Source organism: Tachypleus tridentatus, chromosome 3, assembly GCF_004210375.1.
Source record: "Tachypleus tridentatus isolate NWPU-2018 chromosome 3, ASM421037v1, whole genome shotgun sequence".
Lineage (NCBI taxonomy): Eukaryota > Metazoa > Arthropoda > Merostomata > Xiphosura > Limulidae > Tachypleus > Tachypleus tridentatus.
In genome coordinates this window covers 84706578-84943047 of record NC_134827.1, presented here as the reverse complement: position 1 = coordinate 84943047, position 236470 = coordinate 84706578, and the positions used below count along the sequence as shown (strand labels likewise).

General features: G+C 35.0%; 2 protein-coding genes and 1 long non-coding RNA gene across 4 annotated transcripts; 1 reads left to right on the top strand and 2 right to left on the bottom strand.

Moving 5' to 3' along the window:
- Positions 1–36317: 36317 nt before the first annotated feature.
- On the bottom strand, positions 36318–43379 carry LOC143247385 (frizzled-5-like). The gene is made up of 2 exons (XM_076495378.1): positions 42779–43379; positions 36318–39051 (listed from the first exon to the last, which is right to left on the bottom strand). The coding sequence occupies exon 2, from the start codon at positions 38770–38772 to the stop codon at positions 36979–36981; it is 1794 nt and encodes a 597-aa protein (XP_076351493.1). The 5' UTR covers positions 38773–39051; positions 42779–43379; the 3' UTR covers positions 36318–36978.
- A 27059-nt stretch (positions 43380–70438) lies between these two features.
- LOC143247382 (Krueppel-like factor 7) lies at positions 70439–214590 on the top strand. Of its 2 annotated transcripts, XM_076495377.1 has the most exons (4): positions 70739–70860; positions 90165–90238; positions 189943–190660; positions 211584–214590. In XM_076495377.1, exons 3-4 carry the CDS (start codon positions 189955–189957, stop codon positions 211757–211759), a joined length of 882 nt encoding a protein of 293 aa, XP_076351492.1. In that variant the 5' UTR covers positions 70739–70860; positions 90165–90238; positions 189943–189954; the 3' UTR covers positions 211760–214590. The 2 variants fall into 2 exon arrangements, with proteins under 2 accessions (XP_076351491.1, XP_076351492.1); XM_076495376.1 differs by lacking the exon at positions 90165–90238 and having other exon boundaries at positions 70439–70860.
- LOC143247383 (uncharacterized) lies at positions 70748–79208 on the bottom strand. The gene is made up of 3 exons (XR_013026536.1): positions 78993–79208; positions 71637–72342; positions 70748–70882 (listed from the first exon to the last, which is right to left on the bottom strand). It is a non-coding gene; the product is annotated as an uncharacterized LOC143247383 (long non-coding RNA).
- Positions 214591–236470: the final 21880 nt, after the last annotated feature.

Sequence of the window (236470 nt, the reverse complement as noted above, 5' to 3'; positions counted from 1 at the left end):
TAAACTACAAACCAGAGGGTAGGCAACGCTAGCCACCAAAAAAAGGTGTCAACATGTTCTTTAACATTATTAAGCCTAATGAGAATTAACTTCGTCTTTATAACGTGCCTGTAGTTGAAATATTTATACGTATACCGTAAGCCTAACATGGCTTAAATAACCTTAATCTAAATATTTATCGATCTAATTTCATTTCCTTCAATGGATTAATTTAATGTCTTATTATTCCTAGTTATAAAGCTATAACATTGTTCAAATACTTTATTCACGTTGTCTATCATTGAAACTCACGTTTCCTTTAAGATATTATTATTTCAGCAAGTTTTATAAAGTTCTATTTTAGCCAAGTGATCAGAGATCGCTTGACTCGCAATCTGAGGGGCACGGGTTCGAATCCCCGTCACACCAAACATGCTCGCCCTTTCACCTGTGGAGACGTTATAAGGTGAAGGTCAATCCCGCTATTTATTAGTAAATAAATAGTTGGCAGTCGGTGGTGATGATTATCTGCCTTTCTTCTTGTTTTCGTTCCTCTCTGATACAGCGGTAAGTCTAGGGATTTACAACTTTAAAATCAGGGGTGGACTAAGCAGATAACCAGATGTGGCTTTGCTGTAAGAAAAACACAAACGCACACATTATATAGTTTTTAATGCTACTGATGGACTGCTAGTGCATATTGCATTCGGGTAGCTTTGCACAATATTCAAAACAAAGCATTGATGTTACCTCTTGTTGCAATAATATTATGATGCCTGTACGTTAAACGTTTGTTTATAACTATTATGTTCTCATGCTTCAAGTTATCATGTTATGTGTTCAATGTATTTATAGCTTATTTAAAAGCAATTTTTGTACTTTGGCGTTATAGAGTAATTCCAGTGGACCAATGGTAAATTTGTGGACCTACAACGCTTAATGTTTTCAGGGTTTGATTTTCTACGATTGCTAGAGCAAATACAATTTGTTATGTAGCCTTGCACTAAAAACAAATAATCGTATTAGTAATAAAATTGATAATTAATTACTTAATTATATGTGTGTGTGTTTGTATTGTCATATGGCAAAGCCACATCGTACTATCTGTTGAGTCCATCGAGGGGAATCGAACCCCTGATTTTAGCGTTGTAAATCCGTAGACTTTCCGCTGTACCAGTGGAATATAATTATATGTACTACTTCTTGTTTCAAATTCTATGGTTTTGACACAGTAAGAAACCGGGTTTATACCATTTTCGTATCTATCCTTTTACTTACAGTTAATAGGCCCGGCATGGCCAGGTGGTTAAGGCACTCGACTCCTAATCCGAGAGTTGCTAGTTCAAATCCTCGTCGCACCAAACATACTCGTCCTTTAATCCGTGGAGGCGTTATAATGTGACGCTCAATTCCACTATTCGTTGGTAAAAGAACAGCTCTTTAACATTTTATGTTAGTGTGTTTACATAACACCATCGCAAGACAAAACTCTTTTGAACGACAGACAGAGAGGGGTGATCCGGATCAATCATCCACCTTTTTTCACCCTTTGAAAGTTCTACAACCCTTTTCCTTGTCGCACCAAATATGCTTGCCCTTTCAGCCGTAAGTGTGTTATAATGTGACGGTAAATCTTACTATTTGTTAATAATAGAGTAACCCAAGAGTTGACGGTGGGTGGTGATAACTACCTGCCTTTCATTTAGTCTTACACTGTTTAATTAGGGACGGCTATCGCAGATTGCCCCCGTGTAGTTTTGCGCGAAATTCGAAAAACAAACCAAACACAGTTAATAAAATAGCACCTTGGTTTTGTTGAATACGAAAGGTCTCATATTTGCAGAATTATAAATTCTATGGTTTCCTTTTAATCATGGTTCATAATAAAAAATAGATTATAGTTTATAGCCGTGTTTCGGGTTCTAAAATGCTTACTTTGTCTTAGGTTATTCATACTAAAGAACAACTTGGTTAGGCTTAAGAAGAGCAGATATATTATACATATAGTTTCTACAGTAATTTTCTTCATTTATTTTTCACAAAGACTTTGTTAGTGAAGGCACAAATACAAGTTTGGTAAACATTGTTTGTTATTGAGCACAAAGCTACACAAACAGCTATCTTTGTTCTGTGAAGGCACAGATCCAAGTTTGGTAAACATTGTTTGTTATTGAGCACAAAGCTACACAAAAAGCTATCTTTGTTCTGCACCACTGATATCGAAAGCTGGTTTCTAGCAATATAAGTCCGGAGATGTGCCACTGATGGGTGTCATTTGTAAATGAAAAAACAGTTTTAAATACAAACAAATTTGCAATTAAGGAACTCCTTAACAGCTTACACAAAATGTACATTTAATTAGATTTTCAAATTAAAAGAATTTTGCTCTTTTTGAGTTAAAACTTTGCTCCTTAACAAATTAGAAGACATTATTATTATTCATGTTATTTTTAATAAACTTATTGATCTGGGACACAAAAGTGTAAATTATTAAGTAATTTATTGTTATTAATACTACAAATCGGTAATTTTTGTCATTCTTCAAACCTGTGTTGAGACACTTAAAGGACATTTTCTATATTTCTTTACAACGAAGAGACTTTTAATAAGCGAGAACTTATAACAGAAGTTTTGTTTTGCATTTTTTTTTACTTTATCATTATAATTCTGAGAAGAAACATTTCAGTTTATCTACAGAAGCTGTTAATGATTTTGAGAAACAGATATATAAAAGAAATGTAAAACACGGTTTTAAATAACACTGATATACAGTATAAACACGGTAAATGATAAAACATAATTTGGAGACAAGCAAGAATCAAATATTTACAAGATAAAGCTATAGCAATATAATAATAAATATAAATAAAGACAAAATATATTGACGTTTTGTAAAATATTAAACCACTCGGTTTTCGTGTTAGAAGAACGTTTCGTTTGTTTAGAAATAGAATTGTAGGGCCGACAGATTCAAATATTGACATTTACAATAATAGGAGATCACTGTCTAAGACAATTTTGCGATTTCTAATGTTTTTGCAAAATTTAAAATTCGAGATAATGTAATGAATGGTTTAGCTAATTGTTTGTTTTTGTTCTACATTTTCTACTTTGCAAACAATTTTTATATCAATTATAGCCGAATTGGATAGATTAATAGGGGATCAGCTGTACAATAGCAATAAGTTCTAGTGGGCAGAGTGTTACCTATAACACTGCGTTCCTGAGCCGTGAATCCGAAATTTTATGTTTCGCGGTCTCTTAACACAAAAGTGGGTCTTCCACTGGTATAGCGGTGAGTCTACGAATTTACAACGTTAAACTCAGGGGTTCGATTTCTCTCGGTGGACTTAGCAGAAAGACCGATATGACTTTATTATAGACAAACACACACAAAAGTGGCTCCACACTTAGAGACCGTAGATTCGCTGTAAAAGCAAACATTCGATCATGTGATGTTAAATAACATAAGGCATCGTAAGCAGTCTGCAAGATGCGAAATGTTTATAAGCGCTTTATTATAAATGTTCCAAAAATGCTTGTCATTTCAGCTGTTGGGTCGTCATAATGTGACGGTCAATCCTACTATTCGTTGGTAAAAGAGTAGCCAAAGAGTTGTAATGGTTTTTTAAAAACCAACGCCTACTATAGATATTTCAAAAAAATGTGTAACTGCAGATGAAAGGTAGGTTTACCACTTCGACCCAGAGACAGAAAATACAAAGTTTGCAATGGATCATCCAGTTTCACCCACCCTAAAGAAGTTGAAGTCATGCTCGCCCTTTCAGCCGTGGAGGCGTTACAAAGTGACGGTCAATCCCACTATTCGTGGGTGGTGATGAATAGCTGCCTTCCCTCTAGTCTTACACTGCTAAATTAGGGACGGCTAGCACAGATAGCCCTCGTGTAGCTTTGCGCGAAATAAAAAAAACAAAACAATTATTATAATTGTTACCCTGAAAGAGAAAAATGTTATGATAGCTTTACGTCACATGATATACATTATAATAATATTTTTGTTGTATATAAACGACACTTATTTTATTTCTAGTATGGGAACAAAATGTTTAATAGCATTGTTTTTCAGAAACATATCGGACCCGGCCTGGGCAGGAGGTTAAGACACTCGACTCATAATTCGAGGATAGTGTGGGGGCGTTATACTGTGACGTTTAATTCCATTATTTTTTGGTGAAAGAGTAGCCCATTTTGGGTAAGCTGTTAAGGAGTCCATTAATTGCAAATTTGTTTATATTGAATACTAATTTTTAATTTACAAAATCCCCCCCCTCAGTGGCACGTCTCCGGACTCTATTACTAGAAACCAGGTTTCGATATTCTTTTGTGTACCTTTGTGCCTAATTCCAAACAAACCTATTAGAAACATATCACTAAAACTATGATAAAGATGTTTTTCATAAATTGGTTGGTGTTGAATTTCGTGTAAAAGCTACACGAGAACTATCTGCGCTAGCCGTCCCTAATTTAGCAGTGTAAGACTAGAGGGAATGCAGCTAGTCATCATCATCCACGGCCAAGTCTTGAGCTACTCTTTTACCAACGAATAGTGGCATTGACCGTCACATTATAACGCCCCCACGGCTGAAAGGGCGAGCATGTTTGGTGTAACGGGGATTCGAACCCGCTTCCCTCGGATTACGAGTCGAGTGCCTTAACCACCTGGCCAAGTCGGGCCATGAACAAGTGATACGCTGAATTTGATGAGCTCAGTAGACAGTCATGCGAAGGTAAGGCTGGCAATCAGCGTCGATCACAATAGATAAAGTAGATAAAAGTTGTAATTTGGTTACACTCAGAATAGAAAAATTATAATTAGTAAAGTAAAAGAGAAAAGGGATTCGGCGAAAGTGTTGTAGTGAGCATTTCTAATGGGAGTTTAAACATGTGTAGGGTGGGTTCTAAATATGTCGCCACCTGAGCACAAACAGATCGAATGGCTAAAAACCAACGCCTGCTCTAGAGATTTCTAAAAATTTGTAACTGCAGATGAAACGTAGGTTTACCATTTCGACCCAGAGACAGAAAATACAAAGTTTTCAATGGATCATCCAGTTTCACCCACCCTAAAGAAGTTGAAGTCAAGCTCGCCCTTTCAGCCGTGGAGGCGATAAAGTTACGGTCAATCCCACTATTCATTTGGAAAAAAGTAGCCCAAGAGATGGCGGTGGGTGGTGATGACTAGCTGCCTTCCCTCTAGTCTTACACTACTAAATTAGGGACGACTAGCGCAGATAGCTCTCGTGTAGCTTTGCGCGAAATTCAAACACAAACATTGTTGAATACGTCGGAGCGACTTTGTCTAATACCGTTTCCCTGTCCAAATGGATTCCTTATTGTGCCAGTTTAACAAAACATTTGATCATGGCACGAAATTCAATCTCTCCCATCTCGTTAAATACTACCTACCTTTTAAATTCAGAAATCCAATCACATATTGCTGAAGTGAACCTTAAATGTTATATACTCATTAAAGGTTGAAACTTAACATTTAACGGAAAGAAATCATGCATTAGAATTTGCTGTTTTTGTTTTTTTTTCAGATCGGGCCATGATCTTTTCGGATGACACACTTGTGCTGTTCTTCCACAATACGATACACACATATATATATATATATATTTCTATTTCATAGGAACTCTGGAAATTAAATAAAAATTATTCCACCCCAATTCATATGGTATATCTTCTCTCTTTCTTTTTCTTTGTCAAATTCAATTTACTACCAGGGTAATTTAGTTTAATCCTGCTTAACATTGATAACTACGAACCATTTTTTATCGTTTTCTATAAATAGTCTCCCAAAGAGAATAATAATTACAGTTTTAGTTAACATGTGATGAGTTCGGTTTGTTTGTTTTGAATTTCACGCAAAGCTACAGAATGGCTATCTGCGCTAGCCCTCCCTAATTTAGCAATGTAAGACTAGAGGGAAGGCAGCTAGTCATCACCACCCACCGCCAACTCTTGGGCTACTCTTTCACCAACGAATAGTGAGATTTACCGTCACATTTTAACACCCCCACGGTTGAAAGAGCGAGTTTAGTTTAAGGTAACAATGAAGAACATTACTGGATAAGTAAGATACATAGTACATTTTAAAACTAAGAATGTCATCTAATTACCAGACGAATATATAATAATTGACAACTTACCTCAGATACAATGTGATGATGAAGTGACCAAAATCGTTAAATAAGACAGGAAAGTTAGTTCATTTACAAAAAAAATATGGTAACATTATAATTTAAAAAATAATTGGTTTGGTTGTAAATACATACAAAGGTACATAACGGCACCCACTGGTATTGAAACCACTTAACATCATTGCAAGGTCCGAAGACATACCGTTGTACAATTAGGAGACAAAATGACGCCTTCTTATGTGTTTACCTGTTGTAAAGCCACATCAGGTTATCGTATGTTACCATCGAGAAGAATCAATCCCCTATCAAACACATTTGATATTCTAATTAATTTATGTAGAGGTTACACACGTTATATTAAACCAGTTCGGAGCCTCACCACGTAGTTTCAGTTCATATTTCCAGGTCTGGAGATGTTCTACCTTACAACTATACATGTTAACAATATCTTTATAGAGTAATTTTTATTGCAAAAGTAGCGCCCCCCCCAGTGGCAGAGCGTTGCATCTGCGGATCTACATCGCTAGAAACCGAGTTTCGAAACCCGTGACGGTCACGGCACAGGTAGCCCATTATATTCTTTATACTTAACTGCAAACATATGAAACCATTACAAAAGGCTTCGTTGTAAAGGTGTCCTGTCCAAAGCATATCACCTCTCCTCCTGGTTTAGACAATCATTCCAGTGTACTAAGACAATAGTCTCCCAGAACCAGTTTTGATACTACACAAAGAACCACAAGCACAATATTCGGCAATTGATAGGTAATGGAAAAGTATAAATATCCGTTTTGTTCTTCAGCTGACTACGGTATGTGACGGATTTGTCGTTGACCCAATTTATTTTGACACCAATCCTTCGTGAATATGTTGCATACTTTACCCTTGTATGAAAAATGTGGTCAGCTCATACCAGACGTTGCGCTTTGCTTAGTATGGCTGGAGAATGATTTGTTCATTGTAAATCCACCGCCAACTATTGGGCTACACTTTTACCAACGAATAGTAGGACTCACCGTCACGTTATAACTCCTTCACGGCTAAAAGGTCGAACATGTTTGGTTTGACGGGGATTCGAACCCGTGACCTTTAAATTACGAGTAGAAAACCGAAGAAATTTATAACCGAAAGTTATACAGTTAAAATCGGTTTTGCTTTTATAGCATTGTGATGCTTGTTGAACAAGTATAGAACTACAACTTGTGACCTAACTTCATCCTCTTTCTTATATGTGAAAATTCAAGTTGAACAAATATAGATCTACAACTTGTGACCTAATTTCACCCTCCTTGTTATGTGTGAAAATCCAAGATGAACAAATATTGATCTACAACTTGTGATCTAACTTCACCCTCCTTGTTATGTGTGAAAATTCAAGATGAACAAATATAGATCTACAACTTGCGACCTAACATCACCCTTCTTGTTATGTGTAAAAATTCAAGATGAACAAATACAGATCTACAACTTGTGATCTAACTTCACTCTACTTGTTATGTGTGAAAATTCAAGATGAACAAATATAGATCTACAACTTATGATCTAACATCACTCTCCTTGTTATGTGTGAAAATTCAAGATGAACAAATATAGATCTACAACTTGCGACCTAACATCACCCTCCTTGTTATGTGTGAAAATTCAAGATGAACAAATATAGATCTACAACTTGTGATCTAACTTCACCCTCCTTGTTATGTGTGAAAATTCAAGATGAACAAATATAGATCTACAACTTGCGACCTAACATCACCCTCCTTGTTATGTGTAAAAATTCAAGATGAACAAATACAGATCTACAACTTGTGATCTAACTTCACTCTACTTGTTATGTGTGAAAATTCAAGATGAACAAATATAGATCTACAACTTGCGACCTAACATCACTCTACTTGTTATGTGTGAAAATTCAAGATGAACAAATATAGATCTACAACTTGTGATCTAACTTCACCCTCTTTCTTATATGTGAAACTTCAAGTTGAACAAATATAGATCTACAACTTGTGAGATACCTTCACGCTCCTTACATATTTCCTGTACGCATTGAAAGATACTATACGTTAGCTGAATGACGCAGAAATGTTGCTAAGCAACAAAAGACGCAAGCTATAATATTACATTATTATTACATTACTGCAAGCAGTGTTTTTGTGCGCATAATAACAGTGTATATATTTATGATTAGTATTACAATGAACTGACTTATAGGAATTGTTAAGATATCTTGAAATATATATCAGTGTATATATTTATGATTAGTATTACAATGAACTGACTTATAGGAATTGTTAAGATATCTTGAAATTATGTAAAGGTTATTACAATCAAAGTTTCGACTGAAAGCGTATTGGGTGTGGCGGGGATTACGAGCAGAGCGTCTTAACCGCGTGGCCATGCGGGGCCTTATTTTTATTGCATAAAATGTGTATTTGTGTTATAGCAAAACCAAATCAAGCTATCTGGTGCGTCAACTGAGAGGAAACAAGTATATAAAACTATAACAATAGTAATGGTGTTAATTTACAATATGAATTAAATTCACGGTAATATTTATGTGTTGTGGTAATTTAAAAGATTCATACTGGTTCCTCGGTGAACAAAAGCATTTTTATTTTGGTTTAGTATTTTTAAACACAAAGATACAAAAAGATGAGTAATTGATGTGCTGTGACCATCTCTGGTATCAAAATCCAATTTTTAAAGTATAAGACTGCTGACTTATTGGTGAGCTACTGGAAGGCGTTCTATTTAGAAGGTTTTGATTTGATTTTTTTTCTTGTTTTTTTGTGGAGAGGGAGACGATCTATGTAACTGAGGTTACATTTATAGAATTGACCATCTATCAAGTGGCACTGCAGTAAACCGGGTTTGAATACCCGTGATAGGCAGGGCACAGATAGCCGTTGTGTAGTTTTATGCTTAGCAAAACCAAGCAAACATTTAGGTAGAGATGAGTTGTTTGTTTGTGTTGAAGTTTAGCACAAAGACAGATAATAGGCTATCTGTGCTCTGCCCACCATGGATATCAAAACCAGGTTTCTAGCATTGTAAATCCTCAAACATACCACTGTGGCACTGGAGGGCATATTGATACTTATAAAAACTAATAATCCCAAATGAATTTGAAACAGTAACTTCTCCAAAAGTGTTTTTATCACTCACACCACTTTACAGTAGTGTATTGTATGTCAGTCAGTCAGTAGACACTGAAATAACGTCATATAAGGAACGCTTAACGTTTTAATTTGCACTTTAATGATTTCAATAAAACGTCAAGTGTATCCCTAGAACAAGGGTTTTAGGGTTATTTACCCACACTTTCTAACTGTCCATTTCATGCTGTTATACTTATAGCCAAAATACACTTCTTCGTAAAAAATGTCTAGTTCATTAAGGACTGCCCCCTGCTGGTACAGAGATAAGTCTACGAATTTACAAAGCTAAAATCATGGGTTCGATTCCACTTGGTGGGCTCAGCAGATAGCCCGATGTGGCTTTGCGAAAAGAAAACACCCTTCATTACGGACAATCAGTTTTTGTTCTTTTATTATATTACTGAGGTTTACTAGACTGACGGTAAGACTCAATATTATATATATTGGTGTTTTCAAGTTTATATATTCTCTATTTTTATGGATGCTGCTCCATAAAATGAAATAATCATTTTACTCATCTCTCCAGTAATAACTTTCCTAAAAAGATAATCTTTCATAGATACATGTATAATTCAAAGATAATACTTATTTGATGCATATTTATAGTAATATTTTCGAGACGCGATAATATTTTATTTTCTCGAAAGGGGGCTTAAGGACGCCTTGAGAGCGTCACCTGATCTAGCCACTCGCACCATTATGCAGTAGCGTATTGTTTGCCAGTCTGTCAATCGACACTAAAATGACGTTGCGTAAGGTACGCTTCACGTTGCATATCGTATTGCCGTGACGTCAGTAAATCGCGAGTATGCCATGAATCACGAGAAACAAATATTTACTTTGTAAACTATAACACAACATGACATGTGATATTTCAAAAGTAAAAATATTTCGAATTTATTTACTCTTGACACAGAACACTTTCGTGGACTCGCAAAAGTACGTTTAGTATATAAGGCAAATTCAAATATTCCCATTAAAGTATTCCATTTTGTGGTGATTAAAAGTTCTAGAAAAGCAATCATCTCTACATCTTTCAGTTTAAATTAAATAAGCTTTAGAAGAACTGTGCTATTCAACTCTCCACTGTTTTCAAACGCGATTGTAATTCTTAAAGTTAAGAAAAGAAAAAACTTCATTACTTTATCAAATTGAAAAAATAAATTTAAACCGCTTTCTATTGAATCGTTAACCTGTAGAGAAACAAACTGTTAATAAAAAAAAAAACAACTCTAAAGTAATAATGTCACCCACTTAAGGATTTATTTTGTTTTTCTTTATTTTCGCGCAAAGCTACAAGAGAGCTATCTGCGCTAGACGTCCCTCATTTAGCAGTATAAGACTAAACAAAAGGCAGCTAGTCATCGCCACCCACCGCCAACTCATGGACTACTCTTTTACTAACTACTATTTGACCGCAATCCTCGACCCTCAGATTATGAGTCGAGCGTCCTAGCCGACTGATCTTTACTTTCAAAGAAAAGATTGAGAAAAAGAGGCAAATTTGATTTATCTACACTGAGAACAGCTTTGTTTGTTAACCTGAAAATGACCTAAAAAAGTCGAAACGTTGTTCTGTACTTTATTTTAATTAAAGTTTTAATACCCATACCAGCCATAGAGAATACATTGACAAACACTGGTCTCCAAATAAGCGAATCACTGCAGCAGTTCGTCTAAGCAGTTGGTAAGGTTTGATTTGTTTATTGTTAAACACAAAGCTAAGCAACGTTATTTATGCTGGGTCCACCACTGGTTTTGAAACCTCCTGTTTAACTTTACAGGTCCTCAGACTTTTTCCTGAACCTCTGAGGGGGGCCAATCAGTAGAAAGTTGTCAGTTTTTGGAATAATGTGTATTGTGTGTATTTTCTTATAGCAAAACCACATTGGGCCATCTGTTGAGTCCACCGAGGGAAAATAAACCCCTGATATTACTATTGTAAAACCGAAGACTTATCGCTGTAACAGCCGGGGACCTTTTGGAATAATGATTTTATTTATATGTTTAGTTCATATGTGAAACCAAAAATTTTATACATTAAATGCTTATTCAGAAAGTCTCTGTTAAAATTAGTTACTATTTATTCCTAAGAGTTGAGCACCTGAAACTGGTATCTTAACATATTCTCAATTGTTGTATTTTATCTATGATATGGCAGGCCCGGTAGGGCCACGTGGATTAAGTCGTTCGACTCGTAATGCGAGCGTCGCGGGTTCGAATCCTCGTAGCACCACACATGCTCGCCCTTTCAGCCGTGGGGGCGTTATAATGTTCAGTCAATCCTACTATTCGTTGGCAAAAGAGTAGCCCATGAGTTGGCGGTGGGTGGTGGTGACTAGCTGCCTTCCCTGTAGTCTTACACTACTAAATTAGGGACGGCTAGCGCAAATAGCCCTTGAGTAGCTTTGCGCGAAATTCAAAATGTCTATGATATGGCCTATTCTTCTAATTTTTAGTATTATCCTATTTTCCTCAATTTTCAGGCAACATAAGTTTTTAGATTTTCTTTCTGCTTGAGAATATAATTAGAATAAAATCTGACAAAAATATTAATGTTCTTGCAACTGCTTTTGTCAGCTGTAACATGTGAAAATACACTTCATTTAAAATATTCTTTTAGCCGCGGCATATCGGCTCATAGAATAACTCTGTGTTTGTTTTTGTTTTTTTAATGTCCAAACTTTTAGTTGAGAGCTAATTAAACCTGTAGATATTGAGGATTACCTTTTGTATAAATATAGTAGACAGAATAAAAATTGTGTATTTAAATATCATATTAGTAATTTAGATAGATACTCTAATGGAAAGTCTAGACGGAAATTAGACATAATGTTAATATATTTTACATTTTTTTTATTCAACCAACTTTTCAAGACGCGTTTTCACATCTGGAAATAGTCGGTTGCACTGCAGGACAAGAACACAGAATAAAAGCCCTTAGCATTATCAATAACCATTATGCAGCTACATAAGACTGGAAAGATGCAAAACATCTTTTTTTTATGACTGATCATAGGATATGCATCAGCCATACGCATTGAAGCCTTATTACATTTCACGAACACGAGTGAATAGTTTTGCTTATATGATGGACAGAGCACAGATAGTCCATTGTGTAACTTTGTGCTTTAGTTCAAACAAACAAATAATTTTCTATCCCCTTTCTTTGCGACAATGACGTAAGAGAATACGTCACTAAATACGTAATTCAATACACTTGTAGAGTCAGTGCATAACTCATTGCCTTGAATTGATTAATTACTTTAAAATGATAAGTTACTTTAAATTAAGGAAGACAGACAAGTATAAGAAATTAGAAATTGATAAGGAACATATAATGAAGTAAGCCAGTATATTACAGGATTATATTCTAATACTGAATGCATGCAATGAATCATTAGTTGAGCCACGTCCTACTTGAAAACTAAAATCAGGGGTTCAATTCCCCTCGATGAATTCAGCAGATAACCCGATATGGCTTTGCTATAAGAAAATACACACACACATATACTTACTTGAAAAAAACCCATTATCCCAACAATCTCTCACAAGTTTCAGAGGACATTAAAAATTTAGATTTATCTTAATTTACAAAAAAAAATCAAATAAAAAGTTAGACATCACATGTCTTATCTTGAGATATACACCGCATATCAATGCGTATAACATCAACATAACAATGAACATTCAGCAACAATAATTAATGCATACCAAACACGCACGTCGTAATGGAGAAATACATCGATGTGTTGTTACTTATTCCCCAGATAATGTGATACCAACCGAAGTAAATCTTTCTACTCCCAAACAAAGGAAAGTAACTAATACACATTTGTGATTTTTTTTGTCTTAGACTTTTTATCTTTAATTAGATTGACATTAAAAATGCATTAAGAACTTTCTACGCATCATACTGTTTGGGTGTAGATTTAGTAGCGAGAGGTTACAGAAAACTCGAACTAAAATTGCATGTATCAGTACATTTTCAAGTATAATATCCTGTGATTAAACAAACGAATCCTTGAACAATAAGGCTGTACTTTCCACGCACACAAGGAGTGGGTGGCCGAAAATATTAAATTACGAAAGCAATATTTTAAAATTATACAAATGGCATAAAATGCTTAGGTATATGTCTTTACCTTATATGAGAAAGAAATTTTATCAGCAGTAAATACAAAAAAGAACAACATTACTAGCTATTAATTTAATAGAATTGAAAAGACATTTTACAAGAACGCCCCCCACCCCAATAGTACAACGGTATATTTGTGGATTTACAACGCTAGAAATCGGGTTTCAATACCAGAGGTGACCAGAGCACGGATTGCCCATTGTGTAACTTTGGGTTTAACTTCAAAAACGCAATAAAAAAACTTTGAACAGCCACAGAAAGGGAAGGTTAACATGAGAAAATATAAAATAGATAAACAAGCAAGGTGCGATTTGGAATTTGTTTTAATCTAAATAAACTTGGGCTATAAAATCCAGTAGGTAAAACCTCGTATGTGGAAAATAGGAGTGAATTTTAGGGTTCTGTTCAAGAAATACTGCAACGTTAGCGAGTGTTCATTTACTGTGGTCTTCAACATAAAAGGTCCGGCATGGCTAGGTGGCTAAGACACTCGACTCGTAACCCGAGGGTCGCGGGTTCAACTGTCCATCACACCAAACATGCTCGCCCTTTCAGCCATGGAAGCGTATGATGTGACGGTCAATCCCACTATTCGTTACTAAAAGAGTAGCCCAAGAGTTGGCGGTGGGTGGTGATGACTAGCTGTCTTCCTTCTAGTGTTACATTGCTAAGTTATGGACGGCTAGTACAGATAGCCCTCGTGTAGCTTTTCGCGAATTTCAAAAACAAACTTGTACGGAAAGAAATATAAATGGATATACTCAAAGTAAGAAAAAAACAAGTCAAATGATTATTTGTTTTGATGGTAGGAGTGGTGTGCTTTGTACACCGCAGCGTTACGACGAGGCCTTTTTGCAATTGAAACTACTCCACAAGGCTATTATCGTGATGTACAGTTGATTACAAGGTAGAACACCATCGGACTTGGTGACATGAACTTCAACGACTTGGTGAGTCTTCAAAATCGTTTTATCTGATGTGACACACTCAACCTCCGTACAACAACGACTTTTGTTTAACATATCATTTTATCCTTGGAGTTTTATAATCTACACGTGATAAGATTTGAAACAATAATAAGTAACTAGTTTTATTCTATTTTTATTAAAGCTGGATGAAGAATTATCTTGTTGACTTTTCTTCTGGATACTTTATTTCTCGACACAATCATCCGTGGAAAAGAAGATCAAAGCTATGAAAAACGGAAACATGTTTGTGACATATATTTGTTTCTTAAATAAACTATCCAGGAGAGATACCATTTTATTGTTGTTGTTTTTTTCTGGTGCAAAGCTACATAATATTTAATACACTTCCTTTCTGCCATGTGGAATCTAATAAGCTCACATGGGAACAGGAGAGATCAGTCGAAAACATTTTGCCTTTTATCATTCAAGTTCATATTTGAAATTTTCTATGAGCAATGAAATGAAGTTAGTTTTGATCTACGGTGTTTGTTTGTCACCAGATGGCTCAATGGTAGGCCTAAGGGATTAATCACACTAAAAAACGGGTTTAGATACCTGTGGTGAGAGAGCATTGAGAAGATATTTGGTAGTTTTCGTTTAACTACGAAAATCAGCGAGTTTCTTTCTGCGCATTTAAGATATCTGTTTTGGTTTGTGTTTCGCGTCAAACTAGTTCGATTGTTAGAGCTACATTTTTCCGTTTTTTTATATTTCGCAAAAAATACGATCTGTATTGTGAATGGTAAAATATTAGTACTGTATTTTCTCAAGACACGTTTAAAGGAAGAAAAAGAAACGGGTAGATATTGTTTAAAATTCTTCTACCTTCAAAGCGAATAAAAACAATTGAATAAATCACGGTCTTTTTTCTTGAGCGTTTCTCAGAGTATAGATAGGTATTATTTGTGTTTTGAATTTCGCGCAAAGCTACACGAGGGATATCTGCGCTAGTCGTCCCTAATTCAGCAGTGTAAGACTAGAGAGAAGGCAATTAGTCAACACCACCCATCTTTTATTCTTGGGCTTCACTTTTATCAATCTATGATAGGATTGGTAGTGAGATGTTTGGTGTGACAGAAATTCAAATTCGCGACTCTCATTTTACGAGTCGAATACCTTTACTTTCTGGCCATGTCGGGCGATAAATATTATATTTTAACGCTTTTCTCAGAAAACGGATTTCAGAAAACGTAAAGCGATATTACGTCCATTTTTGGGAAAATAAAAGATCAATGCTTTGCAAAAATTGTTCAATGAAGTTTGTTCTTTAACGTTTAGATTTACGTTTCAATAAGAACGTCTTAACAAAACCAACAACAGTTCAGTCTAAATTTACTTAATAAGATTTAGTTTTGTTTGCTTGTTTAGAAGTAAGCACAAAGCTACACAATGTGCTACCCGTGTTCTGTCCATCACAGGTGTCGAAACCCGGTTTCTAGCAGTATCAGCCAGGAAAAAAAAAAACATACCGCTTTACGACTGAGTGGGTCCAAGGTTAGTAGATTAAACTTTGCTCCCCGCTAGAACAGCGGTAAGTCTGTGATTTACAACACTAAAATCAGGGGTTCGATTACCCTCGATGGACTCAGCAGATAGCTCGATGTGGCTTTGCTGTAAGAAAACACACACAGATTAAACTTTAATGATCAATTGTTATTTACTGGATGTTCGTCAAGTGTTAATGAACGGTTAAGAATAAATGAAATTAGAGGCCCGGCATGGCCTGGTAATTAGGGCGCTCGAGTCACTCATTATCCGAGGGTCGCGGATTCGAATCCCCGTCGCACCAAACATACTCTCCCTTTCAGCCGTGGAGGCGTTATAATGTGACAGTCAATTCCACGACTCGTTGGTAAAAGAGTAGCCCAAGAGTTAGCGGTGGGTGATGATGACTAGCTGCCTTCTCTCTATTCTTACACTCATATAATAGGGACGGCTAGCGCAGATAGCAGCTCTCTTGTAGCTTTGCGCGAAACTCAAAACAAACAAATAAATTAAAGTAGTTTTGTTTTTATTGGGGCTAGTGTTAATTCATTTTTATTAGATGGACTTAACATGCGCTACAAACTGAGATAATAAAACAACAACAAAAACAAGTACGACAAATCAGTTTATTAATTTATTATTTGTTCTGATTATAGTGTGTCTGTTTCCGAGCAGAGTAAAATCACATTGAGATATGTATGTACCTTGTCAACCGTGAGGAATCGAATCCCGGATTTTAACTCTCTAAATCTGTAGACTTACAGCTGTTACAACGAGGGATTCCAATTGTGGACAATTCTTGCCTGCAGAAAGCGTTGACACTTTATATTTCCATTCCATGGGAAAGCATAATAGAAATGTTGAAAATAATAATTACACATATATTCTTATTAAGATTGTTTGTTCGTAATTAAGCACAAAAACTACACGATGGCCTATCTGTGCTCTGTCTGCTGCGGGTATCTAAACCAAGTTTCTAGCATTATAAGTCCGCTCTTGTAAATGTTTTTAAAAGGATGTAACTTCAAACTTTCATAAGTTTCATATTAAAGTATAACTTCGAACAAAATAAAAAATATTCCAATGCTTGAAAATGTCTTTACCATTTCATATTCTGAAAGGTAAGAAATCATGAATTCGTTTCTATTTGCCTTCAGTGATAAGTCTGAGAAAAATAACGCTAAAAATCGTCTATCGTGTGACTTTATAATTAACAACAAACAAATAATATTCATATTACATATAAACATAAGCACAGCGCAAGAAGGCAAAGATATTTATGATGTTAATAAGCTCTACCACAAGTTACCTAAATCGCTGTCTCGAAGTGTCTTTTCAGACATCAGTTTTGATATTAAAATAAATGTACTAATTGTTCTATATTATAACCATAATATTTAATAAACCATAAATTTATGGTTATAATATAATTAATCAAAGGTTGGGATTTGCTGTTTTTAACGCGTGTTTGTGTGTTTTCTACCAGTAAAGCCACATCAGACTATATGCTGAGTCCAACATGTTTTTAACGCGTGTTTGTGTGTTTTCTACCAGTAAAGCCACATCAGACTATGTGCTGAGTCCAACATGTTTTTAACGCGTGTTTGTGTGTTTTCTACCAGTAAAGCCACATCAGACTATCTGCTGAGTCGAAAATGTTTTTAACGCAATCTTTCCTCATGATTTTGTTTACTTATTTGGCTTCTTTTGGATGTAATTATTTAAGTTCACTAAACATATATTGTTCTATATATATATATACATTTATGCATACGTATACATATTTACGATTTAAAATTCAAAGCATTGAACTGGTTATTGCTTTGTTATTCTCAGAGTTAGTCGGGTCGCGGTTTAGTTTCGCATGAGGGTTTTGGGATTGGATATGGCGGCTGGGGCATATCTATGTGGTTAGAGCGCTCGACTTATAATCTGAGGATCGCATGTTCGAATCAAGTCACACCAAATATGATCGCCCTTTCAGTCATGAGGGCGTTCTAATGTTACAGTCAATCCCACTGTTCGATAGCAAAAGAGTAGCCCAAGAGTTGGTGGTGATTACTTTTCTTTTAGTCTTACACTACTAAATTAGAGACGGCTAGCGCAAATAGCCCTCGTGTAGCTTTGCGCGAAATTCAGAATAAATCATGCGTTTGTTCACTCAAATCAATCATGAGCATCCGTTGTACATTTGATAAGTTTGCGTACTACTTTCTAGGTCAATGAATGGCTGATGGTAATGGAGTATTTTATTCGTGAATTTTCACTTTTCACAAGGAAATGCACATTTTGTCACCAGGGGCTGTGATGAGACCCACTTCCTCTCAGATAGTTCCCAAGTTGATCCTTCTTTTGTTGTAAGCCTCATATTAGAATATTTACTTCCCCATTCTGAGCGTACTTTTATGATGTTAATGTATGTTAGTTAGATCAGTTAATTCCGATAAAACAGAACAATTAATACACCTAAGCCATTTGTTAATCTTGATGTTTATGAGTGTTTTGCCATCTATTGCTGAGATACAAAACTAAAGTGTAAAAAAGGTAGTATTTTTGTTCACAGTCAACTATTTTAAGACTAACTGAAAATAGCTTCCACTTAGCATATCTCTTCCCATTATTCATCCAAATATGGTTAAATGATACGAATATTAACAAGCAAAACGTTTCTTCTAAACTTGTATAAAAATATTCATAGTGCATAAATACAGTGAGGTTCGGATGCTACCAGTGACAGAGCTACATGTCTGCGGCCTTACAACGCTAGAAACCGGGTTTCGATACCCGTAGTGAGCAGAGCATAGATAGCTCATTGAATCGCTTTGTGTTTAACTACAAACAAACAAACAAACACTGAGGTTGGCCTGTGCTTATGGGTGTTTAAAATATGACTTAAAACGCCCTAAAGGTTTTTTGCATTTTAACCATCACATATGAAGTTTAAAAAAAATTTCGCGCAAAGCTACACGATGGTTATCTGTGCTAGCCGTCCCTAATTTAGTAGTGTAAGAGTAGAAGGAAGGCAACTACTCATCACCACCCATCACCAACTCTTGGGCTACTATTTTATCAACAAATAATAGAATTGACCGTCACAAAATAACGTCCCTATAACTGAAAAAGCGAGCATGTTTGATGTGACAGGGATTCGAACCCGTGACCCTCAGATTACGAGTCGACGGCCTTAACCACCTGGCTATGCCGGGTCTGTTGACTGTGCGTAAAAGGATAGATAAGAAAATGCTATTATACCGATTTATTACTGTATCAAAACCATAGAATTTGAAACAAGAAGTAGTACATATAATTGTCACAAAAATGTCGCAGTTAAGCTATCGAATACATGAAATTCGATAAAATAATAGCTAAGAAAAAGTTATAACATATATCATGAAATATAGAACTATTTAGATGACAGATAAAAGATAGCACATTGTGTAGCATTGCGTTAAAAAAACAATAACACTTTTCACTTTCGAAGATGCAGAAAAAAAGGTGAACACTTTCCTCATTACTGAAAATGTCAACGATTCTACTTTAGCACGAACTTTTATTATCTATTCGTATTATTAACCATACTTTAGGGAAGGTAGGTTTTCCAGCGTTACTGATAAAGTACTTATATCTACAAATACGTCACGAATCTTCCCAGAATCGATAGATGAATTACGTGTCAACTACCTACAAAATAGACCCAGCATGGCCAGGTGGTTAAGACACTCGACTCGTAATCCAAAGGTCGCTGTTCGATTCCCCGTCACATCAAACATGCTCGCCCTTTCAGCCGTGGGGGCGATATAATGTGACGATCAATCCCACTATTCGTTGATAAAAGAGTAGTCCAAAAGTTGGCGGTGGGTGGTAAAGAGTAGTTGATTTCTCTATCGTCTTACATTGCTAAATTAGGGACGGCTAGCGTAGATAGCCATCGTGTAACTTTGCTCGAAATTCAGGAACCAATACATGTACATATATATATATATTGGTTTATATATTTTGGCCATGGAATTAAGTGAATAACAATGAAACGTAATTTCCAATAAGAATATAACACGTCATATTGTAAGTACAATGACTTGGTGGCCATTCAATTTGATTTAACACTTCGTTCTCTGTTGCCCAGTATCTAAAGTCATAAGACTATGAGGTTAAGTGAATATTGCAGATTTATGACATAGAATTGTCTATTGTGTTGTTTGTTCGTACATGTGGTGCTACAGTCGGAGTTTGCATGTTATTGTTTCTGAAGAAGTTCTTTGTGTTCATTTTATCTACATTTTTATGTTCATTTTAATTTGTAAAATATAAATACCACAGCATTCACATTTTATTTTATAAGCTTCACCAGTGGCACAGCGACATATGTCCAGATTTACAAGGCTAGAAACTGGGTTTTGATACCGGGGTGAGCAGAGCACAAATAGCCGATCGTGTATCTTTTTACCTCTATTTAATTTCTTGTATTCCCAAAAATTTGTTTAATATTATTCGTAGCTTTAAAGATCGGATAAGACATTTTATTATTCTTGTAAACGTTAAATAAATAAGTTGTTAAACCTAAAATTTAAAGTTAAACTCAATTTATTTTTTTTAACTGTTCGTAAACAAATTTTTAACATAGTACTTTTTCACGAACGTTAAACCGTTATTCAGGGTAGACAAGAAATAAAAGGAAAAAGTAAACTACAGCAAGACAAGTTCAAACAACAATAGTATAATTCCATGGGGCAAAACTACAACTTTAGCACAGCTTTACAATGTTACAATTTTAAATGCCCCCAAACCCCAGGAAATAGTAACAACGAAGAAATAAGTATTAAACCGAGACGAGTGACCATAATAACACTGTACTGATATATAACGTAACATATTGTAAAGGAGGTTGGTCAGTGATATATGTAAGTAACACTGAAATGTTGTAGAAGGCGTCGAAACATATACAATATGTACATTGTTCCAGAGTAAATTGTTGAAGGCTTTATTAAATATATTTTAATTGCCTATCAATCAAATATTATGTTTTAATTATTATTAGTCTATAAGTTAGCTTAGTTTATTATAATTGTTAATTTTAAAACAATAATATGAAAATAATGTCTGTGACAGTTGGCTATATAGTATTAGAGTTCTGAGTGAAAAAAATCTCTAAAAAGGTGAAGTATTCATGAAATGTCTATTTCTAGCTTTAAACACCTTTTAAGAAAAGAAGACGTGAAAAATTGACTTGTTATTAGAAAAGTTAAATTATACAAAATCCAAATATGGATAAATTACCGTTTGTTTATAGTAACGTGTTAGGCCACGTTACACAAAGAAATATAAATAAATTATATTACCAATATAATTTAAAACTCTCTTACGAGATGGCAGGCAGATCTAATCTATTGTGATCACGTTGTTTCATATTAATATTATATAATGTTTATAGTGGATCTCTGTTGTGTGTTTGTTTTTATAGCAAAGCCACATTGAGCCATCTACCGTGTCCACTGATGGGAATCGAACTCTTGGTTTTAGCGAAGTATGTCCGAAGACTTACCACTGTCCCACCAGGAAACATCCGTCTTATATCGAATAATTTAAGATATATAAATACCGCATTATTCTGTTCCCACATAAAATTAAGGCATATATTTCTCCACTTTCCCTTCGCAGTTTAATTTTATATTAAACTGAAAAGAGGCAACATAATCATTTTCCAATTTAAAGATATTCCCATTAATAAATTTCCTTTTCGTTTCTCATAACAAAGCCACATAGTGGATCAGCCCACCAAGTGGAATCGAACCCCTGATTTTAGTGATGTAAATCTGGAGACATACCGCTGTACCATTAATAAAAAATAAAGTATTTGAAATTAATGTAAATGTAAAGGATCCAATATGAATTTGTGTCAATTTTCTGAATTATTATTTGCAAATGTATTTGAAAGTTTTAATGAAATATATACACACATACTTTGTTTTTATATTATGCTAATTAAAAAATGGAAAAAAATAATCATTATTACTTTTCATTACTCTAAAGTGCTGCTGCCTATTGTTCGATAGTGGCATATTTATTCATCATTTAGAACGTAGATATTTACCATCACAACTTGGGGATTGACTTATGTTCTCATAACGCACCTATAGCTTAAATTCCAAGCAAATGTTTGTAGTTTTACACAGAGATTTGTATGTGTTTGATTGACTGTAATGTATATTATTGTCGTGTGTAACTTCTAGCACATGGAAAGAAAGAAATACAGAAAACGTAAAATATAAAAACGTTAAAACTAAAAAAAAAAGGTTGTTTTACATAAATTTCCGTTAGTATATTATCTGAAACAAAATCGTATTTTGTCTTGTTAGTTTTAGAGTTTATTTTCCCTTTTATAATGTCAAAACGTGGTTCTAAGCAAATAGTAAAAGATTACACCTTTAGGCCTGATGAAACTAAATTAGCATTTAAAGAAAGACGTAACAATAATTTCTAAGAACGCTATAACGGTTACCTCAAGAATGATGTGAAATTTAGGAAAAGGATTAATAAAACCTTGCTTTGATTTGAATATATTAAGAAAATTGGTAACAGGGTTGATCGAAATTCTAGAGAATTTTTAGCTTAATATATATGCAATAAGTAAAGTGTAAACATTGAAAATTGGTTCACCCTGTAATGACCTAACGTACCTCCCTCGACCAAACATTCCCATAACAGTTTCATATCATTATAGACCTTAACAGTTGAGTGATAGGTAAATATAAGGCAGGTTACACGCATTCAGAAACTGATATAACACAAATCATGCTTACGTTTCTTTTGACACTGAAATAGCGCGAATGTATCTGAGTCAGTGTGCTTCAGAATACAAATAAATTTTCTGTCGATGTCTTTATTAAAATTAGTTCATGTACAGTGAAGAGATTGAGTTTCCTACAGGAACTAACTTGCCAGGTTAATTATAAAAATTAAGAAACAACAAGAAGGTATGTTTAGTTGTATCAAATTGTTATTTGTTTTCCAAAGTATGGTACTGCAGATTTACAACCAATGACAGACTTAAGGTTCTGTGGCTCCAGAAGCTAATACTTTTTGTGTACTCTACGTCCCATGTAATTTTACATAAAATAATATTACCAATGGGCCCCCACCCATTACAATCATGGTCCCTAGGGCTGAGTACCCTCTAGCTCCTACCTAAATACGCCACTGCTTACAACATTTATATATGGGACTTTATTCCCAGCAGTGGACACATCAGATAGTACAATACGCATTTCAAATAAGCAAAGTTTTATTAGTCAAAGCACCCCTTTTCTAATTTAAATTAGTTCATTTTGTTGTTTTTTGTAACAACTTGTCTAAATATTTCTCTAAAGGAGAATACAATAGCATTAATGTTACTCTATTCAATATTGTCATAATTCAGGGACGATGGTAAATGGGAAGAGCCTGCTGGAACATAAGATACCCCAGATTGTACTTTAGTCTCCCCTGTAGACCCCAGTTCCCTGTCAATAGTGTATGTGTGTGTGTGTGTTTTTAGCAAAACTACATCGGGCTATCTGCTGTGTCTACTAAGGGCAACTGAACCCCTGATTTTACCTTTGTAAATCCGTTGACTTGCCGCTCTCTCATCGGGAAACCTCTGCCCATTAAGAAAAACTTCTTACTATTAAACCTTGTTTACTTCCTAAATGTCAGATGGTTAAGGCACTCGACTCGTAATCTGAGGATCGCCGGTTCAAGTCCCCGTCACACCAAACATGCTCGCTCTTTCAGCCGTGGGGGCATTATAACGTGACAGTCAATTTTATTATTCGTTGGTAACAGTGTAGCCGAAGAATTGTCGGTGGGTGGTGATGCTTGGTTGCTTTTCCTCTCATCTCACACCACTAAATTAGGAATAACTAGCTCAGATACCCCTCGTGTAGCTTTGCGCGAAATTCAAATCAAACCAAACTTCCTAAATACCACAAAATTTAAAATCCATTTTCCTCATTTTTGTTGTTGTTGAACCCACCCCTTTTCCCCTTACGGGACATAATCTGGCTATATCGTTCTTACTGTTTACGTTTCTATGTTTGGAAGACTGCAAAAACCAGAAACGAGCGTAATAATTTAGGAAGAGTTCGTGTTGAAGTACAGTTGATTTTTTCCCTATTTGTTTGTTTGAATTTCGCGCAAAACTATTAGCCGTCCCTAATTTAGCAGTGTAAGACTAGAGGGAAGGCAGCTAGTAATTAATACCCACCTCTAATTCTTGAGCTATAGTGTTACCAACAAATAATAGGATTGACTGTCACGTTATAACGCCCCCACGGCTGAAAGAGCGAGCATGTCTGGAGTGAGGGGGAGTTTGAACCCACAACCCTCAGATAACGAGTTTAGCGCTTTAACCACCTGGCCATGCCAGGCCGAGACATAGAGGACTTTTGCCAATGCCCTTTGTTTTTGTTTATTCTGATTTTCTAGGAAAGGTTGCGCTTTGTTACAATGACTGTGGTGAGACTTGTTGAAGTTGTCTTTCTCGGTGACTTTAATACCACAAATTGATCCACCGTCCTTTTAATGATTTGAATGTGTGAATATTTGGCACTAAAGGTGCTGTTGTACTCCTTTCTCACACAGATCAGTTTTCGGCAACGTCACACTAGTTATGTTATGCCAAACAATATCAAAATGTAGTTCTAATTTATTCAGTTTCATCTTTGTTGTCAAGTAGCCTGATGATTTGCATATTGGAAATCGTTTCAGTATGGCTTACTTAGCCCTCATTGTATATAGCAAAGTAAAGTGATGATATTTATGATAATTATTTATAAAAAGTATTGTATGAAACATGAAAAAAATAATTATATGGGTAACCACAAGAAAACAATAATCTACAATTCTACATCCACAGGAACTACATTGTGTGTGTAACAATATGATGAAAATCTTCCAAGTATATTTATATTATAAATACGCAACTCTTTGCCATACAGAGAGTTGTCTGTAATTTTGTTTTAAATATCGTTTAAGACATTGTAGAGCTGACCCTCATTTATTGCCCTCACCAGTGGCACAACGAAATGTCCGTGGACTTAAAATGCTAGAAACCAAGTTTCGATTCCACCCCTGAATCAGGGAACCGCACCCCTGATTTTAGCGTTGTAAATCCGGAGACATATCGCTGTACTAGCGGGGGCGGGGCAGAGTACACCTAGCTACACTACAAACAAATGTTCATTTATTAATGAATAACAGGTATATTATTGCCAACATAAATTATTATATTAATTAATAACAAACCCTCAGTAATTTATAATAGGTATATAGTTGCTACAATAAATTATTAAATTAATTACAAATAAAAATATTTTAATTCCAGGCTAAACTTCTTCTTTTAAAAAACAACAAAAACCAATAACACTGTTTCTTTTCTTTTTTACCCAACTACCACTTGACGAAAGAATATAAACAATATTTATTATTAATTTTCGAATACAAAATCGAATCAACATAACTGTTCTCTTGTTGGTACGTTTTATTTGTGTATTAACAGGGTCAGAAGCTTACCGTTTATTTCCAAGAACTACGGAATAGCTGTCCTACAGGGTGTCCAGAAAGTCTGGATACCAGAACCATAGGCACTTTAATCAAATTGACAGACGGTGTTTTCTATGGTTACGTGAACAAGCTGTAATTCTCTTAGTTTTTTTCAGCCATAACGCACACGTACTTCCAATTTATACTTACAAGACCTATTAAGTTTGATGGCCTTTTAAAAGAAATTTGTAATGTAATCTATAGTTTTAGCAAAGGATGTGAATATGGTTTTCGTCCATCAGATGACGTGTTCTTTTCGCGTGCACTACTTCATCAAGGTCAATTAAAATAGCTAATAGTTTCCCTTCGTAATTTCTTTTCTTTCGTAACTTATAATGTAAAGTAATAACATCGCTTCAATCACTTTAAACGTATTTACTACAGTGAGTTCCCGTCGAACAGAGAACTTTCTAAAACACGAACAACTGAGACATGCATACAAAATTAATAACTAACTGAAAAGCAGAACTCCTGTTACGAACATATACCTTACCAAGGAATACGAAAATTAACCGTCAGAGTTTTTATTACATCATTGTTTCATCTTGTCTAAGAATTCATATTCGATTTAATGTGGTTGCATATACAACACATTTTATTTTTGTAATAGTCTTGATACTCTCGGTTTCCATAAAATCGCTATTGTTATTTACTATTTTTATTACTTGTTAAAGAAAACAACACAAATATTTTCCCAATACTGACACTAGTTGGTAAGCTTAATTTCATGAATAGCACGTAAAAATATTTGTGCAACGATTTATGTGTGGCTGACCTTACAGTCTAGAAATATCTTTCGTAAGAATAACTACTAAATTATGTCACGGTCTGAAAACTAGTGATTTCTTGAGTGTAACTAGTAACGTGCTTTATAATAGAAAATGGTTAGTAATTTCCTGACTGTAACTAGTAACGTGCTTTATAATAGAAAATGGTTAGTAATTTCCTGACTGTAATTAGTAACGTGCTTTATAATAGAAAATGGTTAGTAATTTCCTGACTGTAATTAGTAACGTGCTTTACAATAGGAAATGGTTAGTAATTTCCTGACTGTAATTAGTAACGTGCTTTACAATAGGAAATGGTTAGTAATTTCCTGACTATAATTAGTAACGTGCTTTACAATAGGAAATGTTTAGTAATTTTCTGACTATAATTAGTAACGTGCTTTACAATAGGAAATGTTTAGTAATTTTCCGACTATAATTAGTAACGTGCTTTACAATAGGAAATGGTTAGTAATTTCCTGGCTGTAATTAGTAACGTGCTTTATAATAGAAAATGTTTAGTAATTTCCTGGCTGTAATTAGTGACGTGCTTTACAATAGGAAATGTTTAGTAATTTCCTGACTGTAACTAGTAACGTGCTTTACAATAGGAAAAGGTTAGTTATTTCATTTACGACCTAGAAATGAATTTTCTAGGAATAACTAGAAACGTGTTTCACAGTCAAGAAGTGATTTATGATGATTGTCAGATATAAAACTACACAACGTGTTAGCTGTGCTGTGTCTACCACGGTTATCGAAACCCGGTTTTAAAATCATGAGCCTCTAGACATATCGTTGAGCCATTAGAGGGAAGGGAATGTTCTACTCAACAGGTCATTTTAAGAACAATACATGTTCATGTATTCTAATTTTAATGATAATATATGAAAATGAGTTGTACCCTGGTAGTTTGTAGACTTTCAAGTTTAAAATTCGGGATTGGATTCCCTGTAGTGAAAAGAAACCTTTGCTTTTATTGAACGATAAGAACGTTACTACGTGACATAATTCTCTTTTCAGTTAATGCCAGGAAATTCTCAAACTCACACATTTTCCCACTATACAACTGGAATAAATAGCGTCATTGATACTTAATGCTTGTCTAAAGAGTGACTTTGATAAATGTTAAATATGTATTACTTTTACACTTCTTCAAAGTTATCCTTCAACAAACAACTCTTTAATCATCGAAAAATTCTTTATCTTCTTAAAATCCTAAAACGTGCTGATCTCCATTACTTCCCCTTGGCAACTTATCCCATTAGCTAATCTATTTGTGTTGGCCCGGCATGGCTAGTGGTTATGGAGCTCGATTCGTAACCCGAGAGTCGCGGGTTCGAAACCCTGTCACACCAAACATGCTCGCCCTTTCAGCCATGGATGGGTTATAATGTGGCGGTCAATTCCATTATTCGTTGGTGAAAGAGTAGCCCAAGAGTTGGCGATGGGTGGTGATGACTAGCTGCCTTCCCTCTAGTTTTACACTGCTAAATTAGGGACGGCTAGCGCAGATAGCCCTCGAGTAGCTTTGCGCGAAATTAAAATTCAATCTCTCTGTCAAAACAATCAAAATGTCTTAACTGTGGTCTAGGTTATCTAGTTTCAAAGCTTAAACTTGTGCCCTATCGTCCTTATGTCTTCAGAATACACCGTAAAGAAATAAGAATATTTTAGGCTAGCGATCACCTAAAAAAAAATCAGTGAAATATAAATATCGGGTTTCAGTACCAGCTGTAGGAAAAGCACAGAGAGCATATTATGTAGCCTTGCCGCTTAAAAACAAACAGAATCATTCTCGTGCCAAAGTAACATGAATTCCATTCAATGGATATAAAAAACAACAATATTAACCACAACACACAGTTCATAAACCGTTTACATTCTTTATTGAAGATAGTTATATTGACGTTTTATTTCTCTAATTCTAGGGTTATCTCTTTGTAAAAAAAAATAATCTGTAACAAGTGATTAGAAATGTTTTTTTACCAGGTTAGTGACATAAATAAATGGCGAAAGCAGCTTCGATCTGGAAAGCGCAACTCTTGAGAGACATCTTTCGTATTTCTATTGATTTTTATTTCTCTCCCAAACGAAACGCTGGCTTAAATTTAGCAAGTAAGAATGCTGGCAACCGCAGTCCCGCCTAACATTTTTGACCTTGCATCCTGTTTTTGTGGATATATTATATTTCCAGTGTTATAGTTTTGTTTTTATTTTAAAGAGAGACACTTTACTACAGTGTGGAGGCATGAGTATCCGGTTCTTCTGCCTGTGGAAGCAATTATTTTCTATTTCACAATTTTATAACTAAATATAACAATTATGAAGGAGTTTGTTTGTTGAAATTCATTCAAACTACACCACAATAATTTACTCTGGTCGTCTTAATTTTGAAGTGATAGAATGTTTGTTTGTTTTTGTTTTTTGAAATTTCGCGGGCTATCTGCATTAGCCGTTCCTAATTCTGCAGTGTAAGACTAGAGGGAAGAGCTACTCTTTTAGCAAAGAATAGTGGGATTAATTGTCACATTATAACGCCCTCACTGCTGAAAAGGCGAGCATGTTTAGTGCGACGGGGATTCGAACCCGCGCCCCTCAGTTTACGAGTCGAACGCCTTAATCCATCTGGCCAGGACAGATTCGAGAGAGCAATTTGCGTTGATTCTCTGTAAGCTTGAAATACTATACTAGAGAGAAATCTGAGTTTATCGCCCCAATTTGGAAGTGATAGAAGAGAGATAAATCTGCGCTGATCATCCCTAATTTTGAAGTTATACACGAGAGAGAAAGCAGTCCCTCAACGTTACACACCGCCAAATTCTGGTTACTTTTGTCAGGCCGAACCCGACTGTTACTCTTATAATGTACCTATGATCACTAAAGACACAAACCACAAAACCTCCTCTACGCAGATTGCCACGCTAGCCACTAAGATGTTCTGTTCTTCTTACATTATTATACTATTCCCTCCTTGTCCCAGAAATTAAACATAATTTCAATTTCTAAAACAGTGAACATGCTCACTTTTCTTTTGATGATTTCAGGACATATCTTGTAAATAATATAGGGTGCGCGTGACCAAATAATTAGCGTTTTATCCGATGATTATTAGATTAGGATACACTAGCATTCAATTGGCAGAAAAATACGTTGCACACTTCGCAAATCCCACTAATTGATTCGAATAGTCCAATAATTAACAGTGGATACTGTTAACTAGTTGTCTTTTCTCTATTTTATCAGTTCAAAAGCTGCAGTACTAAAAATCAGGGGTTCGATTGCCTTTGGTGGACTCAGCAGATAGCTTCTTGAGGCTTTGCTATGTGAAAACACACTCACACACACCGTTCAAAAGTAGGATTCACCAGTTGGGACAGTTATGAGGTCATGGACTTGCAACGCTAAACATCAGGGGGTTCGTTTCCCTCTTGGTGGACACAGGAAATAGCCCAATGTAGGTTTTCTTTAAGAACAAACAAATGAGTATATTTAGAGATGGCTAGCGTAGATTGACTTTGTGTAGTTTTGCTTGAATTTCCAACACAAACTACCACATTCTGTCGTACACATTCTAAATAAGCGTAAAGATAAGAAAGGGAGGTCCAACAGGAAAATTAATCCCTAAATAAATGAAATTTACATTTGTATTAATACTGTCTAGACGGCGACCAAAGAGAATCGAATATCACGTGGACTATAAAGGAAGCTCAACTGCGCGGGCATCATTATATACAACGAATTCTTGCTGAATTATATATTTCATTCTATACGTGATTTTAAGCTGAAAATCCTCATCTGTTTAGTGTATGTAACTGTGCATTATCTTATGTTTCCAATATCCAGATTCAAACCCAGAGTGACGTATCTCTATGAATATAATACCACTGATCACGTGATTACTTCATATATCATTTCTTTGGAGGAAGTAATAACAGACGAAAGGTAACGCTTGCTTGATATACGCTACGTTTTACCATCTGCTTTCGAACAGAACTTTCAAAGCCTTGTGGTGATGACAGTTAGTCAATAACTCTGTCTGCGTTTATTTTTACTGTTTTCCTTTTTCATATCAATAATGCCACAGCCTCTTGACTCAATAACTAATAGTGACAGAACCGGCTGGCACACGATGAAGGAGTAAAACGTGGAAAATGTGTATGATCGAAGCCTAAAAATGAATAAAATACTTCCATGTTCACAACATAAAATAGGGAAAAGCGAGAAAATATTATTATTTTTAACACAATATTATATTGTGTTCATTCGTGAACACAGACACACACATAAAATAGAAATGTATATATATATATACATATATAGAAAGCGCAAGTACATTAAAACTTAGAGCTATTGAAGTTTTAAAAACCACTATCCTTAAAATTATTCTCCTCAAATCTGTGAAATTCTTAGGCCTAACATTTTGTATACTGTTTGTTTGTTTGTTTTGGAATTTCGCACAAAGCTACTCGAGGACTATCTGTGCTAGCCGTCCCTAATTTAGCAGTGTAAGACTAGAAGGAAGGCAGCTAGTCATCACCACCCACCGCCAACTCTTGGGCTACTCTTTTACCAACGAATAGTGGGATTGACCGTCACATTATACGCCTCCACGGCTGGGAGGGCGAGTATGTTTAGCGCGACGCGGGCGCGAACCCGCGACCCTCGGATTACGAGTCACACGCCTTACACGCTTGGCCATGCCAGGCCGTTGTATACTGTTAACTGCAGATTTTATTTTTCCACGTTCCTATCAATTGACTTTTTAACTTCTTTCAGCGTTTATATCGCAGTTTTAAAACTTTTATCTTGCATATATATAAATATATGAATAGCCTCTCGAAGCTTTGTTTACCTCTCATCATCCAGCCCAACTGATGAATTCTAGTATTTACGAAAGGCCTTTTGGGCAGTGATTTGTTTGAGGCAAAATGATAAATTTGAAACACTATTTTTACGCAATTCTGATTTTGAATCTGAAACGAATAAATTAAAAGGACCATAAGGGGGAATTGCAATTAACGTTATTTGTATCACAAATGCTAGGCCTAAAAGTTTCATAAATTCTAAAGTTGTATACTTAAGTTAGACCTGCAGTGCAATATAACTTCAGTTAGAAGACGGGAAAGACATACCTTAAAAAAATCACACTATGATTCACTGTGTGTGGCCACTTGTGGTATGAGTAAAGGGTATCGTACGACTCGGGTTTCGTTAGGACAGAAAAAAAGGCTCGGCCCAGCATGGCCGGGTGGTTAAGGCTCTCGACTCGTAATCCGAGGGTTGCGTGTTCGAATCTCCGTCGCACTATTCGTTGGTAAAAGAGTAACCCAAGAACCTTTTTTTTTAGTCCTTACGAAACCCGAGTCGCACGATACCCTTTACTCATACCACAAGTGGCCACACACAGTGAATCATAGTGTGATTGGCGGTAATGATGACTAGCTGCCTTCTCTCTAGTCTTACACTTCAAAATTAGAGGCGGCTAGCGCAAATAGCTCTTGTGTAGCTTTGCGCGAAATTCAAACCAAACCTAAATCAGGATCTGCACAGTGAGTGCGTTATAATAGTAAGAGCCATTTCCCACTACTTCCAAGAGCTGACGGTGGGCGTTGTTGAGTATCTGCTTTCCCACTAGAATATTATTTCAAAGTTAGAAATACCTCTGTACAAACATACCGTTGCGCTTTTCTGTATAAAGACCACAAACGTTTGAGCACAGTAAATGGTATGTGTGACTGAGTGGGATTGGCAAGTTATTCCAAACCCACAAAATCTTCAATATCAGGAAATAACGGAATTATCAATAACCCTGAACCAGCTTCAGATTAATACCACAACAACTGAAAAAAAAAAATAGTTGTAGAATTAGCAACATAACGAGATTTCTGTGCAGAAAAGTTTAGGCCTAAAGGAGATACTAACAAGACGTTTTATATTAACATTTTGCATTTTTAGTGACTTTTTCGGAGCGCCATGAATGGTAAACTTTGTTGTATTTTTGTGAATATCTTGAGTTGTGTTTGAAGACACGTATTTAATTAATTCGATATTTTCTCAAACTGCAGGAAATAATAGAACTAAAACTTCCGGTGTGTCAGCGGTAAATATACGTACTCACAACGCTATAATCCGGGGTTCGGTTCTCCTCGGTGGAAACGATAGACAGCAATATGACTTTGTGCTTAGACAAATATACAAACCATAAAATTTCCATAAAGTATGCGAATACTAGCTGCGAAATGCCTTCCTGCATTACAAGTACTTTTACTATAGATCTTTTTATCAGAAAGTTTGGTAAATTGACTTAAGCCGCCATGTTTAGTCAATTCTTACGTTCTCGTTATATGTACTTATATGATCTGTTCCAAGCTCATTGATATTGTGTTTGGTATTAAGAACTGTTTTATGCATATACGACGTTTTCTTTTCGAACCTTTGTCAAGAAAATAATAATTATTTTTTATTTTGAATATCTTTTAAAGCTACACGAGGGATACCTGTGCTAACCGTCCCGAATTGAACATTCTCATCCACCGCCAACTCTTGGGCTACTTTTTTACAATGAATACTAGGTTTGATCATAACATTATAATGCCCCCACAGCTGAAAGAGCGAGCACAGTTGGTGTGACGGGGATTCGAACCTGCGGCCCTCAGATTACGAGTCGAGCGCCCAAACAATCTGGCCATGCCTGGCCTACTATTGTACTGATTAAAGTTTCAAAGGAACAATGTTGTGAAGAAATTGTTATGAAGTTCACATATTGTTCGTAACACGTAGTGTGTGATAAATATAATTTAGTTGTTTTACAATCAATAGAATAACGATGGAAGTGGATATTCCTATAATAAAGTTATCCAGTTTTATTCGAAGCATTCCATTCGTGTTTAAGTTCACCTGTATCAAGTATTATGTAAATATAAATTTAGGTTACGTCATGTTTTATAGAGTCCTGCAGTTTATATTTTTGGTTACCCTATATTTTAAATAGATTCCAAAGAAAATCTAGTTTGCTAAGTTAAACAATAATAAGATCGAAAATGTACACGTATCAGAGTGTTGCATTCTGATGTATGAAGTTCACACAAAGTCATATGCATGTCTTTCTGTGGTTTTCTCAATACCATAAACTTTCTGATATACACTGTTCAGGGTTACAATTCATTTCTAGTTTATCTTACTTAACCTGAGTTGCAGTTTATCTTGAAATTTAATATGTTTCCATTAACGTATTACAAGAGCTTTATGGTAGACACATTAATTACAAGCAGAACATACGAAATGATAAAAAGCGACTATAACACGTACTTGTTACAGATAATTAACCTTAAAGAAACTACCGAAGAATTCACTTTATTATTCTCTAATAGCGGAGAGTTGCATGGTCACGTGTAATCCTCAAAGTGGTGTTTATAAACCGTAGTCCTATATCTTCTGACGAGATATATTTATACCAAATCATATTTAATTAAGAGAAAACAAACTGCAACCACTATTTCGTGTGGGTTACACGTACACGCGTTGAATGGTAGGTGTTTATTTTTCAGTGTAATACAGTTGATTTAAATTAATAATAACGTTTACTGATAGAAATCAAGCAGTAATTTTTTTTTACAGAGCCCTGCAATGTTTACTGAAATATTTTCACACACATTTACAGGTATTTTAACCTCCTGTCATATTGTTTATAAAATGTAAAAGGTTTTATTTACACAAGTAGACGATCTTCATCGGGAGACATTATTTTAGGTTGTTAGATTTTTAATAACATTCCAATATTTACTATGTTTTATTTACTTATATTGTTTTTGATGTGGAATGAATGCAGTTTTTAAATTGAGTCATATTTTTTAATTAACTCTTTCAACATAGAATGAATTAAGTTTGTATATATTGTGTCTTCTCATATAAGAGAAAGACAATCAGTCTAGTGATATTTAAAAACTCTCTTTTAAACTTTTCAGTGTATTTTTGTGCTTAAATGGTTCTTTGGTTGGTTGTTTTTAAGTACAACAATACATAATAAGCTATTTACATGGTGAGCTCACCATGAGTATTGAAACTTGATTTTAAAGTTACTAGCCCTCAGGATCTTGTGTTTAAAGACGCTTTTAACGGGTTCTCTCAAATCTGACCTCACACTGATTGTAATTAATCATTTCGTAATGTTTGTTTTCTTGCAATATGATATTGAATGGATGTCACCATTTATAGCTTAGTATGAACTAAGAGTGAGAACAACCACTCAAGTGGAATATTCTTTTATTCTATGGAACGTGGGTAATCAATCCCGAATCGCGTGCAATTTTTGGAAGTGGCATTGTTATTAATAAGCTTTGGGTTATAATATTATGTTAGTGGTGTGACCTTTCACGTTTCTGTGACTTGTATGAAATTTCTTGTACGAGTGTTATCATGAGTGATTCAGCGCTACATTTGTTTCATCTTTATTCGTCCAGATATCAAAATTATTTTAAAATTCTGAAATAACTTGCATTAAGAAAAGATTTGATAAAATGATACATGTTTGAGTACATTTTACTAAAATAATTTTAACATGTAAATTAGCGAGCAAACCACATGATAATCACAGAGAATATTAAATCGCGTTAGAACGATATAATTTAGAATTATATTTTAACATTACTTTTTATTTTCTAGGTGGGGTGACGCCACCGCAAATTGATCGTTTTTGGGAATTGCACGTGACAGCCATTTATAATACAAAATGGACCTGGCATTTACAAGACAAGAGGGAAGGCAGCTAGTCATCACTACCCACCGCCAACTCTTGGGCTACTCTTTTCCCAATGAATAGTGAGATTGACCATTACTTTATAACGCCCCCACGGCTGAAAGGGCGAGCATGTTTGGCGCGACGGGGTCTAGTCGAATGATAACTGATGTTGGTATATCTAATCACCTGAAGCAAACTTGTATCTCTTACACTTTAGAAATTTGACGATGTTGCAAACGGTTAAGATCAAATGATTGTGCTAACCATGAAAACTTATTTAAGTTGTTGTCATTCTATTCGTATTAGTTTGAAAAAGTAAATGCGCAATATGTTGTTAGACAATCACACTTTAAAGTAGCAGTATTATGAGGTTGAGGTGATCAGCTAGAATGTACGCTGGAGATGCTGTTTGGTCTATCTATTTTCAAATTACCCATACTATTATGCCACCTCCAACAATTTACATTACAAAAGTACATTACATTACAAATTTTGCGTGAAGTTACACGAAACTATCTATGTTAGCCGTCCTTACTTTAGCAGTGTAAGACTATAGGGAAGACAACTAGTCATCATCGCTCACTATCAATTGTGTGGTTATTATTGTATTGATTATCACATTATTACTCCTCCACGAGCGTGTTTGACATGGACAAAGTATTCGAACTTGGGACTCATAGGTTGCGAGTTGAGCGCCTTATCCACTTGACCATGCCAGGACCCCACATATTTCGGAGGACAGATGACAAAAGCATGAGAAATTCAAAGCTTACTTTGAGTGTGAGGTAGCAAAACAAATTCCGTCAGTTCTGATTGCCAGCTCTGGGTTTAGATACCCGTAGTTGTCAGAGCACAGACAGCTCATTGTGTAGGTTTGTTCTTAATTACAAATAAACAAACAATCTAATTATCAAACTCCCGACGGGAGTCCAGACAATTCTTGGAAATTAGATTCCTCCAAATGAGCAACAACTAGCGCCACCATATTTTTTCTCAAAATTTAACATACGAACATAGCGAGTTTTAGAAACTTCTTTATGTAAGAAAACTGTGTAGGGATACCTTAGAAAGCCATTGCATGAAGAAACCCTTGAAACATAATGCGTAGGGATACCATAACATAAACAATGTTTGACCTAAACTGTTTACAGAGAATAATATTTTGAATTTTATCTAGATGAGAAAAATAAATTGAAAACATTATACACTCTACGGATTTTGACAATAAGCATCGATTTATACTTGATTAGTTCTATAAAACCTGTTTTGTTGTTTGTATAAATAATGTCAAATATAAGAATGGTTAAACAGATTGATTGAATGTTTAACTTCATTTCCAGGAAATACAAATCTTTATTAAGACGTCTTCTATTCGAATACATCAAATTTTTTTACAACTATCACTAAATACAAATAAGTGAATGATATTTAACAACTACCTATATAATGAAAGTATTTAGTACTATGCTTGTTTTTGAAACACTGCTAAATTAGGGACGGCTAGCACAGATAGCCCTCGTGCAGCTTTGCACCAAATTCAAAACAAACAATAGTACCTTTCCATGCGTAATTTGATCTAATAACGCTATTTTGTACTTGCAAACGTTTATGTTGGACTTGCGTAAACATCGCAAAATTCAGTATTATTTGATGTTTAATTTTTTTTGCCTTGGGAAATTTTAGTTTTACCTTTCATTTCCCTCCTCTTTATTGATAATAATAATAAAAGAAATATTTTACTTTACCATGCAAACCCTGAAAACATATACTTCACGTTTCTAGATGTACGTGTATTTCATGTATTTTTAATGAATCCAAATGATTTTATTTCGTCTATGTTTTGTGTCTTCCCTCAAAAATTACATTACACACGAAAAATATTTTATCAATGTCCAAAAAATTAAAAGAAATGTTATAAAAAATCATTTTCTAAAGTCTTTTTCCTTATAGCTATTTTCATATTTGATGCTTTCCTAGCAAGCTGTTGCTTTGCGATATACGTCTCAAATATGGACCAATGTCGACTGTTTCATGTTTGAAGTAGATGGTAATGGCCCTTTGTGAGTTATATTCGCCTTATTCTCCATATTTCGAGCTGCACCATTCCTGATCCTACACAGATTAACCAAAAACATCTTCCAAGAGTTGAGTGTCTTTTCGGAGCAGATCCAAAACCCGGATGTGAGACCAATAACAAGAAACATAAAGTATTTAAGCATGAAAACTGAGTAATCGGGTTTGACATCAGGGATGATACAAGGGCAGTTGTGTCTCCTTTCCCACTCGTCCCTAGAGACATGTTCATAAACATAACAGCCAATGACCGAGGTAGCGGGAACTGTGTACAAAACAGAAAATACCCCAATTCGAATCATTAGTTTCTGAAGTTTGTCTACACTGTCTCTTGCTTGCTGTCTAATCACGGTTCGTATACGAAAGAGCTCCACAAATCCGCCCAGAAGAAAAGACGTACCCAGCAGAAGATATATGCATAACGGCCCAAGAACAAACCCTCTTAAAAAATCAGTGTTTTGGTTTCCAACATAACATATCCCAGCTACTGGGTCGCCATCGATTCCATCCATAGACAAAATTAATATTGTTTTAAATGCGGGGATCGCCCATGCTGCCAAGTGAAAATAGAGCGAACAGCCAGCAATAGCCTCGTTTCCCCATTTCATTCCTGCTGCAAGTAGCCATGTGAGAGCTAGCATCACCCACCATAGAGAACTAGCCATTCCGAAGAAATAAATAAGTAGAAAGACTATTGTGCAAATAGCAGACTTTTTTGAATTTTGATAACGAATAAGAAATCCGTCGCATGCTACAGCTTCATGTCCCAACCCTATTCTAATCAAATAACCAATAGAAATCATGAGGTAACAGCCAGATAAAAATATTATTGGACGTTCTGGATAGCGAAAGCGATCTCTGTCAACCAGGAATGTCATTACAGTTAACGTCGTAGATACACAACACAGAACTGCCCATACTCCTAGCCATAGAGTCGCGAAAACATGTTCACTTTCTGTATGGAAAAGACCATGGCATGGCATAGCACAGTTAAGAACATTACCACTCTCGACTTTGTTGTAATATCTACTCTCTTCTGTCAGTGTAATCATAGGGTAACGACAACGACAGTCACAAATGGACTCATGATTCAAGCCTGGTTTATGTTTTAAGACTAATTCAGTACTTGGAAAATCATCGTCGACGTTTTGCTGTCCACTCGGGTGGTGTTTATCTCTCCAGGACTGGGATGGGTTTTGTTTGCTAGTTTCAATCCCCGTATTTTGGGCTCCAGCACCCTCACGTTCATCCATACACAAGTTTCTTGGATTTCCATACTCAGGCAGGTTTTCACAATTCATTCTCTCGGGCCACGCGAATCCATACTGTTTCATAATGGGAGCACATCCAAACCGTGCCCTCTCACAAACTGAACGACAAGCAGGAATAGAATCCTGATAATATGGCATACAGATAGGTGTGTACATGGAACAAAGGAAGAAACGCAAGTCTTCTGAACATTGGATCTCAACCAATGGCCAAAACTGGTGGACTTCTAACCCTGCTTCCTTTTGAGTTTGATGATAAAACTGGTTAGGCATAGAGGTTCTATTATAACCAATTGCTTTGCACATTGGAATAGTAATTTCTTCGCATTGATTTAGTATTTCATTAATGGGTGATGCATCCACACGCACCACCGTAATTACACTCATTAACATCCAGATTATTCCATTAATTTTTATAAGGTTCCTCACATAGGTCATTCTAATGCAGAAGGGCATACATCAACATTACTTGAGTGCTCCGTGATTATTGGTGGCTCAGCAGTATGATACGAGTACAGAATGTTTAAGTAATTTCAAAATAAATATCCACTCTTGTTAAGATGGGTGAATAAATTTTGGATACGAGACTTGGATACTTAGAAACCCACAGTAGTAATTATAGTTCTCCAGTCATAAATGCTGACATTCTTCTCCTTCCTTGTAAACGTATTTGAAGATGAATTTATGGTCAAAATCTATTGGTGATGGCCAAGTTTCTTTTCTCATGCAGTATACCTAGCAGGAAGAAAAGACATCTTAATCAGGAGGAATTTCAAGATTTAATGTTCTGTAAACAGTTTTATACTTAATACAATTTGTTCTACATGGCAAAAAACACTAAATTATCAACACTGTGTTAAAGTATTAAATATCTCCATGCGTTTTCTATTTCAAAGAAATGATTTTTGAAATTTGATGACAAGGAACCCAATTTTTAGAAAATAAAGCTTGGAGACGGCTTGAATGAGTAGTTAAAAAACAACAACTTTATTATATCTTGTTGATGTCCGTGATGATGATATATTCTTGACGAAATCTTGCACAAGTGTAATAAAGTTTCTTTCATTACTTTTTCGAGCCGTCTCCAAAAATGGTTCTTACATTCCCCCGAATAATGATCGAGGAATTTGGAATAGTCTTAAATTATTTTGACATTTTGAAAGTTAGCTTCATGGTAAATTTACGGTGTCAATCATTGAAAGAGAAGGTTCATCAACATATCTCTTGAAAGATATAATAAAACAGTGCATTCCTTACAAGTTACTGAATAAACCAAAAGTAAAAACAGTGCATTCCTTACAAGTTACTGAATAAACCAAAAGTAAAAACAGTGCATTCCTTACAAGTTACTGAATAAACCAAAAGTAAAAACAGTGCATTCCTTACAAGTTACTGAATAAACCAAAAGTAAAAACAGTGCATTCCTTACAAGTTACTGAATAAACCAAAAGTAAAAACAATGCATTCCTTACAAGTTACTTAATAAAGTAGCAGTAGAAAAGTACGTTCCCTTATTTCCAGGTATTTGGAACTTTGAAAAAATTAAACCTGAGGATTATTTCGCTCTGATTTATTGTATGTCACGAAGTCTGACAACCTAACGATTACTTGGTGGAGTAATGCGGTTTGATGGAGTAATTTAATCTGACATAAGGAGTATTATAAGTACAGTTGTGCATCCTTTCCCACGCGCCCCTGGAGATATACTTATAAACGTAACAGCGGATGACAGGAAAAGCCAACTGATAACTCAGGTTTTTCATAGTTTAAAAGTTTATTCAAAACGAGAGCCAAGGCCACACAACAAAGTATGGCTCGTTGATCCCTGTTAAAAAAATTATTTTGGGTTCAGTTAGCGAGGCCAATATTAATGTTTTTTCTATATAGATTCCAAATGTTCCACATCTGGAAGGTCCAATTTTAATTGTTGAATATCACTAAAACATTGTTAAAATGTTTTTAATACTATTTGCTGTCATTTGGAGATATAAAATGCATTATTTTTGTTCCTCGTAGGGATGTTATTTTATCATACATTATAAGCTATATCTTCGGAATAAGTGGGTTTGAGTGACGACTTAATTTTAGACCTAAGCTAACTTACTTATTTCCTCTAGGTTTTTACTCTTACTCCGTCTTAGATTATAGGACGCAAACGATTCACTACGAATAGAATACACATGTATTTAATATTGTTATGTTTTGTCCAATTGTTATTTAATATCCAATGAAAACAAAGTCATAGGATTTGGTGATCTGCAGAAGGTTTCCCAGTTTCCATTATCTAAGTTAAACACAAAATATTTACTCCATTAAAATGCTAAATCTGTTACCCTAAAAAATCTACAAAAATGCGGAGTGTAGAAGTTTATCCGAACTGTGATTTTTTTCTGAGAATAGTAGAAGTGTTCGTATTCAGATAGGTTCCACTTAGCAACCTTACAACAAAAAGGAAACTTGAGTCTTTCTCGGTCATCTCACCAACAAAACTTGTGAAAATCGCGGAGTAAACGGCATTATAGAGCTGAGGAACCAGGTATTGTATGTTTCGCAACATGTGCGACAACTGCATTGTTTCCTATGAGATTTTGAATCGAAGTATGAAAACAGCGAATTCTATATATCGCAAAGAGTTCATTCCGAATTTATAAATAAGAGTATTGAAAAGCCTTGTTAGGGAATTAGCCCACAAACAGGTGTTATAACAATTGACCAAAGAACTCGTGGCAATAATCACGCATTATCCTACCTAGTCAAAGACTTGTTTTCTGGAGGTATAGTCATAATGGCTTGTGGGGTGAAAAAAACAACACAAGGGGTGAGCTGGATGCTATTTTACTTATTGTAGAAATTCACTATTGTCTTTTAGTCTTAATGAGCTTACATGAAGTACGTTGCATTATTTCAACATTTAAATGATGATTCACTCAAAAGCTACGTTAATGTTTCCAGAAATCCCGGGGAACACCTCATATGTATTTGTTGCCAAGGCTAGGTAATTATCGCGTTCGACTCGTAATCTGAGGGTCGCAAGTTCGAATATCCGTCCCACCAAACTTGTTCGCCCTTTTAGCCGTGAGAGTATGATATTGTGTCGGTAAATCCTACTATTCGTTGGGAAGAGTAGCCCAAGAGTTAGCCTTCCATATAGTTTTTTACTGCTAAAGTAGAGACGGCTAGCGCAGATCGCCCTCCCAATCGGCAGACATCTTAACTTTTTTGGATAATTTGATGACTATTATATCTGAACAGAACATGCACATAGCTTCTCAAATAGAGATATAATTATCATCTCGGCCCTTCAAACCAGTTCGATCTAATTATAAGTCTGTATATGTTTTCTCCCGTTTAATTATCCATTTCGCAAAAGTTCATTGTGGACCACGTTACTGTCGTCGAAATAACAATAATGAATCGGTTCAATTATTATGAACTTCAATACTTCTTCTGGAATTTTACCTCACAATTAACTTTACTTGTTCATCCTTTCTCTAAATCTCAGACACGTTTTCGTAAAATTAGGTAACACCAAATAAGTACTATCTGCGAATAGTTATTTTTGATTTTAAACTGATTTATCAGAGGAAAGACTGTTAGTCACAGCACCTATTGTCAACAATTGAGCTGCTCTAATCAAATAGTGGAATTTGGGATTCGACTATCACTTGACGGGATGTGAGCCATAGACCGTCGGATCCATTTTTTTTTCCAAAATTAAAAGTGTCATTAACGGTTCTTGATAAATTCTTTAAAGCCAACCTTGTGTACAGTTACTAATGAAAATCATTTCTAAGTTGCGTGTGCAATAAAATTTTCCAATAAAGACATTTTTTATCATGTTAAACTTTTTATCTTTCATAGATCAACGGGATGATCGTGCCCTAGAGATTTGAATTTCGGAGCTGGCGAACCAAGTTCGAACCATAGGGATACCACAAAATCTTCGCCGTCCCTTTAAGCCTTGGATGCTTTATAATTGTGAGAGTCATCCCTTTATCGTGGGTGGTAAGGTACTACTGACTATCTGCCTTCTCTCTGGTCAGTAGTTAAGAATTCGAGAAGACCGCAGATAATTTACTTAGTTTTTGCCAAAAGTACAAATCGAAATAATCTTCACCAGATACAGAACATTTGTTTGGAACAGTTTTGGATGAATCAATCCATTGAAATTACGGTCTCTGCTTTAAACGTTTATTGAACGCGAGACACCAAATACTGTAATAAATAAAACCAGTTTAATTGATTTGTAAGAAACTGTAAGTAGCTTAACATCAGTGAGCTGTTTGTTACCCGCATCTCTACTAAAACGTATCTTAAAATATTCAAATAACTTATTATTAGTTTAAGATACTCTCCATTTTATTTAAAAAAACTCGATGCTTCTTAACACGATGTGAATTGCTATATTCACTATTAGTGCTATGGAAAGCGGATATATATATAACATTAACAACATACTTACGGTACATAAGACATCAGGTTGCGTATACAATTGAACATTCTTGACAAGCTATTACGATTTTATGCGAATAAGACAATGTTTTCCACACAGTTAAGGAAAGGAAACTTTCCTCTCTGGTAGCCCATCCGTTGTATTTGAGACTTAACCAACGCCGATGGTCGTGTTTGCCACCATAACAAAAATCAATGGTACCACCGTAACAACGTTCGAAATCATTCAACCTTCAATTGCTGTTGTATGCAACCAATCGGGTGTGCCGGGTGTAGCATACTTTTGTTCTAAGGGTATAACTGCCAGATTTGATGGGATATTTTCTGTTGTTGTTCTATTTTTCACGAGGTAAGCCAGAGAAGTTTACTCGGTTGAAGTAATGTTCGTTACCATAGCAACATCAAAGTATATAATTAAGCCATTAAAGTTATTCGTGTAAAATATAAAGTTTTTCTAACATTTCACTAGTGCCAAATACACAACTATGTCTAAAGAAACTACGTAGCATTACTGTGCGTCGAACAGAACTGGTCGATGAAATCACATCATATAATCAACGTGATTCGAAATCACTAGTTACGCTCATTAGCTTTAACCGTAAAAGAACTCTGAAGCCGTTATTTAAGGTGCTCTTAGCTCAAAGTAACATCAGATATGTGAAATGTAAACACACAGAGAAAATGTCATAATTAATTTTCCACACTGTAACAGACAGTTTGCGATGGTGCTGACATCTGATATTTTAAGCTGGAAATAAAAAAAATGTTTCGTTTTTCTTTTCTTTTTTCTTGCGGTGATTGTTGTTTTTTTTTATAGAAATCTAGCGTTTTAAGCCCGTAAACGTATCGCTGTCCCACTGGGGTCCGCTACAGTTGGAAACTCTCTTATAATTAGAAGTAATTTCTTTCTCTTCTTTTATCTAATGGCTATCTATAAATCACTTCAATAATCATTTTATACGTGTTTTTTGTTTGTTTCTAATAGTCGCTAAAAGCTTCTCATCTCTGTAAACAGAGCCTTTCCAGATTTGAACTTCTATAAGAAAGCAGCTTATACGACAGCACCTACGACAAACACGTGACATACTTTTGTCTTATTCGATAGAGAAACTTTATTGGAGTGCGGTTTACAGTTAACCCTAATTTACATTCATCCCATTCCATTTATCTTTTACAGGTATAGCCACGTAATGCACATTACTGATAATGTCACCAGTATATACAGAGACTTCTTGTTGGCTAAATGTTACGGTATGCCGAAAGCTAGTGACAAAATAGAAACCATCATAAAAAATCACATAAACCGCATATCCATTTTGGATTAAATATATCAGAGGCGCGTAAATTTAGCGTTTTGTCTGAATGGTTAACGTTCAATTCTATATTTCAATATAGAATTATACTGAAGCTAGTTGTTTGGTTTGACGTTTTATGGCGCAAAGCAACTATCTGCACCTATACTAAAGCTAACGTCTGAGAAACATTTATAACACTCTTCTCATATCATAGCTTCTGCCCTCGCTCTGGTTCTTTGTTTGTTTTTGAAATTTGTGCAAAGCTACACGAGGGCTATCTGCGCTAGCCGTTCCTAATTTAGCAGTGTAAGACTAGAGGGAAGGCAGCTAGTCATCATCACCCAACCCTTGGACTACTCTTTTACCAACAAATAGAAGGATTGATCGTTACATTATAACGCATAACGTAACCCTTAGATTACGAGTCGAGTGCCTTAACCACCTAGCCATGCCTGGGCCGTTCTGTTTCTAGCTGTACGAAAGTTTTAGGAAATTCACGTTTATAAAATAGGTCTTAGAAAGAAAAAGTATTTTATTTTCATAGGCGCCCCCTAATGGCATGTCTGAGAAATAACAATGCTAGAAACTGGGTTTAGATCCCAATGATAGGCAGAGCACAGATAAACCATGTTGTAGTTTTGCGCTTAATTCTAAACAAAGAAATGTTCATAGTTTTTGTTGTTGTGTTTTTCTAACGCCTCAGCATTGCTTACTTAGGGTGGTAATGGTTTTCGGTCTCGTCAATTATTTTACAGGGTGGATTACAAGTCTGGTATGGTAAAATTCTATCTTAGGACTGAGAATAGGTTTACTGAATCCGAATCTAAGTTTTATGTTTTAGAGAAACAAAATAATACGTGCACATTATTTAGCAATAAACCCTCACGAATTCTTCGCTGCAGGTTCCTTTGAAGCAAATATTACATATTGTAATAGAACAGTAAAATAATGATTACTATTATACTCTAACTGAAAACTGCACCGTAGAAGATAAATGTATTGATTTGTCAACCAGGATAAATAATGATGTAAACAAGTATTAGGTGTGTTTACAAATGCGTGTAATTATTTCATCGAAAAAAACAAAACAATTTCTATTTCAATAAACTAGATTTCTGAGTTTCAACAAACCGCTGACAAGAAGATATGTTCTGAAAAAACCCATAGGTTTAAATCACGAAAACAATCGATGAAAGATGTAAATGTTCTTAAAATTATTGATCGCGAAAGCACTGACTACATAACATGCCCACTATAGTACAGCCATTCTAACAATTACTAAATGTTATGTATTCGAAGGAATTAATCTTTAAAATGGCTAAACAGTGTAAAGGAAAATGTCCAATACAACATCAAACTTTCTCCTGACACTGGCTCAATCAGACTAAACCTAATTCTGCGATTAAAATTCCATCACTCCACGACTATATATTTTTTTTCTTCAGCTAAATCTGAAGTTCAGATCTTAAATTGAAAAATATATTGTCTTTTTAGGCTTAAAGTCCAATATTAACACTATCTAGTACTAAATGCTTAAGATTTAATTTAATTTCTAATCAATGTTACAATAATACGATACATGAATTGCATTATCACCTCTCAAGGGATTAAGGGGTTTTTCAGGATGTCCTTCGAGATGCGATATTTATATTTTAGAAATTACATTTGATCCTACGAAGTACAAGTCCAGTTTTCATGGAAGAAAAAAGACACTAATGACAATCATTTCATTCTGGGGAATCTGTTAATTCCCAGTCACATCCAGCCGTCGGTCGGTAACTGACAAAACTGTTATAAGTTTGTTAACTTGACTGGATTAAAATAGGCAGTTCTATTCTAGTGCTGAATCGTACGGATCTTCTATTCGGCTTCGTTTAATGAATCAAGCACAGGACAAGAGACGTTCCTCGTTATTCTAATTAGCATCTTTCTAGTTGGATTTACAGCTCTTTAATAAAGCTCGACCTCTTTTATGGTATCCACAAGCTTCACAGTATTAAACGTGACTCGTTCTGGCGCTGTCAAATCTTTATTTCACTTTGACTGACATATAATAGTCTTTAATAATTGACTCAGCACATCAAAGTTCTGTCGAATGACAACTATATCTATCTCTATTCATTACTGTTCCAATATATATATATATTATAAACATTTTCACTAGCTCTTCCTAATCTTTTCAGTGTGCTTTGTACGTTAAGAACTGACCATAAAAACAAATAATTGGCACCAAACTTTACGAGTGCAACTAGGATATGACGTCAAGAAAACGTCACGGGAAAGGCTAATTCAGTATTTCAATATTTCTTAAAAAGTTATTTTTAATTCTTTAAGTAAAAAAGAACATTTTTTACCTGATTGTCTGTTGTTTTTACTGTTTTTATTACGTGTATAGTTCGAATTATACGTTACTTATAAAACACGACAAACACGCATTATAATAACAAAGTCAAGAATATTAAAAGTAGAATGGAGGCTAAATGTTGCTTGATTGTTTGTTTTGAATTTCGCGTAAAGCTACACGAAGATTATCTGCGCTAGCTGTCCCTAATTTAGCAATGTAAAACTAGAGGGAAAGCAGTTAGTCATTACCACTCACCACCAACTCTTGGGCTACTCTTTTACCAACGAATAGTGGGATTGACCGTCACATTATAACGCCCCCACGGCTGAAAAGGCGAACATGTTTGTTGCGACGGGGATTCGAACTCGCGACCCTCAGATTACAAGTCGAACGTCTTAACCCACCTGGCCATGCCAAGCCCGTGACATGAGAGTAATTGATTCTATTGATTTGAAGTCCTACGTTGTTACGATTTCATTTTTAGCGTCTATTAACCATTTACTATTGTTGTAATTGTTATTAAATGAAATATTTTGTTGAAAGTTAGTAAAGGTTAGTTTGTGTAATTTCGTTCGACATTACTTATTCTGTTAAGAACAATCAATAATAATATTAAAGAATATTATTGGCATTATTATGGAATATTTTGGAACTATTACAGAATGATGTTGGTATTACAGAATACTGTTGGCACTAAAGAATATTTTGGCATTACTACGAAATATTGTTGACATTATAACGGAGTACTGTTGGCTTTATTACAGAATATTGTTGGCATTATTACGGAATACTGTTGGCTTTATTACAGAATATTGTTGGCATTATTACGGAATACTGTGGCATTATTAAGGAATATTTTGGCATCATTACAGGATGTTATTGGCATTATTATATAATATTGACAGCATTATCTATTGAAGCTTCTTTTGCTTCAGTTACTCTGTTTCGATTCATTTCGTGCCAAGGACATCCAAATCGATTAACAGCAGTTTCTTTTTGTTTCAACGGACACAAAGCTTGTTCTCACGACGCCATCCGGCACTAATCAAGTGTCCTTCTATATCCCATTAAACGTGAAACTAAAATCTGTTTCACTTCTGCTGTAATAGTTAATGCGGCAGACAATCTGGCTGAGGTGCTGTGGTCAGCGCTAAGAAACATCATTAACCCATTCTGTGGGTGCGTTATAAGAGTGACGGTTAAACCACACTATTCAGTTATAGTAGCCTACGAACTTGTGTCGACTAGCTGGTTATTCAACAAATAATAGTTTACTTATATCACAGCTTGTTCGTGGCACTGTTTTCTTTACTTTAAAACACATTCTTGTCTATGTTTTTCTTTCAGTTATTTATGTCATTTGTTTGTTTGTTTGTTTGTTTTGAATTTCTCGCAAAGCTACTCAAGGGCTATCTGCCCTAGCCATCCCTAATTTAGCAATGTAAGACTAGAGGCAGCTAGTCATCAACACCCACCGCCAACTCTTGGGCTACTCTTTTACTAACGAATAGTGGGATTGACCGTCACATTATAACGCCCCCAACGCCGGAAAGGGCGAGCATGTTTGGTGCGACGGGAATTCGAATCTGCGAACCTCGAATTACGAGTCGAATGCCTTAACCCACCTGGCCATGCCGAGCTTATGTTATTTTGTAGAATGAAACATCACCACCATTAGTGACATGCTGATGTTTGCATAGCTGCAGTAAATGAGTCTAACTTTATTTTATTTTTACTTTGTTCATTTTAAATAAAAAATGTGTATGTGTTTTTTTTTTATAGCAAAGCCACAACGGACAATTAGCCTAGCCCACCGAGGGGAATCAAACGCGTGATTTTAGCGTTGTAAATCCGTAGACTTACTGCTGTACTAGTGGGAGGCTAGATAAAAAATTGAAGATGTAGTGTATATGTACACGTCATGTTATACGGGTGGAGTAACTGCAGTGTCTACAAAAACAGGAACTGACTAGATAAATTTAGGCTGATACTGAAATAAAGTTATTTCTGTGTTCCTAAACAGATCTCAGTATTCTTGTAGTGCATTAAAAACAACCGTTTCATATCTGTCTTGAATTAGTAAAAAAACAACAACTAAACTTATTGTTCTATATATATCTTGCTCAAGAGGCGAAACGTGTGTATAAAGTAAAGAAGGGCTGGCAAGAAACGACCTTCTACACCACAGATATTTCTTTCAACCTGAACTAGGGAATGTCTAGCATCTGTAGCACATATACTGATATATGTATGATGAGCTACTCTTCATAGCTACCAACTTAAAATTGAAGACACGGGAGCCTAAAGACAGGTATAAGATCATAAGGGAATGACGTAATGGTTAAAAGATGCGTCGTAGCTGAGTATTTTCAGATTACTATTTAAATATAAGTTCGCAGTGGTAAGTTTTAGACAACTAAAAAAACAATCCTGCAAGTACTATTAAGCTAAGTATTATAAGAATACTTGGACTTATGTTCTAGTTTATCCGTTATGATCAATCATTATTATTTCCTCACTCTTCGAAAGAGGGCGCAAAGTTCTAGTTGCTCTCCAGCGTCTTAGAGGAATGAAATATCGTATTACTTACTCATTCTCTTTTTCAATTTGTCTTTGTCTAGGGTTGTTGATGAGGCGTGGAATTCCCCGAAAGTCGTATAATTCAGTGACAAGTGGGGAAACGAATAATAGACTAGGCTTCATATTGATGCATAGAACTACGAATAAACTTCCAGGGAAAGTAAAACACGTGTGAAACTCCCCCTCTCTTCCTTGGACATTTATTTATATGTATAATAAAGTCGCTTGCTTTCATTATATTATCTTCGCTGTATATTTCTGCTCGAGTACAATTTTGACTTTATTTTGGCGCTTATATAAATTTAACAAAAGTATTGTGGAACGTTTAATATCATGTACACTTTTATGTACTTTGTGATGTAATCATAAATACACAGTGTATGTGTGTGTGTATGTTTTCTTATTGCAAAGCTACATCAGGCTATCTGCTCAATCCACCGCGGGGAATTGAACCTTTCATTTTAGCGTTGTAAATATGTATTAGCGGAGAACATAAATACTGAGTAATTAGTATTTCGTAGTATAAAACACCCGTACAAAAGAACTAATACCTTGTTTGCCTGTTTTTAAATATTCGATATCTTTTAGAAGTGATACCACTGACATACAATTGCACACAATATACAGATATATTAGGAATTGTGTTTTAAGAATGTTTGTCAACTAAACCATTATATCTGCTATATTTGACATTTTATAAATAACAAATATGCCAGTGAACTTTAGTCGCTTTTCAAAATTAATTTACAATAGTGCAACTTTTGGACAGGAGAATATATTCCTTGACTGAATGAGCTATATCCAACTAATTCTAGAACACAAATACGGTCACAAACAGTAGACCACGAGATTTGCCACTCAAACCTGTTTTGAAGCTTGAACCGAACTTTGGTGTTGGTTTGTAAAATATTAAATTCCTTTCATTTCAAAGTATTTTCTTGAAATTTAGGGATTCATAACAGACAATCTGAAACCGCGAGCGACTGAAAGTTTACCGGCTTACTAAGCAAAGACTGTGAGGTGATTTTCAAAAGCTAAATTTATATCTTTGAAACTACTCAATAATCAAGCAATTTTATGAATTCAGTACACAAACTTAGGAAGGTATACATAGAGTTGATTATTTGTTTGTTTAGAATCAAGCACATCAAAATCCGGTTTTTAGCGATGTGAGTGCGCAGACATTCCGCTGTGCCACTGGGGGATGGCATAGAGTTGATAAATCTACTAAACGTTTACATAAGTTTATTGGCTTATATTTTAGGCTTAATTCAGCTACTATGACTATTTATTTTGTAACGAAAGTGCTGTGTGTCGCGAGTTGTTAGCGTGCGGGACAAGAAAACCGAAGAATTCAGAGCTCGCAACGGCTTCGCTTAAAGAACGTGCTCTGAATTTTGTGGCCGTGTGTGTGTGTGTGTGTATTATAAGAACAATGGTCATATCATACTTTGATCACACAAAAGTCGTCTAATGGATGGTAGTGGGCGCTGTCGATTAACTCCCTTCCTTCTACCTAATAAAACAAAACTAAAGCAGCTACGCATACATGGCCATTTGTGTATCTTTGCGCAAAAATTCTGAAGCAAAACAACTTGTATAACAATAAACTACGAATTGTATATGTAACTGATTTAAACACATTTTTATAAGTAATTCAATCACGTATTTTTAACTAATAACTCCTTTTTCTTCTATTGCTACTTAACGATAATTACAATGTATCTTGAACGAGCCGCCAATTTACTATGCTACATATTACGATTTCGAAAAGCCTGAAATTTTTATTTGAATTTAGAATTTAATTAAATGTAGATATATATGTATACATTTAATTCATTATATTTGCCAACAAGATCGATACTCCCAATTTTCTTTTGAACAGTACCGAGTTTTCTATCTGATCTGCAACTGAATATTTAATCGACGATTTTCGATGAGCGAATTAATTTCAAGTTGATATCGGTACAGTTCATTTAATGGGTAGCTAGTTGTCTCTTTACAGGAATGTTTTTCCACTGTATTTATCCAATGTCCTCATATAAATACTAACGTTCGAAATTAGTTCTTTGAAGTAAACGGTTTATAATATTCGGTTTGTTTTTGAATTTCGCGCAAAAATACACGAGAGCTATCTGTACTAGCCGTCCATAATTTAGCAGTGTAAGACTAGAAGGAAGGCAACTAGTCATCACTACTCACCGCCAACTCTTGGACTGCTATTTTACCAAATAATAATGGGATTGACTGTCACATTAAAACGCTCCCAAGGCTGAAAGTGCGAGCATTTTGGTACGAAGTGGATTCAAACCTCTTAGCCCTCAGATGACGAATCGAACGCCTTAACCACCTGGCCATGCCAGGCATAGATAGTGCAACGAGGATTCGAACCCGCGACCCTCGGATTACGAGTCGAATACCTTAATCACCGGGCCATGCCTGGTCTGTTGATATTCGAAATCTATAAACGTTCCTGGTCAAATATCTGTCATTTCCCGATTGATAAGCGTTAATCGTTGTTATAAGAATTTAATTTTGATGTGTTTGATTCAGATGGAGAAAATGTTATTCGCTTGAATGATCTACCTGTTAAAAAACTAATTAATTTTTATACCAGAATTTCACCCCAGTTACAGAAGAAATTACTGCTTGGAAAGATATTTTAATAGATACTAACTAGAAAAAACAACATAAATATACTTATCACCCATTTAAAGGCTTTGTCTTTGCTGATGTGGATTATTTGTTTTATCACAATATCTTAATGACGAACAATAAACTTGTTCCTGTGCAAAAACGCGATACCGGTTTATGTGCACTATGTGGTAAAGACACCAAAACAGTGAGACATTTATATTACCTGTCTCTAATGGTTCAACTCTTGTATTTGATACTATTTTCTTTATCACTCAAAAAGCAGGACCAATTAATTAGAAAAAAAGCGAATTGTTGTACAAGACCTCCTAGACGGATTACGAAACAATGAAAACTTACAATGTATGTTTTTGATTACTTTAGCTAAATATTGTTTAGCCAAAAATGTTCATTTAAATCTACTATCCTTTTATAAGGCTCAGTTAAGAAAGAAAATAAGTTTTGATTATTCGAGATATGTTATTCATAATAATATTCATGCTTTCTTTCAATTTTATTCCAAACTTGTTCCTCGTTGTTCAGAACGCTATACTATTGTATTTCCTTTGCTATGAGCTATTACGTATTGTATTAGGTGCATTTAAATGTACGTGTTTATTTGATTTTTTCTATTTGTTTCGTTTGTAAAATGTAAGATTACACGGCCTTCTCAAATGAATTTTGAAATATATATATAAAACCCTACACTTCCAATCCGCCGATCTTGGTTCCAATCTTCGTCAGACTGCGGGTGCGTATGTTGATATTACATACCTTTATTCTCCCATTAAAACCACTAGTCGAGGGCATTGATACTTGGCTTCCATATTATTAAATTTGAATATTAACTCGTACTATTTTCTCAAACAATTCCTTCACTGGTTAATAAAAACTCTCGTATGATCAACGTGTCCTTAGAAATGTATTCTCTCTGATCAGACAGTAGCTGTGCTACATCTGTCTTAAATTATTCATTTCATGATATCGGTAGTTCACAAAGTTGACAAAATATTATTCCTTTGACAACTTATGTCCTGAGGGAATAAACCAGTAAAAATTATATTATTTATTGTTATTAGCGCCATCTAATGATCAGAGTTAAAACTTTCTCTTTTATCCAATAGGCAGAATTTTTCTAAATTGTACTTTTTTCTCTTTAATAGCAACTTTAGTAGTTGTCAAAACACTTCTTGTTCAAACGTTTCTGTATAGTAACATTTAGAAAAAAAAACAACAAAACTCGAGCTATTTGATATCATCTTGACCAATTAGCAGACACAGTTAGAGCTTATCTTGTCAGCAGGCTACTTACCATGGCAATCGAGACTCGAATATATTTGCCATGCGAAATATTTAGTTTTCAAATACTTTCACTTTATATACATCCAGAAGATAATATTAAATATGACTCTGTTAAAACTTGCTACAATTTATTTCTCTAGAATTCAAAGTTAAAAAAATATAAAAACGGTTAATAAAATCTCATTTGTTGAAGTAATTCTTGATCACAAGAAACCCACTTCAAATAGAAATGTATCTGTATGGCTGGTATGGGTATTAACACTTTTATTAATAAGCAGAGAACAACGTTTCGACCTTCGTATGTCATCTTCAGGTTAACAAAGAGAGCTGACAACTGACCATTGCCGGACACACGTTTTAGGGACGAGAGTATAAACGGGCATGGAATTGTAGGGGCGTTGCAGTTGGATGTTAGGTTATTAATTAGTATAGGTATAAAGTTGTTCCTTTATATTGGTTTAATTTTGATTTTAGTTGCTGTATAAGTAGGGCTTATTTGATTTAGCGTTTGTTCATATTTGTCCGATAACAGTCAGTTACAAACTCTTTTTGTTAACCTGAAGATGACCTAGGAAGGTCAAAATGTTGTTCTTTGCTCATTAATAAAAGTGTTGATACACATACCAGCTGTTTTGAGATAAAAAAATATCATTTGTTTAACATTTAGTTCTCTGGGAGCGTGAATTATGAGTAACCAATCAAAGATGTTCTCTATAATTTTATTTTTTTGTATACTTATTAGCCAAACGGAGACTTGAAGAAAGAAATTCCTATACGTGTACACTGAAAATTTGTTTTAAAGCGCACGTACATTTTTATTCATTCTGTATATTTTTATTAATTTGACGAGAGGTAAATTAATATATATTTACAATTCCATCTATCTCTCCACTTCTATATACAGGTACTTCGCTTAAAATGTTTTTTCTTATTACTTTCTACGCATACACAAAAAAAAATGTACATTTAAGTTCAATTTACAAGATCTATATAAAAGTATAGGATCGGAGGTTTGATAAAGAACAGTTATATCCTGTATCAAAATAGAAAAGCCCAACTTGTTCGACTCGTAATCCAAGGGTCGTGAGTTCGCATCCCGGTCGCGCCAAACATGCTCGCCCTTTCAGCAGTGGGGGCGTTATAATGTAACGGTCAATCCCACTATTCGTTGGTAAAAGAGTAGCCTAAGAGTTGGCGGTGGATGGTGATGACTAGCTGCCTTCCCTCTAGTCTTAAACTGCTAAATTAGGGACGGCTAGCACAGATAGCCCTCGGTAGCTTTGCGTGATATTTAAAAAAAAAAGCTTTGCGCGAAATTAAAAAACAAACAAACAAAATAGAAAGTCGATAGACAAAACATTGGAATAAGAGCCTCGTTTTTTTGTTGTTTTTTTTTGTGGTTGAAACAGCTTGATACATTAATTGTAGAGCTGGAGAAAGAATAAGTCAAATATTAAACGTTGAATAAATAGAAAATAATGATCACACAGAGGATTGATTGTATGGAATTACGCACAAAGTTACACAATGGGCTATTTGTGCTCTGCCCACACCGTGTATCACAATCTGGTTTTTAGAGGTGTGAGTCCGCAGATATGCCTCTTTGTTATTAAGGGGACGCACAGAGAACACACTCATAATAAAATGCACCACTACAGAGAATCCAGACATGAATTTAATATAATTGTATAGAATATTTAAATAATTAATAGTCATAAGAGAAACAGCAAGTACAGCGTGATGAGATGTGAAAAACTTATATGCGGTCACCGTTTACCCAAAAAGCCTTCTTCAAAAATGAAACTACATTTCTAGCATCACCCACAAAGAGAAAGAGAAAAACTGTTGTTTTATCTAAAAGGCCTTCTTCAAAAGTGAAACTACATTTTTAGCATCACCCACAGAGAGAGAAAATAAAACGGTTGTTTTATTCAAAAGGCCTTTTTCATAACTTAAACCACATTTGTAGCATCGCTAATAAAAAACTAAAAATAACTCATGTAGTTAATGTTTGGCTAAAAGGTATTATTTAAAAGCAAAACCAGACTATCTATTCATAGATGTCCTTGGTTTTTACATGAATAACAGAATCCTGGTTACTCTGAAGAAGTCAGTGACCCAATCACTGCTTTTGTAGCGCATCATGACAACATTAGTGTAATGATTTTTTTGGAGGTGGCCGAGTACGAACCATAAACCTTCTGATTCACAGTCCAGGCACACTAATCTTTGGTAACAACTGAACTACTTTTTCCATATAGAAATGTCACATTTTTTTCGGTTATTGTTGAATCTCTTGTGACATTGTACATGTTTTTATCCAGACTGCGAGCTTTTTGAAGGTACTGAACCCCGGAAGTTTCGTATTTGCATTCACTGAACCCTTCGTAATTGGAAAAGTAAAATAAGATTTTTTCAAATTCAAAACATAAGTAAATATTTTATTAGTGCACAAAATGTACCATGCATCAGTTGCACACAATATCACTGTGTTCAAAGAACAAAATCAACAAAACATGAATTTCACAGAAAAACATAACTCAATGAATATTTACTGTAAATTAATGTGACTTTTGTTGTTGCCTTTCAGAGACAAGTTAAGAAATGCACGGTTTCACCTTGGCAAGTGCCACTCTCATATCATTTTCGCAACAAAGTCTGTTCCTTTTCTTCCTTTTTATGTCTACCATCCTCGAAAAGTATTGCTCGCAAAGATACGTTGTAACAAACGGTATGAGTATCTCAAGGGCTTTCTTAGCAATAAGAGAGTACGCTACGATTTGGTGACACCAAAACGTTGAGAGTGTTGTTGTTCTGAAAAGTTGCTGTTGAACCTGGCTCTGCTGAAGTTCAATGATTTCGTCGAAGTATTCATCATTGGCATCTACTGTCGCAACACTAAACGTGAACGGCTGTCTTACCCATGCTGGATATGACACTCTGGTGGGGAAGTATCCGTCGAGAAACTGCGAGCTCATCTAGTGCATGGCAAATGTCTCCGATTTCAGACACATCTTCGATCTTACTTACACAATCGTCCAGCAGGGGAAATTTTGCGAAGTTATCATTCTCTGTTCGTCGTTTCCATAACGGTAGCATTTTTTTGAAAAACCTTCAGGTTTTCTTCCGTTTCGATGATGTTGACTCCACCTCCCTGCATCTGTTGATTGAGATGATTGAGAGCATTGAAGATATCGGCCATGTACGCCAAAATGAGAATGAACTCAGATTTTTCGAAGCAATCTGCATGACAATCTTGGTGTTCTCGCAAAACAGGGCTAATTCCACACGCATGGTAAAACACGATTCAGCACCTTTCCCCGGGATAGCCACCGAACGTTAGAATGGTACAGAAGTACCTCGAATTCAGAGCCCATTTCATTACACAACTCTTTGAAGATGCGGTGCTTTAGGGCACTATTTCACACAAAGTTCACACAGTCCATTACAATTTTAATACTTCTTCCTGTTTTGAAGGCAAGGTTTTTGTTGCTAACGCATGTCTGTGCAGAACACAGTGCGTTACAATGATGTGTGGTGCATCGGCTTTCACCAGCGCACCAAAACCAGAGTTTCGTCCCAGCATGACTGGAGCTCCGTCCGAACAAACTGCAGAAACCGTATCCCACAAAAGATCGTTGTCTCTGAAGAAGTCATCCACAAGTTTCTTCATGTCGGCTGCCTTAGTTGTTGTTGTAAGAGGCTTACAAAATAAAAAATCTTTTATCTCGTCGTTCTTCACGTAGTGCACAAATACAACAAGCTGGCTTAGATTGGAAATGTCGGTGGTCTCGTCGTGTTGAAGGCTGAATTTTGCTGGGCTTTAAATCAGATCTGCAACTACTTGAGCCAAGATGTCATCGCTCATGTCATCTATTCTGCTGCTGATGGTGTCATTTGAAAGAGAAATTTGGGATAACTTATTTTCAGCAGCTTTTCCCAGCATGATATTCGCCATCTTCAATGCAGCTGGTTTTACGAGTACTTCACCAATGGTGTGTAGTTTGCCCTGCTTTGCGATCAAGTACGCAACTTCGTACGATGCTGTGAGAATCGGTTTCTCCATGGGTACAAAGCCGAGAACAGGCAAAGTAGCCTGTTCATCGATCCTGGTTCTCTTTACCTTGAATTCAGCAAGCGTTGTGTTCTTGTATTTCCAATCTCCATGCAGCTTTAGGGAGTGTTCTCTTAGTTTTGCCGATGCTAGGCTAGAATTGCTCAACTTGGCATTGCAAATCATGCATTGAGGACGCTGACTCCCATCATGTTCCGTTATTCACGTGAATCCATATTGTACGTATTCGTCTGACCACTTTCTGGTTTTGCTCGACATAATTAGTATAAAGGGATTGAAAGATTAGGAAAAAATCACAAATGACGCACGATTACTACAGTCACAAGTCGACTGCTAAGCGCACGAAGTTCCCTGCAGCACAGATATTAAGGCCAAGTGATGTGACGTGATCAGCCGCAGCCAGTGATGGCCAAGTGGAGCATGACGTCACGAATCATACGAGTGGGATGAACGGAACGGACACACACGCAGTGTGTGTGTCTTGACCTCCGCCGAACTCCTGAAACTAACTCACCCTGGGTTTCGATTGAACCCAGGTTAAGAACCACTGGTGTTGTATATTTGAAAACAAACATTGGTGATGCCACGTGAAATATTTTTAACATCTAACATTTTATTTTTTCGAAACTTCAAGAACAAAAAAATTGTTTCTTTAGAACAAGCATAAAATACTAGAGCTAAACTGCGAGATTCAAAACCACTTCATGATTCGCAAAGGTTTGGTTTGGTTTTTGAATTTCACGCAAAGGTTTATCTACTCTAGCTGTCCCTAATTTAACAATGTAAGACTAGAGAGAATGAAGCTTGTTTGTTTGTTTTTTTGAATTTCGCACAAAGCTACTCGAGGGCTATCTGTGCTAGCTGTCCCTAATATACCAGTGTAAGACTAGAGGGAAGGCAGCTAGTCATCACCACCCACCGCCAACTCTTTGACTACTCTTTTACCAACGAAGAGTGGGATTGACTGTCACTTATAACGTCCCCACGACTGGGAGGGCAAGCATGTTTGGCGCGACAGGAATGCGAACCCGCGACCCTCAGATTACAACTCGCACGCCTTAACACGCTTGGCCATGCCAGGCCTTTAGGAAGCCAATCATCTCCACCCATCACCAACTCTTGGGCTACTCTTTTATCAACGAAGAGTGGGATTGACCGTCGCCTTAAAACGCCTCCACGACTGAAAAGGCGAGCATGTTTAGTGTGATGGGGTTCGAACTCGCGACCTTCGGATTATGAGTCGATTGCCTTAATCACCTGGCCATGTCGGGCCGTACAGCGGTAAGTCTACGGATTTACGACGTTAAAATCAAGAGCTCGATTTGCCTCGGTAGACTTAACAGATAGCCCGATGTGGCTTTGCTATAAGAAAATATACATATGACACAATGAACTTATATTTTTAAGGATTTAAAATGCTTAAGGCAAGTACTCTCGGGACATAAATAAAATATTTGATGTTGTTAAATTTGTTTTAACGAAAGATTTTACAAACAGCTTTAAAATGTAGAATATATCGTGTTTTTTAACTATTCACAACTAAACATGAGACTTTCTTTATTTATCCGAATTGTCGCCATGACTTTCAAGTAATCAAAACCAGCTGCACCTATTGGTGTACGTGTAACTCTACTGGTTGCTATAGTAACTGGAAGCCGGCTAAAAATACCTTGTTTCTTTTAATTATCTAACAACAAATAGAAAATATTGCTGTAAACGCAACGTTTTTCGTTGTTTTTGTTTTTTTCCGAGGGTCTTAATTTCTGAGTGGTATAATATTTCTGCCAAAGTTTCGGCGAATGTCTGTCGATAGTCTCAAGGAATGATTCCACTTTCTATTGTTAAATAGAAATACTGGTGTTACGTTTTAGTCACATAAATAACGAGATTTTGCGATACTGGCTGCAAAAATAGTTAAACTAATACAATTAAATATTAACCGAAAAAAACCCAGCAAAAACAAAACAAAAACTAGTTAAATACTGCAGTAGAGTTGAGTCACTGGTTTGACAATTACACTTCCCGCTAGGCTTAGGTCGAAGATGCAGATGTGTGAATACAGCAAAAAAATTGCGTTGGTTAACAACATAAATCAGTGTCATAACCTTAATATGCAAATTACAATCGCTAATAACACGTTTACACGTAGCTAAGCAGAGTTATTACTAGAAATTGTATATGCTTACATGCCCAACATGTACCCTAATTAAATTCTGATATCTATAACTGAACTGCTTGTAATCAAATACTTACCAAAAAGGAGAGCGATAATGAATGTGCATATGTATGAAATAAGTGCAGCGTTAAAACCCTTACTTTTCTCTCGGTGAAAACCACCAATTGCCACAATCCATTTAATCTATATATATATATATATCAAAAATTAATGTGATAAAGGGAAGTTACATCGTAATAACTATAGCTTAGGTTACGATTTTCTAGAACGTTTCCGTGGTAACCATGTTTCATTCACTTCACAACAGCGTTTCAATGGCGTTTAGCATGGGTGACGAGGGAACTGTGTAGTCGAATCAAACAAGCCACAGATACAGTACAAATTGCTATTAAAAAAGACAATCAGTCTCCGATCGCCTTAGCCAAAGGATACTGGTCAAAACCCCAAAACTTCGACAACACATTTAGCTGTAACTACTACGCGTTTCTACTGCATTTATTTGTTATTATCTAAGAGAATGTTTTAATTCCTATAAAGATTTCTTGTTGACATAGTATATTTGTATTTTTTAGTGTTATGTTCAACTTTGTATCCAATGAAATAGATAGATGGGCGCCGTTATTTCGTAGGTTTCCTATCACATATATAAAACGAATGTCTGTAGATGTCTCCACATTCATATTTTCACATTGTGTGTGTGTGTGTGTTTCTGAAAAACATGGCTGTTATTTGATTTTCATTTGTGGTTAAAAGGAAAAATACACAATGGGTTATCTGTGCTCTTTCCATTACAGTTATCGAAACTCGGTTTATAGCGTTATAAATCCATCAACATTCCGTTGTGCCACTGGGGGTGGGGTTCAAAATCACACTGAGGGTCCACCGAAATTTTTTGTATAGTTGGTTTGCTTTGTTGTAGTAAAACGTACAGTAATTAGATAATTGACAAGTCTCAAACAAAATTTTAATGTTTTATAGTCTACTGCCCGCTACGACCAGGTGGTTGGGGGCGCTTGACTCGCAATCTGAGGATCACAGGTTCAAATCTCCTTCCCACTAAACATGTTCATCATTTCAGCCCGAGATGCATTATAATGTGGAGTCAATACTATTTATTGGTAAAAGATCAGCCCAAGAGCTGGCGGTGGATAGTGATGACAAGTTGCCTTCCTTCTAATCTTTCACTGTTAACACAGGGACAGCTAGCACAGATAGCCCTTGTGTCTATAGGCTATTATAGTTCATCATAGTTTACAGTTAGAAGTAAAATTAGCATACGATTAATATAATTTTAAAACTACATATTTTTTTATATTATAAGCTAATATAAAAATGAAAAATGTTACATCTACATGTAGTTTCAGTTAGATATTTTATTTACCCAAACTAACTAAACTACAGACGTTTTTAAATAGTTTATTTCAGGTTACGGCTGAAAGAGTGAGCATGTTTGGTGCAACGGGAATTCGAAAACGCGACCCTCAGATTACGACTCGAACGCCTTAAACCACCTGACGAATCACCGTCGCACCAAACATGCTCGCCATTTCAGCCGTAGGGGCATTATATTGTGACTGTCAATCCCATTATTCATTGGTAAAAGCGTAGTCTAAGAGTTTAGACTGCTAAATAGCGACGGCTAGTGTAGATAGCCCTCGTGTAGAAAGCTAAAATTCGAGATGCGATAGCTGATAGCCTAGTGTGGCTTTTGTGTCTTTGCATGTTTTTGAATTTCGCGAAAAGCTACCCAAGGAATGTCTGCGCTAGCCGTCCCTAATTTGAGCAGTATAAGACGAGAGAGAGGGCAGCTAGACATCATCACCCACTGCCAACTCTTGGGCAACTATTTTACCAATAAATAGGGGGATTGACTGTAACATTATAACGTCCCCAAAGCTGAAAGGGCGATCACTTTTGGTGTGAAGGGGATTCAAACCTCTTAACCCTCAGATGACGAGCCGAGCACCTTAAGCACCTGTCCATGCCGGGCATAGTATGGCTTTGTTGTGTTAAAAGGAAACAAACACTCATATCCTATTTCTTAGCATTTAAAAGTGTCTACACTTTCTTATCTTCAAGAAAATGAGAGAAAAAATCTGTACTTTTTAATATCTAATAGTTTTTACAAAACTTATGACAAGATTACTAATACAACCGCTGCTATATATATATATATAAATTAAAATATTTTTTCTATTTGTCTTATCGACGAGTCAAGTTAGAGTTCATTATCAGTTTTCGGTTTTGATTTTTAGGAGAAACAAGTGCAGTTTGATTTCGATTTTGTTTCGGTTGTTTTGAATTTCACGCAAAGCTGCATGTGAGTCATCTGCGCTAGCCGTCCCTAATTTTGCAGTGTAAGCAAGACCAGACGTAAAGTGTTCTGTTTAATTTTTTCAAATTTTCCTCAAAGCTACACGAGGATTCTCTGCACCATCTGTCCCTAATTTAGTCGTAATAGACTAGAGGGAAAGCAGCCAGTCAACAGCACCCTCCGCTCTCTCTTGGGCTACTTTTTTACGAACGAATAATGGGATAAAATTAACACAGTTCTGCATAATTTTAATGCATCTGTGAAACCGTTAAGATTTGTGAAACATTATCTTAAATATTTATTAAGGATATTCTGTCAATATACGGATAAATTTTACATTCTTGTTTCTTAAAATCTTTAAGTTTAAAATACGATTGTTATTCAAGTAAACAATTAACTATCTATATTTCCCTTTGTCGTTACGTATTTTTGTGCATGTTTAATGTCCATGGAGTTGTCCAATCGAACAGTTTAATTTTGATTCGTGTGTGTGTGTGTGTGTGTGTGTTTTTTCATATAGAAAAGCCACAAAGGGCTATCTGCTCAGCCCACCGAGGGGAATCGAACCCCTGATTTTAGCGTTGTAAATCCGGAAACATACCGCTGTACTAGCGGGGGTCTATTTTGATTCGAATTTTCTTGCCTAAAAAAAATCAACAGAGAATAAAAATAGTTGGTGTACGTTTATATTACTGCCTGAGCAGAAAACTCTTATATTTAACCGTATTAAGTCGAAATTAATTACTTTTATTTCCATTCCGTTGGTATACTCAGTTCCCCGAGTATTAAATGCAGGTGTCACATAAAATCAACAACAGGCACAAGTGTATGTGCAGTTGGAAAACTGTATGTAATGTAATATATTATGCTGGTATTTACGGTTGGAAAATTAACGTAAATGTTTCAGCATACTTTACATTAAAACTAGATATAATTTGATATAAAGAGGGTATATAGCTGCTTTAGTTGAAAGTTATTAAGTCTTCCGAAGAATAATTAACGTGCTTAGTTTCACCTTGTCGGTATTTGGGTATTGATGTTGTTAAATACCCAGGAGGGTCAGGTACATTTGACCTCTTCCTCCCTCCCGAACGATTATAGCGTCTGTCTTTAGGGTTGTTTTTTTTTTTTTAAGCTTTGGGCCAGAGTAAAAGTATAACATCATACTCAGGTCCATTTCAGGGCTCAGTCCATGCATGGACAAACAAGAAGTTTTTTTTTCTTGATTTAATTTTTTTATATATATATATTTTTTTTATTTTCATATATATATATTTTTTTTTTTGTATTTTTCTCCTTTTTTCTCGATTGAGAGAATGCTACTACTGCTTGTAGTAACACACACAAAAGAAAGTAATAATAATTCAAAAAGTGAAAAATAAATAAAAAATAAATAAATAAATAAAAAATAATAATAATGATTAAAAAGAAAATAATAATTATAAAAATAAAAAGAAACAAGGACTAAGTGTCTAGTGCATAGTGGCCAGCTTGTGTTACATTCCTTAAATATATGTTAAAAGGGGAGAGGTATTTAGGACCATTTACATCATGTACGTGATATCTGTCGAGATCACACATTAAGTCATTTTTATGCCAATTCTTATTGAAATATTTTAGAGAATTATGCAAGAGTCTTTCAGTTATTGTATCTATGTTTGCATAACGTGCTTAATACACAATGTTTGGTTTGTTTTGAATTTCCCGCAAAGCTACACGAGGGCTATCGGCGCTATCCATCCCTAACTTTTCAGTGTAAGACTAGAGGGACGACAGCTAGTCATCACCACCCACCACCAACTTTTGGGAACGCCCGTCACATTATAACGCCTTCACGGCTGAAAGAACGAGCATGTTTGATGTGACGAAGATTCGAACCCACGACCCTCAGGTTATAAATCGAGTACCTTAACCACATGGCCACACCGGGCTGTATGCATATTTCTACAAAACCTACCCTAATACATTCACGACAATTGCTTAATTTCACAACAACTTTAATTTTTCTCGTCGTATCGTAAATTTACATTCCATGCCATAGTGGCTGGAGCTCTTGACTCGAAATCTGAAAGTCTCGGGTTCGAATCCCCTTCCTGTCAAACACTCGCCATTTAATCCGTGGGGTCGTTATGAAATAACGATCAATTCCACTATTCGTTGGTAAAAGAGTAACCCCCGAGTTAGCGGCGATTAGTGATGACTAGCTGCCTTCCCTCTAGTCTTTCACTACTAAATTAGGAACGGCTAATGTAAACCGCTCTCGTGTAGCTTTGCACGAAATTAAAAACAAACGAAGAAATGTATAACTAATCCTGAAATCTTACTGATAAGTGAACTTATTTGAGGCTGAATGATATGATAAATATCATACAATGCAGTATGATCTTTGACATCAGTAATTCAATGAGAAGACACAGATGTATATGAACGGAGACGAAATAATTTTTTAAAATAACACAGAAAACAATATTAATAAATTACAAGCTTGTTACTGGCTCTTTCGGAGACGCACTGATTAAGGGACAATTCAGAAGCGTGCATTTTGTGAGTTCTTGTTTCTTATCTGAAGGTTGCGAGTTCGAATCCTCGTCACACCAAACATGTCCGCCCTTTCAGCCCTGGGAGCGTTATAAAGTTACGGTCAATCCCACTATTCGTTGGTTAAACAATAGCTGAAGAGTTGGCGGTGAGAGGTGATGACAAGTTGCCTTCCTTTTAGTCTCACACTGCTAACTTTGGGACGGTTAGCGCAAATAGCCCTCGTGTAGCTTTGCGGGAAATTCAAAAATAACAAACAATAAAACTACTCGATTATTCTGACACCCAGTAAATATAACGTTTTGGTTGTCGTTTATTTATGAATCAAAATAATTTCTTAATTTAGAAGTTCATTTCCCAACTTAGATGATTACATATTACTAAACATTCTTTAGATAAATAACAATGTGGTAAATAATGTACTTCAATAGAAGTTGAAAGGTGTGTTTAATGGAAATTAAACATGCTTTGAAACCACACTTAGAAAACATAAACATTCCATTGTTAGATGAAACGTTTCTTTATGTCTAAATCATAAATAATGTGTTAATAGACAAAATGTTTCTTTCTCATTTTAAATGCTTAAATGACAAAGAATTCGTTGGTAGTCCCGAGTTTATTTGCATTGCAAATGTCTAATCCATAAGGAGTGCAGCTACAAACAAACAGTTTCATATTTAAAACATTTACATTATAAATGCACTATTAGTCGAAACATTTTTCTGCATTTCAAACGTCTAAGTTCTATCGATTTTTTATTTATTTTACTAACTTGAATTTTTTAGTTAGAAAGATTAATTTCAGCCAGCATCCAGCGAGCTGTCTTACGACCATTGTTACTGAGATAATCCTTTTCCCTGGATAACCTTTTGACTCCAAAACTTTAGAGAAACGTTCTCATCACATTCTATACAACTTCCATACAGATAAAGTTTGAAAACTTATTTTTGTATGGTTATTAAACATATTTTATCCTTGTATTGTTGTAAGATTTACAGTGAAACGCTGGAGAACCAGGGCATTGTAGTGAAGGCAAATGCTACCACGATAACGAAATTACAAAGACATTAATTAGTTCATCTTTTATGAGTTGAAAATTTCTTTGGTTTACTCAGTCTAGAAACAGGAGTTAGGCATGTGTGGATCTTTAAATGTACTGTCAAATAGTAAAACATAACCTTGTTTTACTGACCAGTGTCTGACCAGGTCTTGAAACGAATACTGATAAGCAATTTATCATAAATATTAATAAATCGATAATAATGGAATCAGGAAAAAAAGAGCCATAAAGAAAAAAAACAGTTCCAAAAAAAAACAAAAAAACAAATAGAAATACAGTTAATACAATATTGCAACAATACCTTTCAGTATTAATAACAATACCAAGTGGTAAACAACAATATCTCGTTAACACCTCTTCCTTTAAGTAAATAAATTAACAACACATCATATGGTAAGTATGTATGCCTTTTTACCATATAGTACCACATTATATGGCAAGTATACATGTCTTTTAATCATATGTACCACATCTTAGGGAAAGTATGTATGGGTGCTTTTTTTACCATATCGTACGTGTCTTTTTACCATACGCTACCACATCGTATGGTAAGTATGTATGCCTTTTAACATCGTACGCATTTTTTGCCGTATGATAAGACAGCAGAATGTGTTTTTGAGCGAGGTATTTTAATAGCTGTGAATGTAACATCTGTGTAAGGAAAAACTAACTAAAAAACAACATTATCTCACAAACCTGGAATTTACTTGTAAAAGTATTTTGATGACAAATGTTAAAAGTACCAGATATTTCCTTTTTTTAACTTCTGAGTTAATTTGAAATGCGAAAGCTATTAATTGTAACTATATTAAACATTAGAAAGAACTGTGTTACCTAAAAGTTACACGTTTTTTTAATCTGATGTTGATAGTAAACCCTATTTTTATTTCGTTCACGACGCTTCATCGTGCGAGGCACGAGAAATGAAGTTAACAGAGACAAATTTTTAAAACAAAGTTTTGCAAAGTACAACCGATAAAAAGTTGCGTAATTGTTTTCACGAAGTTGTTTTTGCTCTCGAGTAAAACAGTAAGTTAACTAAAATTATGAAATGCTTTGTCTTTGTTACTTGGTACAGGATTGATATATATATGTTACATTTCATTATCGGTTATATTTGTTGCATACTGTGTGTCGAAAATAAGAAGACAACACATTTTCTTAAAATATATGTATTGACTATAACATAATAACAAGACATAGTCATTTCGCTGCATTAGTTTGGTGTGTTTTGAATTTCGCGCAAAGCTACACGAGGGCTATCTGCGTCCCTAATTTAGCAGTGTAAGACTAGAGAGAAGGCAGCTAGTCATCACCACCCACCGCGAACTCTTGGGCTACTCTTTTACCAACAAATAGTGGGATTGACCATCACACTATAACGCCCCCACGGTTGAAATGGCGAGCATATTTGGTGTGAGAGGGATTCAAATCCGCGACTCTCAGATTACGAGCTGAGTGCCTTAACCACCTGGAGATGCTGGGCACCCATTATTCAACACAACTCTAAGAAACACATTCTAATATTATGACATCTTAATGATGAAACTTTTGAAGATTTAATAATAATAAATCTTTCATCGTCATTAATATTGCGAATGTAATTGTTTCATTTAATTAATCTGTTCATCCTACGTTGTTGTTGTCTTTTTAAACTTCTAATTTTATTTTTGATTTATTTATAAATCTTTTCCCCATAGGTAGCGCCACGACTTTTAAAACTTGAAGCTCAAAGTATTCCTTGAACAGATGCCACGTTCGAGTTTGAAGCATTCTCTTTAAATTATTATTAAAGAAAATAATGATTATAACTATTTTGGACAAAGAAAAAATACTGCTACATTTCATAAAATTAACTAGTATATAGTTGAAAAACAAAGTATTTGACACGCATGAGCAGACGAAATTAAACAAAATGCGAAATAATAAGAAAGATAAAGTTAACTGCAGAATCCCCTGCTTCGGATGTCATAAGGAAACCTAATGAAAGCGGTTAATCTTTAAAAGTGGGCATTTAATTTCAAGCCCCACTTTAATTTTGATTTTATTTATTTCAGTATTCACACAACCTGGTGCTCTCACTGGTGTATTTCCTGTTTTCTTCGCAATGGATTCATTTCACCTTGTTATTGACTTTTACTATTTCTAATTTCTATACAAGCAAGAGCAAGTAATAAAACCATGTAACACGGATTATCTTACACTTTTTCGTTTCGTAGAAGCGGGCCATGAAAAAAGTGGTTTTAGCGGCGTCACTGAAACAGACGGCTGACGAAAACCCATTATAATCTATAGGATACACCTTGAGGTGAAAGTAACTTTATAATCTATAGGATACACCTTGAGGTGAAAGTAACTTTATAATCTATAGAATACACTCTGAGGTGAAAGTAACTTAATAATTTATAGAATACACTCTGAGGTGAAAGTAACTTAATAATTTATAGAATACACTCTGAGGTGAAAGTAACTTTATAAACTATAGAATACACCCTGAAATGAAAGTAACTTTATAAACTATAGAATACACCCTGAGGTGATTTTTAGCTATATTCTATAGACTACACCCTGAAGTGAAAGAAAATTTATAATCTACAGGATACACCTTGAGGTGAAAGAAACTTTATGATCAACTGGATACACCCTGAAGTAACTTTATGGTCTATAGAATACACACTGAGGTGAAAGTAATTTTGTGATATATAGAAAGCACACTAAGGTTGTAAGAATTTTAGGAGTTATTAGAGTATTCATCGAGGAGCAAAGGCTTTTGTAGTCTAGACAACGCCCCTTCATCATTTACATTGTGGGCTTTTTATTCGTTTCGAATACATGCACAAACAGTGGCTACCTGGACTAGTCGTCTCTAACTGTGAACTGATAAACAAGATGGGCCCCCCAGTGGCTCAGCGGTACGTCTACTGACTTACAACGCTAAAAACCGGGTTTCGATACCCGTGATGGGCAGAGGACAGATAACCCATTGTGCAGCTTTGTACTTATTTGAAAAGAACAATAATAAACAAGATGAAAATCAACTAGTCAACAAAATGCACTGTTAACTCCTGTGCTACTTAAATGAAATTTTGCTACTACTCTTATAACGTACCCAGGGCCCATGAAAAGAGCTCGTGAGATGACACCTGGAATAACACACGAGAATGGATTAAAAACTCTTGAATTTGTTTTTCTTAAAAGAAGAACAGCTAGAAGAGAATCTTATTGAAATGTTAGAAACTGTTAAAGGAATTGATATTATTGATATATCAGTTTATCGCATGTCTAATGGTGAAAATGGTAAGACTAAAGAACACAAATATAAATTTAAACAGTTTAATTGTCGTCAGCTAAAAAAAGTTCGATTTTTTTATCAATGCGACTGATTTGATAAACAGTTAAATCATATGAGCTGGATTTGAATTTTTTAATGTTTTGTTTATTTCCTGTTTTCTTCGTAATGGATTCATTTCTATAATTGATAGAACTTCAAGATGAATCAACGGATTCCTTGTCATCCTTATATTGTATATATATATATATATACATATATATTAGATGTACTTTTGTTTGGTTCCCGAAAGAGTTCTGTTTCCTTAATAAATAAAACCAAATTAAGACTAACAAATACTTTTATTTCTTGTTTTTGAATTTCACATGTCATGCTGTTTTCTAGTCTCCACAGTGCATAATTATTCTCGTGATTCATGGCATGCGCACGTTTTACTGGAGTCACCACAATGCGAAATGCAACGTGAAGAATCCCTTATGTGATGTCATTTCATTTTTTACTCACTGACTGACTGTATAACGGTACGAGTGGTTAAACAGGTAATTCCATGATATTAGCTCCTCTTTCGGGGAAATTAAACTATTGTGTAGCATACGTTATTGTTATAAAGACTTATGAAACATATATTATCCGTAAATTACATATATACAGGGTGAGCCAAAAGTAGGTGGACAGCATTTGGAATAGGTTTATGTATCGGTTATATTAATGCAATTGTATATTATAAATATGTTGCAACTATATTATTTGTGTTATATAATTACAATTGTATAATTACATTTGTTTTAATTTAATCTGTTTTCTTTCTCTTAGATTGTTAATAGAACCCATAATGTCAAATACTTTAAATACAGATAAAAGAATATGGGTGTTAAAAGAGTATTGGAAATCTCAACAATTTGAGCATTTGCGTTAATAAATAACATTTTATTTTCATTAATATAATTGTCTTATTACATATAGTTGTACGTATACGTGATCTCTAAATAAAGGTTTTTTTACTGTCCACCTACTTTTGGCTCACCCTGTATATATGGAAGAATATTTTATCAGGAAAGTTAATACTATAGAGATGTATATAATAACTATATTTATAGATGTACCCGTAAGAAATAAAAATATATACATAGAAAATTGAAAACAGAGATTTTTTTTGTAATATGGAGTCTGACCGTCGGTCTAGAAAACCTCAGCAATATATATTACTACAAGAACAAAAAGTAATAGTCCTTAATGAGCTAGTTTTAATAAATAAATGTATTTTGCCTAGGCATGTAACAGTATGAAGTAAAGAACTGTTAGAAAATTTGGGTAAATAACATTAAAATCCATTTTTAGTGATACAACTGAGTAGTTATGTTTAACATGCAAAAAGTTAAAAGAATCACTAAAACTGAACGTTTAAAAGAGTCTGTCTTGAGGAGAGAAACTAGTATGTGTCGAAATGTCTGCAAGTTTCTTTCAACCATTTGTTTTAAATAAAGCGAAACTTTTTAACGTCGTGCGTTTTTTATCTTAATTATGTTTAGCTGTAAAATATTTTAATTGGTTAATGAAGGTGTTGATGTCTTATTACATTTCACTAATAGAAAGTTCAATTACAAATTGTTTTGTTTTGTGAATTTGTATAGTGCTAATCATAACAACTTTTGGGCAGTGTTATTGACTTTATGAAATAAAAGTCAACTCGAAGTTTATTTTGGAGTTTCTGCCTTCATTCACCCATGATTTAAAACGAAGTATTATTGTTTGTTTTATGAAATGGGAGGTAACTTAAAGTTTATTTTGGTGTTTCACGATGCTCTTGTTGGATAATATCAGCTTTATGTACGAAGAATGTAATGAATGTTTAGTATATTTTGTGATACATTTGTAATTAGCTTCATTTTCTGTTCCTGTTCTCTGGTAATAATTGTTTCGCATTCTACTTTTTTTACTTGTTATTAGTTCGTTTCTTCTCGTCATCCGATTCTTGTATGAAGCTGTGGTGAGCTTCCTTACTCTCGAACACAGTACATTTACGTGCGTACGGCTGATTACTGGTAGCGAGGCTAAATGCACAGAGTAGCTGAACGTATGGAGCACCAGCCATATACACTGGCGCGATCTAGAGGAGTCGGGGTCAGTGCGTATGGCGTGAGGCAAATCATTTTCAGACTCGGGACTCAAAATATGTGTGAATCTCGGGTGTTCTGCTGCCAATATAGACTGGAGGAAGCTGTAGTTGGTAGGACCTTGATCCAGGAAGAATCCAGTGTATTTGTTTGAGTGGTAGCTGGCCTAACTTTGTTAAATTGTACTATTCAACAAACTTGCCACTGTTGCCTTCCTACATTTCGACAGTAGAAATTGTCAATTGATAGGTTGTGGTTTTCTGGTTATGATGGACATCCTACCAAGTGGAAATATCTTCCGAGAACTTCAAGTTGTCCACGATACGGGCTACTTCTCATCTCAGTTGTCCCTGGAGGACAGATGGCAGCAGGTACGATATTAGCATACAAATACTGCAAAACAGACAATACTGATTTAATGTTCTGTACACTTACACAATTTATATTGATTATTTTATAATGTTGTTTCTACGTGCATGTCTCTTCGATGTTTTTGTGCTTCCATAAGATAATGGATATAAAGGTTTATGAGACTCGTATTTGGTGTAAGGCTTAGTTTTGGGATATATTAGCTGTTAATGTACGGGAAAACATTAACGGAACTTTGATAAAAAAAAGTGAACTAACAATATAAGACCGAATTAATATACAATGTTACAAGTCAATACACGGAAAACTAAAACTTATAATAGTGTATCAGTTCAAAGTTTGGAGTTTGCTGGATCTGATTTTATGGTTTGTTTGTTTATTCGTGTTTTAATAGCGTTTTTCTATAAGGTTCAGTGACATATTACTGAACTAGTCGTCTTTTCATGATGGAACTTATTTTTAAGTTACTTACGTACACAAGCTATTTCTTCAGATGATCAAATTTATAAAAACGTGAGAGAAATGAAAGTTACGTAATTAATGTTCGATTAATTTTTGTTCGTCATTCAGATAATTTAGTAGTTTATATTAAAATGCAATACGCAATTGAGCAACTAACGTGACACCTATAGTCGGTATGAAGTCATGATGGAGTGTGTGATATTTATAACTTTTTAGGAAAGTTATTTAACAATCCTCTCTAACACAAAACATTCATAGATTCGTGTCATAAAGATGTGAACAAACCAAAGATTTAGAATTTCCAATATAACATTACCCATGTGCTTAATCCTGTTGGGATAATTTAATTTCGTGAATGAGAGGCAGAAAGCGTCTTGCAACAGGTGACAGCTCTCAACATAAAAGCCAGTGGCAAAAAACCGTCAATGTGGCCCGGACAACAAATGGTAGCGAAGAATAATCTAGAAGGATCTCCTTCATAAGGACGGGAAAAGTTATGTAAATAGAAACTTCATCTACGATAAATCCGCTTAACCGTCGTACACCTCAAGGAACTGGTGAATGAAACGTATCTCAAGACGATTAACCGCAAGACAACCTTAGAAGATCAAAACGTTGTTTTCTACTTTATTTTTTATAAACGTTTTAATACCCGTACCAGCCGTCTTGAGATATATTTTTACTTTAAATGGGTTTCTCGTCATCTCGAACAGTGAATGAAACGGGATATCTGTACGATCGCTGGAAAGCCATCGTCAACATACACTGGAAGGATTTGGAATCCATGCAGAGAGGAGGGGTGTGCTTTGAACATTCCAGATTTTCGAAAATACATTTTAAAATGGAGACTACACTACAGAGTTGATGCATTTATGTTAGTAATGTTACGATTGATTTTCTTTTTCTCTGAATGTTGAAGTTACTGTCGACAACTTGTTCTGCTACCATAATATTCTCATTTTGATACAATGTGTCTTCGATGGTTTAACAGGATGCTAGTAGCCATTGAAGCTCCTTACTATCTATAAAATACAAATATACATTTTTTTAACATCACAAGAAGGTTCGCGTGTTTCTACTTATGTAATAAAAGTAAATAACGTTTGTTTTGAATACAAGTAATCGTAAGGATGTTTATAGATTTACCTATTTAGTCTAAAAGTTATATTTTGGAAGATCACTTCTACTATTTCGTAAGTAGAAAGATTAATTTCAATTACCCGTGGCGCTGGTGCATTAGATCCGCGTTTGACGTATTCATGACGTCATATCTGCACTCTGAAAATGGAGAAAAATAAAGTTCTTCGTGGCGGAAAACGGAGGCGAAACAGAAAAATCGTGATCCTTATTGCAAATCTGCATGCACATAGGATAAAAATTTTGCGAAGTTGGGGGTTGCACATCGCATAATAAAAAGTTTTTCGAGTATCATATAAGCAACAGTTTCATTATAGTATGATTTCTGGACATTTTCTATTTTTGTCTCGTCTGAGATAGACAAAACATATACCATGAATTGATAAAATAACGTAAGTTGAGGCAATTAAGCTTCTTTCTATGTATAAAATAAAAAAGCACAATTTTAAAACATAATTTCTGGACACTTTCTACTTTCGTCACGCTGAAACATCAACAAAAAATTCAGTTTCTCTAGAAACACAGAATCTGAGTATTTCGTTGCGTGACGTCACAATTCGTTTAACTTTCAATCTTTCGATGTTTTGCTTTTCCATCATTAAGACAATGATTACTTTTCGTATTATTGTACAGTGTGGTGAGCATCGTAATTTATATCTCTCTCGTCTAGTAAAAAATAATGAACTTTGACTTGTTTGTTTCGTACTTAAGCGCAAAGCTACACAAAGAAATGTCTGTGCTCTGCCCACTACGGGTATCAAAACCTGATTTCTACCAGTATAAGTCTGCAGACCTTCCGCTATGCCGCTGGAGGGCAATAGAGTTTAGTAAGGAACACTTATGTTGAGCAATCTGTGGTGATAATTGTTTTTATTTAACTGACACAATTAACTACTTCACGTCCTTTTGTGGCCAGTAACCCTAAAATTGTAAGATATAAACCCCTTTCAGGGGTGAAAGTTCATCAAAAAACTAAATAGCAAAATATAGGTGTACGAGGAATATATCTCACTGTATATCATGAAATATATTAAACATACATGTGTATCTACGTAACTCAGCCTCGGTGGACTCAGAAGAGAGCCCGAGGTGGCTTTGCTATAAAAAAAAACAGACACATACATAATTCAAAGCACAAAATTATTTGTTATTATGCGACACATTCGTTAAAATGTGCAGATTGAAAACAAAGGCTTGGAAACTACTGCTTTAAATGTACGAATTAACTATTTAAAGCATTAATAGTAAGACATAAATAAAAGTTTAACAAAATGATATAATTTCACGCATACTTTGGCTAAAAGAAAATGAATACCAACGTATCATATAACACCCATCTTGTGTTAAGTTGAGAAAGTATAATCAAAGTTGATGTTAAACTGTTTCCAGTTGTATTATTTGCAATGTAATGTTGTGTACCAAACGTAGATTTAGTTGCACGTTGTTGTAATAATTTACTGTTTTAGTTTTTATTATGCTTTAAATATTTCATTGGAGGTTTGTATATTTACCTGTCCCTTGAATACTGAATTATTGTTTTCGGTTTGGTTTGAATTTCGCACAAAGCTACACGAGAGCTATCTACGCTAGCCGATCCTAAGTTAGCAGTGTAAGACTAGAGAGAAGGCAGCTAGTCATCACCACAAAACACACGCCAACTCTTGGATACTCTTTTGCCAACGAATAGTGGGATTGGCCGTCACATTCTATCGCTCCCACGGCTGAAGTGACGAGCATGTTTGGTGTGGCGGAGATTCGAACCAACGACCCTCGGATTACTAGCCAATAGTGAATCATGAGTTGTGTTTTTTATTGCCTTACTTACATTGTCGGATTATTATGATTAATAGGAACGGTAGTGTCAGGAATTGTTAATAATTTATACGTTTCGTTCTTATGGTTCAAGGTTTTATGTACAAAATATGTTAAGCGGATGAGCTATAAGTAACACTAAAAAATGAAAACTTTGAATAATTTTAAGATTTTAGACTATCAAAACTGACGAGAATTATGGGTAGAGTTAACGCGTTGATATGTTATATTTTTGAAGTCACTCATGTGCTGAAACAGCAGGTAATACACTGTTTAGTTGTTACAAATTATACAGTTAATCAATGTGTAAGTAACAGTAAAAACAGTTAATTGCATAAGTATAATATGTTATGTTATAAAATTTCTTCCCCCCGTGTACGGATTGCACAGAGTAGAATCATGTGATTATATTTTACATTTTTTTTTCAAAGTGAAATGTAGTTACACGTCAATACAATGCCTATAAATATGTAGGCAGTCATACTATTCCCAGCAGTGGTGTGGTCAATGCACTCATGACTACCAGAAGAGAAATGCCACATCACAAACGTTTTCTTACAATAGATTGAATTGAAGTCTCATTCTTAAGCAAAAGCTACATGAAAACGTTTCGTGCATGTAGTGCTTTTAAGAATAAAACTGGTAAAGGTGGGGAACTTTAGCTTTTTAAAAGTGGTATTAAGAAACTCATGGTAAGCGCCTTGCATAACACGCAACAATCCAGTAAGTATCTTCCTACTAATCTAACTGTGTTAATTTTACCTTCTGAGCACGAAGTGACCCTAATGCACATGTAATTACTCAAAAGCTACTGCTTTGCGAGAGAGAAAGAAAAAAAAATCGAAATGTTTCTCACACCTAAAACAATGGTGTAAGCCAAACTGGGAGGGGATGATCTTAACAAATGAATATAAATTTATATTTTTCTTCACTTGCACGATATCAATGCATATATATATACCTACAGTGAAACATGCTAGACGCTCAAAATAAATGCGGACTGTATCTAATAGTGTTGAAAATCTAAATAAAAATGATGGTACCCTGAATGCTGACAGACACATGCAGATTCTTAACCATTATGCTATTCCCTAAGTAAAAGTAATTTTAGATACCAAAAATAAAATAGTTTTAGGCTGCATGGAGTTATATAAATTGACTGGATTATTAAGATTAATACAGGACATTTAGAACAATATTTTATAATCATACAATGATAAACTTTTAGTAGTGAAACAAATTGACTCTTTATTTGCAATTACTCATTGTTTATGACTTTTGCATATACATTACCTGCGAGTTTCCATACTTATTTTCAGTATTGAACCTACATGAACTAAGTAAAAGACAAACCTTTAAATATACTTGATTTATTGTGTGGTAAGTGTGACAACTTACTGTTAGATAGAATTAATCTATAGGAGATTTGATGTTATCCCATGTACATATCAAACACAAAGATATTATTGAGAAAAAGCTCAGTTTAACCCTTGTTAACCCTCTTTTTATGTGATTAACAAATAATTATATAAACAATGTAGGAGATTAATATCACAGATTTGAAAAGCCAAGTTTTATTGAAAGTTTGCTAAGAAGTTTGTACAAACTCTTAAACCGCATTACTAAAGTTTTTCCTAATCGTGTTATTGAGGTTTCATTTAGTATGACGGATATAAATCCTCATTAGAGACGTCCTGCCTTGTCATCGATGTCAAACCACAGTTTGATCAAAACTTCTCGAAAAACTTCACATTCTCTAAACCGAAATCCTTCTTGAGTCAGTAAGAGAAGCTGATTCACTGAATCAATGAAACGTCTTCCTTGGAAGTGTATTTCTGTTCAACAACTCGAGGGAAGGTAAAGTTTTATGATCGACATCGTTTCCCAATGGAAGAGGGGTCAGTAAGATATTTCTTTTTATCAACTTGTGGATAACAGTTAATTTGTTTGTTTGGAATTTCGCACAAAGCTACTCTAGGGCTATCTGTGCTAGCCGTCCCTAATTTAGCAGTGTAAGACTAGAGGGAAGGCAGCTAGTCATCACCACCCACCGCCAACTCTTGGGCTACTTTTTTACCAACGAAAAGTGGGATTGACCGTAATTATACACCCCCACGGCTGGGAGGGCGAGTATGTTTAGCGCGACGCGGGCGCGAACCCGCGACCCTCGGATTACGAGTCACACGCCTTACGCGCTTGGCCATGCCAGGCCGATAACAGTTAATCAGTCGTGTTCCTTCTGTAAGTTTGGTCAAGTGAATGATGAAATCAAATTTTATGAAGAAACATCAAACTGAATTATCAGTTCGGTTAGATCACATAAATATATATTATAATAATTTTACCATTAATTTTTCGTTTCTCTCGGGTTAATTTGTAATCTTCTAGACATAGGTCACGTGACATTCTGATTTCATGTCCAAAGTCTAATATGTGGGGTTAATACATTTGATGTCACCATATAAACAATTAATATGTATTTCAAAATTAAATTTAAAAAAGAAATTAAGTGACATGTCATACAATATTTGTTTCGCCATTTGTCGTCCTCACACAGAACCATTCTTATATCATGTTAGCTTTCACGTTTGATTTGTTTTGTTTTGATTTTCATGTAAGACTACATGAGGGCTGTCCGCGCTAGCTGTCCCTAATTTACCAGTGGTAGACAACAGGGAAAGCAACTAGTCGACATCAACCATCGCCATTTGTTGGCTACGAATAATGGAATTGACTGTCACATTATAACGCCTCCACGGCTGAAAGAGCAAGAATTTTCGATGACGGGTATTCGAATCCACGACCCTCAGATTGTAAGTCGAGTATCTTAACCACCAGGCCAATGCCAGGTCCCGTAATCTTTTATGTTTTTGTTAATATAAACTTATTGGTTAATCACTATACGAAGCAACAATTGATTTGGTAAATTAATTCCTGATATAATACGTCAATAGTGGTTTTTCTGTCACATTAAGAATCAACATAAAAGACACAAGAAATTTTCGAAGTGAAAGACAGTTAATTCGAACATACTCGGTGAATGAATACTGTGAGGCTTACTCTAAATAAGGCTAGATATAATTGAAGAAGTGCAATAAGCAAAATAGCAATGTTAAAGGTTCAGATAACAAAATGAATCTTAAAACACCATCTTTTCCATTTTACGATTTTTTTCGTTTGTCATTGCTACTTCCTACCAAAAACGTCGTCAGTATCCAGTTATTTAATTTTTTTCCCCACGGGATTATTTGTTAGATCTCAGGGTTTGTCTCTTTGAATTTTACATTTCGCGTTAAAAGTGTTTATAGCATTTTGTGTGCTACAAATTTCGAACTTTTGATTTCACTCCAATGCGTTTGTTGAAAAATTGTAATTTTCTGATTGATCGCGTAGTATTTCCGTGAAATTTATGAACATTTTCTAAGCATTGTATTCAAGGAATACGAAATACATTTAATAAGACACACACATTATATTCCTTTTTGAGCTATGATTGTGTATGAAAACAAAGATAGTACCTGGACTGTATAGATATTCTTTTATGATGTCTTTTCATGAAGGCATGGCGTGGCCTGGTGGTTATGGGTCGTTTGACTCGCATTTTCAGGGTCGCTGCTTCGAATTCCCGCCCCACCAAACATGCATGCCCTTCAGCTGTGAGAACTTTATGTGACAGTCAGTCCCACTATTCATCGGTAAAAGAGTAGCTTAAGAGTTGGTGGTGGGTAGTAATGACTAGTTTCCTTCTCTCTAGTCTTTCACCACTAAATTAGGAACAGTTAGCGCGTATAGTTCTCGTGTAGCTTTGCGCGTAATTCGAAACAAACCAAAATTTTTGTGCATATGAATACCTGATGTGATAACAAGTAGAATTAAAATGATATACAGTAGCTGTGAAGAACTAAAACCACGCTTGGGTACCCGTTGCATACACCGCGGGGAAATCAAACGCCGGATTTCAACGTCGTAATTCGTAGACTTATCGCTGTCCTATCGAAACACAGATGGTAATTCGTCATACAAAAATCATTAGTGCTTGCAGCGAGCGAGACTGTTTCATCTCTCTATATTGCGTTGTTGTTGTTGTTGTGATAGTTTCACAAACTGTCTTGACCCTAGATGCGAACAGCTGTTGTTTGTGAGTGATATGTGTTTCGTTCACTTATGAGTCCAGGTCTGGTTACTGTATTTCCTTCATTGAAATGTGTGTTCATATATGTGCGTAACTTATTAAATCTAACTTACAGTTACCACCTGAACCAACGAACGGTTTGTTTGTTTGGAATTTTGCACAAAGCTACTCGAGGGCTATCTGTGCTAGCCGTCCCTAATTTAGCAGTGTAAGACTAGAGGGAAGGCAGCTAGTCATCACCACCCACCGCCAACTCTTGGGCTACTCTTTTACCAACGAATAGTGGGATTGACCGTCACATTATAACGCCCCCACGTTTGGGAGGGCGAGCATGTTTGGCGCGACTCGGGCGCGAACCCGCGACCCTCAGATTACGAAGCGCACGCCTTAACGCGCTAGGCCATGCAGGGCCCCCAACGAACGGACCTACCTGTAGATGCATACTGCTATCACCTTGTTTTGTATTTCCCGTAGATCGACCCCCAGATATCTTGCATGGCAGACGCTCTTTTACATGAATAAGATGGTCGTACGAACCTTTTTATTGTTGTCTGTCCTTACTTGTTGCATTGTTTATAACAATACTTTTACCTTAAGAAGCTCAGAAGCGATTAACGATTCGCTGTAGGAACATCCAATCGGAATAATGCACAAATAAAACTTTCACAGCCATCATGCCACGCTTCACAATCGTAAAAGCTCTTTTCACGACACACACGCAGGTAGATATCAAGCTAAGAAGTGGACCGCAACAGCTGACAAAACAGTTATATAAACTTCTTGGACTTCGTGTGTTATTTTTTCTTTTCTTTCTATGACGCACCTACTACTATACAGAAATATCCATTACCACCTTATATGGTAACTGTTTGTTGTATCAGCCAATGAGGCGCCTTCTAGGAGTATAGCCATGGTAACAAAGTGATGTGTAGTAAACACACTAATCTAAGCATTTCATTGCCAGTTGGGCGCGTGCAGACAGTCGATAGAACGGTTAGAAAAATGTGGCACATGGATAAAGTGTGACATACACACGTGTAATCTCCATCCTTGTCCTCTAAATATAGAACCTCACTTCCCCGCTTCACTGCTGGGTTTAGCTTGGACTTCATTCTTTGAATGACTAGTTATTTAAATATGACATATGCTTGAGAGAATAGTTTTATTACACAAATATAGAACGCAATTTCAATATATCCTATCATTAAGAAACGGTAATATACAATTGTTAGATAAATGATTATGTTCTCTTCACTTGGAATTTATCTATCATTAATGGCGGACGTCCTAAGCTTACCCCATTCATTATTTTAGTGACTGGTTCCACAAAGATATGAGGTAAATATAAGGAATTAAACTAATATTTTATAAGAATTTGTCTACACATATTACAACAGATGATGTTAGCCTAGAAATGTGTTAAAAAGTGTGCAGTCCAACGTGTATTAAGTTCTAGTCTATAATGCCAAGTGCTGAATTACTGGACATTTATTTATTTTATATTCCTAAAAGTGCTTTGGTTTAGACTAGTACTATTTTATTTATTACAGGGCATTTTTATTTCTCTCCTATGTTTTTGACGAAAATATTTTATGTATGAACGCGAATTTTTGTTTATAAAAGTTGTTTTGTTTCTTTTTTTATTGCCAGGGTTGTAAGCCAGATTATCTTCAATATTTTTTCTAGAACAACGCATTGTTGAATAATGCCCATTTTATTTAAAGAACTGTAATGATTATAAAAAAAAAGAAAGAAGTAAAACAAGCGTTTTAATGACGAGGCGTTTTGCTTTTTGCGACCGCAGTCTTCTAATGTTATCGAAAAAAGAAATCTAATAGTGCCTGTATGAGGTTTACTTGTAATTTTCCTTCGGTTTATCTTAGATTGCTAAACGATAACTATGTCATTTCGCCACAGTTTTAACGAGGGGGAATAACTACATCACTTTTACTTTTTTTTGGGGGGGGAATTTGTTTACTAAAGCTGTTTTCGAAAATAGTTCACGGGTCACAAACGGTTTGGAGCAAATTCCACATGAGACTGAATTACTGTAACAATTATCACTACACTTGCTAACTGATTTAGGTCTATAATTCTAAATCTGTTAACAACTGTTTTATTCATCATGATGAAGCCGTTAAATAAAACCAATCACGTTTTTTTAGGGTAACCAGGTTATGCGCTATTTATTTTTTTAGCAATGAATACGGTCTCCAGTTTGCGCTACAAACCATAAACTCTCATAATTATCAACATATATGCCTTTTTTAACAGTGATTACTAGCAATACTGAGATTCGTGTTTCTTTTAAATTGAAAGGCATTAATATGTAAAGGAGAAAAGTTGTTATAGTTTAATCAGGCCCGTAACTAGCGGTTTATCTGGTTTTTACTATCACGAATTATTATCTGTTTGATTGGAAAGCTATGTCGCAAACCACGAAAGTAGAATCTATGTAGCATTGTTATAAACTTGAAAATATCTTTGTGGGTAAGTCTCTTCATACAAATACAAATGATAAAGAAGGAAAGGTAATAATAACCCCATTTTTATCATTTGTATTTTTATGAAGAGACTTACCCACAGAGATGTTATATATATATAATTAGTTAGTGTTTGTTTTTGAATTTCGCGCAAAGCTACACGAGTGCTATCTGCGCTAGCCATCGCTAATTTAGCAGTGTAAATCTACAGGGAGAGCAGCTAGTTATCACCACCCACCGCCAACTCTTAGGCTACTCTTTTACCAACAAATAGTGAGATTGACCATCACATTATTACTCATTCAGTTGTTGTTTACAATCTATTACCTGATATTTAAAATAAAATAAATGCATCTTTTCAGATCGTTTAATTTCGTAAATTTCTGAGGTCTGTAAAAAAATAACGAAATTTTATGACGAAATATCTTTCAAGAGTGTGTGTGTATGTGTGTATGTATTGTCTTATAGCAAAATAATATCGGGCTATCTGCTCCGTCCACTGAGGGTAATCGAACCCCTAATTTTAGTGTTGTAATTCCGTAGACTTACCGCTGTACTAGCGGGATACGTCTTATAAGCTAGAATACTTTGTATGAGCCCCTTGGACTCGGTATGGCCAGGTGGTTAAAGCACTCGACTCGTAGCCTGAGGGCCGTGGGTTCGAATCCCCGTCGTACAAAATATTCTCGCCCTTTCAGCCGTGGGGGCGTTATAATGTACGGTCAATCCCACTATTCATTGGTAAAAGAGTAACTCAAGCGTTGGCGGTGGGTGGTGATGACTAGCTGCCATTCCTTTAGTGACTCTAGTCTTACATGTTAAATTAGGGACGGCTAGCGCAGATAATTTTCGTGTAGTTTTGCACGAAATTCCCAAAACAAACAAACCACTGACCTTTTATCATCTAACGAATCACAAGTTCGTATCTCGAATCTGATTCGTAAGTTCTTTCCTACATCAACCACAAAATAACAAATATGCTTATGTTACAAACTGAAAATGTTTTCTTTACAAACAGCCGTACAGCGACGTTTCTCCTACAGAGCTATGCTTCGATCGAGAAACTTCGAGGAATAAATGAAGCTGCTCAAGGTATATTGGTTCGTTGACCGAACGTGGAAACGCAGATCAATAGGTTTCTGCTCCACGGTCTGGGGACCATCCACATAATGTACAGTTCTTCCCTCTTATGTTGATGCTTGTCTGTGACATTATTTTAAACTCAGCAAAACAGGCATTAATATTTTGTTTAAAAAAAGGGATTTCTAATATGAATGTTTTAAGTAGTTATCAGAACTAAATCCATTCTCTCTCTCATTTTCTTTCTGGCTCTTCGTGTAGCTATAAAAAATACCTTGCATCAAACTGACGAGAATAATTTGTATTTAGGCTTAATGATGTGAAGAAAAATCTTAGCAAGAGAGGAGTGAATTTGTCTTCGACTTTATGTATGATTTCAAGTTACAGTCCCGAAGTATAGATTGCAGTGAAGCCACAATTTTGCTTGGCGTTTAGTCCATTATTTCGAATAATACAATTAGAGATGATATTTGTTACTAAGAGTGGATACCCAAACCAATAATGATTTTGCTTTATACGAACTTTATTTCACTACTTGGTATTCTCAAATGTCTATATATATATATAAACATTTCATATTTTATATTTTAAATATATTATTGCATCGTACTTTCCTTTTATTACTGAGTTTCGACATCGTAAAAAGGATTTTAGAAATATGAAATAATTATTTTTATTTATTCAAATAGTCTGGTTAAACAGACAGATATTTCGTTCTTTTTGTAATTTCGCTTAAAGCCACACGAGGGCTGTCCACGTTAGTCGTCCCTAGTTTTACATGGAAGGCAGCTAGTCATCACCACCCACCGCCAACTCTTGGGCTACTCTTTTAGCAACAAATAAAGGAATTGGCCGTCACATTATATATGATGCCTCAACAGCTGAAAAGGCGAGCCCGTTTGATGCGACCAGAATTCGAACCCTCACTCCTCATATTACGAGTTGAGCGCCCTAACCATCTGGCCTTGTCGGGACTGACATTTCGTTATCAATATGTTTCGGAAAATTATTTTTTTCTGAAATTATTATGAAGCTGTTTGTTTTTGAATTTCGCGCAAAGCTACACAAGGGCTATCTGCGCTAGCTCTCCTTACTTTAGCGCTGTAAAACTAGAGGAAAGGCAGCTAATCATCACCACTTACTGCCAGTTATTGGGCTACTATTTTACCAACGAATAGTAGGATTAACCAAGATAATTATAACGCTCCCACGGCTGAAAGGACGAGCGTAGTTGGTGTGACGGAGAGTCGAACGCCTTAACCCACTTGACCATGCCGGTGCTGTATTATAAGTCTTTGAACGAAATAATATCTTTTTTTTCATCAGTTTTATATATTACTTGCAGAAAGGTTATATATTTCAAAATAAAATTGCGTTAAAGGTTTTCTTCATTACAAGTGTCATGCGCCACCTACTAATAAAATGTATGTTGGTGATATCTATTACAGATAAAAAGCAAACAATATCTCATGAAATCAAAAACTATAATTTTCTGATTCACTTTATAAAATGATTAATATCTAATAGTGTTGGGAGACATTTTTAAAAAAAAAATATCTCCTACATAAAAAAATAAAAGTTTAGTCGCATTTAATACACGTCTTATAAAGCTATATAATTATGATGTAGTCCAAGCACAGTACCAAAGAATATTTAATAATATAGTGTGACTTGAACAGTCTATTAGAGTAAACAAGACTCGAATAATTAGGTAAATTATATTACGAACTTAATATTAGTTAATGCAAAGGAATTCCAAAACATATTATAATACATAATGCAAAATATGAAAGAAAATGTCGGACGAAAAGACAAAACTCAGAGTTATACAGATGAAGTTAAAAGATAAAGGATCTAGCATAGGAATAAACAATAACCAAACGAAACCATATAGTGAAAGAAATGCATTACATAAAAACAATTGAGCTAAGTGTGTAATAAAAACCGTGGTAAAATTCTCATATACTTAATTTTAAGAACTTTCAAATCGATATTAAAATAATTAATATATATTGGTTTGCAACAGAAGCTTTAGACTGTGGTGGATCACAAAGTTGTCATGGTGAACGTCACGCACGCTTGCAGTCGGTCCGCAGCTGCTGGAAAACCAACATACAATTATTTATTTGTTTATATATGCCCTACATCCTGTCTTGAAAACACAGTTGTATTTTTGTTGTTCGAACACATAATATCAGACCTCTGTACAGCCTGCTTGCTCAGACTCAGCATGAAGAAACAACTTATCACAAATAAGTTATTGCGGTTAGGGTCCTTGACTTGTAATCCGAGAATTGCGGATTCGAATCCTCGTCACACCACATATGCTGGCCCTTTCAGCCGTGAGGGCATTCTAATGTTACGGTCAATCCCGTTGTTGGTAAAAAACTAGTCCAAGGGTTAGATTTGGGTGATGATGACTACCTGCCATCCTTCTAGTCTTACACTTGAAAATTAGGGACAGCTAGCGCAGATAGCCTTTGTGTGGTTTTACTTGAAATTAAAATAAAAGGACGAAGTATCTGTCCGTTTAACGAGATTATTTGAATAAATAATAAGAATTATTTCAATTATGAACGACTAACATAGATAGCCCTCGTGCTGTACGTTTGATGGATTATAACACTAATATCCGTTCAATAGCTGCGACAAATACAGCGTTTTTTAGCCCACTCTATAGCTTTAAAATTAGAGAGAAACAAGAATATCTTGTGTTTTTTTTGTAAAGAACCTGGTGTATTTGGATAACCACAGTATATTTTGGTAAGCAAGTTATGAAAATAAAACAACTATTTCAAAGAACATTCTTGACTTAATATAAATTTAATTTCGAGGAATTACATATATTGTTTTTTTGTATTTGTCTTAATCCTGTATCCTTATGGTGGGTTGTGATTGTTCCTGGACGCTGAACAACTACGCTGAATGTGGCCAGTGTTGAGAAGTTGATCTTGGAATGCTACAAGTTGTTTGTTTTTTTAAATTTCGCCCAAAGCTACACGAGGCTATCTGCACTAGCCGTCTCTAATTTAGCAGTGTAAGACTAGAGGGAAGGCAGCTAGTCATCACCACCCACAGCGCCTCTTTTGGCCTACTCTTTTATAAACGAATAGTAAGATTGACGGCACGTTATAGCGTTCCCACGGCTGAAAAGTGTGAAGGGGATTCAAACCCGCGACCCTCGGATTACTAGTCGAGTGCCTTAACCATCTCACTGTGCCGTGCCTGAACGTTATAGTCGAACTAGTACACTTTGTTACTCACATGGAGTACTTGTTCGGCAGTACAGTTTTTTTTTAATTGCAAAATTATTATTCATCTCGAAAACAATGCAAATATATTGTTTAATTCTCACCGTGTTTACTGTGTAATATTAAATTTAAATTCTTTAGCACGAATCTGTGTGTCCTTGTAGAGGTCAGGCTGGTATTCCATATTGCATGTTGGGGTGAAAGTACAGTTAATTAATCTTAAGATGACACAAAGAAACAAACAGAGACGTTTCTCTCTTTCATGATAATAAGACTGCTTCATGAAGCATTACTTTTCAAGCATCTTAAATGTGTAAACCATGCTAGAGTAGCAAAGAATTACCAATAAGTTATGTAGTTGTATTATATAGTATTTATTTCACCGTTATCCATATTTGGACCAGTTCATACGTTTCACCCACGTTGTATATTTATATGAAAGACATAGTATAGGCAGAAAATAAGTCTTCCCTAATATTTATTAAACCTTTTTGTTGTTGTTTTTTTCATTATAAAACCTAAGGTTTGTTTGTTTCTTTTGGAATTTCGCGCAAAGCTACTCGAGAGCTCTCTGAACAATAATAAAACCAAAACTATTAGAAAGTAAAAAAAGTACAACAAGCCCAACAGTTATGTTGAATTGTTGTTTAAAGAAACTTTTCGGTTGATTTTGTTTGTTTGTTTTGAATATCGCGCGAAGCTACTCGAGGGCTAATTTAGCAGTGTAAGAGTAGAGGGAAGAGCTTGAGCTACTCTTTTACCAACGAATAGTGGGATTGACTGTAACATAATAACGCTCCCATGGTTGAAAGGGCGAGCTTGTTTGGTGCAACGGTGATTTGAACCCGCAAGCCTCGTATTACGAGTCTAACGCCTTAACCCAATTGGCCATGCCAGGCCAAAACCTAAGGACTTGCAACTGTAGAAACTGGGCAAAGCATACATAGCCCATTGCATAATTTTATGCTTAGCTACAAACAAGTATTACATTTATAATTCTTTATGTACAATAATATGCATTTTATATATATGAAGTACATCTTAATTAGATGATGGAAATTTATATAAAACGCACATAAATATAAACAAAGTTTTTAAAATACAGACAAAATATTCGATGTTATCACAAATAAAGATTTAATCATGAAGAATCACCTGCCTTAAAAAGTATCATTATTTGATAAGTGCATTAAAATGCTGTAATCTACCAATAAGATAAGTAATTACGACAGCAATATGGCTTTTGCTTTCTTTGATGCAATGGTGTAAATATCTAAACCGCGAAACGATTAAAATGTATATGTTTTGTCTCAGCATTCTTCGTAATAATTCCTTTTATCGATTATGAATCAGAGCTATACAAGAGTATATTACGTGTGTTTGAAATTAAACACAATACTACACAGTGGACTATATGCTCTCTTCCCACCACGGTTATCGAAACCCGGTTTCTAGCGTTGTAAATTTGATGACGTACCGCCTTGCTACTGAGAAGTTGTATACAACATTTGAAAGCTATGATTTCAGAACTAGAAAGAATACAATGTTAAGCGTACAGTTATTTTTCATGAATACATAGTTGTGTGTATTGGTGTATTGTTCTTAGAGCGAAGCCACATCTGCTGTGTTCACCGAGAGGAATTAACTCCCTGATTTTAGCATTGTAAATCCGAGGACTTACCTCTGTCCCCGCGGAGGACAAATACACAGTTTCAGTATGATATAGCCCACTACTGCACAGCGGTATGGCTGTGGACTTACAACCATAGAAACCTGTTTTTTGATACCCGTTGTAGGAAGAGAGCAGATAGCGTAACATGTAGTTTTATTCTTAGTTTCGAACAAACCATATACATGTGGTATACGGGCATGAATAATAACCGTTTTGTGTTGATTCAAGTAACAACTACATTAAGAAACCAGTTACCAGTAACAACTAAAACATTTATGATAATTTATACTTCAGTGACTCACTGCCCTTACTTTTGTGTAGTTGTTAAATTTTATCTTTTCACACAGATACGATAACAAATGCCTGTTTTTCTATCTGTATGAATTGATAAAATTCTACTCTCATGTAGCTTTACCTGTGAGCGTGTGGAGTTTTAAAGAGCTCATTTAATACTGAATTGATACAACTCTAAAGCTTGAAACAGTCGTCACACAAAGCACAAATATACATCAAATATACCATAATGGAATTCTTGCTTATATGATACTGGATAAAACTTTTTATTGCGCAATGTGCAATCCCCAACTTTGCGAGATTTTTATCCTACATGCACATGGATTTGCAATAAGGGTGACGATTTTTTCATCTCTGTTTCTGATCACGGAGATCTTTATTTTTCTCTATTCTCAGGGTGTAGATATAACGCCATGAATACACAAGACATGCATATTTAATGCACTGGCGCCATCCATAAAAATATAATAATACTGTTTATTGTATGTCCATAAAAATACTTCGCAAGGTGTGGATGGATCTTCAGCAAAATTAATGTGGAGGTTCATTAGGTCTGTGAGAAAACAAAAAAACATATTTTCAATTTTCAATTTTGCGGTTTTTACGAGTGTTTCTGCGGGTTTTTTTTTACCACTACTTTGCCCCTGTTGATGGATATTCACCAAATTTGGTATGGAGATTTGATAGATCCATGAGGAGATACATTCGAACTTACATTTTCACATTTTGTGTTTTGCTGTTTTTATGGGTGTTTTGAATTTTTAAAAATTATGTAGAAAAGAAACAAAGTTTCATGTCCTGCGATAACCTTTCATTAATCATTAATTTACATTACTTCCAGCTAGGGTATGCGTGCCCCAACTGGTACAAAAAATCAGTGTTATAAGCCCTACGACTTACCACTGAGCTACAGATGGGTGGGTTTGGTTTGGTTTATTTTGAATTTCGCGCATAGCTTCTCGAGAGCTATCAGCTCTAGCCGTCCCTAATTTAGCCGTGTATGTGTTTATGTTTTCTTATAGCAAAGCCACATTCGGCTATCTGCTGAGCCCACCGAGGGGAATCGAACCCCTAATTTTAGCGTTGTAAATCCGTAGACACACTGCTATACTAGCGGGGGGCCTTAGCAGTGTAAAACTAGAGAGAAAACAGCTAGTAATCACCGCCCAACGCCAACTCTTGGAATACTCTTTTACCAACAAATAGTGGGAATGATCGTCACATCATAACGCTTCCACGGCTGAAAAGGCGAACATGTTTAATGATTGGGATTCAAACCCGCGACCCTCAGATTATGAGTCGAGCGCCCTAACCACCTGCCCATCAACCCTTGTCATGTTTATAGCACAAAACAGTCAACAAATGAACAACTGACTTTATTACATTAATTAATGTATTATTATAGATAATTATCAGGAATATTGTCAGTAAAACTAATTTCAGCCTAGACAGGAATACTTAACAGTGATTTATCATAACACACCAGCAACCTGAGAAGGGCACGTGAAAAATAGTTTCTTACTGATTAGTGAATTTTGTTTTCAAAACTGCGCGGTGGAAAATGAATAAAAGATATAACGTAATATAATGACAATTCTTTATGCAACATGGTACTTGTGTTTTAATTTGGTGTAATGAAGTCACGTGACAATGTAAGTAGTTGTACGTTATGTGAAACTCACTGTCTTTGGAAAAGAGGCTAGAACTGTCACGTGACAGTTTTATATAAATTATTTTGTACATTTACATACCTCGATGACTGTCCCTCACAATAAATGTGCAAGACGAAATTGAAATCTGTTATACGACGTGCTAATGACCAGCACATGACGTGTTCAGTTTACACATTAAATAAAAACTTTCTAATACTGGCACTTCTCTATCAACAATATTTACTTATGTCACATGTACAGCGAATGTATCAACAAGGAAAGAATAAGTATGTGCAAGTAGGCTGCCACACGAGAAACTTTGTTTGTTTGTTTTTGAATTTCGCGCAAAGCTACACGAGAGCTATCTGCACTAGCCATCCCTAGTTTAGCAGTGTAAGACTAGAGGGATGACATCTAGTTATCATCACCCATCATCACTCTTGGGCTACTCTTTTACCAACGAATAGTGGGATTGACCGTCACATTGTAACGCCCTCATGACTGAAAGGGCGAGCATGTTTAATGTGACCGGCATTTGAACCCGCGACCCTCGGATTACGAATCGATTGCCTCAACCAACTGGCCATGCAGGGCCACCTTACGGGAGAGAGATTTCCTTAAACTCTCTGTTGCATGCGTTAAGAAAATACAGTGTAAAATAGTTTATCTATATTTCTCCATCATTGGTCGTTGGAAAAAATCACGTGGTCTTATTCTCTCTTTGTTGGACTGTTTTTAAAAGAATCAAAGAAGTTTATTGCTTTTCAAAGCAGCGCAGAAGTGCCCTAACATTTACATATCTTACACCTAAAAGTCGTGAATAGTTGTTAGTATCTGTTGACTAAAACATTAAAACCTGAAAGAATTATGATTATGTGTTTTATTAGATATGAAAGAACCACTATCTATTGAATTGGAGGAGAGAGTCTTGTTTTTGTATTTCGCGCAGAGCTATACAAGAGCTATTTGCGCTAGCTGTCCCTATTTTAGCAGTGTAAAGCTAGAGAGAAAACAGCTAGTTATCACCACCCACCGCCAACTCTTGGGCTAGTTTTTTACCAACGAATAGTGGGATTGACCGTCACATTATAACGCCTCTACGGCTGAAAGGGCGAGCATGTTTGGTGCGACGGTGATTCGAACCCACGAGTCTCGAATTACGAGTTGAACGTCTTAACCCACCTGGCCATGCCGGGCCAAGAGAGAATTTTTAATAAGTATTTTAATCTATCAAATCGGATATGAGAGATCTAAAGAACTGCGATGATCTGTTGATTCTGGATGTGAAAATTCTGAACAATTTTTATAATTCTCTTCTTTTACTTGGATAGGAAAGCATTGAAGAAATGTTGTAACCTGTTGATAACAAGTGAAAACCTTGTAAACGTTTCGTAATATGTGAAAGGTGGGTAAAAGTTTAATAACCTGTTCACATAATTATATGTATTTCAAAGTTCTGAAATGTTCTCGCACAGGGAGTGACTTGTTATGATAAATTAATTTAATGAGCTTCATTCACTTTGTCAGATTATGTTTGTGTTTCTTACCTGCCCAGTTTACTCTTAATCCATATTAATTTTTTTCTCTCATTACATTGTATATAATTCTGCATATTAATTATTTATCCTTATTGTCTTACAATACACAGAAAGACGATTTCTTGAAGCTAGTACATAGCATTCATAACTATTTAATGTCATACATTGTCACTTTTAAAAACACATAGCTTGCGTCAAGACAAAGTTGTTACACAATAATGTACCTAAATTATGTCCACCATGAGGCTTAAACCCCACGTTTAGAGATGAAGGCTTCAGACGTACTGCTGAGCTACCAGGTACTGTACGTATTAGGTTATACTTCCTTAAAACTTATGTAAAGATGTATTGCATTTTCCTCATCAGTCTGTTAACCATCTCTGACCTAAAACGTATAGATTTTGACTGAGCATATACTCTGTTAATGGGTTATATAGGGTCTTTACTATTAACACTTAAAAAGAAAGAAAAAAAGCAAGAGACAGTTACGTATGATATAGACGTAATCCAAACATGTAGTATGTATCCTGTACACTAGAGATAACTATACCATTTATATCAACGGGATTTGGAGCAAACTACACGTGAGAGTCACTTGATGAATACACGTGGAACATCTGTATATCCGTAACACCACCTGCCGTTGCTTTATATTCAACAAATTCCATTCAGTTAAGTAATTATTATTTTATACAATTTATTTTGCATAAACAAAATATGATATTTATTGTGTTTTATTTCTGCTGTGAAATTTTTGCTCAGACAAGAAAAAAAGTGACGTTTTTTTCAATCGATTTTTAACATTCAGGTTAAAAATTAGTGCTGAATAAACATACATGGCTTGTTTGAACCTCTAAAATTCATTTTAATGTAAAAGAAATTCGAAAACTCAAGTTACTTCTTTGTTAACTCGAAGTAATAACGCTCTATTTATCTTGTTGAAGAACAACAGCAAAAACCGCGTTGGGCTCTCGACTGTCTTCACCGCTGGAAATCAAACCCAGGAATTTAGCGTAAACTTATCTACGAGAATACAAATAGAAGCATTTCCTTTGATTTAGTACTCGAACACTAAAATTAACTATGTACTGCTCAGAACATGAAAGCTTCTCAAATTAATAACTACGTGCTGTTTAAAACTTTTAACCATGTAGTACAGCCACGTAACATCAGGAACTAATTATTGAACTCAAAAAGTGTTGCACTATGTAGGAGATTTTGGAATCTTTGCCTGAATGAGATTTAATACATTCCAATGATTTCTTGATTGGAAGTCCGGACTTAAAAACCAATACCTTTAGTCACTGTAAGTATAGGTTAATAATTTCAAATTTATTTTAACACGTTTTTTTGAGGTTTTTAAATTTTGCGCAAAGCTACTCAAGGGCTATCTTCGCTAGCCGTCACTAATTTAGCAATGTAAACTTAGAGGGAAGGTAGCTAGTAATCTCCAACCACTGCCAACTGTTGGGCTACTCTTTTGTCAACGAACAGTGGGATTGACCGTCACTTTATAACGTCCCCACGGCTGGGAGGGCGAGCATGTTTGGTGCGAAATTCAAAATAAATCAAACATATTTTATGTTTGAAACTAGAAAACAACAGTAGCGACACTAATGTATATCAAATACTAATATAAAAATGTGTGATGAAAGAAGACAAAAACGTGCCAAATGTATATCAGGCCCCCCAGTGGCTCAGCGGGATGTCTGCGGACTTACAATGCTAAAATACGGGTTTCGATACCCGTGGTGGGCAGAGCACAGACAGCCCACTGTGTAGCTTTATGCTTAATTCAAAACAACAACAACAATGTATATCAATTAGTACTATAAAAAAAGTGTGAAACCTCCGTTTACAAACGACAAAAATCTACTGAATGTATGTCAAATATTAATATAAAAATGTGTGAAATATCAATCTAAAAGGACAAAAAACATGGACAGAGTGGAAAAAAAATATTTGGTTTGTTATTTTTCATGAGATATCCCCACTATGTTCACGTCGGGGAACAGAACTCCATGTTTTAGCTTTGTGAGTCCTCAAACTTAACATTGATCCACCTAGAGGCAGAATATTTAATTATTTGTAGTTAATTCCTAAGCTATAAAATAGGTTATCTGTGCCAATCACTGATATAAAAACCCGGATTGTATCGTTATAACTCTCAATACTTAACGCTGAGGGGTAAAATATTTACAAGCTAGAAACTAGTAATAAACACAGGAAACCTATTTGAGTTCGTGAATGTAGACAAGATGTATTTAAGAGCTCGCAATAGATGTAATAGAATTAGTTCCGTTTATATTTGTTATAGATAAAAATGGTGGCAATGTGACCAACCCAAACATCTGATCATGTGACATTATAAGTCATAGAAGTGCATCATGTGTTGTCTTTTTTTAATCGCTTTAGATATGACTACTGATTTAAAATATTTGTTTCTTAGGTTTATATATTATCATATATACGTTTCGTTTTCAATAAATTAGATGACATCTACTTGATGGAAAAGATTTTTGGGAATTTAACCTTTAGTGGCATCTTAAAAAATACGTCGACTTAATGACCATAAGATCCCTGTAAAGCTCAACGGCCATCTCAAAAGCCTGATAGTCATAGAATCTCATTAAAGTCTAATGGCCATAGAATCCCGGTAAAGCCTAATAGCTATAGGATTTCGGTAAAACCCAATAGCCATAGAATCCAGGTAAAGCCCAATGGCCATAGATTTGCGGTAAAGCCTAAAAGCCATAGAATTCCGGTAAAACCCAACTGCCATAGAATTCCAGGAAAGCCTAATGGCCATAGAATCCAGGTAAAGCCTAATGGCCGTAGAATCCCGGTAAAGCCCAATGATCGTAAAATTCCAGTGAAGCCTTCCCTCTTTTTGAGATATTCACAACAGGAGCGGTAACCAGCGAATGACACCTGCCGCTGTAGGGGCTTTATCCGGCTTTTGACTGAATAACGATATTAAACAGCATCGCTACTGTAGTCCTAGACCTGAATATTCGCAACTAATACGATAACCACTAGGTGGCTCATGGCTCATACGTGATACTGCTAAAAGAACAACATAAGAATATTCTGAAGAACTTGTTCTTACAGGACAAATATGTGGCAGTGAAATATATAGATTCTGAATTGTATAAAATCATTTTAACACTTGTACTGGACCATGCAAGTGTTAACAATGTTACTTGTATTTTATACCTATCGAGAGGCTTTGCATGACCAGATGGTTAAGGCAATGAATGAATAGAAGGATGCTAAATTTTGTACTTGTGAAATCACATCTTGTATCCATGGCAATACTCTATTACAATTAACATTCTACACCTGTTAACAGTCTTGTGTCAGGATTAAAACAATTTTTCTTATGTGGAGCACAATTGTAGTGTTTCAATGGTTATAACACAATTTCAAGCAACATAATCGTTTTGGGCCAGCAAATTAAAAAAAATAATATGTTGGTGGATGTAGAATCTATTTGTTGAATTTTATACAATCCATAAATACATATCAAAAATACGACTTCAAAACCTAATAAAGTATGTTAACAAAAAAGCAATTCTGGATAGATAGCTGCACGTCATTTGTGTTGTTATAAAACACACAAAAACTTTGTGTTTACATTGGTAAAAATGTAATTTGTTTCCTAGTTCACACACATACATCAGTATGAATGCCTCATAGCCAGATAAGATTTAAAAAATACGAAAGATCTGTTAAATACTGGTCACATGATGTAATATAGTTTCCCTCATCAAAATTCTGTATGTCACAAGCCTCAACAACATGGGATGTAATATAGCTTCCCTCATCAAAATTCCGTATGTCCCAAGCCTCAACAACATGGGATGTAATATAGCTTCCCTCATCAATACTCTATTACACCTCACAAGTCTCAACAACATCCTAGAATACTCTATTACACCTCACAAGTCTCAACAACATAGCCAACATTATTTACATGGAAAATTATTCATTAGGATTTTGCAATGTAAAGACTGTGTATTTTATCATACGCAGTGAAATGTTCCTTTTTACTTGGGATATTCTAACACCATAGCAATCATGGAAACATTACCAATTAATAGACTGCCTGAATCTCGTCTGAAGAGAAAAACATGGGTAAACAGTTGCTATACGGACACCATTAAAATAACTCGTCACCATCAGATCTCAGATTTACCCTATCTCATGCCACTGGGATCTGTGTAAATCAGTCTCGACAGGAAATGTAAAAAAAAAAAAAAAAACTTAGCAGAGGGTGAATAAAATATATGTAACCACATGAGTGAAGACCAATGATGGAAAATCGCATGTTGTTATAGCTGCTGATGGTTCCTCGACGAAAACCAGTGAGAGATCGTTGGTTCACCAGATAGGTGGGAAAGAGCAATGGAACTGCATGGAAAGGCCACCACCTGGGTATGCGTGTCAAGTCATGCGGCACAAAAGCCAAACGAAGAAACTCAGAAACTTGCGCTGAAAGCCACTTCATCAAATCCAGTACAACTCCATTGGTTGAATATCGACCTCTTCTGTAATAGTCAGGAAAAGACGAAACCATTGAATGTCTTCATCAGCATTCAGAAGAAATTGGACTGCTGGAAAAAATGTGCTATATGGTGTTGCTGAAAAAAGCAAAATATGGATAATCACAGTCACTGGTATAATACACAGTCACTGGTAACATAAGTGAAGGGACTTTCTTACTGCTCTTCTGAAGCAGCCAATGTTCACAAGAGGGGTGGGGTCAGCGCCCTGCGTTGTTGTAATGTAATATAATGTTTGGATTAAGTCATAAAATTATTTGCTCTGTATATAGTTTACGTCTGCTGCGTACACCTCCAATAATGGTTCTCATGAGAAATAATAAGTAATTAGATTCTAGACAGATAACTTTAAAACCGTTTTTAAAACCAAGAATAAAGTGAAGATCCTTCATACAGAGAAACGAGAATTACTTTACACGAAAACCAACAAAAACTAAAACATCTTTCTTAAAAGGGAATCAAATTAGAATCACTAAACATTAACGTGAATTCTACTTAATCGTCCTATAGTTTATAAATAACTTATTAGCGGATAATTCTTGCATATTGAAATGTCCCTTGCTAGTACAGCGGCAAGCCTACAGATTTACAACGCTAAAATCAGAGGTTCATTTCCCCGCGGCGGACACAGTAGATAGCCCGATGTGGCTTTGCTATAAGGAAACACACACACATTCACATACTGAAACAGCATTGTTGTAAAACCATATATCAAAGAAACATTTACCATGTATTTCAGCTTTATTTTAACATTTTGTTTTCATCTGAGTGACAGGACGTCTGAACTTCCCAGAAAGGGTACATAATTCATTTACAGTTTTGACCATAACCATAAAATATGCACTATTTGTATTGACTTGGTATCTGAAAAGGAAACAAGTGAGTAAAATAGAATTTCTATTGCACCCCATACGGTGGAACAGCGGTATGCTAAAACGTTGGCTTCAATACCCGCAGTGAGGAGATCTTACAAATACCTATTTTGTAGCGTTGTGCAAAGCTTTAAACAAACAGTCCGTGTTTGACTAATGTTCCATAATTATACGTTAAAAAACTACTTTTATTTACTAGTTATTTTGTTTAAATAATCTGCAAGTTCATTAATATTAAGTGTAAATATATTTATGTAGCAAGCACAAACTAAAAACGTCCATCAACACTGAGCTCGAATACTAGTTACAGTTACAATTTTGCTTTGTTTTTTCACTAGTTTCTGCCCGGCATGGCCAGGTGGGTTAAGGTGTGCGACTCGTAATCTGAGGGTCGTGGGTTCGCATCCCTGTTGCACCAAACATGCTCGCCTTTTGAGCCGTGGTGGCGTTATAATGTCACGGTCAATCCCACTAATCGGTGGTAAAAGAGTAACCCAAGAGTTGGCGGTGGGTGGTGATGACTAGCTGTCTTCCCTCTAGTCTTACACTGCTAAATTAGGGGCGGCTAGTGCAGATAGCCCTCGAGTAGCTCTGAACGAAATTCAAAAAAACAAAACAAACAAACAAAACTGACACAGGTTCGTCATTAATTTGCTTTTACAAATTAAAATAAAGTGACGTACATTGTAGAAACAGTAAAGTAATAATTATAGAGCACTTGCAAATCATCTTTTTATTTATTATAAAATATGTTATAGTAAAGATAGAAATAAAACTAATTCATTATTAGGTGCTTGTTTAATTATAAAATATATCATAGTAAAGATAGAAATAAAAACAATTCATTATTACATATTTGTTTTATTATAAAATATGTCAAAGTAATAAAGATAGACAATGTCTCCGGAACAACCTACAATCAGGGGTTCGATTCCCCTCGGTATTAGATATTTGTTTTATTAAAAAAAATGTGACACACACAAAGAAATAAATAAAACAATTCATTATTAGGTAGTTGTTTTATTATAAAATATGTCATAATAAAGATAGAAATAAAAACAATCCATTATTAGATATTTGTTTTATTATAAAATATGTGAAAAAAGAAAGAAATAAAAACAACTCATTATTAGGTACTTGTTTTATTACGAAATATGTCAAAGTAAAGAAAGAAATTTAAAAATATTTGTGACATACATGTTTTCTTATAAAGTATAAGATATGTTGCAGTCAATCTAAAAACAATTCATTACTCGATACTTATTTTGTTGTAAAGTACAAACTATGTCGTAGTAAAACATGCTCGCCCTTTCAGCCATGCGGGGTTATAATGTTACGTCGTCACTATTCGTTGGTAAAAGAGGGGGGGGGGTTACTAGCTGCCTTTCGTCTAGTCTGTTACTGCTAAATTAGGGACGTCTAGCGCAGATAGCTATCGTGTAGCTATGTGCGAAATTCAAATCAAACTGAATACTTATTTTTAAAGGGGGGAAAAACGGTTCGTTTGTACAAGTAGCCAGTATTTAATATTTAGAATTAATAAACAAAATTGCATGTGTATAGTTGATAGGAAGTAAATATGGTATTTATTGCTGGACTAGATAGGTCCAAGAACAGGCCTTTTAAGGCACATAAAGCACAAACAAGCACACCAATGAGAAAGTTAGCTACAAACACTGTTCCAATTTGATGGAGATAACGAAAATTGCACTACGAGTACTACTACTTAAACGTAAAGGTCATACAGGTCAAAGAAAATATTGTTTCTTTAATTTATCGTGTTGACCCTAATTAATGCCCCCTTTGTAATGATATCCACCTCTGGTATCTTTATAGTACTTAGCATGTGAGGCAGCAGTATTAGCCAGTTATCGTAATTTTGATTTGAAAAAACAAACAGCTGAGAAATATAAAGAAACACTCACTTACATTGAAAAAAACAAATCGTGTGTTAAAAATAGAATCAGGAACTGTACAAACATTATAATTACTACCTCCCCTTTGCTGTTTGCAACGCCCCCGCGAGCGTTAATTAGGGACAATGCAATATTTTGTTTTCTAGCTTACAGTTAAATAGAAAGTATTCCTAGAAGAGATAAAAAAAATCATTCACACCAGTATTTAAAACGTGAAGAGGGGGAGGTTTGGGGATATTTCCTAACAAAATTTATTCCATCCCGACAAAAATGAAATATTCTTTGTTTGTTTTTGAATTTCGCGCAAAGCTACACGAGAGCTATCTGCGCTAGCCGTCCCTAATTTAGCAGTGTAAGACTAGAGTAAAGGCAGCCAGTCATTACTACCCATCACCAACTCTTGGGCTTCTCTTTTGCCAACGAATAATGGGATTGGCCGTGCATTATAACGCCCCCACGGCTAAGAGGGCAAGCATGTTTGGTGCGACGGATATTAAAACCCGCGACCTTCAAATTAAGAGTCGAGCGCCTTAACCACCTAGTCATGCGGGGCCCAGAATGAAAGAAAAGGAAGAAATAAGGAATTGGGGAGAGGGTTGAAGTTTGTTTGTTTCTTTATATACATATTTATTATATAATCATACACAGGTTCAAATAGGTATATTTTACTACAGTAACTCATTTCACTTTGAAGTATTTTTGTATTGGACGTTTTCATTGTTACAAAAATATGTATCAGATATTTCCAAAAAGGGAAATGTCCAAAATGTTAAATATAAATCAAATATAATGATAAATTTATTGTATTTCAAATACTTTTTAATGGAACATTCTCATTGTTAAAAATATCATATCTTATATTCCCATAAAGGGAAAAATATCCAAAGTTTTAAACATAACTCAAATAGAGGACTGGGTGTGGCAAAGTATTGTTCGTAGGAAAGGTATCTTTTACAGACACCCCAGAACCGAGTACATGGTATTTAATTTTACAAAAGGTATAACTGAGATATTTGTGTTCTTACAGGTGTTACAAAGAAGATATGTGAATTGAATGCTGTTTTCAATGCGACCTCTGTGGTTTATTCATTTTAGATTAATTTAATATTTTGCTCGACCGTTCACGGGAAGGTGGTAAACCTGGAAATGTGAACTACTAATGTAATCTGCTATAAACCGTGTTTCTTAGCGACAGTCATAAATAATGTAATATTGACATTTAGAAGAAAGTGCCTATTCTGTAACGTTTTTTGAGTTTTCTTAACAGATTCGTAAGTAATACATTTTTTATCAAATTCGGTTGTCTATAAATACGTATAATACCTTCATATCATTATTTTTAAATACGGAACGTTGTCTTTTTGTTATCGAAATGAAATGATATTGCTAGAATACGTGTATACGTATGCATATAAATAAATAATCTCTCTCTGGATCAGCGGTAAATCTACGGATTACAACGTTAAAATCAGGGGGTCGATCCTCCTCAGATAGCCCAAACATAAAGGTGTTTTTCCTTTTTAAAATCACACTGTTTAATCTCCCGTGAAAAAAAATATATTGGAAAGGTGCGTTACGAACAGTTATTATCGATATCGTATCTCGCGCTTTATCGAATAAATTCTTTGAAAACCTCGTTATTTAGAGCAGAACGGCACCTATACGCACGGGAACCCGCTAACCTCAGGACTGGCAAAGGGTGTTATAGTTTATATGGTGTTAAGCAAAAAGCAACACAGTATTTTTTTCTGTGCTATGTCCTATTTTTAGTTTTATGAGCTTACGTACGCATCGCTGAAACACTGAGAAATCCACGTTAAAAAAACAATAAATTGAGATTTCGGAAATGCATATAAATTAGCTATCTTTTCTGACCCAAAAACTTTAGCGTAGTTTTAGAACTATTGTCTTGTCATACACATACCGGCATATAAATAAATAAATTGCGACCGCTTGGTTTGTAAAGTTCCTCCAACATTCGATCCCACGCTTGAAGCCAGTCTCACCAATGTAAAAGATTAATAGCACTATAAACAACGTGCAATAACACAACACGGTGAAGAAAGGAATCAGATAACACAATATGTCGAAGAAAGGAGTCAAATAACATAATATAGCGAAGAAAGGAATCAGATAACACAGTTTGTCGAAGAAAGGAATCAGATGACACAATATGTCGTAGAAAAGAATCAAATAACACAAAGCTGAGAAGAAAGGAGTCAAATAACGCAATATGTTGAAGAATGGAATCAGATAACGCAACATGGTGAAGTAAGGAGTCAGATGACACAATAAGTCGAAGAAAGGAATCAGATGACACAATATGACGAAGAAAGGAATCAGATGACACAAAAGGGCAAAGAAGGGAAACAGATAACACAATATGGCGAAGAAAGGAATCAGATGACACAATATGTCGAAGAAAAGAATCAAATAACACAACGCGGAGAAGAAAGGAGTCAAATAACGCAATATGTTGAAGAATGGAATCAGATAGCGCAACATGGTGAAGTAAGGAGTCAGATGACACAATAAGTCGAAGAAAGGAATCAGATGACACAATATGACGAAGAAAAGAATCAGATGACACAATATGACGAAGAAAGGAATCAGATGACACAATATGACAAAGAAAGGAATCAGATGACACAATATGACAAAGAAAGGAATCAGATGACACAAAAGGGCAAAGAAGGGAAACAGATAACACAATATGTCGAAGAAAAGAATCAAATTACACAACGCGGAGAAGAAAAGAGTCAAATAACGCAATATGTTGAAGAACGGAATCAGATAACGCAACATGGTGAAGTAAGGAGTCAGATGACACAATAAGTCGAAGAAAGGAATCAGATGACACAATATGACGAAGAAAAGAATCAGATGACACAATATGACGAAGAAAGGAATCAGATGACACAATATGACAAAGAAAGGAATCAAATGACACAAAAGGGCAAAGAAGAGAAACATATAACACAATATGGCGAAGAAAGGAATCAGATGACACAATATGTCGAAGAAAAGAATCAAATAACACAACGCGGAGAAGAAAGGAGTCAAATAACGCAATATGTTGAAGAATGGAATCAGATAACGCAACATGGTGAAGTAAGGAGTCAGATGACACAATAAGTCGAAGAAAGGAATCAGATGACACAATATGACGAAGAAAAGAATCAGATGACACAATATGAAGAAGAAAGGAATCAGATGACACAATATGACGAAGAAAGGAATCAGATGACACAATATGACAAAGAAAGGAATCAGATGACACAAAAGGGCAAAGAAGAGAAACAGATAACACAATATGTCGAAGAAAAGAATCAGATAACACAATATGTCGAAGAAGAGAATCAAATAACACAATATGTTGAAGAATGGAATCAGATAACGCAATATGTTGAAGAATGGAATCAGATAACACAATAAGTCGAAGAAAGGAGTCAGATGACACAATAAGTCGAAGAAAGGAATCAGATGACACAATATGACGAAGAAAGGAATCAGATGACACAATATGACAAAGAAAGGAATCAGATGACACAAAAGGGCAAAGAAGGGAAACAGATAACACAATATGGCGAAGAAAGGAATCAGATGACACAATATGTCGAAGAAAAGAATCAAATAACACAACGCGGAGAAAAAAGGAGTCAAATAACGCAATATGTTGAAGAATGGAATCAGATAACGCAACATGGTGAAGTAAGGAGTCAGATGACACATAAGTCGAAGAAAGGAATCGAATAACACAACATGGCAAAGAAAGTAATTATATAACACAAATAACGCAATATCTTGAAGAAAGGAATCAGATAACGCAAAAGGGCGAAGAAAGAAATCAGATGACACAAAAGGGTAAGGAAGGGAATCAGATAATACAATATGTCGAAGAAAGGAATCAAATAACACAACATGGTAAAGAGAGGAATCAGATAACACAATACGAAGAAAAATGGAGTCAAATAACACAAGGAATCAGATAGCATCAAAAGAGCAAATAATAAATAAAACGACACAATATTGCGAAGTAGGAAATCAGATAACAAAAAAGGACAAAGCCTGAAGAAGCATAGTTGCACAGTTGTTACTAAGAGACAAAAACATAGTTGCATAGTTTTTACTAAGAAACAGAATATGGTTGCACTCTTGTTACTAAGAAACAGAATATGGTTGCACAGTTGTTACTACAAAGTAGAATATGGTTGCACAGTTGTTACTAAGAAGCAGAATGTGGTTGCACAGTTGTTATTAAAACGCAGAATATGATTGCATAGTTGTTACTAAGAAGCAGAATATGGTTGTACAGTTGTTACTGAGAAGCAGAATATAGTTGCACAGTTGCTACTATGAAGCAGAATATCATTAGATGTGAAAAATCAAGGTTACAGAAGTTTGTCGAAACTTAATAATTGTTTTGAAAAGATTTAAATGACCTTTTTAAATGCATATAAAGACGAGAAAAGTACACTTTTTTTAGAGATCAAAGTTGTAAACAACAACAACAAAAACCATCTGTTGTAGTAGAAGAGGTCATATTTTCTGATAAAAATATTGGACACGCGAAGAACTGAGCATTTATATAATATTCTTTTGAAACTATCAGCTATTGATGTTAAAAGTTTTGCTTAAATTGAAACTCAACCTTTTTGAAAAACATTTTTCATTTTACATAGGTAGATAAAAATAGTTGAAAATATTTTGCGTTTCTTTTGTTGTTATTTCTTTGCGAAAAAGAAAGGTTTTCCCTATATATACACACACATACAAATTTCGTTGATTTAATCTGTCAGTCTAGTCGAAAATCTGGTTTATGATACCGAATAGAAAATTTGGGCAAATCCTCATAAATATGCAGAAGACAATGGGTCACATTGTTGCGGTGAATTGAGACTTAAAACTGAACAAACTTCAATTTATATATAAAGAAAAAGGAATTTATGTAATATGCAAATTTTTAAAACATGTATCCAGCAGTTTTTTATTATTATTATTATAAATGGCTCGTTTCTTTTGCACTTTTTAAATATACTACCAAATGGGGCATTGTTTGTAGAAAGAAATTTATAAAATGTTCATAGTGCATTTTTGAAGGATAAAGCATTGTGACATAGCAACAGCTGCGTATTTCTACCAGCTCGAATGAAACTAACTTAAATTCTTTGGTACTTAAACTAAAAAAAATGGACGAGGTATGTTTTTGCTTTATTTTGCACAAAGCTACTCGACGGCTGTTTGCGCTAGCCGTACCTAATTTAAAAGTGATAACAAGTCAACACCACCCACCGTCAACTCTTGGGATTCTCTTTACCAATGTAAAGTAGGATTGACCGTTACATTATTAAGATCTCACGGCTGAAAGGGCAGACATATAAGCCACACATTATTTATTAAATACAGTAGTACCTCGGTTCTCGAACTTAATCCGTTCCAAAAGGCTGTTCGAAAACCGAATCAATTTTTTCCCATAAAATATACGGTAAATTAAATTAATCCGTTACAGACCTCCAAAAATTACGTATTATGAAGCATTTTAAGTAAAAATATTGCTTATTTATATCTGTATAATAATACGTACATGCATAAAGTCAACCACAAAAACTATAAACACAATAAAAAAACAATAAATGAAAATTTAACTGCACTTTCCCTGTGCTGAGGAGAGCTGAGGGCGTAAGTGAAGGTGGTGAGGAACGTGGAAAGTAGAAGAATTATTATTGTTTGGAAGGGGAGTCACCTTCCATAAAAACGTCAGGTAACTCTTCTTCTGGTGTTCTTTCTCTTTTCTGTCTCTTTGCACCACTACAACCTGCTTGAGACTCACTGGACCTATTTCTCACTAAAAACTTGTCTAATGAGGTTTGTTTCTGTCTGTATTTTAAAATGTTTCTGAAGTAAGACATGAAATTGTCATTGAAAAGGTTTATGCTGTTCTTTGCTACAGCTTTGTCAGGGTGAAGTTTTTTCACAAAACTTTGTAACTCTCCCCATTTTCCACACATTTCCTTGATTAGTGAACTAGGAACATCCTCCCTTCCCTCCTCCTCATCTGAAGACACTTCCTCAGTTGCATTCTGTTGCTGCTCTTTCTGAAGGTCTTGAAGTTCTTCCGTGGTGAGCTCACTGTTGTGGTTTTCCACCAACTCCTCCACATCATCATTACTCACATTCAAGCCCATACACTTGCCTAGTGAGACAATATCCTCGACAACAGGCTCAGCCTCAAAGCCTTCAAAGTCTCTGTCTGCTACTGTGTCTGGCCACAATTTCTTCCAGGTTGAGTTCATGGTTCTCAAAGACACTTCCCTCCAGGCTTTATCTATGATTCTCAAGCAATGGAGAATATTAAAGTGATTTTTCCAGAAATCTTTGAGGGTTAACTCTGTGTCAGAGGTTACTTCAAAGCACATTTGAAACAGTGCTTTGGTGTAGAGTTTCTTAAAGTTCGATATGACCTGCTGGTCAATGGGCTGAATGAGAGGAGTCGTGTTAGGGGACAAGAGCTCCACCGTAATGAAACTGTACTCCTCCACCAAACCGTCCTCCAAGCCTGGTGGGTAAGCAGGTGCATTATCCATCACAAGAAGGGTCTTGAGTGGCAACTGTTTTTCCGTGAGGTGATTCTTTACACTTGGGGCAAACACTTCATGGACTCACTCCATAAAAAATTGTCTGGTTGCCCATGCTTTACTATTAGCCCTCCACATGACACTTAGTTTACTTTTCAGGACATTATTTTTCTTAAAAACCCTCGGGTTCTCAGAATGGCACACAAACAAAGGCTTGAGTTTTAAGTTCTCATTTGCATTACTACATGACAATAGAGTTAATCTGTCCTTCATTGGCAGTGACTTCTCCTCCTTGGTGATATAGGTCCTCTTTGTCATTTTCTTCCAAAAGAGGTCTGTCTCATCACAGTTGAACACTTGTTGGGGGATAAAACCCTCAGCTTCTACATAGTCCTTAAATTTCCTAACAAATTTATCAGCAGCATCTTTGTTAGAACTGGCACCTTCCCCATGTCTCACCACACTATGTATGTCACTTCTCTTTCTAAATTTTTCAAACCACCCCCTACTAGCCTTAAAGGCATCACTTGTGTCAACACTCAGTTCCAGGGGTGTTTTTCAGGAGGTCAGCATGCAACTGCTTTGCTTTCTCACAAATGATGGTCTCAGAAATGCTATCACCAGCTAACTGTTTTTCGTTTACCCAAATCAACAACAGTTTTTCTACCTCTTCCATTGTTTGTGATCTTTGCTTCGTAAGCACTGTCACTCCTTTTGCAACATCAATCAGCTCCTTTGATGAACTCTTTATTTTTCAGTATGGTGCAGACTGTAGACTTCACCATACCAAACTGTGTAGCAAGGTTAAACTCGCGAACACCACTCTCATATTTCGCTATGAGATCTTTTTTCACCTATATTGTGGCTCTAACGACTTTTCTTTTGGTTTGCTGCTTTCATTATCATTTTGACCCCATGGTGGCTTATTTAATCAAAATATTTAGAAAAACAACAAAAAACAAAAAGAAAAACAAGAACGTTCACAGCAGGTTTTAGCTGGGGTGTGGACTGAGCGACAGGTGCGGGTAAAATGTTTTGGTCAAGCTTGGCGTGGGCCGAAAATGGTCGAAGGGTTGTTCGGGTCATCAGTCGGGTTATTTCGGGGGTTCGAGCCACCACAGCTTGGTTGGGGAACCGAGTTTATGTTCGATAACAGAGACATTTTTTTCTCAAACAATATGTTCGAAAACCGGATTGTTCGAGAAGGGAGTCGTTCGAGAACTGAGGTACCACTGTATTTCATTTTCACCGCTCGTACACTAGCTAAGAATAGTTTAATTTGATTTGTTTGAAATTTTGCGCAAAGCTACACGAGAGCTATTTGAGCTAGCCGTCCCTAATTTAGCAGTGTAAGACTAGAAGAAAGGCAGCTAGTCAGCACCACCAACCGTCAACTCTTGGGATACTCTTTTACCAACGAATAATGGGAATGACCGTCACATTATAACGCCTCCACGGCTGAAAAGGCAAGCATATTTGGTGTGACGAGGATTCGAACCCATGACCCTCGGACTACGAGTCGAGTGCCTTGACCACCTGGCCATGCCAAGCCTTCCTAAAACAAGTATCTGGTAAAATAACAAATAAGCGACTTCCAAACTTAATAAACTCATACAAAGAGAGATTTGTAACTGCTATCGTAATGTTCAACTTTTCGAACATCTTCGACTTTTAAAGTTATATTAGTTGTTGAAAGTCTTCAAGATCATATGTTTAAGTTATTAATTCTTTCTGTTGCTGATCTTTAGCGTTTAGTAAAATACAATTAGCTTAAGGTAAACCAGAAAACTTGAATAAACGTTGCTTTGAAAAATATCATGAAAGGATGTGTAATATTAAAGTAGCAATAGCGATATCGTGAGGTTAATTACCATAATGTTCTAAACTTGTAACTAGTAACCTTCAATCAAAGCAGTTAGCAAACAGCACCCACTGAAGGAAATACGGACTTGACTACACTATTGTAGTGCGCCTACTACGATAAGGTGCGGATATTTTGGGTTTTTTTCCCAGCAGCAGGTTGCAAACCTTAGATTCACGGTCCGATCACGCTAACGCCTGGAAACGAACATCCCTCGCGAAATAAATAAACCTGATACCTATTTATATCTTTAAAATATTACACACAAGTATGTATCAAACATTTTTATAAAGTGAGGTGGCCCAAAAGGTCAACTCTGCTACATTGTGTGAAATAAGTAAAATGCATAGCGTTAAAGGTTTACGACCAAATTTCTACGCTGTGTGAAATGACTAAAAGACACTAGTGTTCAGATTTACGATCAACACTTATCCATTGCGTGAAAGAGCTAAAAGACACTAGTTTTAAAACTGGCAGCTAAGCCTTACTATGTAACTTGTACGTCGATTAATTTACTTCTTTATTTACATTATTATTCTGATGAATTTAATATTTATGATAAATAAATAACAAGCATGTCTGATACTGACAGTTCTATAGATAGGTTGCGTTTCACGAATATAATAACGAACGGATTTCGTTTTCTATTCAAGTTTGAAACGTATTAACAGAAAGTGTGCTATTTTGAGTTTGAGAGTTCGAATAAAAAGTTTGTTTTTATTATAAAATACTATTAAAATGAACAATTTACGCACGAACAAAAATATTTCGTTATAATTATACGCACCTATTTATTTTACTTTATTTAACATATAGTCCTTTAGGGTGTAACGATACGTTACGGAGTTAAAATGCTACAATCCGCTAAAATCACAAGTTTCAGTATAAAATTTGTTGTTTTTGTTCCTTTTTGTTTGTACATAATTATGCCTATATATTGATGAATTCATAACGAAACGGATATTAATTTGAAATAAAGGTTGCTTATCTTTGGATGTAGAAAGTTTCTAATCTCTTCATTCTTATTTTTGTAATAACGATGCACAAAGCGTGTAAGTGTTAGAGTTTATTCTACGGAATTCAGTTTCATAGTAACATCATTATCTTTGGCCTCGCTGTAAACGAAAAAATAATGAAGTTAATGATTTAATTTTCTTACCTCAATTAAATGATAATAGTTTTAAATATGATATTTAAAGCTGTCATTCGAACCATTACTATTACTGAGTTATGCCTTTTTCGGGAAATTCCAACCCTTGTCAATACTTATAAGCACATTCTCCAAATCTCATAACGTAAATAAGGTTTCGATGTGTTGATTTATAAAAGTAACAAATATAGAACAATGCATATGATGGCAGTTTTGTTTTAAAAACATGGGTCAATGTACATTCTTAAAGGAAGACACTTTATTTGTACATTTAATATAAGAAAAACATACATTTTATATAGTTGCTTTACAACATTAAAAAAAAACACAAATATGTGACTTAAACAGAATGATGTATTATTTATTTAAACAATGTTCCTTTGGAATAAAATCGAATATTTAATTCTGTGAATATGAATATGTGACCTAAATGAAGTGAGGTATTGTTTATTCAAAGAATGTTCCTTTACAATAAAGTGGATATTTAATTCAGTGGATATGAGTATGTGACCTAAACAGACTGTGGTGTTGTTTATTTAAAGAATGTTTCTTTACAATAAAGTGGAATATTTAATTCAGTGGATATGAATATCTGACCTAAACAGAATGTGGTATTGTTTATTTAAAGAATGCTCCTTTACAATAAAGTGTAATATTTTATTGTTATTATTACTCACAGCATATAACGTATAATTCTTAAATATAATTACATTTAAGTAATAGTACATAAAAATCAAACCTTAGTGGGGAAACGTATGTATTTTATGTAAAGATTATTCTCTTCATAATCGATATCCATGTTTATATCTTCATTATGAGATTACTCTCAAGTTGGTACCACCAGTTCTGGTCCTCTGTAATGTTTTCTACCTTTCCAACTACATCTCAAATACCATTATTGTGCACTATCGAAATAAGTCCAGAGATACTGGTTGGAATCCTTTGTTCCACGTATTAGGAAAACATGGCGGAAAAAGTTTTTTTGTTTCCTACTTACATGAGTGTGTATAGCACAAAAATATGTTGTTGTTGTTTTATGTGAAATGTATTTTGCTAAGTTATAAATGAGTCCGCTACCTAGAAGTAACATTGTTCAATCGCAAGTACCGACAAAAATAATTCTATTGTTTATTTTGACTGTTACGTGGAAGTAAGAAAATTCACCTAGAGAATTGTAGCATCTTTATGGGTATTTAAGAAATAAACTTGTTACGTGTACATTGTAATGGGCACGCATTGTACGTATACTCAGTAAAAGTTTAAACATAAATGCATACCAATATAACAGTACATGACTGGTACAAAATAAAACTACGGGTGTAAAAATACAGCTAGTAAGACAACTTTGTCAGTTGTAACAGGACAGTCATACAATCTACAGTTTCGCCAGTTAGTACAGGTGTATAAAAAGCACACGTGGAACATAACAATCATACAACATAAAGTTTTGCCAGTTAGTACAGATGTATAAAAAACACACGTGGAATAGGACAGCCATGCAGTCCATGGCTTTAACAACTGGTACAGTTGTATAAAATGCACATGGAACACATTTATAGAATAACGACCATAAGTGGCGCTACAACGTGACTTAGAATCGTATATTTTCTTATCATTAGAGAATAATTGCGATAAAATTTTGTTTGATGCCAAAGCGCAATGACTCACTCATTGATTTGTGGAATTGTTTCAAGTACCTCATGGGAACATTTCAATAATAAAAAAATTATATCCATTCGACGTGATGTACGTCACTAAAAGTCTTGCTCCTATCTGACATCTATTATTTCCTACCTTGAACGCTCTATTTGTTCAACACAAGGTTACACAATAAATTATCTGTGCTCTGCCCATCTCTGCTATCAAAACCAAATCTTAAGCGTTATAAATCCACGGGAGCTGAACCACGGGAGCACTTTGTGCGGGATCTATCGTTGAAATACCTGGTTTCAGAATTTTACTCAAAGATATTTATGGATTTATTTGTTTTGAATTTCGCACAAAGTTACACAAAGGATATCTGTGCTAGCCGTCCCTAATTTAGCAGTGTATGACTAGAAAGAAGGCAGCTAGTCATCACCACCCATCGCCAACTCTTGGGCTATTCTTTTACCAACGACTAGTGGAATATTACAATTGTAATATTGTAACGCGAGAATGTTTGGTGTGACGGGGATTCAAACCCGCGAACCTCGGATTACGAGTCGAGCACTCTAACCCCCTAGCCATGCCACGGCCATATTCACGAATTGTCTGTCTATAGCCATTCCTAATTTGAAGTGTTGAAATAGAATAAACGTAAACACGCAGCATTTCCCGCTACTAACACATGAGTGCTCTTGTTAGATGGAATAGAGGCATTTGATAGATACTCTTATAGTACACCCACGGCTTTTAAGTGCGTAGCGTGATTTTGTAGCAACGAGTCGTAAACCACGAATCTTTGGATTCACGTAGCGAACACAGCGCCCCCCAAACTACATGTGGTATGACTTCTTTTAAAACTAGTGTTCCTAAAATGGAACAAAATGTATTGTGTTTCGAAGTCACGGCAGTCTTTTACTGTTTTTGTATTTTTTCATATATTTATATAAATGTGCTGTAAGTATTTTTACATATCTCTACCAACCGGCAAGACCTGGCATAGCTAGCTGGTTAAGGCACTTGACTCGTAATCTGAGAGTCGAGGGTTCGAATCCCCGTCACATCAATACTGCACGCCCTTTCACCCGTGAGGGCGTTATAATGTAACGATCAATCGCACTGTTCGTTGATAAAAGGGTAGCCTACGAGTTGGGGTGGGTGGTGATGACTAACTGCTTTCTTTCTAGTCTTACACTGCTAAATTAGGGACTAGAGCAGGTAGCCCTCGTGTAGCTGTGTGCGAAACTCAAACCAAACCAACCGGCAAAATTGTAAGTTGTGGGGTTCTCGCATAACGGGTATGTTTATACCCGTACAAGCCATTATATTTAAGATGTCAAAAATAATTGAAGAATAATCAAAATCTGTAGTATTATAGCTATGTTAAGACAAAACTTACAAGATATCAGCTTATTTTAAATAAAATTGCATATAATATATTTAGAGGACATATACAGAGATTAACTCACTTCAAGTTGAGATTAGGTGTCTCGAAACGTCATTAATACACCTAGAAAATACTAGCCATCGTCAGGTAAACAGTTGTTATGTGTTCATTCTTGCTTTCTGTAATTGTAGGGTACATGCATCGAGGTTGAGTAAGATTTTGGCAGCCGTAATTGAGCACCTTGTCAACAGTAGAAGGACTAGAACAGGCTTAACGAGGCTAGTTTGTACGCCAGATACCTATACGGATGCACTGCACATACAGCAAGGCGTGTGATAGTTCTCTAGAACATGTCCAGTGGACCAAGCATCACGTAGAGCATTATTATAATTTTTATAGACTGGTTGTGTTTCGTCCAACATTCAGGGTAAATCCATTTGAAGAGCATATGAAATTTGTTCGTCTCTATTTTTGTACGCGACGTATATGTCAGTAATGAAAAATCATGTGAACAGAATGATGCCTCTAACGCTAAAATGATATGAACATATACCCATTTGTGCCTTGATTTGGGACTTCTTCTAATAATCTCAACCATATCGTGATAAACAGGTCGATAAAATCCTTGCAGGAATGGCTAATGGCTTCACGCTTACTGGACTTCAATCTTATCAAGAATTCTTAAATATACTGTGTTCTGATAGATTAAGCCAAATGTTGACAGTGTTGTGAAAACAACACTTTCCAAAGAATGGTCAAAGGTAACTCAAAACCATCTTAACAGAGGCGAAACGTTGTTTTCTTTTAATTATTCATTTCTATCCCCTTGTAGCTTTTCTTGAATTTTAAGCTTAGAACCTTTTTAGCACCCTCAGGCCCGACATGGCCATGTCGTTAGAGCGCTCGTCTCATAATCTCAGAATCGCAGGTTTCAATCCCTGTCACTCCAAATATGCTCGCCCTTATAGCCTTTTGGGCGTATAAGGTGATAATCAATCCCACTACTCGTTGGTAGAAGAGAAGCTCAAGAATTGGCGGAGGGTGGTGATGACTAGCTGCCATCCGCCTGATGTTACATTACTAATTTAGGAACGGACAGCTGGTGCAGATAGCCCTAATGTACTTTTGCGTGAAATTCAAAAACAAACAAAAACAATGCCCTATTTTTTATGCAAGTAACATCGGTACCAGACTTCCCTTGTTTGATCACGATATTGAAATCCAATGCCACGAACTGTAAAAAATGTTAAACGACATCTGCCAAATGGTCATTTTGAAGCTTAATTTTAATATCCAGACATTATAATTGATAATGTGATCTGAGATGTAACGCATGTGTGTTATAAAGTAATATCAATTACATGCATTATCATATCAATGGTTATTCTTAAATTATTTTGAGAAACATGCATAAAAGATGCTTATAAGTTTACTTGAAATTATATTTATTTTGTAGATGTTCAGACATGAACGTTAAGCTACATACAATACCTGACATTAAAGAAGGTACTTGAACATTTAATAAATCTGATGACAAAGGAAAGTGTCTCAATACTGGCCTGATAATGAACAAATTGGGGAACAAATGCGTAATGACGTTGAAAGAACGACTGACCACTTAGATATGTGCGTGTATTTTATATAGTTTTTTTATATATATCTTACTATCTACTGTTGTACCGAGGGGAATCGAGCCTTTGATTTTAGTGTTGTAAATCCGTATACTTACCGTTGTAAAAGAGGGGCGTCCGCTTAAATATAATGCCATGTCTTTCACACTAAATCATTTATGTACTTGTCTGTAAACTATGACATAATCAGATAGTTTGAAGAGAAAATACATGTATATGTAGGTCATTTGATGTAACGTGTTTCAAAATTGTTATGATGGTGGTTGTATTTTGTTTGTCCTAACTGTGATATATAGTAAACATATGTCGGTATAATATTTTAATGCATGAAACTTTTATGTTTGACTGAAACTAAACGTTTCTGAGAGGAATATCTTAATAACATTAGACAACACTATAATGGCACGTTGCTACTGTTTGTGATGGGATCACCATCTCTTCGTTAAACTTCCAGATATCTTGCCATCAACGTATCGACCTCTGTCTGTTTCGTGTGAAGAAAATACACAATACGTGCCAGCCCTTAGATCAATTTCTATAAGATTACCTTTAAGATAACTCCTAGATCGACTTTCCTTAAAACACTTTCAGTGTAGATTTAGTCATTTTTAGAAACTCATTGTTAATAGCTGTACACGCACTAATTGACAAAGCGCCGACGAATATAAATTATTGCTGTTGTTACTTGGTTTTAATTTAACGTATCTAAAGCGTATTATAAATCCAGTTTGTTTGTTTTTGTTTCTGTTGTTTTTTTATAAACCTGCGCAACGAACACCCATGTTTACATACGGAAACAAAGTGCTTATTGTAAAAGTTTGTGTTAACTGAAGATAAATTATGTGGGTGTAAAATTCATAGACTTCTAAGATGAGAAAATAGAAACATGTTTCCTTTTTCTAAAACCCCGAAGAGATAGATATCGGCAGTCGTCCATGGTGTATGAATATATATGTAAATTATGGTTATTCTTATTATATATCCTGGTCTCCTTGACATCTGAAGCAAATATTTCTGATAGTTGAGAACAGTTAAAAAAAAGTCTGATGTTTGTCGTCATAAGAAGGTTTTATTACCTCGTTGTCTGAGCACATTAAAAGAAAATCCACTTTCCTTCACAATAACTTGTTAAAAATACATCAGGTGAGATACACGTCTGAAACTAACGAAGACAGCTTCCACATAAACGACATCGCAAAATGGTAAGTGAAATTTGATATCAATTATATATTTATATCGAGTTTCTTTTCACTCACTATATATGTCGAGAATCAGGAGAATGGATGACTCTTATTACTGGTGCTTTAAAAATACTCGATATATCCTGTGATATGTGTTAACTCATTTCAGAAACAGAAATGAACTTGTTATCAGGTCTTTACATTTGGTTGAGAGGCACATGGAGAACCTTCTAGTGTTCTGAGCTTTTGGTGAATTGTAAAAGAATGTACATTTACAAAACACGTCTCGAGATGATAGAATCGAACTCCAAATGAAATTTCTATCGAATTCTTCTCTTTCAGCCAAAATCGAAAACAGTTGTTTATGGTGACCTCGCATGGAACATTTCACATAAATCTAAAATAATTACATGGAGAGTAGTTAGGTTGCTATTATAATTACTAAGTGGTTTCCTATGGAATTTCTTTTCAATGTTCCTCAACTTATCACTTACAAGTAGGTCATTCCTGAAACTGTGTATTTGATGTTAATATTAACACTTTGTGTTTAGTACTCGAATGACTTTTGGAAAACAAATAGATAGACAGGCGGTTAAATGAACAAAAATATAATTGCACAAACAACTGTTGTACCAAAGTAGACTGTATTATTTGTTTGTTTTGAATTTCGCGCAAAGGTACGCGAGGGCTATCTGCGCTAGCCGTCCCTAATTTAGCAGTGTTAAAATAAGGGGAAGGCAGCTAGTCATCACCACCTACCAGTAACTGTTGGGCTACTCTTTTACCAATGAATAGTGGGATTGACCGTCACATTATAACGCCCCCACGGCTAAAAGGGTGAGCATGTTGGTGTGACAGGGATTCGAACACACGAGATTACAAGTCGAGGGTCTTAACCGTCTGGCTATGTCGGGTCGAATTGAAGTGTATGAACATATTTTGTTTTCCACGAGTAATACTGAATATCTTTTGACCTACACTTATAGACAATATCACTGAATATAGGAGTAGATTAAGTCCTAATTTGACACGATATTTCGAAATTAAACAATTTTCGTAGAACGGGATTCTTTCAGTAGAATGACGAGTAAGTTATTTAGAGAAGAAATAAACAAGAAACGTTTTTAATCCTAAAAATCCCCTCCTTGTTATTTCTGTAATTCCCCAAACATAAAGTCAATTCTAAGAACCTTGAACCTTCTGATACATTACAATTGTTTGAGACCTTCAAAGATCGAGTTATCATTCCGAAAGTCGCAACTCTAGATAACGTATTCGCTGCTTTGACGAAATGAAGTGCACTTGGAAATTTCATTTAATCACATAAGAGACAAGTTTATCATTTGATCTCTAAACCAACGTAAATGAGCCCAGAGAGCAACGGTCCTTCGAGAATATGATAACATTACGAGAGGTAAACACGGGGATCCCTCGAGTGGCTGGTCGACATTTTCTCCACGCATAATCCAACAATCACGACAAAGCTAACGTTCGCTACAAGATTAAATCGTAATATGCTATTTGTATTTATGTATACGTCCTATGTTCATTCCCTCGGCTCAGTTTAAACAAATTAAAGTCACTGTCCATCATATAACTGTGTTAAGATTAGTACACAGTCTAATAACCACCGTGTACTACAAACAATATAGTCAGATAAGATATGGAACAGCGTTTTGGAGTGAATAACCAATCAATATCAAATGCACTCGCGTCATTCATGTGGTACAAAACGTTAAATGCAATACCAAATTATTACAGCCTGCATTATACAAACTTTGCAAATCCTAAATCTTGAAGGCACTAAAGTAAACGTGAATAAGAATTTGTTAACATATCGTAGGACGTATTTGTTTAGATTTTCACACTCATCGTACGTGAGCTATATCTGCACGTTGAAACGGTTCATTCTCCCGTAAACTTTACACATTAATTATTATACACTGTTCTCAGAACTTTGAAAAGGAAAGTGTAAATGTGAATTCATTGTGATGTTCACATGAGTTAAATAATTTTATAATAAATATGCACTATTTGCTGCAAAGTAGAAACTTTGTTCGAGTTTATCTGGAAATCAACTACTTCAGATCAATTTATCACATCAGATCAACTATGTCATATTAACTACTGTAAACCAACTCTATCAGATAAGACCAACGTTATCAAATCAACTACTATAGATGAAATATAGCTGATCAATTTAACTACTGTAATCCAACTCGATCGGATCAGATCAAATGCTGTTAACGAGCCATACCACATTAAGTTAACTATTGTATACCAACAATAAATCCGACGAAATTATCTATTGTAGACTAACTAAATAAGACCAAGTTAACTACTGTAGATCAACCAAATGTTATAGACGAGCTATTAACTACCTTTCCACATTAACATGTACTCAAGTTGCTTTCATTCCAAGGTATCTTTAATGTCAGTTAACATCGAATGAAACTTAATATTTGTATTAAAATTTGATTTTTCTTTTTTGCGATTAATGCGCACTTTACTAGAAGTAAAACATTAACACTGTTTTAACCAATTGTTATGGAGTGGTGATCACCCATGGACATCTTCTATATAGCCTTATTTAATTAGTAATACCAATATACATGTCCATCGGCCCTTTTCTTCCAGTCGTGTGTTTTCTTTAATTCAAGTTTCTTTCAGTTATCAGTCTTGTTTCTAATTTACACCTGTTTCACCTTCCTTACTCTTTAGTTTGTTACCATTTTTCTTGTTACAAATAAGTTTTTCTGTTACTTATTAATCCACTTTCTTCCTTTTCGCTGACATTAAATGTTCTGTCAGAATATCACAATACTACAAATTCCTATTGTTCCAAGTCCCAGAATATAACAATACTACAAATTGCTGTTGTTCTGAGACCCAAAATATCACGATACTACAATTTCCTATTGTTCTGAGTCCCAGAATGTCACAATACTTCAAATTCCTATTGTTCTGAGTCCCAAGATGTCACAGTACTGTAAATTTCTATTGTTCTGAGTCCCAGAATATCACAGTACTACAAATTGCTATTGTTCTGGGATTGAAAATATCACAATACTACAAATTCCTATTGTTCTGAGTCCCAGAATGCCATTACAATACTACAAATTCCTGTTATTCCTTAGTCATTCCTTATCAGAGCCAAAAGAACTCTACAGGTTATTTGTGATGGCACGCCACCTATCGCGGAACACGTAACATGCTTTTATATTGACCAATTAAAGTGGCCATTTTCATCAGTTGCAATTTACGTAAATCCAAAGTATGGAGGGCAATGTTCTTCTTTCTGAACATTTCTCGTATTGAATGAAATGACTTCACCTACAATATTTTACCAAATTGAACTTTATTGACGCTAATTCATTCATTCATTCTATGTTTTATTCAAGCTAACGCCTCTGTAAATTTTGTTTGCTAATCTAAATGAGTCTAAGATCCTTACAAAATGTACTATACAACCTAGCTAGAGTTCTATCTCTCTTTAGTTTGTTATGCTTTAATACGTCAGGCAGCTTCCTACGTTTATTAATGTGTACTTTTATCCACACGACGAGACATATCGGCACATAGATACACAGAATTACTAGCCTAACCTCATTAACTCTCTGTAGATATTTCATCTAGATAAGAAGACAGTGTACACGAAGAAATTCGTTCATAATCCCAACAACTCCGCTTTATTGTACACCATGAGTTACGCTTGCATGACTGGTTTGTTTTGTTTTGAATTTCGCGCAAAGCTACACATATACACAAAGCTACATATAGATTACGTATTAAAACACTACATATTTTTTATAAAACTTTCCTATTTTACTAAGAAATTCAGAACATGATGTTAAACTTTTCCTGTCCTGTGGGTAAAAGAATGGTTGTGTTATTTTTACACCACTTTTTTAATAGAACTGACAACAACGCAGTTTATACAATGACAGATTTTGCGTAGTAAAGTGTTCATGTGAGACAGTTTGCAATGTGTATTGCTTAACATTTAATTAAAATTGCCTTTCTGAAAATACGTTGAAAGAAACGTTTTGTACTGTGATTCACATCGATCATATAATCAAATCAACGAACACCAAAAGTTACCTTATCAAATTTCTGGGTATTTTATTGATATCTATTAAGCAATTAATTCTGATGCACGTGAGTGGCTCCTTCTTTCATATCAGGTTAGTTTTCTGGTGATAAGTTGAATGAAAAGTTAGGAAATGTGTAACCATGTTGAAGTGTGATCGATAATGTTTAGAGAGTGGGTGTGTAATATCGAAAGAAAAAAGAACCATGGTCATAATGACCGTTACACACACCCTTTAAACATCATTGGTTACATTCCATCATAGTTACACATTTCCAAAACGTTTCATTTAATTTATCCCCAGAAAAGTAGCCTTATATGGAAGAAAGAACCACTCACGTGCATTCATATTAACTGTTTAATACATAACTAATTTGCCCAGCAATTCTAGAACGTAATTTTACGTTTTTATTGTTTTGGTCATGTTGGGCGTTACCCAACCCTTTAAAGGTTTCTGGTGATACTTCATCATGGTCACAACTTTTCTAAAAGTGTTTTTTTTAACTCAGTTTGGTTTCTTTTTACTAATAATAGTTTCTCTATAAAGGTCTCGTTTTCATTTGTATCAAATGTTGTCTAGCGAGCACATAATTAATTGTTTTTAATGAGCTCTGGCATTTTGTGAGCATCTACACGTTATTTATCGACCTACATAATGTCATAAAACATGACAACCCAAAAGGATCTTATCACAATCTAGTGTAAAGTTATAGCTGCTAAAACCCCACTAACCACATACTACTCGTTTATCACTTCAATCACACAGAACATTTATTCAGTCTTTGGTGAATTTCTTTGTCCTCTCCGAATTTATCTATTCCTAAATGTTGAATATTATAACAATCGAACTTAGATTGAATTTAGAATATCTATTTCACCTTTTTTAAGTAGAACTCTCTAGAAAGAGTTAATGTGATAAATGGGAAAAGAAATATTTTCAGTCGCTTTGTAATTAACTTATATATTTAAAAAAAAGACTCTTTCCAGCAACTACGGAGAAATTTTAAAACTAGTTTCCCAAAAGAAATCTTACGAAAGGAATAGCGAGTGCTGCAAGACCTGTCCTTGTTAGACGTTTTCTGTAGAAATCAAAATCCTAAGTGTTAAAGACTGGTAAATGATTTAGAAAATTCAGTTAGGAACAGCAATTAAACCAGAACTCCTTATGTAGAACCTCAGTTGAGTATGTTAGAAAATTTAATACGTATATAGTAAACTGGTAAAAGATTAGTTAGACCTGGAATGCAAAAACGTTATGGATAAAAGTAAGTGAGGAAATGTTAAGAAACATTATGAACAAGGGAAAGACGACCAGAGAAAGATAGACCAATGAGAAAGTTTGTAGAATAAGAAAAAACATATTGTAAAAAAATTCTTATCAGACATAACATTATAAAAGGGTAGCTAGCAAGCTAGAAGATAAAGAGAGGGAGAGATAGTTAGGTAAGCAGAATGAAATATACCATGATAAACAGAGAGAGAGACGAATAGTCGCTTAGAAGAACATGCTTACTGGACTTTACATATAAAAAGGTAGATTGAAAGTAAATAGATAAACAGTGGAAAATATGGCCAGATAAACAGGAAGAAAGATACATATTTTTCAGTGGAATATATTTAATAAACTTGACAGGTTATAGTTGAATAGCTGGTAAGATAAATGTATAAAGAGAATGACGGATGGCTTGATAAACAAAGAGAAATATATATATTTGTTTAGTAGAATTGACAGTAATTAGATAGATGACTAGATAAATTAAAGTGCAGACACACAGGTAATATTTGTTTGCCTTTTTTTTTTTTATCTGCGAGTGACAAACTAGATAGCGTGCCGAACTGTGAATTCAACAGTCCATGGTTCTCGTCCCATTACCACATTTTGATTAGAGTAGCCTAACAGTTGGCGACTAGTCTGTAAAATTAGGATTATCAATATTCGAAATAAACACAGACAAATAAACACTTATCTTTAAGTTTCGTTGTTATTTTTATCAACCGTGCTTTTTAAACAACGATTGTAAGTGCAAGTAAACAGCTAATTTTTCCGCCTTCCCGGCTCTTGCCTTCATTAATACACTCATAAGGTAATCCTCCTTAACCGTTGTTGGTTTTCGAAGCACTTTTGGCTGGTCATAGCCATGGCGACATATTTATTTTCGATAGGATTGCGAACAGCTATCGCATAATATACGCATCCAGGTTAACCAGCGTGATGAATAATAAATATTGTAAGTATCTCCATGATAACAAAAAAATATCTGCGTAACATTAACTTAAGACGCTCGTTAAAGTGATCTGAAGGTCATGGGTTCGAATCCCCATCACACCAAACATGCTCGCCTTTCAGCTGTGGGGGCGTTATAATGTTACAGTCAATACCACTATTTGTTGATAAAAGAGTAGCCCAAGAGTTGGGGATGATGACTAGCTGCCTTCCCTCTAGTCTTACACTGCAAAATTAGGGATGGCTAGCGCAGATAGCCCTCGTGTAGCTTTGCGCGAAATTCAAACCAAACCAAATCGTTTGTTTCACCCGCACGGCTGATAGGGCTAGCATGTATGGTGCGACAGGGATTCGAACCCGCAACCTTAGATTACGAGTCGAACGCCTTAACCCACCTAGACATGTCGGGCCAAACCAAATCGTTCAAGTAATAAAATTTAATGTTAGAAAACTGTTTGGTAAATGACTGTATGGGTCAGAAGCCCGAATAAAATTATTTTCAAAACTTTAAAATTTTTAGTCAATTACACAGAAAACTGACAATCAAAGTTAAAGCAAGAAATGACATTATCAAGAAATGGGTTATTTGGATAACTCTTAATTACATTTTATCCACCATGATATTTCAGGCTAGCCTGCCATTAGGCCTAGTTTATTTCAAACGTGACGTTTAGATAAAACGATGATGTCATGTTAAAAACATGTATCGTAAAAGTCTTACCAAAATATGGAACGTTCTTATCTCAGTAATTTCTTCTTGGCGTACTAGCACTCCAAGATTCTTATCTGTAGACTTCCTTCCAATCTACTCGAAATGCCTCATACTGGGACTGTTTCTTATGTTTGTCTAGCATTAGTCAGGTAGAAGGGAAAACGTCTTTATGTATTGTGTAAACTGGCATTATATGTATATAAACGCTAGAAATTATGAGAATAAAGAGTTTTTCAGAAATACTTCGAGTTTTGTATGTTAAGCTATGGTCACTTTCGAAGCATGCGATTAGGGGCCCAATAAACCATTTAAAAAAGGAAAAGAAGTAAGTTACATTCATTTTACTTCTGACCCACCAGGTTGTAAGGGGTTCAACAAAGGTCAATGCTTCTCATAGCTCGCTTAAGATTTTCGAATTGATCTGTCTCGTATTAGCTATTAAACTAATCCCTATGGGTTTAAGTCACACCGGCTGCTCATGTTTTCATGTTCTTCAAGATGAGATGGATATCGATTTATCGAGCAACACGTTCCTCCGCCTGCCAGCTCAGATATACACGTATGTAACTTTCATTCATAAGAGTATGTAATGAGATTTACTATATAATTCGTAAAATCTTATCATAAAAACGAGTTCATACAAGATATAAAGAAGAACGAAGGTAATAATACCATCTTTTAACCTCTCTCTTCTCAGTGTTGTATTATTTTAGCATTTGATATCCAAATCTGACCTCTTTCTTCTCAGTGTTGTATTATTTTAATATATGAAATCCAAGTCTAAACCCTTTCTTTTCAGTGCTGAATTATTTTAATATATGACATCCAAGTCTAAACCCTTTCTTTTCTGTGCTGAATTATTTTAGAATATGATGTCTGTTATAAGTTGACGATTTTTATCAAACGTTGACACAACTGCAAGTATATTACCTTACTCCTTAAAGTCACTTTTTCGCTCTCTCTCAAAGAAACATAATGTTCTATATTGTTAACTATGGAATTATTTTACGAGAAACATCTAAGGATCTGAAGGAATTCATTTTTAGAAACTTTTATTTTTTCCTCACACAGTAACACTTTGTTTTCTACAGAGTTTTGAGTATTTGATATTTCAACAAAGATCACTTGTTTTCAAATTTGTTAAATTCGTTTTCTATTGACCTAATTATACTCTTTCTTTCAATTTTGCCCCTCCCCTAGAGTAGCAGGACTTATAACGCAAGGATCCAGGTTTCGATACCGATGGTGGGCAGAATAGCTCATGTTATAACTTTGTGCTTAACCACAAATAAAAAAACAAAAAATATTTCTTTAATTAAAGTGTAGAATTATCAATATTCCCTTAAAGTCACTTTTTTTGCTCTCTCTCAAAGAAACATGACGTTCTATATTATTGAGAGTTTCGAAAACAAAGTGAACACGAAAAGTACGGCTCTAACAATCAGCTAGAAAAGTTAAGTATTGTTTCTTGTGAAAACGTTGCACGTAAAGGAAAATCACAGGAAAAAAATCACAGAAGGGAAATATAAAATAAAACAAGAAATGTATTCAAGAACTACTTCAGGAATAATGATGGTGTAAGACAAAATTAAGAGCAGTGACCCCGCAGGCCACATTGTTCGTTTAATTATAAGGTTAGAGTACAAACATTACTCTGTGCGAGTTCCAGGGAAATTAGACGACAGAAACGTCACGCGTTTTTATAATCTTGTATGTTACAGGAACACAAGTAACCTTAAAAAAAACTTTGACCTCCTTGCTCTTTTAGAAAGTATTTAGGGCACGTGTTGAAATTTATGTTTCTAGGTGTGTTATAGCCTTTTGTTTATCTCTGTATTTTTTCTTTTTCATGCCTCTTTCACGTCAAAATGAGTTCAAACGTTATCTTTATACTCAAGTTGACCATTAGTAAGGCCACAATATTTTGTGATGTACCAAATAGTTCCGAAGATAGTTTGTGATGTAATAAAGCTTTCCAATAGCTAAATATGAAGCAAGTAGCAGGATGTCTATTTTTATGCTCTCAGCTCTTTAGTGAAACTACAGAGGTGTTCCCCTGTAACGAAATTATGTTTTCGTGGTTGTTTTCCTCTTCGACAAAAGTGAAATGAAACAAACATTTATCACACGGTCTTGAATCTAATTCTGCAGCTACACGTAATATGGATGCTTTTTAAATAAATCTTGGCAGCAAACGTAATATTTTTACATAACCACACAACAACGAAAGCTTGATTAAAAGAGTCCTAGAATTTCTTAGAATTTTCATAAATTTAGAGTTTAAGTAAAAGTATTAAAAACTAGACAAAACTTTTGTTTTAAATTTCTGAAAAACTGATTAATGGTGATCCATTTCTGATTTTTTTCTCAGTGTGTGTTTCGTTCGGAGTCTGAGGATCCAACATGAAGCTTAATTGATATAAATATGTGTGTGTGTGTGTGTGTGTGTGTTATTATAGCAAAGCCACATCGGGCTATCTGCTGTGTCCACTGAGGGGAATCGAACCTCTGATTTTAGCGTTGTAAGCCCGGAGACTTACTGCTGTCCCAGCGGGAGAAAATTGATACAAACTGTATTTTTTCGACGATTTTTTTTAACTTGATACACCCCAGTTTCCTCAACATATTTTTAAAATATATTGCTATTATAAAAAGAATTGAATAAACATGTAAGAACGTATTTTTATTTAATGAAATTAAAACAAAACTTTTTATAAAGTTGAACCAAACTTATGTCGTTAATTTTTTTATTTTTTAACTGATTATTTGAGTATTATATTATATTAAATCAAAACTTAAGAATCATTACTGGACAATGGAATAATATATGAAGACACTTTATGTAAAGAATATTTAGATTTGTGAACGTTATTAGCAGTTTATATAAACCTAATTTCAGTAAATAAACATTTATTTTGCCAAGCGCCTCATTGTTAATATCTATTATATCTACTCTTCTAGCAGTCATTGAAACCCCGTGGAAACTAAAGGATCTCTTTAAACGGAATTATTAAGTACAATTAACGTCCTACTTAGAGTCGTTATCGTACAGTTAATTACGCGAAGAAGCTTAAATTGTGTCTTTTTAAACATTCAAACCTCATTCTTTGATTATAATTGCTGTAGGTGGTTATAAGAGCAAGTGAAAATGCACTTAATTTCAATTTGAAATTTACATCAAGTTTTTATTATTAAAACTGATAAGTATGGCATGCATTTGAGAATCTTATTGTCTTTCGTGATTATATCATACCTTTAAACGGTAATCTAAAATGAGCATAGGAGCAACAATTATAGCATATAACTTCTTCATGTTTTGGATGTTTTCGACCTGTCTTCAGAAATCCTTTACAAGTAAGGTCAAGTGACACCAAACCTTACAGTTTGTGCGTCCTAAGGAACCCAAGTATAAGTGATTTGAAGCAAAATCACGAAACAGTCCGACATTATTGATGTAGTGGATGTTAAAAAACTTGTAATGGAAGATCAAAAGTGTTTACGTTCTCTGATAAACATGGGATAAAATGAGTTGGTGGAATTCGTATTTCAGTAAAAGTAAGAGGTTCCTCATTGACAAAAATATTTTTAAAAACTTCTATGGGGACGTCATTTAGTGAAGAAAAGATGAATGTAATGTCCTGTAGGATGGTGTGGCTTTTAATCAAGAAAAACATGTTTAATGTCATTTTTTATGTACTGTTTCCTTATTTTACTGCAGAATTTTAAGAAGTTCGAAGTGCAGCGAGTCATATTTGGTCTTTATTGTTCAAAGTGCAGTAACTGGTTCGTTGTTGTTTAGAGTACAGCAAACAATATTTGTTCTCTGCTGTTCAGAGTGCAGCAAACAATATTTGTTCTCTGTTGTTCAGAGTGCAGCAAACAATGTTTCTTCTTTGTTGTTCAGAGTGCAGCAAGTGACACTTGTTCTTTGTTGTTTAGAGTGCAGCAAACAATTTTTCTTATTTGTTGTTCAGAGTGCAGCAAGTCATACTTGTTCTTTGTTGTTCAGAGTGCGGCAAGTGATGTTTGTTCTTTGTTGTTCAGAGTGCAGCAAATATGTTTGTTCTTCGTTGTTCAGAGTGCAGCAAGTGATGTTTGTTCTTTGTTGTTCAAAGTGCAGCAAGTGATGTTTGTTCTTTGTTGTTCAGAGTGCAGCAAATATGTTTGTTCTTCGTTGTTCAGAGTGCAGCAAGTGATGTTTGTTCTTTGTTGTTCAGAGTGCAGCAAATATGTTTGTTCTTCGTTGTTCAGAGTGCAGCAAGTGATGTTTGTTCTTTGTTGTTCAGAGAGCAGCAAGTGATGTTTGTTCTTTGTTGTTCAGAGTGCAGCAAGTGATGTTTGTTCTTTGTTGTTCAGACTGCAGCAAGTGATGTTTGTTCTTTGTTGTTCAGACTGCAGCAAGTTATGTTTGTTCTTTGTTGTTTGGAGTGCAGCAAGTGATCTTATTATTTGTTACTATTATGAGTTTTGCATCTTTGATCTTTGTCTTTATTTTACAGTTAACGTTCCTTTTGTAATTTGTAATGCCGAAAAGGCAGAGGGCCATGGATTTATTAGAAAGTAAACACGAATAGGTTGCTTCATTGTTACAACTTCGTGTCGTTTAGCCATCGTACGCGTTTTTTGTTATTACAAATGTAGACACATCGGAAGAGTGAATACAATGGTTGTGACTGTGTTGTTCTTTCAACCGCACTGTAAATGTTTACCTTTGTTCGATCAATACATCGTGAATACGTGAAGACATAATTTCGGGAAGGGTACTTTGACGAGAGAAAACAATATACATATATGTGAGTGTGCGCGTAGGACCGGTGGTCATAAAACTAATTTCATGAGAAGATTATATAGAAACGATATTTAAGAACTCTGCGTCATTAGTATTTGAATATCGGCGCACTTTCATTTCCCTTTACCGTTTCAAATCTATATCGTGACGAAAGATGTACCGTTAACTAATCATCTTTTAATGTGCCGTTTGTTCTTTGCTGACCAATTATTGGTTTTTCAACATTCCAATTGTATTATTACCATTTGCATGACTTACTAACGGTTTGATCCTCTTCTTAGATCCAGAATTAGAATGGGGGGAAAGAATATATTAAGCCCTGAAAGAAATTGTATATTTAATTAACGTGTCTAGTGCTCTTAACGTCATTTTCTAAATTATACATCTTTATTATATGACAGAAGCTCAGAGAAGAGGAAATGCTACTTGCTTAATGTTATTAACATAATTCTCTAGGATTTTTAATGTTGTTTTCTTTATGACTTTCCATGAAAAAAATATATAAAAAATAATTAATCTGTTGGTAAGAAGGAATACATTTCAATTGTCAGTAGTGTAAATTTAAAATTATTATTTCTAATCGAGGTTCATTTTTTTTATATTTGCTTCGTATAGCCCAGGGTTACTGACAGAGGGAAATTGTTCTCAGCTTAACCAACGGGCAGGAACCAGTTTGTTTGTTTGTAAAGTTACGTATAGATAATCTGCGCTACCACTTCCTAATCTTGAAGACGTAAACTAGAGATAAAGCATATTGTCAACAAAACTCACCACCAACTCGTGAGCTACTTTAGTAAAATAATACTATTTGACCGTTCATGTTAAAACGCAGTCACGGCCCAAAAGTGAGTGGCACGATTTCTTTTTCGCTGTAACGGAAAGCAAATCTTAAATCCACAGTCAAGGGCACTAACCATTGGTTTGCATTTGATCCGGGTGGAATAAGAAAGTGACGAAAGGGTTTGGTTTCCCATGATTTATTTTTAGATTAAACTTGGACGTCTTTGACATTTTACTCTTTTTAGGTTAAAAATGCTAATGGAATATTGTTAAGTGATAATAAAACATTATACAAAATTTCACGTACCTTACGTTTGTACATTTTAGATTTCATCAGTAAGATTATGAAAACTAAAACTACTGAAGCAAGGTGAAAAATAAAGCAACAACGGTACACTTAATTGAGATATTGTTATTAGAATAAAGTATCTATGTTTTGACACTTAGGTAAGGGAACAGATTATGTGAAGAAGGTACGTGAAAAAGTTAATAATTAATCATGGGCGATGAATGTCAATAATCTGTAAATATAAGCAACCATTAAACTACTAGAATTCTGCCTGTTTTATTTCAAACACTTTTTGTCTTACTTTTACAAAGCGACATGTTATCCTTTTTCTCTGTTGCTTTTCCCTCAAAGCTACACTAGGGTTATTTAATTTATTTGTGCCTAGTTCTAAGAGTGAAATAGAATATAGACAAGGCATGTGGTCAACACCATTCACCCTTAACTCTTGGACTTCTCTTAGCTGGCTGAATTGAGGTATTTGTCTGTCATTCTTATGATGTACCCACTGCTCCAAAGTGTGTGGCGAATTTTTATTTATTAATGATTTGTAGGTAAGAGTATACAGACTACTGAATTTTAGATTCACATCCCGTAACGTTAGCTAACAGCTTCTCTTGACCCGAACTATGAACTATAAAACCCAAGTTTCAATTTTAATTAGGATTTTGAACTCTGTACGTTGACAAACCCTTTGATAAGTATGAACCTAATAATACTCATAAACGTTACGTTAGAAAATAAATGATGGCTTAATTTGCCCATTACGGATTTGAAATTATAGGTAAGTGCAAAAAAAATCAAATTTATCTTCTGCCTGTCCAAAAGATACTACATTCAGTACCATACCTTCTGATTTATCTTCTGCTTGTCACAAAAAATGTCCAGATCATTCTTTCAGTACCACACCTTCTGATTTATCTTTTGCCTGTCACAAGTCAATGTTCAGAAGGCTCTTCCTTCAATACCACACTTTCTGTTTTGTCTTCTGCCTGTCACAAATCAATGTCCTGAGATCCTTTAATCAGTACTAAAATTCGTAAGTTAAGACAGTGAGAGATAAAACACTTCTGAAATAATATTTCTTCAGACAAACGGTGGAGACTTGTTTTAAAATGCTTAAAAATCGTCTAATTACGACATTTTAATGTTATGAGATTTCAGAGAGCAATTAAAATACTTATATTAAAATTAACTCTCTCTATATATATGTATATGTACATTCAAATTAGTAAACCAGTAGCAATATGTTGAAGATTTTACCTAAATGACATTGTTAAATTTGTTTATTTGTTTGAAGTTGAGTACAAAGCAACACAATGGATTCTCTCTGTTCTGCCAATCACGGGTATCGAAATCCTGATACTAACATTCTGAGTTTGCACACATACCCGGGGATTCGCATTCAGTGCTGGAATTTAACCTTGTTGGTGTATCAATCGGTAGTCGGTTGCTGTTTTTGCCAGCGAGATGAGATACATAGACATCAACACTTGTTTCACGAGGTTAGATAACACAATGTAATAAAATTTTTACTTTTTCTTGTTCCTAGACAGAAAGTGTTATTTCCCAATTGTTTATGTTTAAAGTAAATGGAAAAGACATATTTTTCTCTTCAAACTTTGCTTCTGTGACCTGGGAGCGTATAACGAAAACATGATGGGAGACTATATTTGGGGGCTGATATGTGAAAGTGATTTATATTACAGTCGCAAATCTCGAAAAACTACTCACTTCCAAACATTTTGTATAACTTTAGTATAAATACACGTAAATCTTGATTCATATGTTGTTTTATTCAGACCTTATGAAAATGAAAATGTGCAAATTTGCCAGTTTTTTTTTACATGGAAAATAGGTTAATTTCTAAATTTCATTATCCAGGTCACAAAAGCAAAATTTGAAGGGATTATTGGCCATTTTCTGTACTTTTAAAACACAAGAAATTAAGGAATAGCACATACTATCCAGGAACAAAATTTGTGTTACATAGTTTATATAATCGCCCTTATAACAGATCCACGGTCAGTAAGTGTGTAGCGTTGTCTCTTTTTTTTTTTCACTAACGGAACATAAACACTAAACCAACAGACCATCACTGCTGTATAAAATACAACTAAACAGTGAGATTACACCTGAATGATTTTTTTTACACGCGTAGATTTTAATCGAACTGAAATATACTGTTAAAATAAAAGGTAATTGGTTTAATTTCAATGACATTGTTCAGACCTGGTAGACTAATTCCAATGTAAAGAAGAACAGACAAGGACATATACATTATAAATAAAACGCGTTTCATCCATATAGGCATTTTTGTGTTTTCTTAAAGGAAAATCTCGAAGTTCTGTAGAATTATAACTGCAGATTTCAATCTGAAAGTAATTTTATGCGCATGTTTATTAAACACCCTCAAATATCTCTTGTGCACAGATATGGCTGTCCAAAATTAGTGATCAAAGGAAGAGCAGCTAACCAACAGAACCTGTCACCACAAGGGTTTTTTGTTTTCAGAGAAAGGGCAGCTAAGCAACAGAACCTGTCACCACAAGGGTTTTTTGTTTTCAGAGAAAGTGCAGCAAACCAACAGACCTGTCACCAAAATGATTTTTGGTTTCAGAGAAATGGCAGCAAGTCAACAGACCTGTCACCACAAGGATTTTTGTTTTCAGAGAAAAAGCAGCTAAACAACAGAACCAGTCACCAAATAAGATAGGTAATTTCTAAAATACTTCTGCAACAAAGATTATTTAGCGGTATCACTAACATTGGACTCTTCCATGAGTAGCTGGCACGCTAACCACTTGTCCAAGCCGTGCACAAAAGTTAAAATCGTTTTATATCTGTTCACAAAGCACCACTTTTGTAATCAATTGATATGTCATGTAACTAAAAAGTAACATTAAAGTAGATTATTGTATCTAATTATGGCATGTACATAAATAATGTGTATATATATATTCCTAATGCAAGTTAAAGTAGATTAATATAAAATCACATCAAAAACTCACATGTAAAATAAATATCAGATATATTTCTCCTTCGTTTCTGTAAATTCTAACTCTCTTTTAACTGTCTCAACAACAACAACAACATATATATATATATGTTTCTTTGAATTTCTTCTATCATCACATTTGAGCTGTAACTTCACTTCTTCTGACTTATGTTGACTAAAATAATTGGTTGTGTTTAAAACCATAGCCTCTATTTGTTGCTTCTCTATTCTTGTGTCAAGAATTTAATGACAGCCCATAATCGGGACGTACTAGTAGGACGTGAGCAATTATAGATTTAAAACAATACAGGAAAGGAGGCCCTAGCATGCACTCATGCACTACAGTGACTACACCATAACACGACCCCATCAACAAAACATTTTAAGGGTCACTTCCAACATTATCAAGCTATGAAAAGTTGGATGGCACTATTGTGATGGTTTATTCATAGCTAGAGAGTACGTGTATAATAATGAAGTAGAAAACAACCAGTTCGTACTTATGTTGGCGTTTTTACGAGAAGCCAATGACCTGTCTCCACTGCGACTGCGCGAAATTCAAGTGGTTCATTGAGTTTGTTAGTAAGACTTCGTACAAGTATGGATCAGTTGTTTGATGGTTAATAGCGAACGAATAGCAGGACAATACAACCAAATGATATTAATCTATGCATACACATATCTGTACGAATTTGCAGGTTGATAAATTCGTACTTGGTACGACTTAAAGAAATAAAAGATCATTGCCCTTCTTAATTTGGGAGCATAATGACCAATATAGTTAGGTTTTATTTATCTGTGACAAGCCAGTCTAAAAATGCACAGATCCTTTGTTGATTAACAGTTATGATTTTCGAAAATAATTCTATTGTGATTTATTTTGTAAATCTTATACCCTCTAAATTTTTGTGCACTAGAAGGTATAAAAAATCATATAATGCAAATGTTTTATAGGTAACCATTATTAATTCGATTAATTACCAGAATTGCTTCTACCATGAACTGTTAAATTCGCAATATGGATGTAACGTTTCACTTTTGTAGTCAAATATTGTTTGGCTATCAATGAAAAAACAACTAACATGTAAAATGTTCATATAAGAAAATAATAAAGACAAGCAAGATCAGAATAATACATTTTCATGCTTATAAACTAGCGCCAATTTTGTTTTTATAATGGCCAATAACATCTTTAATTTTTTTTACTTCGCCTCAGATTATCACACATTTCACTCAGGTTTTAGCTCTATGTATGATACTCAAAATAAAAACAATTTACGGAAACTTTAATACTTATATATTCAGAGCGTAATTAGGTCAAAAGTGTTTGAACATCAAAAACCGAACAACCTTAACCACATTCGTGATCACTCGGCATGGCCAGTTCGTTAATGAACTCGACTTGTAATCTGAGTGCCGCAGGTTCGAATCCCTGTCACACCAAACATGCTCTTCCTTTCACTCGTGGGGGTGTTATAATGTGACGGTCAATTTCACTATTAGTTGGAAAAAGAGTAGCTCAAGAATTGGCGGTGGGTGGTGATGACTAGCTGCCTTCCCTCTTGTCTTACACTGCTAAATTAGGGATGGCTAATGCAGATAATCCTCGTGTAGCTTTGCGCGAAATTCAAAAACAAACAAACACTGGTGATACAGAAAGCCGTGTACTGGCATTATAATTGACTTTCGGAAAACTGGTAAAAGAGGATGAATAACCCAAAGAGTTATCCTTTAGGCTGCGATTTACACTTCGCCAAATTATAATTTAGTATACCATTTTATCACGTGGTATTCTCTAACTATAAGAAGGTACGTTCTAGAGGAATTTTTTTCTTTCTTGTTTTACAGCCAGCTTACATACAAAGAAATGTATATTAAATGTCAGAACAAATATGTAAGGATTAGAAATCACAAATAGACTAGAGTGATATATTTGTCATTCACTTCTATATTGACAAGAAACGATATGAAATATTTTAATAAACCGCCACCTTTAAAACGGTTTCACGTATGAGTATGTCAATTTCACAAGAAAATTGTCATATATTTTTGCCCCAGTTCTAACAAACAACGAGCGACTAGTCCTACAGTTAAAGTGGTTATCCTTTTATTCCATTAGCGAGCCATATGGCGACCATTTCATTCAGTATTTTCAGCGGCACAGCTGTTGTTAAAAAAACGTCTGTTCTCTCGTGATGCAATCTAACTCGGTTTTCTAAAAGGTTAATGTATTTTTATTTTTTCCATCTACAACACTTTCGATGTCAGGTGATAACTTAGGAACTGGATTCTACAAAAACTAAAAATAGAATTTGTTTATGATAAAAAAAACAAAGAGAGTGAGATACGCAAAATTAGGAAAAACCTATCTCCAGAGAAGGACGTGAAAGACAGGATAAACAACATATACAGTTATCTCATAAAACGAAAACACATGAAGTATATAAAACTAAAAAAAAGAAAAGAATAACTTTCTGTGAAATGTTAAAGATTCTAGTTTATTCGAAAAGTTTGATGTCATACCATCGTCTCTCAAAAGAGCAAGAGATAAAAATGTATCTCGCATTCCCGCCACCTATCTTTGCAGTTGTATTGAAGTGGAACTGAAAAGGGTACGAATGAAAAACGTTCTATCCGTTTGGTGTAGTAAATCACAATAGAAAGGAGTAACACAATGAGCTACATATATATGTATGTGTCGAATAAGATTTTGTTAAGCCCTCCTTAGAACAGTTTTTATCACTAACTATAAACATTTATACGTCAGCTGAGGCAAAACATTCTAGTAACTTAGATATATAGTTATTCTTTGTATAGAACATAAACTAAACCGAAAATGTACTTCATATCATTCGAAACTCAAAGAAAAAGTATTTAGAAAGAAGTGTAGAAATACTGGTATTACAATTCTGTTATAGATGCTAATATTATTATTACCTTTAAAATAAAAGTTGTTATTAAGCACAAATAGCTATCTATTTTCTATCCACTACGGGTATCGAAACCCTGTTTCTAGTAGTGTAAGTTCACAGACATACCACTACACCATCGAGGATCGAAAACAAACGTCCCCAAAACAACAGTAAATTAACTGTTAATCTCTTTTAGGCTTTCTTGGTTTATTTGTAATGTAACACAGAGCTACCCGGTGGAGTATATGTTCAGTCTAGCGCGAGTATTGAAACCCGATTTTTAACGCTATAAGCCCGTTGACTTAACGCTGAGTCACCGGGGTGAGGATGAGGTAAAATTCTTTCGTAACGTCTTTCATAACACCTTTATTTGCCGTGCATTTCTTTAAATATCTTTCAGATAATTTTCCTATTCAAAACACGTAAAGTGATCATATGATTCCTTTCTAAAATGTGACTTTAAACTGAAACCAGTAATTTCTCAAAATCATTCGATTGTAATTTTCATGACATTTTGTGAAAGGAATACTTCTATTTGAGACGTAAGAAACACTGCGTTATAACTATGTTGAAGGGAAACATTGATTTTGTGCGTAGAGAAATGAAGAGTTTGACAGACATACGTGCAGATCTAAAGACTGTCCGCTGGGCAATTTTGTGATAAGACATATTTGATCTTTATTGATCGTAAGCAAGGGATATTATTGAACCATGATCAAAAGTTTGCATCTCTCAATTTAGTGAAATCAAACAGAAAGAAATAAAATTATTTTTACTCTGAAGTGAAGAATATTTTTGTGGCACAAAATATTTTGTGATATAAAGAAAAGAAAGCAAACGTGAATATAGAGATACCAGTTGGGGCAATCAGTTGGCTCTTAAGCAAACCTTGAGTTGCATTAAAAATACGCGAATTTATTTGGATATCCTAAGCACTTCAAAAATTTAATTACAACATATTAAACATATAGAAGATAACGCGTCTTGAATCTGTAAATTAGATAACACGGATATTTATTTTGGGGGGGAAGACTAAAATATGGATTATTTATACACTTTCCACTAAGAGGAATTGAATCCCGGATTTTATCGTTGTAAGCACTCACATAAATTGCTAACCTATTTTAGGATAACCTGAAACAACTAAATTAGTTTTTAAAATTTAAAATGTCATTGTAAGGATTTTAAAAGACTCAAAATTGAATAGCAAGTAAACAGGTAGGTCGCCACTCATTCCTTAGGTTATATATATATACATATTACAAAAGGTTCGACTATGAGCTTAACAATTGCTGTTCTTTCTTTTCTACTTTTTAATTTTAACTTGTTTATGGTGTTAACCTGGTGAAACCTTGTAACCGTACATATAAAAATACAATGAAAACTATTAAATTTTATAAATACAAGTGGGGACTGATAAATACTTAACCTAGCTATCTATAGTGATCAACTTGGAGCATAGTGGTGGGTGAAACAAAATAAACTAATGTGAATGAGTATTTGTTATAAAATTATTATCAGCGTTATAATTTAGACCAGTTTGGCTGCCAATTTTGATTTGATTTCTTTAAGTCTCACTCTTAAAATTTTTCACACTTTTTGTCAGTACACACCAACAAACCACAGTAAGTAAGAAAGTGACTTTCGATAGTAACTCGCATTAGCCCTACTATTCGAAGCAGACATATTCTCTACAGAACTAATTAGATTCTTCAAAATATAAAGTGGTGGTTTTTCTCTCTCAAACAGTGTTAATAACTTCCTTTATAGTAACGCCATGGAATTTAAATTAACAGTTTTTTTTAATAACCACAATGCAAATGGTACAGCCGTATCAAGCATCATTATTTATAATAATTGCTTTAATTTCGTACTTTCATAAGCTTTAGTAAATTTGTAATGAAAAGTATGGAATGAATAATTAACAATAACCGTCCACCTGTGTGTTTCTTTTAAAAACTTGAGCTAAAAACTAATAATCTAGTTTGCTTGGCCAAACCAACAGTTACGTATTTGCACGTCATTTCACTTTATAATTTGGTTGCTCTAAATTAGCCCTCTTTTATCCGAATGACAAAAAACTCAAACTGGTCCAATTTTACTTTTGGTTGAAGTTGTAGTAAAAATATTAGACCAATAACTTTTATGATTTTTTGCGTAGGCGTGCATAAATCTCTTCGTCAAATTTGAGCGATTTTTCTTGAATAACTTGATATATTTGTCTTATATTTACACCAAACGAGACTCTTAATTGTAGGTTTTAATGATCTATCACTGTACCAAATTTGAAAAACAAATTTCTTAAAAGTTTAAAGTGTTTTCTATCAAATATTTCTCAAGAGAGTGCCTTGAAATTTGATATGTAAAGTAAGAGCCCAATGTAGAACATCCAAAGAAATTATGTGAAAGTTTGGGCTACCACAGGCCAAGATACAGAAAATGGAAATACGCTTTCCAATCACTCCTGTTAATCGCAGTGTCTCGCAGCAGGTTATTTTAGCTGCATGACACACTACCATGTGTCTTGATAGCTAGCTAGCTAGCGTATATATAGATGCCAACTTGTATTTATGAAAGTTTTTTTTTTTGGTATTGTACTTGTTTGTTTCCTTTTTATTAATTATATTTTTGTGCACCAACAAAACAAGCGTGGGTCGCAAGTATACCTGATTAGATGTTATTACTCATGAGAGTCTATGCCAACCTACCGACGAGTCTAATTATGTTCCCAAAGTAGCACTTCTTCCTTTTCATATAGCTTTTTGCTAGTATCCCTTTCAATACAACAATAGAATCGTTGAGACCCCAGACGGAAAAAAAACTTAGTGAAATAACTAAGCCGATAATTTTCATCATTTTTTTATGCCTGCTTCTTTGGTAATGTCACATACTTACCTGCTTAAAAATGTGTTGAAACAGTGAAATTTTTATTCACTCCATAAATACGTATGTAGTGTTTTAGTGCTTTTTAAGTACAATAAGCTTTAGTTTTACTTAACCAATACTGTGCAATAACCGTAGTTAATATTCAAACATTTTAAAGGTGGTTTTAAGCGGACGACTTTTATGGCCGCCATTTTGTATCATTACAACCCCTAGTAGTAAGTACCTCTGTACATAATGATATATTATACTTTCTGTATCCAACAATAAACAAGGTTTACAAAACAGGGCACTTCCTTTAATCATTGAATTTCTTTTTTTCTATGTTATTTTGGAAATCTGCATGACAAAAAAATAACATCTATATTCGTCAGTTATTGATTTAGTGTAATAGGTGTTTTGGAACTTATCCCACAAAGTATCGAAGTACAGAAGGGTGCATAAGTTAAAGCTAGTTATTTTAAGTCTGTTATGATAGCTGGCACAAATATGATCATACTATCTCTCGTCTGACGGGTAAACATAAAGCAGTGATGATGAAAAAAAAACAAACAGAAAGTAAAGTATCTTCCTTGCGTCATGGTTACTTTCACGTTAACCCCTATACTTTAGAATGAACCTGACGTCATGAGTAAAGAATGCATATCCTCAAGCGCTTCTATAAGTAATAAAACACGAAAGCTCTTCGTTCCGGGATATAAAGAGGCCAGAAATGTGGAACTCGTTATTTAGGATGACTTCTTATATTTCATCTTCTGGCCTAGTCCTAACCGACACGAAGAAAAAGGGCCTCAGGTGTATATAGTAAAGTTATATATTTCATGTCTTTAAAAAGGCTTCAGGACGGTGTCAGCCTCTGCGATCCATTGTGTTCATTGTTGAAACAGTTGTTGGATCTCTGATTAATATAATCTTATAAAATAAAGTTGTATTATATCACCTCTTAGGAAATGGTAACACGTAATAAATGCCGCTGTCTTTCGTCTTTCGGTTGCAATGATTGAATTGTGTATTGGTAATCATGTAAAGTTTAGTAGCGAACCGTGCACGTGGAAAGGTAGAAAAGTCTGCAATAAAAGCATATCTCTGTTCATTTGATTTCTGGCATGAAAACTAGCTCGCGCTTAAGGTAGTTTGTAACTTTCACTTGTAGAGTAATTTAGAATTCGTTTAATTGCTATATTATTTAATCTGATTGTTTTTATTGGAAAGTATTTTTGTGCCTTTTGTGCCTCTACGTCAAAATCTTCAGTTGTCCCTGGGAAATTTATCACGTTGTTTACAGCCTATTTAGAGCAAATATTAACTTTACATGTTTATAAAATACAAATGTACAACAAATGCAATAAAATTTAAATATACTTATAAGTACTGTGAAATAAGTACACAATAAAACATTTGTCACATAAGGTGCAAAAAGATGTTGGAGTGAAAACTGACACAAATATAAATACCAATACTGAAAACACTAATAGACTAGTCCCCATGGGCTTTTGTTTTATCAAGTAAAGTCCTCTGAAAAGGGAGCTGATGATAAAAAGAAGTCGGTTCATTTATTATCAGCATATTTGTCATGCAAATTCTATCTTATAACGTTATTAGACGACAAAAGAACGATGTTTTATACCTTATTTTTGTCAGTTTATTCGTTAAAATAAAATAAATATAAAGAATGCAAAAATCCTAGTCACTTGATGAATACGAAAGCGTTTTGTTTCTTTAATTGCAAGTTCTATAGCTTACCTTTACTAATGTTCACTAATAAATCTAAGTTCACAGTAGATGCTAATACAAAAATTTCACTTACATGCTAATTCTCTCGCCTTACAAAAAGTACACAGAATTCTTGTTATTTTGTTGAAGTACAAACTCACTGACCACAGCTTTGATGTAAGTGATGAAGAAAGAAATGATATCTCTCTACTGCATTGAATAATCAATCTAATCTAATTAGATTATCATACGTTTCAAATTGTTCTAAAACTTTTGAAGAAATCTTAAACGTGAAGTCTCTCGCTCATCACGTTCACGACGAACCTGACGATGACCAAAAAAGGTCGAAACGTTGTTCGCTCTTCTACGTAAAATATTTTCTCAATCTAAAAACGAGCCATTTTTGCATATATAATATAAATGCCTCACTGTTTCAGTGTCTTTACCACAAAGTGTACATAAACCAGTATCATGTTTTTGCATATGAACAAGTTTATTGTTCGTCATTAAAGCATTGTGATAAAATAAATAATCCACATCAGCAAAGACAAAGCCTTTAAATGTGTGATAAGTATATTTATGTATTTTTACCCAGTTATTATCTCTTAAATAATCTTTCCATGCAGTAATTTCTTCAGTAGCAGGGATGGAGTTCTGGTATATTAACTTAATCAATTTTTTAACAGGAAGATCATTCAAGTGGATAACATTTTCGCCATCTGAATCACACATCTCAAAAATAAATTTTGTCGTACCTGTAATTGGGGGAATCTCTCTTTCAACCAAATTTTTCCATTCTTCTGGAATAGCATCATATAACTTTTTGTAATACTGTCTGACTTGAACAGGTATCACACTTTCAGGTACATCCTGACATAACTCGATAATAGTTTTTAAGAGAAGTCAACGAGGAACAAATTCGTAAGTGAAGTCCCTTGAGCGAATTTGTCCCGCGCTAACAAAAATTATTATAGAATGTGCTCAATCCCATAGTGGGAACAAAAACATTGAGAAACAGTGGTTGCCGGAAAACAATTTGTGTTATTTGGGAAGATTCAACGACACCTAACGACCGTTTTACAAAACTCTAATACTTCACAATAAAATATACGAACATTCATCATGTGACGTGGGAGAATGTCACAATACCACACATCGTGCCTATGATTTAAATCACCATACTTGCCTGAAAGATGGGCAAAGAGGATAAACAGAGATGAAAATATGTTATAATCTGCTGAAGAACCATTTTAACCTAAACACCGTCTTTTTCGTCTTTATGTCTCTTAAATTAAGACCACCTTTGTCTTTTAAAGATACCAAATTTTCATAACGCACTTTATGTATACCGTCATTCTATATAAACCGTGAAATATCACTGATAGCTTTTTGGTACACCAGAAATATTATCTGTAAGAACATTATTTATATAAGCCATTTGATACCTTCATAATTGTTATGGTATGTTATTTGGTTTATCAACTGAGGAAGCATGACTGTAATTAGATTTGCCATAAGACATTAATATTACACCTAATATATTTTATAACACTAGATTCTTAACGACGTTTAAGAATTAAAAGACAAATACGATTGTAATAATTATTCGCCGTCCTCTAAAGAGCCTATGCAATAGTTGATGTTAGTGATAATATGAAGAAGGCTTACTGCTGAGCCACGGAATCTCTTAAAGAAAGATAAATTAAAAACGTGACACAAAACTTAACAAGACGAATAACTGAAACGTTGACAACATATAAGACGTTTCAGACAGACGTATTTTTTTTTATTAAATGTTGATATCACACTTCTGGTTGTATCGGGAAATAACACAATGGCAGAAATAGATCAATGTTACTGATTGATTTTAATAAATAGTAAATATAGTAAATTTTAGCCTCCAATTATTTGCCTTAACAAGACAGGCAGACGAAAGTATGCTCTTTCGTTTAATTTCTTTGTCTATTATCTTGGTGATATGATAAGTTTTGTGGTATCCAAGAACTGTACTCTCGTTCACGAAGGAATTCATTTCAGTATACACTGGTGAGACGATAATAAAACTGTACCGCTTACATTAGAGTGTGCTCCCCTTCCCCCTAATTATTCAGCAGTAGGTTTTGTTTGTTTATAGTTGAGCACAAAACTAAACAATGGGCTATCTGTGCTTTGCCCACCACCAGTTTTTAGCGTATAAGATTGTTTGTTTGTTTTTTTAATTTTGCGCGAAGCTACTCGAGGGCTATCTGTGCTGGCCGTCCCAAATTTAGCAGTGTAAGATTAGAAGGAACTTAGCTAGTCATCACCACCCACCACCAAGTCTTGGGCTACTCTTTTGCCAACGAATAGTGGGATTGACCGTTCATTATAACGCCCCCACGGCTGAAAGGGCGAGTAAGTTTGGTGCGACGGGGATTCGAACCTGCGACCCTCGGATTACGAGTATTCGGGTGGATGGTAAAATTTCACACCTCGCAGATCCCTTAAGGTGCTCTTACAGACCAGACCAAATTAATAAAACTAGATGGGGTTCTTTATAGGGATTCACTTCTTAATAGTGTTACATAACCTTCACAAACTTTTAAAAGATCCAAAATGCGTTAGTATTGCGCATTTTTTAACATCACAGAATCCTCAATGTTAATTGAGTGTTATTTATCCGAAGAAGTGATCAATGTCTTTCTGTGTTACAAATTATCTAGAGGTGTGAAAAGGCATTCGAACTTGATGCTTCTTCAGGATACTTTTATATAAACTTTTATATATATCAAACTAGATTTCTAGACCTGATTGGAAAAAAGTCTTAGTTTCAAAAACATTTAAACTATGTAAAACACACTGTTTTCTAACCCGTATATAAACATTACATGGGAAAAATTGAAATAAAGAGATGAATTTTTCTAAATATCTAATTCATAACTTCATTGTCAGTTTTGTAATCGTACACATTATTCGGTTTTGTTTCATTTCCCCTGCAGCCCGGCATGACCAGATGGTCAGGGCAATCGAATCGTAATCTGCGGCTCGCGGGCTCGAATCCCTGTCACACCAAATATGTTTGCCCTTTCATCCTTGGGTTTGTTATACTGTGACGATCAATCCCAGTATTCGTTAGTGAAAGAGTAGACTATCTAAATTAGGGATGGCAAATAGCCCTCGTGCAGCTTCGCGCAAAATTCAAAAATATTCTCCTCTGCATCTCTAGCAAACTCAGTAGTGGCTCAGCGCAATGTCTGTGGACTTATACACTTTTTAATCTGGTTTCGAAACTTAGAGAGCAGCATATATAACTCATTGTACAGCTGTGTGCTTAACCTCAAATAAATTCTCTCGAAAAGATGTATTTTCTAACTTTAAACATTTAACTTTGAAGACTGGACATTGAAGTAATTAAGAGCGTATATTTCTCGGTTCTTATCTACATATTAACTAATTACATAAAATAATATTAATTTTGAATAAGAGGGAAGTCGTAAGCTTCTGAACTTGCGCTATTAGTTACTAGGCTATAAATTATGCGTCAGACTTGCTACGTTGACTTTCATGACTCATCGAGTTTTTCTGAAGTAGACAGAAACCACCTGTTCCAGTGGTAGAAAATAGAGGTGGTGTGAAGGTAGATGCAGGTTGGCTTATGGCTGTCGAATCTTGCAGTCGCTGAGTTGTCATGACAACCGTCACTTTGGTACCTCAAGCTAGAGAACAATATACGATAGTTTAATTATCTACAGAGGTTTATAATAGTCATCGCAGCAATCAAAGCAATGTCACAATTAACTCATTCTAAACTCAAATGTCTGTTTTAATCAATAAGAGAAGCATAAATTATTGAACTAATTTTATTGGCTTATTTGTTTTTGAATGCTCGCGCACGCCTGAGCGAAGGATATCTGCTCTCATATTGTTTTGTTTGCTTTTTGAATTTCGTGCAAAGCTACTCGAGGGCTATCTGCCCTAGCTATCCCTAATTTAGCAGTATAAGACTAGACGGAAGGCAGCTAGTCATCATCACCCGCCGCCAACTCTTGAGCTACTCTTTCATAAACGAATAGTGGGATTGACCGTTTAATTATAGCGCCTTCACAACTTAAAGGGCGAGCATGTTTTGTGTGACAGGCATTCGAACTCGCGACAAACGGCTAGGTTTTAACGAGTGTAAATTTAGAATTCGTGTAGCACTAAATCGTTAATGGTAGCACAAGGCAATCTTTAGCTATGAGTAGATTTTAATGTAGAGATCGAAGTCAGAGAGAAATATTGTGACCTATGGTTTCAACATATGAACGAATGGATGAGTGGCTGGGCGTATGGTCAGTTCTGTTAGATACTCCCAAGTGTTTACAGACCCTAGTTTTCAAGTGACGTTTAGTTTTGGTAACGTACTTGACCTTATTGACAATACACGTATATTTATACACTAGCCACAAACGAGGAAGTATAGGTATTTGGTATTGAAACAAGTGTTTAATACACAGGCTAGGCCATAGTCTCAGATGAATTTGCTTTTACTGAACAGAAGAGGTTTTTCCCCATTTTTAAGGATTGTGAGTCTATAAAAGAAAGACAAGTAATGAAGAAACTTTTGGGACGATGTACAGGTGGTTGGAATCTGTAGTTTAGAAACTTGCTATTAATGTTTGTTAGAAAAACAATAGAATAACCACTGTTCAATAGGTATTTCTGCAATAATGCAATTCTTACTTGTAAAATAGTGTGATTAGAACGTAGGTTAAGAATTCTGTTTAACAGCAACATTGCTAGGATATGCTGTTAAAATTAGCATAAAGGTCTGTAATTTTTTTTTCCTTTTTACGATAAGCAGAGATATAGAAAAATGTTTAATTGGTTTGGTAGTCCTTATATCAAGGAGGAGTGAAGATTCATTTTCTTAAGAGTTCGGACGTGAATATGATATTGGGATTTTGAAAACTGAGGTAAGTAAAAATTTTAGAAACGTGACGAGACTGTTCAAAGAACAAGAATGCGTCAGCAACACTGCTTTGGTAAAGGACTGGTTTGCATCTACTGGGGAGTTTTCTAGTCAATTCCCATGTCATAAATGAATTTGAGACGCTCGAGCATTTTGTAAATGTAAAAGTTCTGTGTTTTGTCAACTGTCTTCTTTCTTATTATTAGGCCCAGCATGGCCAGGTGGTTAAGGCACTCGACTCGTAATCTGACGGTCACGGGTTCGAATCCCTGTCACATCAAACATGCTCGCACTTTTAGCCGTGGGGGCGTTATAGAGGTACAGTCAATCCCACTAGTCGTTGGTAAAAGAGTAGCCAAGAGTTGGTGGATGGTGATGACTAGCTCCCTTTCCTCTAGTCTTACACTGCTAGATTAGGAACGGCTAGCGCAAATAGCCCTTTAGTAGCTTTGCGCGAAATTCAAAACAAACAGTCAGTTAAACTATTTTGTGATAAACAATTTAAACACGTACTGTATTTCAGTGTACTTTTATAATACTTTATGTGACGTGACTATCCGTATTTATTCTCTTCTCCCCTTTTTTAGCGAAAATTGTACAAATATTTCAACAACATTAACCAAATTTTGGGGCGACTTACGTGAGTACGTGTAATCCATAGCATTTATCACAATTATTATGTTAAGACAGAGATTTTCTTAATATGTTTTTGCTTAGAATCAGTACAACATCCGTTTCGGATATCAGTTTCTTAAAAAGATATATTCTGTCCTTTATATTCTCGAACTCGTGTGTTTTATTATCATTACGTCTTGTATCTCGTCTGATCTTAACGAGATCGGAATGTTCGATAGTTTCCATTATCGTTGAAAAATTGCTGTTACACGGTTCTAAAATAGACTAAAATTATTCAGGTGTATATCTAAACAAATTCGAAAAAGAAAAAGAAATGTGTAGCACTTTAGTTTAGTAGTAACTCGTGAAGGATGCTAAAATCAAATACTGGACATCTATAATATGCCTTCTCTTGTACCACTGCGTAATTAACTTAGAAGTATGGTTAATTGCACTTGACATAAAGGATGTGTATCTTTTAAAATAGACCCGACATGGTCAGATGATTAGGTTGCTCAGTTCGTAATATGATAGTCGCGGGTTCGAATCTCCGTCACGTGAAAAATGCTCGCCATTTCAGCCGTTGGAACTTTATAATGTGATGGTAAATACCACCATTTGTTAGTAAAAGAGTAGCCCAACAGTTGGCGGTGGGCAGTGATAACTAGCTGCATTTCCTCTAGTCTTAACTGCTACATGCGGGACAGCTAGAGTAGATACCTTCCTGTAGCTTTGCGTGAAATTAAAACAAACAACATTTCAAAACAGCAGGTGCGAGACTCCACCTACCGGCGGTTCAATACACCAACTATATTGCTAAGTCTGGTGATTTGTGTCAATGGCATTTCAAGGAAAGTTTTCTTAAAGAACACAACATTTAAAAAAAAGATATTTTAAGCAGAGGATTGTAATTCATCTGAGAGATCCTAAACTACGATATTTATCTATTTCTCATAGGTGGCGCTTTAGTCTGTCAGCGTGGACCTTCCATAGATTAGAGCAAGTAGAGTGTGTGTTTTTCTTTTAACAAAGTCACAATGAGCTGTCTGCTGAATTCACTGAGGGGAATTGAACCCCTTATTTTAGCTTTGTAAATCCGTAGACTTACCGCTGTGCCAGCAGAGTCTAGTGCAAGTGAATTAAAACAGTTTTAAACAGATGAAATACTGCTTCAAAATAGAGATTTGCTAGTTGAAATGCAAAACTGTCTATGTGCGTGTAATTCATAAAACTGAAATTGAATCTAAAGAAGATAGAAACAATGATTTTTCATTGCTCAGTAATAAGATTAGGTGTTTGAGTTAGACGATGATGGACCTGGCAAAGAGAAGCCATCCACAGTTTGTTAATCCATGTGAAATTTAAGTTTTTAACTTTTCATTTGAAAAGTTTCTTATTCTCCACTTTAAAAAAAAATCTGATGCACAGTAAATCTTAGAAGTAAAATTGCAAGTTTCCTGTGGATATTACCCGTTTTGCTATGATAAAAACTTTTGGTTTACTGGGGATGGATCCCCCAGTGGCACAGCGATACGTCTGCTGACTTACAACGCTAAAATCAAAGTTACAATACCTATGACGAGCAGAACACAGATAGTTCTTTGTGTAACTTGTGCTTAATTACAAATAAACAAATATAGCTTTTGAGTTTATGGGAATACTAACACGAGAGATCTACAAGTATAACAGATTTTGTAAACAGAAATTTCCATCTTAAGTTTGAAGTTGTTTAAATCTCTACCTCAAGTCTAATTTTGGTTTAAAAAAACGTTCGAAAGTTAACCTTCTTTGTCGAAACGTTTTTAAGTTGATAGTAGATGATAGAAAGTGAAAAATGACTGTGTTGGAATTCTTGTCACTACTGTGGGGTGTATGACAATTATTCATAGATTTGATGGGATAGCCCATTGGATAGATTTGATGTTGAAAACTGGGCTTGTTCTGTTGGCAGCCAGTTTTTCAGATGTTTGTAGAACAGTTCTAAATGGTTATGGTAATATTGGAACGTTGCGAGTTCACGTGTGACAGAAAAGGTCTGAATAAGTTTTAACTAAGAGGTTAGACGTAATGCATTTGGCCAAATAGCATATCCAACGAGGTATGCAAACTTTATTCGCAATAAAAAGAATTTAAAAACATATTAACGAGATAAACGGATCAAGCCATATCAACAGAACTGAACTCAGAAAAAAGAATTAGTCAGACAAACTAAGCTCTGAAATTATTTAGGGAGAAAAAAACAAAGGTTTAGAAATCACCATCCAGAAACAATAAACAGAAAATGGCGGCATTAAAAGAAGTCTCTTAGTAATATTCCATTAATGAATGACAAATAACTACAAAAATATTTCCTATGTGTAAAAAAACATAGGCATAGAATTTACCACTCCCATCCAACAACAGTAAACAGAAAATGTAACAATTAAATAAATAGGGAAGCAATAAAAGAAGTCTCTGAGTAGATTTCCCTTAATGAATTACAAGAATAACAAAAATATAAATTCTGTCTAAAGGTATTTGAAATGAGAAAGTAAGACATAACATAAACAACGAAAGAAATCAAGTACACAATTTACTTTCGCTATGACCAAAAAAAAAAAAAAAGACGTCCCTTTAGGACCTGGTATCATATACGAAAATACGCTAGTTTTCAAAGGAGCTGGATATAATATCACTATCGAACACACGCACATAAATAACCACACTTCAAAACGTCGAAAGTGTAAACGACGAAAGAAGTACAAGTAAAACAAGCCTCAGATTTCAAGTTAGTTTCTTAACATATTTAGGGAGGTTTAATATTTTGAAGTATACAAGTATCTATGTCTTTGACATAGATAAACTATCTTAAACTAAAGACCTTCTCCCAAGTTGTTAAAGAAACACTGTGTACAACACACGTTTTACATTATGGTTCATCATTATACATATATTTTTTCTCTTTTTCTTTAATCTCAAATGGTTAGGACGCTCGACTCTTAAGCTAAAGGTCGTGAGTTCGAATCTCTGTCACATCAAACATGTTTGCCCTTTCAGCCGTGGGGGCGTAATATGAAACTGTCAACCCCGTTATTCGTTAATAAAAGAGTAGCTCAAGAGTTGGTGTTGATGACTAGCTACTTTGCCTCTAGTCTTATGCTGCAAAATTAGGGACAACTAGCTCAGATAGTCCTCGTGTAGCTTTGCTCAAAATTCATAAACAAACCAATGAAAAATAAATTTTAAACAAGAAAATCTTGATAAACATCATTTTGGAAAACACATGATTTCCGTATTTAAAGAAACTATTTAAAACCGTCATTAACACCTGACTCTCTTCAAAATACCCCCAAATTCATCTTCTTTCGAGTCATGAGCTGGATGACGTTTAGAACACTATATTGAAGCCTTAATCAAATAGTGTGATGGCTTAACCCCAGAAAACGAAGTGTCATCTAAATTGAAAACAATGCCAAATAAATCTCTAGAGATATTTCATTCACGGCCTGTTCTACTAAAATTTGTCACTCTGCTTCCATACACTCTCATTTACTTGGGAAACTTTTACTTTAAACAACATGGTGATAGATAAAGAAAGAGAACTATTAAAGGTAGTGGATATGACACTGTTTCCACTTTAGAATTATTATTTCTACCATTAACATTCAATCCATTCCTTTGAATTTTTGAAATATATAGTTATCTTCCTACTGTAAAGGATTCTTTTTTTTTTCTTAATATTTTTAAAATTAAACTTCAGGGCATTATGATGCAAATTTCTATTCTTTAGTGAGTCCTAAATATAATTTTGATATTCTTTCGCTTCGTGACGAAGCTTTACCTAATCAATATTGTAGAGAAAACTTGTTCGACGTAAAAGAGTGTTTTGTCTGTTTTTGTAATTTGCGCAAAGCTACACAAGGCTATCTGCGCTAGCCGTCCCTAATTTAGCAGTGTAAGGCTAGAGGGAAGGCTGATAGTCATTCCCACCCACCACCCACTCTTGGGCTACTCTTTTACCAATGAATAGAGGGACTGACCGTCACATAATAAGGCCCCTACGGCTGAAAGGGCGAGCATGTTGGTACAACGGGGATTCGAACCCTCGACCCTCAGATTACGATTCGAACACTCTAACCACCTGGCCATCCTGGACCGTAACAGGATGTGAAAACTGAGATTGTTTTGCTATTATAATAAAAAAAAAACATCATATGTATGCCAAATATTTTCAACTGTCATGTCCTCAACCTGTTATCGTTTTAAATTATTTTTAGTGAAATTTTTATTCCTAAATAAACCTTTAACTATTTGACAGCTGGCTTACTTTGGTGTTTTGAAAACAGTTTACAAGTATACCTGTTTCAAAAAGCAAAATGTCAAGCCAATCGGCAAATGGGTTTTATAACAGGTAGCGGATGTTGTTAGAAAAGTTTACTATATTTTCTGTTTGTTTCAAAGGCTAAACAAACAATTTACTACTTATAACTTTCAATAATTTTGAGTCAAAACAATAGACTTTCTGGCATCAACAACGCCCATTGTCGATCCATGACTCCACCAGTTTGTGAATAATAAACCTTTAAGTTCACAGTTCAAGCACGTTAAACTCTGGGTTACACCCGGCCTCAAAGTAAAGAACGTGATATTTTATGGCGTCATGTAGTATGGATACGTGGGTAAATCAAAATAAATAGAACTGTGTCGTTCTGGTCGTATAGTCACTGTTGATATATAATTATTTGTGAGAAAATTCTTTACCTGTTTATTCAGCCAAACATTTATTTGCGAAAATAATTTTCCTTTGTTCTTGAATAGAATCGTTTCTTTGATTTGAATAAACGACGTGTTTATTTTTAACTGAGGTATTTTCTTTCCAATATAAAACTTTATTTTGTATTTCCTTAAATTATATTTCAATGAAAAAGGTTTGTTTGATTGTTTGTTTTGAATTTTGAGCAAACCTACTCGAGGGGTATCTGCGCTAGCCGTCCCTAATTTAGGAGTGTAAGACTAGAGGAAAGACAGCTAGTCATCACCACCCACCTCCAACTACTGGGCTACTCTTTTACCAACAAAGTGGGACTGACCGTCACTTTATAACGCCCCATGGCATATTTGGTGCAACAGAGATTCGAACCCGCGACCCTTGGATTACGAATCGAGTGCCTTTACCACCTGGCCATGCCGGGCCGATCTTTTCGTGTAAAAGTAAAATAACTGTTTATCCTACAAGAAGTGTCTTAAATCTCTGGTGACTCAAAGATAAGCTTTGTAGCTTATAGTGCGAAGGTTCGGGGTTCCATCCCTGTCATTGTACAGCTCTGTACTTCCAACACATCAACAAAATCTACAACAAATGACCAGTGACACTCATGGCTCTCATAAGTTTTTTACTTATACGTTTTTGATAAAGAATCATTCTAATGCAATTGGACCATATATTTTTAAAAGATATGGAAAATGTTGGCGATGTATATTTAATTGTTTCAAGCGAAATCAAAATTATTTTAAGTCATAATTTGGAATGTTTTTGCTGCTGTTTCGCTTTAAATAGTACAGTATAAAAACAATTCTTTTTGTGTTTATATGTTATCTCATAGCAAAGCCACATCGAGCTATCTACTGAGTCCACAGAGGGGAATCGAATCCTTGATTTTAGCGTTGTATATGTGTAGACCTTTTCGTTTGGAAACAATAATTTATTTAAACGCAAACTAGAACCCTTTTAGTAAATCATACCTGAAAATGTATGGCTTTTCAAAACACTACAAATCAAACTTATAATGCTTGAAAAGCTACCGAGGTTCTCTTATCAATATAACGATAGCAAATATTACAAAATAAAAATCAAAATTGAAGACTCGTGATTATTCCTGCTATTTTTCAAGCTAATTCATCGGCAAGCATCTTGACCTATGAATGAAACGCTACTTTTGTTTTCTGGTTTATCACATTTTAAAGTGTTATCAAACATCCGACGCCTGTTTCTTGCTCTAACAGTTCGATAAACCAGGCGGTAAAGAAAAACAAAAACCAACGTACCCGTATGTTTGTTGTAAACTGATATAACTAACGCATCTTTCCTAGCGAGAACAGCTTTCCTAGATACCGATGAAAAGCGAAGTTTTCGGAACTTAGAAGAAACCTGTCTACAGTCGTGTAACCATAGCAACTGTAAAATATTTGAACCAATGAACCAGTATGATAGAGCATTTTGAAAGCAAAGATTGATGTAAATTCATAATATCAAATAAATGGAAAAGCAAATTTAGTGCTTTTCTTACCGTGAAATATTCAAAATTGGTTTCTTTCGTACGAAGATGGTTTACAAAACGATAAATTCATTTAGGCAAATATCTATTTTAAAAAAAATTATCCTAAAATATTATTTAATCACTGAACGCTTCACTGCTCAAAACTAATCAACCTATTTAAATATAATGCCAACCAATAACCTATTCACTCAGATAAAGTGGTTCAAAACATAGACCAAAACAGTTCGGCCATACGTTTAATCTATATCTATCTATCTAGACTATGACTCTGTTCGCCGTTGGTAAAAAGCGTCACACCAAACATTTTCGCCCTTTCAGCCGGGGTGGCATTATCATCTGACCGTCAATCCCACTATTCGTTGGTAAAAGAATAGCCCAAGAGTTGGCGGTGGGTGGTGATGACTAGCTGCCTTCCTTCTAGTCTTACACTGCTATATTAGGAACGGCTAGCGCAGATAGCCCTCGTGTAGCTTTGCGCGAAATTGAACACAAATCGTTGGTTAAAAGCAAAAACCGTTGATAATTAAGCCTGCTGATAGAAGGCTAAGTGTATGTTAGGTTTAGTGATTTAGTATCAAAATCAAGATTATTAGAAGACCTTTGTACTAATATGTCCTAAATAAAAGTTACGCCTCATCCCAAGTGTCTCAGCGGTATAATGCTAAAAATCTGATTTCGATACCCGCAGTTAGCCATTGTGCAGCTTTGAGCTTATCTGTAATCAGATCAACCTTAAAACTGCTTCTAAAAATAAAGAATGAAGAAATAAAGTTAATCGAAATTCCGATGGTAATTTCTTTCTCTTAAATAGTGTAACTAAGACTACACAATGTGGAATATTATAGTGGTAACAATTTCTCATATTTCAAATTATAAAATAAATATAATAGACGTGTTGTTTGTTATTTATCTAGATTACACATTGAATTTGAAGAATATCATTGCGTACAGAGTTATTGAGGCACAGTGATGTCCAGAAAATTGAGTCGAAGGTACCTGCAGAACGCAGATTCCAGAAACGATACACATTTAAAAAAATCTAGCATGAATAAAGCTACACAAAGACTATCTTTGCTCACTCTGCCATGGGTATCGAAATCCGATTTATAGCGATATAATTCCGGAGTCATATCTTTGTGTTACTACGGGCAATGGAAGATGAAAAACAAGCAAAATTACGTAAACAAATAAATAAATAAAAACTTCAAGTAGACAAATACCTATTAGCTTGCTTACCTAAAGTACTATTAAATGTTGAATTATTAAAAACTAACCAAACGATTTAAAAATAGTGTACACTAATAACCTCACCTTGGATGGAATCATCACAAGGCATTTGACACGCTCTGGAGACTGACGCGTTTCTGTGATGATTCCATGCTAAGCTTCTTTGGTCATCTATGCCATAAATACAGGACCGAAGAAGCTAACCATGGAATATTCATAAAAACTAATCCGTCTCAAGAGCGTGTCAAATGCCTTGTGATGATTCCATGGTGAGCTTCTTTGGTCCTCTATGCCATATGTAGCTGGTTTCATCTTTGAACAACTTATATATATATCTCTGAAGACTCAACAATAGTATTTTAATCAAGCCTTGTAAATAGGTCATGTTTTTTTCAGACTATTGTTAGGAACTGACTGCGTACGTGGCTTCTACATCTCCAAAATGTTCTTGCTCAATCCTTATTCAATGGTCTTGGTGGGAGAGAATGACAACATTTCTTGTGGTTGTTGTTGCCGAGCTGTTAGAGCTATATGTCTATAACTACTAGCTATGTCAGATATTCATCCGCAGTTCTGAACACAGTGCATCATACACTTGATTGGGCATTTCATGTTTGGCAAGGTTGTCTGAAGGTTTGTGATTCAGTGAACCTCCTTGAGCTAATAATATACATCACCCTCCACTGATGTTAAAGTTTAGCATCTTCCATGAAGTAGGTATGATACTGCCATCCATTAGAATTGATGTCCCTGCTATTACTGGCTGTAGTTGACTAGGAAGACATCCGCTTATGGGCGACGAATGTGACCAAATGGTGGCACCCACATCAATTTCCTCTTCCAGTCTGGTGTCATCCTTCTCCTGCTCCAACGGGTTGCACCATTTAAGTACTTGCATCCCTTTTGGGCATCTCTCTTAGTGTTGGTGAAATCAAAATCAAAAATTGGTCTTCATATTTTGCCAGAAATCAGAATTGCACAGTCCAATTCAGCTCTGCATGTTATTGATGAAAGGCTTATATCGCATTATGGGGTTAGATATCACAACTAATTGGACCAAATCGTCTAGATACAAGTGTAGCACGTATGCTGTGTTTTATTTCGTTCATCAAGAATATATTTTTTACTAGGACATTAGAAAAGGTTTGTTCCAAACGCTAGTTAATATCTAATCTACATGGGTTTCTATGGAACAATGTACTAAACATACTTTATCCAATCACCCGACTGTGTCAGTAACTTGGCAACGTTCACTAGTGAGTGAGTCTAACTTTCTCGTCTAAACTCGAATTTTTCCACCTTCATTTTTTATTGTCACAGAAACAAACTCAACCTGAAAATATTCCTTAACTCAGTTAGAAAACACCGAATATACTTTGTATACTTTACAGTGTTGTCTTATGCTAATCGCTGCAGTCTTTGCTAAGCATACCAAATCTCGATATTTCAAGCCACGTTCTTTACTAAGCTAAGACGTCACACTAATTTTATATTTGTATGCCTAATTTATATCCAGTTTGTTCAAGTATATAACCAAAAATACTTCTTTACTCATGTACAGACATAACCTTCATCACATATTAACCAATACGTACTTGCAGGACATCATGTCAACATTCAGTGGCTAAGCTAACCTAACCTGGTTTCCACAGCCACAGACAACAGCACTAGTCGTACTAACCACCTGCAACAATCACGTGTTAGGCCTCAGATACCAACTAAAGAGTTAGATCTGCTACATCTTGGAGATTCTCACGAGAATATAAGTAATCGCGGACACAATAGGAAGCAATAGCGAAATCCTATTATAAACATTGGTCTAGAATATATTTTTAGTCATCAGATGCAAGTTACACACGATATCAAAATATTTCAATATAGTTGGTGCACTTAAAATGATAGAATAATTTGTTTTATGATTATAGAATAAACCAAGACCTTAAACTCAATTGTTTACTCAATACTTCCTGTCATTTGAGGGTTGGGACATCAATGTGTGTGTGTGTTTTCTTATAGCAAAGCCACGTCGGGCTATCTGCTGAGCCCACCGACGGGAATCGAACCTCTGATTTTGCGTTGTGAATCCGAAGACATACCGCTGTACTAGCGAGGGGTATGGAACATCAGACAAATAAGGAAAATAACTAAGGCAAAATTCTAGAAAAATTATACAGATTTTGCTTCTTGTTTGTTATAGCAGAACAAACTTTGCTATACACTTCAATAAAGAAGGTGTATACTACTCAGACTATCAGGTGCATAAATTGGTGTTGACCGATATGCAGAAATCAAGTTGATTAGAAGTTGACATTAACTTAACTTAATGTTACACTTTAAAAGAACTATATATATTTCTGAGATTTTTATATAAAAGACAGATTTTCTTAGTGTGTGTGTGTTTGAAAGTGTTTGCTCTACAAATTTTTCCACTACAACGCAGAAAAAAAATTCGAGTGCCTTATGCAAGATATTTGACCACACTGTCATTCTCAGCCCTATAACTCAAAATAAGAGTTCCAACATAACTGCGGCTGCTAATTTTCAACCATGCAACTCTCTAACTGAATAATAATGAAATGTAGTGTACATTATACTACAAACAGCCAAATGTGTACTACTAGTGTCTTCCTTCTCATCAGACGAAAGCTATTACAAAAACATTCCAACTCCATTGTCATTAACATCTGTATATACAACGAACAGAAAATCTTGATGAGGACAAGCTAACACTACTGCTTTGACCAATACATGCTTCAAGGACTGCAATGTGTCTTCATATTCTAGAATGCCACGAAATGCATGTTAACCTAAGTCATTACAGACGATGATGTAGCTATTTTGGAGACACTGACCACACGTAATCCATAATATGGTGTAAAACCAAGATAGCTGGAGATTTTCCACTTGTTAGAATAATGGATCAATCCGAATCAATGTTTACTTCACAGGATTGTAAGTGATCTTCATTTATCAACTACATGATCAAGAAACTGCACTTTTCCGTGCAGGGTCATGCTGTTTCAAGCTTTCAATTTCTCGCCTACATCCATGTTGGACTGAAATACCATTCTTAGTTCTCAGATGTGGCTTAAAATGTGTGACCAAAGATGAACTTATTTATCACAGAGATGGCACATCTCTATTAACGCAGTCCTCTAACTTTAACTTAATCAGTCTGTCCAATGTGGCAGGTAGGAGCATTACACGGAAAAAAAAGTTCTTACAGAGAACATACAGTCTTTCCAAAGTTATGAAAGGACTCTGGAATATTACCGTTGTTTATTTGTGCTTGCCAGTAATCATAAGATAGGTTTAATGTATCAAAGTAACATGTGTTTTCCAAGAGACGTTGACATCTCTCTATGTACGGTAGAGGAAAGTATTAACTGATGACTTTACTCGTTCAGTTGAACTCATTTGTACCATGGTGCTATTTCTTCTTCTTTTTTTTAAAAGTACCTCTGTAGAGAAACATACATTCTCTAAAGTTGTATGATTCCATCATTCACCATTCTCGCAATTTCATTCCCTGATATAACACTGGTGTTTTAAGGAAGTTTTATTGGACAGTCTAGTTCCATTAACACATTGGCAAATTCTCTGATCCAAATGCCGTTAGTTACGTATTAGTACTGATACCACATCCAGACTACTGTTTCAGCAAATATGGCTTGTTTTTCAAACATAAAACATTATGTTACTTGTGTCTTATCTATCTTTCTATAGCGGCACAGCAGATAGCAAAAACAACTATAGTATCTTGTAGTATAGTGCATACACTACTGAATATTAATACAGGAATTATTGCATCCTTTTTTCTTAAAGTGAAAAAATACAGTCCACTGTTTATCGATCGAGTTTGAGTGATTTTGCTGCAGATCTTCTGTACACATATTGCATAAACAAAACACATTTGCCACAGTAGGTGTGTCCATAAAATAGCCCTCATTCCTGAATCTGTCAGAGACAACTAACTATATTTGTTCATAGTATGATATTGTCAAAGCAGAATCTGTTATGTAAAATCTCTGCACAGGATTAGTCTGTTCAAGTTTACTTGGATATAAAATCTCTTCATAGGATTAAGCTGTTCCCACTTACTAGAGATGAGTTTGTACAAACTGGCCCAAATGGCGAGTTTCAATGGACTGTCTGACACTCGAACAGGTTGAGTAAGATTTTGGCTTATCTATTATCCACTAAAGATTCATCCTTGCATCAATGAGTTTTCCCTGACACAAACTAAATGATGTCCAGTTCACAACCCTCTGAATCACCTTTTAGGATATTCTGTGGAAATTCTGTGTTGTATTCGTCAAGGTTGGAACCAAGTCCAATAGAAACTTTACTAGTTTAAATTTACTAAAGTAGCTGCATCTATATCTTGTCCTAAAGTTACCTGGAGCTGTTGTGATGTTCATGGGAATAGTACTTATTTTTAGTAGTTGTAGATAGCAACAGGAATTAGAAAATCGCAAAACCAGTGATCACTTAAACCACAATATACTCGGTACCTTATGGATTCCACCACTTGTTGCATTTATAGTTCATGCAATGAATCTTGGTCTGAAAAGCTCTATTATTCAATACGTTACCATGGTGACTGCGCCACGACATCTTGGAATATATGTTGTGCATAGGCTGGTAGAGATAACAATTAACATATTTCTTGAGTCTTGGGAGCCATCAGGACTTATTGTGGTTGTCTCAGAAATTAGTGTTCCACTGATCATTTTGATGTGACCAGTTTAAACTGCTTTAACGCAAAAGCTGTCTTAGTGTGTTCTTCAGCATTTTTATTAGATTTTCAATGTTTATCTCATCATGATTTATGATGCACATGATCAGGAATTCCATTACATGTAATCTTCTTAAATTGTCTCTGAAAATGACCAAGTTTTTACGGAGTTGTTGACTACGAGTCTTAAACTCTGATCTGCTGGTTGCTGTGATCTTTAGAAGGTAACATCTGCAATGAAACTCTTATCAACTGATACTGAGTCATTGATTGCTTCTCCTACAAGTTCTCTAAGCCGTCTGGTGTTGGACCCTCTGGAATCGGTACAAGATGTTACACTGCCTTTCTCTGATTCCATTCATTGCAATGAATAAATTGCTTGAAACCTTTAAGAATTTGAAGAAATAGTCGAAGTAATATCTTTTTCACGTCTTATACAGTAGCGGGTGTACTTGTTTCACATAAATAAAATAGCTAAATGGAAATAATCTACTACCAATATCCCTGTTTGTGCAGCTGTAAAGTTGTGCAAATCCTTACAAATATAATGTTCTTCTTTCACGACCTTCTTCCTGATGCTATAAAAAACTAACTCTGTATTTTAGATGTGTTGACGTGCTATAAGTGAGAATGTCAAATCCCCTCTATTCGATCATAGCAAAATAGTACAGTTTTTCATTTCAAAATTACGAACTGCTAGGCGTACACAGATTTTGTCCTAAATATTCCAAATTTCACTGTTGCAATAATGTGTTCTTTGGCCATAGGAAGTCTTTCTTCAAAGATCCACCTAAATATAATATCCTGAGATGTGTGCGAAGTCATGAAAAATAATGCGTTTCTACAAACAATCATATTCAATAATAATAATTAATCCATTGACCGGTTGAAAGGATTGTTTGTTTGTTTTGAATTTAGCGCAAAGCTACACGAGAGCTATCTGCGCTAGCCGTCCCTAATTTTGCAGTGTAAGACTAGATGAAAGGCAGCTGGTCATCATCACCCACCGCCAACTCTTGGGCTACTCTTTTAACAATAAATAGTGAGTTTGATCGTCACAATATCATGCCCCTAGGGATGAAAGGGCGAGCATGTTTGGTTGAAGGGGATTCGAACCCGCGAACCTCGGATTACGAGTCTAGTGCCTTAACCACCTGGTCATGCCGGGCCAGGTTGAAAGGAAGGAACTAATAAAAGCTAGCAATGATTACTCTTAATTAATTAGTTACACTTGTCATAAGACATCAATATATTCAATGATCTGAGATTGCACTGACTATAACGATCCACAGACCAATATAATATAATATATATATATTATATAATAATATAATAGGCTTAACTGTTATAATCTCTTCTAATGAAGTCCTGAGATTTGGCGAACGGATCTCAGATGGTGAGACAAGAAAGTGCCATGTGTCCTATATTAGTTAAATAAAGGTAACATGACGAATTTAGATATCAGTTTTAGCAAATGAAAAGATAAATGGTTTGGTTTTGAATTTCGCGCAAAGCTGAACAAGGAATATCTACGCTAACTGTCACTAATTTAGCAGTGTAAGACTAGAGGGAAGGCAGCTAGTCATCACCATCCACCGCCAACTCTTGGACTACTCTTTTACCAAAGAATAGTGGGATTGACCGTCACACTATAACGCTCCCTTGGCTGAAAGAGCAAACATATCTGGTGTGACGGGGATTCGAACTCCCTACTCTCGAAATACGAGTCGAGTGCCTTAATCACCTGTCAATGTCGGGCCTAAAAGATAAATGAATTAACCAGCTCGTTGTTCATAAATCAACTTTAATATTGTAATAGTAGCTGCTTTTTTAAAAACTACAAGTATTCACCACCAGGGTGAATTGTGTCTGTCTATTTATTTTCTACTTAGCTCTGTATATCAAGAAAATTAATCGACTTTCGATGCTGTCCTCAAACTGGGCTCCCTAAACGTACTCCTCGTGAGTTTGCAATTCTGCCAAGTCAAAAGTGAAGACATAACGTAAAACCTAAATTTCCTTATTTTCGTTTGATGACTCGAGTTTCATTCGCTACTGATTGTGTAATTTCGCTGTATAAAATCAATTAGAAACTTACAATGTTTCGACGAAGAAAATTTACTCACAATAATTTCGTTAAATAACCTAAGTTCAATACGCATGTTTGACGCTAATTAGACTTGCGTGCAATACATATTTTATTAACAATTATGTGAGCACTAAAACAACAGACACGATGAAACAATCAAATTCAAGGGTTAAAAATACGCATAAAGATTTTTTTCTTTGTGAACAATTCCTCATAGTTTCCTTAAAAGAAAAACAACACTAAACCATAATCAAAGGAATGAAGGTCTAGTTCATGTTGATACTCTGGTAGTGTTTCAATACCTCTGTTTATTTAGGTGTCAGGCTAACGATTCAGGACGAAACTGCTCAAATCTCCTGTTTGAAATATCGTTTGGTTAACGTGTGTTTTGTTATTTAAGTTTATTTTGTTGTTATCCTAATCGATCTGTTTCTTCCACTTTCTTTCAAACATTCATTCAATGTTCCACTATGGATTTCTCGGCTAGCCGTTCCTAATTTTGAACCTGCACACTAGAGGGATGATGGATAGTCAACAGTGGCCACTGTCAGTAAACTTATGGGCTAATGTAATCGATTAGCGGGATGTGATTGTAATTTTTGTAATCCATTGATGTTCTGAGGAGTTAACCACTAGAGAACATCTGGTCCGACTTATTTACTCTCCAGTGGCACAGCGGTATGTCTGCAAACTTACAACGATTGAAACCAGGTTTCGATACTCGTAGTGGGCAGAGCACAGATAGCCTATTGTGTATCTTTGTTCTTAATTACAAATAAACCGACCGATCTATTTAATAACGGCGTGCAATCACGACGAGCTAACAAATAGAACACACCTGATTCAATCTATTTAACTACGGTGTGCTATATTATAGAGTTAACCATAAAACATACTTGGTTCAACCTATTTTATAATGGTGTGCTATCTTGTACATTTAACCATACGACACATCTGGTTCAACCTATTTAATAACGTTGTGCTATCTTATAGCGATAGCCATAGAACGCATCTGGTTCAACCTATTTCATAATGATGTGCTATCTTATAGAGTTAACCATACGACGCACCTGATTCAACCTATTTAATAACGATGTGCTATTTTAAAGAGTTTCGGATAGAACACATCTGATTCAATCTATTTCATAATGATATTCTATCTTATAGAGATAAGGATGGAACACACTTGGTTCAACCTATTTGAAAATGATGTTCTATCTTATAGAGTTAAGCATGACACACCTCTAGTTAAAACTATCTAATAAGGGTGTGCTATCTTACAGAGTTAACCCTAGAACACACCTGGTTTATCCTGTTTAATAATGATGTGCTATCTTATAGGGTTAAGCATAAGACACACCTGGTTCAACATATTTAATAATAGTATGCTATTTTATAAAGTTAACCACAGAACACATCTGGTTCAACCTATTCTATAATGTTGTGATATCTTATAGAGTTAATCATAGAACACACTTGGTTCAACCTATTATCGAATTAACCATATAACACACTTGGTTCAATGTATTTGCTAATGGCGTGCTATCTTATAGAGTTAAGCATAGAACACATCTAGATAAACCTATTTAATAACGGTGTGCTGTCTTATAGAGTTAACCATAGAATACATCTGGTTTATCGCTAAAGATCAGGTTTATACCCGTGGCTAGAGCTCGGGTAGCCCATTGAGTAGCTTTACTTAACGACAGACAAAGAATTGAAGCTCCAGAACCATTCATAGAATTTGTTTTCCGAGTATACCGCTGTGATCAGTAGATTAAGGCATTGGTAGAAGTGAATACAAAATCCGAAGCATTTGTGGTAAGAGTAGAAACTGAGAAAATGACCCAAATAAGGTTCTTCGAAGCTCAGATCTGATTTAATGCGACACATAAGCGACTGCCGGATGCTGAAAGGTTTTGAGAATTAGCTCCACTGGAGACTAAGTAGATATGTTTGTCACAAGTGTAATACCTTTGGCATTAACCCAAAAGGATAGTTTGGCAGAAGCGATCTCATGATTAACACAGTGGTCAACGGAGGAACAAATTTCAGGATTGGTGGGAGTTACATTGTGGGAGACAAAGGAAATAATTAAGGGCGGCAATCTGTTATGTCACATTGTTATCAATAATGATGGCAGAACTGAACCGTACTTCATATGTGATCTGTTCACTTTCACACTGCTATCAATAATTATGGCAGAACTGAACCGTACTTCATATCTGATCTGTTCATTTTCACACTGCTATCAATAATGATGGCAGAACTGAACCGTACTTCATATGTGATCTGTTCACTTTCACACTGCTATCAATAATTATGGCAGAACTGAACCGTACTTCATATCTGATCTGTTCATTTTCACACTGCTATCAATAATGATGGCAGAACTGAACCGTACTTCATATGTGATCTGTTCATTTTCACACTGCTATCAATAATGATGGCAGAACTGAATCGTACTTCATATCTGATCTGTTCATTTTCACACTGCTATCAATAATGATGGCAGAACTGAATCGTACTTCACATCTGATCTGTTCATTTTCACACTGCTATCAATAATGATGGCAGAACTGAATCGTACTTCACATCTGATCTGTTCATTTTCACACTGCTATCAATAATGATGGCAGAACTGAATCGTACTTCACATCTGATCTGTTCATTTTCACGCTAATATCAATAATGATGGTAGAACTGAACCGTACTTCTCCATATGGGATCTGTTTCTTTTCACGCTGTTATCAATAACAATTGTAGAACTGAACTGTACTTCACATCTGATATGTTTGTTTTATATAGAAAAGAAAGATAGAATGAAGTGGTAAAGAAGAAAGTAAGAAAACACGTAGCTCAAGTGTAATATTTTGTATTCCTAAAATATCTTGATAATAGTTTTGAGTTAAACAAATACAAGAACAATACAATAAGCTAAAACAATCTGACGGCTCAATCTGAACTTATGTATCATAGACAATTTAAATGTTTTGTTAGACATCGTGAAGTTGTAGTAACGCTAAAATAACACACTTAGGACACTTACGTTAAGAAAGTGAATCAGCATTATTAGGACTAATATAATGTTGTGGATACACTAAGTTATCTAAAAGAAATAGAAAACGATTGGGTATTGTTTTTACTCCATGTAAACATAAATTTTGTTTTTATGGGAACACTTTATGCGTTAGTTATGAATTAGCGAACTACTGAGTCGAAGCTTTGCTCAAACCTTTAATTTGATAGCACTAATATTTAGTGCACAGATTGGAAACTATAAAGCAAAGCTCCCCCGTTGATACTGAAGCGTGCTAGTTGTGTAACTTTATAGGAAAACTGGTGAAAACTATTATGTTTTAGAACTTGTAAACGAGTCGATTATACCCTCGAGAAATATTGTGCAATTATGCAAGTACTAAAACTGATGCTGACTATTATGGTTTATCCATGAATTCTAATTACAAGTGGCATTTATTTGTCAGAGATTTTATAATTTTACACGAACGTAAATTATGCTATCAGGGGACAAGTAACTTGACATATTTGTGAAAAAAAAAATCTTTAATGCTAAAGATTTCCATTTGCCACAGACAACTGTCACAGGTTAAAAGTTGCTTTATAAGTTTCCTGATTCTGATTGGCTTATTGGTTCTTTTCTATTGATGCGACGCTTCTTCTTTTTACGAAGCCTAAATGTTTGAAATAAAAAAAAATTGGGTGGTAAAATGCATTATATGATAATTTTGTTTCTTAACATGTTAAAATGAACAAATATATTAACATGTACTTTTGAATTTCCCAAATATATATATATTTCCCAACATATATTTGTTCACATTGTTTGTTGTTTGAATTAGGCACAATGGGCTATTTGTGCTCTGCCTACTACGGGTATCGAAACCCGGTTTCTAGCGGTGTGAGTCCGTAGATATACTGCTGTACCACTAGAGGGCATCTCCACATTGTTCTGTCTTGTTGCAGATGATGTATCTCATGCAACTTAGAAATCGATTTGAAAGTGTATCATCTGGCTTCGCTCTTTAGGTGCGCGGTGTTGAGTATATCATGTTAAAACGATCTTGGACTATACAACGTTATTACACTCCATGTAAAATCGTTTGAATGTAACATACTTTACCCATGCAGTACAATCTGTGTGTGTGTGCCAGGAAGGGTGAAACGTTATTAGTTAAGCATACAGTCTCTATCGTCTCATGTAAAGTATGCCTCACGTTTGGTTTTGAAAGTGATAACGCGAAGTAAAAATGACAAGTTTTATCATACATAATGTATACACCATTTTATGAAATATAATCGTATGGATCTCGAACAAATCCAGATCTCACAGTAGTAACTTACACTAATCAGCTTTTACTCTGTTTATCTAAAAGTTTTGATATAATACTTCTCCACCAGATCAGAGCACAAAACTGTATATAAAAAAATCTACCTTAGCTGAAAGATCAACCCTTATTTCGTTCCTTATCTTCCGAAATGACAACAAAACTGACAGACGAGATTACAGGATAAAGCAAGATATTCACACTAACAAAAGCTTTAAAAACACTTGAATTTGCAACCTGAGAACACTCTGAACGAAACAGCACCGTCAAAGCTAAAATTACCGAACGTGGGTGACAATGTCACTCTAGTTTTCTAGTTCCGGTAGAGGGGGTGGCTAGGTTGGCAAGTTTCTTGTTGAAGGTCGTTTGTCTCTAAGATCAAGCGCTCGCTATATTTCCTTTTCAGACTATAGCGTGCATATGCAATACCCAAACACTTACAATTCTAACACGATTCCTACGTGATTTATTCAAAGTAAGTCCTAACTTGACTGAGGAATAACAAAGTAAAATATTCTGATTTAACTGAGATAATGAGGCAGTTTCCAAGAGAAATGATTCGCTTCCTTATATAAGATGGTTTAAACTTTGAAAGAGTTTTGCATATTGTTTATTTAGCATTATGTAAAAGTTTCAGCAGAAAATCTTTATAAGTAGATTAAAAAATGCTTTTCTCAGTCCCGCGTAGTCGTAGCAAATAATTTGCTTTCATCAAGATGGCGTGCGCTTAAGACACAGGGTTTTCCTTAAAATAATCTCTTTTGGGGTAATTTGGACAACTGTTACTTTGTACGACTGTAACACTTGTGTTTTTGTATTATATCTTTCTAGTTTTGTAATTCAGTATATTAGACGGAAAGCTAACTGTACGTGTATATACAGACTTACGGTCCTTTGTAGCACATGGATTGAAATTCCACTTTAAAAGCTATTGTATCGGATTAGCACGTTTCACCTGTAAAGACTAAATTTAAATAACTTAGATTTACTGGGTTTTTGGTAACGTATATACAGAAGTCCATAACCCGCCTCTCACAGAGAGAGGACGCTCAGATTAAGAGGTCATTCATTGAAAATGATGTCACACATTTGTTACATTGCTGTAAACGATAACTAATACAGATTAAGTTTCTGTTTAAGATTATCTAAAACTTTCGATTACATATATTTATGGTTATATTTAAGTGAAAGTGACTGCTTCATGTGATCGAAAGCTATTCTATACATGATACTTAACTGTAACGTAGTTAAAACCAATTATTGTTTCCACTACTGTTTCAAAGTTATATAACACTATGTGATAAAATTTTTACTTTTTCTTGTTCCTGGGCAGAAAGTGTTATTTCCCAATTTCTTTTGCCTAAAGTGAATGGAAAATACCTATTTTTCTCTTCAAACGTTGCTTTTGTGACTTGGTAGCGTATAACGAAAACATGATGGAAGACTATATTTGGGAGCTGATACGTGAAAGTGATTTACATTAAAGTCGCAAATCTCGAAAAACTACTCACATCTAAACATTTGAGTTCATTTTTGTATAACTTTAGTATAAATACATGTAAATCTTGATTTATATGTTATTTTATTCAGACTTTGTGTAAATGAAAATGTGCACATTTGCTCGTTTTTACATAAAAAATAGGTAAATTGTTAAATTTCATTATCCAGGCCACAAAAGGAAAGTTTGAAGGGAATAATGGCCATTTTCTGTACTTTTAGAACATAGCAATCAAGAAATAACACATACTATCCAGGAACAAAATTTGTGTTACAAATTCGTCCAGCTTTACAGAATGTGTTTAAAAATCGATAGTTAGTAAGACAACATATTGATTTAGTTTTGTTTGGATTTCTCGCAATGCTATGGGATGGAGTCATGCGTCACTTGTTTATCAGCGAACAGCTAGAGAGAAGGCAGCTTGGCAACACCACCAACTCTTGGGATATTCCTTTACTAACTAAGTCACTGTCATATCTGAAAAGGAGTAACATTTGTAGTAATTATAAACAAATTCCACAAGAAGAACTAAATGAAGGATACAACGTTGTTTTCATAGTGCAAATCTATCTAATGGGTTATCTGTACTAAAGTCTACAGCGAAGAAACGAGCCCTGGCTATTAGTGTTGTAATTCCGTAAACTCATTGCTCACCCACCGAAGACATGACGGAATAAAACTCAATCCATCGAGACTATCCTTGAATTTTTAAACATGAAAATAAGTAAATGAGCTTAAATAAAAAAAATTTTATTTGGTTTGAATTGCGCGAAAATCTACGAGGGCTATCTGCACTAGCCGTCCTTAATTTAACAGAGAAGACTAGAGGGAAGGCAGATAGTCATCACCAACCACCTCCAAACCTTTTACTAATGAATAATGAGATTGACTGTCACATTATTGCTCCCACGGCTGAAAGGGTGAACATGTTTGGTGTGACGGGGACTCGAACTCACGACCCTCAGATTACGAGTCGAGCATCCTAACTAACTGGCCACGCCGGACCACGCTGTCTTTCACCACCTCTTGAGATAGACGTTGAAAGTCAGGAATATCTTTATTGTTATTTTTTATCATTATTAGAAAAATATAAATAAACAAAATTTTATTTTCTAAAACAGGTCTATAATAGAATTATGAATATTCATGTGCTATTTCCTGAACAAATGAAGGTACGTACTGGATATAATTAACAAATAGAACTGTGGTGCTACGTTCAGTTGGAGTGCTCCAAATGCCATACTCGTAAAGCAGGAAGAAAAGCACGACCGAATCTTCGTAGCATGACGTCATGTTTATTTTGGAAAGATTCTCTCTCCGTTTCTGCTGGCCCGAGTTAATGGAAGATCACATCCGGAGTTTCTTCTGATGAAACGCGCTACTCTTCCAAGAAAATTAAACACATAAATCATCAGCATTTGATGAGAGACTTTTTTTTCTTTTTTAGTTAAATTTCGAAGCGTAAATTCCTTGAAAGAAAATTCGAAACTGTAAAACTTCTCTGTTATATAATGTTATCTCTTCGGTTTGTTTGTTTATTTTTTAAATTTTGCGCAAAGCTACAATAGGGCTATGTGCGCTAGCCGTCCCTAATTTAGCAGTGTAAGACTAGAGGGAAGGCAGCTAGTCATCTCCACCCACCGCCAACTCTTCGGCTACTCTTTTACCAATTAATAGTGGGATTGACCGCCACATTATGACGCCCCTGCGGCTGAAAGTGCAAGCATGTTTGGTGCAACGGGGATTCGAACCCGCGGCTCTCAGATTACGATTCGAACGCCTTAACCCACCTGGCCATGCCGGCTTGCCTGGCCTTATTTTTTCTGAGACATCTATTATAAAATACATTTCTTTAGTGAATTATAGAAATACATGTGTCCAGGACGACAAATAAAACCACATTTCATTTTCAGTCATTTTTATTGTGTAAGCATGTATGTGTTTGTTTATATATTTTAAAACAAAGCCACATTGGATTATCCATTACGTCCACCGAGGTGAATTGAGCAACTGATTTTAGAGTTGTAAAGATGAAAACCTACTTCTGTCCCACCAGGGGTCAGGTTTATCAATTTTCTAAGAATATATAACGTCGAAGCTAAACAATCGCGAGTGGAGGCAATCGTTTTGTGGTTCTGTTTGAAGAATGAACCATTAAAATTATGTATGTTTCATTTATTCTACTACGAGCTGTATGACTTTTATATAATGAGGCTTGTCATGACCTAGTGATTAGTATGCCACTGAGAATTCAAGGATCGAGTCCAGCCTTCACAACAAACATATATATATATATACCGATCATGCTCCACAAGTTGAGAAATGGATCCGTTATAAAGGTGACGTTTAAATTCTACGATTAAATTATAATAGCACAAAGATTGTCTTCGATGTATTTTTCCGCAAGTATCTGAAAGAAATAGACAAATCTTTCTTGCGCTAAATCCGAAAAAAAAAGTAGCACCTAAAAAGAATCTGTACTACATTTAATAACTTATTAAATTTATGGCGAACTCTTTCTGTAAAGCTTTATTAGTCACTTTCAGTTGTTCCCAATCGGCTGACAAAAAGGATCCTTGATATATTTCTATGCTTTGGTCTCTAAAGAAAATATAACACGAGGAATTTATCTTAAAGTTATCTAGAGTTAAATCCCAATTTGATGAATTGCTAGTACTTGAAGAAAGGTTAGTGTTTTTATTTTTAAACAGGCAATAAGAACAGAAAATTAAATATACTGTTATTTGATTTTTAGATGGGCATCTTCTCTATTGGCGATGTTTTCGGCCGTAAACCCAATAATATCACAAATATTCATCTTACGTTTCTAAGTATTATTACCGGTATTTTTCAAATATTTTGTTTGTAATTAAATATAGACAAATTGAACAAATTTCCTAACATTTCACTCTTTGATTTTTAGGGTGTGTCAAACCTGAATTATCTTCATACTTTCACAATGATATCAACTATGTATTTTATTTTCACACTGTTGTGTCCTTACGTTGATGCAAACATCAAATTTCGCAAGTGCGTTCATTCTGTTTTGTCTTGTAATATTTACTTATTTAATTTTATTTATTTAATGGCCAGTGATTTTAATAACCGTTTATTTCTTCAGATATGAGGTTTCGTTTAAATCTTGCACAAAATGAATCAATTTCCATATAAAGAAAATACTCTGTCTATTGAGACTGTTACCTCATTTTTGTATGTATGTATGTATGTATACCTCTGTGCTAAGTGTGTACATAAAGCATTATTTTTTTTTGTTTTTCTCAGAGTAATTAGAAACAATTATGTGAGGTTGAAAACCTTCAACAGTTCATATAGGTTTCTTTCTTACCTGTTACATTCTGATCTTTATACTACCGTTTAAAAAAGCTGTTTAGTTTGAGGTCTCCACGTTTATAAAACTGTTACTTCGTGTTATTTAACTCTATGGTATTTGCCATTCGTCACTACAATGTGCTCGTTTCGGATTAAATTAAATATATCAACTATGGACCAACATTTGGATATATTCGTGTGTATAGAAGATTTCACATCAGTACAGTATGCCCTTTTCTGATTAAATTAAATATTTGAACTGTGGAACCGTGGTGGGATACGTTCATACATAGAAAAACGTTTCACATTAGTATGGTGTGTCCATTTCTGGTTGAATTACAGGTCTGAACTGTTCAGCAGTGTTAGGATGTATTCGTATGTAGTGGACGTTTTACATCGGCGCAGTGTGTCCGTTTCTGAGTATTTTAATGTTCTGCATTCTCTACCTGTGTTAGGGCGTATTTACAGAAATCTAACACTAGAAACTAAATTTCCGGACATCTCTATTTTCGTGAGTATTTCGTAACTATTCCCTTGTCGGTAACAAATAACAGCCCCCCGCTAGTAGAGCGGTAAGTCCACAGATTTACAATACTAAAATCAGGGGTTCGATTCCTCGCGGTGGGCTCAGAAAATAGTCGGATGTGGCTTTGCTCTAATAAAACACACACAAACAATAATTATTAAACTACATAACAGTAAAATATTATAAAAACTGATATACGGGATTTGAATGCGATGATAATAAATAGAATTGCGAAGCTTCGCTTCAGTTGTTCTTCCGGCGCTTTCTTTGAATTCTATACCACAGCCCCACAGGCTGGTTGTGTTTAAATAATGAAAGTCTTAGCTGGAAAACCATTGAAACTTCTCATGAGATTCTAAAATAAAATTGTATCCTGCCGAAGCTTATGGAGAGGTAAAACCCGTTTCCAAAGTGTAAAATATTACATATTGCAATATGATATATTTCTGTTTGTTCTTTCACTACGCTATTTGCTTTCCTCTATATCAGTTCGATATATTTCAAACGAATAATATACTGTTACGTTACTATTGCGTGCGAAACACATAATCAGAATGTGTATTCCTCCTAAATTAGTTCGTATTTATTTTGACGTGGAAAATAATTAATAAATTTACCTTCTTTATCGGTCCCCAGTAGCACAGCGGCAGGTCTGCAGACTTACAACTCGAGAAAGCGGGTTTCGATACTATGGCGAATAGAGCTCAAATAGCCCATTGTGTAGCTTTGTGCTCAACTTCGAACAAATGAGTAAAATTGTGTTTAATACTATAATTCTGAACATATTTACAAATAAACAAATTAATATCTACGTCAAATAAAAAAGTCAGAATTTGAACAGAGTATTTAGAGTACAAGCTTAAGTTTCTAACATGTTTTATAGATATAAATAGACATCAAACAAATGGCCAATCCAAAAAAGAAAGCGAATGGAACACATGTACATTCATTTTTCAAACTGGTTCTAACAGCCAGGCTGAAATGACTAAAATATTGCACGGCTGCTTGTCACGCTAATATAATTACAAGTGAGAAATGGTTAGCACGGGAATGGGACAAGAAGGTCGAAGCTGTGCAATATAGAGGCTCCTTCTCGACTCTGACTTTCACTGTTAGCTAACTGCCTCACTTATCGCTACTACTTTCCTTGAAAAGCCGCGTTTTTTCTATAATTATACCAAACATTAATGTACGTTCAGAATAAAATGATTAAATAATGAAAACAATTCAAGAGTTGAATAAGTTGAAACAACGAAACTTTACACCCACCCCACCCCCCGCCTTCGCCCTCTTACAAATGCGCATTCCGAAGCAGTAGCCTTCCCATTGGTCTTTCAAAAATGCTGAACCATTTCTATTGTAATTTTAATGGCTTCAACTTGTAGTCATATTTATTGGGTTTTGGAGATCTGAAAAGAAAATTCGAATACCTGTCACACCAAACATGCTCGTCCTTTCAGCCATGGGAGCGTTATAATGTGACGGTCAATCCCACTATTCGTTAGTAAAATAGTAGCCCAAAAATTGGCGGTGGGTGGTGATGACTAGCTGCCTTCCCTCTAGTCTTACATTGCAAAATTGGGGACGGCTAGCGCATACAGCCCTCGTATAGCTATGCGCGAAATTCAAAATAAACCAAACCAAACCCTGATGTACAATGTGGATATATTAGTATTCAAACCCTTCACTTCATAACAATTTAACTGATAGATTTTGTCGAATAATGAAATGAAATACAAAAGTAATATTAACTGAATTGAGGTTTTGCTGTCAAAAAGTATAAAATATAATTTTATCTATCGAAAAATGAGACAATTATTTTTTATGTTTAAACTAAGATTTTTACAAAAACAACTTATTTCACTAAATATAAAGCCAAGATGTATGATTGATTAGATGTTATATATGTAAGTTTTGTGATAACACCGAGCTAGAAGTAAATCTCTTACATTTGCAAATTTATGGAATTATTCAATACAATACTTTTATGTAATAATTAGTTTAGCTTGTTTTGAATTTCTCGCAAAGTTACACGAGGACTATCTGCGCTAGCCGTCCCTAATTTAGCATTGTAACTCTTGGGCTACTCTTTTACCAACGAACAGTGGGATTGACCCTCACTTTATAAAGCCCCCACGGTTGAAAGGGAGACCATGTATGGTGTGACGGAAAATCTAACCTGCGATCCTTAGATTACGAGTCGAGTGTCTTAACCACTTGGCCATGCCGGGCCTTACGTAGCGATTAAATTACGATGACTTATAAACTTGTGAATCTAAAAACATGTGGTTTGATTGTTGTTGTTTTTTAATTTCGGTGCAGTTTGGTTTGTTTAGAATTTCCGCAACGCTACAAGAGGGTTATCTACTCTAGCGTTCCTAATTTAGTAGTGGTAAACTGGAGGGAAAGGAAAACCTTTATACCTATACTAATTAATAATTAATAGCCTAACATCTAACTGCAACGCCCCCTACAATCCCATATGCGTTTACATTCTCGTTATTATATATAATAAGCTCTAAATTTAATTAGAGTCCATCTTATTTACAACTGTACAGTTGGTTTTATGACATTAAATACCAGGTTCGATCCCTGCAGTGGGTATAGTACATTGTTTTGCGCCAAAACAAAGAACCATAATCTATTTCAATTTAGTGGTTGACTTAGACTGCACTTAACGAGAAATAGGTGTGGAAATTAGCAAACTATTTTTAAAGTTTACTCACAAAGAGATAGGCGAGTTATTTTATACAATAAAGAACAGATTATGATTAATGGCTTTCATCCATCTAGTGTTGCTTTTACTTTAGATCTTGATAGACTTCTTCAACGTTTGCTTTGAGGTTGGAATGAGTGGTTTCGTTTCGGAGATCCGTGAATAAGTACCCACGTGTCTGTTCACTTGTATATATCTTTGGTAACACTGGTTATAACGGATAGTTCTATTTCATCATCATACGCAAATAAATCTAATGAAACTGATTTTTGAATGAATGTTTGAAATTTTCCTAGATGAGAAGTACACTAATTCATGATAACACTGAATTCTAAACAAATGATTGTAAAGTCACAAATAACTAATGTAAGATTTTCCTTTTTAAGATTAAGAACTAAGTCATGTTGAGATGTGATTAAAAATTAATTAATTAATCTCTACTTCAATAGGGTCACATAATAGATAGGTGGATAAAAAATGGTGAATTGACTTATAAGGATATGTAATAGGTGCATACGAGTTAGGATGCTTGAAAATACAGATATATATATTTATATTTGCGTAATATAAGAATCAGGAAATTTCACCCGTTTTGCAAGAATGAAACCCAACGTTGTACAAAAACGAAATCCACTGATCGGTCAATCCCACTATTCATTGATAAAAGAGTAGCCCAAGAGTTGGCGGTGATTGGAGGTTACTAGGTGCCTTCCCCCTCGTCTTACAATGTTAAATTTGGGACGGCTAGCGCAGATAGTCTCCGTGTAGCTTTGCGGGAAATTCAAAAACAAACAAACAAGCCTAACGTGGTGCAAAAATTATACCCGATAGAAAACTGAGTTTAGGAGGATTCTTTGAAAGCTTTAGTTTATCTAATTAATTAATGTTGTTAACCTATCAATGGTATAGGTGTTTATTTCCAGTTTCACTTTTCTAATAAGGCAAGTTGATGTTGCAAATGTCTCCTAAATTCATGTCTTTGTAATTACAATGTTAACCATCTCATTTAATATTATATTACTAGTTTTTAAGAAAACCTTTTATAACCACGACTGACATGTTCGATTTTCTCTTTCTCTTTAATAATAATGTATATCTGTGTATAAATTTAAAGATTCATTCCAACTATACTGATTTTCTATCGTGCATAAAACTTCGAAAATAAACTTTCAAATAAGTTGTCATACATGATTCACATAGTTCGTAGAATTCTCCATAAAGAAAAGAAAAGAGAGACTAGCTTTATAGTGGGTGTTTTTACACAAGTGAACCTCGCTTCCTGACGGAAGTCATTCCCACCGTTTGAAGATAGAGGGCGCGGTCAGCGTACGTGATAAGGACGTCTAAGTTCTCGCTAACCTCTCTTACCAGACCTGGCGAAGCGAAACTTACATAGATACACATCTCTTCCTCGTGATGCCTTACCGCTTTATCGATTATCGGCCTACAACTTTTATTTGTACCGTCTTGTGCCCAGAAATCATTATTAATCGCGAAGCATTTCCATCCAGACATTTTCCCGCCATAATCTATAAAATTTTATGAGAAGGAGGTACTTTAAACGATATCTATATACTTAATGATACCAGCCGGTCATCTCAGGAAACAGTACATTCGTCGCCTGTATCGTACCAGATAAATTTCTTAACTGTCATTCTCTTAATGAATACCAACAACGTCAGTTTCCTTTCTCGTCATAGTTGAAGACATAGAATGCAGTCAGTTTAACGAAACATAAATAATTTAGATTACCTCGCCATTAGTTCAACTGGATTCATTACGAAAATTTTATTATGTAATATAATATAAACGTTACTATATTTTTATTTTGTAATTATTGATAGCCTGTCCTATCTCATGTTTCTTTCATTCTACCAATTATTACTAAAACAGGCGTTATAAAACACAAGACGTTATTTGCTCGACTTTGGTATATGTTTGTTTCTTTTTCTAAGATTTTTATTTGAGCCAATATTTTAAAAAAGGTTACAAACTTGACTAGAATCGGAGGAAACGTTATTGCCACTTATAACGTTTGCAGCTTTCGTGACAAAATTTGCATTCAAGGTTAAATAACTCTATCAACTCGACATCCATCTTAGATATCTTCAAGTACTGCTTAGTTGTTTCTTAAGCACAAATCTACAGAAGAGGCTGTCTGCACTGTATCCACCACGGATATTGAAGCTCGGTTTCTACCAGTATATGTTCGCAGACGTATCGCTGTGCCACTTCGGGGGGATTAAATTACTGCTTGTTTGTTTCTTTCGCAAAAACCTACACAGTGTGTATTGAAACCAAAGTCAAGTAAGGTGATTTATTTATGTTCACAATATATCATCTGAAAGAGTGAAATGTTCATTTTATAGATACACGAGGGTCAAAACTTCTTATTTACTGAGGGCATTTTCAACACATTTACCCCATTTTGGAAATAACGGTATACATTTGAGTATTGTTACTGATGTGAAACAATTTGTTAGTATTAAATAAACTGTTAAACTTTCAGTGATTCCTTTAAATGTTTATTACAACAAAGAAATATAGTAATCAAACGTCTTTGAAATAGCCAAACTTGAAACTAACGATCCTTGACTAGCATTGTAACAAAACTACAGTGAAATGAAGGCTTGGATTTTTCAAAACTAATGTGTACTTTTTTCTTTATTTGTGTGATCGGAAAACAAGCTCGAAGATGTGGAATGTTTTCAGTTCTTGTTTTGACGTAATCGATTGTTACTGTCGAGTGAACGTAGTCTGATAAATTGCCTGCTTTTGTCTTGTTTATGCACTCGGAAGTAGAGTCATCTCAGAGTGAATGGTGTGGACGGAATAGTCGAAAGTTCTTTGTTCTTATCCTGTAAGATTTCACTGAACGATAAGTAAAAGTTGACACTGAAGTGGACCCCCTAAACTCAGCCCAATAATCGAAATCAGTTTCGTGACTGTTGGTTGATGGTTTAAAACACCAATTTAAAGCTGTAACTCTTTGTTATTTGAGGAAAGAAAAAAATAATCCTTTCGTTTTATTATGTGAAAATATCTCTCTTATTATTCATTATTAAACTGCTGTCCCTCGTATCTAATTATCTTATTCATTATTAAACTGCTGTCCCTCGTATCTAGTTATCTTATTCATTATTAAACTGCTGTCCCTCGTATCTAATTATCTTATTCATTATTAAACTGCTGTCTCTCGTATCTAGTTGTCTTATTCATTATTAAACTGCTGTCCCTCGTATCTAGTTATCTTATTCATTATTAAACTGCTGTCCCTCGTATCTAGTTATCTTATTCATTATTAAACTGCTGTCCCTCGTATCTAATTATCTTATTCATTATTAAACTGCTGTCCCTCGTATCTAATTATCTTATTCATTATTAAACTGCTGTCTCTCGTATCTAATTATCTTATTCATTATTAAACTGCTGTCTCTCGTATCTAATTATCTTATTCATTATTAAACTGCTGTCCCTCGTATCTAGTTGTCTTATTCATTATTAAACTGCTGTCCCTCGTATCTAGTTGTCTTATTCATTATTAAACTGCTGTCCCTTGTATCTAATTATCTTATTCATTATTAAACTGCTGTCTCTCGTTTCTAATTATCTTATTCATTATTAAACTGCTGTCTCTCGTATCTAATTATCTTATTCATTATTAAACTGCTGTCCCTCGTATCTAGTTATCTTATTCATTATTAAACTGCTGTCCCTCGTATCTAATTATCTTATTCATTATTAAACTGCTGTCCCTCGTATCTAATTATCTTATTCATTATTAAACTGCTGTCTCTCGTATCTAATTATCTTATTCATTATTAAACTGCTGTCCCTCGTATCTAGTTGTCTTATTCATTATTAAACTGCTGTCCCTCGTATCTAATTATCTTATTCATTATTAAACTGCTGTCTCTCGTATCTAATTATCTTATTCATTATTAAACTGCTGTCTCTCGTATCTAATTATCTTATTCATTATTAAACTGCTGTCCCTCGTATCTAGTTGTCTTATTCATTATTAAACTGCTGTCCCTCGTAACTAATTATCTTATCTCATTCAGCTAAAGAAAATATAAAAAAACACGTCTAACTGAAATATGAATTTATATTGTTCAAGTAACAAACTACATTTCAAGACGCTCCATGTATCTAAGTGGTAAGTCTGAGAGCTCACACCACTAAAAACGGGTTTAGAAACTCCTGATGGGCAGATTACAGACAACCCTCTGTGTAGCTATATGCTTAACAACAAAAAACCTTGCTAAAATTATTTCTCAGGTTATTTTGTTTCAGCTCGGCATTGCCAGGTGGTTAAGGCACTCGACTTGTAATCTGAGGGTCGCAGGTTCGAATCCACGTCTTAACCGTGGAAACGTTGTAATATAACGTTCAATCCCACTGTTCGTGGGTAAAATAGTATCCTAACAGGTGGCGTTGGGTGGTGATGACTAGCTGCCTTCCCTCTAGACTTACACTGCTAAAGATACTATTTTACCAACGAATAGTGAGATTGACCGCACATCATAACGCTCCTACGGCTGAAAGGACGAGCATGTTCAGTGTGATGGGGATTCGAACCCGCGACCCTCGAATTACTTGTCGAGTGCTTTAACCACCTGGCCATGCCGAGCAAATTCTATCAGACAACCCTGTGAGATTTAATAAAATAATGAAATAAAAGTAGTATTTAAAGTTATTCTAGTTTCAATTAAGTCTACGATATTTGTTCATGCTATCTTATGCTATCTGTGTTTTCATGTTGAACATTCTTAAATAATTTTCTCGCACGGCCTTGTTCAGACAAAAATAGACCTGCATTTCTCTCTTTTTACAATTTGGACATTAATGTACTGATCCTAACTTGTCCACACACAAATATTAACACTATTTTCACGCTTTGCTCTCGACAACTTGTCAAGGCGTGGTTCCAACACTTTTGTTTGTCTTTTTTTGTGTGCTGCAACGCAAAGATGAAACACACTCGTTTGGTAGAGCAGGATCGCGTGAAAGTGGGGAAAACCTGATCCTTAGATCAATTATTCAGCTTAGAAAAGAAACGTGTGGAGTTCTATCTGACGTTGTTGTTGTTATTTTTTTCCTTCTTAATCTTAGGAAGGAGGAACTAACATAAGACATCATTACAAATAATTTTGATGTATCTCTCGTATTCACAAACGCGTATAAAACAACAGCAATGAGAGAAGATAGTGTATATGTACCATTGAATTGTATCTGTGTTAATCACTTTCCTATGGTTAATCATTAACACATGTGTATCTCTTTCTGCGTCTTTAAGGTCCTGTGTAAAAATTGCGTAAACTATAATTTAACACTGTCATCAGCACTAATATATTTATAGACTTTATGTTTTAACAGTTTGTTTGCTTTTGAATTTCACGCAAAGCTACCCGAGGGCTATCTGCGCTAGCCGTCCGTACTTTAGCAGTGTAAGTCTAGAGGAAAGGCAGATAGTTATCACCACCCACCACCAACTCTTGAGCTACTCTTTTAGCAACGAATTAGTGGTATTGATCGTCACTTTTTAACGCTCCCACGGCTGAAAGGGCGAGTATGGTTGGTGCGACGGGGATTCGAACATGCGACCCTCAGATTACGATTCGAGCGTCTTAACCACCTGGCCATGCCCTAATATTAAATAACCACAATAATGATTTATGTAAATAATAATAACTCGTCGGCGATGGATATAGCAGATGTAAGATGTAGTCTGACTGTCACTCTTCTTCACTTTTACTCTTCAGTTCTTAGAATGGCCAGTTCACTAAAGAACTTTGATTTGAAAATTTTATAATATTAATTCATTTAATTGTGTTTCGTATAAAGAATTCTCCCACCGTGATATACGGATAGGTAAATGCATATATCTACTTATAACTATGTTTTAAATCTTGCCTTATGAAATGAATGAATGTAGGACATACTGTCAGTAGTTTTACATACAGGAAAAATACCATCTGCTTGATCATGAAACCTAATAACAAGAATATATATTTATTGCACTTGCTTATCAGTAACTACGTTTTCCATAGTGTTCAACTTACAATCTTTTAAATTTGTTTTTTATGGAAGTTTCTATTTCAGAATATCTACATAAAATCTTTTTTCCTATCATCGTGTCTTGCAGATGGTACAAGAGATGAACCTAAAGATAATTTATTTTATATCTTACAGCTTAAAATGTGTTTTAGTTTTTATGAGACACAAGCAGAATAATATGTTCGTTTGATATCGATTTTTTTACACTCTGATATTTAGCTGTACTGATGGGATTACCAGAGTGAACTTATTTTAAAAAATAACTTACAATACGTTATTTAAATAAAGTTGTACAATAACTTTTTTAACTTCGCGCAAAGCTGCTCGCGGACTATCTGCGCTAGCCGTCCTTAATTTAGCAGTGTAAGGCTAGAGGGAAGGCAACTAGTTATCACCACCCACCGCAAACTCTGTCACTGAAACGTTTGCTATGTACAGTGGTAATTCTTCTTTGTCCCCCCACACGTGCACCAGGCTAGTGGCCCACAGAGGTTAATCCAGTTGATACTGTTCTTCAGTTGAACCAGTAAAAGAACAGAAACGTCTCACGTGACAACAGACTTCAAACCTGTAATTCAACGCTTTGTTGTTGCATGAAAGTGCAGCAGTTAACTAAGCCTAAATAAATGTATGGAATGAGTTTGCAAGGATTTATTTTGATGGATTTTTTTCATCTTTTAGCAATTTTGTTTCTATTACACTTTTTTCTACTTATCTATTTATACAGTAGAAAATAATTAACAAGTGTGTCGTTAATTCGGACCTATGATACGTCCATATTCCTATAACATTAAACTGAAATTCCGCTTTCATAAAACAAGTAAGGGCAATACAAGTTCCCAAGGTAGTGGGTATTGAATTTAAAATATCATTAATTTGAAGCCAAAACATATTTTATATTATTCAAAAACACTAATGTTTTAACAATGAAATTACGTAAGCAGCGAACAAACTGTTTTAAACTTGTTACTGTTATAAGTTTGCCCATCATGTGTTACTGTTTTCGGTTTCACTTACACGAAACACGTCCAAGTTTCTATGACTTATAAACGTTTGACATGAAATATAAAATCAGATAACTACATCTGCATCAATTAAACAAAACAGTTGTGCATTTTATTTTCAGCGAACAGGGATGAACAATTCCAGCATCAGATCATCAAGCCTAAAATAATTAAAGGACTGCATAAAGTTCTGACAGACTTTGAGTTGGGAGTTGCCTAATAGTTAGTTAGCCTTCCTGCGGATTAAAAACTTCTTGATTCGAGACGTTAAAACGCTGAATAAATTCCGCACTTTCAACTTTTATTGCTTTATAATTGGAGATACTGAACCGTCTTATAATAAACCGTTGTGACAGCGAGTACTTTCGGTTGGCTTCCTTTCCTCTGTCACTAGATCAAAATCATACGATTATATCAAACCTCTGGGCTTCCCGACCTGAACGTTTAACACACGTACGCATAAAATTTAGTTCAAATTGAAAATTGAAAATCCAGTCCTTTATATATGCTTACAGTGGCTCAGCGGTGAAGTCTGCAGATTCGAATCGCTAAAAACTGGGTTTAAAACACGTGGTTGGCACAAAACGTTTTGTTTGTTTGTTTGTTTTTGAATTTCGCGCAAAGCTACACGAAGGATATCTGCGCTAGCCATCCCTTATTTAGTAGTGTAAGACTAGAGGGAGGGCGACTAGTCATCACCACCCACCGCCAACTCTTGGGCTACTTTTTTACCAATGAATAGTGGGATTGATCGTAATACTATAACGCCCCTACGGCTGAAAGGGCGAGCATGTTTGGTGCGACGAGGATTAAAACCCACGACCTACCATTTTGTGGTTTTGTGGTTAAACTCAAACACACCCATATACATTAGCCCCATAAAACTTTATTATATTTAAACATTTCAATAGCTCCTCGTATAGAACGTATTAATTTTATGTTGTAAAATTTAAGTTCGTTTAATGCATAAAATGTGAACATAATTAAATAACATCTAAAGCAGTAAGCCTAAATTAATATCAGCAACAAAGTAGTAAAAAATAATAATTCTATGTGTTATGTAAATCTAAGCCCAAACTGTGAGACTACAATTATTATATGCTCGATTTTTAGTTAACATTTAACTTTATCTTGCTTCTGAACACAGTTTCCATTAAGCAGGTTAATAAATTCTTGATCTAGGAAATTGGCTTTATTTTACTGTCCTAGTTTTACTAACTAATGTTTGGTTATTATATGTGCCAAGTAATGGAATTCTCGATAACAGCAACCGCTTAATTAATCTCGATTATTTATTTAACTATGTTTTATACCATCGCCACGTAGTGAGTGTGTCTTATGTAATTAATCTCAATTATTTATTTCTGTTTTATATCTTTACAATCTAACACGAGACTGACTCAAATTAATTAGTCTCGGTTATTTCTATTTTTATTTATTTATCTTTGTTTTATATTTTCGCCACCTAGCGTGTAAAACTCAACCTGATTAATTAGTCTCGGTTATTTAGTTATCTTTAGTTTTATATCTTCGTCACCTAGCGTGTGAGATTAAAGTTGAATAGCTTATCTCGATCATTTATTTATTTATTTTATTTTGTATATAGCTCTTTGTCTGTTAATGTTTATCACATGAATCAGTTTTTCACATCTTGAACTACTAAACACAAAATAGCATACACTCCTGTCTGCTCTACTTATAGTTACGTAACAATGAATAAAGTGTCTTTATAATTGTTCAACGCGTTATTGTAATTGTTATTTTTGTCAAGGGTTAAATAAAATTTCAGTTATTTATTACAACTCTTTCTGGAAAATTAATCTAGATATTTCAGATCATGCTGAATTTTCTGTGTTAGGCCTAATTACATATTTCGGTGTTGTTGTTTCTTTCTTTTTGTTATCTACTTTTATTTATAATTAAGCCACGGCTCATTAAATTTAAATGTACTTTGTTGTTGATAATGTTTGCTTGTTTTTTTTTCCTTACAAAATGACATTTGAGCACATTATAAAGATTCTTACAAAATGGCATTTGAGCACATTATAAAAAATAAAATTTGTCAGTTTAAAAATTTGAAGATGAATATACGTGTCTTTTTGTGTATAATGTCACATAAAGGATATCGACTGCTTACACTTACTTTAAAATATGAATTGCCGTTTTCAAAGTCCTGGAATGACCAGGTAATTTGGGCATTTGTCTCGTAATCTAACGTTCGCAGATTCGAACCATAAACATTACCATATTTTCAGGTTTTCAACCGTAGGGATGATACATTGTGACGCTCAATACCACTGAGCGTTTTTTTATTCGTTGGTAAAAAGTAGTCCAAGAACTGGCATTGGTTCTTGTAGCTTTGAGCGAAATTGAAAAACAAATAAACCTCTGTCAAAGACAATCGTAGAAACTACATTGCGAAGCACAAACGTTTCGCACTTGTTATAGAGGTTATTGAAAGTAACAAGTTTATTCCCTATGTCTTACCTCATTCCATATTACTCAAACACAAAATTAATGAAAGTTTGTTTTTGAACTTCGCGAAAAGCTACACGAGGGCTATCTTCGCTAGCCGTCCCAAATTTAGCAATGTAAGACTTGAGGGAAGACAGCTAGTCATTACCAGGCACTGCCAACTCTTGGGCTACTCTTTTATTAATGAATACTGAGATTGGCCGTCACATTATAACGCCCCAACTGCTGAAAGGGCAAGCATGTTTGGTGCTATGGGGATTCGAAGCCGCGCCCCTCAGATTACGAGTCAAGTGCCCTATTCACCGGGCCATTAATCAAAATATAACACTTCATTATAAATAAGGTATCTCGTTTAAAGTCACTGTCCTTAGAATAAATAAGACAGTTCCGTGTTTTTGTTCCCGGAAACTTCCAACCTTATTGTTATAATTTCTTTATTTGTTTTGTCTAATACACAGGTAATTAACGAGTGTGTATGTGTTTTTTTATAGCAAAGATACATTGAGTTATCTGCTGAGTCCACCGAGGGGAATCGAACCCCTGATTGTAACGTTGTAAATCCTTAGACTGATAATTAATAGTTTGTTTGTTTTGTCTTTAATTTCGTACAAAGTTACAGGGGGACTATCTATGCTAGCTATCCCTAATTCAGTCGTAATAGTATAGAGGGAAGGCAGATAGTCAAAACAACTTACCGTCAACTCTTGGGCTTTTCTTCTACCAACGATTAATGGGATTGATCGTGATATTATAATGACCTCACGGCTCAACGGACGAGCGTGTTCGCTGGTGGAATTCAAGGTTGTTATGAAAGAAAAGTAGAGTAACTCATCAACGTAAATTGATAAATTGACAAGTCACAACAACAATGAAAGGCTTTATTGTTACAAATGATACGTTACGAGCTACAATAGAAGCACCTACAACGTTTCTTTTTCTTTCATATTTCAATTTCTCTACTGATCGTTACGCGTGCAGAAAAATTGTCACTTCAGGACTTTTCATTTGTTAATATAAGCTAACTCACGTAAAACAAATATTTAAACATTAAGTTGGCAACCAAACTGATCGTTTAGTCAAGCAATATTTTCTTTTAAATAGATTCAGTTCACAGTCTTTCACTATGCGTATATATTACCATCGTTTGAAGCACTGTCGTATAAATATGGTTAGTTTGAAATGCAGTAACGGTATTTATGACTGGTTAAATTCTTTACAAATTGTATGCAGGAGTGAATATCCCGCAAGACTGAATATTAAACTTGTCGTAAACAGTATTTCATAGGAAGTTTGGAGGACCAAAATCGAAGAAAAAGGAATACAACATAAATATACAGATAAATAATGTTTTCAATAACTTAAAATGAAAGGCAACACTTCTATATATATAGTTCCATATAACTAAAAATCTTAAAGTAATGAACTTCAAAAATTATTGATACACAAAGGTTCATACGCAGTTAGCCAAAACAGTTTTTTATATCTGAAACAAATCATTAAAACCACTCGTATAATAAATAATTTATAATTTTATTGTAAGATTCTTAAAGGTATGTTCGAGCTGTAAAACTTTGAGTTTCCGCAGTAAGACATAAGATAATAATAACTGGAATCATGCTCCTAAATTTGGATATAATGATGTGTATCGTATGTTAGCCTGTGGTTTCATATAAAAATATATGTCAAGCCTGTCGGTTCATATAAAGGATGTATGTTAAGCCAGTGGGTTCATATAAAGAATGTATGTCAAGTCTGTGGATTCATATAAAGAGTATATGTCAAGCCTGTGGTTTCATATAAAGGATTGTGTCAGGTCTATGGTTTCATATAAATGATATATATTCAGCCTGTGAGTTCATACAAAGGATGTTTCAAGCTTGTGGTTTTATATAAAGGATGTATGTGAAGTCTCTGGGTTCATATAAATGATATATATTCAGCTTCTGAGTTCATACAAAGGATGTATGTCAGGCCTGTCGGTTCATATAAAGGATGTATGTTAAGCCAGTGGGTTCATATAAAGAATGTATGTCAAGTCTGTGGATTCATATAAAGAGTATATGTCAAGCCTGTGGTTTCATATAAAGGATTGTGTCAGGTCTATGGTTTCATATAAATGATATATATTCAGCCTGTGAGTTCATACAAAGGATGTTTCAAGCTTGTGGTTTTATATAAAGGATGTATGTGAAGTCTCTGGGTTCATATAAATGATATATATTCAGCTTCTGAGTTCATACAAAGGATGTATGTCAGGCCTGTGGGTTCATATAAAGAATATATGTCAAGCAAGTGGGTTTATATAAAGAATGTATGTCAAGCCTGTGATTTCATACAAAAGATTGTGTGAAGCCTATGGTTTCATATAATGGATAAATGTCAAGTCTGTGGTTTCATAAAGGATGTATGTCAAATCTGTTGGTTCATATAAAGGATGTATGTTTAGCCTGTGTTTTCATATAAATGATATATATTCAGCCTGTGAGTTCATACAAAGAATGTATGTCAAGCCTGTTGGTTCATATAAAATATGTATGTCAAGCCTGTGGGTTCATATAAAGAATGTATGTCAAGTCTGTGGTTTCATATAACGGATTGTATCAAGTCTATGGTTTCATATAACGGATATATGTCAAGTCTGTGGTTTCATATAACAAATTGTATCAAGTGTATGGTTTCATATAACGGATATATGTCAAGTCTGTGGTTTCATGTAAAGGATGTATGTCAGCTTTATGGTTTCATATAACGGATATATGTCAAGTCTGTGGTTTCATGTAAAGGATGTATGTCAGGTTTATGGTTTCATATAAAAGGTGTATGTCAAGCCTGTGGTTTCCTATAAAGGATGTAGGTCAAGCCTGTGGTTTTATATGAAGGACTGTGTCAAGTCTATGGTTTCATATAACGGATATATGTCAAGTCTGTGGTTTCATATAAAAGATGTATGTCAAGCCTTTGATTTCATATAAAGGATGTATGTCAAGCCTGTGGGTTCATATGAAGGATTGTGTCAAGTCTATGGTTTCATATAAAGGATGTGTGTTTAGCCTGTGTGTTCATATAAATGATATATATTCAGCCTGTGAGTTCATACAAAAGATGTATGTCAAGTCTGTGGGTTCATATAAAAGACGTATGGTTATCCTATGGGTTCATATGAAGGATGTATTTTTAGCCTGTGGGTACATATAAAGGATGTATTGCAAGTCTGTGGGTTCATATAAAGGAATGATTGCAAATCACGATACTTTCAGTTCGATTTCATATTAGAAGACTCCACATAAGTGCGCTCTACATCATAATTAACGTACGTTATTACGGCTTTCATAGGCATTTAACAACTTTGTATATTTGTGATAAGAGATACATTTCAACTCATACATCATCTTGAGTCTCACAGACTTTTATATTTCAGAATCTATTATCTGTAGAATTATATAATCTCGCAAACATATCCTTAGCATCGGTAATTAACAAGATTTTTTAAAAGTTTTAGTGTTAACAGACGAGTTATTACGATTTTTTTCATGTGACATAAAGTTCTGATATTGTCCAAGATAAATAAGCAAAGAATTTTGAAGTTAAATTTGTAATCCCTTTTAGAATGATTTTTATACAGTTTTACTTCCGTTCCCTGTGCTTAGTTTTATAGTTCAACTAGTATAAATGGCGTGTTAAATTTCCTCAGTGACAGGTTACTGATGAAAGGCAAAGAAAGTTTAACGGCTTGAGTAAGTTCTTTAAAAGAAGCTTTGGCTTTCGAGTTGCTTTGTTGTAGCGATGATGAATAGACAGCAATATCTATGAGCTCAAAGTACCAGTTAAACGTAGTTTTACCAACTAACAATATAAGGAAAATGCCAGTATGTATTTATGCCAGGCCTTAAAGCTATAATATGTCTGATTTAGCAATAAATTCGCCCGTCACAAAAGTACACACAACCAATCTTTACATCCTACTCCTGAGTGAATATTTTTTTTTTGTAATATCCCGTGCCCTCCTGGGGCTTATTGTACACGCTGGTTGAGCACATTTGTCAAGTATAAGTTTGTAGAGCAAGTTAACGTATCTAACATGCGTTTGCCTTTACGTCATTAACCTCTTCTTATACACTTACTTATAAAATGGGTCTCGCATTGAACTCCTAAACTGACTACGGTAAGAGAAATGATTCAATTTGGAAACATATGGTGCTTAAATACGTTTTGAAAAACACTTTCTAAACACGCAGCAATATAAAAAAATGTTATCAAAGCTCTAAATAGAAGCACTGCATAACGTAACCTTCACGATTACTCCCCTGGTTCAATAAGGTATCCTGGCCATGTGTTTAGGGCGCTCGACTCATAATCCGAGGATCGCGGGTTCGAATCCCGTTACACCAAACATGCTCGCCCTTTCAGCCGTGGGGGCGTTATAATGTGACGACCAAGCCCACTATTCGTTGGTAAAATTGTATTCCAGTAGTTGGCAGTGGGTGGTGCCGACTAGCTGCCTTCCCTCTAGCATTACACTGCTAAATTAGGGACGGCTAGCGCAGATAGCCTTCGTGTAGTTTTGCGCGAAAATTCAAACACAAATAAACAAACATCAAGTAATTTGCTTGTTCATATGATTCACTATAACATGAAAGTTATTTTATATAAAATGAATGACTTGTTATTACGTTGGCAAATGTTTGTCTTTGCCCTGCTGTGGGGTTTATTCTTAATAGAAAGATGGTTTATTTCTGATTCAAAGTTTTTCGTGTATTTATTCAAGTTAACCCTCATGGGAGGTTCTGAAACACTAGTGACTAATTATGAGGACATTTTCATTATTTATGACGATCGAAATTAGGCATATGGCGGAACGTCGAATGAAGTAATCTTGTTAACAATTATAGCTGACAAGATTTTGTGACGACACAAGAAACGTGACTTGATACATAATTCGATATAATGAACAGTTTCTGTCGTAGTACAGCTCGCGTGGTGGCTTAGATGTAAGCTTTAAACGTTAAAATTCGCGGTTCGATAGTGACCGTTAGTACAGAGCAGATGTAACTTTGTGCTTCAAGCAGACAAACTTTTATATCATAACTTCATTTTATACGTTTCAAATTGAAAAAAATATCGTGCAGAAAAGAAAAATATCAAAGGCTAAATATAATATTCATGCGATTATAAATATAATGTTTATACGTTTCTTAATATTAATAGTAAGCACATGTATATTTATATAGTACGTTCCTTTAACATTAACAGCAACCACATGTATAAGTATATTTATATAGTATGTTCTTTAACATCAATAGTAACCACATTTATAAGTTTATTTATATAGCACGTTCTTTTAACATTAATAGTAACCACATGTATAAGTATATTTATATAGCACGTTCTTTTAACATTAACAGCAACCACATGTATAAGTATATCTATATAGTACGTTCTTTTAACATCAACAGTAACCACATTTATAAGTATATTTATATAACACGTTCTTTTAACATTAATAGTAACCACATGTATAAATATTATTCATACAGTAACCACATGTATAAGTATATTCATGTAATACTGTCTTTTAACATTAACAGTTACCACATGTATAAGTACATTTGCATAGTACGTTCCTTTAACATTAACAGTAACCGCATGTATAAGTGTGTTTATGTAACACTGTGTAATAAAATGTTTAATTTTTTTGTTCCTGGGCAGAAAGTGTTATTTCCCAATTGTTTATGCCTAAAGTAAATGAAAAAGACCTATTTTTCTCTTCAAACTTTGCTTTTGTGACTTGGGAACGTATAATGAAAACATGATGGGAGACTGTATTTGGGGGCTGATACGTGAAAGTGATTTACATTACAGTCATAAATCTCGAAAAACTATTCACTTCTAAACATTTGTGTTCATTTTTGTACAACTTTAGTATAAAGACATATAAATCTTGATACATATGTTGGTTTATTAAGACTTTATGTAAATGAAAATGTGCAAATTTGCCAGTTTTTACATAGAAAATAGGTTAATTTCTAAATTTCATTATCCAGGTCACAAAAGCAACGTTTGAAGGGAATAATGGCCATTTTCTGTATTTTACAACATAAGCAATTAAGAAATAATTCACACTATCCATGAACAAAATTTGTGTTACGTTGTGTAATACGTTCTTTAACAGTAACCGCATGCATAAATATGTTCTACTGCAATAGTAAACTCTCACTGGTTGATCTTGTTTTAAAAGTTGATACAACGGTATGTTCTGTATAGACCAGATTTGCGTCGTTTATGTTTACAAATGTTTAAGTAAGAAAAGTCAAACGGAAGACTTATAGAATGCCTCTCAATGGCACAACGGTACATCCGCGAACTTATACCGCTAGAAACCTGGTTTTGATACCGATGGTGAGCAGAGCACAGATAGCTTATTGCTCTAGCACAGTGATATGTCTGTAACTTGAAAATTAGGGACGACAGCTAGCAATGATAGTGTTCGAGTAAACTTCGATTTAAAAAAAATACCAGCGATGCAAAAACAATTTAAACATGAGCTGCTATGGCACAGTTTCCATACCCTTAAAGACTAAAACTCTAACTGAGATAAAACAGCTGCGAAACAAAGATGATTAAAACCAGGCTATGACGACGAAGTTCCTGAAAAAATAACCCTGAAACACGAGCTACAGCACCACACTCTTTACAGTTAAGACTAAAACGTGAGCTACAAAAGCGGAGTTCCCGTATAAATGAGGACGAAAACACGAGCCACCATAGTACAAAAATACCATAATACAAGTTCGTGTGATATTTCTGTTGTCGAAAGTTTTAGTTTGCTTGTTTTTTTTGGATTATGCGCAAAGCTACATGAGGGCTATCTGCGCTAGCCGTACCTAATTTAGCATGTATGACTAGAGGGAAGGCAGCTAGTTATCACCACCCACTGCCAACTCTTGGGCTGCTCTTTTACCAAGGAATAATGGGTTTGAACGTCACATTATAACGCCCCAACTGTTGAAATGGCAAGCATGTTTGGTGTTATGGGGACTCGAACTCGCAACCCTCAAATTACAAGTCAAGCGCCTTAACCGCCAGGCCATTAATCAAAATATACCACTTCATTGTAAATAAGGTATTCTCGTTTAAAATCACTTTCGTTAGAAGAAAGAAAACAGTTCCGTGTTTTTGTTCCCTGAAACTTCTAACCATATTGTTATAATGTCTTTAAGTATTTTATCTAACACACAGGTAATTATGGTGTATGTGTGTTTTCTTATAGCAAAGACACATAGAGCAATCTGCTGAGTTCACCGAGGGTAGTCGAACCCCTGATTTTAGCGTTGTAAATCCGTAGACTGATAAGTAATAATTTGTTTGTTTTGTCTTGGATTTTGTGCAAAGCTACAGGGGACTATCTATGCTAGCTGTCCCTAATTTAGTAGTGATAGAATAAAGGAAAGGCAGATAGTCAAAACCACTCACCGTCAACTCTTGAGCTACTCTTTTACCAACGATTAATGGGATTGACCGAAACATTATAATGCTCCCACGGCTGAAAATGAGAGCATGTTTGGTGTTAGTTGTCGAAAGAAACTTTTCTTTCTTTAAGTTCCAACAGACTATTATTACGTCAGATTAGTTTTAATTTTTTCTAGCATTAATATGAGTACATGTTCTCGTTTTAATACCACAATAAATATTTGGAATCACTTCTTACATAGAAAATACTGCCCAAGATATTTTTAGTAGCTAATTTATATATTTTTTTTTATAATTAATGAACAGATTACTTGGTGTTTCTGCTTTTGTGAAAAGGTACGCTATGAGCTATCTGTGCTCGGTTTACTGTGGGTGAATTGAGCCCCGGATTTTACTATTGTAAGTCCGTAAACTTTCCGTTGACCCAGCGGGATACTATCTGATAATAAAGAGATGGTAACACAGAATACGTAGGCTGCCCAAAGATATTCAACTAACTCACACAATGTTCTCTTTCGAAGCATGTTCGCTTTGGATTGTTGTTTCTATTCGAAAAATAACAAGTAATAATGTCTTGGATGTACCACCCTGTGGCACAGTGGAATGTCTGCGCACCGACACCGCTAGAAACAGGACAGAGCACAGATAGCCCTTTTTGTAGTTTGTGCTTAATAATAAACAAACAACGTCTTGGGTGTGTATAATGATTTTGCTTTACTTTTGAATCATAGTTTCCGTTATTAGTATATATTTATAGATGTAATGAACTATAATTCCAGCTTTAAAAAAAAGTCGATGTCTTATATTTGTTTGTTTTTAAGCCAATACTCTAACGATTGGCTGTTGAAATATAATTTTTAGAGTTTCGACCGTTCAAACTATCCAAAGAGTCACTGGGGAGAATTGCAAGAAGTTTGAAAGATCGAATTGAATTTTAAACTATTTTTAAAAGAAATCCATAACACTGTCCGTTTTCAATTGTACACCTAACACTGTTCGTTGTGATAAAATAATGGATTTCAACGTGTAGGCAGAGATAGTGCGTCTGACGTAATGAGTGACGTTTAAGTTAAACTACACGTCATTACTTACCATATCAAAAAGCTAAAAACAGAGCGAGGCAGTTGCTTGAAAAGTGTCTTTGATTCGGAAGTTATGCAGACAAAGTAAGACTTGTTTATAATGAAAATGTCGCTTAATCTTCATCTATTCATCCAAACCGCAAACCTTATAATTAGAATATAAATATTAGACAAAGTTTAACAAAGACTGACTATCATAAACACATTCTCGCTTTTGTAACACAACCTGATAACTTTGGAGTGTGTGTTGTTGTTGTTTTTTTCACTCCATAAAGTGAATGTTATTCTAAATCCATCAGTAACTGTTTCTCTAAATAGAGTATATATGTTCAAAAAATTGAAAGAAACTGGATTTCACTCACACTATACTGTACTTCAAATGTTTCTTTTGTGTTGGAACTTCGAAGAATGTTTATCTTTTCTACATCTGGAGCAAAAACGTATCCGAGAAATTTTATTAAGTGAAATATTTAATAGGTACTGTATGCTGCTGACAATGTAAAAAGTATTGCTATCATATTCACTGTGTACAACTCAGTAAAATAAAGTTGTTTTTTTCACGCCCATTCCGTATGTGCATAAAAATTCTATTGCGTAACAAATATTAAGACGTCAGTTACTGATAATACGCAAATCATACGACTGAACTGTACGCCAGTTATTGATGTTATATCATGATATTACTGGAGTGTGTCTAAACCCATGCTTGTTCTTCCTGTTAGTTAGAGAGGAAATAAAACGTCTTTTGTTTTTTAACATAATATATTTTCCCTATCATCACGTGTTGTCTTCATACTATAGGGAAAGGTAATAAAATGTTATATTTTTAAAGAAAGTAAGAACTGTGGAACTTTATGTTAAAAATACTGGTTAATGAAATAGTATGTAATTAATATTCCATGACGGACGTCGTCTAGTGGTTAGGGCAATCTGAGAGTCGACGGTTAGAATCCAGAACACAATCAAGCTTGGCGTTTTCTTTTCCCTCTTCGGGCATTGTAATGTTGTGATAAAACTTGCAGTGACTGCTATTCCCTCTGATCTATCGCTTCAAAATAAGGGGAAATTAGAGCAAATATCCCTAGAATAACTTTGCGCGAAACTCAAACTAGGGGTAACTTAAAATCTACATTCTGTTACAAAATAACATTGTTTAATGAGTCTTTGACATTCAGTATTTTTAATTACAAAACACTAATTACTGATCTTTAGTAATTAATTGTTAATTTCTAATATTCATCAAGCGAATTCCCTACACTTTGACAACACCTCAGTGTGATAGGTCTTGTCATCATAGACTGCATAGTGGAATCCCATTAAACGCCGGCCCGGCATGGCCAGGTGGGTTAAGGCGTTCCACTCGTAATCTGAGGGTTGCGGGTTTGAATCCCCCTCGCACCAAACATGCTCGCCCTTTTAGCCGTGGGAGCGTAATAATGTGACGGTCAATCCCACTATTCGTTGGTAAAAGAGTAGCCCAAGAGTTGACGGTGGGTGGTGATCACTAGCTGCCTTCCATCTAGTCTTACACTACTAAATTAGAAACAGATAGCGCAGATAAACCTCGAGTAGCTTTGCGCGAAATTCAAAACAAACTTAAACGTGCATTCATGTATACAAGATTTCAATAATCAACTTATTTTGTTTACTGTTATAAGCCAAAACATACAACACTTGGTATTTGTAGAAAATATCCTTACGATACACTTTATTGTACTTGTGATATTAAACGTCCAGATTGTTTCATATTGAAACTTCTAATATATTTGAAGTGTTTTCCCTTTAGGCTTAGCGTTTTCTTCCGTCTTTTCCAACAAATTGATATTAAATCTTTTATTCTTTTGTTAATTCGTCTTACACTACTAAATCAGGGACGGCTAGCTTGTGTAGCTTTGTACGAAATTAAAAAACAAACAAACATTTTAAACGCAGTGTATATTTTTGCAATGTGCATTTGTTTTGTTGTAGTTAGGCACAAAGCTACACGTTGGGCCATCTGTTCTGGGCCTACCATGGGTATCAAAACCCGACTTTAAGCCTTATAAGCCTCCTTTCCTACCACTGTGTCATTGGAGATCATGATATAAACTTATATAGTGGGTGCTGTGTAAATTTATACCATGATTTTCGCCTATGTGCAAATCTTAAGATGGGCTATATATCGTGGGCCCACTATAAGTATAAAACCCTGATTTTAGCGTTATATACCCTTAGACTTACAACAGTTCCACTATAGGGCCACGTTGCATATATATAATAATTATTATTTCGAGTCAGGAATATTTTTTTCTCTTTTACAGTAAGTGATTACAACCTATCTTACCACCTCCCTCTTAGGCAGTTATAATTATATTTTGACTAGCAAGCAAAACTAAACCGATTTTAGTTCTTACTCTGAAATAACATTGTCAGAGGAACTTCATTAAATCGTAAAAGAAATATCTGAATTTTTTTTATAATTTTTTTATGTATTCGATTGTACTATTTCAGTGATTAAATTTTAAAAGCGTTATACGTTAAAACTATTAGGTGTTATAGTTGTAATAGACATTTAAAATAATGAGAAACTACGCCCAGATGCTGAATAGAATTTGCATCATGGCAGCCAGTTGTTTCAAAGTCTTGGTTTGCAGCCAACCAATCACATCTCTTCCACGTTTTTTCACTCTCTACTTGTTCCCACTTTATTAGGCCTGAAATTTGACTCATAATATGAGGGTTACAATCTCGAACTTTGTCACACCAAACATGTTCGCCCCGTCAGCCGTGTGGACGTTATAATATTACAGTCAATCCCACTATTCATTGGTAAAAGAGTAGCCCAAGAGTTGGTGGTGGGCGGTGATGACTAGCTGCCTTCCCTCTAGCCTTTTACTGCAAAATTATGGATGAATAGCTTAGATTGCCCTCGAGCAGGTTCACGCGAAATTTAAGAGAAACTAAACAAATTCTGCTTTATTTCCTGCAGTGATTTATATATATATATATATAAACACATGTATTCTGACTTGAATTTAAACTTTGTATTTATTCCTTTCCTAGACAATTTTTGAAATGGAACGATATTTAAGGGACGAGCCAAGAATGTATCAGTGTAAGCAGCTTCCAGAAGGACTACAAGAACCTTTGAATCTGATCACGCTGACAGGTAACAGGGACTCCATCACCAAACACTTAAATCCAGATACGGATGAGCCCTTGATCACTTTTACTACTAACACAGAAAGCAGAATGTGCAGCAATGATGGTGGAAACAGCAGTGGAGGAGAAGACAGGCTTAGTGTTTCCGACCTGGATATCAATGACCATTATTATGATACTATGATACCTAGATCCATCAACTGGAAAACTGTCGAAGGTGATATCGCATCCACTGAATTACCGAACAGGTTTCACGAGTTGAAAAATAAGTCACTTCTATCTGTGCCTGGTGGCGAGAGTATATCAGTAAAGCTTCTCACTAAAATAGGAAAATCGTCAGATAATGTGGCGAAACGTACTTTAGCGCCAGGTGTCGCCACTTTACAAGTTTCCGTGGCCGCTAAAGCTTCCGTTCTTCAAGATTCAACTGTGCCAACAGCAACTTTAGAGACTCAGATGTTAGCAACCTTGAAATCGACTAATCCTTCTTCAGACTCCCAGTGCCGAATTGAACTAGTTCCCGATAACAAAAGAAGAATACACAGGTGCCAGTACAGTGGGTGTAAAAAGGTGTACACTAAATCGTCACATCTCAAAGCTCACCAGCGTACTCATACCGGTAAGTAGATTAGGAATGTCTTCTACGAAATACAACAGTTTCTTAAGAAATATATCATAGGCAGATTTTATGGTCAACTATTTAGAAATTTCGTAGACCATTCTCAAGTGTAAAATCACACTTCTGGTTTCGTTTTGTTTCTCGCACGTCCCAAGTTAGATACAGCCCACCCGGACTCCATTTGTCTGGAGCCACATAATTACGTATTTTGCAAAAAAAAAATAGTTACAGAAAGTTACAACTACTTGAATTGAGTTACTTACAATATTTTGAGCGTATAAATGGCAAACTTTTAACATATTTAATTAACGTAGTTTCTAAAGGTAGTAGTAATTAGTAATTATGATAAATTACGCGTTAACATAACTATTCAGTTCTATTATTGTTGAATTTATTTATGGTAAATTTTGGTGAAACGTTCTTATAAAAGCACACTCACTCTTATGGAGGACAAATTAATCTTTGACAAACATCGAAACATTTCATTAAACACATTTAGATTTCCGTGGTGGACTCAGCAGATAGCCCAATGTGGTTTTGCAATAAGAAAGTAAACACACACATAGATTTCATGAAGTACCAACAGAATTTTAAAATATATTTTTAATGTTTAAAATTAATAATAATAAGGTACTTAGCTCACGATGTAGAGTCAAATTCATGATAAGTCATAGGATTTACAATGCTAAAATCAGGGTTTCGATTCCTCCTTGGTGGACACAGGAAACAGCCCGATGTGGCTTTCTTATAAAACAAACAGCAACTTTAAAATCTCTAAAGCTTCTGAAAATAAATCCACTAAATCTACGTTTTACCTTAAAAGAAAACTATAAATATTTTATTGTGCTTACTGGCACAAACATGGTCTTAATTGGTTTAAATATATACATATAAGCTGATTTGGAAAATTTCATTTTGTAAATTAGTAAATTACGTTCTATTTCAATCTGAAGAAAGCTTTTTAATTATTTACATATCACTCGCTTATTGATTTCCTGTCAAAGTGTTAGGCAAACACGTATTTAAATTCACGTTATGGATTTAAAGTTGAGCTGCATATTCAAAAATTGATTTTTGGCTTGGTTTAATAAATTTTGATTAACTTAGGGTTTGGCGTGGTCTGGTGTTTAGGGCGACTGACTCACAATTTGTGGATTGAAGGTTCCAACTCTGTCACCAAACATGCTCGCCCTTTCAGCTCTTTGGGGCATTATAATATGAGGGTCAGTCGCACTATTCTTTGATAAAAATCAACCTAAAAGGTGGCAATAGTCGGTGTTAATTAGCTACTTGTGCTTTAATCTAACACTTCTAAATTAGAGGCGAATAATACATATTGCCTTCAAGTTCTAGTTTAACGCTTCTAAATTAGAGACGAATAATGCAGATAGTCCTCGAGTTGCTTTGCGCGAAGTTCATTGAAAAACAAGAAAGAATTAATGAACTTTGTGTTCAATAGAAAGAAAACCATCCTTTGTGTTTCCATAAAGAAATAAAAAGCTATTTCTATCTGAAATTTAATCATAAAATTTGGTTTCAGACAAGAATCAAGAAACTGATAAGGAATTTAACACTTCATATCCTGATATAAAGTTGTAATAAGTTTAACCCTGGACACTTAATAAAAACCCAATCGACAATGTCTTTTACATTTTCATTGTAACACTAGACCTTCGTTAAATATTCACGAGACGACACTACCTTTACCATAAAAAGGCATTGTCACAAGAAAAGGCGGTGCGTGTGCTGCTTTCTTAGATTTATATTGAATTCTTACCCAAACAAAACATCAATAAAAAAACATAATGATAGGAATTTATTAGCGCGTGTTTAATTATTCAGACGAAAGTTTGATGATGATCTGGTTCCTTTTTGCTCTCTTTCTTCCAGAAACGCCCTTCCTAGTACCACAGCGGTAAGTTTGCGTACTAACAACGCTATAAATCAGGCTTTCATACCTGTGGTGGGCAGGGTACAAATAGCCCTTTGTGTTTGGAGTTAAAGAAACAAATAGCCTTCCAGAGATAATGTTACATCTTTGGCAACTTTGTTTCCTGTATTCGTGTGGTCGTTAATGGATTTGCTACATACCTTTACTAATAACACAGGAATAAAAGAATACATTACTGTTTTCGTAGGCCCGGCATGGCCAAGTGTGTTAAGGTGTGCGACTCGTAATCTGAGGGTCGCGGATCCCATCCCGGTCGCGCCAAACATGCCCGCACTTTCAGCCGTGGGGCGTTATAATGTGACAGTCAATCCCACTATTCGTTGGTAAAAGAGTATCCCAAGAGTCGACGGTGGGTGGTGATGACTAGCTGCCTTCCCTCTAGTCTTACACTACTAAATTAGGGACGGCTAGCACAGATAGCTCTCGAGAAGCTGTGTGCAAAATTACAAAACAAACAAACAAACTGTTTTCGTATAGTTCTAATTCAACTAGAGCAAAGGTTGGACGTAAAACGTAATGTGTAAAAATATTAAAGTAAAAACGTGCACGCACACAATTAGTCTGGTTCATCCTTTGCAAGCGTGATTTGTAAATGTTTTCACATAATTTTCAATCTATAAATGGTTCGCAGATCGCACAAAAAAACTGCATAGAAATTCAAGACAAAACTAGTTAATTATTACCTGTGATATTTATGAAACCTTGTGACGAAGGTAGAAGCAAATGTTGTGAAACATCGGATGACTGATTACTTTACAACATAATATGACTTTGTATTCAGAAACGACAGTTTTTCACTGGCTCGTATATTTGGCGGTTTTGACTCCCAAAAAGTACCTTGCCGCTGACTAGAAGTCACCCGCTGAGAAAGTGGTAAGCCTAGAGATTTACAAAACTAAAACCTGGTGTCCGAATCTCCTTGGTGGACACAGCAGATAGCTTAATGTAGCTTTGCTCTAACGCAGACAAGTCTAGTACCAAGTTTTATTTTAACTTCACAACATTACCATTCCAGTTTCTGAATCGACACTCGTGCTGGATTTAAAGTGATTTCAGATAACTTATATGTAACTCTTTTTTTTTATTGTTAACCTTAAATGTCTTACAGTGACATACTGATCAGTCACTAAAGCTTATATTTAGACATACTACTGAGTCAGAAGCGCTAATTAGCAGATATACCACTCAGTCACCAACACTAATATGTAGACATACTGTTCAGTCACTGACGTTAATAATAAGTCAATAATAAAAAAATAAAACGAGAATTTAACATTTATCTGACATAGGTTAGTAAACACAGTCTACGTTTTAACTGTAAAACTGCACAATGAAACATCTATGCTATGCCCTTCGAAGGGGTCCATTCTCGGATATTAGTGTTACATGCTTTCGAGCTTACGGCTTTGTCGCCAAGGGAATGCTGCGAAATAAAATCGTTTATTCTGAACCAATGCAATATATGTATATGTAAATAACACAAAACCAATTTACTATTCAACGAACTTTTTTCTTTGTATATAGAATATTAAAAGGTCAACGAATGCCATTTTTTAACCGCAAAAAAGCCATTGCGAAGAGTTAAAATCATATTAGGCTTTATTTAAATAACAGTTAATTTGTCGTTACTTCAAAAAAATTGGAGGACGTTTTACAGGCTAATGGTTTTTATTGCTACCTACACTGCACTTTTGTTTGTCATTTTGTGATACATGTACACCACCACACTACTAACATATATATCACCACACTACCAACATATATATCACCACACTCCTCCAGTGTGGTAACGGTAAGGCTATAGATTTACAACGATAAAATCAAGGGTTTGGTTGTCTTCAGTGAACACAGCAGATATAGCCCGACGTGGCTTTGTTATTACAAAACACAACATATTATTATACAGTTACGTCGGAATATCAGCACCATATCCTTAGCCTTGGCCCGGCATCTGAGGGTCACAGTTTCGAATCCATGTCGCTCCAAACATGCTCGCTTTCTTAGCCGTGGGGGGCATTATAATGTAATGGTCAATTCCACTATTCGTTGGTAAAGAATAGCCCAAGAGTTGACGGTGGTTGGTGATGGCTAGCTGCTTTCCCTCTAGTCTTACACTATTAAATTAGGGACGGCTGGCGCAGATCGTCCTCGTGTAGCTTTGCGCGAAATTCAAAACAAACCAAACCTTAGCCTTACCGCTGAGCCAGCGGTAAAGAGGTCCCACGAAGTTATATCAACAATCTGTTTGTAAAACGTAAAGAAAAATGTATTGCAAATACAGAGAAGGAAATAAGATATTTTATATTTTTACTATTAAGAATTATAGCAATAGAAAATTCAATTGGATATATTAAACAAGTGTTTGTTTTGAACTTGGCTCAAATCCGGGCCAATAAACAAGCGAAGTAACAAGGCGGGTGAAGGTGTAAGACTAAATCAAGCCCAAGCAACTTGTAAGACTTCAGGCTTACAACGCTAAAATTCGTGGATCGGTTTCCCTAAATGGACAAAATGTAGATAGCTCATTGTCAGCTTTGTGCTAAAATCAATAACTATCATTGGAATTAAATCATTCCGTCCCCACATAAGAAAGCGTTCTGCTACCTTTTGAAGTTTAATTAAAGAAATATCACTCGTATAATTATTAAACTGAGTTTGAAATAAATAAATCCTAAAATGTCATGTAACGTTTTATACTTTCCGATATTATCTCCAGGTAATAAAATAAAACTTCACCGAGTCTCATATTTATATTCTTTAGATTTACTTTATAAGTTAAGTTATATATAATTTATAATGCAACGTATTGTTTACTTAAGTATTTTTCATATAGATTTTGCTATTATGTGTATCTTACCTTTATTTGATATTATTGAACAGGATACTTATTTATCTCTATGTAGTTAGAGCGATCGACTCCTTTACTGAGGGTGGTGGAATCAAATCACCTTCGCACCAAACATGGTTACCCTTTCAACTCTCTTTTTAATTCCTTGTACTTTCTCTGTTTTGAGTTTTGTGTACAACTCTCTAAGGCTGTCTGTAATAATCGCCCTTAATTTTGAGGTAACAGACTCGAAAGAAAGCAGTGAGTCAATACCACCCACTGCCAACTTTTAACCTATAAAATGTAGAGCTGGACGTCACAAGATGTTTAACAGCTTTCATCGAACGTGTTGTTATAACTTTAATTCATTTATTCGTATCCTTTTTCCATGAACTAGACAGGAAGGCAAATTTAGTGTTTTTCCTACCGTGAGATATTGAAAATTGGTTTCTTTCGAAATAAGATGGTTTACAAGACGGTAAATTAATTTAGGCAGATATCTATTTGAAAAGAATTTAGCCTAAAATATTATTAAATCACTGAACGCTTCACTGTTCAAAACTAATCAACCTATTTAAAGATAATGCCAACCAATAACTTATTCACTCAGATAAAGTAAGTGGTTCTAACCATCGACCAAAACAGTTCAGCCATAGGTTTAATTATCTGTCTAGACTAGGACTCTGCTCGCCTTTGGCCAAAAAGTCACACCAAATATGCTCGTCCTTTTAGCCGTGGGGGTGTTAAAATCTGACGCTCAGTCCCATTTTTTGTTGGTAAAAGGGTAGCCCACGATTTGGCGGTGGGTGGTGATGACTAGCTGCCTTCCTTCTAGTCTTAGTTTGGTAAATTAGGGACGGCTAGCGCAGATAGGCCTCGTGTAGTTTGAGCGAAATTCAAAACAAACAAACCTACAAGCTCTATACTTGCCACTGAATATGGTAAACATCTTGATTTAATAACATATTTTTAGTGTGTTTCTTGCTAAGCAAATTTATACTTTCGTGGATGTATTCCAAAAATAATCTGTGTTTAAGATATAAAAATTGATGTAAATCCAGTTGGTGTAGTTGTTCAAAATACTTATTGTTATCTGACGTGCTTTGATATGTTGCCTGAGAGCAGGGAGAGGAGTCAAATGTAGAGCCTTTCCACGAAGAAGATATCATCCAAGAAAGAGAAAGTACAGTTACTCATCTAAGTGCATTTCTAAAATAATTTCCCGAACTGTAAAACAGCATTCCGTGACATGAAATAGGCTTAGTTTTATCGTTACTCATGTAATGCGTGCTTATGCATTCAAATATTCGTCAGTTATTAGTTATTAATGACGTTAAAATTGTATTTTAAACTTTATTTTGATCTGAACATAGATTACAATACAGCGGTAAGTTAACGGATTTACAACCCTAAAATCAAAGGTACGATTCTTCTCGGTGCACTCAGCAGATAAGCCTAATGTGGCTTTGTCATAAGAAAAACACACATATATCCCGAAACATACTGCAGCAATAAACCGAATTTCATTAGCAGAAGGAAACTAAAGTGTGAGCAATCAAAACAAACCGAACGAATGTGTTATGGTTTGGAAAATATATGGTTGGCAAGAAACAATAAACTATACGCTGTGCTCTCACGTGCTAACTGGCAGGTGGTGGTCTATTCCATTCAGGTGGTTATACGAATTTCGATCGGTTGATGCACTGAAGCGTCTATATTGCATCACATAAGCGAGAGAGTTAAAGATAGATAGATATAGTGGTGGGTTTCATGGAAATTTGATTTAACTCAGAACTAAGATGTTTTTTGTTGGTGATGGCGTTCAGCTTATTTCTTTTTTAACGCTTTCCTCGTTTGCATTATTGATATGCAATGTTTTTTTAGTTGGAAGTTTGAATTTTTTACCCCGAAATGGCAGGAATTATTCAGCTAAAAACAACGACAAGAAAAACGTTATTCATCTAAATATTTTGTACAACACTGGACACCTCTCAATAAATAAGATTATTTTTTCTTACCAGTTCAAAACTGTATGAATTTTATTTTTCTTTCCATTAATCTAATTAACGTGATTTTGGTATGGCCTCTTGGTTAGGACACTCGACCAGCAATCTGCGAGTCTCGGGTTCAAATCCCATTCCCACCAAATATGCTCGTTCTTTCAGCCGTGAGAACGTTATAATGTGACGATCAATCCCATTAATCCTTGGGAAAGGGGTAGCCCAAGAGTCGGTGGTTGGTGACGATAATTAACTGCTTACACTGTTAAATTAGAGACCGCTAATAAATATTTGGCCTATTTTAGCGGTCCCTAATTTAACAGTTAAAAACCAGAGATAAACAGCTAGTCACCACCACCCTCCGCCATCTGTTGGGCTACTCGTTTACCAACGAGTCTTTAACCGTCACATTATAACGTCCCCAAGGCTGAAAGACCGAGTATGTTTGGTGTAACGGGGATTCGAATCCACGAACCTCAGAGTGCGAGTGTAACGCCCTAGCTGCCTTTTCTTAGATTCGATCTCTAACCCTATTTGTGTCGTGATAATATTACACTGGTCTTTATCAATAAGTAACTAACTACGTTACGTAATCAAGTAAACTATAACGTGACTAGCGCTTGTGTTTCTATCTCTTTGATTTCCTGCATTCGTGTTGAGAACTTCTGCAACAACTACAGGTAATCATTGCTTTCATAATACAATGTAGAGGTAGGTAATAAAAGGGTACGAGTTATGGTAGAATATAAGATGTATAGGATGTTCTATGGCGCAAATAATGATGTTAAATCATCTTATCAAAATAATATACATATAAATGTAGTTCTCACTGGAACAGCTATGTATCATTAGGTTTAGTTTAGATGGTCTCAGAGAGTAAGTTGTTCACCATAATACTTTCTTCCTTATAGTAAAACCGACCGTTAAAGAGAAAGTTGGGTTATTTGTTACTGAAGCTAAAAAACAAACATAATATCAAATCGTGTACCAAAGAGTGATTTTGTTTGTTTGTTTGAAGTTTAACCAAAAAGCTACATACACAATAAACTATCTATTCTCTGCTCACCGTCTATCAGACAAAATCCAAATACTTGTTTGTTTGTTTTTCAATTTTGCTCAAAACTATACAAGGGCTATCTGCGCTAACCGTCTCTAATTTAGAAATAAAAACTAGATGAAAGACAACTAACCATCACCACCCACCGCCAATATTTGGGCTGCTCTTTAACCAACTAATAGTGAAATTGACCGAAGATTATAACGCCCCTACGGCTGAAAGAGCGAGCTCGTTTGGTGTGACGAGAATTCGAACCTGCGTCCCTCGGGTTACGAGTTGAGAGCCCTAACCACCTGGCCATGCCGGGTCTAGTTAGAATGAAGTAAGCCCAATAGAGGACAAAAACTCAATATCTCTTGTTAACATGGAATCTAATACACTGGCGAACAAAAATAAATAAATTTTAGTATTCAGCTACATAACATTAACTCGAGTATCCATAACACTAAAGTATCTCCAATCATTCTAAAGAAGAACATACAGTAAATTGGAATAATACTGAAATAATGAAATGTAAATCCATATTCGAAAACGAGAATAATAAAAGAAGCCTTACACATGCAGTTACTACCTGATAATAAACCCAGTTAACATACTGATAACCCTCTTAAAACATTCGAATATGCAAGTTATAAGGCCACAACTACTATATAAATAATCCTTAGTTGGAATCCCAAGGTCAGAGCGCTCGACTCGTAGTCTGAGGATCGCAGGTTCGAATCCCTGTCACATCAAACATGCTTGCCCCTTCAGCCGTGTGAGCGCTATAATGTGACTGTCAATCCCACAACAATTTTTGGTAAAAGAGTATCCTGAGAGTTGGCGGTGGGTTGTGATGACTAGTTGCCTTCCCTCTAGTCTTACACTGCCAAATTAGGGACAGCTAGCGTATATAGCCCTCGCGTAGCTTTGCGCAATAATTTAAAATAAGAAACCCTTCCCCTGGAGACAGCAGAGAATTGGTAGTAGAAATGCAGAGTAAAAGCTAGTTCGCAATTATTAATAAAATTAATGACTAAATAATAATTTGGCAACGTTGTTACTAATCATATTTAATATAAATTTCTCCAATTGTTTGAGCTTTCATTCAACGTGATGTCGTGACACGAAGTGATCTTGAAAAGAATTAGTACTTTGTGTATTAAGTAGTAAAAAAAATATTATACGATAAATAAATTAGTCCATAGATAAACGGAAAAATATCCCATACAAAAAAATAATCGGTGTTTTTGCCAATGGAAATATTTCCATAAATATGTAATATCTCTTTTTTCAAAAAAAAATACCGAAAACCGTAGTATAATGGCTTTGTGTGTTTTATTAATGCAGTCTTGTACTTTATAACCTCTAATTATTAATTTTAAGTGTAAATTTTAACCTTAAACAAGCGACTTTTGTTAAGCCTAAAAAAGTCCTATCGTTTCGTCTGCTAGGTTTTTGTTGTTGTAATGGTTTGGTTTGGTTTGGTTTTTGGAATTTCGCACAAAGCTACTAAGCTATCTGTGCTAGCCGTCCCTAATTTAGCAGTGTAAGACTTGAGGGAAGGCAACTAGTCATCACCACCCACCGCCAACTCTTGGGTTACTCTTTTACCAACGAATAGTGGGATTGATCGTAACATTATACACCCCCACGGCTGGGAGGGCGAGCATGTTTAGCACGACGCGGGCGCGAACCCGCGACCCTCGGATTACGAGTTGCACACCTTACGCGCTTCTATGTGTATGTAAATATACAGATCCTGAATATCTTTTATTCTTCACAACTACCTTCTAAATATTAATTTTGTATTCTAGTTTGTTTTCTCTGAGGTTTTCCCATGATTATTTCGTGTACGTTATAATTCAAGATATTTCCAACTCTTGTATTTTTATGCAAAATAACATAGACGATTAATTTTAGACAGATGTTTAATTATCCGACTTCTTGTTAAGAATAACAAAAACAAAACACAACATTCCGATCAATATTTATATTCTCAAGAATTTTACGAGACAAACAGGTCTAATGCTGTTTCTTTGTTTTCGCACCCAGAAGGTTTGCTAACACATCAAGACTATTATTACAGACGTGTCCTTCGTTCTGTAATATTCTGCTCTAAAACAAAAAAAAATATCTTAATAGTTTTATATCCGCCATATAAACTTTATCTTTAAAAGTATATATTTTTCGTGGCACTGCTCTTTTTATTTAACAAACAATGATTTTCTCTAATATTGTTAACGAACATTAACTATTTTTTAATTTGCACGTTTGTTTGTTTTTTTCTGGAATTTCGCGCAAAGCTACAGGAGGGTTATCTACGCTAGCCGTCTCTAATTTAGCTGTATAAAACTAGAGGGAAAGCAGTTAGTCATCACCACCCACCACCAACCCCTGGGCTACTCATTTACCAATGAATAGTGGGATTGACAGTCAGATTATAACGCCCCCACGGCTGAAAGAGCAAGGATGTTTGCTGCGACGGGGATTCGAATCCGCGACCCTCTGATTATGAGTCGAACGCCTTAACCCACCTGGCTATGTCGAGCCTTTAATATACACGTTTTTTAAGAAATCGTTTTCCTCTATAATTGTCGAAACTTTTGTCTTTCTAAGATGGAGCCAGCTGTTCTTATTAAAATTACCGTCACCCAAATTTCTGCTGCACAGAGAAGTTTCGCAAAGAAACAAAAGGTTAACCCGAAGAAACACTTCAATTTTTGCTCTTTTTTGTGTTTTTCATTCTTTAAGCTTTTCTTATTTATAATTCACACCTTATTATCCAATTACTTGAATATAACAAGAAAAGAATCGCGAAAGTTGCAATTGTTGAAAGTACAGTGAACCTTGTTCAAATGAACAACTGAAATGTGTAATTTTATTCAAGTGCGTATAATTGTTGCTGCTATACCTTTGCTTTCAAAGACTATTTGTTTGTCGTGTTGTTGAGCGCAAAGCTAAAGACTGGCTATCTGCGCTGTGTCCACCGCGAGGAATAGAATCACAGTTTTTAACCATAACGATGTGCCACGAGGAACGGATGTCAACTAAAATCATTTATTTCGATCCTAAGAAGTATATACATTAACATAACACTATTTACCATGCTGCCAAAACGTTTGTGTGTAAAGTGCTTTAACGTTAACGAGTACAGTTTTTCTTCAAATGCCAAACTCATCTTTGCGATAAACGTTCATTAACGATATAAGATATGCTATAGACGTTAATTAATCAAAAAAGCTCGTTTATTTTAAAAAAGTAGAAACGTTTTTCACAATATGTTTGATAATAAAGCCACATATCTTCTGTGTCTATTGCGGGAAATCGAACGCCTAATTTTAGCACTTTAAACCCGTAACCTTCCCACTGTTTCTTCGAAGGAAGATCACAATAAGGCAATAAGAAAGATGAGCAATTTAATCATGATTGTACTATCAAGTGCTTAAGATTATGGCAGAGTTCTATGGTTTGTAGCGTGTTTTGTATAATGACGTCGAAATCATACAGTAATGGAACTCTTGCTTCTATGATACTGGAAAAACGTTTTTATTACGTGATGTGCAACCCCTAGCTTTGAGAAATTTTTATCCTGTGCGTATGTATATTTGCAATAGAAGTCACGATTTTCCCGTTTTGCCTTTATTTTTCTCCATTCTCAGGGTACATGTATGACGTCATGAATACATCACCCGGGGATATAATGCACTGGAGCCATCTATATAAATATTATAGTACTGTCTGTTGTATGTCCCTGTAAATACTTTGCAGTGTGTGGATGGATCTTCACCAAAATTGGTATTGAGGTTCATTAGGTTCTTGGGGAAATGTATACAAATTTTCAATTTTGCATTGTAGTTTTTTATGAGTGTTTTCGCGAGAGATATTACCACTGCTTCGCCCTTGTTGATGGATCTTCACCAAATTTGGCATGAACGTTTGTTGAGTCCATGAGGAGATACATGTACACTTAGAGTTTCACATTTTATGCTTTGCTGTTTTTATTGGCGTTTTGGTTGTGGTTTACTTAAATTACGTATAAAGGAAACAGTTTTTCATGTTCTATGATAGCCTTTTATTAATCATGAATTTATATAGGTTCTGTATAGGGTATGGGTACCCAAGCTAGTTACTTGTAAAGTGTCTTCTCTCACAAAAGTCCACAGATATTAAAATATCTAAAGTAAACAAGGCTCAGGTGCCACGATAATCCCTGAGCCAACCTTTTTCCCGCTCACTAGATGTCCAGGTAACCTTTCCGGACAAAATAATTAAAAATAAAAAAGATACCACATTTCATTAGAAATATCAACCTAAAATAAATTTTCGTTTCTAATTCTGCACGACCTGCTGTACTGGTAAGATACTATCTCTAAACACTTGCGAATCAACCATCAAATGTTTGGTTGCTTGACTGGGGTGAAGCACAAAGCTACACAATCGGTTATATGTGCTCTGCCCATCATCGGTTTTAAAACCAGGTTTATAGGGTTGTAAGTCCGCAAATATTCCACTGTACTGCTGTAAAACTAATCTCGGAGTTGCACAAACAAATTCAACCATTTGATCTTATTATGTGATTTTTAACTATTCCAACCCTTATTGGTACACATATACATAATTATAGATACTTGAAAGTCTTCAATGAATGGCTCTTACAGAAAGAAGGTAGCGCATGTTAAAACCATTATCACATGTGCTTGTTAAAATTGATTACAACTCGATCGAAATGCTAAATCACACAAGTCTCAGAGTGGTCGCCACGGTCAAAAACCATCACGTTAAAAAAGTTAAAAAAGGTCCATATTTCTACAGCGTTGATTCTGTGAAAAAAAAAAGGTGTTTTGAGGGTGTATTTTTGTTGTGGGATTAAAAAGGGGAAAGAAAAATTTGTTTTCTTAAATGCAAAATAACGTGATAATCTAAGGTCTGCAGTTATTTAGTTATTTTGATACACTGAATTGAATAAGAATGGTTCTAGGTTTTCTGAGTAGGTGTATTTAGCAATTTCATTCAGCATGCGAAATATATATCTTAGTGTCGAGTGATCAGTTGACGTTGCAGAAATTGCTTTAGCATGTTAAATCATTTTAATACGTTCAATCTAAATCATTTCAATTCACAAACATTGTATTTTGTTGTTCCATCATTGGTTGTACTTTAAAAACAAAAACAGTTCTGTTACTTAGACAGTTATCTTTAAGTAATTTTACGGAAATTCGTCATTGTTTGTTTTATGTCTCAGAACATTGTTCTTGTTGTTCAGAGAAAACCTATGTAATTGGCTACACATATTCTGTTCGTCACCAGTATGGATACCGTTTGCTAACGATGTAACTTCACAGCCATACTGCTGTGCCACTGAGCCACCAACCAGTCAGATATATTTACATTTCTTAGTTGCTTGTGATATTATTTGATATGGGAAAAGCAAATAGAAAACACAAGAGTTGAACTTAAGTTTAAAACTAAATCACGTGAGCTACTATTTCAGCTGAAGAGAACGAAATTGTATCAACAAAATGACTCAATCTACTGGGTAGGTTTGTGTTATAGGCATAACAAAACCTACATAACGGACTCTCTGTGCTATGCCCACCACGGGTATCGAAATCTGGTTTTTAATGTTGTAATTCCGCAGACATTTTGCTATTCCACATGGGGGACTACTTCCAATAGTGCAGATTGTTCTAAAGACGCTAATCATTTGTTTAAATTTCGCACAAAGCTACACAATGGCTATCTGCGCCAGCCGTCCTTATTATAGCGGTGAAATACTACAATTAAAGTGGCTATTCAAAACCACCAACTACCTTTTTTCACTAATGAATATTGGGCTGGCTATCACATTATAACACCTCTCATGTCTGAAAATATGTTCGATGACAGGGATTCGAGCTCACGATCCGCATATTTCGAGTCAAGGGAGCGCCTCTAATCACCAGGCTTTGCCGAGCTGTATCAATTATCATAAAACATTTATCAATCAAACATAATTAAAAACTGATTAATTTAGGTATTCTCCAAATCTGTTCATTCAGATAGATTCACTGGTAAAGAAGATGGCTTACAATAAAAAATACCATTCGGAGTCGCTGCCCGGGTACCTCGTTCGGCAGTTTTGCACTTAGCAAAAAAAAAAAACGACAACATCTATAAAATAAAACCACATAAGTGTGAAGTTTTAATTTTATTTTATTTTATATTTGCAATATTTTATAAAACGTCTAAAGCTTACAAAATAGTTCAACATCAATGATCTAACATAAGTTCAAATCCAGCAGACGTACACGAATGCTTCTTTGGAAACTTACTCGGCTGTTTGTGCACGTAAAATCACTTATATATATATAATAAGAAATAAAAAGCCATGAACGTACTAAAAAATAAAACTCTTAACCTCAAACAAACCCTTAGGACAGTTCTTAATCAGCGATGGAAAGAAAATGTTTACCAGATCATTTTCTTATTGAAACAATAAAGTCTGGTTACGACGCAATCATTATTTCTGTCTCCTCCCAATATTTACTTATCTCCAAACGCTAATGAAAAGTGTCGGATGCTGAAACCTATAGTAAAGCAAATCATTATGAAAGCCTAGCCAAGCTAAACTTATACAGTCCCTTAATGAAACGATAGTGTTGTGTTCCTGACTTTACACTTTTACTTATTAGAAAGTCAAGAGAGAGAGAGCTAGTACATTACCCTAGCTTTGCATGTACCTCTTCCATTTAATGTGTTTTAATCTAATTTCCTAACAGCTGAACCAAAAATTTTCGAAAACACCAGACAAAGACTCTACTTTCATAAATTAATTAAATCATTAAGCAGAAAATTTTCGTTAGGTTTCCGTCTTGTATAACTTTAAACAATATTTCAAGGTTTCGTTTGAATAAAATTAATTTAATGTTCGAATGTAGTTTAATATCTTACACTTAAAGAACACTAAAGTACTTATGTTTACAATATTACTCTAAGTAATAGTTTAATATCTTACATTTAATGTAATTAAAGTACTTATGTTTTACAATATTACTTTAAGTAATAGTTTAATATCTTACACTTAAAGTACAATAAAGTACTTATGTTTACAATATTACTTTAAGTAATAGTTTAATATCTTACACTAAAAGTACAATAAAGTACTTACGTTTACAATATTACTTTAAGTAATAGTTTAATATCTTACACTTAAAGTACAATAAATTACTTATGTTTCACAATATTACTCTAAGTAATAGTTTAATATCTTACACTTAAAGTACAATAAAGTACTTACATTTACAACATTACTCTAAGTAATAGTTTAATATCTTACACTTAAAGTACAATAAAGTACTTATGTTTACAATATTACTTTAAGTAATAGTTTAATATCTTACACTTAAAGTACAATAAATTACTTATGTTTCACAATATTACTTTAAGTAATAGTTTAATATCTTACACTTAAAGTACAATAAAGTACTTATGTTTACAATATTACTTTAAGTAATAGTTTAATATCTTACACTTAAAGTACAATAAAGTACTTATGTTTACAATATTACTTTAAGTAATAGTTTAATATCTTTCACTTAAAGTACACTAAAGTACTTATGTTTACAATATTACTCTAAGTAACAGTTTAATATCTTACACTTAAAGTACAATAAAGTACTTATGTTTACAATATTACTTTAAGTAATAGTTTAGTATCTTTCACTTAAAGTACAATAAATTACTTATGTTTCACAATATTACTCTAAGTAATAGTTTAATATCTTACACTTAAAGTACAATAAAGTACTTACATTTACAACATTACTCTAAGTAATAGTTTAATATCTTACACTTAAAGTACAATAAAGTACTTATGTTTACAATATTACTTTAAGTAATAGTTTAATATCTTACACTTAAAGTACAATAAATTACTTATGTTTCACAATATTACTTTAAGTAATAGTTTAATATCTTACACTTAAAGTACAATAAAGTACTTACGTTTACAATATTACTTTTAGTAATAGTTTAATATCTTTCACTTAAAGTACACTAAGGTACTTATATTTACAATATTACTCTAAGTAACAGTTTAATATCTTACACTTAAAGTACAATAAAGTACTTATGTTTACAATATTACTCTAAGTAATAGTTTAATATCTTACACTTAAAGTACAATAAATTACTTATGTTTCACAATATTACTCTAAGTAATAGTTTAATATCTTACACTAAAAGTACAATAAAGTACTTACGTTTACAATATTACTTTAAGTAATAGTTTAATATCTTACACTTCAAGTACAATAAAGAACTTATGTTTACAATATTACTTTACAATGCTAATAAAGTTAAGATACCAAAAAGATAAAAAACAACATTATTTACTAAATTAAATAAAACCTAAAGCTATACAATGAGTTACCAATGAGGAGCCAAAAACGGGTATCGCAACCCAGTTTCCAGTGTTATAAAGTCATAGACTTACTACTAAACCACTTGGATTCTCCGTTATCAACGACGTTCATATACTAAACACGGCATTATTTTTATAATTATATTTATTACAACTAATTATAGAATATTTATTAGAACTATTAAGGAATATTTATTAGAACTATTAAGGAATATTTATTACAAATACTATGGAAGATTTATTACAACTATTATGGAATATTTCTTAGAACTGATTATGTAATACATATTACAACTGATTGCAGAATGTTTATTACAATTAATTATAAAATGTTCATTACAAGTGATTATAGAATGTTTATTACAATTAATTATAAAATGTTCATTACAAGTGATTATAGAATGTTTATTACAATTGGTTATTCTCTACTAAAAGCACATTTTAATGTCATTTAGTGTTAAACATCTAGTACGTTAAAACTTTAAACTACCCAGGATTCAGTTTCATAATTATTATAAACAATATAACAATACTGATCGATGAATGCTTAAAAATTACATAAAAAACAACAAAAAATGCTAAAAATTAAAATAAAAGGAAAACTTAATGCAAAGTAAAGGGGCTACATCTTAAGAGTTAATCATCTAAGTTTTGCACTAAGGTTGCACTGAGTTTAGGGCAATTCATTTAATTTTAAGCTGAATGTTTCACTTTCTGGCTTTATTATCTTAACCTTGTTCATTATACGTGTATTTTCCACCTACTAATGAATTACTCGATACCAAAATTTCTTTCGTAATAAAACATTTGCAACTGTTTGGAGTGTAACCTAATTTTCGAGTATTTGGGTGATTAGGACCGCTAGTTTCTGGTTTCATTCTAAACATGACCATGTCTAATTGTCCATTTGTTGCTAAAACTTATAAACTCAAACAGGTAGAGATTTATGTTCTGAACTAACTCTGAATTATTATAGAATAGCTAAAATAAATAAAGCCGAAAAAACGGTAAAGGATTAATGTGCTTGTATGTACTTAAAATATGTGCGCATTAACCGATAACAGTGACAATAAACTATTATTGTTAAAGGTACGTTAGTGTAACCGGAATTTTCTATTTACCTATCAGCTGTCCAAAACGTTAAGTCATTATGTTTTCAAACAAAAGCGTATTTGAAATTCCTAAAAAGAAAAGAAGGATTATAGTAATTTTATACATGCAGAGCAAATATAATTTTTTAAAAAATCTTTTAAAATATCCTTCCATTTTAAAGTTAATACTGAAATATTCCAATGATATGAGTCAGTTTGCAATCACGTTGGTTTCCCAGAAATAATGAACAAAAAATAGTAAAAAGGCCTTAAACTTAGAAAGGTCTTGCATTAACAGGAGACAATGTAGTACAATCCAATAACTCATAGATTGGCACGTAGCCAATGACACTAAACTTACGAAATCTGAAAAGGATTTCTCATTTGTTTTTATTTGCTACAAGATGTAAAAGCCAGTTTCATTACTTCACCATATAAACCCTAATACATCCTCTGCGTATATATAAGTATATAATGAAAATGAATCTATTGATAAATACAAACTTTAATCAGACTAATATTTCATCAAGGCACAAATCAACTGTTCACACGTGTAGCAAAGTTAGTACAGTTATGATGAAATGTTTATACGTATAGCAAAATTTAGCCCATCTTTAATCAAATGTTCACACATGTAGCAAAAGATAGTACAGTCATAATGAAATGTACTAGAATGAAACATTTGCATTTAAATCATTTCAAACAGACAGACATTCTATTCTGTTCGTTGTGACTCATTTTTAAATTTTCTTTCTTTGCCTTTCAACATATTCAGGTTTATCATTATCAATATGATATCGTTTCGGATTACGGTCTTAAAAACATCATTGAAATGTAAAAAAATCCGACAGATTAGCCAAATCACTTTAACAATTATGAATTTTGAGGACTCTCAGAGGATTACTTTTAATGAATGAATTTCATCTTTATGATAACTTTAATGCTAGACCTTTCAAGATGTATTATCATCCCTACACTAAAGAACTGTTTTCCTCTCCCGATTGGAACATACACTTCTACAGCTAGAATACGTTTTGTTCTGTTTCTATTATTTTAATGCTAGAAAACACTTACTTCTGTGAAATCATGTGTAAACTATTCAAAATGCTATTATAACTACGCAGGCTATTCCATGCCTCCTTCCAGGAATTATTGTATGCCTATAGGCGGTTCATCAGAAAATTGAAGACTTTTAATCCTTTTAGGTTCGATTCCTACGGTGAAGGAAACACATATAGCCTATGTCTAAATATTTAACAGCAATCGATTTTGTTTATTTGTTTGTTTCATGTATTCGTTTAAAGCTACGTATAGGCTATCTGCACTAGCTGTCCCTCATTTTAAACCGCTAGGTTAGAGGCTTTGTTTTTGAAATTCGCACAAAGCTACACGAAGGCTATCTGCAGTACACGTCCCTAATTTAGCATGGTAGGATTAGAGAGAAGGCAGCTATTTATCACCACTCACTGCCTACTGTTTGGTTGCTCTTTTACGAACGAATAGTAGGATTGACCATACATTATAACGCCCTCACAGCTGATACAACGAGCATGTTTGGGTCGAACCCTCGACCCTCAGATTACGAGTCAAGCGCCCACCTGGCCATTGGACAAGAGAGAACCCACCTAATCAGCTACACCTATCTTTCCCACTACCAAAACCTGGACTACTCTTATGGACATCTTATCATCACTCTTCTAACACAACCACGTTCTCAAATAACGAAACATGAATTTCATGGAACACGAAGTATGAATTTTCCGATTCATTGTTTCGTACGTTAACCACTTGGCCATGCTCAGATGTCCAATAATCGAATATATTCATTTTGCAATAACGTGGATTCCCGTTAGTGCGAACAACATATTTAAAACCACATCCATTTGTTTTAATCCTAAGTGTAATTAATCATTTTCCGTCCGTGAAATTTTTTTTGTTGCTGTTGTTTCTTTAATTTCGCGCAAAGCTACGCGAGGGCTATCTGCGCTAGCCGTCCTTAATTTAGCAGTGTAAGACAAGAAGAAAGGCAACTAGTCATCACCAACCATCGCTAACTCTTGGGCTACTCTTTTACTAAGGAATAGTGGTATTAGTCGTTACATTGTAATGCCTCTCACGACTGAAAGGGCGATCATGTTTGGTGTGACGGAGGTTCGAACCCGCGACCCTCGGAATACGATTCGAGTGCCTTAACCACCTGGCCATGCCGGGCCTTAGATGAAAGTAAAATTAATTTGTTTTCTTTTTGTTACTATCTGGAGAAACAGAATAATTATAAAAAGAATATTAACAGGAACATTTTTGAAAGCTGGATTTAATAGATTATACGAAGGGGAAACTAAAAGCCTTTGATTCTCTTAACAAGTACTAATATTATTGAGACACCCGTCCAATAAAAAAAATTAGAAAAATAAAATATTGAATTTTAATTAGAATAACGTATAATATTACGAAAAATGAATTTATTTACTTAAACTTTTATTCTTTTATTTTTAGACTTTTTGTTTTAAATTATGCTCCCTCTCTCGCAGTGGCTCAGCAGTAAGCTGCTTATAACGATGAATTCAGATTTCGATACCTATGATGGGCTGCTATCAGAAAGCCTATTGTGCAGCTTGTGCTCAACATAAACTAAACCAAACCGTAAAAGTTAAATGATATAAATAAATATTTATCTTTCTTGTTCAGTTACGAACAAAAAACATACGAGAAATATCTCATACCACAAATGGGTAAGTAAATAAAAAATTGTGCGTATGCTAGTCTACCTTCACATCCAAGGACATTGAAGCTTATATGAACACATTTCCCAATAATTAATTTAATTAGGCTAACTAGATCTGGTAGGATACGAAACTGTAGTGCTTAGCTAATTATGGTATGATATTCGACAATTAGTGTGTTGTGATATGTTTTGTATTTCAATTTTACTATCAAATAATGTTCGAATCCCCATCACACCAAACATGCTCGCTCTTTCAGCCGTTGGTGGCGTTATAATGTTACTGTCAATCTCATTATTCGTTGGTAAAAGAGTTTGTGATGGGTAACGATGACTAGCTGTCTTCCATCTAGTCTTACACTACTAAACGAGGGGCGGCTAGCGCGAAATTCAAAAACAAACAAACTATAAATTACAAACGTTTAGCTCACCGCTCCATCTCTTGAACGACTTGAGATCTAATTACAGCAGTGGCTATTCATGATTCCTTTTTCTTGTCAGTACTAATTCTATATTTTTTACTGCATGATATATTTTCCAGGTTGTATAAAGTTACGTCCCATCTTAATGAGTCCCCTACCATGGCTCATCTGTAAGTTTGTAGGCTTATAACGCTAAAAACCGAGTTTTGACTCCCATGGCGGGCCCAGCTTAGGTAGTCCATTATGTGGCTAAAAACAAGCCAAAAATACCTGTGAATAATCAAACGTATGAGTTCTGACTCACCACTGAAAATGTGAGACAGACATTTTATTATTAATTATTCAGAACTGAAAATAATTTTAAAACGATTATCTTGATATTATTAATTACATATGTGGGAAATTACTATAGCATTTATCAGCAAAAGACGTATTCGGCAACTAAATAGTCTATTTATCTTTTCTTTTAGGAGAGAAACCCTACAAGTGCAACTGGGAAGGCTGCGAATGGCGGTTTGCTCGTTCAGACGAGTTAACTCGTCACTATCGAAAACACACAGGCTCCAAACCTTTCAAGTGCAGCCACTGTGAAAAGTGCTTCTCTCGTTCAGACCACTTAGCACTTCACCTGAAGAAACATCAATAGCAGAAGTGTTCTACATATTGGCTTAGGTGACGTACCACTGTCTAGACTGTGTGATTCCAAATAAGCCTGGGAACCTTTTCTGATAGAACACGAGCGGAAAAAAAACAACATAAATTCACAAGTAATTAGGCCAAATTATCAGAAAACGTGCATCTGCACAGAAACTCTGACATTTCACTCCATTTTTTAATAATTAATATATTATATTAATTTATATGGTATCTAATGAAGTCCCCAAACTCCAAACAGGGAACATTGAAGAGAACTAAAAAAATATCTCAATTATTATACTGTGTGCAAATATTTACAGTTGCATTAACTACACTCATATTGTTGAAAGATAATAACAAAATAATCAAAAATAAGCCAAATTGCAAAATATACATTGTTTGTATAATGGTTACGTATTAAAACAGATATTCCACCAATGAAGCTGATTAGAATCTGCTTAATATCGGAATTAATAACCCATGATTTTAAACATTTCAAACCCGTACCAAGTATTATATCTGATATAAAACTAATAAGAATCTGATAAACACTGAAATAAATAACCCAGCTTTTTAAACATTTCAAAATCCTACCAAGTATTATAGAACTGTTTGTTTTCTTAGTACTTTCAATATGTTTTGAAACTTACCATTTATTTTTAAAAGAGTGACTAACAATTCATGTAAAGAATGGTTTACTGTCTCAAATCTTTAAACTTTAACAATTTCCCCTTACTTTCAGTTCTTGTTTTTCTAAACAAATCTTCGTGGAAAGTTTTGCATATTCTAGTGTTCAGTTTCTTTAAATGGTTGTGTTATGTATATATATATATAAAGTTATAATTTATAAATATATTGTGGTTGGTTGCTTTTCTCTTCTTTTTGGACTGAAATATTTGTTGTAATAAAATGAAATGGTAGGAAGAGTGTATGTTACACTGCCAATATATATGTACGTTTATGTATATATAAGTTCATCTCGTATATGGACCAGACTTTTTTGCACAGTTTCTCTCTGGACATTTATTGAAGAACTTTTTTTTTTCAAAGAACTCGTTACATGAACATTATACTAGTTTTAAGGAAGCTTCAATAATACGACATGAACTGTTACTCTAAACCAATAGTTCTTTTGTAATGCATGACTATATTTGTATAAGTGTAAGAAAAATTCAGCTTTTTTTTTATCACACGCGAGCAAGATCAGACGCCGTGTACTATTTTAGTAATAACCAAATATCTTGATTACATTTTTCATGTATATTATGTCTGAAAATATCTTTAAAATAAAATGAAGTTTGATGTGTAAACATAACGTGCGCTGTAAAAAAAAAACACACACACAACAAAAACCTTTTCCAAATTGAAATAAACATTAGGTTATTTCGCAACAACTTTTCTTCCCCAGACACAGGTTTGCACAAACTACAATACTATTGATTGTCAAAGCGATATGAACACACAAACCTTATGTTTCAAAACAACATAGCTAGCGTGTAACTCTTGTGTTTATTTAGTGACTTTGTATAATTATGGAGTTCAAAATACATGTTTTGTGTGTTTCGGGAGAACACAAATGGCGCGTGGTTTCAGTTAACAATAGTGTTTATTTAGTTACTCTGTTACGTTGTGGAGTCACTTTTATTTATCATGTGTATATATTGTATAAGATTAAGTCCAAGACTGTGCATCAGCCAACACATTCGTGTTCTGTTTTGTTAGTTTGCAATTATTGTGTTGTAGCCATTAAAACACCAGAATTATATTCCAAAGAACATAAGTTGTGTTCTTCTTAACATAAGTTTTTATTAGGAGTGCTAATACCAAGTGATACACTGAATTATCTATCCTTATTCAAAGAGATTTTGATTTCGTTAATGAATTTAAACCAGAGTAAATTGTGTGAACTAATAATACAGTGAAAAGATTGAAGTTATATGTCATTACTTTTACCAAAAGGAAAATTAAATTGAGATGTCATCAGTTTCAGTCAAAGTTAGAAGACTGAAGTGATATGTCATAACATTTATAAGGTAAGGTAATTAAATTTATGTCGTCACTTGTAGACAAAGTGATAGGACTGAAGTGATATGTCATCAACGTTAGCTAAAGTAATAAGACTGAAGTGATATGTCATAACGTTTAGCTAAAGTACGAGGACTGAACTGATTGTTGTTCAGTCATGTACAATTTTACATGACATGATGATGTCATGTCATCACCTTTGGACAAAATGAGAAGAGTGAAGTGATATAGCATCACCTTTAATTAAAGTAAGAGAACTCAAATGATATGTCATCAACTTTCTAAAGCTTAGTCAAAGTGTGAGGAATGAAGTGATATGTCATCACCTTTAGTCAATGTGAAAGGACTGAAGTGACATGTCGTTACCTTTAGCCAAAGTGAGAGGACTTAATTGATATGCCATCACCTTTAGCCTTTCTCGAAATTTTGAAAGCATTGAACTATAATTATGTGCCATTCGAATTATATTATATTTTGAAATCACGTACTTGGATTTTGCGTGTACATTTTTTATATACATTCTGAACTTTTGGAATGCGACTGAAAGAACGTAAAAAAAGCTGCCATAAGACATCACTTCTGCTGAACTTACGTGCGGTGCCATCTGTTGGTCATAAAACTTCATAAGGTCTAATAAATGTCTTAATGTTGTTCAGTTTCATGGTGCACCAACAGTTGTATTACATCTGTGATTTGTAAATAAGACACAGAGTGGAATGACTCTTGGTCATCTGTAAAATGTTCTATTGTGAGTTTGCCCAAGTTTGATTTGTATTAGTTACGTAGCTGCTTCAGAAATAAAAAGAAAATTATGTACGTCTGTTTAGTCGTAAGTTATTCCCCGACCTGAAATGGAAACGAACTCACAACGATGTAGATCCAACGCACACACAAAATACGATATTTTATAAATCAATAATTCAAACTTAAATTATATTGATTTATCCAAGCTGAGGTTTATATTAAAATAAGTTAAGGCTTATAGCGTAAGACAAAGAAATTCGAGAAACAATCAAAGCATGCAGTCTCTTTAATACTAGAATGTAACTGAAAAATCATAGTGTTATCTACACTCTTAGTTTTTCAACATAATTACTGAAAATTAATCTGCTTATTAAATAAATATAACACGTATAAGTTAACAAACCACATTAAAATCACCTTGACGATTAATCTCAATTAACTAATAAATCGTGGTCGTACATAAACATGGACTACAGGGGACATTCACTTAGTTCGCTTTCTTTGACATTTTATTTGCTGCACTAAGAGATTAAATTAGTATTTATTGAAAAGTATAGTCTTTCATGGATGACCTTCTGAAAAATTTATTAAGAAAAACAATTTAATCTCAATCGTTCAAAATACGGTTTTCATGGCAGATAAACGATTCCATTAATCAAACGTTGAGTCTGGACAATGCAATATATACATATATATTCCCAATTCTCTCCTGTGTATAGAAATTTTTTTATTAGATTCCCCCTACTCGTTGTTTTTAGGCCTTACGTCCCATTGGTTATACATGTAATGCTTGTCTCCTTGTGAAGATAAAAGCATTTGTTTCTTTATTTATTACAAAAACTCTATTTATTGTAATATACTGTACTAGGTAAATATAATATCAGATGTTATAACATCTTGATAACACATGTTTTTTTCTAAGTATAATAAGAAACAGTCAAGTTTTCGATTTTATCTTGATTATTTTCGGCGACGGTGTTTCTTGTTGTTAATCTCAAAGCTGTACAGCTGTTTAGGGCTAAAATCGCTCATATTTACCGCTAAGTCACCGACAGGGGATTAACAGTTAAGTAATTTGGTCTTTTGCGCACGTGAAAACACTCTGTATTAGAACGTAATGACAACGTAAGTCGGTTTTCTAGTACCTAATATTTTAAGGGCACCGCGACCTTTACACACAATACACAGGTATGTAGAATTTTTTTTTCCTCTTGAGAGATTTTCAAATCGAAATTAAGTCTACAATAATAAACAAAAATAGCAATGGAATTTTAGAAAATTAGAACTTTCAAACTATAGGAAACAAAAACATTTCTCTACAGTCGCAGAGTTTCCAGGTGGAGTTTCCTTCTGCTCTCCCTTTTTAAAGGGAAAGTACATAGCAAACCCTATCTTTTTAGCTGGCGCCCCTACAAAAAAAAATCACGTACCAAACATTAGCCTTTAAATAGTAATAATCGTCTAGTAGGACAACGGCAATTTTACGAACTTTTAACGATAAAATCCAGAGTTCAATTCCCCGTGGTGGGCAAAGCGCAGATAGCCCAATTGTGTACTTTTGGGCTGGAAACTAATAGAAATAAACAGGTTTACTAACCATCGTCTGCATGAAAAACGTAGAATGTAAATTAATTAATAATGAATAATTGAAAAAACTTGCTAATTAATCATGTTTAGAATATCGTATAGGGTACTTACCACCACGCCGAAATAACAAGAATTCGCACCTGTATGGATAACTAAAGGGAATAAAACATTAAAATCATGAAAATGGTGTATAGAATAACGAACCATGTGTTGTGTTTTCTGGAGCAACTCCATGTTTTAATAACTCTTTATTATGTAATGAACTTAAAAGTTGTATTCCTTTCACTTGTTCATACACATGGTTTACACAAGTGTCGTTTTAAGTTATTTAAGAATTCGCATATTTCTTCTTCATATAGATAGGCCTGGAATAAGACACGTGGTTAAGGCGCTCGACTTTCAATCTGCGGGTTCGAATCCCCGTCCCAACAAACATGCTCATCCTTTCAGTCTTGGGGGTGTTATTATGTTACGGACAATCCTAGCATCTGTTGGTAAAAGAGTACCCCAAGAGTTGGCGGATGGTGATGATGACTAGTTGCCTTCTCTCTAATCTTTCACTGGTAAATTAGGGATGCCCGGCGCAGATAGCCCTCGTGTAGATTTGCACGAACTCCCACACAAACCAAATCAAACTATATAAATTATCTTCTTGTTTTGTGATACAATCTTTTCCTATCTTATCTCAAACGAAAGGAAAAATGAAAGTGTCACCACGTCAATTAGGATCCTCACGAACCTGTAATGTTATATTTATTTAATTATCTAGTGTATCACTGCGCTTAACAGAGTGTCGAGAACATTTTCCTATATAATAGTCCCACGGCGTGAAGGTGAGCGGTAATTTCTAGACAATGCTAAAGTTTGAGGTTCGATTCCCCGTAGTGGACCGAGCGCAAGTAGCCTGTTGGAGCTTTACGCTTAAAAAAAAACAAGTTTGTTTGTTTGATTTTTTGAATTTCGCACAAAGATACTCGAGGGCTATCTGTGCTAGCTGTCCCTAATTTAGTAGTGTAAGACTAGAGGGAAGGCAGCTAGTCATCACCACCCACCGCCAACTCTTGGGGTACTCTTTTACCAACGAATAGTGGGATTGACCGTAACATTATAACGCCCCCACGGCTGGGAGGGCGAGCATGTTTTGCGCGACGGGGATGCGAACCCGTGACCCTCAGATTAAGGAGTCGCACGCCTTAACACGCTTGTCAATGCCGGGCGAAAAAAAAAAAAAACCTATTATAACTAACATCTAATAATACACGCGTTATGTATGATAGACAGCAATTACATGTTACATATCTCAACTTGCTTCTCGAATATTTACTTCTACCAAGGCAGAATAAAGTAAACCGCGAGAATACTCCAACTTAAGTTTCGTTTCACGCACATCAATATTTATATACCATCACTTAAGGTTTTATAGCTATAACAAATAAAAATGAATTACTGTATTATTTTAAAATACGTAAATTAAGAATTACAATCAAGCTAAAATCAAACAGTTCTTTCTTCGCAAGAGACTTCTGAGTTAAAAGGACACGTGATAATCCTACTTAGTTTCCTTTTCACCTCTGTAACATATATTTATTTGAAACATATAATGATAAAGCTCTTATTTAGGGACACACACGAAGTTACGCATGACAAGAAATATTTATAGAATTGTTCAAAATGTACCGACCCGGCATAGCCAGGTGGGTAAGACACTCGACTCGTAATCCGAGGATCGCGGGTTTGACTCCCCGTCAGACCGAACATACTCGCCCTTTCAGCCGTGAGGGTGTTATAAAGTTACAGTCAATTCCACTATTAGTTGGTAAAAGAGTTGGCGGTGGGTGGTGATGACTAACTCCCTTCCCTCTTGTCTTACACTGCTAAATTGAAGACGGCTAGTAAAGATAGCCCTCGTCTAGCTTTGCGCGAAATTCAAACCAAAATGTAATTCCTCCTAGTGGCAAACTGCGACATAGCTAGGCTGTACAGAAAGCTAAAGCTGTTAACTTAACACTTAAGGTGCATGCAGCTCACGCCTTCTAACTAATTAGCCCGACTTCTGTGTCTCAGAAGGGATGGAATGGATGTTAACGTCATAACTGATAAGCAGGGAACAACGTATCCACCTTCCTAGGTTATCTTCCGAATAACCCTAAAACTGGTGATTTTCCAAAACTTAGTCACAAATATATAATTTTACTTCTTGTTAATTTGATTGATATTTACAATAAATTTTTGGAAAATAAATCTTAGCGGTCCATATGGTTTGGTTTAATGCATAATTTCACAATTAGTTTGTGTGCAAAGTACTTTAGAATTTGAGGTTGAACAACACAACCAGAGAAATGTTAACATGTTTATTGAAGACTTTTCTGAATCTATACTTTCCATCTTCAGTATCTCACTACAGTGAACAAACACTGAGCTATAATTACAAGTAAACATTTTAGTGTTCATTTGTTGGTTTTCTGAATTTCGCGCAAAGCTACAACAAGGCTATCTGCACTAGCTGTCCCTAATTTAGGAGTGTGAGACTAGAGAGAGGGTAGCTAGTCAACACTACCCACCGCCAACTCTTAGGCTGCTCTTTTACCAACGAATAGTGGAATTGACTGTCACTTTATAACGCCCCCACGGTTAGAAGTGCAAGCATGTTTGGTGTGGCGGAGATTCAAACCCGAGACTTTCGGATTATGAGTTGAACGCCCTGACCATGCCGGGCCGTTTCAGGGTTAAACACAATCTTATGTACTATCGTAGACAATTATAAGTAGAGGGGAGGACTGTAAAAACAAACAGAGGAAACTTGAAAATAATATAGACAAACACTTGATTAACGTTACAACATGCAGTGCTAAGAAGAAGCTGTAATAATTCGTGTTGCAATATGTCTTTATTTTATTTCGTAACCATTAAAATAAGACTGTTGCTTTCACAGAGCCACCTGGAAAAGTTTTTGTTTTTCATATTTTTTACTCTGATTCAATTTATTTTGAGAAAGAAAATTTACGTCTTTGTTTGAAGAATATTTATATCTTTTAAGCTCAACGATTGGTAACACTTTACACACACACGTGGTTCATTTAAGAAAGTTTCTAAAATACATTCTTTTACTTATTTGAAATGCTGTACTTGGACGCTTTAGGAAGTAGCCAAGGCACCTCTAGGTGAAACTAATTAATTATTTCTATGCTAAGAGCATACGGTATATCATTTTGATTTTTTACGAAATTTATATTATAGTTATTAAATTTTGAAGCCTAACTTTATCAGTTTCATTCAGATTGTTCCAAGTTTTTGACTTTTTAAAGGTGTTTTATATAGAAAGAGTGTATTCCATTAAACTACACTCAAAGCGGGTAGTTATAGAAAAAACTGCCCGGCATGGCCAGGTGATTAAGGCACTCGACTTGTAATTCAAGGATCGCGGGTTCGAATCTCCGTCACACTAGGATGCTCGCCCTTTCAGCCGTGGGGGCATTATAATGTACGGTCAATCCCACTATTCGTTGATAAAAGAGTAACCCAAGAGTTGGCGGTAGTTGGTGATAACTAGTTGTCTTCCCTCTAGTATTACACTGCTAAATTATGGATGGCTAACGCAGATAGCCCTCGAGTAGCTTTACGCAAAAACATGGTTTCTTTTCTTTTATAACGATTTGTTTTGAATTTTGCGTTTTAAATTGTTTAAGCCTGTGTTAGATTTAAGAGTGGTCTCACCTACAAAACTGACGCCCCTTTAATCGAAATATCCGGTGATTAATAAAGGAAATTAAACTTTCAAACGGATTTAATCACTGGATATTTCGATTAAAGGGGCGTCAATTTTGTAGGTGAGACCACTCTTAAACCTAACAAGGCTTAAACAATGCGAGACAAAAAAATCAAAATAAAAAAAACAAACTCTGTAACATTGTAGATGTTTAAACAAAGCACAAAACAATAAGAAAAGAAACCTAACAGCCAAGACACTCGTGTAATGTCAAGGCCATGGACGTTCGCGAGGGGTGGAAGTGTCCCTAAAAAACGAGAAACATATTTTTTACTTATTCATTTTGTGTGTCAAGTGAATAAAAAACGTTTTGTGTTTAAAAAATGTGTTTACTCTTTCTTCTTCAGAGTGTACTCGTTTCACGGACATTTTGTCTAAAGAAGAATGTTAAAACAATACATAGATCGCAATGGTTTATCCTCCTGACGTGAGCGTGCAGCGCTAGCAAACGAGGTTGGATTCGTGCGGCTGACAGAGCGTAGATAAACCAATATGCAGTTTCATTCTAAAATAAAAGCAATTTTACTTTCGCGTACTAGAAAATTAAAACCGTAGAGCTTTTAAAACAAAACACCAAAATTACAGTATGTTATTAGTAAGAAAGAAAACCTTCAAATAAAATTAATCGGTGTTTATATATATAGAATGGCCCGTCATGGGCAGGTGGGTTAAGGCGTTCGTCTCGTAATCTGAGGGTTGCGGGTTCGAATCCCCATTGCACAAAACATGCTCACACTTTCAGCTGTGAGGGCGTTATAATGTGACTGTCAATTCCATTATTCGTTGGCAAAAGAGTAGCCTAAGAGTTGGCGGTGGGTGGTGATGACTAGTTGTCTTCCCTCTAGTCTTACACTGCTAAATTAGGAACGGCTAGCGCAGATTGCCCTCGAGTAGCTTTGCGAGAAATTCAAAAAACAAACAAACACACAATATATATTTTTTAAAAAACTATAACATCAGAAACTATTAAAAACCATAGCTTTCGTTATAGGATAAAGAGTACATTAGTTAACTAGGTTTTGTATCATATTAAACCTTTGACATTTTGTACTTGTTTGTTCTTATACAATATATCTGACAAATAACTGGATTCTGCATATGTTAAAATGTTTTTACTGTCTTTACTTAATAAACGTTGTCATAAATTAATGTAATGTAATTATACCTTAAATATTCTAAGTCTGTTTTATTGATTAAATAAGAAATTGCCCTCCCAGTGGCGTAGCGGTATGTCTGCGGATTTATACCTCTATAAACCGGATTTCTTGTAGTTTTGTGCTCAATTCCAAAGAACCAATCAATCAGTTATTAATAAAATCACTATTTTTTAAATAATGTTAGTTTGTTTATGGATAGAGTTTTAGAGATATTACGGGATGTGTGTGTTTTCTTATAGCAAAGCCACATCGCGCTATCTGCTGAGCCCACCGAGGGAAATCGAACTCCTGGTTTTAGCGTTTTAAATCCGTAGATCTACCGCAGTACTAGCGGGGTGCATATTACGTGCCATTCTCGTAGAAAAACAGCATTAAATTAATGTGTTTATACCTAATATTCCTTTTTCCATCACCTTATTTACGTGTAGAATTTACCGACTTCAAACTCGACTTCTTTTAATTATTTGTTTGTTTGGAATTTCTCGCAAAGCTACACGTGGGCTATCTGCGCTAGCCGTCCCTAATTTAGCAGTGTAAGACTAGAGGAAAGGCAGCTAGTCATCATCACTCACCCACCGCCAACTCTTGGACTACTCTTTTATCAACGAATAGTGGGATTGACCGTAACTTTACAATGCCACCACGACTAAAATGACGAGTATGTTTGGTGTGACGAGAATTCGAACCAGCGACCCTCGGATTACGAGTCGAGTGCCTTAACCACCTGGCCATGCCGGGCCTTCACTTCTTTTGATAAAATAAGATTTAAGTAATCGTTTTAAAGATTAATTAAAAAGCATTGCACAGTTTTCACAGTCAAGTCATCGAAGTCTAAATTTCTATTGTTGATCGCTTTTTGTTTCGTCTCCATACAAAGTAAGGTCTCTGGGTTTTTTGATTACAATAAATTTACTTATTGTCTACCAATGAAACAAATAGTCTCCATTAACCAAACAATGTGAAATATTGTTCAGATGGGCGTGGCTCATTCATTCGCCAACCATTGCCATAAAGCAGTGCCTTGAATTTTGGAGTAGAAGGTGCGTTATAAGAGTGATGGACAAGCTATTCTGTTAGAGCATCCTAAGAGTTGGCGATGAGTGTTGTTGACTAATTGACTTCCCTTCTTTCACGATAGGGACGGCTTGCTCAGAGAATCTTTCTGTGGCTTTATTTAAATATTCAAAATAACAAAATAATTGACTGTATTTACCTTTTGAGGTCTCTAACAATGCTGCGATTGCTTAAATATTGAACTACTTATTTCTTTTGATATGCATTTCTTCAGCATGTAAGTTTTACCTGTTTCTTAGTTTGTTATTAAGCATTGAGCTACACAATAGGCTATCTGTGCTGTGCACACCAGGGGTATCGAAACCCAGTTTTTTTAGTATTATCAGCCTTCATATTCATTGCTGAGCTACTGAGGAGCTATTAATCTTAGTGGTATAACATTTGAAATACGAAAACAAACTAATGCTCACTCAAATTAATGTTTGTTTAAAAAATGTATGTTAAAAAACTACTTATTAAAACTGCGTGTCTAATAGTACGGTATATTAAATTTTAGTCTTTTTAAATGAAGAAGGTTCGTGAAAAAGTTAATTACGGATCGCTTGCTGGCGCTATCATAGACTGTGAACCCAGATTCTCTGAATGTACTTAAATAGAAAATATTAGAAAAATGTACATGTTTTGAAAAAAGAAGGTTAGGATAATTTATTCATTAGAAAGTTCAACAAAAAAATGTAAACTAACTTTCTAAAAAAAATGATGCTATAAACATGATTTATCTTGAACCAATATTGAAGGTCCGAGCGTGGCTAATGACTTGCGTGCCAAGTTATGGATTTCTGGGTCCAATGTTCGAGGCCCGTTAAAAACAAAATCGCGCTTTGCACTTTAAAGCCGTCGATGAATGAGAATGGTGACTGTTAAACCTCAACATCTGGTCAGAAAGAAACTGGCCAAGAGTAGAGGGTGGGAGTTATTAACTAATTTCTTTCTTTCTCTCTAAGCTATTAATTCAAAATTAGACTAGTGCGGATAACTCTTAAGTGTCTGTGCGTGAATATCCGAAAACAAATGATATCAAGATATTTTTTCACAAGCATAAAAAATACTGAAATAATTTAATTTGTAAATTGTTTGACTTACCAATGTCACAGTGGACTTTAGTGTACGTTTCTCAGTGTATGGGTAATTGTAAATGTACAAATTAATATCATAAATTGTTTATTACTGTGACTAATTGTTTCTATATTAAATGGTTCGGTATGACCCGGTGGTTAAGGCACTTGACTCATAATCCGAGGGTCGCGAGTTTGAATTCCCGTCCCACCAAACATGCTCGCCTTTTCAGCCGTGGTGACGTTATAATGTGAAGGCCAATTTTACTATTCGTTGGTAAAAGAGTAGCCCAAAAGTTGGCGGTGGGTAGTGATGAATAGCAGCCTTTTCTCTAGTCTTACACTGCTAAATTAGGAATGACTAGCGCAGATAGCTCTCGTGTAGCTTTGCACGAAATTCAAACCAAACCCGATCTATAGTATATATAGTAGATAATTTTCTGTTCAATATCACAATCTAGAAACCGAGGTTTGGTACCTGTGGTGGGCAGAGAATAGACAGCCCATTCTGCTTAACTTTAAACAAACAAAGAAAAATTATATTCAACAATTCATTAATATTACGATAATATCACCACAATTGACTTTTCATGCGTCTCATTCTACCTAAACATTAGACACTGTGTGTTTTCCTATAGCAAAACCACATCAGGCTATCTGCTGAACCCACCGAGGGGAATCGAATCCCTGATTTTAGCGTTTAAACCCCCAGACTTACTTTTTAAATTTGCATTGCATTAGACACATCAACGAAACAACGTTAAATTAAAATGATTTATGTTTCAGTTTTAGGAATTCGAAAAATTGGAGTTTCGTGACTATTTCAGGATGATAGCTCTTAATTTATATCAACGTTAGGTAGTTAATGACATTCCATTCTCACTTAACTGGTAGAGGTGGAGGAATTACATTACATTTTTATATCACCTACACCATATTTAGTTTGATATAATATCGCGCGTGTTTTAAATAGCTGACGCAGACCATGAACGGAAGTATTAGATATAATTATTAATATTACTATAAGAGTGATTTATGAAAGCAGGAGGATAAAGTTTTGATTCGTTTTAGAAAATTTAGAGGAAGATCAGAATCTTCAGCCAAGTTCGAAAGATGAAATAACACTGCTGTAACTCTACATACGGGAACTTTAATTTCGTTGTCAGTATTCTTACGTTAAAAGAGTCTAAGTACTTCTATACTGAGAGAAATAAGGAGATAAAACTGGTAAAGTTGTACAGTTTTTAAAAAAGCAAAACATATAGATGAACAAAAATTCATTACTATATACTATTTTCAACTACGATTTGACAGTTTATTTACATAAAAACCTATATTGTGAATAGGTCACAACAATACGACATAACTTTTTATATATATAAATACATATCAGAACTTTCCACGGTTGGTCTTTATTCTAATCCGGCTATTTTTGAACAGGTAAGATGTTTTGATCAGTGAGTGGATTTCTTATAGAAAATATACATCAGGCTATCTACTGTCTCCACTGATACAAGCCTAGCTCCTGATTTTTGCATTGTGAATCCAAAGACTTACCGCCGTCCCACAGTAAGGGGAGGGGGGAAGTTTTGGTCGAAGTTCAATAAGCTTTTGGAATGTCAATTAGTTATTTGCTTTTGTGTTTTTATTTTGCTGAAACTTACCATTTCATCCGTAATTATAAAACGTTTGCTATTTATTGCTCGTTTTTGAATTTGGTGCAAAGCTACACGAGGGCTATTCGCGCTAGCTGTCCCTACTTTAGCAGTGTAAAACTAGAGGGAAGACGACTAGTCATCACCACCCACCGTCAACTCATGTGCTAATCTTTTACCAACTAATAGCGAGATTGACGGTCACATTGTAACGCCCCCATTATTGAAAAAAGCGAACATGTTTAGTGCGACGGGGATTCGAATCTGCAACCCTCACATGACGAGTCGAGCGCCCTAACCACCTGGCCAAACGTTTGTTTTATTAAAACTTTTTTAGTGAAAACTAATTTTACAAATTGAAGTATTTATTTCTCAAACGTAAAACACACATCCAACGTTTATAGGTGGGTTTTTCGTTAATATGGCTTTTCATTTGTGAAGCAAAATCATAACGCTATTTTTACGTTGGAATAAACATTACCCTATACGCTGTTTCCTTAATGTTTGGTAAACATTACCCTATACGCTGTTTCCTTAATGTTTGGTAAACATTACCCTATACGCTGTTTCCTTAATGTTTGGTAAACATTACCCTATACGCTGTTTCCTTAATGTTTGGTGCGATGGGCATTCGAACCCGCGACTTTCAGATTACGAGTCGAGCACCTTAACCACCTGGTCACGCCAGGCCCCCGATTTTATTGCCGACAGTTAGTAGGTTCATCACTGTCCCATTGAGAGGGAGATTTGGGATTACTTAACCCTCGAATTATCGACTTATTTTTTATGCTGAATCATATTGAGTAATTTTAAACTTTTGCTCAAAGTTAAAAAAAAGAACCTGTGCAATGGTTAATGAGGTTAACTGGAATATTGACGTTCGTTTGCTTTAATTGTTTGTAGTTAAAAACAAAGCTAGATAATGGGCTATCTGTGCTCTGTCCATCACGGGTATCGGAACCCGGTTCGAGGCGTTATAAGTCCGCAGACATATCGCTGTACCACTGTGGGTAGGGGGCGTTCTTTCTGCATCGTATGTGTACGTGTATGAGTCATACGTCTTTAGGGACTGTGAAACCAGCAACGTCATGGATAAATAAGCATTTTATTTAAGCGTAAATAGACTAGAAAAACAATTTTAAAGGTATTTCGACCTCTGAACTTGGGATTAGCGGAAGATCAGAAAAAAAAAATTACTTTGTGAGACGTCTTACTTCATCTCTGCCAGTCAACGGGAAAAAACAATATACGGTTAAAATGTTTTTCATTTCGTCCTTTTCGTTGAAACAAGAAAACACAACTCTACTCCTGATATGCAAGACCTTTAGTCATCTTTCTGGTATGTCTTGAAAAAAACCAAATAATCGTGTTTTACTTTAATCTCATTTTAGGTATAAGGTTAGTGTTTACACTCAGAAAATCATCACAATGAAATACGTTAATTTATAAATGAAAACGTAATAATATTTATGGTTAAATTAAATGTGCTTATAATTATATTTTTACCCATCACCATCTATCTATACTGTTCCAAAATTATAGAAAATCTTAAATGTAAGTCATAGGTTTTTCTTCGACTGTTTTGCCATCTGTTGTGAAAACATCACACTAATTATTTGTGAACCTTATAAAGCAGTTACTGAACAATAGATGGCAGGATTTGTACACTCGTTTGTTTGAAGGTGTCTGTGTGTTTTCTTGCAGCAAAGCCACATCGGACTATTTGCTGAGTCTACCGAGGGGAATCGAACCCGTGATTTTAGGATTGTTAATAAGTAGACTTACCGCTGTACCAGCGGGGGATTTGTGTAAAGGTACGTACAAAGCTGCACAATAGGCTATCTGTGCTTTGCTCACCAAGAGGATCGAAACACCGTTTCTGATGTTGTAAGTTCGCATACATACCGCTGTGCCAATGGGAGGCATGTATACCAACACACATAGCTAATAATTTAAACTTACTATAATATCTGAAATCGGAAATCAAGGATATAATTGTGAATTGTGTTAAACCCAATTGAATTCATTTTAATGTATCTTATTAATAATTTTAGTTCGCTTGCTTGTGAGTATTGAAACCAAGTTTTAGCGTCGTAAGCCCTCAGACCTACTCATCACGTACATGTCTGAAAAAAAAACAGAAATATACTGAAATCTCCCCAACATTAGTGATATAGTAGCTGAAAACAACTTTTAGAAAGTTTCTGATATGGCTTTTGCTATTGCTGTATTTTCCCTTGGTCATAAAGACCCATGTTGAGCGTGTGACTTCCTTGACCTTGTGGGTAAAGGCCATTTTTATTACGCGAAGTTTCACTGTAGTATTTGAGCAATCACTGTATGACTAGGTAGTTTTACTGGTTTACGACATGAAATCTGAGGAGTGATTAATTTCAAAGCTAACGTTGTATGTTTTGGTCAATGTCCATAAATCACGCTCATCGTCTATTGACCAATAGCTGTAATATAAAATCCATTATTTAATCATTTCACTCTTAAAACACCAAACGTAAAAATAAAAAACGCGAATTAATAACGTTAGAAACCAGATTTCGATACTCTTTATGGGCAGAGCACAGATATCCCAGTGTATATCTTTGTGCACAATTTCAAACAAATAATAAAAAACTTATGTATCACATCATTCGTGACAGAGCAGATTTTTCGTACGTAGTTAAATAAAATAGTTTGAAGGAGATTTCACATATGTAAATAAATTAATTATAACCTTACCACCTGTAAATAAGTAAAATCATATTTATGTAAAAAAATGCTTAAAACGTTGCGGTAATACAAGTCGTTGTCGTGGTGATCCCTCGAGGTCAAAGATGATGGTCCTCCAAGTTCATACATGGATCCGGAGATGGCTAATAAAGCCAATCCTTGCTGCACAGATCTTCTGGCAGTAAAGGCAGGTCAGTTCAGAGGAAAGGAGAGGTTTCAGTAGTAGCTGGCGTTGTTTCCTCTTTCATCGTTAATCTTCAAAATATTGTCTTATTGATAACCCGAAGAATTCTGCTTCCTGTTGGATAAGGAATCTTCAGGTGATTCGGTCGTGAGCGAAAGTTTCCCAATTGTTAACATCAATGTTGCAGCTCTTGAGTGTTGTCTTCAGGCCATCCTTGAACCACTTCTTCTGTCCTCCTCCCATTCGTTTCCCATTTTTCAGTTGGCCAAACTGGAGTTGTTTCAAGAATCGGCTCTCATCCATTCGGAGCATGTGGCCTGTCCATCGGAGGCGGCTCTTGATGATGGTGGTTTCAATGCTGCTAATCTTGGGTTTTTCGAGGACGATGAGGTTGGTTCTGTATTTCTCCGATTTGATCTTCAACATATTTCGGAGGTACCTTTGGTGGAAGCGTTCCAGTTGGTTCAGGTGTCGACGATATGTGACCAGGTGTAAGATCCGTACAGGAGGGTAGAGATAACAACTACCTTGTATACGAGCATCTTAGTGACTGTCCTAATGTTCGATCCTGGAAAAAATTGTGTTCGGAGACGTCCAAAGGTAGCTCATGCACAATTCAGACGATACTGGATTTCGCAGCCGATGACTGCAGAGGATGAGAGAAGGCTTCTCAGACAACAAAAACTGATGACGTTTTCTAGGAGCTGGTCTTGTAGCTTGACTGTCGCAGGTGCTGGTTGATTGAGGTTCTGGATCTTGATCAAGTTGATAGAAAATTTAACTTTTTAGTAGGCAAAGTCGAAAGCATTAAAGATGTCCTGAAGCCCCTATTCGCTGAAAGATGACACCTGATTGTCGTCAGCATACTGCAAATCGATCAAAGAGGTCAGTGATGTTCGGTTCTTGGCCTTGAGGCGGCTAGATCTGAAGAGCTTTCCGTCTGTCCAGTATTCGATCTCGATGCTCGGTAGTAATCCTGGCTCTATGAGATACATGATGGCAGAGATGAAAATGGTGAAGAGGTTTCGTGCGATTACACAGCCTTGCTTCGCTCCAGAGGTGACAGGAAAATATTCTGTTAGGCCTCCATAAATTTGAATCATTACCATCATTCCGTGATAGAGGAGGCGTAGGATGGTGATGAACTTTGCCGAGCATCCACTGGCAGCAAGAATCTCCCACAATATAATCCACGGGACATGCTGTCAAAGGTCTTAGTGAGATCGATAAATGCCATGTAGAGGGACTTCTGCTGTTCTCGGCATTTCTTATGGAGTTGACAGGCAGCAAAAATCATATCTGTTGTCCCTCTTGATGGTCAGAAACCACTCTGAGTTTCTGGCACGATAATTTCAGCCAGAGGCTTCAGTCGATTGTTGAGAATCTTTGCCAAGATTTTATTAGGTAACACAGGTAGCTATCATATGACAGCATATTATTTGTTTCTCTATCACATTTAGTAGTGTATAATTTTTTGATTTTTTAAATCTTTTATGCAGTTTTGACATAAAACACAATGGTTCAGGACACCATTAAAATTATTTTTAACTGTCTTTGTCCTATATGGCATATAACATTTGCTTTTATCAAGATGATGTTGCAGTAACTTTGCATATCCGTACTGAAAAGGTCACCGTCTGCAATGTTCTTTAATGAGCGAGTAGATATCTATATATTACAGCTGATGAATGCTGTGACAGAATAACCAATCATATAGTGATACTGACATAAGTGAAATAATACGAAATTTCTTGCAAGCTAAAAACTGTTAGAGCTCTATCTAGTTATCGATGTAAACAGTTCATTAGAAATATATCTTAAAGGAAGAAATCTTTTAGTAATTTCATAATCCAATTGAGGTAATTGTTTATTTATGTATGCAAATATTCACACTTTTCATTTTGTTGATGTTATTGTTTTTTTTTGTCTTAAATACGGATTGTTTTAACTGCTCATCAATTGTTTAAAGTATTTTTTTCACATTTTGTTTTCAAAATAAGATTAATCTATAAATTTCATGCCAGTTCTCCGTTTATTAAACAAAAATCAATTCATCTAAGAATACCACAAGTATGTATGAGGGACAAAATTTGTGTCTTGACAAGATTATTCATTGTGAAGTTTGTGTTTTTCTTAATCTGATTGCTGACCTTTGTTTGGACTCTTCCATTGAAAAGAATCTTAAAAATGCTTTCACTTAATAAAATGGACTTATTGCAGATTTGGAAGTATTTATTATTACTAATAGGAAGAGTTTACTATCATACAGGTGGTGGTATGAAATAGGTATCGAATCTAAGAAAATATGTTTTTTGGACCTTCAACTGATAATTCGAAGGTTTTTAACGCAGATCAGATTGCAAATGTAGACTCAGGTAGATCTCCATAAAAGCGGATCAAGCTCAGTTTCTGACAATTGATTTCTAAGCTTGAAGAGACCACAACTGAAGGTCATCAACGTGGGTTGGCACATATCAAGTTTGAGACCATTTGAGAAGTTTTCTAGAGAACTCCCAGCCTGTTGTCAGCCAGACAATAACAATTCTGTCATTGATCTGGACTACTAAAAAGAATTAGATATGCCACTGGTGGGTGAAAATCATTAATCAGAGCTACTTTACTAGGATCATACAGGACTGAATGAAAAACTAGTGCAAACATATTATCATCCTGCTGCTCTGAACAAGAAATCAACTACTCATCCTAGTTTCATGGTCCCTTAGCTGATCTGCAACCCTGCATCTGTGAATCAGTGGCGCCTCAGCCAACTGCAAGAAAAAGGTCTTAGTCCACGCCACAAGTTTCTTCCAGTGAAACCAAGCATATTCCTCCTCAATGTTCAAAGGTGTGGCGAAACAAGATCGAGGCCACTTCATCGAGGAAGGTAACTGTCAATAATTGCTTGACTTTGGGGCAAGCAGTTCAATGTCTTATTTTCAGTTTATATAATAAAGTCCTAGACACAAATAAACACTGGAAAATGAAACTGTATTGAGTCATATTGGTTCACCTGGTTTGAGAGAAAGCTCTGAATATACTCATCTGTCTGCTTATGACAAAACATAAGGAGTCACCAGAGACAAATGTGACAGAAAACTCCACATATTGGTCAAATTGCTAATATCGACTTCATGATTAGTACGTATGGGACCGATTTATTAGATCATAAGCTAAGGTAGAAATTTGGTCGAGAAATTAATGATTGAAGAAAATAGTGTTTCTTGCTTTCTGACCTATCAGTTCATAAACTGCTTATAAACAAAGGCAATCATTATATTCAGCAACCTATAACTGAAACGAACTAGCATTCCTTGCTTAAGGTACCAGCTAGTAATGTTCAATGACTTGTTCTGAATTTTACGAAAAGCTACACGAGAGCTGTCTACGTTACCATCCACGATTTAGCAGCGAAAGACTAGAGAGAAGGCAGCTAGTCATCACCACCCACCGCTAATTCTTGGGCAACTCTTTTACCAACGAGCAATGGGATTGAGCATTACATTATAACGCCCCCGCGGCTGAAAGGGAGACCATGATGAAATATAACGATTATAACCTACAGTTTTAATTACAAAAACTGACCGAGTTTTGATTGGCCACATCCCCATAGTTAATGACAGCATTAGTTATGTAACCCAAGAATTCACTCCCTTCTTCTCCTTCTTCGATCTTTGCATCAGTTTTTGTTTTTTATTTTTAGACTAAAACCCAATAGATCTGCAACAGATAGCTGCACACGCAACCGAAAGTGAATGGATTTTTGCTGACCCTTTTATACTTCATCATCAGTTACTGTTACTTCTTCGATTATCCAAGATACCGACATCTACAATTTGCAATCTGTGCAGCCGCTGTAGATGCGACCGTGATCTGACATAAGACATTTTGACAGAAACTGTTGAGGTATATCTTGTTTGTTTGTTTGTTTTTGAATTTCGCACAAAGCTACTCGAGGGCTATCTGTGCTAGCCGTCCCTAATTTAGCAGTGTAAGACTAGAGGGAAGGCAGCTAGTCATCACCACCCACCACCAACTCTTGGGCTACTCTTTTACCAACGAATAGTGGAATTGACCGTCACATTATAACGCCCCACGGCTGAAAGGGCGAGCATGTTTGGCGCGACGGGAATGCGAACCCGCGACCCTCAGATTACGAGTCGCCCGCCTTAACGCGCTTGGCCATGCCGGGCCGAGGTATATCTATCTACCTAGCACAGAGATGCTGTGATGATACTAAAAAGCAACAGGTTTGGTACTGACAAGGACAGTGGTGAAAGTTATAGTAATCATCCGCCAGATCAGAAGACCAGGAACAAGGTCAACAACATAAAACAGGTAATGAGAACCTTCAGGATCAAAAAAAGGTTTCTTCATTTGGTTGTTGAATTTTTCGAAAAACTATTCGTTCTTATACTTGGGGACTAACAACGCCAAAAACCGGGTTTTCGATACCCGTGGTGGGCAGAGCACATATTGCCCATTGTGTAGCTTTGTGCTTAATTCAAAACAACAACAACATCTTATACTTGGAGTGATAATTTAGAGGGAAAACGGCTACCCATTTACACCCACTACCACATCTTGGCTAACTCTTTACCATCAAATAGAGGGATTGACTGTCACATTAATAACATTCCAATGGCTGAAAGTATGAGCATTTTTGGAGAAGGAATACGAACTTGTGATTCTCAGATTGTGGGTCGAATGCTTTAACTGTTAGGTCATACCAGGCCGAAAAAAAAAATCCTTGAGTGTATGATATTTGTTAGTAAGGTAGTACGACCACTCCGAAACTCTGTGTCTCTTTAAGTATTCGTAAATCCAAATTAAAATATGTTATAATAACAAACACCGCATATTTAAAGAGGGCATACTCCAAACTTTCCACTGGTGTGTGCAGTCTCTCCAAACATGATTTCCACAACTTCTCATTCATCGTCCTGCCATCCAAAACACAGCCCACAAATTGTGCCTGAGGGAGAAATTCTGTGTTGGCTAATAGTTTATTTACCTATTATGTGTGTGTAGGTATATATTTTTTGATATTGTGCATAATCCGTAATTATTTTTACACAGTCATTTAAGTTCCTGAAGAGACGGTATTTATCTTGAAAAATTGCAATAATTCTTCCTAATACGGTAAGGGTAAATTACGAAAGTTCAAATCCTTCACTCTTACCTTATAAAGGGGCCCAGCATGGCCAGGTGGTTAAGGCGCTCGAATCGTAATCCGAGAGTCGCGTGTTCAAATACCCATCACAAAATGAGGTAAAACTTACATTTGAAAATGAAGTAAGTAATATCAAAGCAGAAATTTAGTCCTGTCCGTTATTTGTAATATACATATTGAATCTAAACTTTGGATAATATTCCAGACTGTCTATCTAAATAACTTCTCAAAGTCCGTGGCACTTAAGATATACCGATGTTCCATTGTACTAAAAAAAACTATAGAAATGGGTAAAATTAACTAAAAAATAATGCAAATTAATTTCAAGCCATCAAAAACAACATTTTAAGCGAAACAAAGTATGCAAAAGCGTCAATTTTACGTTATAAATGATTTAATATCTGATCGTCGAACAACATCAACGTGGTTTGTTAATGAACTATTAATTGTGAAATAAATATTTTAAAACCTATTTCCTCTTCAAACGTTAAATTTTCCATTACAGTTTATTCATTTTTAAATATCTAATGTTAACGTAATTATTACCAATGGACACAGAGGTTATGAGAGCTTGTCGTTTGGATTTAAGAGTTCGCGAAATATTCACTATATCTATAAATAATACGTTTGCGTGCTTAACTCTTTAATTACCGAGATGTATTCCTGTAAATCTCTTCGCTAATAAAATATCTAGTTATTTGAATACATTTTATAGTTAATAAACGATACGCTATATAATTAATTATTTAATTATTGAGATGTATTCCTGTAAATATCTACGCTAATCGAATAGCTAACTGTCTATAATTAAGAGAAATAACGCATAAAACTGTATGATATACTTTACAGTGTTGTGTTCTATGAGCTATCGACAAGCTAGTCATAATACCGTTACGATAAACAATACAAACTATCCTTATATAGGCAGGAATACCGTTTGCCTAATATATTTTATCATATCTTATTTAGATATTCTTTTTATCTTATTATTATTGGAAGGGATGTAAGTGTACAGTTAGAATATAAGTAAATGTTATAATGAATGCTGCTTTTGGTTTCGGTTCTACTAGCACTGTGCAATTTATGTTTCAATTACAATCTTATTTGTATTAACACGTGAACTTCGTATTAGTTTTATACACTTTATCTGAGTATCATTATTTTTTATTGTCGTTGTTATTAAACGAATTTCTAATCTTTCTGCCATCAGCTGTTTATCAAGAATTCTTCACCAGAATACACGGTTAAAACGTTATACCTTCCCTATTTCCTCTGCAGGTATATCTGATGACCTATAACGCTTAAAAACGTGTAACGGAACACAGACAACGAATTGTGTAGCTCTGCGCTTAGCAAGTAACCGCGTAATTAATAGTGTCTCGAGCTTAAATATGCTTGGATGAATATTAATAAACGTATTAATTAAGCATTAATATAACATTTCGAAGAGTGCAAAAAAAACAAACATGAGAATTCTTACCGACACTAAAATATTTGGTTTGGATTTCGCGCAAAGCTACACGAGGGCTATCTGCGCTAGCCGTCCTTAATTTTGCAGTATAAGACTAGAGGGAACTCAGCTAGTCATCACCACCCACCGTCAGCTCTTGGGCTACTCTTTCACCAACGAATAGGGGGATTGACGGTCTCATTATAGCGCCTCAACGGCTAAAAGCGCGAGAGTGTTTTGTGTTACTGGGATTCGAACCCACCACCTTTGAAGTAGGAGTCGAGTGCCTTAACCACCTGACTATGCCGGGCCTTACTAACATATAGTTTGAGTTGCCGATTCAGGCATTTCCAGTTAAAGCAAGGTCGAAGAGATTTGCGAATAATAAATAATGTGCATAATTTAAATTAATTTGATACTATTGTTTATCCTTCACCTACTTCTTTCTTTGAAGGTAATGCATATTAAGTCCGCGTTAAGCATCACACTACCTAGCACAGCATATCTAAACATCGTATGTTTAATCTCTAATAAATATATGTAAAGTATTTTAACCTTTTAATACGTTAATGCGTCCACGAGGTCTCACTCTTAAAGTTTGTAGTTTGTTTTACAGTAAAGCCACGTTGCGCTTTATGATGTGCCCATCGCATGGAATAGAATTCCAAATTTTAAGTTGTACATTGTGCACCATTGTGATTAACAACAAACTATCAAACAAAAAACACATAAAGGTGATTGACTTTAGTGCTTTCTGAAGGGTGTTTGATCTTGTTTTACTCAAAGTAAAGCCCACATTATCCAGTCCTCAAAGGATTCCGATGTACTTTTATTTAATCAGTACCTCAATTTTAAATACGTTAAGAGAGATTATACCTACCTGGTGATCATGTTAAGAAACGTCTTGTAACACTTCTATATGTTCTGTTAACCAATGAAGTATATTTATATCAACGTTTCTGTTTTATTAGTGTTACTGTATCATTTTTTGTTTCTTCCGTCTTGTCCTAATTCGTTTGTCCTTGTTTTTTTGTTTGGTATGTGTGATTACAAAGAATCAAAGTTATTAAGATCATTTGTTTTGAATTTCGCGCAAAGGTACACGATGGTTATCTGTGCTAGCCGTCCCTAATTTAGCAGTGTAAGACTAGAGGGAAGACAGCTCGTCATCACCACCCACCGCCAACTCTTAAACTACTCTTTTACCAACGAATAGTGGGAGTGACGGCGCATTATAACGCCTCCACGGCTAAAAGCGCGAGAGTGTTTTGTGTTACTGGGATGAGAACCTACGACCCTCAGATTACAAGTCAAATGCCTTAACCACCTGACCATGCCGGGCAATAACTAGATTAATTCATGCGTATAGATTTAAAATCGGCTGGTCAGGTGATTAAAATATAAATAAATAAAAACTGGATGGATGTTAGTATTGTTGTCTTCCCTGAAGTTTGTGAATTAAAACTTCTGAAATAAACGAAAACAAAACATAAATCCGATTATTTATTTTATTCTACCCTAAAAGGCTTGCACTAACCTGATGGTTAAAGTGCTCGACTCTCACTTTGAGGGTACAGGTTTCGAAATTCTGTCATCAAACATGCTCCCCCTTTTTTATCGATACGTACGTTATAATGTGCAGATTAGTCCCACTATTAGCTGGTAAAGGAGTATCACAAGAGAGTTAGCGGTGGGTGATGTTGACCAGCTCATTACTGCTAAATTAGGGACAGTTAACACAGATATCCCTCGTGTACCTTTGTGCGAAATTTAAAAAAAACATAATCATACGCTTTTGTTTTTTGTTTTCTATACTATTAGTGCTGTCCTCATATTTGACACTAGAGGATACAGAGATGTGTAATATACCTTTATCTCAGATATCCAGTTACTTTGACATTACACTAAGGACATTTTCCTGGTCATAAGACATTGGTAGAGGGGTTATGTTAAATTTTTTTCAAGGAACATTCATTATACTATTTTACACGAAGCAAGCTATAAGTGTTTAAGCATTCTGTAAGTAGTTTACATTAACAGTATCGGCTAGAACATTTGGGATATACAGTATTGTGCAAAAGTGTTATGACAAAGTCAAAAATTATATTTCAGACTACTTTCAAAAAACAA

Excerpts from the sequence above, each read along its gene's own strand:
- LOC143247385 (XM_076495378.1), bottom strand. The coding sequence starts at position 38,772 with ATGCCCTTCTGCATTAGAATGACCTATGTGAGGAACCTTATAAAAATT.
- LOC143247382 (XM_076495376.1), top strand. The coding sequence starts at position 70,756 with ATGATGGACATCCTACCAAGTGGAAATATCTTCCGAGAACTTCAAGTT. Across the intron at positions 70,861-189,942 it reads TGGAGGACAGATGGCAGCAG|ACAATTTTTGAAATGGAACG; the intron begins GTACGATATTAG and ends TTCCTTTCCTAG. Across the intron at positions 190,661-211,583 it reads TCACCAGCGTACTCATACCG|GAGAGAAACCCTACAAGTGC; the intron begins GTAAGTAGATTA and ends CTTTTCTTTTAG.